Source organism: Carcharodon carcharias, chromosome 1, assembly GCF_017639515.1.
Source record: "Carcharodon carcharias isolate sCarCar2 chromosome 1, sCarCar2.pri, whole genome shotgun sequence".
Lineage (NCBI taxonomy): Eukaryota > Metazoa > Chordata > Chondrichthyes > Lamniformes > Lamnidae > Carcharodon > Carcharodon carcharias.
The window spans coordinates 200,947,109-201,184,441 of record NC_054467.1 but is presented as its reverse complement, the minus strand read 5'-3'; the positions used below and the strand labels follow the sequence as shown (position 1 = coordinate 201,184,441).

At 43.2% G+C, this 237,333-nt stretch overlaps 1 protein-coding gene and 1 pseudogene across 3 annotated transcripts; both read right to left on the bottom strand.

Annotated features, from left to right (window-relative positions):
- Positions 1 to 18,583: 18,583 nt before the first annotated feature.
- LOC121278676 lies at positions 18,584 to 42,748 on the bottom strand (annotated as a pseudogene).
- Positions 42,749 to 57,371: 14,623 nt separating this feature from the next.
- Positions 57,372 to 211,850, bottom strand: nol6 (nucleolar protein 6 (RNA-associated)). Of its 3 annotated transcripts, none has more exons than XM_041188986.1 (26): positions 211,700 to 211,850; positions 208,161 to 208,397; positions 199,251 to 199,367; positions 180,997 to 181,176; positions 175,520 to 175,688; positions 169,850 to 169,984; positions 163,583 to 163,746; positions 162,822 to 162,942; positions 160,144 to 160,202; positions 143,831 to 143,932; positions 142,611 to 142,726; positions 140,471 to 140,648; positions 136,694 to 136,816; positions 135,669 to 135,817; positions 133,212 to 133,287; positions 123,474 to 123,611; positions 117,531 to 117,648; positions 115,604 to 115,758; positions 112,494 to 112,657; positions 111,215 to 111,367; positions 110,009 to 110,106; positions 106,705 to 106,829; positions 105,035 to 105,124; positions 92,001 to 92,201; positions 86,985 to 87,086; positions 57,372 to 57,722 (listed from the first exon to the last, which is right to left on the bottom strand). In XM_041188986.1, exons 1-26 carry the CDS (start codon positions 211,745 to 211,747, stop codon positions 57,681 to 57,683), a joined length of 3,360 nt encoding a protein of 1,119 aa, XP_041044920.1. In that variant the 5' UTR covers positions 211,748 to 211,850; the 3' UTR covers positions 57,372 to 57,680. The 3 variants fall into 3 exon arrangements, with proteins under 3 accessions (XP_041044920.1, XP_041044913.1, XP_041044929.1); XM_041188979.1 differs by lacking the exon at positions 57,372 to 57,722 and adding an exon at positions 80,001 to 80,273 and having other exon boundaries at positions 211,700 to 211,845; XM_041188995.1 differs by lacking the exon at positions 57,372 to 57,722 and adding an exon at positions 83,012 to 83,125.
- Positions 211,851 to 237,333: the final 25,483 nt, after the last annotated feature.

Sequence of the window (237,333 nt, the reverse complement as noted above, 5' to 3'; positions counted from 1 at the left end):
CACCACCAATGAATAGTGGCAGCAGAGTGTACCATCTACGAGATGCACTGCAGAAACTTATCAAGGCTCCTTAGACAGCACTTTCCAAACCTACGACCACTACCATCTAGAAGGACAAGGGCAGCAGATAAATGGGAACACTACCACCTGAAAATTCCTTTCTAAGTCACTCACCAACCTGACTTGGAAATATATTGCCGTTCCTTCACTGACGCTGGGTCAAAATCCTGGAACTCCATCCCTAACAGCAGTGTGAGTGTAGTCCTCAGGGACTACAACAGTTCAAAAAAGCAGCTCACCACCACCTTCTCAAGGGCAATTAGGGACGGGCAATATATACTGGCATAGCCAGTGATGTCAACATCTTGTAAATGAATTTAAAAAAAGATCATCTTGTCCATGAGACCCATCTCCTGCTCTCAACTCTATTCCCATTAAACTACTGACCATTCAACTTCTCTTCCTGGCTACTGTGTTAGCTGATATTGTTAACTATTCTCTCCCTCCAGGTACTGTCCTTTGCTCTCTCAAATGTGCCATTGCCACCCATCTCCTAAAAAGAAACAAGCCTTGACTTCTCTATCCTCACAAACCACATCTCCAGACTCTCTTTCAACTCCTTTAACTTTAAATCCTTTAACGCATCATTCTGTCACAGATACTTTCCTATCTTTCCCAAACTCCATGTTTGAATCCCTCCAATAGGTTTCTATCCCTGCCACAGTACCAAAGTGACTCTTCTCAAAGTCACAAATGACATTATATGTGTTATAATCCCAGCTGATGTTACTACTGGACATGTCAGATCCCTGGATGGAACCTGGCTTGATAGATCCTAACTTTTATTTTTTGTTTAGAAATTTGGTGGGCGGCTACTAAGCAGAGTCACAGAATCTCCTGATGTACTTTTAACAAAAGAATAAAACATTTATTAAACAGGAAAAAGATGAACTAAATTGCACTACACTTTCATCCACAACTATACCTTTACAGATATATACAGAATCTTAAAAATAACACAAGTTACAAAAAATCAATTTTATATTCCAATGTTCACAGTAAGTATACAGCCCATCTAAACTAATAGGTGAACTGTAGTCAGACACATCACACTCCAAGATCAAGTGACAGATGTTGCCCAAAGCAGATGCTATGGATCTCTCATCAACTCTTCCAGACGCTTGTCCCAACGTGAGCCGACCAGTCTCATTGAACTCTGTCTTTCTTCTGAGGGATTCTCCCACCAAACCAGACTGCAGAAGGTGTTGTCAACAGTGCTAACAAGCAGCAATTACCCAGCAATTACCTGCTCACCAGCTTTCACTGGTGGAGAACCCAGATAGCCTTGAAAAATTACCTTGAGTATCTCTGGACCTAGAAGGCCAACTGCATATGAAAACATCTGGACATGAGTGGCAGCAGCCTGGGCTGGCTGACTGACAGGCAACTGCAAGGGCACTGCAGAGTGGCATGTGTAGAAGGATGAATGCTGTCTTCCTGAAAGAGGACAATAGGCTCATGCTCTAACGAGTCTCTGCCACTTACCTGATGCAGGAACTTAGCCATCCTAGTAATCTGTTGGAGGACAGCTTGCTGGACTGTAGCGACACCCTACAAACTCTTTTATACCATGATGGCAGCATTTTGAGTTTGCATGGCAGCAAGCTAACTTTGTATGGCTTCAATCTGAGCTTTCAATGCAGCTCTGACTTTTGGTGGCTGCTATTTGTGCTGCAATGGAAGCTGAGACAACGATGCCGCATCGTGGTTGAATGCACAAGTGTGTTAATGGAGTTGATCACCAGTTCCATACTGGAAAGGATGGGCTCTTAGCTCTGCTCAAAGCCCTGTGTCAAGTTGGTGCTGGACTCCTCTGTACCCCTGGCAATGACCGCAGACTTTCTGGTACCATTCTAATGCACCAAGCATTTAGTCTGTACACCCTCTAGCCCATCCCATCGCAATACTTATTTGAGTCCTCTGCAACAAAACTCATGTGTGAGCTCACCCTCTGATGAGCTGGTATCTACATATCCTTTCCCCCTGCCCTGGCTGCAACCCACATGTGTCAGTGTCTCATCTTATGCAGATACTATTTCTAATATATGTGCAGTGTCAGCATCTGAGATGGTGGCTGTGAATGTGAAATCAAGTATCAGTGTGTCTTCATCATCACTCTTCTTGATCATCCTCCATTGCCTCTTGGGAATCTGGAAGGGAAAAGGCAGAAGGATATGGTTGTGGTGAGGGCAGGGGGAAGGTCAGAAGCATATGCTTCCAACCTACTGAGGACTCAATAACTGTGAAACATGGGCTATCAAGTAAATGTTAGTCTAGAGTAGGGTCTGCTTGGAGAAGGACACATCATGTTAATGCTCTGTTGTTTGTGTAAATAAATAGTGTGTGCTTCATTTCATATTGGTCTCTGCGTCTGCCATATATTGTAATCAACTGCCAACAGGTTAAGGGTGCAACCGGTTAGCGAGCTAAGTGACCCATAGTCAAAACATTACAGCTGGTGCCAAGGCAAAACACCACCAGTTGATGACACCAAGGAAAGCCACGAAAATTCAACCGTGATGAAGTAGCTGTGCCTCAGCAAGGTGATTGTAAGTACATTACCATTGTAAACTCTCTCTGTAGCCGTCGAAGCCATTGCCCTCCAATATGCCACAACTTGGATACATTGAACCGTTTGATCAGACGACCAATGATTGGTCACATCTGGCCAACGACATATCGAGGTGGGAGAAGAGGCGGGCGATCCTCTTGTCAACATGTGGCAGTAAAACGTACAGCCTAATTCATAGTCTATCAGCATCCAATGTCCCAGATTCCAAGAGCTTTGATGAGTTGGTGAATATAGTGAAAGGTAATTTCCAACCAAAACCTTTGGTAACAACGCAACATTTTAAATTCAATTCAAGGTGTCGCGCCCCTGGAGAGGTAGTCACCACTTCACCATAGCATCCAACCACAATCCACCTCTAGGCTTGTTTTTGAAAGATAAGGCAATAATCCCAATCGCCTCGGCATGCATCCAAAGATGGGCACTGATGCTAGCTGCTTATGAATATACTTTTATCCATCGGCCTGGAAGCCAGATTGCTGACATGCTGAGCGAATTACCCCTGAAGGACAGCAAACTGAATGTACCCATCCCTCAAGAACTTGTCTTGCTATTAAATTTTCTGGATTCATCACCAGTGAATGCCAAACAGCTCAGAGAATGGACCAACCGCGATCCAGTTTTGTCTCATGTCAGGGAACAAGTCTTGCAGGGATAATCTAATGAGCCAAATTCGGGTGAAATGAAGCCCTATTTTAACAGGAGATACGAGCTCACCTGCCAGAGGAAGACAACCATTATTGATAAAATTCAATAACGCTCACCCCAGCATTTCCAGAATGAAAATGTTGGCATGCAGCTACTTATGATGGCCAGGGATGGACATTTAAATCAAAAACATGGTCAAGAGCTGCATGCAGTGCCAACAGATACAGAAGATGCCTCCATCTGCTCCACTGCACCCTTGGGAATGGCCAGGAAGGCCATGGCTCTGCTTCCACATTGACTACATGGGGCCTTTTTTGGGCACAATGTTCCTCTTACTTACCGACTCCCACTGCAAATGGATGAAGGTATATGAGGTGAGACCACCCACATCTGCTGCCACCATAGACAGATTGCGTCAGAGTTTCACGATACACGGTTTACCAGAGATGATAGTGTCTGATAATGGAACGGCATTCACTAGCGGGGAATTCCAAAGATTTACAATTCTCAATGGCATACCACATGTTAAGACCTTGCCATACCACCCTGCATTCAATGGGTTGGCCGAGAGAGCAGTCCAGACCTTCAAGGCTGGAATGAAAAAACTAGAGGGGGGGCTCTATAGCAACAAAGTTATCACACTTCCTGCTCAGCTACAGGACTATACCACATATGACCGCTGGTATTGCCCCCACAGAGTTATTAATGAAGAAACATCTCAGGACATGGTTACGCCTCATAAGGCCAAATTTAGGGAGGAGGATAACGGGAAGTCAGGAGACCCAGAAAAATGAACATGATCACCACAGTTGTGAATGGATATTCACTGTAGGAGAAAGAATTTTTGCAAAGAACTTTGGAGATGGGCCCAAATGGCTATCAGGTGAAGTCAGCACAGTGTCCCCTGTCCTATCATACATCGGTTGAAGGTCAGACAATCAGGAGACAATTAGATCACCTCAGGAAATGGGAAATGGATCCACAAGAAAAGGTGCACCAAGCATTCCCATTGGAGTCTACATCACAGGTAGAAGGAACTCCTCATGCTTTGGAAGTACCTACAGAACCCGTTCAACCTGAAACATTGAAGAGGCAAACCTACAGATTCCTACTGGGGAGCCTTGTGGACAGATAACTCCTGAGAGGGAGGCCTCAGATAAACCATCCAAAGTCGTAGAACTATGATAGTCAACGGGTTTGAAAAAGTCCCCTGAATGACTAAATTTTTAAATAGTTCATTCTTGTAAATAGTTAATATATTGTAAAATGTGCTTTCAAGTGAAGGGGGAGGGATGTGGTAATCTGAGGTGCAATACACCTTTATGAGACAGTGAGCAGATTGACCACATGACTGTAAGCCCAATGGATGTGTAGCACGTGTAGCACCATGTTAATGTTAGTCCAGATTAGATTCTGTTTGGAGAAGCACACACCATGTTAATGCCCTGTTTGTGTAAATAAATAGTATGTCCTTCATTTCATGTTGGTCTCTGTGTCTGCCGTATATTGTAATTGACTGGCCTGCTGACAGATAAGCGTGCAAAGCAAAGTTCGCAAGCAAATCAACCCATAGTTAAAACATAACAGGTCCCAACATCTGCAGCTTGTAAGTCAGAAGAGAGCGTGGATGAGGAGGTGGTGGTGTGTGGGGAGGATTAGGTATGAGAATATCATCATTTTAAATGGAGTCAGCCCCACTGCTGGCCGTGACCGCAGCATTGGGTGTTCAGATGATGACCAGCCCCATCTCATCCATGGTGTTGGGGACATGCAGGCTCTCCCCCTCTGGTTACCTCCAGCTGCCTCCACTTGACCTGCAAGAGAGAGGAATGTATGTCAGTAAAGATAAGGGAATGCACAAAGGTGATTAGATTAAGTTTATCTGCAGAATGGCATAATTTAATTTGCACACTTGGTTTGGAATGGTTATTTTGTGTTGACTTTTATTTTTACATGTGGCTGAGAGTTCACTGAGATGATGTTCAGTGACAGAGGGAAGGTGAATGGGGAATTGGAGTTGGAGTTATTGGCATCCTCACAGATAACCCATGCAGAAAGGAACTGTTTAGAATACCGCCTCTCTCCTCTTTCTCCTCTTTCTCCTTCTCCTCCTCTTCCACATTTCATCTTCCTCTTCTTCCTCCTCCTGCAGCCACCCTTTGGCTTGCCGTGGTGGCTGAAATACAGCTGGTGCTGTGTACTGCTACTAAAAGAAGGTATCATGACTTTTGCCAGGATAACATGCATTGACCTGCATGATGCACTATCTATGATCACACATCAGCTGAATGCAAAGGTAGTAGAATCCTTTTCAGTTCCAATATGTGGCAGAGTTGGCATGCAGTACTCACAAAGCTATATGTGTGCTGTTACTGGTACTCTGCACCAGGGGGAAGCCTGCAAAACTAGCAAGCCCTCATACTTGCTCCATCTACTTGTTTCTTGCAAGAGGGAATGAAATGAAGTCTTCGCTCTTCGAATAGAGCCTCAGTGACCTCCCTTCTGCAATAATCGGCCGGAAGCTGCAAGGTGTAACTGATATCTCTAGCTCAGGCCTGGAAGGAGGTATGCATATAGAATTTCAAGGACATGGTTGCCTTCACAATCGCTGGCAATGGGGTCCTTGCTCTGATCAGGCACATTTCAATAATGACATTGTTAGTGAAGCATTGACATAACAAACATTGCAGAAAATATTGGAAAAAACTCAGCAGGTCTGGCAGCATCTGTGGAGAGAGAAACAGAGTTAACATTTTGCGTCTGTATGTGTTTTCTTCAGATGCTGTCAGACCGGATGAACTTTTCCAGCATTTTGTGTTTTCATTTCAGATTTCCGGCATCCGCAGATTTTGCTTTTAACAAACATCGCATGGGGCTGAGGTTCAGGTACGAGGAATGCACTGTGGATATCTTGGGTGGGTATGGCCTCTTCAACAGATTGTCCTGCTCTGTGCGTCTCTGCTCATTCTCCCAGTCACGGTTGATTCCAAGAGGGAGAACTACCAGTGCATCCATGTATGGGAGCAAATGATTTGTGCAGAAGCCTTGAAATTAAAGCACTTGCCACACCACTCTGTGTAGACTAATGAAATATGAAACAACAATGGAAAGTTCAAACACATGAAGCTTTATTACAACAACCAGAAGAAATAAAGAAGAAATAAGCAGTTGATGATCCCTTAAGGCAATAAGACATAGGAGTGGAAAACATGTGATCACGTGTGTGAGCTTAAGAGAAGGCATCAGTTGGAGCCTGGAGTTCCAAAATGGCAGTACTGACATCAAGTCATTATTGCATGCCGATTAACTTCATGATCTACCTGCTGTGCATATTTCCACTGAACTTTAATTACAAATGCAAGTTAATGCCTTTACCAAGATGCCAACTGCCGCATTTCACATCAGAAATGCATGGGACACATGCCACTCCATCTTGGTTCCTGAACTTCTCTGGTGGTGTTCAAAAATAGGCTGAATTTCTGGCTCAGTCTCTTTCAACTTTCAAGTATTCGGATAAAGAAAGTGATAGAAACAGAAAAGACCTGGCTTAGAATTTATTGCAAATCCTCAGTCTATTAATAATTCAGTTTTGACAAATGGGTCGCACTCAAAATGTTAAATGCTTTGTTCTCGCTGCCAATACTGTCTGAGGCTTTCCAGCATTTCTGATTTTGTTATTTTGTGCCTAGCTGTGCTATACTGATCTAGGAATTCTTCATGGTGGCACTGGTTCCTAAAAAGGCAAGGGGTGCAATTCCAAACATTAAAATCTCTTACTTTGATGATCACACAATAAAATTGAAAATGATTACACAATTCAGGTTTTAATCAATTAATATTTGGCCCAGTTCGAAATGGGATTTAAAGTTTCTGTATCTCCTGCATTCCCAAAATTCAATTCTTTGCACCATCAAAGTTAGAGTCAAAGCCTAAGCCACTAAGTACATTTAGAATGCACCTTCATGCGAGGAAGTGAAGCTCCACAAATTAAAAATAGCCTCCACAATACTAGACCAACAGTAAATATTAATGTGTATCCTGGGAGCATAGGGATCAGGTGCATATAAAAACATTGAAACATAGGAAGATTTATGGTACAGAAGGAGACCACTTGGTTCACAAGTCCATGCTGGCAAAGCTCAAGTTATATTACTAGGAATAGGAAAACATCTTCAACAAAGCTCAAAGAGAACCCAAACACAAATTTGTGAGAATTATAAATATTGTCTGAAATGGTATGGAGTACTAGAGTTACTTTCTCCTTTGAATTACTTTTCCGTAGTCCCTACATGGCATCATATTGCAAGGCTCCACTTCTGGCTGAGAGCCTTCAGAGCAGCAAGTATGTTTCAAAAAAATTTGGGCCCACAAAGCTGTAGGCGTATTCCCACTGAAATGTTTGCCACCATTGAAATCTTTATTGGTGTTGGCTCAGTGGTTAACAGTCTTCCCCAGAGTCAGGTGATTATGAGTTGAAATCACTCATTTGAGCAGTACTGTGGGAGTGCTGCATTGTTCAGAGTTGCTGTCTTTCAGAAAACACATTAAGCAGAGGCCCTATCTGCCTGGTGTATTGGCCAATGTTATTTTCAATCAAAATTACATGGGGTCTACAGCACAGGAACAGGTCATTCAGTCTAAGCGATTTACGCTCCACACAAGCCTCCTCCCAACCTAATTCATCTAAATTTATCAGCACATCCTTCTTTCCCTTCTCCCTTCTCATCAAAACAGGTTAAATGTTTATTCACTTCATTGCTGAATGTGGGGCCTTGCTTTGTGCAAAATAGCTGCTTGCTTACCTACATTTAAAAATATTCCAATTTATTGACTGCAAGCTGCTTTAGAACATCTTGAAAATGTGATAAGTTGTTACGTAAAACAAATTTGCTCTGCCATTTGCGCCAGCAGCAAAACCTTGCATGAATACCCCATAATAGCTGTCAGAGTTAGGGCGACCATATGTCCCATTTTTAAAAGGATAGTCCCATATTTAAGCTTATTGCAAGTATCCTGACTTTTTCTTAAAAAGGAAGAAATTGTCCCGTATTTGCTGCCTCCTATTACGACCCCATGGAGACCAATAATGTGAAATAACCAAACTTCCCAAACAACCCCAATTCAAGAAACCGATGGACAATATTTCTCTTTTTAAAATTCTTACTGTAGCAATCAAACCAAAATCAACATAAAGTAAATGTAAATATACAGTCAAATTCTATTCTGTAGAAACTATTAATGACACTTTAATTAGGTGATAAAACAAAGTAAATTTCACAAGTTTCTTAGCTAGCCCTCTTAGCACATATGTAGCACCACATGCAGTCCCAATACCTCTTGCAACTCTATCTTCCTCCAGTGAAGTTCAACCACTCTTCATCACACAGGATTGGAGCCTAATGTAGCCTGCAACAACTGCTTTACTCCATCTGAATTCCACAGATACGATTATCACCAACAAAGCATGCTTCTGCAGAACCCCTTTCACTCAGGTCACAACAGTCCTGATGATCAAGCTTTCCCAGAGTCACCTTCATCTGACCACTCAATAACATCCTATTACACAGTGTGGTCAGCTCTGGTAAAGGAACACCCAGCTCCTCAACATGCTTAGATGGTTCACATAGCTTTTCAGAACCTCTATTCTGTTCTGGCCATTGGCTGAAACACACTGAACACCAAGAACCCCTCTGTCTGTTCTGAACACGAGCCGAAATCCAATTTCCCAACCTTGTTTATATTCTTCTTAATTAGCTTCCATTTTCCTAGCAACCTACCAGGGGCTGATTTCTCAAAAGTCTGATGTTACAGCCAGGAAATCCAATTAACAAACCCCTCCCTCAGAAAACTGGAGCCAGTTTCTATTTCAGCTGGACACAATCACAAAAAATACAGGCTTTGAAACCATTCCACCACACTTCTGATACCTATTGCATTTCATTATCACCCAATTTTACACCACAGTCCCTGTTGAATGTGTCTTCTCAGAAATGAAGGCAGTTTGATCACCTGAAAAATCATGTCTCAGAGTTTCTATCATGAAAGCTACTTTGTTTATGCAAGCGAATTTTAACCTGGACTGCATTCTATGACAAGCTGCTGAAAAACAAGCGGATCCTTCGAAAGATAGCTTCAAGCAAGAAATGTGTCCAGAAGGAACATTACATTGTGGAGGGCAGCAAAATGAGGACTTCTAAAGAGTAGTAACAACTTAATTGCATAATGCAGCATTTATTTTTAACAGTGTGGGGGGAGGTATCAGTGAATTTGATCTTAATTAGAATGTTTGTACAGCATAGTGCTGATTGATTGCCATTGAACTCACGTGAATATGAGTATTTTTACCAGGTGTCCGGTATTTACCATTGAGAAATATGGTCATCCTAGCCAGATGCATTCAGTTAAAAAGGCATTTAAGCTTTAAGATCTTTAAAATGAGATCAGCATTAATTTTTCCATCATTTCAAACTACAGTTGCACTTTCACACAATGAAGCCCAAAACAAACAGAACATATGTTGTGATTGCACCACCAGGCAGTCAGATGTCACAGGGAAAAATTTTGCTTTCCTTCCCTGTTCAGCCTTAAACAAATGTACAGAGGTCTGAATTTCCCTGGATACTTTAGGCTCCAGAGAATCCCTGAGATGGCCAAGATGGGATCTTGGGCTATAGCACCTTGTTAGTCTGCCTTTAGTAGAAAATGCTATCTTGCTGAAGGAGTTGAAGTGGGTGCTAGGAATGATGTCCTGGAGTACCATTAAGGCTCTGATGGCCAATTCAAGTGGGCCCTAATGCTCATTAAAGAGATTGCACGCCATTAACTATTTCTGGTGCAATTAACATTCTCTCCTAACAGTGGTCAGCTGAACAGGAGTAAAGAGGTCATTGGTAAGGATTGTGAATACTACATACAGCATGGTCAGCTTTCACTGTTTACTTGCTGCTTGACATGGGCCATGTGCTGGTAAATAGGATTAGGTAGGTAGGTCAGGTGTTTCTCACGTGTCAGTGCAGACTCGATGGGCTGAAGGGCCTCTTCTGCACTGTGATTCTGTGATTCTGTGTGATTCTGTATGATTAAGAAGTGTACCATCTGCTCTCATTCTTTTCAACCTTATCCCTATGGAGAGCATTAAAAAAACACTTCTAATTCCACCACCATCCAATTAACATAATCACTCTTTATCTAGAGTAAAAACCATCAATGAACACATACACAACCAACAGCACTTACAAGTCTTAAACTATTCACCCTGCTGCTTACGCATAGTGGCTATTCCTCTAGTGTTCTTGCCTATTCCTATGAGTGGCAGCAGCACATCAGGTGGATGGCTGCTGAGAATCTGAAGAGGGTGGTTTAGATATTCTCCAGTGACATTTTCTGAGGCCTTGAGCATCATCTCAAAATGGGCTTAAGCAATTTAGGCTGCCTAGCTGGCCTGCAATTGCATGAGTAATGGTGGAGATGGAGGGGAGGGAGCAGGACTGCTGCCATCCAGAGAGAGGCTGTTAGGTTAATGCTGCATGACCCCCACTATCTCAGAGTATTTGTTCAGCCATCTCACTGATCTGCTGGAGGACAGATCTCTGGGCATCAGAGCAACCTGGCAATCTCTTTTCAACTAAGGAGACCAGAGGCATCATGACAGCTGCCTGACCTTCCATTGCAGCCCTTTGTCCTGCCATGGAAGCTGCAGTGACTGCATTGGAAGTAGCACATCAGTCATCAGGTGGGTTCCAAGCCCTTCGTCAAACAGCAGACCCAGCTAGAGGCGAATGCCTCCAACTTTGGGCAGGATCATCCCAGATTTGCACTAAGTGCGGTAGCAGCAGGCTAAAGAACGTTTCTCCCACTGGCCAAAATGGCAGGTTTTCACATCGGATCGTCCCAATCCCGCCTCATTAACTATGCATTCCAAGGAAACATGCCATTTCGATGGTGGACCGGCTCTCATGTGCCCACACGCCATCACCTCACCACTTCCTCACTCCGGACGCCATATTTAAAGTGCAGCCACCTCTCAGTGCTTCCAGCCCACAACTGCTGCAAAGAAGATATGGCCCCAAAAGGCAAGAAGACTGCAGACCCCCGTTTATTGATACATCCCTTGAGCGCCTTTTGGATGCCATAGAGGCCCACAGTGATGTCGTCTACCCCTGCTCTGGGTAAAGACCAGCAAGCAAGGTCACCAATCCAACATGGGAAGGGGTAGCAGTGGTGGTCAGCGCCAATGCCCTGCAAAAGAGGACAGCCATCTATTGCCAGAAGAGGATGAATAGTCTCATCTGTTGCACCAGTGTAAGTCACTTTTCTCATCACTCTCAACTCCCACACTCACAATCTACTTCGGTTCGCAGGGAGCACTGCCAAGCGACCAACACCCTCAGCCAGTCAGTCCCTCAGCCCCATCCAGATCCTCATCTCCAGCCAAGAGGACTCCGCCTCCATTGAAGCTGGAAATAAGCAGATTGGAAGACCCACCACCCACACCCTCCACCAGCACAGACACACACACCTCGGTGGGACTAGATCTAGAGCAGGCTCAAGTTCACAATCTGGTGGCCACTGCATGGACACGTGTCCGCAGTAGGAGGAGGCAGGTTCAGCTGAGCTCCCCAGCACTTAAAGGACTGCTGGGGAAGAGGCATCTGTGAGGTCCAAGTCAGATGACCAGCCTCTGGGTTCAGCTTTACAACTCATTGTGGAGACTCAGTAGAAGGCAGGGGAACATCACACAGAGCTGGTGGGAGCCCTTAACAAAGTGGAAAGCAAGTCAGAGGAGTGTGCCCGCCTGCTCTCTGATGAAGTGGTGCCCACATGTGAGCATGGAGATATTCATGGAAAGGATGGTGGATGCCACAGAGACCTTGGTCCAGCAGAACACAAAGATGCGCTCAGACCTGCACTCAATCGTGGTAGACATGGGTGAGTTCCTGTAGTGGCAATGCGAGAGGGAAACTGGGCACCTTGACATCCCTCCAGGTGCTCCTTCCCCTCAAGGAGTCAGGCTGGGGTGTTCAGGCACCTGAAGGCAGGAGGAGCGGCAGCTTGACACTCCTGGGTCATTTTACTCAGGGATCTCAGAGGCTGTGCTCTCCCTTTGAGTCCACTTAGCCTGTGAGCCCCTCAACTTCATCCTCTGTCACTGCAGAGGGAGCAGCTGGCCCACAGAAGCACAGCCAAAGCAAGCCTGGTCCCCCAAGGCCTCGACTCTCCAGAGGACACACACCAAAATCATCAGAGGCAACAGGGCCAACCATTGCACAGGCTGTCTCCACCCTGCTGCAGATGTCAGGGCTGCAACTAGGAGTCTAAGGCATAGAAAAGTTAAAAAAATTCTGCTCACAGTTGGTTGCACAGGTGAACAAATTTTGTCACTTTGCTATCTGAAAATATATTCACTTTCACTGAATAATGTATAATGTTGTTTTCAGCTTCATTACAGGCTTCGTGATTCAGCCCCCTGCACCCCCCTTCCCCCTCCACTAGCAGTTCAGCTGCATGCAGCCGGTCCATGAATGATTCTGGAGGGAGAATTTTGTTTGGCAGGGCCTTTCGGAGCCTCATGCAAGCACTCTCCCACACATGTGGATCCTTCACATATCACACTCACCTCAATGTCCTGAGCATTTTCAATACTGCCTGCTAGAGTTTGCTTTCAGTTGTCTATCTGAGCTGACCTGCATCTCTGCCCACCCAATGATCACACTCCCAATCAGCACCTGTTCTCATCGTTCCGCTTTCGATTTGGACATCATGGTCTTCGTTTGCATTTTTGTGCACTCACGCCATCTTCCCCCTCCCCCAATCACCCATTTTCTTTGCCCCATCACTGTCATCCCTCTGGCATCGCCTTCTACCTCCCCACCGTCACCTACCAGCCACAATCCTTATCATTTGGGATGTCCAGGTGAATATGCATGATCCCTGCCCTGCTGAAAATCCCATCCCTATCCACATTAACCTCTCCAACCTCCATCTTCACACCCTCAGTGTCCATATTTGCCTGCAAGCCCCCAACAACCACCCTAGCCATCCCTTTTACTGATACCATCGAACACTCAACCTCCCATTCCACTGCCTCACTCTGCCCTCAGTCATTCTCACCATTCCCTCCTACTACACCCACCCTCAATTCGCTCCTCAAAAGGCAGTCATTGACTCCACAGGCCCCTCCCTTTCACATTCACCTGGACATCACCCCCCCAACCCCCCCACCCCGCCCCCCCCCACATCAGGACTCCTTCCCCCATGGAACTCATCTCTCCGCAGCCCCCAGCCTTGGAACTCCTTCCCGCCATTCATGCCTCCTCCCTCCAACCCCTCTGCAGGCTCCTTCCTCTCCCCCCAGACTCCTTCCTCCCCCTGGACTCCTTCCCCTGTCTGGACTCCCTCCTTCCCCTGGACTTTCTCCCCCCTCCGCTTTCCTTTACACCTTCCTCATCCCTTATACTTACCTCCCCAGTTGTCATATTCTCCCCTGTTAATCCCTCCTCCCTCCCCCCTCCCCATTTCACCCCCCCAACACCTTTGTTCCCTCCCCAGCCTCAACCCCCCCAATACCTTCGCTCCTCTCTCCCAACCCTAATCTCCCCAACACATCTTCCTCTCCCAGCTGAACATAAACCTTCCTCTCCCACTCACCCACCCCCCTCCCAAAAACAGCTAGACTTTCTTCTCCACCACCTCAACAATCATCCACTGCAGACCCAGGCCAAGGCACTGAGCAGATACCCAACGCTGACTTTCCACCTTCCGTGAACTGCTTCGTGGTGGAGCCCTGTCCATCAGAATCACCCAGCATGCGATGAATGTTCCTCCAGGGTCCCATTGCTCTCAGGATCCAGAATCTTCTGCTCCTCGGGTGTCCGTGATGTGAGCAAGGCCCTGACAGTAAGTCCCAACTTCTGCACATTACACTTATCAAGACGTGTTCTGCACCGGAGTGTTTTCTCACCAAAGAGCTCAGATGATCCAGCATGGGGGGATGATTCTGGACAGCCATGCTTATACTGAAGTTCCCGACATCTGACAGCAGGAAACACAGCCCACCATTGACAGGCAGAGCAGATGATTGTGAATTAGTTTCACAACATCGTGAAACCGATTTTTGGGCTTCTTGCCATATCGTCCGCTCACGCCATTGAACAAGCCTGATAACCAACGGGCACGGAAAATTCCACCCATTGTGTTAAATCTGTGACAGCCACAGATACCAGTAATGGTTTCATAAACAGCAAGCTTTATTTTATCTTTTTACATTGAACTTAATTTGTATAAGTAACTACCTACTGTGTAACTTGTAATTCTGCATTTGTGTGTGTGTGTTTGTATGTGTGGGTGTGCGTATCACGAAGGTCGGACACAGGTTTACCTTTGTAAATATTTTTACACCTTTACCTGGGCAGGTTTTAAACTCAATAAAGCCTGTAGGTTAGCTTCTTTGCAATCAGCACATAAATGGTTAAGCACAGACATTGAGTAAATACCTCCACCCTCTCTCTGAGTTCACAAAAAAATCCTGTTACGGTCAGACTTGGAGTGGTAGGGTAGAGGAGTAATTTTTACTCATGTGCCCATAACAGTGTACCCTGGAATATTTATTTCCCAACCTTCCTACCCAAACCCCTATGCCTTCTCATATCCCCTATGCCCTTTCCTTACCCCTTCCATTATCCACACAAACTCAGCCAAGCATTCATAATGAGACCATCTTGAAAAACAGATGTCTGTTCTGTTAGTGTATAGGTAGTTTAAGTGAGTTATATTGGTATTTGTGGGTGTTAGGATGGGATTTTGCTTCAATATTCAAGTTTGATTTGTATTTCTGTATCTTTGTGTTAATCAAAGGTCATGTTGAGTTTTAGTTTCACTTTAAAAGGTGCCTGCATTTCTAATGAGAGTTTACGACTGTAAGAGAAGTTAAGCAAACAAAGGAGTAGAAAAAAACTGGACTGTTGCCTAGCAACAGGGGTCCAGAGAGGCAGGTCCCTCTCACAGACACAAACAGAAGAAACTAGAAACAGTAGTTTTTGAGTTCAGTTTTGAAGACAGCTGCTAGGTGGAAGCAGCCTAGAAGGCTCAGATAGCCAGTTCCAAGCTTCAGCTGGTTGAAAGTAGCTGCCAGAGAGAGACTGGAGCAAAAGGGATAGATAGCAAGTCCCAAGCTAAAGAAGAAAGTCTCCAAATACAGGGGGGGTGGACAGGAGAAAGTCCTAAGAAGACTTCTAGTCAAAGGAAGGACAGGAACCTGGGAAAGGCCCTCTTCTGTGGAAGTGAAAGTAAGGAGCAGAGAGGAAGGCTCCAAACTTAAAGGAAGCAAATTTAAAACGAGAGGCCAGAAGGTCCAAAGAGACACTAAATGGTTGTAACTCTTTGCTATGGGCTTGGGAAGCAGTGATATACTGTTGCTTGCTGAGTCAGTGAGAGCATGCGCATGGAAGAAAGCTTGAATGCATGTGGGGACCCAGAGAGAGGAACATTGGAAGGAGAGTTCAAAACCCTGGAGGTGAACTGTTGCGGAAGACGTCTGAGAAAAAGTACCTGTTTGGGAGAAGGTTCCAAGGTGGAACCTTGGAAAGTGGAAATTGGAAACTCTCATGTGAAAGACGGAGTTCAGTGAGACTGGTTGGCTCATAGTGTAACAAGCATCTGGGGGAAGTTGAGGACAGATCCATTGCATCTGTCTGTGATGGCATCTGTCACTTGGTTTCAGAGTGTGGTGTGGCTGACCACAGGTTGCTAATTGGTTTACATGGACTGTACTTATTGTGAACATTAGAGTATAAGATAGCTTTTGTAACTTGTGTTATCCTTATAAATATGTATATATTTGTAAAGATATTGTTGCGGCTGAAGGAATATTGTAATATAATTCATCTATTCTGTTTAATCAATGTTTTATACCATTGTAAAAGTTCATTGGCTGACTCCAGTGACTCTGTTCAGTAGTCCCTTGCCACATTTCTAAACAAACAAATAAAAGTTAGGATCTATCAAGCTGGGTTCCACCCTGGGATCAGGCTTGACCAGTGATAACCTCTGCTGGGGATCATAAAGTTCAAACTGATTCTGCTGATGCAGTTGTCAGGTGGCTTCATTATGAATCCTTTGCTGAGCTTGAAGACTGACTGATGGACTCAGTCTTGTAGGTAATGTTGATAGAGCTTGAAGAGGATTGTTAGCTTTGATTGTTTGAAACTTTTATGAGGCTATAATATGTATTTTTTATTTATTTGAAGTGTTTTTTCAATGCCTGTTCATTTATTTTGTCAATTTCAGGAGCATCTCAAAGACTTGTCACTATTATTCTATGGCTCATTGGTTCTGTACATAGTGGATGCTCGAAGAATAGGTAAGGAAAGACATAGAGTGGAGGGGTTATGGAATATGGAGGGTATATGAGGGACATGGGGTATATGAGGGGGCATTGGCAAGACCTTTTAAACATACCTGTCAGAAGGATCCTTTCTCCTCAGCAGGCTTTCCCCAAGGTTCATGAATTGACTTACCTGGTGGGGTTCCCATATGCTTCTAAATCCCTCCCATCATGATGAAAATAGCACGTGAGATGAAATTCAACTTTCCCCTAGGCCTTTATAATGGTTACCCAAAAGTCACAGTATGTGCCTGCCAGTTCATAACCCAACACATTTTCCAGTGAGGGAAAGATGATTTGGGTCAGGAATGCAGCGGTAAGTTGGAAGTTCCGGTTCTGTGTGTCTCATTTTACCAATTCTTGACTCAATTCCATGCAGTTACGGGTGGGGAAAAACTAGCCCAAGGTGTTCAGGAAAGATAGGGCATGAAAGAGAGGAGGAGAGATAGTGGTAATGATTAAAGGGAATATTAGAGCTGGAGAGAGGAACTGTCCTAGAGGGACCAGAATCTGTTTGATTAGAGCTAAGAAACAGAGGAACCATTACACTCCTAGGTATATTTGATAGGCCACCAACCAGTAGGAAAGAAATAAAGGAAATTACAGAAAGCTGCCAAAACTATAGAGCAGTTATAATGGGAGACTTTAATTATCCTAATATAGGCTGAGATAGTAATAGCATAATGGGCAGAGAGGACAAAATGTGTTCAGGAGAATTTTCTATACTAGCATGTTTCCAGCCCTTGCTGTATCTGCTTCTGGGAATGAGGTGGTTAAAGTGAATCAAGTGTCAGAACATTTAGGGACCAGTGATCATTGTATCATAAGGTTTAGGTTAGCTATGGAAAAGGATAGGGAGCAATCCAGAATGAAAAAAAATTAATTACGCAAGGGCCAAATTCAATGATGTGAGAACAGGTAAATTGGAATCAAAGATTGTAATGGAACTTTGGACTGCCTTTAAGGAGGAGATAGTTCTAATACATTTGAAGTACTTTCCAATGAGGAAGGAAGAAGAAATAAGAGAAGTAAAGAAGGGTATGAGAAGAAACTAGCATAAAAAAGATTTTCCAGGCAGCCTCCAGTTTCCCAACACAATTGAGGCAGTTCAACCCTAGCACTTCAGGCAGGATTACAGCTCTTTCCTGCCTGCCTGGGTGTGGATGCAGCCAAAAGCCACCATGCAGACCCCTCCACTGCCAACCCCTTATCCCCCACCCTCACCTTCACCCTCCCACAGTGTTGGCCTGGTTTTTTCTGGATTTTATTACTATTTTTAAAAAGATTGATGAGAGCTCTTCCATGTTGAAGTACCCTCTGAGTGGCTTACTCTTTACTGTAGCTAGCTGTTCCTCTCAAGCTGAAAGGCCTCTGATTGGCCCTCCAGCTTTGAGAGCCCACATGCTGCCCTTAATTGGACAGGGGGCCTGTCTGCATGCCAAGTAAGGGATGCACCCCAGTTAAAATCCAAAAGAATGACTCCTGTTTCCCTTTCCAAAAGTGAAAATCCAGCCCTGAGTGCTGCATTATCTAATCACTACAACTTGATTTATATCTTGTCCTATTCTTTTCAATTTTGGTGATTTTCTCTATTACAAGTTACAAACTTAACATCAGTTTCTCAATAAAAAGAAACTCCAGTGTTTGCATGAAATGAAAGGTAATTGTGTGATATGGGGCAGTGCCTGTTGAATAGTGTTACTGGTTACTCAATTAAATTGATGAAATACAGACTCTGTCTGCCGTTAACCCTTTGAATTCTACACTTGTTTATTTAATTCATAACAAAATATACAAAACAGATTACAAATTCAGAAAATGTTGAAAATTATGAAATTATCTTATCCAGCACTAGAAATTCATGAAAAATTGATGTTGTAAATAAAATGACAGAGAATATTTTGAAAATGTGAAAACAAATGCGATTCTCAAATGGATCATCATGGTGTTTGACCAGCTAAATAAACTGGTGAATATTCTGAAGATTATTCAAACAAAATTCTACAGTGAATTATAATCCAGTCGCTGTCAAATCATCAGCACCTCCCCTTTGGTTTCTGGCTCATTAACTTTACATTTTCTTCTGCATTGGGTGAGCAGTTGGTTCTTGCCTCAGTTCGCAATCCAACAATGAACTGATACATCAGGACACCAAATATGGCACCAATGATTGGGCTGGCAACGGGGATCCAAAACCAATAGCTGCCAGCACTGAAAAAGCAGAGAAATATGGCCAATGTGGACTTACCGTGAATCAATAAAATGAAATGAGGAAATGTTATCAGAACACTCTTCAGCATATAAATAAATCATTTTACCAATTCCATTGTCAATGGCATTTTAAGAGTATCAACATTGTGGCTAATGACTCTTTGACAAGTGGCCCATCATCTGACACCCCAAAAGTGTCACTGTCATCTATAAAGAATGCAATGAAATACTCACCAGTCATCTGGATGATTACAGTTAATAAAAATATTCAAGAAGCTCAACACCATCCAGGACAAGGAAGTCCATTTGATTGGCATCCTGCCATGAGATGTTATATTCAACCCCCTCAGCACCAGCTCATTAAGGCTGCAGTAGGTATTAACTACAAAATACACTGCAGCAACTCACCCAGGTTACTTTTTTCAGCACCTCCTAATCCTGTCACCTCTACCACTGAGAAAAACAAGACCACTAATAACACAAGAACACCATCACCAAGTCTCTCTTCAATTTATCCTAACATGGGCATTCTTCCATTGTCTCTGGAACCCCATACCTAATACCATCATGGGATCTGCACTATCATAAGGATTGCAATAGGTCAAAATGATGGCGCACCACCAGAAATGGATAATAAATGCACCCAACGCCAGAGTCACTCACATCCCATAAATAACAAGTTCCCCTAAGTATCTTAATATAGTTGAGACCTGCTGAACCGCTGCCTTTGCTAGGTTGCTAGAGGGAATTCAGATTTATTCATGTTACATGCAGTGGCATGTTGCCCAGTGCTGACAGTGATAGTCTTTATGATTAAGTCAGGCTGAAGGGGAACACTTTCTATTGGTTATTCCTTGCAGACTGAATGTTATGCAACTCCTTCTGGAAAGGTTCCCAGGCAACCTCCAAGGTCAGTCAAAATGACTTGTGGCAAGGTTAGTGATTTTACCTTCTCCTTTAGGAGAAAATTGTTCAGCATATTAGAAAGTCTAGAAGGAGTTGACAACTACACTTCAAAGTTTAGAAACTGAATTTTCTGTCAAATGGGATCTATCCTATGACCAGAGTGTAGTAAATTGATTATCTCCAAAAGCAAGAATTTTCTGGTGACAATAAACTTTGACTGTCCCATGAAAATAACCTTCTAAATGAAGAGGACAATCCTCCTGAAAAGTGTCTTTCACCCGAGAGTCAAATACTGTGAAGTTCAATAGAGTCATAAAATATAAGGCTCAATCTGACTGCATGACTAGTGGCAGTGATGGACATTCTGACAAGATGAATGACATTTTGCTAATATCTCATTGGATTCTCTGCTCTGTTCAGTCAAAAATAGATATATAAGAACCCTTTAATTAGCTTTGTTATGCCTTAAGTGTCAGGAACAAATATATTTAGCAATTCCTCTGAGACGGTGTTGAGCATGGCATTCAATTCTCTTAAAGAATACAGGTATTGAAAGGCCCATTATTGTTTAGTAGTTAATATTAATCTTACTTTCTTGTCAAAATATAGTCATTCTAATTGAAAAGGAATTATAGCATGTCTACAAATAAGAAATGATAACAAAACATACCTGAAAACTTCAGATCCCCAACCAGCAATTGCAGTAAACAAGCGAGGTCCAATATCTCTGGCAGGATTTAATGAGTACTGGGAATTTGAACCCATTGACCAGCCAATTATCAGAACCACAAAGCCAATGGTAAAAGCTTCCAGTCCTGTTGGCACTGAGTTGTTCAATGGGTCCACAATGATAAGGATACAAAGTATAAGCGCTGCAGTCCCAATTGCCTGTATTTAGAAAAGGAGAAATCGACCAAATTTAAACAAGAAAGTTTTTCTGTACTTACTTTGCCTGTCAAATCTACAGTATCTTTTATTTCATTCAGTCCCCAGGAAAATGTTTGAATTGTGATTAATTCTCTTGAAGCAAATGTCAAATTTCTAAAACAAACCTGACAAAAACGTAAAATCTTCAAATTTTAGCCTAGAATCCTACCAAACCCAAATCTGATGAGATGACAACAGCCATATGGGCCAAGATTTAATGGCCCCTCTTGCCCGCTGGGATGTTACAGTCTCACCAAACTGAATGGAGGTTTAAATAGCTCGCTGCATCTGTCAGCTGGTGGGGGGGGTGGGTGGGGGGTGGCTGTGGCTGTGGGGAGGGACACACAATGTGGTGGGGCCGTAAAATCCCGACCATGGATTCAATACTAGAATTTTACACATTTCAGAAACAAGTTCAGAAACAAGCAGGTGATGTGCCTGCTGCTGCTGCTGCTAAGATAAATACATTTTACTGCAAAGAATTAAAAATTAACTATAGGAATAAAGATTTTACACACACTTGCACAAACACACACATAATATAACATCATTTCAGCTTTTACTAGCAAATTCCTCAGCATGTTGGCAGTCAAAAGAAGTGGGGAAATTACTTGGTGAGAGAATAAACTGGATATCAAAGGATAGCTGCCATTTCTTCTCCTATATGCCCTTTTTTGTGAGGGAAAAGGTGTGCAGAACAGGAACATGGGATGGAATCTTATGCTCTTAGGATATGAGTATGAGTCAGGGCCAATTCTTGAGTCCTGACACCACTCTGCCTGTCAGAGCACCCACCTGGCAGATGTCCCTGGTGGCACCAATTAAGAAGCCACGTCCAGGTCTGTCATCCAGTTAAGGGTAGTATGGGGCTTCATATTCAGAGGGCTGCAGCCTTGGTAGGACTGCAGCTCCACTGGCAGAATTGGGCACTACTGCTGCAGGATGGGGACTGTAAGGGCTCCTCTATCGTGAAACCCGCTAAAGAAGTATTTACATTACTTAAATAACTATGGCCACAGCTGCCAGGCCACCCCTGAGGAGGAGAACGCCCTCTAGAGGATGGCTGGTAGCCACATCTGCGGCCTGCCAAAAAGCTGCTGTGGTGGTGGGGGGAGGGTGAGTGTAGGAGGCTTTGCAGGCCCGTTCAGGCCAGTCACCAGCAAGCTGCCTCCAGACATCTACTGGGCTTGGTCCTCAATGGGGTAGCTGTCCACCACCAGGCAGGTCCCAGCAGCACACCCAATCAGCCCACAAATGGGCACTGAATTCTGTAGATTAGCTACCTGCCACTGCCAGGTGGGTAACCTTTGCCAGTGATTAACCCCCTCCAGGAAGATCACCCGGAGGCAAAATGCTCACTGATCCAACATCTATATCTCTGACATTCATCCAGTTCCCACCTTCAGGCCCACCCCATGGGACTGGGAAGATTTCACCCATGAAATTACTTTTTCAAAATTGAATGATGCATTATATCATCCGAATAAACAACTTCTGGTAAGGAAGAGGAAGAAAAATGCCAGAAAAGATTTGATTCTGCTGCCAGGCCTAAAGATGGCATGCATTCTAAGTGCTCACTGCTGCACACTGACTGCAGTGTAAAGATCATGGCTGGAATAACTGCTAGTACTGTCCGCTAAGATCACCCACAGGAATTTTTCTCGTGGTTCTCTGGTAACTGGCACAACTCAGTAACTTATTTGTGAGGAAGGTACAATCGCCTCAAGTATTACTGGGAAAGTGAAATGGCTCTGTTTGGATCTCAGACAGGGACACTTGGGTACCTGTGGGATGAAAGCCAGGCACAGCATAAAGCATCTCCAGTGCTGCCCAGAAAAGGGACAGAAAGGAAATTCTGCCTTTTGATTTTGGTAAAAACACATTCTACTGCAATATATCATCACATATTAGTAAAATTTACTGCAGATGGTAAAAGATTTAACAATTAGTGAGAGACCTGCAGTTCGGATGTATTCATGTTAGAAATGCAAATCGGACAATTGGAATGTGGCCTCAACTATTCAATAAAATAATCATATTAAAAGGGCTGGATTTACACTGAGTTGGGCCAATTCCAGAGGCCTTTAAAATTGTGGGCAGGTCTCGATTCCAGGATTCCAACCCCCGTTCCCAGCACCAGCAATTTTCCATCATGCGGGTAACAAGCCTGTACACTGTAATCCCAACCTGACCAGTTTTATTGCAGGGATAGGCATTTCAGACTCCTCCCCACTACAATTTTCGTGGAACCAGGCCAGCTTCTCTTACTACCCTATAAAAATGTCAATCAACCAGAACTATTATAGTAACAATAACAGAAACTTTACTTCATTTCACACCTCCTATGCTTGTCCATATAAACATACAGATATTGAGAAAACAGGTCAAAGAAAAACTTATTTTAACATCACAAAGATGTCAATCAATCAAAGCAAAAACTCCCCTTCCACATGTCTAAACAGACCCCTGCTAAGCAAATCTATTAGTGAATCTTGGAGTTCAGCCAAGTGTTCATAATGAGGCCACCTGGAGAAACATATGCCTTGCCATCTATTTCTGTTGATTCAATTTCTAGGAGACATGGAGAGCATGGAGGAGGCAGGGTCATGGAAGGGGCATGGAGAATGGATGGGAGATTAGGAGTGTGAGGGGTGAGGGCCTTTAATATATATGGGACGAAGTCCCAGACAACCAAAGCAGGCCTTCTAATCAGTCCACCTCGATGCTCGGCTGCATCTGGGTTCAGTGGGCTGATTTGATCCCACCCCTGCTTCACTGGACCACATATAATGCATACAGGGGCCATCTAGATGGAAATGGGTCTTATTGAGTTGGGAAATTTTCCGCCTCGAGCTTCCTGCTTTGTTAGCAAAAATCTGGCCCAAACTGTCCTGTGAGATGACAAGTTTACGGTTTTATTACTTTAAATGCATGATGTCTATTGAAGCTCTACTCACTTACCTGATCAAAAATGCCATTTACTACATTCAAATGTTCATGTGGATAAGTAGTAAATATTCCAGCAGTAGAGTTTGCTCCAATTACTGTTAGCTGTTTATTACCATAATGCCACAATTTATCTGTAATGATATAATTATTAATAGAATTTTGTTTTGAGATTTACTTTCTTGGTTTTTCCAAAAGCCACGCGTAACTTTTTCTGGACAAAGGAAAATTTTACCCCCCAGAATTTAATTTTGTTCACAAATGTAAAAATATAACAAAAACTTGACACTGAAAATAAATTAGAGTACAGAAAATATCACCAATATGCAACTTAACAGAGGATAAAGCAGAGTACCAAAGACCCCAAGGAAAATAATAAAAGGCTGAACTTTAACAACCTAAAAAGGTTGTTTGCAATAGATTCTTCCCAAGAAGATAATTTTGTTTTATTTTAGGCTTCAACGTTAGCTTTTACCAATTTGAACTCTTCAACAGAGCCTTGCATGCTAAAGATGCATAGGTCAGTGAGGCCACATTTTTTTAGCCATTTAATTTAATTGACCAGGTGCTTCTTTAAAGGGCCAGTACACACATGAAAGGAAGGCAGATTCAGGCTTAGAGTATTTTTTTTAAATAAGGGCCCCAACGTTCACTGGGAGGCAATGGCGGGTAGAGGGGTGGGGGGCACAGTCTTGCAGTCAGGAAAAGAGAAATGAGGGTCCCTCAGGTCATGCAGAATTGAAAGTCAGGACCTAAGTACCATCTATAAAATTTCTTTCCTGGCCACAGCCAGACAGATTGAGAGGCTGAGTCATTTTGAAGATCAGCAAATCCTTTTATGCCAGATTGTGTGATGCGAAGCCCACAGACAGCGCAGCCACCCAATCCTTCTTGTCCTCTATCATGGAGGTCTTAGACAGCAGTACATGGTAGCTTCTGGACAAATTGCTAACTCCTGATGAACTAAGGCCCTTGAGTCCTTCGAGAAGAGTAAAACTCCCAGAAGCAACGGCTTACCAGCTGAGTTGTATTCAGTTCTTTGGGACTGGATTGGCCCAGACCCACTAGAAGTGGATGAGAGTCTGCTCCTGGCTGGCAGTATGTCAGAATCCATGAGGAAAGGCATCACCATCCGCCTCTACCAGCAGAAGGGGGAAAAGGGAGGAAATTAGAAATTGGTGACCCATCTCACTGCTGAATGTGGACAATAAGATTCTATCCAAGGTCATCACCATATCGGGTCAGGTCTGCTCTGGAGTTGTAATCCACCCCGACCAGACCTGCGCTGTACCAGGCACGAAGACCTCTGACAGCCTTGTGCTGCTCAGAAATACGATTGCCTATGTATGAGACATGGGTGTGGATACCTGCCTCATCAGCCTGACCAGGAGAGGGCCTTTAACAGAGTATCGCACACCACATGGATGTGCTCTCCAAAATGGGGTTTGGGGAGGGAATCAACAGCTGGATCCAACTGCTCTACACTAACAACAGTAGTGCAGTTTCAATCAATGGGTGGGAATCAGAAAGCTTTCCAATTAAATCTGGAGTCAGGCAGTGCTGCACTCTCTTCCCTGTCCTGTTTATATATTGCATAGAACACTTTGCTGAGTCCATCAGGAAGGTCTGGGTATAAGAGGAGTGACGATCCCAGGCAGTGAAGGTATTCAGGTTAAAGACTCCCTGTACATGAATGATGTTGCTGTCTTCTGCTCGGAATGCTGTCAGTGCACAGACTGATCAACATCTATGAACTGGCCTCAGGAGCCAAGGTAAATCGTGGCGAGAGCGAGGCCATGTTCTTTGGGAACTGGGCTGACAGGTCCTTTGTCCCCTTCACTGTCAGGTCAGATGGCCTGAAGGTGCTGGAGATATGGTTCGGAGGGACCAGGGCTTGCGTTAGAAACTGGAAGGAGCGAGTGGCTATGGTGAAAAGAAAACTAGGCATGTGGGAGCGATGCCTACGGGTAAGAACTTGGTCATCAGGTGTGAGGCACTCTTGGTGTTGCTGTACATGGTGCAAGTCTGGCCCATTCCATACTCCTGCACTGTGGCGATCCCCAAGCTATCTTTCACTTTACCTAGAGGTCAAAAATGGATCGTGTTTGCAGGGACATGATATACAAACCTCTAGATAAAGGGAGGAAAAACATGCCCAATATCACCCTCATCCTGATAGCCACCTTTGTGTGTGGCTGCATCAAGCTGCGTAAACACCACGTGTCACTACATGCTGAGGTTCTACCTGTCCCCGGTGTTGCAAAGGATGGGTCTGGCCTGCTGTGGAATGCTCCAAGTATTTGGACCGTGCCGTACCACCTGTCCCTTGTGGAAAAATTTATGCAGAGAAATATCTTTGACCACAAGTCCATCAAGTAGTGGTCTGCATGTAATGTCCTAGAGGCCCTGAGGGAAAAGGAGATGGTGGATCCTGTCGGATCATTCCCAGAGCAGACTGTCAGAATGCCTCATCGCCAGAACTTTCCAACATGCACCAAGATGTAGCTTGGCTAGTGATGAGGGAGGCCTTCCCCATCAGATCCTTCCTACATGTCAGGAGTCTCAACCCCTCTGCACATTGCCCCGAGGTGGCTGTGGTGGGGAAGAGACCATTGTTCACCTCCTTGTGCAAAGAAGATCTAGAGCGAGATGCAGTGGTTTTAGTCGAGGTTCATCCTGAGCAATTCTGTGATGCAGGACTTTGTGCTCTACAGGCTGTTCCCAGGGATGCACACTGAGACAAACATCAACTGCAACTGGAGGACCATCAACTCAGTGAAAGATGCTCTTTGGTCTGCCCGCAAATGGTTGACCTTCCAGCGCAAAGAATTGTCCCCGACTGAGTGTCGCAGACTGGCATATTCCAAGGTCTAGGACTATGCGCTGAGAGACGCACTAAAGCTCGGGACAGCCACCGCAAAGGCGCAATGGGGAAAGGTCGCTTTCTAAGACTTTTCTGCCATAGTACACCAAGGGGCTGGGAATTGTATAGACCCCTTAGGCTGTATGAGTCACAAGAAATGTATGCAGGGAATACTAAATGTATCATAATTGTATGGAAGCACCTCAGAGTGCAACATAGCATAGCAAGTTTACAGCACAGAAAGAGGCCATTTGGCCCATTGTGTCTGTGCCAGCCGAGAAATGAGCCACCCAGCTCAATCCCATCTTCCAGCAGTTGGTCCATAGCCCTGCAGGTTACGGCACTTGAGGTGCATATCCAGACATCTTTTAAATGAGTTGAGGGTCTGCCTCTATTATCCTTTCAGGCAATGAGTTCCAGACCCCCACGACCCTCTGGGAGCAAAACTTTTACCTCATCTGCCCTCTAATCTTTCTATAATCATATTAAATCTATGCCTTTAGTCACTGACTTCTCTGCTAAAGTAATTAAGCACTTCCAAAGGACTCTATCCAGGCCACACATAATTATGTACATCTCAATTAAATCTCATTCAGCCTCCTTGTTCCAAGGAGAACAACCCCAGCCAATCCAATCTTTCCTCATGGCTGAAATTTTCCAGTCCTGGCAACCTCATTGTAAATCTCTGTATCCTCTCTAATGCGATTCCATCCTTTCTGTAATGAGATGACCAGAACTGAATGCTGTACTCAAGTGATCTACATCAAGTTGTCTGACTGTCTGTAATGACCATATAGAAATGTCTGTAATGTTTATTGATTGTATGGGAGCACCTCATGATCTCTGTGGAAAAGTTGAATATGATTGCACTTTTTGTGATGGCTATTGAAATGTTTTGTAATGTTCTTTCAGATATTTTATGAATAAAGTATATTTTTCCAAAAAAAAGATTGAGAGGCTGAGTGGCTGTCGGGTGAATAGGCCTGCAACACCAGGGTGAAGTTGGAAAGCGTGGAAGAGGGAGAGACTGTGGGATAGATTAGAATCCTAGCCCCTTTTTGAGAATCATGGATCAGCCATAACTCTCAAATGATCCCTCCCTATTTCAGGTTGAGAAAGATTGATCCTAAAGATGCTAGATGGGTCTGAAGGACTGTTCTATCTGCCCCCAAAGGAAAGAAGCTCCCTGAGAGTATTACCTCTTCCAGGTAGCCTATTTAACAAGCTTCAGCTAGATTATAATATTCCAGATATTATGAGGGCTGGAAATCTCTCGTCAGTAATGTACCTCCCCACCAAAGGGTGTACAAAGATAGGTTCATGAGTTAGCGATACAGAATCACAGAATGCAGAAGACTATGTGATGTAATATAAATTCTAAACTATATAAGTTTATTGAAGAATCAAACATGCAATTCACAGTTTGGTAAGACAGTAAATTGCAACATTAAAAGTTCTAGGAAAAGATAGAGAATGCAATTTTATTTCCAATAGAGAATCCAGTTTTTAAATTTGTTTGTCACAGTAAAATATTTAAGTAGGATATCCATCAATTATTAAAGTAACAATCTAAAATTCCACTGTGTGTTTTCAATATTTATAGTATTTCTCAAAGTTGCATAACTAATTTCTTACATATGGAGGTGGCATCTCAATTGTAATGAAGTTGGGCCATTTCATATCCCAAATTAGGTTGTAGCAATGTTAATTTCTCAGTAAGAAATATCCTCTTTGATTCTTGAGAAAGGATATATAACTATTAATTTCCAGGTAAGATCTGTGCTCATCAATTCTAAGAAAGCCAGGCTGTGGAGGAACATGATCATCAAATTTTTCATTACTCATCTTGCTGTGTCTCAAGGTTGTAGCACAGTTCTGGGCTAAAAATTCAGTTGATTGTGATTTTGGGGCAAGCAGCATAAAATCATCTCATATATTACACTATGGTAGCTTTGTTGACATCTTGCAAAAAAAACTATTTACCCTGTGACTGTGTGTGTGAATCCCTCTTATCAGAAGTCATCATTATGGATGTGAGAAGGGATAAATGTTAAAAAATGAACCCTTTTTAATTTTTTCAGCTTTCATTCATAGGAAAATAATTCTTTTAACTTTATAACTAACGTCCTTTAGGGAAGGAAATCTGCCATCCTTACCTGGTCTGGCATACATACGACACCAGACCCAGAGCAATGTGGTTCACTCTTGAAATGGCCTAGCAAGCCGCTCAGTTCTCAAGGGCAATTAGTGATGGGCAATAAATGCTGGTCTAACCAGTGATGCCCCCATCCTATGAACGAATTTAAAAAAACCTTTATTATGGCTGGATTCTTTTACACAGGTTCCTTCACAATTGAATGTCATGGGGACATAAATTGCGGAGAGTTGAAGAGAATGGATGGGCAGGGGAGCAGATCTCAGGGGTCCGAACAGAGTGGAAGCAGAGGGGAGAGGAGTTTGGGGAACCATGGAGGACATCAGGAGGCCATTGGATTGAGGGGCAGGTGGTGGGCCAATCACTAGGAGGTTAACAGGTTTGCTTGAAGGCCAGGAAGGAAAGCATGCCTGCTACTCCCAGCTTACAAGCAGTCCTGGAAAAACATACACCTGTTCAATGCAGCAGAACTCAGCTGCTTGATTTCCCCATGGTCAAGGAGACCTGTCAGAGCAAGGTTAAATTGGAACAGGAGAAACATCAGAAGCTTGCAGCCTTATTAAAATATTGAGAAACCTGCCTCCTGGGAGCAGGTGGATCACCCACCATTATTCCACCTCTGATTAAACAGCATTTGAGCCGGTTTGAGGAAAACTGGCTCCGGTTTGAATTTTTACTTTCCACTCAATTCAACCCAGCTGTTTTTGAGGGTTAAAATATCCCCAGGATCACAAGAAGATGATTGATGAGATAGCTGAAGAGAGAGGGAAGGTGCCTCTCCCCTCCCTCCACCCCCTCTTCCCCTCCCCACCCCACCCTCAACCAATTAACTGCAGTTAAAACGGAAGTAGGAAGTTATTCACTTCTTTCTCATCCCGATCTTCCCAATCTCAATTTTAAATTGCAGGTAGCAAGAACATCCATCCCCAATTTACTAGAATCATCTTTAAATATATAGATTGAGCTCAGGTGGCATCTTCCAGACCTGGTCTGCTAGTTTAACCTGAACACTAAGTGAATAAGAGATAAAAACAAAAAACTGCGGATGCTGGAAATCCAAAACAAAAACAGAATTACCTGGAAAAACTCAGCAGGTCTGGCAGCATCGGCGGAGAATAAAAGAGTTGACGTTTCGAGTCCTCATGACCCTTCCACAGAACTGAGTGAATATAAGGAGAGGGGTGAAATATAAGCTGCTGCCAGACCTGCTGAGTTTTTTCAGGTAATTCTGTTTTTGTTTTGTACTAAGTGAATAAGCATGGCTTCTCGCTAGATCTAATCTGGTAGCAACTGGAGCCAGGAGTAGAAGATAAGCAGCAAGGTAAGTTGTTTTAAAATTGATTACAGGTTTCTTTGTGAGGAAGGAGGAGCAGCAGAGCTTCCCACCCATCAATCTCCAAATTCATACCTTCTCCAAAACAGGTTGCACATTGAGGCCCCCTTCCCTGACAAAATAGTGAGCACTGTTACCTGCAAAAATGAATAAGAACCACAAGGAGGGATCTGCATTTTGAAAATGCCATGAGTAAAATCATCAAACCTGAGTCACAGCCTAGGGCTGTTCTTTAAGGGAGCAGAGGCTGGAGTTGGCACTTCAGCACTGCCGATTCTCAACCCCTATGCCTTTTAACCATAGGCTCCGTATTGGGAAGACAGGCTTGAAGATTTTGCCAGGATTTCTTAGCAGAAGTTGAAAAGCTAAACACTAATGAAATTAGATTAAATGAAAAGAAAACTATAAAAAGCCTTTTCAAAATTTGGAGCTCCAAGCCATGGGTAAAGTGATTTGAAGGGCTAGAGGCACCATGATAACTGAGAATAACACACATTGGTAGTAGGTGAATTGCTAGAGGTCATGATGCAGGATGACATTAAATAGACACTGAGAAAGGCATAGATTAATCAGGGAGCCAGCACATATTTGAAAAAGAACAGGTCAAAAAGTACCATTTCTTACAAACGGTCAAGCTCACCGTGGCCTGTAACTTTTATACAAAACTTCCTTCCTGTACGGCTGCAACAGGTGGCATTAGCAATATTTCTTAGTTTGCAGTCCATTGTTGTACTTGGGCAGTCACTCGGGCTATCTATGACCAGAGGAACATTTACATCTTTTTGCCCATGGACAGAACAAAGCAAGGCAAGAGAGCACTAGACTTTGTCTGCATTGAAGCTGACACAGTTGCACAGTGCCAAAGACACATTTCCTTGCATACTCATCATTGTCAGACCTAGTATCTTTCTGAACAGAAAAGGATTTCACTCACTCAGAGTCCATTTTGTTTGCAGCCATAGGGCATGCATCATATAGGTCGATGCCCGGCTTTCCATGATGCATTCAAATTGTGCCAGTCCAACAACAGTCAGATTACAGGCAAGGCAACAAGACTTTTCCCCTTCAGATTTGTCTCACAATTCCTGTCAGGAATCTGGCCATACATGCAGAGGTAGCGTACAATGGGAGCCAAGCTGGCATTCCAAAACAGCCAGTGTACTCAAACAGCTCTCCCTCTGCGGAGACAAGTTGGAAAGAACAATGCAATAGAACCCTGATCGCGTATTCACATCTGAGCCATTTGTTGCATAACTTTGTCATGATGAGGGATTTGGAAATCATCCACGGAATGATCTGGAAAAGGACCCAAAAATGTAAGAAATCCTAAGCAAGTATTTTATTTCTGCACTAGGGAGGCCCATTGAGGTTTTGTCAGGCACAGTTCCCTGCCAGCATCACCACTGTATGCCAGAAGGCTATTGTGCTATCCTGACAACACAACCCAAACGGCCAATGCACTGCCAGGTTAGCTATTTTGGGCCATACAGGTCCAGGCAATGAATTTGGACATTACTGTTCAAATAACAAGCATTAAGCTCCAAGATGGGCTCAGCACTGGTTCTCCTTAAAGGGCTTGGCATACAAATTGGAGGAAACGCAATTTTTAAGAACTTCTTCTATTGCAAACTGTCTGAAAACATGCTGGTGTGTTTTTTGAGAAGTTGTGCCAGAGAGCGTTGCTGTGGGAGGGCAGAGGGCTAGGTAACCTGTCCACAGAAAAGCTGCAACTGGTATGGGGGTTGCAGTGGCTGTGCCTCTGGATCTGCAGCATGACAGAGAAATGCAGCAGAGGCTATGGAGAGGGCAAGGTCTGTGCAATGCCCTCTGCCAAGTTGGAACTGGGCTCCTCCATGTTGCTTGACAGTGACAAGAGATTATCTAGGTGACAAGTCAATGCATCCAGCATGTCAGTGTATCTACCCATCAACACCCTCTTGTATGCTACCACACTGAGGCCCTAATCTGTGTCCTTGGCAACATAGCTCATCTGCAACATTGCCCTCCAATGAGGTGGCAAATGGAGCATCCTTCCCTCTGGTCAGGCTGCAATCAGCTCATGCCCAGATGACTCACCATAGACTGATCCCAAATCTATACTAGCCATATATGCAGTGCCATTATCTGAGCTGGTGGGTGAGAGTGTCAGATCAAGTTTCGGAGCATTTCCACTAGTGCCGAGTTGCTGCTCTCCCTCTTCTGTGGAGCACTTCTTGGGTGTCTGAAAGCAGGAACTCACAGAACACCAGTGTTAGGGAAGGCAGTGGAGATGGGAAGCAAGAGGTCCATGATCATACCATCAGCAGTTTGCTCAGCATGCCAGATAGCAGGATGAGGGTGTGCTGGAGCTGAGAAGAGGCATAACACAGGAACATACTGTCATCCTCAATGTTCTCAATGATGACAGATGCCACAGGCTCTGTCACAGCCGGCCCCAGGATGCTGAGAACCTCTGAATAAGGCTCAGGAGAAGCTCCAATTTCCTGCCTGCCCCCCTAACCTTGACTGCCTTGTCAATCAAAAACCTGCCTAACTCAGCCTTGATTATATTCAATGACCTAGCCTTCACTATTCTCTCTGAGTGACTGCCTGCCTTTAAGAAAGGCAAGCTAACTGCACCATGTGATCTCAGCACAATATTGATCAGCTTCCTGTTGTACGCAGAGGCAGCAAGCAGCACAGAACCTGTCTAACCTTACATTACAGACATAGTCATGAGGAGGAAGCACCAAATTTGCTTGCTACCTACCTCCAACAGAATCAGCATGAGCAGGTCAAGAATTGCAACCTCTGCTCCCATAAGATGGGCCAGGTGAATTTTTAGTCCCTGATGTCTATGGCTTTCAGCCCTACCCAAACGAAATAACCATCTCATTCTTCTCAGCTCTTTAAAAATCTGAATCATCTCAATTCTCAAAACATTAATTAAATAAATTCAATTGTGTGAATCTCTGTTCATAATTTAGAGATAAATTCCAGAATTAATAGGTAATAGGTAAATGAAGACAACAGTATCAGAAGCAATATTTGTAGCACCCTATAACATAGGAAGATGCTCTGGTGTATTTGGGTGTATTTATATAAATAATAGTTTTCTATTTGAATTGCAATACAGAGGTTTAAATTGTTATATGTTTTAAATACAATATTAAACAATCTTACATGATACATTATTGAAATTTAGTGGCTTCATTACTCACCATAATACAAACCAAACATTATTCCTGATCCAAGAAAGGCACCTAATGTTTGTGCCAAAAAGAAGAAGGGAAATTTTAACCAGGGTTCACAAGCAAGTAAGCAGAAAGCAAAGGTCACTGCAGGATTCAGGTGAGCTCCTATACAAAGGACAAAAGAGTTATGATTTTATATACAGTAAATGGTTGATTTTACATACAAGTAGGATATAGGAACATAAGTGTTATTCACAATGAGAGGATGTGGTGGAAGAATTAATCCAGGCTGGTCTTTTGGTTCAATCTTTTATTTTCAGGACAACTCCTCAGTACTACTGACTTTTAAGTAGCTTCCACACAAAATGTTCCAGCTGTATCTTTTTATTCTATTTAGATAGGATAATCAATGCCCATTACCTGTTTAACTAGCAATTATCTTTAACAAGGTGATTGCCATGCAGTGTGATTATTTATACATTGACAATAGGGACATAAGAGCAGGAGTAGGCTATTCAGCCCATTGAGCCTACTCCACTATTTAACTAGATCATGGCTGATCAGCTATCTCAGCATCACTTCCCCATGCTATCCCCATTTCCTTGATGCCTTTAATATCTAGAAATCTATCATTTTCTTGTATGTCTTGAATATACGTAATGACTGAGCTTCCACAGCCTTCTGGGTTAGAGAATTCCAAAAATTCACTACCCTCTGTGAAAAAATCCCTCCTTATCTCTGTCCTAAATGGCTTTCCCCTTATTCTGAGACTGTCCCCTGGCCCCAACCAGGGAAAACATCCTTTCTGCATCTATCCTGTTGAGCCCTTTAAGAATTTTGTTTCAATGAGACCACCTTTCATTCTTCTAAACCCTAGAGAAAACAGACCCAATCTTCTCAATCTCTCCTCATAGGATATTCCCACCATCCCAGGAATCAGTCTGGTGAACCTCCACTGCACTCCCTCTTTGGTAAGTATACCTTTTTTAGGTAAGGAGACCAACATTGTACACAATACTGTAGGTGCAGTCTAATCAATGTTTGATACAAATGAAGCAAGATTTATAATATAACATATACTTATAATATTCTTGGTATGCAGTGAAACTGAGCAATAGAAAATGTGAAGATATTGTTATTAGGTGTTTTGGTTCTTCACCTCTATCTAATCCATAGCAAAGTACTACCTAGTGTCCATTGACGAAAATTACACATGGTTTAGCCTGCAACAGAATTAAATGCATGGAAGCTGCACCATTTGTCAGATATGTAATATAGAAACACAGAAAATAGAAGCAGGAGTTGGTCATTCGACCCTTCAAGCCTGCTCCGCCATTCAATATGATCATGGTTGATCCTCTATCTCAATGTCATACTCCCACTCTCTCTCCATACCCCTTGATGCCTTTAGAGTCTAGAAATCTAACTATTTCCTTCTTAAATATATTCAGTGACATGACCTCCATGGTAGACAATTCCACAAGTTCACCACCCTTTGAGTGAAGGAGTTTCTCCTCAGCTCAGTCCCAAATGGCCTACCCCGTATCCTGAGATTGGGACCCCTTGTTCTAGACCACCCCCCCCCCCCCCACCCCAGCCAAAAGAAACATCATCCCTGCATCCAGTCTGTTCAGCCCTGTCAGAATTTTATACATTTCAATGAGATCCCCTCTCATTCTTCAAAACTCCCCTGAATACAGGCCTAGTCGGCCCAATCTCTCCTCATACAACAATCCTGCCATCCCAGGAATTAGCCCGGTGAACCTTTGCTGCACTCGCTCTGTGGCAAATATATCCTTTCTTAGGTAAAGAGACCAAAACTTGGTGTGGTCTCACCAAGGCCCTGTACAGCTGAAGTAAGGCATTCTTGGTCCTGTACTCAATGTACTTGCAATGAAGGCCAACATACCATTTGCCTTCTTAACTGCTTGCTGCACCTGCATGCCTGCTTTCAGTAATTGGTGTACAAAGACAACCAGGTCCCTTTGTAGTTTCTGGAATATGTACTAGGGTGTGTGGAATCTGAAATCAACCAAATGTGAACAAAGTTAAGAAATGGGTGCCATAAATCAAAATGACTTTTTTAAATTCCTTAAGCAAAAACATGTTTGGTTTCCTGCACCATGTGGAACACTATCATAGAAAGGAATTCGTTCACCTTGAATATTAGGAAAAGTGTTGATAAATGCCACGCAAGCCAAGCTGTCTGCTGCTGAACAAACAGTGTCTTCAAATTTACCACACCATTTGTAAACCCCAGCTAATCCAAAGCTCTGCTGCCTGTGTTAGGTTTTGTACCAAGTCCTTTTCACCCATTACCCCATGGCTAGCTGAACTATATTTGGCTTCAATGTCAAGTCCAGCAATGCCTGAAAATTAAACTTATGTTCAGATTCATCCATGATGTTTCCCTTTTCTATCTCTCCTCTCCAGCCCTACAACTCTCCAGGAAATCTGCGTTCTTCCAAATCTGATCTCTCGTGCATCTCTAATTACCTTTGCCCCTCAGTTGGCAGTTGTGCCTTTAATTATCTAGGTCTTAAGCTCTGGAATTCCCTCCCTAAACTGCTCCGTCTCTCTACCTCACTCAACTTTTAAAATGTTCCTCCCATCTCTCTTCCCAAGCTTTTGGTCAAATGTACTAGGAGGGAAGATTTACATTTAGACAGCACCTTTATGGCCTCAGGGCATCTGAAAGCATTTTACATCCATTGAATTACTTTTTGAAGTGTTGTCTCTGGACTGGATTTTACGCTATCGGCAGCAATGCGTAAAAACTGAAGACAGTTGGGGTGGGGGGGTTCGTAAAACCCATTAGGTGGCATCCAGTGGCCCGCCTGCCTTTAGGCCTATTGAGGTCCTTAAGTAGCCAATTAATGGGTTATTAAAGGTCTCATCCTTCCCCCACCATTTCACCTGCAGAGCGGGGAGGCTGCTGCTAAGCAGGTAGACTGGCAGCTTTAGCTGCATGTATTGGTTACAGGCAAAGGGATAGGGGAAACTCCTTTGTGGGTCCCCCGTGCCCATTGGAGGTAGCAACCACAGCCCCCCAAGATCACACTTCCGCCTTTACCCTCCCCACCTAGCCTCCCAAACCATCCCCCCCCACAACCACCCCCCTTGCCGGACTTATCTCCTCTTTGTTGGGCCTGGTTGCAGTCCCAGCAGTGGCCACCACTCCTACCTGGCATTGCTGGGACTACAGAAGTGTCAGCCACCTCGAATGACCAGCAGGTCTCTAAGGTGGAACTCCCTCCTGAGATTAGTGTGGAGGTGTCATCTTAAAGCATTTAAGCCTCCTTCCAGCATTAAATTATTGTGGGACAGCCATCAGTTTTATGGTGGGCTCACCACCGACTTTTTTAGCCAGGCAGTCTTGAGCCATGACATGCCGTAAAATCCAGCCTACAGTGTAGCCATTCTGGAATGGCTATGTTTTAAATTTTGGCAGATAATGGCTCGCTACCACCTTCTAAAGGGCAATTATGGATTAGCACCTACTTAACCCCTAAAAGAATTACATTGCATTTCCTTAGGTATGGTCCCAATGCTTTTCTTCTTTGGAATTATACACCAACTGCACCCTCTTATTTCACCCTCTTGTACTCAGTTCCTTGACATCTTTAAAATCCTACTTTTTAGCTCATATTGGCTCTCCTCATTCTTCAAACCAAAATGTATCACTTCACACATCTCTGCATTAAATTTCACCTGCCATGTGTTTCCCTTTTTGATCAGTCTGTCCTTCTGAAGTCTCTCACTGTCCTCCTCTTTGTTTCCTACATTTCCAAGTTGCATATAATTGAAAACTTTGAAATTCTGCCCTATGTACCCAAGTCCAGGTCATTAATATTAATCAAAAAAGAGCAGTGGTCCTAATAGTGACCTCTGGGGAACACCACTGAAAACCTCACTCCAGTTTGCACATCACGTGTTCACCACCACACTGCTTTCAGTCCCTTAGTCAATTTTGCATCCATGCTGCCACTGTCCCTTTAATCCTATGGACTTTAATTTTGCTAACAGGGCTATGTGGTACTTTGTCAACCATCTTTTGAAATTCCCTATACACAGCATCAACAACATTACCCTCATCAATGCTCTCCATTACTTCATTAAAGAACTCCATTGAATTAGTCAAACACAATTTTCCTTTAATAGACCTGTGCTGACTTTCATTTATTAGCCCAAACTTAATCAAAAGCCAATTAATTTTGTCCTGGGTTATTGTCTCTAAAAGATTCCCCACCAGCCACATTAGATTGACTGGCCTGCAGTTCCTAGGTTCCTTTCAGCCAACCTCCTGTCCTTCCTTCCCTGTAACATAAACCCTGTACAGCATCCCTGCCCGCCCCCCACCATCCCACCCTGCCATCACTCACCCTCGATGGGTGCCGGGGTGCATTATTGGCAGTAGCCACCACTTCCCTGGCACTGCTGTCAGCTTTTGATAGGCTAGCAATTCTTTGCAGGGGAGACTTCTATCCCTGAGGTCCTTGATTACAGGGAAAGGCCTGCCACTGCCTGTTTAAGTGCCTGATTCAGACCATTAGACATAGGAGCAGAAGTAGGCCATTCAGCCTGTCGAGTCTGCTCCGCCAATCAATGAGATCATGGCTGATCTGATAATCCTCAACCGCACTTTCTTGCCTTTTCCCCATAACCATTGGTTCCCTTACTGATTAAAAATCTGTCTATCTCAGCCTTGAATATACGTGATGACCCAGCCACTCCAGCCCTCTGTGGTAAAGAATTCCACAGATTCGATCTGAGAGAAGAAATTCTTCTTCATCTCTGTTTTAACTGGGTGTCCCCTTATTCTGAGACTATGTCCTCTGGTCCTAGATGCTCCCACAATAGGAAACAACCTCTCAGTATCTACCCTGTCAAGACCCCTAAGAATCTTATATGTTTCAATAAGGTCACCTCTTATTCTTCTAAACTCCAATGAGTATAGGCCCAACCTACTCAACCTCTCCTCTTAAGTAAATCCCTCCATACCCGGAACCAACCTAGTGAACCTTGTCTGGACTGCCTCCAATATTTTCCCTTAGATAAGCGGACCAAAGCTGTTCACAGTATTCTAGGTATGGCCTAACTAGTGCCTTGCATAGTTTTAGCAAGATTTCCCTATTTTTATACTCCATTCCCTTTGAAATAAAGGCCAACATTCCATTTGCCTTCCCTATTACCTGCTGAACTTGTATGCTAGATTTTTGGGATTCATGCACGAGGACCCCTAAATCCCTCTGTACTGCAGCTTTCTGCAGTCTTTCTCCAATTAAATAATATTCAGCTCCTCTATTTTTCCTGCCAAAGTGCATAATCTCACATTTTCCCACATTATATTCCATCTGCCAAGTATTTTCCATTCACTTAACCTGTCTATATCCCTCTGTCGACTTTGTGCCAACCTCACCACTTGCCTTTCCACTTATTTGTGTATCATCGGCAAACTTGGTGATAATACATTCATTTCCCTCATTCAAGTCATTACTATATACTGTAAATAATTGTGGCCCCAGCACTGAACCTTGTGGCACACCACTAGTTACAGGTTGCCATCCTGAAAATGCCCCCCTTATCCCAACTCTCTGTCTTCTATTAGTTAGCCAATCCTCTATCCATGCTAATGTACTACTCCCAACTACATGGGTTCATATCTTATTAAGTAACGTTATCAAATGCCTTTTGGAAATACAAATATATTACATCTATTGGTTCCCCTATAGCTATCCTGCTTGTTACCTCCTCAAAGAATTCTGATAAATTTGTCAGGCATGATTTCCTCTTCATGAAGCCATGCTGACTTCGCTTGATTATATTATGCATTTCTAAATGCTTTGTTATTACATCCTTTATAATAGCATCTAACATTTTCCCAATGACAGATGTTAAGTCAACTGGCTTTTTTTCTGTCTCCCTCCCTTTGTGAATAATTTATTTTTGAATAAACATTGGCAGTTTTCCAATCCTCTGAGACTTTTCCAGAATATACGGATTCTTGGAAGATTACTACCTGTGAATCACCATCTCTGTATCTCCTTTAATATCCTAGGATGCAACCCATCAGATCCAGGGGACTTATCGGCCTTTAGCCCCATTAGTTTCCCCAGTACTTTTCCAGTGGGGATATTTATTATGAGTTTCCTCCCCTGCTTTTGCCCCTTGATTATTTAGTAGTTTTGGAATGCTATTAGTGTCTTCTACCATGAAGACTGATGCAAAATATTTATTCAGCTCCTCTGCCATTTCCTAGTTCCCCATTATTATTTCTACAACTTCATTCTCTAAGGAGTCTATGTTCACTTTGGCCTCTCTCTTCCTTTTTATGTATTGAAAGAAGCTCTTACTGTCCATTTTTATATTACTATACATTACTCCCACCAGTATCTTCTTTCCCTTGTTATTTCTTACCTCCACCCATATGGATTCTATATTTTCTGATCCAAGATCATTTTTTGCTATCATACTTATTCCATCTCATAATAACAAAGCTACCCCACCACCATTTCCTTCCTTTCAAAAAGTCACATACCCCTGAATATTTAGTTCCCAGCTTTGATCTCCTTGTAACTATGTCTCCATAATGGCTATAAGATCATACCCATTAACCTCTATTTGTGCCGTTAATTCATTTATCTTGTTCCTAATACTACATGCATTTAAGTAAAGAGCCACTCATTTTGTCTTTTTACCATTTTGCCCCTTTGACCCTATTTGCTGTTGTTTTTAATGTTTGCACACTCTGACCTTCCTGTCACACTCTGGGTATTATTACCTAAATAGTTGCCCTACAATGCTGCCATATACTTTTGCTTGGTAAGCCTACGTATCCTCTCTCCAGAACCCTCCCCCCTCTATTTAGTTTAAAGCCCTCTCTACAGGCCTAGTTGTTCCTTTCGCCAGGACATTGGTCCCAGCAAGTTTTAAGTGGAGCCTGTCCCACCAGAACAGCTCCCTTCTACTCCAGTACTGGTGCCAGTGCCCCATGAACTGAAACCCATTCCTCCCACACCAATCTTTACCACTTGGTTGTACAAAGGAACCTGGGTGTCCTGGTACACAAAAATCACAAAAAGTTAGTATGCAGGTGCAGCAAGTAACAAGGAAGGCAAATGGGATGATGGCATTTATTGCAAAGGGGTGGAATATAAAAGTAGTCAAGTTTTACTGCACCTTGATGAGGCCACATCTGGAATTCTGTGTAAAATTTGGTCTTCTTATTTAAGAAAGGATTTATATGCTTTAGAAGCAGTTCTAAGAAGGTTCAGTCGACTCATTCACGGGATGAGGGCTTATGAGGGCTTATGAGGAAAAGTTAATCCTTTACTCTTTTTTTTATTCATTCGTTGGGGTGTGGGGATCGCTAGCTGGGCCAGCATTTATTGCCCAACGCTAGTTGTCCTTGAGAAGGTGGTGGTGAGCTGCCTTCTTGAACCGCTGCAGTCCATGTGGTGTAGGAACACCCACAGTGCTGTTAAGGAGGGAGTTCCAGGATTTTGACCCAGCGACAGTGAAGGAATGGCAATATATTTCCAAGTCAGTGTGGTGAGTGACTTAGAGGGGAACATCCAAGTAGTGGTGTTCCCATCTATCAGCTGCCCTTGTCCTTCTATGTGGTGGTGGTTGTGGGTTTGGAAGGTGCTATCTGAAGAGCCTTGGTAAATTCCCATTGGAGTTTAGAAGAATGAGAGGTGATCTTATTGAAATATATAAGATCTGTAGGGCACTTGACAGGGTAGATATGCAGGAGATGCTTCCTCCAGTGGGGGAGGCTAGAACGAGCGGACACATTTTAAAAATAGATCTCCCTTTTAAGATGAAGCCAAGGAGAATTTTTTTCTCTCAAAGGGTAGGTAGTTTGTGGAATTCTCTTCCCAGAAAACAAGGAGAGGCTGGGTCTTTGAATTCATTCAAGGCAGAGTAAGACAGATTTTTGACAGACAAGGGACTCACGGGTTATGGGGAGCAGGCAGGAAAGTGGAGTCAGCATAAGAAAAGCCATAAGGCACAGCACCAGTAACTCGGTGTGTTCTTAACTTCTTTTCAGAGAGGCATTTTCAACTGGGAAAGTAATTATCTTTTATGAAAGGTGTTCTACCCAGAGCTACGTGCGTAATGTTCTGAAAATCCCTTAATTCTTCATGAATATTTACATACCTGAGACTTTACTCGTTACCAATATACCCAGAGCTACTGCAAATCCACTGGCAAAAGTAACAGTCAAAAACTCTTTGTGCGTACCATAACTGAGAACAAATTGTGCTATCACTCCACAGCTAAGCATCTGCAAAGAAAAATTACAGTAATCAATAAAGAATATTTGCTCCCTTTGTAGATTAACCTGCATCCCTATTGTGTCTGAAGAGTGAAATAGACTGGGGTAGATTAAAATTCAAGGCATGTTTTAGATTTTTAAAGTAGAAAGTTGGCATGGGGTAGGGAGGACAGGGGTGGTGGGGTGGTGTTTGCTACTGTGGTAACCCGTTGTCACTACGGTGGTATTATTTTCCACTCTTGGATTTTGGTTTTGCTACTTGGCACAATATTGACAAATTGCACTCCAGATTTATGGGAGAGAACAAATGCCAGCTTTAGCTGAAACTTGTGCTAAAATGGCCAAGATTTGCTAGCTGCATCAATTATTCAACACAGCATTGTGCCTACGTGCTCCACCTCAGCAAGAAAGAAATAATGGCAGCTCCTGTCTAGCCCAGCTTGCCTGTGGGCATTTCCTGTCAGATGGTTTTGGGAGTCGCGCAGGTTTTGCTGCTTTTTGAATTTGTAGGTCACCTACCCCTTGCTCTAATTTCCTCCCCACTCTTAAATCAGAGCGTTAAATTGTAAACTATCTCAAATAAATTAATAAGTGCATTTAGAGAAAAAAATTTGTCAGCGTTCGCAAATTGAAGCGGAATTGTGTAAAAATAAAGATTAAAAATCTTTAATTACACATGACAAATTTTGCTCTACTTTACACTTTAGCAGTGGAGGAACAAACCACTAAGATAAAAGCAAAATACTGCAGATGCTGGAAATCTGAAATAGAAACAGTAAACACTGGATAATCTCAGCAGGTCTAACAGCATCTGCTGAGAGAGAAACAGAGTTAATGTTTCGAGTCCATATGATTCTTCTTCAGGAGGAATAAACCAGTTGTCAGCATAAAATAAATCACAAGCAGTAGGAGAATATTTATTATTTTAGAATGTTTAAGATGAATAAATAATAACTACTTAAAATTATACAATTCTACATATTCTTGGAGACTGCAAGCAGGCTCCATACTTAAGTTTACTTCTGCAGTTAAAATTCATTACATGTATCAACCTGTGAAAATACTTATTTTTATGACAAATAAACTTTGCCCTATAATTTTTGTAATTGCAGCAAAAGATTCATCAAGTATAAAAAAACGTGCTTGTCAGCAACAAAATGCTATTAAAGTTCAGTGGAAAAACTCACGGTATGAATTAAAGTTCCTAAACATTCAGCAAGGCATTGTTTCATCAGAAGACTTTGGACCTTCAGTATAGTCGTCATTTTTCTGAGGATTTCTTTCTATTTTTCCATTTTTAAACAATCTCTGTGAGAAGTCGTTGCTGACCCAGATTAAGCGTAATTGCTGGTTCTTTGAGCTCTAGATTTTCCTTTAAATATGCTCAGAATGCCATTGAAACTTTCATCAAACATTATTTAAAGCAAGAGGATGTAGCATGCATCTGACACAAAAATCAGCCAATGGTTTGAAAAAGTAAATATCTTGTTATTTTAAGCAGTATGTTGCTCATAATAAACCTATGCAATTGTATTTATTCAAACTCACTAGTTTCCCACCAGAAGTAATTAAGGCTTTACAGTATTATATTTTGGTCCATAGACCAAAATTATGACAGTGGAAACAAAGCACGGGCAGCTTTTTAACAAAGAACAATTCACTATTCAGTTTCACATCTAAGCATAAACTTAAGCACAATTGTCCATAATTATTTACTATGTAACTAAAACTCTTTAGAAGCTAAGTGATATAAAATATAAACTTGTGGATCCCTTGAATTTTGCTATCAATTTCGGTTTTAATTTCAGACCTAATCTGTTTGCATTCTGGGTCCTAAGGGCATATGGGCATAAAATGAGTGTGATGATAACCAATTTAGCAGTGCAGATACTCACTTCTAGTCTCCAGTGTTCAGGCGACTACAAAACTGACCAGAACCTTTGTCTACAGCAGCCACGAACACAACCAGCCATAAATGTGGCTACAAGGGCAAGTAAAAGGCTGTGTATTCTAAGTGAGTAACTCAGCCTGACTCCCCAAAGCCTGTCCATTGTTTACAAGGTACTGGAGTGTAATGGAATACTCGCCCCTTACCTGAATGATTGCAGCTCCAAAAACACTCAATAAGCTCAACACCATCCAGAAAAAAGCTGTCCTGCTTGATTGATACGCCGTCCACCACTATAAATATTCACTTGCTCCAACACCTGTTACAGTGTGTATCTACATGATGCAGGGCAGCAACTCATCAAGGGCCCTTTGAATAGCGCTTTCCAAACCCGTGACTTCTATCCTCAAGGAGGACAAGGGCAGTAGATGTATGAGAATACCACCACCTGAAAGTTCCCTTCAAGTCACACATTGTTCTGACTAGGAGCTATATCACTGTTCCTTCACTATTGCTGAAACTCCCCATTTAACAGCACTGTGGGTGTACCTACATCACGTGGACTGCAGCGGTTCAAGAAGGCATCTCACCACCACCTTCTCAAGGGCAATTAGGGATGGCAAATAAATGCTGGCCTTGCCAGCGATGCCCACATCCCATGAACAGATGGAAAATAAACTGTCTCCAGTGCCCTTTTCAGACCTGGACAGCTATAAAATTCTTTCACCTTCAGCGGTCCATTTCTGAAATGGGCAAATGAACATGGTTTTCTTCATTTGTTCATGGTATATGGGCATCACTGGCAAAGGCAGCTTTCATTGCCTATCCTTAATTGCCCTTGAGAACGTGGTGGTGATCCGCCTCCTTGAACTATTACCATCCATGTGATGAGGATTTACCAAAAAGCTTAGCTCTTTCCAGGTGCAGTCAGTGTTTCTGGATCCTGAGCTGCCTAATCAAATCCTAAAAGGGACACCACTGCAGGATGCTTAAAAAAGACACCAAAACTTCCAACATTTTCTTTTTTTCCGGAGTTGGAATGAGCAGGAGTGCTCTCCTGGAACATGAATCTCCTGGAACCATGTGGCAACTGCAGACCATTGACAGCTCCTCCTGATTGCTTCCCCTCACACTGGAACAAACCTGTGGGACCTCATCACTGACCAAAATTCAATAGTCCCAGACAAGCCGAGCTGCAGCCTGAATTATGAGGATAAGGCCTAAGGATGAGTTTAAATGTGCCTTGTTTGGTAAGGAATTAAATTTATGCCCCTCTGACTTTTCATTTTGTTCATTTTTCTCTTGGACAAGCCAATGACTGTCTTATTTATTCATGCTATTTTCTCCTGTCTGACTGCAATGGACTTTTACATCATTTAAAAATCCCGTGTTTTTTCCGCATCGAGCAGAGCATCAATTTGTTTTTGTTCCTCCGCATCCTACATTTTACTGATTCTATTAAAATGCTTGCTCAACTTTCTGCTTTGAACAAGTGCTTTCCTTGAAAGGCTGACCTGAAACAATCTGAGATTCTGCCAGTAAGAATACCAATTTGTGGAGACGAAGTCGCAGCTTCGCATTGAGCATATCCTCCATTGTGTTGTGTGGCATTACAACCGTGCTAAATGGGATAGATTTTGAACAGATCTAGCAAAACAAGACTGGGCATCCCTGAGGCGCTGTGGGCCATCAGCAGAAGCAGAATTGTACTCGAACACAATCTGTAACCTCATGGCCCGGCATATCCCCCACTCTACATTTATGATCAAGCCAGGTGATCAACCTTGGTTCAATGAAAAGTGTAGGAGGGCATGCCAGGAGCAGCACCAGGGATACCTAAAAGTGAGGTGAAAACCTGGTGAAGCTACTACACAGGTCTATTTGCATGCCAAACAGCATAAGCAACAAGTGATAGACAGAACTAAGCAATTCCACAACCAACAGATTAAATCTAAGCTCTGCAGTCCTGCCACAACCAGTCATGAATGGGAGTGGACAATTAAACAACTCACTGGAGGAGACATCACTGCAAATAGCCCCATCCTCAATGATGGGGGAGCCCAGCACATCAGTGCAAAAGATAAAGCTGAAGCATTCATAACAATAACAGCCAGAATACAGAGTGGATAATCGATCTGGACCTCCTCTGGAGGTCCCCAGCATCAGAGATACCAGTCTTCAGCCAACTTCATTCACTCAACGTGATAGCAAGAAACATCTGAAGGTATTGGATACTGAAAAGGCTATGGGCCTTGAAAACATTCCGGCAAAAGTACCAAAGAATTATGCTCCAGAACTTGCCGTGACCCTAGCCAAGCTGTTCCAGTATAACAACAACACTGGCATCTACCTGGCAATGTGGAAATTGCCCAAGTGTGTCCTGTACAGAAAAAGCAGGACAAATCCAACCCAGCCAATTACCCCTCCAGTCTACTCTCGATCATCAGTAAAGTGATGGAAGGGATCATCAATAATGCATTCAAGCAGCACTTGCTTAGCAATAACCTGCTCACTGATGCTCGGTTTAGGTTCCGCCAGGGCCACTCAGCTCCTGACCTCATTATAGCTTTGGTACAAACATGGACATAAGAGCTGAACTCCAAAGGTGAGGTGAGAGTGACTGCCTTTGACATCAAGGCAGCATGTGGCATCATGGAGCCCGAGCAAAATTTGGATCATTGGGAATCAGGGGGAAACTCTCCGCTTGTTGGAGTCATACCTAGCACAAAGGAAGACGGTTGTGGTTGTTAAAGGTCAATCATCTCAGCTCCAGGACCTCACTGCAGGAGTTCCTCAGGGCAGTGCCCTCAGCCCAACCATCTTCAGCTGTTTCATCAATGACCTTCCTTCCATTATAATAACACAAGAAACAGGAACTGGAGTAAACCATTTGGCCCCTCAAGTGTGCTCCGCCATTCAATAAGGTCATGGCTGATCTTCTTGTGTTTCTATTTCCACATTCCCATCTAACCCCGAAAACCTTAGATTCTTGTTAGGCAAGGGAATCAATCTACCTGCCTTTTAATCTATCTGCCTGGGATGAAACATTTAAGTTATGAAGAGAGGTTGGATAGAGGTGGGTTGTTTTCATTGGAGCAGGGAAGACTGAGGGGCGACCTGATCGAGGTGTACAAGATTATGAGGGGCATGGACAGGGTGGATAGGGAGGAGCTGTTCCCCTTAGTTGAAGAATCAGTCACAAGAGGACATAAGTTCGAGATGAGGGGCAGGAGGTTTAGGGGGGATGTGAGGAAAATCTTTTTTACCCAGAGGTTGGTGACAGTCTGGAACGAACTGCCGGGGAGGGTGGTGGAGGCGGGTTGCCTCACATCCTTTAAAAAGTACCTGGATGAGCACTTGGCACGTCATAACATTCAAGGCTATGGGCCAATTGCTGGTAAATGGAATTAAGCAGGTAGGTCAGGTGTTTCTCATGTGTCAGTGCAGACACAATGGGCCAAAGGGCCTCTTCTGCACTGTGATCCTGTGATACCTCTGCCTTAAAAATATTCAATGACCCTGCCTCCACCATCTTCTGAGGCAAAGAATTCTAAAGTCGCACAATCCTCCAGATGAGGCCCAGATCAATTATCCACTCCATACTTCTGGCTGTTATTGTTATGAATGCTTCAGCCTTATCTTTTGTACTGATGTGCTGGGCTCCCCCATCATTGAGGATGGGGCTATTTGTAGCAATATCTCCTCCAGTGAGTTGTTTAATTGTCCACTCCCAATCACGACTGGTTGTGGCAGGACTGCAGAGCTTAGATCTGATCTGTTCTCATCTCTGTCCTAAAAGGGCGACCCCTAATTTTAAAACAGTGGCCCCTAGTTCTGGACTCACTCACAAGAGGAAACCTTGTCAAGGCCGTTTACAATCTTGTATACATCAATCAAATCACCTCTCACTCTTCTAAACTGCAATGGAAACAAGTCTATTCTGTCCAACCTTTCCTCATTAGACAGCCCACTCATTGCAGGTATCAATCTAGTAAACCTCCTTTGAACTGCCTCCAGTGCATTTATATCCTTGCTTAAATAAGGAGACCAAAACTGCACACAGTATTCGAGGTGCAGTCTCACCAGCACCCTGTATAAATAAAGCATAACATCCTTACTTTTACGTTCAGGGAGGAGGTGGTGGCATAGTAGTATTACCACTGGACTAGTGTTCCAGAGACCCAGGGTAATGCTCTGGGAACTTGGGTTCAAATCCCACCAAAAATCCGGAATTAAAAGCCTGATGATGACCATGAAACCATTGCTGATTGTCATAAAAACCCATTTGGTTCACAAATACCCTTTAGGGAAGGAAATCTGCTGTCCTTACCTGGACTGGCCTACGTGTGACTCCAGACCCATAGCAATGTGGTTGACTCTTAAATGCCCTCTGAACAAGAGCAATTAGGGTTGGGCAATAAATGCTGGCTTAGCCAGCAATGCCCACATCCCATGAACAAATAAGAAAAAAATCCCTCTCATAATAAAAGATATCATTCCACTAGCCTTCTTAATTACTTGCTCTACCTGCATACTAACTTTTTGAGATTCATGTAATAGAACATCTAAATCACTCTGTACCTCAGAATTATGTAGCCATTTTCCATTTAAGTAATACTGTTTTTTTGTTCTTCCTGCCAAAGTGAACAACTTCACATTTTCCCACATGAAACTCCATTTGCCAGATCTTTGCCCACTCACTCAACCTATCCAAATCCATCTGCAACTTCCTCATGTCCTCTTCACAACATACTTTCCTACCTATCTTTGTGTCATCTGCAAATTTAGCTGCCATATTTTCAATCCCCTCATAAGGTCAAAAGTGGGGATGTTCGCTGATGATTACATAATGTTCAGCACCGTTCATGGCTCCTCAAATACTAAAGCAGTCCATGTCCAAATGCAGCAAGACCTGGACAATATCCAGGCTTGGGCTTACAAGTGGCAAGTAACATCCATGCCACACAAGTGCCAGGCAATGACCATCTCCAACAGGAGAGAATCTAACTATCGTCCCTTGGCATTCAATGGTATTACCATCACTGAATCCCCCACTATCAATATCCTGGGGGTTACCATTGACCAGAAACTGAACTCAACTAGACATATAAATACTGGCAGATCAGGGACTAGGAATCCTGTGGTGAGTAACTCACCTCCTGACTCCCCAAAATCTGTCCATCATCTACAAGGCACAAGTCAAGGGTGTGATGGAATACTCTCCACTTGCCTGGATGAGCGCAGCTACAACAACACTCAAGAAGTCTGACACCATCCAGGACAAGGTTTGATTGGCATTACATCCACAAACATTCACTCCCTCCACCACTGACTCACAGCAGCAGCAGTGTGTACTGTCTACAAGATGGACTGCAGGAACTCACCAAGGCTCCTTAGGCAGCACTTTCCAAACCCAAGACCACTACCATCTAGAAGGACAAGGGCAGCAGATAGATGGGGAGACCACCACCTGGAAGTTCCCAAGTCACTCACCATCCTGACTTTGAAATATATCATGGTTCCTTCATTGTCGCTGGGTCAAGATCCAGGAACTCCCTTCCTAACAGCACTGTGGGTGTAACTACATCACATGGACTGCAGTGGTTCAAGAAGGCAGCTCACCACCACCTTCCCAAGGACAACTAGTGATGGGCTATAAATGCTGGCCTATCTCGCAATGCCCACATCCTGTAAATGAATTTGAAAAAAAGCTAAATGAGCTCAAGAGTGATGGGTGAAAGGTATTTTGTTGCGAGTTGATACATGGGCAGCATAGTTTTGGATCACCTCATTTTTATGGAGGATAGGATATGGGAAGGCAGGCAGCTGTGTGATGAAATGATAAAGTTTAGTGGTAACAAAAGCAGGGTTAACAGTTTCGGCAGCAGCAGAACTGAGGCAGGGTAAAGTCAGGCAACATTATGGATGTAAATATAGGCAATTCTATTAGGCTTCAGTCTTCCCAATATTTAATTGGGGCAAATTTCTACTTGCCCAGAATTGGGTTTGGACTAGCAATCTGACAATTCAGAAGAGCAGCTGTTGGATTGACCTTTCAGGCTGCCAGGCTCTTAAACCAGTATTAGTATGTGATTGACAGAGAAGGGGTGGCCACAGTTGGTCCAGGTGGGTGCAACAGGGCAGGAATTTTTGCTTGAGGTAGGAATGCAGCAGAATGCCTTAACCCCAAATTTTGAATGCTCAGCCGCCATGATTCTGTCTGATTTCAGACAAGAAAGCCAAGGAAAATTCAGCTCAATATGTTAAATATGTCTAAAGAGTGAAGTCAGTGTAGATAACACTCTCAATTGTATGACAAGAAGCTCAAGCATTTAGAACATTCAGGAGGAGTGAACATACCATGACTGGGTTTGAATTTCTGATGTTGGCAAAAAATAAGCAATTATAAAATAAATAAATATTGTGAATTAATGCCACAAAGTTTGACATAAGCTGGAAAACTGATGTGGGGAGACAGGAAGTGAGGGATAATGATTTGTTTTAAAGATGCTTTCATGGTAGATGGTACAAACTAAATATATCATGCCCAAAATTCTGATATGTTCTTGATGCCAAAGTAGTTTCTGGCATACTGAATATAAATTTCAGGTTTTCTGTCAGATACACCAGTGTTACATCTGCAGTAAAGTATACCTTAATGGGGCAAATGATATAGATGCATTTAAGGGGAATATAGATACACATATGAGGGAGAAGGGAGCAGAGGCTTATACTGACAATGTTAGAGGCGGATGGATTGGAGGAGGTTCGGGTAAAGCATAAATGCCAGCATGAACCACCTGGGCCATAGGCCTGTGTCTGTGCTACATATTCTAGGTAATTCCATGTTATTCCACTTCTATCTATGTAAAATGTTTATACCAGGGTCAGCACTACGACCTGAAGGCGGGTGAAATTCTTGTTCCATCTCATACCATACTGCCAGAATTTCAGGCCCATGACAGTTAAAAGCCAAAGTCAATGGCCGGAATTTTCCGGCCCCATTGGCGTCAGGCATCATGGTGGACGGAGGAAGGGGGACAATATGGCAAGATGGCCAAAAATCAATTTTATGTCGTCGTGAAACCAGTTTGCAATCATCCGCTCCACTCGTCAATGGTGGCTGCGCTTCCCACCGCCGCCCATCAGGAACATCATTTTATTTCATTTGCATCTAATTATAAGCCCTGCTCAGCAGAACCATCCCTTCAACGTCAAATTTACCGCCCACGTTGGCATGAACTCGGAACGGTGTGCTTCATGACTGCCTTTAAAAGATGTGTACCTGGTGACCTGAACTTTGAGGAGAATTCGGGGGTGAATGTGCACAATCTTGCACAGCGTTCACAAGCATCACCCGTAGGACATCAAGGAAGAGGCACCACGCACTTGTGGGCGGAACAGGCAAGTCACTTTTATCCGTCTGGCTTTCAGTGCAGTGCCGGGGCAAGGGCTGCAGTGCGGGTCAGGTCGGGGGGTGGGGGGTGTGTGGGAGGGCAGGGGCAAGGCAGCACAGGCTGAAGGAAGTGCACAAGCACATGCCGGGGAGGTGTGGGGGGGGTGTAAGGCGGAAGGGGGTGACGGAAGCAGCCCCGCATTTGGAAAAGCTTGTCAAAAGTGAGCATTTTGCCCACATTTTTTTATTCATTTACAGGATGTGGCATCGCTGGCTAGGCCAGCATTTATAATCCATCCCTAATTGCCCTTGAGAAGGTGGTGGTGCGCTGCCTTTTTGAACCGCTGCAGTCCACGTGGTGTAGGTACACCCACAGAGCTGCTGGGGAGGGACATACAGGGTTTTGACCCGGCAACAGTGAAGGAACGGCAATATATTTCCAAATCAGGATGGAAAGTGACTTGAAAGGGAACTTCCAGTCCAAGTGGTGATGTATCTGCTGCCCTTGGCCTTCTAGATGGTAGTGGTCGTGGGTTTGGAAGGTGCTGCCTAAGGAGCCCTGGTGAGTTCCTGCCGTGCATCTTGTAGATGGTACACACTGCTGCTACTGTTTGTCGGTGATGGAGGGAGTGAATGTTTGTGGAAGGAGTGCCAATCAAGCAGGCTGCTTTGTTCTGGATGGTGTCAAGCTTCTTTAGTGTTGTGGGAACTGCATTCATCCAGGCAAGCAGAGAGTATTGCATCACACTCCTAACTTGTGCCTTGTAGATGGTGGACAGGCTTTGGGGATTCAGGAGATGAGTTATATGCCACAGGATTCCTAGCCTCTGACCTGCTCTTGTAACCACAGTATTTATATAGCTAGCCTAGTTCAGTTTCTGGTCAATGGTAACCCCAGGATGTTGACAGTGGAGAATTCAGCAGTGGTAATGCCATTGAATGTCAAGGGACAATGGTCAGATTCTCTCTTGTTGGAGATGGTCATTGCCTGACACTTGTGTGGTGCAAATGTTACTTGCCACTTGTCAGCCCAAGCCTGGATATGTTTCAAGTCTTGCTGCATTTGGACATGGATTGATTCAGTGACTGAGGCATTGTGAATGGTGCTGAACATTATGCAATCATCAGTGAACATCCCCACTTCTGACCTTATGATGGAAGGAAGGTCATTGATGAAGCAGCTGAAGATGGTTGGGCCTAGGACATTACCCTAAGGAACTCCTGCACTGATATCTGTTGCAGAGATGATTGACCTCTAACAACCACAACCATTTATTTTGTATTAGGTATGACTCCAACCAGCGAAGAGTTTTCACCTTGATTCCCATTGACTCCAGTTTTGCTAAGGCTCCTTGATGCCACACTCGGTCAAATGCTGCCTTGATATCCAGGGCAGTCACTCTCACCACACCACTCTCACCACTCAAGCAACGCAAAAGCATGAATGTGACACCAAATGCTCCAAAACTTTTCACCCTTCAGGCACTGACTACAAATTAATGTGTGTTTTAGGGGCAGCAGGGCAATAGGGTAACTGGACAAGTTAAGAAAGGTGGCCATTGCACAGTCACTGATGGGGGCACTCAGTGTCCCTTGCTGTGTCTTTATTAAGGTTTGAACTAGCATCCATTATTGTTCAAGATTTTAGCGCACTCTTGCAGTGAGGTTAGGAGAATACCTGCACCTGAGCCGAGAGCACAGCATGCAGTCCAATGGCCAATTGTTCTTCACTCTGAGGGTGGTGAACCTGTGGAATTCTCAACCACAGGAGGCTGTGGAGGCCAAGTCACTGAATGTATTTAAGAAGGAAATAGATAGATTTCCGGACTCTAAAGGCATCGAGGGGCATGGGGAGAGAGCAGGAGTATGGCATCGAGATAGAAGATCAGCCATATTGAATGGTGGAGCAGACTCGAAGGGCCGAATGACCTACTCCTGCTCCTAGATTCTATTATTCAATGTTTCAAAGTGGAGTGCAGTGGAGGTGGTGGGGTTTCAGACAGCCAAGGAGCACACTACATGCTGGTCATCCAAGTGGTGGCCAAGACACTCCTGCATGCGTGAAGGGGCCATAAGGCTTAAGCAAGTGAGGTTCTTAGTACACCCATGTGTTTCTCTCTTTGGTCCTACAGAAGGAGAACGTCAGCAGTATGCCTCACAGCTTACAGACCAAAGAAGATGAAGAGCCCAGCAGGGGCACTTGGCTCAGCAAAGGGAGGAGCACCTCCATCAAGATGAAGGGGCAGCAGGGCCTGCTGCACAAGCAACTGAAGCTCCACAGCGAGCTATCACTCATGGGCACCTCGCTAGTCCCAGGGTCTATAGATGGCGCTTGTCATTCCTGCAGATGACCAAGAACCAGTGGTGCCGATGACTGCGCATGTCTAGGGAACTGGTCAGTCACATATGCCACCTGCTGCAGGATATGGTACAACGGGGACATGGTGAGCATCCACTGCCAGTGGCCATGAACATGACCATGGCACTCAATTTTTATGCCAGTGGCTCTTTCCAGGGCTCCACATGTGACCTGTGCGGTATCTTGCAAGCCTCAACACACAAGTGTATCCAGGAGGGCATGGACATCATCTTGGCCAAGGCTCAGAACTTTATACATATCAACCAGGATCAGGAAAGCCAGGAAGCAAGAGTGCTGGGATTTGCAGCGATCTCAGGTTTCCACAGGTGCAGGATGCTATCGACTGCACTCATGTGGCACTTAGATCTCCATGGCAACAAGCAATCAACTATGTCAACTCGCTGAATGTTCAGCTGGTCTGCGAGCACCACAACACATCCTGAAGGTCTGTGCACAGTTCCTAGGTAGCGTCCATGACCCCTACATCCTTAGCAGGTCTCATATCCCTGACACCTTCCAGAGTCCAAAGAGGCTGTAGGGTTGGCTCCTCAAGGACAAGGACTACCCACAGAGGATGTGACTGATAACGCCCATGCAGCAGCCTCAGACTGCAGCAGAGCAATGGTGCAAAGAGGTTCATGTGGAGCCCTGGAAAGAGCCACTGGCATAAAAATTGAGTGCCATGGTCATGTTCATGGCCACTGGCAGTGGATGCTCACCATGTCCCCGTTGTACCATATCCTGCAGCAGGTGGCATATGTGACTGACCAGTTCCCTAGACATGCGCAGTCATCGGCACCACTGGTTCTTGGTCATCTGCAGGAATGACAACCTGGACTTTGGGGGAGTAAACAATGGGCATTTTGAAAATGAGGTTCCAGTGCCTTGTCAGGTCCGGTGAAGTACTGAAATACATTCCCCAGAGGATGTCGCACATCATCGTCACTTGCTGCGTACTACACAACCTAGCGCTGCTATGGGGCAAGGCCCTAGCTGAGGAGGAGATGGAAGAGCTGCAGATACCCTCCGATGAGGAGGACGTTGAAGGGGATGACAATGATGAGGTTTTCAAAGGCGAGAATGCCAGCCATGAGGCCATTGCACTGACCAGACAAGGCAGGCATGCTCAGGAGGCCCCCAGAGCCACAGGATTCCTTAAGGATGATGACGAGATGCAGTGAGGACACTCCATAGATCTTCACATTGCCTCTGTGAATGTCTGACTCCTATCTGGCTGAGGGCAGCTTGCTTCGGTCAGAAGGTTACACACTGCACAGGGAAGAGGCCCTGGACTGAGACACCGGCCTTTATCTTGTGCATAACCAAGGTTTCACATCTGTGACATGAACACTGCTCATCATAACAAGGAGCCATAGGCAAGGAGATATTCTTGGGAGTTTATTTACAGTAGTGAACATTAAGTACAGGTGATTAACACCCGTCCCCAGGCTGTGCAGCTATATCTTCTTAACATTACTAATCCTGCTGCTATGTCTTGGTGCTCCCCCGACATCCAGAACATGTAGGCAGGCTGCTGACTGCTACGCCCTGGCTGTGTTGACCTTGCCGGGCATCCTCTGGAGGGTCAAGACCTGGAGGGCTCCAACCTGCTTTCAGGGTCCTGCTTTGTGGCAGTGGCACCCTCCTCGACTAGTGGAGCTGGTGCTGCTGGGGTTAGAGGAAGAGGGGATTAGGATGGGCCAGACGTTCCCGGAGTCGCCTGGGTAGGTAGCTCCGGGGTTGCACCTGCTGATCCTCCTCTCTATGGGTGCCTCAGGGCCCCTGGCTGACTCCTAGAGAAGAAGGGGAAGCTGGACTGAGATCACGCTGGCCTGCACCCCTCTCGCATTGACACTGTTAGAGGCCAACTATGGCATCAGTGATGGAGTTTAGCCTGCGCAGCAGTGCAGGACCGATGTCCTGGACCTAGGTCTCAATGGCGGCTGCCATCCTACCAGTGCTGACCTCAATGCATTGGCATGCCAGCACCATCACCTCAAACTTAAGGAATGTGGACTCCTCCTTCGTGCCTTGCAAACTGAGGAGTGCGGCGGACATCCCTTCCTGATGTTCCCGAGCTTGCCTTTGCAGCTCCAGCAACTGAGGTATGATCGAGTCCAGAGGCTCATCATCTGACTCGGACTCAGCAGATTTCTAGCCTCCAGCAGTCCTCCAAATGCCGGACACCTGGGAAGCTCTTGCCACAGCCTGCTGTGGATCAGACAGTGCGATGTACTCACCAGATTGTGACCCCGAGACTAGGTGCCACCAAGGTGTGTGTCTCTGCATTGGTGGAAGGTGTGGGTAAGCACTGTGACGGGTCTTCAATTAGGGTGTCATCAGATTCTTCTTCCGAGGTGTCTTCGGGGCTTGAGTCAAGGACCTGGCTCATGGACCCTCCCTGCTGCTTCCAAATGTGCCTACGAAAACAAGGAGAGGTAATTATTGCATGGCAGGGGACTGTGGAACAGGGAAAGTCACTCACGGCATGGCTGTCTGATGGATGTTGCACTGCTGGATCCTCACTTGGTTGAGCACTGTCAGCACAGGGCCAGTCCAGATTGTCGCCAGCCTGGATGACACTATTTTCAAAGTCCGTGAGGATCTTTATGTCAGGCATTCCTCCACCAGTCTGCAATCTCTCCCTTTCGTTGCTTGTCCTGCATGAAAACAGATGGAGAGAAGGTAAGCAGAACACCTGCCAGGCCGAATGAGAAGGGTGCGTGCCATGTGTGGGTGGTAAGTGGTGCAATGGACAGGATGAGGATATGATCTCCAGGGCAGATGAGGGTATGTTTGGGACTGTGAATGATGAAGTCCTTTAAGCTGGCAGTGAGTGAGATCCTGTGGATGTGTGATGAGTTTGTGAGCATGTGAGTTGAGAATGTTGAGAAGAGTGACTTAGACTGGTGGAAGAGATCATCACTCATTCTCTTTCAGCACTGGGTGGCTGTCCTCTTTTGCAGGGTGTTGGCGCTGACCCCTGCTGCTACCGCCCCCCCATGCTGGATTTGTCAGTTTGCTTGCTGGTCTTGGCCTAGAGCAGCGGTAGAGGACTTCACGGCGGGCCTCCACTGCTTCCAGTAGGTGCCCGAGGGAAGCATCGCTAAATTTGAGGGCAGCATGTTTCCTACCTTTGGCAGCCATGACATTGCTGCAGCTTCTGATGCCTTAAAGAGTGCTAGCTCTGTGCAGGGCAACCTTTAAATATGGTGCCTGAAAGCCTGAGGTGACGGCGGGGTGGGCAAATCAGAGGTCCCCCCAACAGCAATCTGGCGTGTTTCCTGGGAATTCATTATTAATGAGGGGTGACGCAGCGTGGCTAGGACAATACGGAGCAAAAACCCGCCATTGAGACCGGCCGGTAAAATGTCCTTTTTCCCACCCGCACTTCATAAAAATCTGGGATGATTCCGCCTTATGTTAAAATAGAATGCATGACATAACGAAATGTATAAAGTTTATTGGCAATGCTTATCAGACCACGTTCATTGAACGCACATTATTGAAGAACAAGACAAGAAAAGACAATGTTACAAAAATGTTAAGTGACTTATTTCACTATGTTTTCATAATTGGAGGGGCGCATCCAAATTATAGATAAGACATGAAACAAAAATCATGTGTGGTTTGAATATTGATCAGTATAGCAACAGATGGAGGGCGGCCAATAATACTTAAGGAGACGGGGCTAGAAAGAGAATGAAAGCTGAATTTATTTTTACACATTTCATTAAATACAAGAGTAAGAGAAAAATATTTTAATATAGCAACTACTGTTTCAATTTTTAAACAAGGTCAGAAGTGTGATCTTGGGAGTTATGGGCCTATTAGCTTAACATTAATAGTAAAGAAACAGCAAAGTCTATTATAAAGGAAGCACTTTAAGTGCATTTAGCAAGTGGTAAAGGCAATAATTCCCAGCCAACAAAAGCTTTATGAGATGCAAGATATGCCTCACAAATTTGTTGGAATTCATTAAGGATCCAACAGGGTAAGTGCATGATAGTAATGTAGAGAATGTTATATATGTTGACTTTCAAAAGGCATTTAATAAGAGGGTTCGTAGAAACTTGTAAAAGCAAAATGGATAATGAATTAGTTAAACAATAGGAAGCACAGGTTAGTGGTAAGTAGCAGTTCTATTGCACAACCTTGACCAGCAGTCTATTCCAGGGATCAGCCCTAGAATGTTTGCTTTACAAAATGCTTCTAAATTATGTATGTTAAAATATTAGAATTGTTATTTCCAATAATAGCACTGTTTGTACAATGGCTATCACTAGGTTTTAGATGGAATAAAATAGCAGTGGAACAAAAGGAATAATGCTGGACATTGATCAGCCTCCATGGAAAGGATGTTAACATTTCAGGTGTCAGCCCTTCTTCAGAATTAGATACAAAAGGTTGACAGACATATCAATACTTGAAAATAAAAGGGTCTGTAGAGAAAACAGGCAACAGACCCTGACTTCTCTGCTATCTGGTTCCAGAGCTTTCTGTTTTCATTTCAGACTTCCAGCATCAAGGCAGAAGTTTGCTTTACTTGAATTGAAAGAGGATTCCTCACACCCAACTTTGAGGTTAGCTGAAATAATAGTCGCTAGTCCAGATATAAGCAGCATCCTAGTGGTGGGAACAGAAAATTGTGTATAAGTCAAATTTAAAAGAATTAAGGCAATTGAAAGGCAATGCCACAGTAGGATTGCAATTACATGATAAATCAAACATTGTTTGTCTCTCCACAGATGCTGTCAGACCTATTGAATATTTCCTGCATTTTCTGTCTTTATTGCTGGCTCTTGATCAGCCTGGTATGCCCACTTTCATGCACTACCACTGAAAATATGACATACTGATACTGGGCTGCTACTGAAAAAGCACTGAATATTAGTTAGTCAGGCATTCAGATCCTAATGGCCCCATCATATCTTTGGCAAGGCCCTTGACAAGGTCCCACATGGCAGACTGGTCAGAAAAGTAAAAGCTCATGGGAATCCAAGGGAAAGTTACAAGCTGGATCCAAAATTGGTTCAGTGACAGGAAGCAAAGGGTAATAGTCGACTGGTCTTTTTTGTGACTGGAAGGCTGTTTATATGGGGTTCTACAGGACTCTTGCTTTGTGTGGCATGCAACAATGATTTATAATTAAATATAGGGGACATGATTAAGACCTTTGCAGATGATCCAAAAATTGGCTGTGTGGTTGATGGTGTGGAAAAATATCAATGGATTGCAGAGGTGGGCAGAAAAGTGGCAAAGGGAATCCAATTCAGGGAAATATGAGTTAATGTATTTGGAGAGGGCAAACAAGGCAAAGGAAATACACAATAAATGACAGGGTACTTAGAAATATAGAAAAGCAAAGGGTCCTTGGAGCACATGTCCATAGATCCCTGAAGGTAGCAGGACAAGTAGGTAAGGTAGCTCAGAAGGCATATGGAATACTTTCAGTAGCTAAGGCATTGAATATAAGAGCAAGGAGGTTATGCTCGAACTGTATAAAATACCAGTTAGGCCACAACTAGAGAACTATATATTTTTGTGTTATCATAATGATATAATAATTAGGGTTTATTCACTGTACAAGACACAAGGTACCAATCACTCATAAGGAATTGGGTAAACACGCTATGGGTTCATTTGTTAAAATGAGGATCAGTTCTAAGCTCCGCAGTCCAGCCACATCCAATCATGAATGGTGGTGGACAATTAAACAACTCACTGGAGGAGGCGGCTCCACAAATATCCCCATCCTCAATGATGGGTGAGCCCAGCACATCAGTGCAAAATATAAGACTGAAGCACTTGCAACAATCTTCAGCCAGAAGTGCCGAATGGTTGACCCATCTCAGCCTCCTCTGGAGGTCCCCAGCATCACAGATGCCAGCTTTCAGCTAATTCAATTCACTCCACATGATATCAAGAAACAGCTGAAGGCACTGGATACTGCAAAGGCTATAGGCCCTGAAAATATTCCAGCAATGGTATTGAAGACTTGTGCTCCAGAACTTGCCAAGTCCCGAAACAAGCCATTCCTGTACAGCTACAACACTATCATCTGCCCGGCAATGTGGAAAATTGCACATATGTCCTGTACACAAAAAGCAGGATAAACCCAATCTGGCCAATTAAGACCCCATGAGTCTTCGCGAAATCATCAGTAGTGATGGAAGGTGTCAGCAACAGTGCTATCAAGCAGCACTTGCTTAGCGGTAACATGTTCACTGACGCCCAGTTTGGGTTCTGCCAAGTTCCTGACCTCATTTCAGGCTTAGCTCAAATATGGAAAAAAGAGCTGAACATCAGAGCTGAGATGAGAGTGACTGCCCTTGACATCAAGAATAGCATTCGACCGAGTGTGGCATCAAGAAGCCCTAGCAAAACTGGAGTCAATGGGAATCAGGGAGAAAATTCTCCACTGGTTGGAGTCATACCTGACACAAAGGAAGATGGTTGCAGTTGTTGGAGGTCACTCAATTCAGTTCCAGGACATCCCTGCAGGAGTTCCTCGGGGTGGTGTCCTCAGCCCAACCATCTTCAGCTGCTTCATCAATGACCTCCCTTTCATCATAAGGTCAGAAGTGGGAATATTCACTGATGATTGCACAATGTTCAGCACATTCATGACTCTTCAGATACTGAAGCAGTCCATGTCCAAATGAGCAAGACCTGGACAATATCCAGGCTCGGGCTGTCAAGTGGCAAGTAACATTCGCAGCACAAAGGTGCCAGCCAATGACCATTACCAACAAGAGAGAATCTAACCATTGTCCCTTGACATTCAATGGCATTACCATTGCTGAATCTCTCAGTATCAATATCCTGGGGGTTGCCATTGACCAGAAGCTGAACTGGACTAGCCATATAAATACTGTGGCTACGAGAGCTGGTCAGGGGCTAGGAATCCTGCGGCTAGTAACTCACCTCCTAACTCCCCAAAGTCTGTCCACCATCTACAAGGCACAAGTTAGGAATGTGATGGAATATTCTCCATTTGCCTGGATGAGTGCAACTCCAACAACACTCAAGGAGCTTGACACAATCCAGGACAAAACAGCCTGCTTGATTGGCACCCCATCCACAAACATTCACTCCCTCTACCACAGACGCACAGTGACAGCAGTTTGTACCATCTACAGGGTCCACTACAGAAACTCACCAAGGCTCCTTTGACTGCACCTTCCAAACCCACAGCCGCTACCATCTGGAAGGACAAGGGCAGCAGATACATGGGAACACCACTACCTGTAATTCCCCATCTAGGCCACTCACCGTCCTGACTTAGAAATATATCACTGTTCCTTCACTGTCACTGGGTCAAAATCCTGGAACTCCTTCCCTAACAGCACTGTGGGTGTAGCTACACCACATGGATTGCAGTGGTTCAAGAAGGCTGCTCACCACCACCGTCTCAAGGGCAATTAGGGATGGACAATAAATGCTGGACTAGCCAGGGATACCCACACCCCTCGAATGAATAAAAAAATGAGGCACATGAGAACAGTTATACATAGGTATAAAGTTTGAAGGCATCAAAGCTGTCTGTGTGCTCTGCTTAAAGTAAAAGTGAAACTAAGACCGGATCACTCGACACATTTCCCTTCTATTTATGCCATGCTGATATCCCGAAAAGGCATATTAAAACATCCCTTTTTCTTTTCAAAGATACTTTTCCCCCTTACAAAGGAATATAAGTATTTACAATACATGTTCATGTTTAGTTACCATTACAGTGCATGATTAATCTATGGGCAGAATCTTTAGGTTGACGGGTGGGAGCAATCGGCGGGCAGGGGAGGGCCCGGGAACAGATCGCTGCCAGCGATCGGGCCCCTACTATGATTTCACGCTGGCTGGCCAATTAACGGCCAACCAGCATAAAGTGCGTGCTGAAATGCTCAGCACCGCCGGGGTGGGTGTGGGAGGAGGGTGGGTGCTGATGTAAGCACGGGCATGGACGAGCGCTGAATGAAACCTCCCTGAAGGCAGAGAGCTGCCTCAGGGAGCTGAAGACTTCAAAACAATTAAACAAAGATTTTGAAATCACGAAAAAAACGTCCAAGCATCACAATCAGTTACCCGAACATATACATGTTAAGAATTCTGTCCATTGATTTTTATTTTTCTTTCATTTATAACAAGAACCTCATCCCGCTCTTGAATGAAGTTTCATCAAAAATGGAAATTCTGTCTGGCAGGTTCGCCCATCCGCCAACCATAAGGTTGGATGGACCACAATAAAGCAGAAACAATCGGAACTTTAACAACTTTAATTGTCTTCTTAATTAGCGGCGGTTGTGCTTCCGACACTTGCGTGCACCTGCCGACCAAACTATCGCGCCAGCGCGGGATGGCACCGGGATGCTCATCTGATGTCATCTCACGTAATTTTGCATCTGATGGGGTCGGGCAGACCAACCTAAAAATTCTGCCCTATGAGTCTCAAAAGTGTTAATGTAACCTGCTGGTACGCCCAGATCTTGCGATACTAACCTTGTTGGCAACTTATGTAATTGCCCACTGTGATCTACGGGATTATCATTCTTGGATGTTGTCCCTGGTTGTATTTGGGATCTTGGGAGGAAAGATCTTCTAACAGTCTCTCTCACAAGGGACAAAGTATATGACAAACTAATGGGAATAATGGCAGAGAAGTCACCAGGACCTGATGGCCTGCATCCAAGGGATAGTGGAGGCATTGGTTGAAATATTCCAAAACTCACTAGATTCCAGGAGGGTCCCAGCAGATAGGAAAACCATTAATGTGATGCCCCTGTTCAAGAAGGGAAGGAGACAAAATGCAGGCAACTATAGGCCAGTCAGTCTAACATCTGTCATTGGGAAAATGTTAGACTCCATTATTAAGGAAGAAATTGCAGGACATTTAGAAAAGCTTAACGCAATCAAACAGAGTCAACATGGTTTTGTGAAAGGTTTGACAAATTTACTAGAGTTCTTTGAAGATATAACAAGCAGAGTTGATAAAGAGGAACCGATAGATGTCGTGTATTTGGATCTCCAGAAGGCATTCGATAAGGTGCCACATAAAAGGTTATTGCACAAGATAAGTGTTCATGGTATTGGGATAGTGTATTAGCATGGATTGAAGGTTAGTCGACACAAAGAAGACAGAGGGTCGGGATTAATGGGTCTTTTTCAGGTTGGAAAGATGTAACTAGTGGAGTGCCACAAGGTTCAGTCCTTGGGCCTCAATTATTTACTATCTATATTAATGACTTGGAGGAGGGAGCAGAGCATAATGTATCCAAATTCGCTGATGATACAAAAATAGGTGGGAGGGCATGTTGTGATGAGGGCATAAGGAATCTGCAAGGGGTTATAGACAGGTTGAGTGAATGGGCAAAAACATGGCAGATGTAGTTTAATATAGGAAAGTGTGAGGTCATGCACTTTGGTAGGAAAAACCAAAAGGCAGACTATTATTTAAATGGAAAGAGGCTCCAAAAAAGTACAGCACAAAAGGATCTGGATGTTCTTGTGCATGAAATACAAATAGTTAACATGCAGGTGCAGCAAGCAATTAAGATGGCAAATGGAATTTTGGCCTGTTTTACTAGGCGTTTGGAGTTTAAAAATAGGGAAGTCTTGTTGCAACCATACAGGGTGTTGGTGAGGCCACACTTGGAGTACTGTGTACCGTTTTTCTCCCCGTATTTATGAGAGGATATACTGGCATTGGAGGCAGTTCAAAAGAGATTCACTCAGCTGGTTCCTGGGATGAAGGGTTTGACTTATCAAGAATGGCTAAACAGGTTAAGCCTTTATTCATTAGAGCATAGAAGAATGTGGGGTGATCTTATTGAAACATACAAGATTCTGGGGGGCTTTGACAGGGTAGATGTTGAGAAGATGTTTCCACTAGTGGGGGAATCTCAAATTAGGGGACATAGTTACAGAATAAGGGGACTCTCATTTAAGACTGAGATGTGAAGGAATTTCTTCTCTCAGAGGGCAGTGAATATCTAGAATTCTCAACCTCAGAGATTTGGGGAGGCTAGATCACTGAAAGTATTTGAAGGGAGGTAGGTATATTTTTGAAATATCAGGGAGTTGAGGGCTATGAGGAGCTGGCACGAAAGAGGAGTTGAGGCCTGGGGCAGGTCAGCCATGATCTTATTGAATGACTGGGTAGGCTTGAAGGGCTGAATGGCCTATTCCTTCTCCTATTTCTTATATTCACAGTTGCACTTGTGTGTTGTAACTTCATAGGACCCTGGTTCTGAACAAATCCTTGGCATCTTGGATGGTTGCCACGTACACATCCTGTAGGATCCTGGATACAAACTTGTTGCCCCAACTGTAAACTTGGCAATTCTGTACCTCTGTTTTTACCGTGCACATTGACAATCTTCTCTTATGGTTTTAAAAGTTGGTCTCTAGTTCCTGAGAGAGTAGAATGGGTAACAGTAAGTAAATTGGAACAGAATTACCAGGAAAAACTCAGCAGGTCTGGCAGCATCTGATGCTGCCAGACCTGCTGAGTTTTTCCAGGTAATTCTGTTTTTGTTTTTGTTTTGGATTTCCAGCATCCGCAGTTTTTTTGTTTTTATATTAGTAAGTAAATTGGTCCACACTTGTCTGCCAAAAATGAGCTAAGCTAGTGATGGAATAGTTGATCTTAAAGGCATCACTCTGACTTGTAACACTGCAATGTATAGATCTTGCATGATCTGTCGACATTTCAGAATTAGTGCTTTCATTGTGCAAATCATACGTTCAGCTAGGCTTTTGCCTAGGGTAATGAGGAGAAGAAATAGTGAGATCAATAATCCACTTCTCTCACACAACCTAAAATGGTTTACCAATAATTTTTTTTTGTGTTTATTCATGGATGTGGGCATCGCTGGCTGGGCCAGCATTATTACCAATCCCTAGTTGACCTTGAGAAGGTGGTGGTGAACTGCCTTCTTGAACCACTGCAGTCTATGTGGTGTAGATACACCCACAGAGCTGTTAGGGAGGAGTTCCAGGATTTTGACCCAGCAACAGTGAAGGAACGGCGATATATTCCTAAGTCAGGATGGGTGAGTGACTTGGAGGGGAACTTCCAGGTGGTGGTGTTCCCATCTTTCTGCTGTCCTTTCCCTTCTAGATGGTGGTGGTCATGGGTTTGGAAGATGCTGTGTAAGAAGCCTTGGTGAGTTCCTGCAGTACATCTTGTAGATGGTACACACTGCTGCCACTGTGTGTCAGCGGTGGAGGGAGTGAATGTTTGTGGATGGGGTCCAATCAAGCAGGCTGCTTTGTTCTGGATGGTGTCAAGCTCCTTGAGTATTGTTGGAGCTGCACTATCCAGGCAATTGGAGGGTATTCCATCACACTCCTGACTTGTGCCTCACAGATGGTGGACAGGCTTGGAGAGTCAGAAGGTGAGTAACACACTGAAGGATTCCTAGCCTTTGACCACTTTTGGCCACTGTATTTATATGGCTAGTCAGTTCAGTTTCTGGTGATCCCCAGGATGTTGATAATGGGGGATTCAGCAATGTTAATGCCTGGTTTGAGAAGTCAATTCTACTAGGAACCTACCAGCGAACTGAGATCTTACAATAATTGCAACATCTTCTACATCTGATCGCATTCAAGAAACCAGCTAACCCAAATCAACCACAGCTTTTAAAATCTATTCGATAATCGAAGGAAACTTAACGGTATATTTGTTCACCTTTTTTATTGGACTCTAACTCCTCTTATTTCTAATGCGTGTGTGCGTGCGCGTGTGTTTGGGCCCAAATGACTGCATGAGATCTGAAAGCTTTACATTGTGTTTTTGTTAATTTTCTCAGCTTTTCTAGTTAATAAATTTGCCCTTTCTTTGACTTGATAAAACCTTGATTGATTGGCTCCTTATTGCTCACAGGCTCAATAGTTAAATACATTCTGACTTGGAAAAGATATATCCTCGTGAAAAAGGAACTTAAACCTTTGTTGTGACCAACCAAGGAGATTGAATAGAGGCGAGCCAGTTCACCCCTTTTCACCTGGTCTTAACCAAATTGAGGGCTTGTGTCCAAGATTTTCCCTAAGAGGGGTAAAGTAAATGGTTTCTTCAAAAGCTACTTAAAAACTGCAAAACGCTTTCTTAAGTCTATAATTTTCTTGAGTAATACTAAAGTGCTAAAATATCCACATTCAATGTCAATGCTTTCATAGAACAGGATGAGAATAGTGGTGAGAAGTTAAAGGTACTGTCCTTGGAACAACTCATAGGAGTAGCTAGCCACTTAGAGGTGGAGTTCTACCCGAAGGCCAGAAAAACGGAAATCTTAAAATGGTTGGCAAAACATCTAGAGGTGGAAATTGAGGACACTGAAACAGATAAATTAGTGGCAGAGAAATTAAGATTGGAGCAGGGAAAATTGGAACTGGAATTTGGGGACAGGGAAAGAGAGAGAGAGAGGCAGGAAAGGGAAAAGGAGAGAGATAAAGAGGCAGCAATGAATGGAGGAGAGAGAATTCCAATAAAAGGAAAGAAAAAAGGAAAGGGAGTTTAAATTAAAACACTGCACTGCCACAGCCAATAGCCATTTCTCTCACATGCCTTACAGATTTGATGAAAAGCTGGTCATTTCCTTGGTGCATGCAGAAGACCCATAACTTGCCCACATCTTGGTAGGTTTGGGTGTTCTAGTGAGTGTGTCAATAGTTGGGGTTATACTTAGGACCTGTAAATTTTGTTGATCTATAAGCATCACTTCCTACTTACATCCATCCTTCAGTAGCTCTTTGATGTTATACGTTTTAGGCTTATCTAGCAGATTTTTCCATGGGAGTGGATGTGGTCACCAACTCTACAATTCAGCCTGTTAGCTCTGCATTTGAAAAATCACAGCATTAACCTTTTTCTCTGCATGCGCTGATGATGATTTTTATGATGGTTTTTTTGTTTGATTCTCCCTTGCTCACTATTGATCCCACCCACACCTTGGTCGTTCGCCTTTCCTGATTGAGCTAACCTGGTGCTGGTCCTCTCAATGTGCTCTCTCACTCCTGGAACCAACAGGCTATGCACTGCAATCTCATCACAAGGGATCTATGCACTTACCAGCTCTTTACTTGAGCACTAGCTCAGCACTGTGCCTCCAAAGCTTTTCTTCGCAGTCACCAGACTGCTTTTTCAACTCTTTCCAGCACTGCAAATTTGTTGCAGTCTGACCAAAATGTCAAGGGTCATCTCATAGCATATAGCATGATCTAAGGTTGTTCACCACATTGTACTAATCTTGCTGCTACCTGTCTTACCACTGTTGATCACCATGTGGTGTTATTATAATGATATGATACACAAGGTACTAATCACTCATAAGGGATTGGGTAAACACTTTGTGGGTTCATTTATTAAGATGAGGTACTTGAGAACAGTTAGACATAGCCCTGATGCTTTCAAGCTTTATACCTGTGTGTGCGCGCTCTGCTCAAAACAAAAGTGAAACTGAGACTGGACTACTTGACACATTTCCCATCTAAGGGATATCAGCATGACATCACTAAAGGCATATTGCAACACATAGATCTGGTCACCATATTACAGACAGGATATGGCCAACTAGACGTAATTTACAGGGATGTTGCCAGGGCCAGAAAATGTCATCGATGAGGAAAGATTAGATAGGCTGAGGTTATTTTCTATGGGAATGTGGAGGTTGAATGGGGTTTTAATTGAGCCGTATAAAATTATGAGGGGCCTAGATAGCATGCATAGGAAGGACATATTTCCTTTTCCCAGAGAAACCAATAACCAGGGGCATAGGTTTAAAGTAATTGGTAGAAAGATTGAAGGAAATGTTTTCACTCAGAGCATAATGGGGGTCTGGTACCCACTGTTTGAAAGAGTGGTAGAGGCAGAAACACTCATCACATTTTAAACAATACTTGGATATGCACTTGAAGTACTGAAACCTACAAGGCTATGATCCAGGAGCTGGAAAGTGGGGTGAGGCAAGATAGTTCCATTTTGGCCAGCAGACACACAGGCCAAAAGGATTCCTTCTGTGCTGTAAATTTCTAAGATTCAGTGTCTACTGTCCCACTTTCCTTTGGAAAAAGGAGCCTCTAATTGCATTAATGGTCTAAAAAAGCATATTATTGTCACCTTTACAAATGGACGTGTGCAGGAACCAAGAGGCAGACTCAGAGCACTGCTCCTGCAGCTTTTCTGTAGTTACTCTTTCAAACACCTCGCCAAGCAAGTCCTTGCCCTGCAGCCATTGAAAATCCACCCATGTATGGTTGATCAGCTGGTTGAGGTCTGCACGCAAGCCACTTAAAAAGTGATGTGGTGCTGTTGGTGAAGCCTGGTGCTGATGACTGCGAGTGCTGACTGAAGCAGGGTAGGCAAACAAACCTTGAAGTCCCGAGAGAAGTGCAGCTTGCCAGGTGCATGTCACTTATGTGCTGTTGTAAAACACGTCGGCGTGTTTTCCCACTGATGTGAGCGGATGAGTCCAGCAGGCAGCCCTAATATGCTGATGTATTACAATGAGGTCCCCAACGCCCGATGACGGGGAACGCGACCCGCCATTGGCGGGCTGACCGGACGATCGCAAACTGGTTTCACACCGTTGTGAAACTGATCGCGCCATATTGTCCACTTGTGTCACTGAACACGCCCGACGCCGGCGGGCAGGGAAAATCCTGTCCACGTTCTCTGTAGGGCTACCCTCAATCTATCAGCAGAATAAGATACAACTTTATTTCCAGAGTGTCTCCAATACTTCTCTGCCCAATTCGTCATAGAGGACATCTCTTATAATCCCTCTATCTTCTGTGCAGCAATGGCACTGATCACCACTGCCAACCAAACCGGAGTGGTAAAGTGGCCAGGGCAGAGGTAGAGCAGGACTCCATGGTGTCCAAAGGGTGCTCGGGGGCTGCAGTCTTCTTGCCTTTCAGGGCCATGTCTTCTTTCTTGCAATCCTGGGCTTGAAGCACTGAGCGTGGCTGCACTTTAAATATGGCACCTGGCGTGATGAAGTGGCAACGTGATGGCGTGGCGGGCAAATGGGAGCCCACATGCCATGAAAATGGCGTGTTTCCCAAATGCATAAATAATTTTGTGGGTCTTGGATGATACAGCATGAAAACCTGCCATTGCGGCCGGGGGGTAAAACGTCGTTTTACCGGCCCGCTAGCGCACTTATGCAAATCTGGGACGATTCCGCCTTGTATAATTAGAATCTCAAATAGCTTTCCATAACATACCTCACAATAGAACTTTACAAGATATAATCTTGTGGAATTAGTAATAAATTAGTACACTGGATTACAAATTGGTTGCATTCCTGTAAGCAGGACTTGGTATCTACGGTTGCAGATCTTACTGAAGCCTGATTACCAGAGGTGTCCCACAGTGATCAGAGTTAGGGTGGTTGATTTTCACAATCTACATTAATGAACTGGACATGGGGGTTGGGGGAACGGTCCACAAATTTGTAGATGATACAAAAATGTGTGTGTGGTCGGTGAAAATTAATTGCTCTAAGCAGCTCCTAACGTGATGCAGGACTGAACCCTTGTTTGGTAAATGGCATTTAACTTAGATAAAGATAGTGCCAAACATGGCCAGGATTAACACTAAAATGTACTTGTATCCTACTTACAACTCTTGTGGAATACTGTAAAATAGTTGGTGAGTTGACAGCCTGTTTTATTTTTATTTTCCATTGAAGTCAATGCAGCGATATTAAAAAAAAACTGCCTGTTCACGAAGTCAAAACCTGCTTCCTTAAGTTTGTTGAAAAGGTCAAAAATCCTTTGCTTCCCTTAAGGTTCATCCCCAGAGCCATGAAGCGATAGACAAAACAAAAAAAAAATTAGGATGCATTGCCAGGGCTATACAGTATAAAACAAAACACACCATTTGGTGTACAACATAATTTAGCAGCCATCTCTATTAACATTCTTTGCACAGGGTAAAGGATTTTGTAGTGACTTTCCTTGCCAGAGGGCTAATATCAGTGTGTGAATAATGCAAATAAGAACTGAGTCCCATCCCCATGCAACCATTAAAAAAACTAAATCACTGTACAAAGCATAAGGAAATTCAGTTCTTGTTAGCATTTTTCACACCGACATCAGCCCCGTGGTCAGAAATACCACTGGACATTTTCTTCTGCTGCTTGAGCAGGTGAGGTTATGAACATTCTAAGTAAGTTGAAAGCATTCTAATGTTAGTCTATGGGCCTTGGTTAGTCATTAAATAAATAGAAGGAAAGCATTGAGGGGGAGTGGAATTACAATGTTGGTAATGACTCCGGTGCATGGGTTTAGACTTCAACATAATGTTCTCGCCTACAGAAATAAACAGGCTAGGTTAACTAAGTTGACTTGCTTTAAGACATTACAGTTTACATATAATTTTAAAGTACATTGGTTCAACCTTAAAAATGAAACATTGCTATTTAGAAATTTAAGCTTGTGTATCTACAAACAGCTTAAACATAAATTCACTGTCTACACTCCAGACCACCTTTCGTCTTTCATAAAACAGTTCATCAAAGAAAGAGCAAACTTGCATATATGATGTTTTCGACATTCTGAAACAATTCACAGCCACTACATTACTTCTCAACTGCAGACAAGATGGGCGGAATTCTCCCCCCGTCGGGGGTGAAGTTGATGGGCGGGCGCGCTTGCGATCAGCGCCCCCCCGATCGGAGGCACAGCGCCATTTTACATGGGTGGACCAATTAAGGCCCACCCAGCGTGACATCCGTACAGAAGCGCCATGCGCTCCCTGTGTGGGTGGGGAATCCCAAAATCAAGAGTGCGCCCTTTCGCGCATGCACACGAAAGGGCGCACTCATCTCCCTAAGGCTAAGTGCTGCCTCAGGGAGATCAGCTTTAACGTAAAAAAGCTAAAAATAGAAAAATAAAATTTCCCTTGCATGTCCCGTCCTGAGTTGGGACATGTCCATAATTTGTACAAAATCTTTATTAAAATGTTTTAAAGCCTACATGGATCCTGCCCATGGATGAGGTTTCATGTTTTTTCTAGTTCCCGCCAGGTTGGACGGACATGTCCTTTAATTACTTAATTGACCCTGTTAATGGCCTCAATTGGCCATTGACAGGTCAGCGGGCGTGCAGCTGATTTCATTGCACTCCCGCCTTCCTGAAAATTTAAAACAGGCGCACTGATGTCAGGGGTTCCCCCCAACGTGTCACTTTATGCATCGGCTAGTGGGCCCCGCCCCTGCTCGCCAACTCGTAAATTCTGCCCTATTATTTTGTAGGTAAACACAGTAGCCATATTTCTGCATAATAAGGTCCTACAAATGGTTTTTTTAAATTGGGAGAGAAATGTTGGGCAGGACAACTCTCTGTTCTTGGAACATTGCTAAGAGATCTTTTATAACCACCTAACCAGGCAAATGGGGCCTTAGTTTATTATAACTGAAGGTACAATTTGGTAGAAATAGGGAGGCCACATATTCCTTGGAACATAAGTGTTTAAATGGGGATGAGGGATCAGGACATTCAGATAAACCAGCCACTAAAAGTAGCAACATAGCTTGATAAGGCCTTAAAAGAAAGCAAAAGAACAGAATTGAAGAACTGAAAAGTTAAGCTAAGCTAATATGATATATAGGCACTGGAGAAGGTGCAAAATTAGTTAACAGAATGATACCATAGCTGAGAGCAATGTTCCCTTTAAAGTTTAGTTGTGTGTGACCTGTTCTTTCCAATGTGCCGTCCTTTTAAATTTTTCTGCACGGGCAGCACGCACTATTTATCACAGAACAATCAAAGCCTGCATGCTACTTTCCATGTGACTGGGCATGCACATAGCTTATCAGGGACATTAACTGAGAACTTACATCTATCAAGATTGAACAGGCTGGGCTCTTTTCTTTGGAAAAGACAAGTCTGAGGGTTGGCCTGATCAATATCTGTGAGGTTATATAATAATTTGAAGGGGTAGACGTGGGGAAGATTTTTCCACTTGTGGACCAGAACTGAGGGCCATAAAAATAAGATAAAAACAAAAAACTGCGGATGCTGGAAATCCAAAACAAAAACAGAACTACCTGGAAAAACTCAGGAGGTCTGGCAGCATCGGCGGAGAAGAAAAGAGTCGACGTTTCGAGTCCTCATGACCCTTCAACAGAACTGAGTGAATATAAGGAGAGGGGTGAAATATAAGCTAGTTTAAAGTCGGGGGGGGATGGGGGGAGAGAAGTGGGGTGGGGGGGGGTGGGGTGGTGTGGTTGTAGGGACAAGCAAGCGGTGATAGGAGCAGATAATCGAAAGATGTCACAGACAAAAGAACAAAAGAACACAGAGGTGTTGATGGTAGTGATATTATCTAAATGAATGTGCTAATTAAGAATGGATGGTAGGGCACTCAAGGTACAGCTCTAGTGGGGGTGGGGTGAAAAGACTAGCAGGGCATAAAAGATTTAAAAATAATGGAAATAGGTGGGCCCCAGCTATGCCTGTCTCTTTATGGGGTATGTGGAACATTCCTTGTTCCAGTCCTACTCTGGCCCCCTTCCACAACTCTTTCGCCGGTACATCAATGATTACCTCGGCGCTGCTTCATGCTCTCGTCGGGACTTGGAAAAATTCATTAATTTTGCTTCCAATCTCCACCCCTCCATCATTTTCACATGGTCCTTCTCTGACACTTCCCTTCCCTTCCTTGACCTCTCTGTCTCAATTTCTGGTGATAGACTGTCCACCAATATCCATTACAAGCCTACCGACTCCCACAGCTACCTCGACTACAGCTCCCCACGCCCAGCTTCCTGTAAGGACTCCATCCCATTCTCTCAGTTCCTTTGCCTCCATCGCATCTGTTCTGATGATGCTACCTTCAAAAACAGTTCCTCTGATATGTCCTCCTTCTTTCACCCACGGTCGTTGACAGGGCCCTCAACCGTGTCCGGCCCATCTCCCGCGCATCCGCCCTCACGCCTTCTCCTCCCTCCTAGAAACATGATGGGGTCCCCCTCGTCCTCACTTATCACCCCACCAGCCTCCGCATTCAAAGGATCACCCTCCACCATTTCCACCAACTCCAGCATGATGCCACCACCAAACACATCTTCCCTTCACCACCCCCCCTCCCCGGCGGCATTTTGTAGGGATCGGTCCCTCTGGGAGACCCCGGTCCACTCCTCCATCACTCCCTACTCCTCAACCCCCACCTATGGCACCTCCCCATGCCCACGCAAAAAGATACAACACCTGCCCCTTCACTTCCTCTCTCCTCACCATCCAAAGGCCCAAACACTCCTTTCAAGTGAAGCAGCATTTCACTTGCATTTCCCCCAATTTAGTCTACTGCATTCGTTGCTCCCAATGCAGTCTCCTCTACATTGGAGAAACCAAACATAAACTGGGCGATTGCTTTGCAGAACACCTGCGGTCTGTCCGCAAGAATGACCCAAACCTCCCTGTCACTTGCCATTTTAACACTCCACCCTGCTCTCTTGCCCACATGTCTATCCTTGGCTTCCTGCATTGTTCCAGTGAAGCCCAACGCAAACTGGAGGAACAGCCCCTCATCTTCCGACTAGGCACTTTACAGCCTTCCGGACTGAATATTGAATTCAACAACTTTAGATCTTGAACTCCATCCTCCATCCCCACCCCCTTTCAGTTTCTTCCCCCTTGTTTTTTCCAATAATTTATATAGATTTTTCTTTTCCCACCTATTTCCATTATTTTTAAATCTTTTATGCCCTGCTAGCCTTTCCACCCAACCCCCACAAGAGCTATACCTTGAGTGCCCTACCATCCATTCTTAATTAGCACATTCATTTAGATATCACCACCTTCAACGCCTCTGTGTTTTGTTCTTTTGTCTGTGACATCTTTTGATTATCTGCTCCTATCACTGCTTGCTTGTCCCTACAACCACACCACCCCCCACCGCCCCCCCCACCACGCCCCCCACCCCCCACCAGCCCCCCACCACCACCCCCACCCCCCACCACCACCACCACCACCACCCCCCCCAACACCACCACCACCACACCCCCCCACCCCACCACCACCCCCCCCCAACACCACCCCCCCCCCACCCCACCACCACCCCCCCAACACCACACCCCCCCCACCCCACCCCACCACCACCCCCCCAACACCACCCCCCCAACAGCAGCCCCCCAACAGCAGCCCCCCCCACCCCACCACCACCCCCACAACAGCAGCCCCCCCCACCCCACCACCACCCCCCCACCACCACACCCCCCCACCCCACCACCACCCCCCCACCACCACACCCCCCCACCCCACCACCACCCCCCCACCACCACCGCCCCCCCCCCAACACCACACCCCCACCACCACCGCCCCCCCCAACACCACACCCCCCCCCACCCCCCCACCACCACCCCCCCCAACACCACACCCCCCCCACCCCACCACCACCACACCCCCCCCACCCCACCACCACCACACCCCCCCCACCACCCCCCCCAACCCCACCACCACCCCCCCAACACCACCCCCCCACCACCCCCCCACCACCACCCCCCCAACACCACACCCCCCCACCACCCCCCCCACCCCACCCCACCACCACCCCCCCAACCCCACCACCACCACCCCCCCAACCCCACCCCCCCCCCACCCCACCACCACCACCCCCCCAACCCCACCACCACCACCCCCCCAACCCCACCACCACCACCCCCCCCAACCCCACCCCCCCCCCACCCCCCCAACCCCACCCCCCCCCCACCCCACCACCACCACCCCCCCAACCCCACCACCACCACCCCCCCAACACCACCCCCCCCACCCCACCACCACCACCCCCCCAACACCACACCCCCACCACCACCACCACCACCACCACACCCCCACCACCACCACCACCACCACCCCCCCCCACCCCCCCCCCCAACACCACACCCCCCCCACCCCACCCCCCCCCCACCCCCCCCACCCCACCCCCACCCCCCCAACACCACACCCCCCCACCCCCCCCACCCCCCCAACACCACACCCCCCCACCCCCCCACCCCCCCAACACCACACCCCCCCCACCCCCCCCACCCCCCCAACACCACACCCCCCCACCCCCCCAACACCACACCCCCCCCACCCCCCCACCCCCACACCCCCCCACCCCCCCAACACCACACCCCCCCCACCCCCCCCCACCCCCCCCCAACACCACACCCCCCCACCCCACCACCACCACCCCCAAACACCACATCCACCCCACCCCACCACCACCACCACCCCCCCAACACCACACCCCCCCCACCCCACAACACCACACCCCCCCCACCCCACACTTTTCAAGGATTCGAGGCTCATGGCCCCTCAGAGCTGGCTGCTAGCCAAGAATGCACAATGACATTTGGCTAATAGCCCAGATGTTCATCAGTCAGCCAAAACAGGTATGCACAAGAGAAAACATTGATTGACAGCTTTTTATCTTAGATATATTTTGTCAATGACTCAATGTGTATTTACACAAGATAAGGAGGTGTTGAGTGTTTGTACCTTCTGCTACTGAACTCTAAAGAGTCTGGTTGATTGACACTTTTATAGAGTTGCAGTAACATCAGGTTAAGAAAGTTATAAATGGCTGTGTTTTTTAAGCTTTTCCACACATGCCATTGTTTGCCATCAAGATTGAGACTATCCAATCAGTTGCCTCTATCACTTTCCTTTCCTTTCCCTAACCCAAAAGGCAAAATCTCTTCTAAAGTTTCCCCAGGCCCTTACCCTGAACTTGCATTGCACTCCTGGCAGGAATCCCATATTCGACCCTCCATTAACTAGAAGTGATCCAAAACTCTTGCCCATGACCTAATTCACACCATCCCACTCATCCATCATCTCTGTGCATTTCAGGAACCTTTTATCAGGGTCATGATTGATTGTGTAGCACCCCTCCCTATGACTAAAAGTGGAAATCAGTATTTACTGACACTAATAGATGTGTCTACCAGGTTTCCTGAAGTGACACCTTTAAGAAATAATACTAAGAAGATTGTGGAGAAGTTAATTAATTTTTTTTGCAAGATGTGGTTTAGCTAAGAAAATACAATCAGATAAGGGGTCAAATTTCATGTCACAGCTGTTTTAAGGAAGTAATGAACAGTTTGGGGATAAAACAGTTTAAGTCAACAGCTCATCATCCAGAGTCACGAGGAGCTTTGGAAAGATGGCATCAAACTTTTAAATCTATTAAAAGAGCGTACTGTCAGGATTATGCACAGGATTGGGATACAGGAATTCCATTTTTGTTATTTGCTATTAGAGATGCTCCTAATGCATTGGCTAGTTTTAGCCTTTTGAACTATTTTATGGTCATGAGGTAAGGGGACCACTGAAATTGATTCATGCGAAATTGGTGGGTCAAAATTCAGAAACTACTCCTGGATTATGTATCAAATTTCAGGGAAATATTGAAGAGTGTGTGAGTTGGCTAGGAAACATTTAAAGATATCACAGCGAGTGATGAAAGTGAAAGCAGATAAGAAAGCTAAAACTCGCAGTTTTGTTTCTGGAGAGAAAATGCTAGTTTTGTTACCAGTATTAGGTGATTCATTAAATGCAAGATTTAGTGGCCCTTATAGTATTGAAAAGAAATTGAGTGAAGTAAATTACTTAATAAATACTCCAGATAAAAGAAAGAAGCAGTGGGTATGTCATGTAAGTATGCTTAAAAAGTACTTTGGCAGGAAGAGGAACAAAAAGGAGTATTAGTGATGGTGGACGATGAGAACGAGGTAGAAGTGCAGGACTCAAATTGATTTTCCTCTAATCAAATTGGATAACGAGGGGGTGCTTGAAAATTTAAATGGAATATTGAGTTACCTTCCAAGCAAATGTCAAAGTGATTTGGAAATGTTATTGCAGTCACACAAACCTATTTGTGGAAATAAGCTGGGAAGGACAAATTTTAGCTATATATGATGTATGTATAGAAATATAATCTTCAATAAGGCAACATCCTTATAGAATAAATCTGGCAAAGTTACCACAAGTACAAAAAGGAATTGATTTCATGCTTCAAAATGATATCATTGAGTCTAGTTGCAGTAATTGGAGTTTGCCTATTGTACTGGTACCGAAGCTGGAAGGAACACAAAGACTGTGTGTGGACTATCAAAAGGTGAATGCGGTGACAAAAACAGATTCATATCCCATACCACAATTGGAAGATTGCATTGAGAAAGTGGGACAATCGAAATTTACCACAAAGATTAACTTGCTAAAAGGATATTGGCAGGTGCCGTTATAGGAGAGAGCAAAGGAGATATCAGCTTTTGCAACACCAAGTGGGCTATATCAGTTTAAAGTCATGCTATTTGGTATGAAGAATGCACCTGCAACATTTCAAAGACTGACAAAGAAATCGTGGGTAATTGCAATTGTACGGTTTATATTGATGATCTAATCATTTTCAGTCAGATATGGGAGGAGCATTTACAGCATCTGGAAGAATTATTTACTCGACAAGAAACTAATTTGGTGATGAACTTGGCTAAAAGTGAATTTGCAAAAGTGCAAGTTACGTATCTAGACCATACCATTGGAAATGGTAAGATGGCTCTGAGAGATGTGAAAATCAAGGTTATCATGGATTTCCCAGTGCCTAGAACAAAACGAGAAGTTTTGAGATTTCTGGGCATGAATGGGATTTACCAGAAATTTGTACCAAATTTTAGCCAAGTGGTTGCTCCACTGACTGAGCTATTAAAAAAGAACAAGAAGTTTCAATGGACACTAGAGTGTCAGAAGACATTTAATAGTTTGAAAACTGTATTAACTACGACACCAATTTTGGCAGTACCCAACGACAAGCAATTCAAGTTGGCCATTGACGCAAACGATATAGGCATTGGGGCTGTACTGTTACAAGATGACACTGGAATTGAAAAACTGATAGGGTGCTTTTCACAGAAGCTGAATGTACAACAGAGAAGATATTCAACAATCGACAAAGAGACTTTGAGATTGGTGTTGGCATTGCAGTATATTGAAATTTATGTTGCAAATAATTCATCAGAAACAATTATTTATACAGACCATAATCCTTTGAAGTTTTTGGACAAATATTAAGGCTAAGTACAAGGCTTTTCAGATGGAGTCTATTATTACAACCATTTAATCTACATATTATACATATTGCTGGAAGAGGAAATCTGTTTGCGGATGCATTATGAAGAGTTTGAAGCTTAAAGGAAAATGGGACATTTAAAAAAAAAAACCTGGGCACTGAACTGAACTGGAGTGATTTCTGTTGATACCAAGGACTTGTGTGTGTGTGTGTGTATATATATATATATATATATATATATACACACACACACACACACACACATTATCATGTTTAAATCCACTTACCTTTACAGAGGCCAACATTCTCTAAGTTCTGCTCCAACTGGGCTTGCGCTCTTTTGTAATAGAACTGTCTTCCCCTATGGTCTTGAAGACATTTGTTCTACTTTCGTCATTTATAAAATATTTACTTAAGTACATCTCGAGTTCAGATTTATTTATTTCTGCAAATTTATTTTAACTAAGACTTCATCCATACTGCATCACATCCTGATTATAAAAAGGTAGCTTATCATAGCACGTATTTAAAAAAACATCTTTAACATAGAAAAATGTCCCAAGGCACTTCATAGAAGTGTAAAAAAAAACTGAGCCAAAGAAAGAAGGAACGGAGGAGTGGCGGGGCGATTTAATTGAGAGGTATAAAATTATAAGGGGCCGAGATAGAGTGGATAGTAAGACCTATTTCCCCTAGTAGAGAGGTCAATAACTGGAGGGCATAGATTTATAATAACTGGTAGAAGGGTTCAAGGGGAGTTGAAGAAATATCGTTTCAAATTTCAAATGACAACAATTTATTCCACAGGAGAAAAGCGTGCTGATTGGTTGGCAAGTTGACACTGATTGCTTTCTCCATGGCAATGCCTCAACCAAAGAACGAAAGGCTCCCCATACTTCTGGGTAATTCAAAAAAGGCGCAAGACATATTCCTTTTGTTTGCAGAGAACAGGTATCTGCGTATGAATGTATATCACTTCTAACAAGCATGAATGAGCTACTTTACAAACTTGACTGATTATTGGCTGTTAGTGTAGCTATTAGCACACTCAGGATTGGTCAGCAAGTGCTGCCCAATGATGGAATCTCATCTAACAGTAGACCCTTAGTTTTAGGTTTTGCACACACAGTCTGCACTCGGTCTATTATGAACAGCTGGATAAAAATGTTGTTTGATTCGATCAGCCAATCACTGGAACATACGGCCTACGTACTTGCCATTGCACTGGCACTGAAATTCATGCAAGATGTTGCTCAATTGTGTGGAAGGCAGAGCTTCTTTTTGGACTGATGACAGCATTCTGTTAGTGGAAAATATTACTCTCGTCACCACTGCATAGTAGCTACGTGAAACAGTTTACTAAATTAGTTGTTCCAATTTTTGAGATACTGAGCCTTGCAGTATAATTGAGGCAGACCAGGCACTTAACAGGTCCAAAAGTGGCAGCCCCTAGCCCATTTGTGAGTTTGCGTGATACACAACAACCAATGAACTAATCAGGATAGCTTTGATGCACTCTAGTTCCTGGTCAAGCTTGCAAGATGAGAAAATGGCTAGGGCCCTTTTTACAAGGAGGAGCTATACAAATTCCAACGTGTGTATTGACTGGTGAAGGTAGACCTGTGTAAATGATAGTAGAGGGGAAATCAGAGGGCGGTGGGGGTTCTGAAAGGGTGGTAGAGGCAGATACCCTCATCGCATTTAAAAATAGCTTGGTAATGCACTTGAAGTGCCGCAACTTAGAAGGCTACTGACAAACAGCTGAAAAGTTATGTGGCCACAGCAACTCAAGACTCCTGGGATGGGGGCAGGGGTGTGGGGTCAGTTGGCTGAACAGCAGTGTGGATCCAACTGATGCCAACAATTCTGGCTGGGGTGAATTCGGAACCTGCCTCCTTGCCTTGCCCCTGGTGGAGATGGTGGTGCTGTGGGTTGGACCAGCCTTCGGGCGGAGAAATCAAGAAGTTGTTATGGTAAAAGCCTTAAAACTTGAAATCTTGTTTTGTGATCCTTTCATTCACTGGGAGTTTGAATTTCTTTTTAAAAGTCATCGACCTTTACAGGACTGAAGGAATTTAAAATCTTTGAATGGGTTTCATGATCGAGAGTTTTTTCACTGTCAAGTGTGTACGAGTGAGAGCACTATTAGGTTGTTAGAAGTGTAATTTAATTTCATCTCCACATGGCTCCAGTGGTCTGTCCATAGTGGATACTGAGTGAGTGGCAATGGAGGTAGCGTGGGGAGTGAGTGGAAGCATGATGGGTGAGGACTAGAGGGCCTAACAGCTTTTATAACCACTGGGACAAAGTTTCAGAGAATCCAGGTGGGCATTCTAACAGCACGCCTCAACGTGGACCTGCCTCCATGGCTGCCTCTGATCTGCTTCCAGGGTCGGCGGCTCCAACTCGATCTCACCCCAGAGCGAAAATTGCACGCGACAGGACCCTTTACGTTGAGGTAGGTCTGCCGAGTTGGAAAACTGTCGCAATGCTCATCAAACATCCAGTAGAGGATGAGCAGAAATTTCCTCCAATTAAATATTGGAAAGACCAAAGACACTTGCTTCAGTCCCTGCCACAAATTCCATTCCGTAGTCATCTCTCTGGTCACTGTCTGAAGTTGAACTATATCGGTCACAATCTTGGTAACCAATTTTACTGAGATGAGATTGTGACCATGCTCTTCAGGTTTCTGTACATCCCCAGCATTTTATGAAAAAAACCTGCAATATTTTATAACAAGGCAATGTTTTGCCAGGTATTCTGTGGGAGACAAGGATAATTAGTCACAATATCACTGAAGAACTTAATCCATTTAACACAAGAACTGTTCTGGATCCAATAGATGAATATATAAAAACATTTATTATTTTCAATAAGGCAAGTTATAATTTTTCTACACTTTCATTATTTCAAGCAAGCAGACCCAAAGTTTAGACTGAGTGCCACTCTGGAATGGAATCATGTTCCTAGATCTTCCATTTCTCTGTCAATGCTTTGATTGACTTCACTAAACCAGCACCAAGAATTTCAAAGTCTTCCATTATAGCCTCCACATTCGGGATTAATTGAAGCCCATTTTCCTTTGTTTCCAACATTTTTGCATTTATGTGGGAAGTCTGTAATTGACAGAAAAATTTTTCATTTAAACTAGATTCTATAAAACATTATAACTTATAACATTATAAGTGCAAGATAAATGAAAGCCCCTGGTGAGAAGCTGGTAAACAGATCTAAATTAATTGCAATTCAGAGGATGGCTTGTGTTCATTTGATACGGTCAGAGTTGGAAGTGGGAAAGCATTAAATAATGTGTGGTCCCTTTCTGAGTCTTGGAGGAGACGAGATATCTACAGTTGCCTTCATAAGGGGTTTAAATTATTCATGCGGTTAACCTGAACAAAGGGAACATTTGAGAATAGGAAATAATTAGTTTTAATCTCTATCTGGGACATCCCGGGTGTGCCACGTTGCCATGTGGGTAGATTGCAGGGTGTTTTTTTCCTCTCAGGAGTAATCAGTTAGAGCCTGGGGGCAGCTTTGAGAAGCAGGGAAGGAGAATTTGCCAGGAGCTGTAGGCCAGCAGCAGAGGGTATCAGAAACCAAGGATGTTTTCTGATTTTGGAATCACGGAGCAAAGTAAGTACTGATGCCCATGCTTAAGCTGGCGTGTCCACCATTGTGAGGTGCTTAAGGATAGTTGGAGGGTTGCCTAGTTGGATGCTAGTGAAAGGACCCAAGAACTTTTATACCTCGCAGAATAGCAGGAATACTGAGGAGAATCAAAGTGAATTCCTGAAAACAGAGGCACATTTTGGTTTGATTTCAGGAGAAGTGAAGGAACCTCCAAGATCCTGCAAAGTATAGGGGAACTCTTGGGTGGAAATAGTAATGGAACTGAGATTTTTGTAAGTACAAGTGTTCATGAAATACATGAAAATGAATGTTAAGTTTGTAGTAATTGCTTTGTTTAACTCCTGTACAGTAAAGATTTTTGTTTAAAATGTGAAACCTTGTGCCATAATTCTTCTAATTAATAACTGGGAGCTCAAATTTCTTTTTATAAGTTAATAGTCTCCCTCAAGATCATATCAGTATGCAGGAGGGTGCAATGGCTTCTTTTCCTGCTCCTGCACAGTTACTTCTGGTGTCTCCCAAGGATCATTCCTTGGTCCCCTCCTATTCCTCATCTACATGCTACCCCTTGATGATATCTGAAGGCACAAATTTGATTTTCAAAAATGTGCTGACAGCACTTGGCTCAACCTCACCACCATCTCTCTCGACCCCTTCAATGTTAGTCATTTGGTAGAACAGCACTTGAGTATTGCTGAAAAAAGATATTTTGTCGAAGCTTTTCATCTTGCACTCATCGGGTCAATTGCAAGAATACCAATGCCAGAGGAAGCAACAACTTTATACTGTATGAGAAGAGAATGCTGATTGGTTGGCAAGTGGATTCTGATTGGTAGAGGTGTTGCCATCAAGAATGCACCACGGCCACACCTCTACCAATCAGAGTGCAATTGCCAACTGATCAGCACTCCCTTCTCATATAGCATAAAATTTTTGCTTCCACTGGCATTGGTATTCTTGCGATTGTTCTGATGAATGCAAGACGAAAAGCTTTGACAAAATGTCTTTTTCCTTCATTGTTGCTAAACTACCAGGCTGTTTATCCAACATCCAGAACTGGATTAAGAGATTTCCTCCAATTAAATACTAGAAAGGCTGAAGCCATAGTTTTTGGTCCCTGCTCCAAACCTTGTTCCCTTGCTACCCCTCTCCCTGACAACATTCTGACATTAAACCAGTCTGTTTGCAACCTTGGTATCACATTAGATCCCAAGATAAACTTCCAACCTCATATTCCTGTCATCACTAAGGCTGCCTATTTCCACCTCCCTAACACTGCTCAATTTTACCCGTCATAGCTGCTGAAACCCTCATTCATGCCTTTGTTACCTCTAGGTTCGACTATTCCAACACACTTATGTCTGGTCTCCCGCACTCTCCCCTTCAAAAAATTGAAGGCACCCAAAATTCTGCTGCCCAGGTCATCACAGCAAGTCCTGTTCACCTATCAACCTGCGCTTGTTAACCAGCATTGGCTCCTGTTTAAGCAACACCTTGATTTTAAAATTCTTATCCTTGTTTTCAAATCACTACATGGTCTCCCCCTCCCTATCTCTGTAATCTCCTCCAGCCCCACAACACTCCAAGCTATCTGCTAATTCTGGCCCCTTGTGCATTTCTAGTTTTAATTGCTCCACCATTGGTGGCCTCCAATTGCCTAGGTCCCTACAGCTCTCCACTGTGCTTTCCTCCTTTAAGATGCTCCTTAATACCTCTTTGGTCTCTTTTGGCCAGCTGACCTAATAACTCATGTAGCTCAATGTCATACTTTGCTTTACAATGCTCCTTGAAGCTTCTTGGGGTGTCTCATTATGTTAAAGGTGCTATATAAATACAAGTTGTTAAGGGGAAGTACATTCCATTTTATTTTTACGAAAAATGAAGCAAGATCTAAGCCATAATGTTTTATAAGCAACTTAAGTGAAATACAAATTAAGCAAATATTCTAGAAGGTCCAAGGAATCAAAAAAAAAAGTGAGGATTGGGATTCTGATGAAAGAAACTAAGAATAGCTAATAGCAATATTACAGAACAAATGGAGGCATAAACCATAGCAACCAACAAGGAGGAACCAGATGATTGAACAACTATGTAAACAGTAGAAAGAATATCAATGAGCAAGGGCATATATTGGGTAAAACCTTAACAGAACATCAGGATATCTTTACATCAGTTTTCACAAAGGAGGTTTGACAAAGTTGATTTTTGCCCGTGCCTAATCAATCAGTGTGTTCTGTATTCCTTGATTCAGTACGTAAGAGATTAAAAAGCAGGATCACATAGGATATGTTTCAAAGGCACATCAGTTCATTTCCTGATTAAATATGATTCCTATCTAAAAAGGAAAACATAACAATAGATAAGTAGCTTGTTGACGGTAGGGTTGGTAATGGGATCCTTAATCAATTGTAACAGAAATAATCTAGAAAAAGAAAATGTAATAAACAGCAGTCAACACAAATTCCTAAAGGGAAGGTCATGCTTCATCAACTTTAGTGAATTCATTGACATAGTAAGAGAAAGGGTAGATAAGAGTAATGCGGTAGATGTAACAAATTTGGATTTCCAAAAGGCTTTCAATAAGGTGCAGAATAATGGACTCATGACTACATTCAGAATGTGTGTAGTCAGGGGGCAAGCAGCAGAATCAAGACTGGCTTCAAAATCAGAAAACAAAGAGTAGAAGTTAAAAATAGTTACTCAGAATAGCAACTGACTGAAGTATTGTTCCACAAGGATAAGTGGACACTCCTGTTCACCACTTACACAAAATGATTTGGACTCAGAAATCAGAAGCATAATTTCAAAATTTGTGGATGACCCCAAATTGGGCGTTGCAGTTAATACAGAAGACAATAACAAGGTACAGGGAGCAATAATGAACTTGGCAAATGGATGTGTAATTGCGAAATGAACATCAATATTGGCAAGAGCGAGGGAGCACTTTTTGATTTGAAGATGATCAGATACTCCTTAGAAAATAACTGTCTAACTGGGATAACAGAATAGAAGGCAAATCACAAAGCCATAAAAAGACAAACAATGCATGGAATTCATTTCTAGAGGGAAAGAATTGAAGAGAAAAATAGTTATGTTAAATTTGTTGTTATGATCTCCATAGAGACTGATAACTTTTAAAAATAAATTTGAACTTCCAGTTAACAGCTGAAAGGACGAGAGGACAAGATTTGACGCCTTACGACTTTCACTGCAATAAAAGACTAAAGGCACTCTTGATTAAACACTGTCTTGGTCAGCAACTTTACTTTGAACCACAAGCAGAACTGTCTCCTTTTTCTTTTAACATAACCGAAAGTAAACTTCAATTTTACTTTACACTGTCCCTTAAGGAGACATTCAATTCTCTCAGAACCAGTCCAAGGTGAATCTTAGCTCAAAGAACAAAGAAAAAGTACAGCACAGGACCAAGCCCTTCAGCCCTCCAAACCTGCGCCAATCATATTGCCTGTCAAACTACAATATTTTGCACTTCCGAGGTCCGTATTCCTCTATTCCCATCCTATTCATGTATTTGTCAAGCTGCAACACCACTATCGTACCTGCTTCCACCACCTCCTCTGGCAGCGAATTCCAGACACTCACTACCCTCTGCGTAAAAAACTTGCCCCACACATCTCCTCCACAATTTTCTCCTCTCACCTTAAATCTATGTCCCCTAGTAATTGACTCTTCCACCCTGGGAAAAGACTTCTGACTATCTACTCTGCCACTCAATTTTGTAAACTTCTATCAAGTCACCCCTCAATCTCCGTCACTTTAGTGAGAGCAATCCGCGTTTCTCCAAACTCTCCTCATAGCTAATAACCTCCAGACCAGGCAGCATTCTGGTTAACCTCCTCTGTATCCTTCTGGTAATGTGGCGACCAGAATTGCACTCAATATTCCAAGTACGGCCTAACTAAGGTTCTATACAGCTGCAGCATGACTTCCCAGCTTTTATACTCAATGCCCCTACCGACGAAGGCAAGCATGCCATATGCCTTCCTTGACTACCTTATCCACCTGCATTGCCACTTTCAGTGACCTGTGGACCTGTACACCCAGATCCCTCTGCCCGTCGATGCACTTAAGCGTTCTGCCATTTACTGTGTAATTCCTAACTGTATTTGACCTTCCAAAATACCTCGCAATACCTCGCATTTGTCCAGATTAAACTCCATCTGCCATTTCTCCGCCCAAGTCTCCAACTGATCTATATCCCGTTGCATCCTTTGACAATCCTCTTTACTAGCTGCAACTCCTCCAACCTTAGTGTCATCTGCAAACTTATTAATTAGCCCAGTTACATTTCCTCCAAATCATTTACATACACTACAAACAGCAAAGGTCCCAGCACTGATCCCTGCTCGCGAGGTCATGCTTAGCCTAGGAACTTCTAATCTTAGAACTTAGGGTTCCCACCCCACCGTGGGTCTTCCTCTGCTGCAACCTAGACGAATCTGCCAGCCTTGTTTTAGCTCCCCATGAATTCAGTCTTTTCAATCCGAGTTCACGCTCCCAACACATGTCAGCGCAGTAAACCACAGCGACTTGCTGCTGATAGCTGCTCTCCCTCTCTTGGATCCTGGCAAACTAACTTTGTGAGTTTTCAGGGACATCTTAGTCCCTTCTCCTCTCATGGCAATATGAATCACGTGGGCCTTGTATCCAGGTAGAAATGATTAGCTATCCCCTTGAGACCCCAACTGTCTTATCGTGAAACAAATGGACAGCTTAAAGCACAACTCTTAACCTGACAGTCTCAACATTTATCTAGGACTTTGAACACTCAGGTCCGTCTACCATTAGCACACAGGCTGCTGCCATTGTCTCCAAGTGTAAATATCTTGCAACTTTGGGCCTCTTTAACTTCTAATAATCAAACCATCCAGGCTTGCTGTCAAACAGATTTCAGAACTGGTAACATGAGTCTTTTTATTTTATCTTAAATTAAAGACACAGTCCCAAAACCTCTCAATTGTAACATTGTAAAAACCCTTTGGTTAGACCCCACTTGGAGTTCCATAAACAGTTTTGGCCTCCATATATTAAAACATATACACTGGAGAAGTTGAAAAAAATTCTTGCTCCGTAGGCGATTAGGATGGATAGGACTACCATTCAGTAATGAAAGGAGCTTCTGGTGTTCTGGTACACAATGGACCAAATGGCCTCCTTCTGTGCCATAATTTTTTAAAATTCTTTCATGGGACGTGAGTGTCACTGGCAAGGCCAGCATTCTTTGCCCATCTCTAATTGCCCTTGAACTGAGTAGCTTGCTAGGTCAATTCAGAAAGCTGTTAAGAGTCAACCACATTGCTGTGGGTCTGAAGTCACATGTAGGCCTAACCAAGTAAGGATGGCAATTGCCTTCCCTTCAGGACATTAGTATACCAGATGGGATTTTACAACAATCGATGGTGGTTTCATGGTTTTATTAATTGAATTTAATATGGAATTTGAACCCATGTCCCCAGAGCATTAGCCTGGACCTCTGGATTTCTAGTCCAGTGATATTACACTACGCCACCATCTCCCCCACCTCTGGTTCTAATGAACTCTTCAGTGATTCTATTACAAAAATCTCATGCAGACAGCCAGTTAACAAAGTCATTGGGATGGGGTGTTTTTAGTGAACATGATCAGTGAGGGTGCAGTTGATAATTATCTGTTAGAGGGAGATTTAGCAAGGACACTCATTGCAGGGTGCAGTCTATAAGCACAATTAGTGCGAAGGGGTACCTGAGCAGTGAAACATCAGTAAGCATATGCAGTTGGGGGGGGGGGGGGCTTGGCAAAAAGACTAATGTTCAACAGGAACTAAGGAAGTGGGGGGATGATTTTATTCCCACATAATGAAGCTCCTTTTATCTTCAGCTTCAGAGAAAGCTTATCTGTATTATTCATTTTCTGAGAAACTCCCAATTCACATTACAGTTAGCCTACCAGATGGCCTTCCTGCCAATTAAAAGTAGAACTGCAATGGTATGTCCTGACCCAGCTACAGGTCATAATAAAGAAGTGTATGGGTTCATGAGAAATGACCATTGGTACTAAAAAAGCTTTACAAGATTTGGCACCATCTTGTTCTGAACTAAAATTTGATAAATATGGAATTTGAACTGTACCAATAGCAATGCAATTACATTCTTCAATTTTGTTCAACAATTCCAAAATTGTTCTGCCATTCATACCTTAAAAGGCTGAGGTGTAAAAGCCTGAGGCTTCCAAAGCACAGCAATCAAACTTCCGCCATGGGTATCATAGAAAAACAGTGCAAACTCTCCAAAAGCGCTCTGTAACAGAAGCAATCACTGCAATTAATCAAGAACTGTCTCAAAACAAATGTTCAAACAATCAATATTTGACTAGTAATGGCACTAGATTCCAAGTCCGAACTAAAGAGAATTACAGGACAAGTACTGTAACTGAGAAGGGCAAATTTATTTAGCAAACTGTTGACATTAAAATGCTCTAAGAACTAGACACTGTACCTAAACTGCTATCAGCGTTTAGGCCTGTTTAATATATTGGTACAAATACACAGAATAGGTAGGGGAGGAGAGAATGAATAATCACCACACTCAAATCGATATGCATCATATCAAAATATTACTTTAAATTTCTTCCATCTCAACCATAAATAAACTTGAACCAACTGGTACTTCACCCTTATGTTAAACAGCTTGAAATGCTCTCTCCAAACATAATGTGGTTTTGGAACAGACAGCATTCTTTTTCCTTTTTAATGTAAAAGTAAGCAAGATCTCCAATCCCATGATCGGATAGACATCAGATGACCATAAGAGCCTAAGACATAGGAGCAGGAGTAGGCCATTCGGCCCATCAGGTCTGCTCCATCAGTCAATGAGATGATGGCTCATCTGATAATCCTCCACTCCACTTCTTGACTTTTCCCCATAGCCCTCGATTCCCTTACTGATTAAAAATCTGTCTATCTCAGCTTTGAATATACTTAACAAACCAGCCTCTAAAGCCTTCTGCGATAAAGAATTCCACAGATTCATTACCCTTAGTGAAGAAATTCCTCCTCATCTCTGTCTTAAATAGGTGACCCCTTACTCTGAGATTATGTGCTCTGATCCTAGACTCTCCCACAAGGGGAAAACAGCCTCTCAGCACCTACCTTGTCAAGCCCCCCACTAAGAATTTTATATGTTTCAGTAAGGTCACCTCTCATTCTTCTAAACTCCAATGAGTACAGGCCCAAGCGACTCGACTTCTCCTCATAAGAAAATGCCTCCATACCCAGGATCAACCCAGTGAACCTTCTCTGGACTGCCTCCTATGCCAGTATATCCTTCCTTAGATAAGGGGACCAAAACCGCTCACAGTATTGTAGGTGTGGTCTAACTAGAGCATTGTATAGTTTTAGCAAGACTTCCCAATTTTTATACTCCATTCCCTTTGAAATAAAGGCTAACATTCCATTTGCCTTCCCTATTACCTGCCAAACTTGTATGCTAGCATTTTGCGATTTATGCACAAGGATCCCCAAAACCCTCTGTGCTGCAGCTTTCTGCAGTCTTTCTCCATTTAAATAATATTCAGCTCCTCTATTCTTCCCGTCAAAGTAAATAGCCTCACATTTTCCTACAAAGTTTTTGCCCACTCACTTAACTTGTCTTTATACCTCGGCAGACTGTGTCTTCCTCACCACTTGTCTTCCCAAGCAAACTTGGCGATAGTACATTCAATTCCGTCATCCAAGTCTAATGTATACTGTTTCAAAACTCATTGTGCTGCTTGTGGGTTAGTGCCCAGGAGTAACCCAGCCAGCTTTAGTTACTGTTGGCAGCAATGTAACAATGTAGCTTTTATTTTATTGATGAAGAATTTTTTTTCTCCTAGGATCTTGCTTTATGTTATGCTATAGAGATGTTTTAAACGCACAATCCCCAGCCTCAATAGCTTGAATCAATGGCTTGTCATATGACTCTAAAGCACAATAATATAGTGCTTACTACGTCTCCGAGTTCACACAGTGAAAAACTTTGAAACAAAGTGAATGTTATATTATACAAAAAATGACAGCCATTTTGTTCACAAGGTCCTGAAAAAATAAAGTAAATTACTGAAAGGTTAATGTTTTTGGCAGAACTGGTTGACATAAGTAGAATGAAAGGGCAAATTTGTCCTGATTACATCAACCACAGCAAAAGAACAACATACTTATAGAGCAAGATCTTAGGAGAAGAAAAGTTCTTCACCTATAAAAGTTAAGGTGAGAGTGACTGCCCTTGACATCAAGGTCGCATTTGACAGAGTGTGGCATTAAGGAGCTCTAGCAAAACTGGAGTCAATGGGAATCAGGGGAAAAACTCTCCACTGTTTGGATTCATACCTAGCACAAAGGAAGATAGTTGTGGCTGTTGGAGGTCAGTGATCTCAGTCCCAGGACATCACTGCAGGAATTTCCCAGGGTAGTGTCCTCACCCAACCATCTTCAGCTGCTTCATTAATGACCTTCCTTCCGCCATAAGGTCAGAAGTGGGGGTGTTCGCTGATGATTGCACAATGTTCAGCATCCTTCGCAGCTCCTCAGACACTGAAGTAGTCCATGTCCAAATGCAGCAAGACTTGGACAATATCCAGGCTTGGGCTGAAAAGTGGCAAGTAATATTCATGCCACACAAGTGCCAGGCAATGACCATTTCCAAGAAGAGAGAATCTAACCATCGTCTCATGACGTTCAATGGCATTAGCATCACTGAACACCCCCCCCCCCACCAACTATCAACATCCTGGGGGTTACCACTGACCCGAAACTGAACTGGACTAGCCATGTAAATACTGGGGCTACATGGGCATATCAGGGGCTAGGAATTGTGCAATGAGTAACTCACCTCCTGACTCCCCAAACCCTGTCCACCATTTACAAGGCACAAGTCAGGAGCGTGAAGGAAAACTTCCCACTTGCCTGGATGATTACAGCTCCCACAACACTAAAGAAGCTTGACACCATCCAGGACAAAGCAGTCTGCTTGATTAGCATCACATCCACAAACACTCATTCCCTCCACCACCAACGCACAGCAGCAGCAGTGTGCACTATCTACAAGATGCACTGCAGAAATTCACCAAGGCTCCTTCGACAGTACCTTCCAAACCCACCACCACAACCACCTAGAAGGGCAAGGGCAGCAGGTAGATGGGAACACCACCACCTGGAAGTTCCCATCCAAGTCACTCACCATCCTGACTTGGAAATATATCGCCGTTCTTTTACTGTCGCTGGGTCAAAATCCTGGAACTCTCTCCCTAACAGCATTGTGGGTGTACCTACACCACAGGGACTGCAGCGGTTCAAAAAGGCAGCTCCCCACCGCCATCTCAAGGGCAACTACGGATGGGCAATAAATGCTGGCCCAGTCAGAAAAGCCCACATCCCGTGAATGAATAGATTAAACAAAACAGAAACTGGTTACATTGCTGCCAGCAGTGACTAAAGCTGGCTGGGTTACTCCTGGGCAAAAAGCCTGCAAGCGGCTTATTGAGTGGAGCCTCTTGAACATGTCACTGCTCGCACATGGGGTATAATTAATAGAATGAGAAAGCAAACCACTCATATCAAAACAAGTTCTCCAAGTTAGTATGTGTATTTTAAGTTGCTATTTCTATAACATCGCTCAATATTCTTATTAGAGCTATATGTAAGACCCAAGCCCCTCACACATTTTGCATAACCTTGTTGGTCATGAAGCATTGTGAGATTGGAGTACCATGGTAGCTTTTACAATCAGTGCCTATTTTCGTGTGCTAGGCACTGACCTACTTTGGCACTTTTAATGTAGTTGTTAAACTAGATTCTAATTCCACATTTAGTTTAATTCACCCCTGTTGACAAATGCAATAAATCAATATACTTCCTGTTAATACTGAAGAACTTCCGACGTTGAAATGGGAATGGTGAACATGAAAAAAGTGTGGAAGACCAGTAGGGCAGCAAAAATGAAAAAGGTACAGAGTGGAAGAGAAATACCTACAAGAGGTCAGGGACAGGAAGAAAATGAGGTCACCGATTGCAGATACCAAGGAAGTTGCTGGGCAGACTCCCTAGCAGTGGAAATAAGCAGGAACAATGGTACTGGAAAACCAAAAATTGCTGCTGTAAATTACACAAATGTTGCCTAGCCTGCTGAGGATTTTCATAATTTTCTATTTATATTTCAGATTTCCAGCATCCACAATACTTTGCTTTTGTATAAAACGTCAATGTTATCTGCAGATATAAATCATAAATACACTATGGGTCATAACTTCCGATCTCCAGGGCGTTGTGCTCGGGAGGTACACCAAAGATGTGCTGAAGGACCCCACTCTGAAGGTCTCCATGTAAGGATTGCATGGGAATTGCCCAGGGAGCTCAAGCTTCCATTTGGCAATTACCCCGCACTGGGAAACAGCCAATGCTCCGATTTAAATCGCAGACTTCAGATGATTCCGACTGTCTTACAGGAATAATTACCCAGAAAAAGTTAGAATTAAAACCACTTCTAACCCATGGGTAACTATAGTACTGACACAACCCAGCCCACTGGAGTCCCCAGCTACCTTCCCAACAATCCTGAACACACCCCAGCTTCCCTAGCCCCACAGCTACCTAATCCCCCCTAGTGACTACCTGACCTCCCACTACTGACCATCTGGAACACCACCCAACCACCCTCCACCCCATGCCATTGACTACCCGACCATCCTACCCACTTACCTTACACAGTTATAATATCCCTGACTTCTGAAATAGCTGGACTTTTGCTTTAGGGCAGCTAGTGCTGTAAAAAAAAAAAAAAGGGCGTAGCTTCCTTTCTCCCAACTCTACTGAGCTCAACTGAGAGAGTCCTGAATAGCTAGCCTACACATTTCTCGCCAGGCCTGAGTCAGAAGGTCAGGTGAGGAAGGTGCAGCAGTTGCCACTCCAGGGAAACTCTGGCCCTATGTGTCAGATATTTATATATCATACATACATATATATGTAAAATAAAAGGTACAAATGATTACTTGATGGTTGTGGCTTAAATTGTATATTAGAAAATTTAAATTATGTTTTCTTAATCCAAAGAGAATTCTGGGAAGGAAACTTATTGAGGTGCTCAAGATCCTTAGGGTTAACGACAAGTTGAACCCCAAGAAACAGTTATCAAGGAGGATAATTACTATTCATTACACCATTAACACAAAATACTCACCCTCAGTTCATGAAGATAATACTGTACTGGATCATGGTCCACCACTGGCATTTTAAAAAATTTGACTGCCGCATCATCCCTTAACGTCCCTCTGCTGTACGTTACTTTCGGCCTGTCAACTGCTTCGCTATATCTTGGAATGTGTCTGGGATTCAGGTGAATGATTACATCATAAATGTCTAAAGGTGGTCGGAATACCATCTAATGTAGAAAAAAAAAGAGAAAATTGCTTGGTAAACTGTGTGACTTTTTATAGGGTGTTATTTCGGAATGGTAGGAAGTCTCCACCCAGACACATTTGAAAACCACTGATCTATGAAATTGTCAGAGTGTAATTCAACAACAAGCCTTAACTATTTTACAATCAACCATTCAAATCAGTAAACCTCTGTAAAACTGTTGCTTTTTTTGTACTGTTAGCCGATTTCAGTTCTGGCAGAAGAGTAGGGATAATTCACCCAATTCCGCTTCCTTGTGCTCATGAAAGAAAACTTATCTTGGTCTCTGGCTGCTGATCGACATCTTGCTGAAAAGTGTGCTAACATGCAGATAATATACAGATACTTTAGGGCAGGATCAGGCTCCAACCGAGGTCAAATAACTAGCTGACCAGGTCCACCCTTCCTTGTCTTGTACCATATTCCCTTTTAACATTTAATTCCTCCAGTTCTCCACCTCATCCCAGATCTTCCTTTTTGCTATTTCCTCCTCAGACCTTCTCCTGCCTCTGTACTTGATTAAAAACTATCACATCTTTGACTTTTTCCAGTTCTGCTGAAAGCTCATCAACCGAAACATTTAACACATCTCTCTTAACAGGTGTTGCCCGACCTAGTGAGTATTTCCAGCAGTTTTTGTTTTAATTTCAGGTTCAAACCACATGCAGTATACAGTATTTTGCTTATGTATTTATTAATAATCTGCTACCCTTAGAACACCATGGCCCAAATCTTCTGTGCAGTGGCAATCACACTCAGATTGGTACTGGCACCTAGATACTGGCCCTGAAATGCAGTCGCACCTTTCTCGCCCGACCTTCCAACTTAGGCCAGGTGAGAACAGTGCAGTGCAGCAGGATCCCAAGTCAGCAGGGGGGTGCGGGTAGGGGGTGGGAGGAAGGAGGAGAGAGCCAGCGGCGGGGTGGGGGGGAGATCTAAACAAAAAACCTGGAAAAACAATTATGCATGGAAGGGTGAGGAAGTGTTAAATGAGGAGAGAGAGAGAAGGCAGGGTACCACCATAGAGAAGGGCAATCTAGCCTCAATTTAAAAAAAAAAGCAAACATGACTGGACACAGTTGGATTATTCAAGTATACAAAGGGAGGGAATAGTTCCATTAACTTTTAAAAGTACAGGCTGTCTTCCAGTAAGGGTATGCACTCCTGGGTTTCCCGCTTTTTCCCCTCTCTTCACAGAGTCAGTGGCTCACTCAGTTACGAAATAAACTTTTATCCAGGTGCTCAGCAGTTGGTCAAGACAGCAAGTACAATCTAGTACTCCTGGAGACACCTGCCAGAGATTTGGAACTGAGCTTGCCTTGGCTCCAAAGTCCTTCCTCATTTTTTTCCAGGATGACATTCATTCCATTACCAATGCACTGTGGCAGCAGTGTGTACCATCTACAAGATGCACTGCAGGAATTCACCAAGGCTACTTCGACAGCACCTTCCAAACCCATAACCAATACCATCTAGAAGGACAAGGGCAGTAGATAAATGAGAGCACCACCACCTGGAAGTTGCCCTCCAAGACACTCACCATCCTGACTTGGAAATATATTGCCGTTCCTTCACTGCCACTGGGTCAAAATCCTGGAACTCCCTTCCTAACAGCACTAAGGGTATACCTACAGCACATGGACTGCAGCGGTTCAAGACGGCAGCTCATCGCCACCTTCTCAAGGGCAATTAAAGGTGGGCAACAAATGCTGACCCAGCCAGCGAAGCCCACATCCCGCGAATGAATATTTTTTTTAAAATTCCTCATTCAGAAGCAAATATTGATCGGCACCCCATCCACAAACATTCACTCCCTCCATTACCGATTAACAGTGGCAGCAATGTGTACACATCCCTTGAATGAATAAAAAAAAAAATAAGTTTAGATATTAACTTTTAAGTTTAGGAGCCAATAATGAGAAGATAATTACCACTTGATGCCACACTGAGTATTTTGTTCATTCTCTGGTGACATTACTTTCATGAATAAACGAGAAAAGGTCCATAAACAGAAATGTGAGGTGATCCATTTTGGCAGGAAGAATATGGTCAGACAGTATAAAATAAAGGGAGCGACACTGAAGGAGGTGGAGGAACAGAGGGACCTCGGTGTATATGTACATAGGTCATTGAAGGTGGCAGGACATATTGAGGGAGAGGGGTTAATAAAGCATATAGTATCTTAGGCTTTATTAATAGGGGCATAGAGTACAAGAGTAAGGAGGTCATGTTGAACTTGTATAAGACACTAGTTAGGCCTCACCTTGAAAACAGCTTCCAGTTCTAGGTGCCATACTTGAGGAAGGAAGTAAAGGCATTGAAGAGAATACAGAGGAGATCACAAGAATGATTCCAGGGATAAAGAGCTGTAGCTATGAGGAGAGGTTGAGACTCTTTTCCTTTGAGAAAAGGTGGCTGAGAGGAGCCTTGATAGAAGTATTCAAGATCCTGAGGGGTATGGACAGGGTAAATAATGAGAAACTGTTCCCACTCAAGAGAACATCAAGGGCTAGAGGGCACAGATTCAGAATAATTGGCAAAAGGAGTAAATGTGATGTGAGGAAAAAAATTTTCACCCAAAGGTTGGTTAGAGTCTGGAATGAACTTCCTGAAAAAATGGCGAAGGCAGATTTGATCGAGGTATTCCAAAATAAATTAAGAGCAAGGCAGGGGACTGGGACTAGGCAGAATGCCCTTTCAGAGAGCCAGTGCAAACTCAATGGGCGAGATGGCCTTCTTTTGCACTGTAACGATTCTGTGATTCTGTGAATGTCATGGACAGTGTTACGAAAACTATACTTGCCTCCTTGGACAGCGCAGGTTGGGAACCTCAATCCCCAACAGACCTCAAACTTTCCGAACATATGCAAACTGGGAGTGGCTGCAAATGCACAGTTCTGCGATTTGTAAGTCCTTCAGGCCCAGGACATGTCCAGCGCATCAGCGTATATTAAAAAAAAGCACAAGAACCTGGGTCAGGTGGCCAGGAGCAGAGCTCCACTGGGAAGCTCATGTCCTAGCCAGGGGACAGGGAGAGGCCCCAAAAAGGGAAGAAATGACAGGCAGAGATCTGAAAAAGAAGACCCAGGTAGGGAACAGAGGCAGGGGACAGGGGACAGAAACGGGTCCCAGTTAAGGAAAAAGGGAGGAGCACAGAAACAGGCTCCAAACTGGAAAAGGGGTGTGGGGAATAGACTAAGAGATGAAGGCAATAAAGGTTGGTGACTCTAAGCTGCGGGCCACTGGAGCAAAAGTATCCCTTTGGAGCAGCAGCGTTCTGCTCGGCGTGGTAAACCAGAACCCTCCGTGACACCCTGGTCCACTCCTCCATCATCCCCTACTCCTCAACTCCCACCTACGGCACCTCCCCATGCATACGCAAAATATTCAACACCTGCCCCTTCACTTCCTCTCTCCTCACCGTCCAAGGGCCCAAACACTCCTTTCAAGTGAAGCAGCATTTCACTTGCATTTCCCCCAACTTAGTCCACTGCATTCGTTGCTCCCATTGCGGTTTCCTCTACATTGGAGAGACCAAACGCAAACTGGGTGACTGCATTGCAGAACACCTTCGGTCTGTCCGCAAGAATGACCCAGACCTCCCTGTCGCTTACCATTTGAACTTCCTGAAAAAACGGCGAAGGCAGATTTGATCGAGGTATTCCAAAATAAATTAAGAGCAAGGCAGGGGACTGGGACGAGGCAGAATGCCCTTTCAGAGAGCCAGTACAAACTCAATGGGCGAGATGGCCTTCTTCTGCACTGTAACGATTCTGTGATTACCCTGCTCTCATGCCTACATGTCTGTCCTTGGCTTGATGTATTGTTCCAGTGAAGCTCAACACCAACTGGAGGAACAGCACCTCATCTTCCGACTAGGCACTTTACAGCCTTCCAGACTGAATATTGAATTCAACAACTTAAGATCTTGAACTCCCTCCTCCATCCCCACCCCCTTTCAGTTTCTTCCCCCTCCCTTTTGTTTTTCCAATAATTTATATAGATTTTTCTTTTCCCATCTATTTCCATTACTTTTAAATCTATACCTTTTATGCCCTTTTAGTCTTATTTCACCCCACCCCCACTAGAGCTATCTATACCTTGCGTGTCCTGCTATCCATTCTTAATTAACACATTCTTTTAGGTAATATCACCACCTTCAACACCTCTGTATTCTTTTGTCTGTGACATCTTTTGGCACACCCCACCCCCTGCCCCCCCACCACTTCTCCCCTCACCCCACCTTAAACCAGCGTATATTTCACCCCTCTCCTATTTTCACTTAGTTTTGTTGAAGGGTCATGAGGACTCGAAATGCAACTTTGTTCTTCTCCGCCGATGCTGCCAGACCTGCTGAGTTTTTCCAGGTATTTTGGATTTCCAGCATCTGCAGTGTTTTGTTTTTAGCAAATTGTTGGAGCCGTGGGCTGACAAATCCCCAGTTCTAATGGACTTCATTCTATGATCTTGAAAGATGTGGCTAGTGAGATAGTTGATGCATTGATTTTAATTTTCCAAAACTCCTTGGGTCAGGGAAGGTTCCACTAGATGTGTCAATGTTACTCCATTATTCAAAAAGGGAGCAAGACAGAAAGCAGGAAACGACAGGCCAGTTAGCTTAACATCTGTCATTGTGGAAATGTTAGAAGTTATTATTAAAGATGTTATAGCAGGGCACTTAGAAAAATTCAAGGCAATCAGGCAGAGTCAACATGGTTTTGTGAACCAATTTACTGGAGGATTCGCATGTGTTGTGGATAAAGGGAAACCGATGGATGTACTGTACTTAGGTTTCCAGAAGGCATTTGATAAGGTGTGGCATCAAAGGTTATTGCGAAAAATGAATGTGTATGGTGTAGGGGGAAAAGGATAGACAATCGTTAGCTAGCTAACAGGAAATAGAGAGTAACCTTAAATGGGTCTTTTTCTGATAGGCAGGATGTAACAAGTCGTGTGCCACAGGGATCAGTGCTGGGGCCTCAACTTTTTACAATTCATATAAATGACTTGGGTGAAGGGACTGAAGGTATGGTGCTAAATTTGCTGCTGACACAAAGCTAGGTAGGAAACTAAGATGCGAAGAGTATGTAAGGAGGCTACAAAGTGACATAGATAGATTAAGTAGAGCGAGCAAAGATCTAGTAAATGGAGTATAATGTGGGCAAATGTGAAATTGTAGGAAGAATAAAAAAGCATATTATCTAAATGGTGAGAGGTTGCAGAGCTCAGATTCAGGGGGATCCGGGTATCCTAGTGCATGAATCACAAAAGGCTAGTATGCAGGTACAGTAAGTAATTAGGCAAGCTAATAGAATGTTATCGTTTACAGTGAAGGGAATTGATTACAAAAGTAGGGAGATAACGCTTCAGTTATACAGGGCTGCGGTGAGATCACATCAGGAATACTGTGTACAGTATTGGTTTCTTATTTAAGGAAGGATTAAACAGTTCAGAGAAGATTTACTAGACTGATATGAGGAATGGACGGGTTATCTTATGAGGAAAGGTTGGACAAGTTAGGATTATATTCTTGGTTCTTCAGGGGAGTTTAGAAGAGTAAGAGGCGACTGGGTTGAAACCTTAAAATCCTGAGGGCTCTTGACAGAGTGGATGTGGAGAGGATGTTTCCTCTTGCGGGAGAATCTAGAACTAGAGGTCACGATTTAAAAAAATAAGGGGTCACCTATTTAAGACAGAGATGAGGAGAAATTTTTTCTCTCAGAGGATCGAGTGTCTTTGGAACGCTCTTCTTTAAAAGGCAGTGGAAGCAGAGTCTTTGAATATTTTTAAGGCCAAACTAGAAAAGATTCTTGAAAAACAAGGGGGTGAAAGGTTAACAGGATAGGGAAGTATGTGGAGTGAAGGTTACAATCAAATCAGCCATGGCCTTACTGAATGGCAAAGCAGGCTTGAGGGGCCTACTCCTGCTCCTAATTCGTATGTTCGTATGCAGATCTCAAGTTGTGCCTGTAATTTGGTGCTTGGGTGTATATTCAGGAATCCAGGGGAACGGAATCTCGGAAGGCAAGATTGAAACCCTGCAAGGTTGGCCGTTGTGGATTCTGTCTGAGTCTGGTAATTGAAGAGAGCTCAAAAGATCCCCTGAAGAACCAAGGCTGCAACCAAAGGTTGGTGTTTCAGCACTGCAGTCCATATGGTGTAGGTACACCCACAGTGCTGTTAAGAGGGGAGTTCCAGGATTTTGACCCAGTGACAGTGAAGGAACAGCGATATATTTCCAAGTCAGGATAGTGAGTGACTTGGAGAGGAACCTTCAGGTGGTGGTGTTCCCACTATTTGCCGCCCTTGTCCTTCTAGATGGGAGTGATCATGGGTTTGGAAGGTGCTGTCTAAGAAGCCTTGGTGAATTCCTGCAGTGCATCGTGTAGATGGTACATACTGCTGCTATTGTGTATTGATGGTGGAGGGAGTGAATGTGGGTGTGGTGGCAGTCAAGCAGACTGCTTTGTCCTGCACAGTGTCCAGCTTCTTCAATGTTGTGGGAGCTGCACTCATCCAGGCAAGTGGGAAGTATTCCATCACACTCCTGACATGTGCCTTGTAGATGGTGGACATGCTTTGGGGAGTCAGGGAGGTGAGTTACTCATCACACAATTCCTAGCCTGTGACGTGCTTTTGTAGCCACAGTAATTATATGGCTAATCCAGTTCAGTTTCTGGTCAATTGCAACCCCCAGGTTGTTGACAGTGGGGGATTCAATGATGGTAATGTCATTGGACATCAAGGGACAATAGTTGGATTCTCTCTTGTTGGAGACGGTCATTGCCTGACACTTATGTGATGCAAATGTTACTTGCCACTTGTCAGCCCAAGCCTGGATATTGTCCAGGTCTTGCTGCATTTGGGCATGGACTGCTTCAGTATCTGAGAAGTCACAAATGGTGCTGAGCATTGTGCAATCATCAGCGAACATCCCCACTTCTGACCTCATGATGGAAGGTCATTGATGAAGCTGCTGAAGATGGTTGGGCTTAGGACACTACCCTGAGGAACTCCTGCAGTGATGTCCTGGATCTGAGATGACTGACCTCCAAAAACCACAACCATCTTCCTTTGTGCTAGGTATGACTCCAAACAGTGGAGAGTTTTCCCCCGATTCCCATTGACTCCAGTTTTGAAATGTAAACAGTTAAGGTAGAGGTACATTTGCATTTTGTTGAAGCGAGCATTCAAGAGTGGGGGTGAAATCTTGTACCTAGCTAGGAGACGCCAAGCAATGTTTATATTACTAATAAAGTTGCACTATGAAAGGGTTCTTATTGTTAGGAGAGTTGGAGTTCAAAGGGCCTGGTGATACAATGAGAATTTGCATTCAAAGGGAAGACTAGGTATAACCGAAGAAGAGTATCTGTGTGCAGGGTAGAAGCCTGTGAGGTCTAAGCCTGTAAGCCTACAACTGTCTGCAAAGGAACAAAGTTGAAAGGAACCTCATTTCGAATTCATAAGGTGAAACTGCTTGGCCTGGTGTCCATTTAAGTCAATTGGTTATTGTTGCCTTGGTGGAGATTAATTTGGGAATTTGTTAAAAATTATGATAGTAGTAATTTGTTGTGTATGTGTTTAATTAGTTGTAAAATAATAACTGTTTCATTTAGTTTGATATAAAAACCTCTCGAGAACTGGCGATCTTATTCCTGTATATAGAGCTGCAACTCAAAACATACCAATTGAAAATACAGGTCATGACAGTGTTTATAAGTATCCCTCTGGGATTTTAAATAACTCAGCCTTTACAAACTAGTGTGTCATAATATGGAGGTAGGTTACAAATCAGCCATGATCTCACTAAATAGTGGAACAGACTCGAAAGGCTAAATGATCTACTCCTGTTCCTGTTCTGACATCAAGTGCACATTAATGGAAGAAATCTGCCGGAACTGATGGGAAAGAACATGCCAAAAGTAATATGTCTGAACTTGACAGCGTTACACCCAAGTCAAAGCATAGATTAGCCCCAACCATAGAATGATACTCGAGGGCACTGTCAAATTCAATTGAATAAACATGAGATAAATTGCATGTTGCAAGACAGCAGTATATTAAGTGCTTCAAAAACATTGCACGATTTTTGAGTGAGATCTGTTATGTTGTCACAATAATCTAGTCGTATTATCCTTTCTAAAATACACTGATTGCAGCTGTGGGCTGGTATTATTCAATTTTTGAAAGGACATCAGCATTGGTTTGTGGTGAGTGTAATGGCAGATAGCGACAGGTAGTAGATGTGTCAGAATGAAACACACTATTTGAACTGGAGTGGTAGCATAATTACATGATTTTAACTGAAGTGAGGCTGTAAATTACAGAGAAACAGCACAACCTTATGTTCCACCTACACCAAAGCCTATTTTAGAAGTTAAATCTAGGAGAAAATGAGTAAAGAATATATTTTAAACAGGCAATTTTGCAATATTTAGAAGTTGTTACGGCATAAGTTGGAATGTTCTTCTCGCTGACTAGGTAGGGAGGCAAGGAGGAACGTCAAGGCTCCCAATTAGCTTTTACATTAATTTAATTTCTAACAAAGATAAAACAGTAACATAGAATTGGCTTAAATAGTGTCCTTGAAAAGCGTATCTTTTCCTTCAACGGCGCTAATAACATTAGTGAACGATGAATTTCAGAATCAAGGCCTTTGTACTGTAATGACAGGCACAACTAAATGAGCAAGCCAGGAGGAGAAACATGGAACTTAAAGAATTAATAAAATTAAAACACATAAGCTTTTAAAACATATGCATTTCATCTAACAAAGTTAGAGAAAGAGCAGGATATTGCTGCAACATAAAAGACAAAAGACAATATGCTGCTATGAGAACATACAAAGGTTGCTAACAACAAAGCTACAGCTTAAAGAAAGCAACAATAGGAAGTGATGGAAAGGTTCGAAAATGCATGGATCCTCTCATCTCGGTTCAGCAAATGGTTTGAACAACTGAATGGTGATAAAACATCACATGGTCTTGTGACCAGCAAGAAGTAGACCATAAAGAAAATAGTACAAAGAAACACTGGTGCTTTTACTTAGATAGAAAAAGACCATTGTTGCCTTCGAGACCTGGAGGTGTGAACAGGCTGGGAAAGCTAACCAAATACGTCCTCATTAGTTTCGCACACTTGAGTTTTGGATGCTGGGTAAAGTTGATTATTCTGGGTGAATTATCAAACATAGTACTGTCTCTACCTGTCTGAATCCGTTCAAAGGGCAAAAGACTTCTCTAACACTCCACTTTACAGAGGGTTACATGGTATACAGCACAAGAATAAGCCCTTATGCTCTACTTGAACCTCCTCCAATCTTTTCTCATCTAAGTCTACCAATGTAACCATCATTCCCTTCTCCCTCAAATGCTTGTAAAGCTTCCCCTTAAATATCAATACAATTAGCTTCAATCACTCTCTGTGATAGCAAGTTCCCATTCTCACCATTCTTTGGGTAAAGTTTCTTCCAAATTCCCTATTGGATTTCTTGGTGACTATCTTATATTGATGGCATCTAGTTATGCCACACCCCACAAGAGGAAACATTCTCTCTACATCTAATCTATCAAAACCTTTCATAATTTTAAGGACCTCTATTAGGTTCACAAGAGCAAAGAGACTCGACCTGTAATTCCTTTCCTAATATGTGTACCCATGAATTTCTGGTTTTCCTTGTAAATCTTCGCTGCACCCTCACCAGTGTCTCTATATCATTTTCATAATAGTCTGACCAGAGCTCTTGCAGTACTCTCAGGTTCAGCATAACTTTCTTACTTTTTTTATTGCCTTGCTAACCTGTGGGTCAACATTTAGTGATTGGTGTGCTTGTACTCCAAGATCCTTTTGTTCTTAGATTTGCACCTTCTAAGAAACAAGTGACCTCCCCATTTTCCCTACCAAAATGTGCTACCTCACATTTATCTGTGTTGAGTTCTGCTCAAACGTATCAAGTGAAGACAGAATCAGGCTAACATACAAGGTCATTTACACTCAAATAACCTCCCCACACATGAAAGGACAATGACTTTAGGAAAGGAGGAAAACATCCAGTTAAGAATTACAATCAAATGGGCCATGCTTTTTCCGTACCTTGGCTATCTTTGTTTAGTTTTTTTTTTTCAAATCTTAGTTTTAAAGACAGAACAGTTTAGGCACAAATATTTCAGAGCTGTACCAAGCTGTACAACCAAGGATGTGATTACACTGGAGGGGATGCAGAGGAGATTCACCAGGACATTGCTTGGGATGAACATTTAAGTTATAAAGAGAGGTTGGATAGACTTGGGTTATTTTCGTTGGAGCAGGGAAGACTGAAGGGCGACCTGATCGAGGTATACAAGATTATGAGGGGCATGGACAGGGTGGATAGGGAGGAGCTGTTCCCCTTAGTTGAAGAGTCAGTCACAAGGGGACATAAGTTCGAGATGAGGGGCAGGAGGTTTAGGGGGATGTGAGGAAAATCTTTTTTACCCAGAGGGTGGTGACAGTCTGGAATGAACTGCCGGGGAGGGTGGTGGAGACAGGTTGCCTCACATCCTTTAAAAAGTACCTGGATGAGCACTTGGCACGTCATAACATTCAAGGCTATGGGCCAATTGCTGGTAAATGGGATTAGGTAGGTAGGTCAGGTGTTTCTCACGTGTCGGTGCAGACTTGATGGGCTGAAGGGCCTCTTCTGCACTGTGTGATTCTGTGATTCTGTTCCAGCACATTAAGACTCTGCTTACACAGTCAGGCCAATTACCCCGATATCAATAATAAGGAAAATGCTAGAATCTATTATTAGGAATGTGGTAACAGAACATTCAGAAAATCATAGTACCTGATTGGGCAGATTCAACAAGGTTTAATGAAAGACAAATTTCTCTTGACTAATCTATTAGGGAGTTTAAGGATGCAACTATTAGACCAGATAAGGTGGACCCAGTGGAAATGGTATATTTGGATTTCCAAGAAGCACTGGATAAGGAGTCAGACAAGAGGGTATTGCACAAAATTGTTACTCATATGTTTAGGGGTATTTATTAGCATGGATTGAGGATTAGCTAAAGGACAGAAAACAGACAGTAGGGGTAAACAGAACATGTTTGGATTGGCAGACTAACTAGTGTGGGTACTGCAAGGATCAGTGCTCAGTCCTCAGCTATTTACAGTCAATAGCAATAACTTAGATAAGGGGATGTTGTGATGCACCTTAAGTGGGTGTGGTTATGTTTTCTGTTTACATTACTAGAGGGGAAATGATGCAATGTAGCATATTTTAGCCACAGTTTGTTCTGAAGAAGCTACCAACTTAGATATCTGTACAAGTTGTCCAACTGTGCAATACTGCTACCAACTTCTCAAAACCTTAATAAATGAACCAACAATTTTTGTGTTAACCAATCCCTTATATATTTTTGGTGCCTTGATGTTTACCTACTAAGTAAGCACATAGAGAAGAAATAAACAATAGGGACTGAGTATAATGTATCCAAATATTCTGTTGAGACAAAGTTAGGTGTGAAAGTAAGCTGTGAGGAGGACACAAAGAGGCTGCTATAGGATTTAAACAGGATAACTGAGTGGGCAAGAATGTGGCAGATGGAACATAATGTGGAGGACCAAAGTTATCCACTTTGGTAGTTAAAATAGAACATTTTTTAAAATAGTGAGTGACTGAGAAATATTGGTATGCAGTGGAATCTGGGTGTCTTCCAATACAGATCGCAGAATGTTAACATGCAGGTGTAGCAAGCAGTTAGGAAGGCAAATGGTGTGCTAGCCTTCATTACAAAATAATTGGAGTGCAAGAATAAGGAAGTCTTACTATAATTATATCGCCCTTGATGAAAGCGTATGTGGACACCTGTGTCTCCTTAGAAGCCTGTGCCTCTTAAGGAAGGATATACTTGCCTTAAAGGGAATGCAACAAGTTCACGAGACCAATTCATGGGATGTGAGGATTATCCTTTGAAAAGAAATTGAGTAGACTAGACCTAAAGTTTAGAAAATCAGCCATAATCTTACTCAATAGGAGAGCAATCTCAAGGGGATGAATGAGTTATTCCTGTTCTGACATCTTATGTCCAAAGTAATTCCTCCGTTTTTCCAACAATGTCATCAGCTCTCAAGTGTTTAAACAAAATACTCCAGAAACTAGCAGAAGTGGGGTTGGGGAAGAAACTAAGAACATAAAATTCTTTCTTACAGTTCATTTTAAGCTTTCACGGCCTCCTTCCATCAACATGAGCTCTTGGACAAAAAGTTTATTTTTAAAAACATCTTCATCTTAACATCCCCCAGAACCAGACAATTAATATCTGATGAGGTTCCCACTAGAACTCCCAGGTACAAATTCACTTCATGAATTATTTTTACAGTTATGAAAGCAGTTATCAAAGTCATACTCCTGACAGGGTCTATGTTCCTAAAAGACAATTCATTAGTTACATGGAGCAATGTGAAAGCTGATGCCAAAAGGCATAAAACTCTGAAAAATACATTCAATAATTTGAGATATGATAGGTCTATCCTAAAAACTTTAACACATCCTTCTCTTTCAGATACTGACTCATCATTCAATAGCAAAATTTTCAGTATTTTTCACACTTTACAGCACTCTCAGCTTTTCCTCATTTTGATGAAATAATCCTGAGAAACTACAAAGCAGGATATGTAAGCAAGTTAGTGAAAGCAACAGACTTACTTTCATTGAATCTGAGATTATTGTATGCTTTGCAATTTAAGTAATTTAGGACATCTACATCTTATCAACACAGTTTGTAAGAGTCATATCAGGTCTATTTAATGTACGCAATTTCCAAACATTACCTTCAGATCGTGGTTATCCAATGGATCCATCAGTTGTCTTTCTAGTGTTCGCAATGATTGGCTTGCAAGCTCTGCCAATCGATGAAGAATCTGAAAAATTAATATTATCATTTTACTTTGATCATAACTAAAAGATCATGAGGAGATGCTAGGATTGGATAATGCCTTGGGCAATTCTCCAAATATGCTAACTAGAACATGTGGTCTCCTTATTTAAGGAGGGATATAATAGTTGCATTGGAGACAGTTCAAAGAAGGTTCACTAGCTTGATTCCTGGGATGAAGCAGTTACCTTATGAGGAAAGGTGCAGCCTATGCTCACTGGAGTTTAGAAGAATGAGCCATGATCTTAAAACAAAAAAGATCCTGAGTGGGCTTGAGAGGACAGATGCTGAGGGGATGATACTAGGAGACACCATTTCAGGATAAAGGATCTCCCATTTAAGATGGAGTTGAGCAGGAATTTCTTCTCTCAAAGAGTCATTTATCTTTGGAATTCACTACCCCAGGGAGCAATGGAGGCTGGATCATTGAACATATTCAAGGCTGAGTTAGATAGATTTTTTTTTTGATCTACAAGAGAAAATCAAAAGTTACAGGGGACAGGCAGGAATGTGGAGTTGATGCCATGATCTTAGTGAATGACAGAGCAGGTTTGAGGGGCGAATAGCCTACTCCTATTTCTGTTTCTCATGTTGAAGAAAATTAGGTTTTACAAAATCAGTGGTTTCATATTTTAAAATCAAAGGCCTGTAATCTCAATCAAGTTTGAATCTCAATCACAGTGAATTCAACTTTTAGCAAGGCTACAAAGTAGAGCAATATTCCTCTGTGTAATAATAACCTCTTCATTTCAAGACAGATGTCAAATTCATAAGAGCAGCATAGCCTACAAAGACTTCCCATCCTAATGCACATTTTGAATCATTTTTCTCAATTCATTCTCAGGATTTGGTTGTGGCAGTTTGATACAGCTGAGTGGTTGCCAAGCCATTTGGAAAAGCAGTTAAAGATTAACCAGAATGGTGTGGTATTGGATTCAAATACAGTTGAGGCCAGATGTGCACAGCTGGTTTCCTTCCTAAAAGGACGGTAAGCCAATGGTGTTTTTAAAAACAATCCCACAGCTTTATGGTCACTTTTACTGGCCCAAGCTTTTTAATTTCATGATTTTTTTTTTAGTTCAAACTAAAATTCTCAAACTGGCATGGTAGTGACATATCCACGTGGCTATCGTACTCAATTTCATGAAATTCCTCAGAATTCTGCATATTGCATTCTTCCCAAATGTTCTACATTTTTTCTCTCGCAATTTTTCCAATATTTTTATTTTCTCCCCTTCTCTCGCAATTTTTCCAATATTTTTATTTTCTCCCCCTATATTTTCTTGTAGGTTATGTGTGGGACACCTCTCTTCAAACACAAAAGGAAATGCCTCCTCTTAATTTCTTATCATTGTGATTGCTAGTATTGGCCTGAAGCAATGGGTGATGAATTACCAACCAACTGCCTTATCAGATGCATGTCCTCAACAATTTGCGATCATAAATGTAACCCATAAAGAATTATCAACGTATGTCCTAAAACTCATTAATCACTAAACATCTGCATGGGTACATCTGTGTTTTATGAAACCTTCCAAAACAAAAGAAGTAATAAACCACACTCACTGGAGCAGATGGTCGTCCTTTCGTCCATATTGAATTCTTTCTGTCATTGGGTGTAGCAATAAACATAACAGGATGCTGAGTCCTTGTAGCCACAAAGTCATTCTTAATCTCAGCATATTCAGTTTCTATAAATACAAGTAACAAAAACCTTTCAGGTGTTGTTCATGTCACACAATATATTGTAGATAAATCCTCCTCTCAAGCGCAGGTCCAATTTGTAAACCACAGTAAAAAAAAATGAATTACAAGTGGATTAACTGCTGGATCATGCTCCTTGCAATTTTCTTTCTAATCCAATAATGCAACACTATGAAATAGAACATGTCAGGCCATCATCTTTGTGCCTTGATCCACTGCTTCCATCTCAATGGAACATATATATTCTGCAGAATGAAGAAACATATCTACAGATTATATAAACTGCACTCAGAAGCTTTATTGGGAAACAGGAGATTATGGTAGGCATTGTGACCAAGGGTTATTTGAATTTAAAATGACTGGGTATAACAATGGGACTCAGTAAACTGGCCCTGGTCAATTTGCAATTGCCTTCATCTGCTGCCTTGGAACACTTGCTGCTTCATGCCCTTCGAAAGCTTCCAATCGTAGCCTGACCAGATGCATGATGTTGAGGGATCTGGGTTTCAGACAATTTTATTTTATTTTCTTAATGAATGCTATTAAGTAATTGCTCTAAAATTGCCTTTCAAGCCAAAAAAAAAGACAAAATGCCAATACCCAACAGGATGTATCCAAGTAATTGGAGGGAAAAGGGGGGGGAAGTACCAGCAAATGGAAATTACATTCTATTGCCTATTGAGAGTGGATGTAATGCTGGAGGACTTGGGTGTGACCAATGTAACACCATTTTCAAAAAGAGAGCCAAGGCTACCCTGGGTAATGATAGACCAAGTAGTTTAGCATGCCAAAAATATTGGAATCTTGAAGTAAAGATGAAATTCCTAAATATCTAGATGAAGAGAATATAATTAAGCCGAGAGAGATTTGGAGAATATCAAACATGACGAGTTCGTCGAGGATATGACAGATATGCAGTGGGCGTAATGACAAGGACTTTCAAAAAGCTCGTGACATATTTCAGAAGATTAAGTGAATGGTTTAGTGGGAGGATGGAAAACTAGATTAAAATCCAAAATGAAAACAGAAAATGCTGGAAATACTCAGCAGGTCAAGCAACATCAGTGGAGAGAGAAGCACTTAACGTTTTAGGTTCATGATTCGTCATCAGAAGATGCTACCACAGATGTTGCCTGACCTGCTGAGTATTTCCAGCATTTTCTGTTTTTATTTTGGGTTTCTAGCATCTGCAGTATTTTGCTTTTGGATTAGAACTTGGTTAGAAGGTAGGAAACAGACAGTGAGAGGCAAGGGCGATATTTCAGAATGGTTAAAAATAGCCATTGGTTCTGTTCCAATGTGGTTTCTTTTCACTGTGTACATCAATGAGTTGAATAGAGCGAAAGGGATTAATGTTAAAATTTTTAAACAATACTGAAATAGGAATACAGGAGGTGGAGGAGGCAAGGATAGATCCTTGAGGGACTCCAGAATCAAAAGTGCAGCAACGAGAAAAGGAGGTATTCCAGTAGATTCTGTGTCTACGATTGGATAGATAAGAATGGAACCAGGTGAGGACAGTGCCCCCAGCTGGACAAAGGAAGAGAGGCATTGAAGGAAGACGGTGTGGTTAACAGTGTCAATGGTTGCTAACTGGTGGCAAAGGATGCAAAGGAATAGTGCCCCAGTCAGTCACAGAGGCTGACATTTGTGACTTTGATCAGGCTTTTCAGTGCTGTTGCAAAGGTGTAAACCTAATTTGAAATATTCAAGCACAGAATTGTGCAAGTAATGGGCATGGATTTGCAAGGAGATAACAATGAGGACTTTGGAGAGGAAAGGGAGGTTGGAGTTGGGGCAGTAATTTGTAAGGACAGAGGGTTCAAGGATGAGTTTTTGGAGGAGGGGTGTGATGAAAGTAGGCTTGAAAGGGAGGTAGACAGTAGCAAAGGAGAGGGAATCGTTAACAATAAGTTAGAATGGGTGGTCAGAAGTTTAGGGCGAAGTAGGATTGAGAGAGCAGAAAGTCATCTTCTGAACAAGATGAGCTTGGAGAGGGCATGAAGAAAGATCATAAAGAAACTATGGAAAATTGCAAATTCAGGGTATAGCTGGTAAGGGATATGGCAGAAGCAGCTGAACTGGTATCTCAATCCTGGAGGCAAAAGGAGCCCATTAACTCCTCACACCTTGCTGGGGGTGAAAGTAGAAAGTAAGAGCAAGTGAGCTAAGACTAGTTCTGATTGCAACAAACTTATGTCACTCATTTAAAATGGGGAATAAGCTGTGTAAGCACGTTCAGAAAGAGCAGATATTACACGACTTCAGTGAAACACTTATTCGTGGTACAATAAGCAGAAAGAAAATGCATACCACAGAAAAGCTTGGGTGTGGAATTTTTAAATTTGGGCTTCAAATTGCATTGAATGAGCAAGTCATAACCGCAAACATCATGTAAAACAAACAGCCCAAGCTCTGCAGAGTAATCACTACCTCAAAGAGGAATTTATAACTTATCAAAACCTTCCTGAATCCAAATAAAGAAGAATACCTTTTTGGCTCCTGAAAGAAAGGTCAGCTGTAGCTCCAGATGTGCCCTGAAGGCAATGCCTTCTGGACTCTACAAAGAATTGCAGAACCTATTAACTAAACCAGTCGAGATAACCTGCTTTTGAGCGCATATAAACTGAAATTGACCCACATAAGGCTAGGACTGCCAAAGAAAATCGAACAAATATACACCACCTAATCCGTGGTGACAGATATTTCATCACTGCATTATGCAAAGGTACAGCGCAGTAACTAAACAATAGAATTACTAAAATTAATTTTTTTCAAAACTTGTGTTGTTAAATTTCCCAAATTATTGTCTAAACCAATGCTGACTTTCCCATCCACAATCTCAAATATACCTCCTTTACATCAGGAGGAAAGAATGTAGCTCAACATAAATAGGCTGGAGGTAAAGGAAATGGCTATAAATTCCAAGGGGATAGAAGCCTGTCTTTGCCAAATTAAGTGGTAAAATTAAGTAAAATTCCAATTGTAATTTCCTTAAATCAAGTCAGATCACAGTTCTTTGAAATTGTAAGTGAGATTTTTTGCAGGTTTTTGCTGCATATTTCAATCCAGACTGCTAATTGCTAGCCTACGTGATCTGAGCTGTTTCATCTGTAACAAAGGCTAGTGATAACTAAAAAAAAGCAAAGTGTTCAAGCGACCTCACCTTTTATGTCACCATTCAGATTCACAATTAGTGGGTTATTCTTCCAATCAAACGTAGATAGCAAATTCAGAAAGCGAAAGAAGCCTGTTTGCGGAGAACTATAAACCAGCAGAAGATGCAGAAGGAAAATGAAAAAAATTCAAAATTACTTAAGTGTACAAAGATTGGCCACGTTATTACCATCAGGTTGTTAAGGACATAAGAAATAGGAGTGGGTTTAGGCCATCTGGCCCCTGGGGCCTGCTCACCCTTCAATAAAATCATGGCTGATTCTTGACCTCAATTTCACTTTCCTGCCTCAGCACAATATCTCTCCATTCTCCTGGTATTCAATATTTTCAATGACTGAATATGTACAGACCTTTGAAATTCTCTACCCATAGATTCACAACCCTCTAAGTGAAGAAACTAAGTCCTAAATGGTTGGCCCTCTTATCTTGAGGCCATGACCCCAAGTTTTCTACTCTCCAGCAAGGGGAAACAGTCTTTCAGCATCTGCCCCGTCAAGCCCTCCATGCATTTTATACATTCTAATGAGATCACCTCTAATTCTTTTAAAATCTGCAGAATATAGGCCCGGTCCATTCAATCCCTCTCATCCCGGGAATCAATTTAGTAAGCCTTCGCTGCACCCTCTTTAATGTAATAATGTCCTTGAGTAAGGAAGCCAAAACTGTGCATGGTTTAGCTGTTAACTGTAACAAGTGTCAAAATATTAATATAATGAAACCTTTTAAAAAGGCACTCTTTCTTTGTATAATCCCTTTAGGATTATAAATGTGAAAGTAAGACTCATGGACAATCTAACCACCACTCAACAAAACATCAGGGAGACCACTAATTGGCATCAGTAATAGGCCTGGCAGGTTTAAGCATATGAATTATTTCACAGAAGTAAAACTGCCATTAAATTTTACCAATATTATTATATAACCAATAACCAGAATATTGTCAAATCTCAACTATATTTTAAAAATTACCCTCAAAAGCTCAAATATTATATTGGCATCGCCTCATGATAAAATTGTGTTTGGTGGATCAAAAGCACAGAACAGGCTGCCAAACGAGATATAATCAAACATACAAGGACAAGTGAACTCACTTACAGCGCTCAGTGTGTTAAAGGTGGCTGCACAGGAGTTTTAAAATATAAAAGTACAAGAATCCCTCTCCCATCTCCTCAATAAAATATAAATAGATCCTTACGCAGGGGGTGAATAAGGTGCAGGCTGTGTAAAGAGGTAGGCTGCAAGCAGATCAATACTCTCTTCACCAATATGATTACTGAGTAACTGAGCGCTGACCCAGCGCTTAGCAAGTCGACATGTTCCACTGTAGGCAGAATGCTGCTGCTGAAGCCTAGAAGATAATAAATTTAATTCTGAATTAAAAAGATGAACAGTAAAGATGTTTAAATACAAGCCACCAGATAAAACTGACAGTCTCTCAAACTAACGTCTATGGGAACACACCAGCCTCCAAATTTAAAGGGTCATCCTCCACCATTTCATCTCCTCCAGCATGAAGCCACCAAATATATCCTCCCCTCCCAGCATTCCGAAGGGACTGCAACACCCTGTACACTCCTCATCACCCCCAACACATCATTCCCTTCCCATGCAATCGCAGGGGGTGTAACACCTGCACTTTTACCTTCTCTCTCCTCAATGTCCAAGGCCCCGATCACTCCTTCCAAGTGAAGCAGCGATTTACTTGTACTTGTTTCAATTTAGTATATAGTACGCTGCTCACACTGTGGTCTCCTCTATATTGGGGAGACCAAATGCAGAGCAGGTGGCTGCTTTGAGGAACACCACCATTCAGTTCTCAAGCATGACCCCCAACCTTCTGGTTGCTTGCCATTTTAATTCACTACCATTTTTGTCCTCGTCCTGCTGCACTGTTCCAGTGAAGCTCAACATAAGCTTGAAGAATAGCACCTCATCTTCCAATTAGGCACTTTACAGCCAACCAGACTGAAAATTGAGGTCAAGAACTTCAGACTTTGAACTCTGTCTTCCATTCTGGTTCTTTTTCTTTTTCACAAGTGCCAGTGTGCATCTTGTTTTCATGTTTTTACTTTCAGACAGAGCTGTTCATTTTTCTGCCATTAACACTTACTCTGGACCAATACGCTGTTTCTTTGCTACAACCATTACCACTCCCTTTGCCTTTTGTTCCATGACATCTTTGTTAATTAATCCCTCCCACCCTTTACCCTATCCAGGCCTTACTTTTTGTTCTTCACCCCCACTCTCCCCTTTCAACAGCATAAAACCCATCACAGTTCTACCTCCCTTCAGTTCTAAAGCAGAGTCTATTCAATTCAAAGTGTTGACTTTGTTCCTCTCTCCACAGATGCTGCCAGACCTACTGGGTATTTCCAGCATTTTATGTTTTTATTTACTTTAAAATCTCAAATTGTCTGAAATGTAAATTTATTTTGGATAAATAGGGCAATGTTGTTACAGGGCATGTCACTTACCCATGCAACGTGCTTGTTAGATAAGGTAAATGGATGGTTTCCAATTCTAGCTGCAAGGACTCTTCAGTGTCCCGGTACTTTAGCGTGCCATCTGGTGTCTGGATTTCCTTCAGAATCAGAGGTTCTCTATGATATCCTACTTGAACTCGAAAAACATAACCATCCTAAGTAGAAACAAAAACAACTTTAAATAATCTGTGACAGTGACTTTGATCCATTCTTAGTTGCTCTTTCAACTCTAGAAAAAAAGCTGCTTGTGGATATTTGACATATTGCTGGAAAAGAGACATGTTGTCAAAGGTTTTCATCTTGCCCTTATCAGGGCAGGTACACAAGAATACCAATTTTAAAGGGAACAACAATTTATACTGAATAAGAAGTGCTGATTGGTTGGCAAGTGGACTCTGGTAGAGGCATTGCCATGGGGAATGCACAGGAAACAGCTGACTGCCAAGCTTTTAGTTAAATTCAAACCAGGCAGGTTGACTTGGATTGGTCCAGGTATTGCCCCAGGGAACGAACCAGGGATGGCTGTCCCCCAAACCTTTTAGTTGTAAAAGGTGCATTGCACGGACATGCTCCTTCTGTCCGCAAAGTACAGGGCTTTGCATGTGAATATGGAGATTTTAGCACATGTAAGTGAGCCGTACTCTTAAATTGGCTTTCAGCATAATTCTTAGCATAATCAGGATTGTTTAGCAAGTGCTGTCTAATCGTGGAATCACATCTAATGTTGGGCATTATGTTTGAGTTTTGCAAACATGGGCTGGTATGACTGACAGATCGTATCAAACAGCACATTCCTTTGGCTGTTTGCAACAGGCAAAGTACTGACTGCACCCAGCCAGCCTGTGCTCACAAAACTCAAAACAGTGCCCAACATTTGATGTGATTCTGCGATTAGACAGCACTTGCTAAACAATCCTGATTGTGCTAAGAATTACACTTACAACCAATTTAAGATTGTCAGGCTCACATTGTGGCTAGATGCTACATATATTCACACACAGGGCCCTGTCCTTTGCAGACAGAAGGAGCGTGTCCACGCACTGCACTTTTTTCAACCAAACAAAATCTTGGGGGAAAGCCATTCCCTGGTTCATTCCCCAGGGCAATATCTTGACCAGAGTTGGCCTGCATGGTTTGAAATTAAACAAAAGTTTGGCAGTTAACTGTTCCCTGGTGCATTCCCCACAGCAACACCTCTACCAATCAGAGTCCACTTGCCAACCAATCAACACTTGTCTTCTCACGTAGTATAAATTGTTGTTCCCTTTACAATGGGTATTCTTGCATTTTTGCCATGATGAATGCAAGACGAAAAGCTTTGACAGCATGTCTCTTTTTTGAGCAATACTAAAGTTCTGTACTACTAAAAAACTATATTTGACATATATTGCAGGCACAGCTTAATTTATCTTCATGGATTCCCTCACTCATGAAGATATGTAAACAAGAAATCTGGCTTCTGATGGGAGCAGTAGTGGTAACAAGAGGCAACAACGACAAAGTTGCATATATACAACATTTTAACACGGAAAAACATTCCAAGGCAGAGGACTAAAAAGTGGTGCCCAAACCAAGTGGTAAAATTAGGAGGAGAGGTGGCCAAAGACAAAGATAGGGTGCCATTTAAAGGGAGGAAGATAAAAAGCATGGCAGAGGAGTTCAGCGAGGGAGTTCCAGAGCACAGACCATAGATGGTTGATCGTTCTGGTTATTTAATGGTGAATTGGAGAAAGAGCAGATGCTGGAGGGAGCTTTTGAGCAAATCAACAATAGTGGAGTGTCTTAGAGGGCTGAAGGAGAGGAGAGGAATGTAGCAGCTGGACAGTGTCCTCATGTTCTTGCTTTGGGCAGCAAAGAATGTTCCTTCAGGGATTTGTTTGTACCTGTTCACATACATGTCATTTACAAGGTCAGCATTTGTTGCCCATCCCTAATTGGTCTCAAGAAGGTGATGGTGAACTACTTTCTTGAACTGCTGCAGTAGTGTGATGTAGGTGCATCCACACTACTGTTAGGAGGTGGATGTTGCTGGCCTTGAATTGAGTGGCTTGCTCAGCCATTTCAGAGGGCAGATAAAAGTCAACCACATTGCTGTGGAATCACATGTAGGCCCAACTGGCTAAGGAAGGCAGATTTCCTTCCCGAGAAGACATTAGCAAACCAGATAGTTTCATGGGCACTATGACTGAGACTAGCCTTCAATTCCGGATTTTATTAGTTGAATTTAAATTCCACCAGCTGCCATGGTGGGATTTGAACCTGTGTCCCCAGTGACATTACCACTGTGCCACCACCTCCCTAATAAAGGGTGTTCGAGAATTTTGACCCAGCGACGAAGTGATATATTTCCAAATCAGGGTGGTGTGTGACTTGGAGAGTGACTTACAACTGGTGCTGTTCCCATGCGTCTGCAGCCCTTGTTCTACTAAGTGTCGTAAAAGGTGTTGACAAAGGAGCCTTGAAAAGTTGCTGCAGTGCATATTTCAGAGTATAAGGCTAATAAGTAGGCAAGTAAATATGATAATAATACTGAAATTAAGTTCTACCAATCTGGAGTTACTTCAATCTTAAATGCTCAAGGTAATTTTTTCCATGTTCCGGTGCTTGTCAACAGATCCCTGCATGTAATGCACAAAACTCTCACGTGGAGTAATTGTTTGCCAAGGATGTCAAGGAGGTAAGATTTCTAAACAGTTTGCAATTAGTTTCTTCTGAAAAGATTGAGGTAATCTCACCTTAATCTCCATCACCAGTGTATCGTTTAGGCTAAAATATGACAATACTCAGCCTGGAGAAACAGCAGCTTCGACTATTCACTAAAGCAATCATCAGAAAGATTGAACCATGCTCCCACATCCCTCCACTGTTAGCTTAAATGAACTGACAAAAGAAACCCGGCCAAAACCTTACCTTTTACTTTCAGCAGTGAACCAGTAATTTTTTGATTTTGGCTGGAGAGCTATATTTTTAAATGAGCCTTGTAATTTTATTTTCTAACTTTTAGCAATGTTCTTAGCCAATGATGAGATTAATTAAAAATAGATTAATACACTTGTCGGTAACAATACATGTTTATGTCTGGCAATGACATTTTGACATACCTTATACACATCCACGTGAGTGGTTGAAGGCTGGGAAGTGAGTTGATGCTGTTGGTGCAGGAGGTCAGCCAATCGTATGTGAAATGCTGCTTTGACACGTTGAATAGCATCTTTGTTTTGGGGCCATTTCCCACTTCCTTCCATGTGACAGATTACTAAGTGACAAAGAATGTTGTATGTTACACAAAATTCTGAGGGATAGCTCAACACTGAAGCAGCATCTGGGAACAAATATCTTGGGGCAGTTGTCAATAGCAGCACAGCATACAAGAAGCCAAAGACACAATCACACAGTAGTCTGATGCACACAAAACATGGGGAGCTTAATTCTCATGGAAATGTACTGCATCACATTTTTCATCACTTGAGTTATTACATAAAACTTATTATTTGTGCTTGTCTCAACACTTCCCAATTAGTTGGTATTCATTAGCTTAAAAAAGGAAGCTATTTAAAATCTATGCTAATTTGAGAACCTGTTCTATAATCCCTCCATAAATATTTAAACTTTTTGGGAATTCTGATTGTGTCGCAACAAAGAGATCTGGGGTGTAATACACGTTAAAAATTGAGTTATATATAGCTCTCAGGGATTAAATACACAGAATAGTGGGCTGAGATATTTTGGTTAGAATTCAGACAAGGTGTCTGAACCAATGTTCATTAGCCAAAGGAAAACTGCTTAACGTTCCAGTGGAAGTTCTCACTTACTGCTGCTCTGGCAACCCTATTCAACTCAAGTCTGCAGAGCTCATTGCTAAATTAAGCTAGTGGATTCTGCTCTTGGGTGTGGGAAAAGTGAGTCAGTTTGACTGAAAGTTGTCACTGAAAACAAGCTGACGAGAGAAAAAAAATAAGAGGGCAACAGAGTGAAGAAGCTCTACCCTGGACTGAAGGCCATTATGCAAATTCTTATAACCAGTGTTTGGAGAGGAAGAAAGATAATTATAAGAACACAAGAGAGACAGTCCATCAATGTGGAATAGCGTGGAAAGTTTATGTTTTTTGTGCACAGGAAGCAAAATAAAGCCATGTGGAATCAGTGAATTTTGATTACAAGTGATATTCTGGATGTTCTCATGGTGTGAAATAAGGCAGCTGGTTATTAGTTTCTGGCCTAGGTTCACCAAGTGTTCATTTGGTAGACCTGTGGAGACAATGAGGAAGTGCACATATGGAAGAAACAAGTATACAATTCAGCACACAAGATGGGGTTTCCACCTCAGGTTATATAAGCAGATAACAAATGTAAGGTGATCACACCATTTGTAGGGGTGGCTGACACCAATGAACCTGAGAAAGTATTTACAGCAGGCTTGAATTTGTAACACGTCACCCAATAGAGAAGCAACATATACCCATGTTGTCCTTTCCTGTTTATAACAAGTCTTTTGCTTGATTTCCAAAGGCAGCTTAAAAATGATGTCTCTACCTTCCTGTCGAACAGCTTCCTTTTGTGCTGTAATTTTCTATGTTTTGGTAGCTATATTGCTGATTCTGCAGGTATATTGTTGAATGAGCTTAAGTACTACTGCAGCAGCAGGTGAGCAACTCTGAGACAGTACTAGTTGTGGTAACTTCAGCTCTCCCACTGGATGGAAATATTCCATTTAACTGCCCTGTTGTGATCTTACGAAAAATGGAGTTTTAATTACAGCTGGGATTAAGGTTTAACACACAGCATCTCTATTCTAGGACAGAATGTTCAGTTGTTAATACTTGCTCATAATGTACAAGTGTAAAATAAATTACTCTCCCTCTCTTTGGAGGTCTGATAACTGCTACAAACAAAACTAGCTTATTGAACTGCACAGAAACAGAAAGCAATTGTCAGAAATGAAACAAGTTGGATATCAAATACATAGATCAACAAGACAGCCAAAGACCACTTAGATTAAAGAAAGGCCAGTTTTATTAAGCTCTTTACCTTTCAATGCTGGGACATATACAGAGCATGGTTTGTCACTTGAAGGAAGCAGGCATTTGGTGTTCTTAACCTTCACATAAAAAGAGAAATCTGGTTTCACTGGCACTGGTGGAAAAACCTATAAAGAAAGAGGCCAAATTTAAAAAGGAACTATTGACAACGAATATCAAAATTCTATGGATTAAAAATTAACGCACATAGGTAGAAGATGATGTGCTTGATCTTAGCCATACCAACAATGGGTTTTACAAGTGAGTGTAGCATGTTGACTTTGCCTTATAGTATTTTGATGGTGGGAGTCCATCTGTTTAGAAGGTATTTTTGCCCTTCTCCTTCCCTCCCATGGGCTCCCACATAAATGCACTAACGACCACAGGGCAATACATAGAAGTTATAAAGACAAATTTAATATCAGCACATTGCCTGCATTAGTAATGCAGCAATGGCAACTTGCATATATATATAGTGCCTTTAACATAGTAAAACATCCGAAAACAAAATTGATGGCAAGTCACATGAGGAGGTATTAGAGCAGATGACTAAAAGCTTGTTCACAAGAGATAGATTTTAAGGAACATCTTAAACAAAGGAGAGAGCTAAAAAGAGGTCATGAGGTACAGGGAGGAGATTTCACAGCTTAGAGCCTGAAGCACGACACCAATGGCGGAACAATTAAGATCAGGGACACACAAGGGGCTAGAATTGGAGGAGTGGAGAGTTCAGATGTTTGCAGGGGTGAAGGAGGTTACACGGTTAGGGAGGAGTGAGGCTACCGAGAAATTTAAAAATAAGGATAAGAATTTTAAAAATGAGGCTCTGCCAAACTGGGAGGCAACATAGGTCAGCAAGGGAGGGGTAGAGGGCGAATGGGATTTTGTGCAAGCCAGGATAATCTCAAGATTATGGAGGTGGAAAATGGGAAGCCAACCAGCAGAATATGGCAATAGTCAAGTTGAGAAGTAACAAAGGCATGGATGAGGGTTTCAGCAGCAGTTGAAGGCAGGAGTGAAGTTGGGCAATGTAATGGAAGAATAAGTAGGCGACCTCGTTGATAGCACAGATATGTGGTCAGAAACTCATCTTAGGGTCAAACATACAAGGGCGTCAAGGGTTATGAGACACAGGCAGGAAAGTGAAGTTGCGGCCACGATCAGATCAACCATGCTCTTACTGAATGGCGGAGCAGACTCAAATGGTCAAATGGCTTACTCTTGCTCCTATATTTTTGATGTCCTCAATCCGTTCAAGGTTGCAAATAGTCTGATTCTGCTTCAAACAGTTGACAGGGGGAGGGATGAAGTTGATCTCTAGGGAACAGAGTTGGTGAAAGGGAACAAAGACAATGGATTTGGTCCTACTAATATTTATTTCAAGGAAATGTCTGTTCATCCGGTACTGGATGCCAAAGAAGCAATGTGACAAATTAGAGATTGTGGCACTTATAAAATAATTCATTAAAGAATAGGCACACAGACAGAAATAAAAAGACATAAAGACAAGGGATAAAGAGAAAAAGAAAAAATTTATAACAATAAGATTCTAACACACACTCTGAAATTATGCCTGTTGATGGCTAATTCTGAAATCCATTTCCAAACATGTCCAAAGTGGTCAGCTGTCAACCACCTTGGAGGTCAGCGCATTGTTTGTTTTTGATAATTATTGCCTACAGTCCCAGTAGTAACTCTACCACTTGCATCCTGAAATCATCCAATTGTCCTTTCACACAGTGCAGTATTTTATGCTCTGTCAGCTTCTGGGTTCACCAGAATATGGTCATCGGGTATTGATCTGCGATAAGTAAAATATTTTAGCTAAGTTACTGGAACGCGATTACTACAAGTTCAAAATATAGGAAACGTGGTGCCATGTATCAAAGCACAATTTCAGTAACATTAGCTGCAGCAAATATTTTATTATTGGGATTTTTAAAAATTCTTTCACGGGATACAGGCATCGCTGGCAAGGCCAATATTTGTTGCCCTTCTCTAATTATCCTTGAAATGAGTGGCTTACTAAGCCAAATAGGAGTCAACCACATTACTGTGAATCTGGAGTCAAATGTAGGCCAGGCCAGGTAAGGTTGGCAGTTTTCCTTCTCTAAAGGACATTAGTGAACCAAATAGGTTTTCACAACAATTGACCATCATTACATAGATTAGTTATTACTTGAAATTAAATTCCACCAGCTACCATGGTGGGATTTGAACCCATGTCCACCCATCATTAGCTTGAGCCTCAGGATTAACAGTCATGAACAGACACTAACAGCAGACATTATCACTATGTCACCATTTTCCCCCTGTTCATCTTTGTCTATCGCTGCTTCCCTGGTCTCCCTATGGCACACATCATTTCCAATTAAATACCTAGATGGGTTACTTGCTGCCAGACAGCTGCCAATTTTACTATGAGCAGCCATAGAAGCTTGGTTCAGCTGACACTCTCTTCAATTTGGCCTTTCTTGCTGTGCCAAAGTGTTTGTTGCAACTGAGCTCCAAGTCTCAGCTTGTGAGGTTCAGTTACAAACAACAAACTTGCCACTTCTTGAATAATATTGACTAAAATAACATCCTTTAGGACAATGCAGAGGTACACCACACTGAGTCATCAAGGATTGGGATTATTTGCCTCAAACCACCACCAACATCCCCCACCCCACCCCCACCTTGCTGCTGAATAGCTGAAAACAAAATTCCAACATGTGGCAGAAATCAAATGGGGAGGCCCCAATCAGCCATATTTACATTACTCCAAACATCTTTGTGAAGATTTGAATACAAATCAGCAGCTGATCCTCAACCAGAGGAAAGGGAGCAAGGTTATTGGGAAAAGGGTTGAAAAAATGTAGACACAAGGAGCTGGTAATAAATATTTGGCATCTACAGTTAACATTTTATGTTTGTAAAAAAGTTTGTTCAGGTGAGATAATGTGGCTTTAAAGTCTGTCATTATACATAGAAACAGAACATTTGCACTTATATGGTGCCTGTGTATAGCACCTTATCACATGAAAAGATTTATTTTGAAAGTGCGATCACTATTGTGAAGCAGAATGTATGAAAATTTTGAATCACTCTTTGATCACCAAAAAAAAAACTAAACTTGGCCTCACTTTATTTCAGGTCATGGGGTGGCAATCCTTTGAATAAAATGCTGCATAAGGAACTTAATTCAACAGGTAGAACCTTAGCTACATAAAGGCTCAATGAAAACAAATGTTTTGCGTTTAAGTCATTTACTTAGCGGTAAAAAACACAGGAATATAAAAACTTTCTGGGAAAATTCCACAAAGGATAGATTCAAGAGAAGGCATGCACTTCCTAAACTCTCAGAATGCCTCCTACTGGGGAAGAATGTTCAGTTGTAGCTAACGGAGTAATTCGCAATGCTTTTTAAGTTGTGTGCCCAAAACCACTATCCTGAACTGATATTGATCAGCAACGAAGCTCTGTGAAAAATTCATCTTTATTGCAGTCAAAAGTAGTAATCTGAATTTTTATAAAACCTGGCCCAACATTTCTTAATACACATACATATGCAAAATAAAACTTCATTTTCTAGAAACAAATCCAGTTGAGAAATCCTCAGGTCTGTCTGTGCTCTCCTAAAAGAACAAACTTTCTCCGAAATACAAATTCAGAGGAACGGCAGCTCTGAGATTGCATCCAATTAATTACTTACACGCCAAAGAAAAGTGCTACCAGAGTGATCATGGGGTCTTTCTACAAGACTCATTCCTGTTATCTTTGGATAGATGCATATAGCTTCTTGTTGTGTTTCTTGCAGACAAAGGATGTCACAGGTGTTTCTTGTGCAAGCGTTTCTTGGTCGCCAAAAGGCCCTCAACGTTGGCCGAGGTGACAGTCAATTTTGGTCCTAGATAAGGACCCAGGTTCTGACATTAATGCTTGCCTCCATATTGGTCTAGTTTTGGCCTTTTCCCTCTCCAGTACCAGTCTGAGAAATCTGGCTATCAGGAAGTTGAATGTAGTATTGTGGAAGGATTCATAGGCTCAGTAAAGTCTGACAAGGGCCACAACATTCAGGTCCTAGACTGTAACCCCCACACTGCTAGCTGATTGGTCAGCACATCTACAGTCAAAGACACACAAGTTGTCTAATGACCGAGAGGAACCCTTCCCATGAGGAGCCAGCAATGCTTGGTTTACTTAGCCGTACCTCAATCACCTCAAGACTGATGTCAGATACTGCATAGCCCCTTCGCAGAAGTGGGAAAGCGAAGGAATTGTTGATAACTACTTGGCACCTTCAGATGAATTCTGTTGACTGATTGCTGCAAAGCAGCAATCTAAATGAGAACGTCCCCTAGAATGCCCTCTACTACCAGAGCCATGCAGCCCTGGGGGTCTGCTCTTGAGCCAGAGCCTGTGTGAAAGGGAATGTGTAGCAATACGACAAGAAGAGGAGGCTCATGAAGAATTACCAGTGAATGAAGCAAGAGACAATGGGTGCTTGTAAACCGTTCAGCTGTGTAAAACTCCTATCTTTGGCAAATGTTCACACATACGCACCTTTCAGTAAAACCGACTGTTAAGTGCAGAACCCCATCTGACTTTTCCCTGCTCCACTAAGAGTCTAGACCTAGGGGGTCACAGTCTCAGAATAAGGGGTTAGCCATTTAGAACTGAGGTGAGGGGAAATTTCTTCATTCAAAACAGTTATGAAGCTTTGGAATTCTCTAGCCCAGAAAGCCAAGGATGCTCATTCACAGAGTATATTCAAGGCAGTGATCAATTGATTTTTGGACACCAAGGGATATGGGGATCGTGTGGGAAAATGCAATTGAGTAGAAGGTCTGCCATGATCATACTGAAAGCAGAGCAGGCTTGCAGGTCTGACTGCTCTAGCTCCTATTTCTTAAGTTCTTATGAAGAAGCAACAATGGCAATGACGCCACCTCTCTATTTCCATAGCTGAGATCATGTAACTCAGAACAGAGCAGAGATCAAACTGAGGACCTTCTTGATCTACACAGCTCACTACTATAACCAAAACTGTACTCCCTTAATATAAAGCAAAAGACAAAGTGGTAATTTTTGAATTCATGTTCATATTTTGCTTTCTCTGTCCATCATCTTTAGGTTTCAAAAGGAATGAAGCTTCTGGAGAGACTTCAGTTACAAAGATAGATTGACAAAGCTGGGGTTCTTCTCCTTAGAGAAGAGAAGACTGAGAGGAGATTTGATAGAGGTTTTTCAAAGTATGAGCGTTCTGGACAGAGTAAATAGGGAGAAACTGTCCCCACTGGCAGAGTGGTCGAGAGCCAGTGAACACTGATTTAAGGTGACTGACAAAGGAAGCAACTGCAACATAAGGAAAAACTTTTTTGTGCAGCATGTGGTTAGAAAGCACTGCCCGAGAATGTGGAGGAAGCAGAATTAATGAAGGCTTTCAAAAGGGAATTGCTTAAGCACCTGGAGAGAAAAACAATTGCCAGATGACAGAGAAAAGGCAAGGAAAGGATAGGCCAAACAACCACTTTTTGTGCTGTAGCAATTCTATGATTGTTTTATCTGTCATCTGAAGAACTATGCAACCATCTTACTCATTCTGTCATAATGGAAGACAGATCTATTGTATCCTTTCTATTTCAAAATAGAGAGAGGGAGAGATCAAATCAATGAAGAACATAATATATCTGATCAAAATTTTAGGTTTCAACCTCGTTTTCCATTTTCAATATGCAGCAGGAAGCACATGGGAATTGTGCCAAAATGAAACATCATTTGACCAAGAACTCTTTGTTCCTTCATACATAATCACTGCAAGGAACAGTTTAAAAGTATGAACATTGCAGCAACTTGCCCACCAGCAGAATGCAATCTTAACCCCTTAAATCACCGCAAAGAAGTCAATGCGGTCTGAACATTTTGAATAATATAATTAAGTATTCAAAGCGCAAAAAAAAAATCAGCTTACTTCTGTGAATCGGAACACAGGGTGAATCCCTTGCACTGATGTGACATTCAGGGGAAGTCCACTGAGGTTCCAAAGTTTCCGACTCAGGTCATCATATGACTGCACAACACTGATGGTCTTCTCCTCGGACCCTGCATGCTGAGACAAAGATATAATGTTGGTCATCTTGCTGAGGGTATCATGGGTTGAACGGAAATTATGACTTTTTTTTAAAAATATGGTGGCTGATTCTTACTCATTACTGACAACCTTCAGAAAATAAGGAGGGGGGAAAAATTAAGAGTATGAGAGAAAGCTAGCTAGTAACATAAAGGCGGATAGCAAGGATTTTTATAGACATTTAAATAAGGAAAGTTAACAAATTGAGCGTTGGTTCTACAGAAAGCGCGTCTGGGGAATTGATAATGAAAGTAGGGAGATGGCGGATGAACTAAGCAGGTATTTTGCTTTGGATTCACGATAGAGGACACAAGTAACATCCTGGAAATAGCTGTAAATCAGGAAATGGAAGGGAGGCAGGAAACTCGGGAAAATTACAACCACCAGGGAAGTGGTATTGAACAAATGGTTGGGGCTGCGGGCTGACAAATCCCTAGGTCCAGGTGGATTTCACCCTAAGGTCTTGAAAGAAATGGCTAGTGAAATAGTTGATGTGATTCGGGGAAGGTTCCATTAGATTGGAAAATAGCAAATATAACTCCTTTATTCAAAAAGGGAGGAAGACAGAAAGCTGGAAACTATAGGCCACTTAGCCTAACATCTGTCACAGGGAAAATGTTAGAAGCTATTATTAAAGATGTTATAGCACAGTTCATAGAAGCAGTCATATGTGCTGTGGATAAAGGGGAACCGGTGGATGTACTGTATTTAGAGTTCCAGAAGACATCTGATAAAGTGCCACATCAAAGGCTATTGCAGAAAATAAAAGCTCATGATGTAGGGGGTAACATATTGGCATGGAGAGAAGGTTGGTTAGCTAACAGAAAGCAGAGAGTAACCATAAATGGGAATTTTTCTCGTCCGCAGGATGTGACAAGTGGTTTGCCACATGGATCAGTGCTGGGGCCTCAACTTCATACAATTTAGATAAATGACTTGGATGAAGGAACCAAAGGAATAGTTGCTAAATTTGCTGATGACACAAAGATAAGTAGCAAAGTAAATTGTGAAGAGGATGCAAGGAGGCTACAAAGTGACAAAGATAGGTTAAGTGAGTGGGCAAAGATCTGACAAATGGAGTATAATGTGGGAAAATGTGAAATTGTTCATTTTGGCAGGAAGAATAAAAAAGCAGCTTATTATCTAAATTGTGAGAGATTGAAGAGATCTGAGATTCGGTGGGATCTGGGCGTCCTAGTGCATGTACCACAAAGGTTAGTATGCAGGTACAGCAGGTAATTAGGAAAGCTAATAAAATGTTATCATTTATTGTGAGGGGAATTGAATACAACAGTAGGGAGGTTATGCTTCAGTTGTACAAGACATTAGTGAGACCACATCTGGAGTACTGTATACAGTACTGGTTTCCTTATTTAAAGAAAGATGTAAACGCATTAGAAGCAGCTCAGAGAAGGTTTGCTCCACTAACACCAGGAATGGCGTGTTTTCTTATGAGGGAAGGTTGGACAGTTAGGCTTGTATCCAATGGAGTTTAGAAGAGAAATAGGTGATTTAACTGAAATCTTTACGATCCTGAGGGGTCTTGATAGGGTGGATGTGGAGAGGATGTTCCCACTTGTGGGGTAATCTAGAATTAGGGGTCACTGTTTAAAAATAAGGGGTCACTCATTTAAGACAGATGAGGAGAAATTTTTCCTCTCAGGGGGTTGAGAGTCTTTGGAACCCTTTACCTCAAAAGGCGGTGGAAGCAAAGTCTTTGAAATTTTTAAGGCAGAGCTAGATAGATCCTTGATTAATAAGGGGGTGAAAGGTTATCCATGATAGGCAGAAATGTGGGGTTGAGGTTACATTCAGATCAGCCATGATCTTATTGAATGGCAGAGCAGACTCAAGGAGCTGAGTGGCTTACTCCTGCTGCTAATTTGTATGTTCATAAAATCATCAGGTTTAATTACATAAGTAATACCTGGTTTCCTCAACACAAACAAAAAGATTGTAAGAGCTTTTACATGTATATAGGGCGGTGGGGAAGTGGTGGCATAGTGGTATTGTCACTGGACTAGTATTCTAGAGACTCTGGGTAATGTTCTGGGGATCAAGCAGATGGTGAAATTTGAATTCAATAAAAATCTGGAATTAAAATCCTTATGATGACCACAAAACCATTGTCGATTGTTGTAAAAACCCATCTGGTTCACTAATATCCTTTTGGGAAGAAAATATGCCGCCCTTACCTGGTCTGACTTACATGTGACTCCAGATCCACAGCAGTGTGGTTCACTCAAAAATGTCCACTGAATAAGGGCAATTCGGGATGGGCAATAAATGCTGGCCTCACCAGCGATGCCCACATTCCATGGATGAATAAAAAAAACAATAAATAAAAAGGAAGAGAGTAACTAAAGTAAACATTTGTCCTGTAGAAGCAGAGGCAGGATAAATTAGCATGGGGAATGAGGAAATGGCAGCAAATTGAACAAATATTTTGTGCTGGCTACACAGTAGAAGACACAAGTTATAGACCAGAAATAGAATTAACCTAGGGCTAAAAACAGCATGGAAGTTAAGGTAATTAATGTCAGCAGACAGAAAGTACTAGAGAAGCTTAAGGGACTAAAATCCAACAAATCCCCAGGACCTGATGGCCTAGATCTAGGGTACTGAGAGATAGCTGCAGAGATAGTGGACGGTCTAGCTGTGATTTTCCAAAATTCTCTAGATTCTGGAACAGGCCTAGCAGATTGGAAGAAGGCAAATATAACATTGCCTTTCAAGAAAAGAGGGAGAAAGAAAACAGAGAACTACAGGCCAGTTTGCCTGACATCAGTCATTGGGAAAGTACTGGAATCTATTATTAAGAAAGACTTAATACACTGAAGAACCATGGTACGATCAGATAAAGTTAACATGTTTTTATGAAAGGGAAATCAAATTTGACAAATTCATTGGAGTTTTTTGAGGATGTAACTGGTTGGGTAGATAAAGGGAAAACAATGGATGTAATATACTTGGATTTCCAAAAGGCATTTAATAAGGTGCCACACAAACATTTAATAGGCAAGATAAGGGCTCATGGAATGGAGAGAGGGGTGATATATTGATATATTCACATGGACAGAGCATTGGTTAACAGATAGGAAGCAGAGTAGAAAGGTAGATTTTGATCTCTCAAGAAATCAAGGAATACGGGAAGCAGGTGGTAAAGTGGATTTGAAACTGTCGATCAGCCACAATTGCACTTAATGGCAGAGCAGGCCTGACAGGCTGTAAGGTCTACTCCTACTCCTATTTCTCATGTTCATAAATTCAATACCAAGCTGCAGGTCAACTATACCATGTAATAATGAAACTCTCTTAAAACAGGCACTGGGACTGGCACATAACCTTAGTAAGAGAGCCATAAACAGTTCGAGTAGGCTTAGGTTATAATCTAGGATCTAAACCTGACAGTCTGCACTGGACACAATGAGATCCCATTTTCATTTTTCCACTAAGTCCGACCAGGGGTGTGCACAGGGTCTCCTTTATGCTGAGAGGTTTGTGTGTTGAATAGTATTTAATTGTGTGTCATACAGATACATAAAGAGTACTTTGTTAAGTCTGTCTTCTTTTATCCTCTACAAACTCTTTTGTTTCACAATTTTTTTTTTAGAGCTTATATAGACAGATCTGTTCATACGTTAAGGTTTTTTGGCACAGTTGTTCTTACACAGGAAAAAGTGCAACTTTAAAGGGTTAAAATCCCAATGCACACATAAACCACGAACAGCCACAGTTCCATTAAAATCACTGAAGATGTGATTGAAATAATTTTTCTCAGCAGCCATCACTGGGGCTCAGGGTTGCTTAAGCAGTCAATTTCAATGCCATTGCCAAGAACAGTGATTCCTATCAGCTCAGCACTGCCACCTGGAGGGATTTTCACTTACTGCAACTGTAATTTGAATTTCTCTCCAGTGCACGATCCAACAACAAATACTTATATAGACCTATAACATAAAAAAATGTCCCAAGGCACTTCACAGGAGCATCATAAAAAATATGGCACAAAGTTCAGATGACAAAAGGTTTGGTCAAAGAGAAGGGTTTTAAGAAGTGTCTTAAAGAAGGAAAGTGAGGTACAGAGGGAAAAAAAGCTTAGGGAGGAACCTTCAGAGTTTGGAGACTTGGCAACTGAAGGCATGGCCACCAATGGTGGAGCAATTAGAATTGGGAATTCACAAGAGGCCAGAATTAGAGAAGCACAGGTGTTTCGAAGGGTTGTGGGGCTGGAAGAGATAACAGAGATAGGGAGGGGCAAGGCCATGGAGGGATTTGAAAATAAGGATGAGAATTTTAAAATCGAGACATTACCTAAAAGGGAGCCAGTGAAGGTCAGCGAGCACAGGGGTGATGGGAGGTCAGGACTTTTTGCAAGTTAAGACACAGGCAGCAGAGTTTTAGATAACCTCAAGTTTCCAGTGGTTGGAATGTGGGAGACCAGCTAGGAGTGTACTGGAATAGACGAGCCCAGAGAAAGCAAAGGCATGGATGAGGCTGTCAGCAGCAACGAGCTGAAACTGGTGAAGTCAAGTGATGCCACAGGGGTGGAAATAAGCGGTCTTAGTGATAGCACGAATAGGAGGTTAAGAGCTCATCTCAGGATCAAATGTGCCAGGATGTGATGGGGTAAATGGCCTATTCCTGTTCCTGTGTTCCTTTGCGGCATCAAGGTCACATGACAGAAAATAAGCAGATACAAAACTTCTGGGCTTTACAGTCCACCTCTGATCACAGATGAATTATCTAATGTAATCTGCACACAGCTGTTACTTCCATATTATGGAAAGGATGAAGGATGTTGAGGTACTGCAGTGGGTACAATAAAGATCAATTAAAACTACACAAGGATCGAGATATTATCCCCATCAGTAAAGATTGAAAAGTTTTGGGCTCTTATCTAGGAGGAGGAAGGCTGAGAGGTGGCCTGGTAGAAATCTTTATGGTCATGAACGGGACTGATAGGTAGATGCAGAGACGTTTCCACTTGAGCTTTTCTCTTCCCGAAAACCTAGTGTACCAGCAGAACTCATGCAAGAAAACACTGCACAGCCATCATAATTCAAATAAATAATTCTCCCAGGCTGGAACTGCAGAAATAGCCAAATCAGTATACTTGGTTGGAAACTGTGTTTCAATCTAATCAATGTTAGTACACTCTAGTTACAGCCGTGCGCAGCACACTCTTAATTTAACACTGATTTTTGAGGAGGGGAAATATAGCAGTAGGAATAGTTGAGGTTTGTTGTCCATCTCTCTTTTTTCCTTCCTCTTGCTGTAATTGCAACAGCATCCTTATTTGTATTTTTCCCTGTATTACATTTGCTTCCATGAGTTTCCTAACTTGGTTTCATTTTGAGCTAGCCAGAAGAGACAACAGAATAGTTTGTTTTCCTGTTTTCTCAGATAGAAGAGATAAGACTAGGATACCAACACAGTGGATAATCGGAGCAGTTAATGACCTCGTTATACACCATGACCAGAGGATGATTGTGGGCAGAAGAATTTTAATCAGACATAAGAGAGGACAATACGCACAAAAATAATCAGGAACAAAGAAAAAGGATAAACTCGATACTATCAAATGGGAATGAGTTGCAGGAATCTGCTGGGAAATGAGGTGGGCCAAGTGTCTGTGGGGAATATTTGGGTAAGGGTGAGCATCATATCATAAGGTTCAGATTAGTAATGATATTATGGCAGGTGGCTGGTAAATGTCCAGCTGCCCAAATCCCAGGGCTAAACTTGAAGCAGCTGCCACAACTATTTGTAATTTGTACTTATTTCGAGATGCGGGCTTTGAATTCAGTAAAAAGGCCACCAAGTCTTATAGGTTTCTTACAAAACTAAATTAAACCTTTATTAATAGAAGAAATAATTTTAAGCACATACATAGATCTACAAATTACTACTATTATAACGTCTAAATCACCTAATTAATCTAAACCCCAGTAACACCTCCGTTAAGGCAACAGTGAGACACATAGATTTTAAAAGACCCAGGCAAAGTAACACCTGAACAGTCGAATTCAAAGTGAGTTTTTCTCCACTTCAATTCCTTGTAGACAGCAGCTTGAGGCTTAGATGTTGGAGGCTTTTCACACTTGTGGTATGCCTGTCCTTACACACAATCTTCGCTCCTTTATACATATCTTGCCCTTTGAATGTAAATTCCCATTGTTTCACTATGACTTTGGACTTGACCTTTCTCATAATAAAATCTATCATAGTACCAATTTTACTAGTAATCTTTGGGAAAAATAAACACAGTTTTGTCACTTCTGGCTAAGTGCAACATTTCACTCCCTCTTTTGAATTCAAGCTAGTCTGGTTTATTTAAAATGTAAATGTTCCCTTTACACCTTACATTCTAAAATTCCCCCATGTTTACCTACCAACATTTCAAAGCTAGCTTATCGTCAGATACATCAAAGCCTTCAGACCAGCTGTCTTTAATTCAATTAAATCCCACACACACAGGCCACAGACACAGGCCTCGCTATTACTCTACAGTAAATTCCAATAACATTATGAAAATTATGAGATCTTCCTGACAAATGGAGAAGAGCAAGGAGCAATCTAATAAAAACTTCTAAACTTGAAGAGGGCTAATTTGGTGAGAAGGGATCTAGCCAAGATGGAACCAAAGACTGACAGGAAAAGTTGTAACAGCACAATGGATGATCTTTAAGGAAGAGGTGCTTCAAGTACTGGATAGGTACATTCCAACAGGGACAAAGGATAAGGAAGTCAAAAGCAGGGCCTCCATAGATGACATGGAAGATAAAAATTATGATGAAACAAAAAAGGAGGGTGTGAAATGCAGGTCACGTGAATTCTTCAAGTGAGAACCAGGTCAGATACAATAGATAGAGAGGGCAAGTGAAGAGGAAAGTAAGACTGGCAAAAAAAAAACGTACAAAAACAGAATGGCAGTCAACATAAAAGGGAACCCAAAAATCTTTTTGATGAAATATCACAGAAATGTGATGAGGAGAATACAGCGAATGTTGCCTATATGGGTTTTAAGAAAGTGTTTGACAAGGTGCTATTTAAAAGGCTAGTTAACAAAATTGAGGCTTATGGAATAGGAGGGTCACTGTGCAATTGGATGAAAAAAATGGCTTAAGGACAGAATGCAGCAAGTTGTGGTAGATGGCTGTCCTTTGGACTGAAGGGTGGTAGACAGCGGTGTTCTCCAAGAGTCAGTGCAAGGACTACTACTTTTTTTTTGCTCTATATGAATGACAGGGACCATGGAATCAGAGTAAAATTTCAATATTTGCTGATCATATCAAACTTGGAGGAGTGGCAAATGTTGAGGATGATACAAATTACCCGCAACAGACAAGTTAGCAGAATAGGCAGACAAGTGACAGATGGAATTTAACAGAGAAGTGTAAGCTGATACATGTTGGCAGAAGGGATGGGGAGAAGAAATATAGACTTAATGTCTCAATTCTAAAGAGTGTGCAGCAACAGGGGGACCTGGGGATACATGTGCATCAATCTTTGTAGCTGGCAGGGCATATTAATTGGTTAGCAAACATATAGGATCTTGGGCTTCATAAATAGAGGCATCAAGTACAAATGCAGGGAAGTTATGCTGAATCTTTATGAAACTCTGGTTAGGTCCCAGCTAGAGTACTGCATCCAGTTCTAGTCAACACACTTCAGGAAAGATGTGAAGGTCCTTGAGAGGTTGTAGAGGCAACTTACCCAGAATGGTTCCAGGGATGAGAGGTTTTAGTTACAAGACTAGGTTGGAGAAGCTGGGGTTGTTCGCCTGGAGCAAAGGAGATTGAGGGGAGATTTGATCAAGGTGTTCAAGATTATGACAGGCTCAGATAAAGTAGACAAAGAAAAGCTCTTCCCATTAGCTGATGGTACAAGGGCTATGGGACAGAGATTTAAGATTTAGGGCAAGAGATGCAGGGAGAATGTGAGAAAGAACCTTTTTTTTTTAAACACAGTGAGTGGCAATGACAGAGAACTCGCTGCCCACGAGGGTGATGGAAATGAAAACGGTCAATGATTTCAAAAGGAAACTGGATGGGCATTTGAAGGAAATAAAAACTTGGCAGGGTTACAAAGATTGAGTAGGGGAGTGGGACTGAACGAACTGCTCCACAGGGTGCTGGTACAGACTCAAAGCTGCAAGGGGCTTTCTTCTGTGCTTTAATGACTCCAGGAGTGAGGATTGAACTAGGAATTCACAGCCTGGCCAGGATTAAAGACTGCCGAAAGGAGATGTGAAAAAACCAGGTTAAAAACTGGATGCAAGAGTCATCTTGTTTTTATTCTTTTTCTTCTCTTTGTGCTTTATGACGAATACAAAACCTACAATTAAATTTACTAAAGGTACTCAAAGTCCAGTGCACAAAATAAACATATTCCTGGGTAAAACTCTTTCAAGAAAAGTGTGCAATTGTAATTTAAGATCAGGCTAACAACCTGATTGAAGAAAATTTCATAGATTATTAACAGAATAAAGCAATTGTGCAGCAATGTTGAGCCTAACCCATATGTCTGTATTGCGGGTGGGGGTAGAAGTGTTTTCACAAATGGTGAGTGCTAATAGCTCATAGCAACTGACTCAGTTACTCAATCCAACAATTTAAGGAAAGTTAATTAGCTTAGAGTGATGCATGGTCATTTAGCTTCTTTTCCCTTCATTCATCCTTAGGATGTGCAAGGCCAGCATTTATTGCCCAATCCTGTTATCCAGTAAAAGTGGTGGTGGGCATCTTTATTGAACTGCACAGATAGCATTTTGATAGAACAGGATAGCTTGCAAGATCATTTCACTTGCAATTTAATGTCAATCATCCTAGCTTGACACTAGAGCAATGATGGCCAGATCTGCTGAGAACAGCAGGTTTACTTTCCTAAAGGAGATTAGTGAAACTGTTGGGTTTTTATGATTTCAAGGTCACTTTTCTGTTACCAGCTACTGCCAGATTCTTTATTAGTCACTGTCAGAGTCCCCAATCATTGTCTACCATCCAATCTTTATTTCACTAATGCAAACACCTCATCTCCTTCCCAATAGACAGTCAGTCAGTTAAGTAGTCCTGATATACACCTTAACACTCAATATGTAAACAGTATTTAGGTCATCACATTGGGCAGATGCTAGCAAATCAGATTTTTTTTGTTAGCTTGGGGTCACTGGGAAATGCTGCTTTTCTCAAACACACTATTTAACTGAGGATATTTCCACTGAAATAAGCCTGTTGAGTAGTGTGCATTTTTGCGAGTTCTGCCATGTGGGCTACTGCCAAGTTATCGCATTCTGAAATTTGTACTACGCCTGGATTTGGCGTAGAATTACTTCAGAAACTTTGAACCTGGCCTTCAACAGAATCAGTAAAAGATGTAGTCCTGGTCCTGAAAATAGAGAATGGGTCAGAGGGAAGAAAGTTTAAATACCTTCTACTGTGTAACTGGATGTGGTGGCATTATGGATATCTTATTGGACTATTAATTCAGAGAATGAAAATAAGACAAAATGATTACACTACACCCCATCTCCCCACCACGGTTCCTTCACTAGGTACTTTTAAATGAACTCCTTACCCCTTTTTCTACCTCGATGACAGAGTCCAGTAAGCCTCCAACATAGCACAACGATGATTTTGGTAGATCCACATGTCTAGTTGGGATGAAAAAAAGGAAGAGTAGAGGGGAAAGAAAATATCAGTCAGCACTTACGAATTAATCAATTGTACCCTTGGTTCATAGACAGCCCAAATACCAAATATTTCAGAATGACTGTGTAAAGGTTTGCTGGCTCCTTTTTCTCTGCCACAAATAATGATAAATTTCACCATAAATTCAAACTATATGAGACAATCCTCCTGACTAACTATTATTCTGTGGGGGCTCTGCCTTTCGTTTGGAGAAAGGGAGAAAGGTCAAGTGTGACCTTTTGATCTGTGGTCTGGGCTTACACGTAAAGAATGATGACTTGAACAAGAGTGCCAGATGATAGTTCCACACCACCACAGGTCAATGTGCCAGGAGAGGAAGGGACAAACATTCCACAGCTTCTGACTTCATCGTTCATTCCACAGCTTCTGACTTCATCGTTCATTCCACAGCTTCTGACTTCATCGTTCATTCCACAGCTTCTGACTTCATCGTTCATTCCACAGCTTCTGACTTCATCGTTCATTCCACAGCTTCTGACTTCATCGTTCATTCCACAGCTTCTGACTTCATCGTTCATTCCACAGCTTCTGACTTCATCGTTCATTCCACAGCTTCTGACTTCATCGTTCATTCCACAGCTTCTGACTTCATCGTTCATTCCACAGCTTCTGACTTCATCGTTCATTCCACAGCTTCTGACTTCATCGTTCATTCCACAGCTTCTGACTTCATCGTTCATTCCACAGCTTCTGACTTCATCGTTCATTCCACAGCTTCTGACTTCATCGTTCATTCCACAGCTTCTGACTTCATCGTTCATTCCACAGCTTCTGACTTCATCGTTCATTCCACAGCTTCTGACTTCATCGTTCATTCCACAGCTTCTGACTTCATCGTTCATTCCACAGCTTCTGACTTCATCGTTCATTCCACAGCTTCTGACTTCATCGTTCATTCCACAGCTTCTGACTTCATCGTTCATTCCACAGCTTCTGACTTCATCGTTCATTCCACAGCTTCTGACTTCATCGTTCATTCCACAGCTTCTGACTTCATCGTTCATTCCACAGCTTCTGACTTTATCGTTCATTCCACAGCTTCTGACTTTATCGTTCATTCCACAGCTTCTGACTTCATCGTTCATTCCACAGCTTCTGACTTCATCGTTCATTCCACAGCTTCTGACTTCATCGTTCATTCCACAGGAATGGATGGGATTATTTTTGCAGCTATCACAGGGCCAGAATCCTATTAATCCAATACTTAACCAACATGAGTCACCTTTCCCCTAGCCTGGCTGAAGAAAATCAGTGTTCTTGGGCCGACTTACAATCCCATCGCTTAACAGGTACTGATTTAGCACCTTTTTTAAAAATGTATCGGTTGGCCTTGATTCAACTATTTTCTCTGAGTTTGTTTCAAACATCTGCAACTCTGAGGGGATAAGATTTTTCAATTTCTTACCTTGCATTAGTTGTGAATTTTGTACTTTAGCCCTTCATTCCCAGTCCAATTTAACTAGATAGTTTACTTGGCCTCACCTATAACTTTCTATTCTGAACTCGTGTTTCATGTGTTCCTTTAGACTTCCAGCAAAAATAAACCAGTCATTTGAGCCTTTATTAATAACTTAGCCCCCTTAGACCTGGAATCATTCTGGTAAACCTTCTCCAAACCCTTCCCAATGCATTAATACACTCTGGAAGACCCAAAGCCATACTCCAAAATTGGTCGTATCACTGAGCAGCACAATGTTAATATGGCTTGGTGAGAGACAGAGCGAGAGAGAGAAAGAGAGAGAGATATGAGAAGCATGAAGTGGGAGACTTGGAAAAGAGTGCAGTCTGCTGGAAATTGAGGCTCACAGAAAAGAAAGATTAAAACATCTAAGGCAACAGAGATGCAAAGATGAAAACAAAAGTATGAGAGCAGCATAGACCGACAAAAAGAATAGAAGACAAAGGCATAAATAGAGGGATAAAGCAAGATTAGAATGGGAAATGCGCAAAGAGTTGCAGGAAAAGAGAATTTTTTATTTTTGCAGGGGATGAACAAGGAATTCTAAATTCCTTTTCACCTCCCCAATTCAAAGACAAAATGAGAATCAATTTGCTTCAGTAGCATTAGTTCTGCATTCAGCAGCCTGATTAAAGTAATAACGTACAGGTGATGAATCAACATATTGCATTAAAACACCTCCCCTTCACATCAGCAATCTGGGTTCAAAATCAATTCAAACTGTGAGATGAAAGATTCTATGTATCATGAGTTTAATCAATCTTAACCTAGTTTATTTTAGTCCTTTAAAAATTTGAGGAAACGGTTATGGATAAGACATAGCTTGTCAGGAGTTCATTTTAACTTGAGTTAACAATGACTTACAGTTGAAGAAGATGTTTAATAATTTGTCCAGGGATAAGACGACAGTCACACATGTTGTCACCCTGCCAAAGGACAGCCTCGCAAATAGACCCATCCTGAAAACGTCTCAGCTCAGAATTCTCACCCCAGAAGTCCCTGAATTCTGCTGCCTGCAATATTAAAAATAGAATATTTATTCATCTCCTTCAGTACAAGCCAGAACTGAAAAGACTTAAGGCAGAAATACTAAACCAGCAAAGTTACCATGAGGCTCAGATACTAAAAATATAACCATATTTGGTGGCCAGGTAAATCTCTGGCTTTTCTATAAATAGTGCCAGGGAACACCTCACATGCACAGGAAGTCAGGACTTCAGTTCAATTTTAACCCTGCCACCACTGTTAACTATTAACAGTAACATGTTTCTTACCACTGAACTTAAGCCACAGTTTTAGGCTAAGGGGTGGTAGATTTAAATCAGAGATGAGGAATTACTTTTCTCAAAGGGTCGTGAATCTGTGGAATTCACTACCTCAGAGTGCAGTGGATGCCGGGACGCTGAATACATTTAAGGAGGAGATAGACAGATTTTTAATTAGTGACGGGTTGAAAGGTTATGGGGAGAGGGCAGGAAATTGGAGTTGAGGCCGAAATGAGATCAGCCATGATTGTAATGAATGGGGGGGGCAGGCTCAAGGGGCTGAATTGCCTACTCCTGCTCCTAGTTCTTATGTTCTTATGCCCAGTGTTTTAGTTAACACCAGTGTAAGTGAATGCTAATGCTGCAAGATACCATGTGGCTCAGTATTGCTTCACCTGTATGTTCCTCTGCAATGGAAGGGCACTGAGCTCCGGAGAAGCTCTATAAAATATTAATATTCAGAAAACTAGCTACAAACAAATGTTGCAGCTACATTGACTCGTCTCTAATAAGATGTCTAAAATTCTCTGAAAATACAAATAACAATGTATTTGGAGAAAGGAGGAGGAATAGCAATATTACAACAGATTCAACTACTCTAAACTCTTAAAAAGAAGTCTTTACCTCAGGACTATCAGCCAGAGGTCCTTTTTCCAAAACATTTGCAGAAAACGCAGGGTTCAATAAAACACCAAATGACAAACATCTGCTGTCCTTGTGTTTTGGAGGATCTGCATTTATTGGCCACTGTATGAAAGGGGCACAAAAGGTCTGTTACTTCAATGCAAAAGCAAATGTAATTTTATTGTTCTGTATAAATGTTGTAAATCTCCACCTTTATAGGTCAGTAATAATGCTTTACTTTCATTGATTAGTAGTGCTCCTTCCCAACATGTTTTGCTATACCAAACTGAAGCCATTTAGAAAGACAATCATCAAAACAAAGATGATACAAGATCCCACAACCCATGTAAAATGAATGGCATACCATTACTATAGCAGTGAACAAAATTGGTACAGATTCTTTCAATATCCAAGGAAAGTGCCTTCAAACTCATTTAAATTCAGTACACATTACATTTACCAAAATAACTGGCAGAGGTATTTTAGGGCTTCAATGGCAATAATTTCCAAAAGCATAATGAATGGACATTTCTACTGCATCAGCAGTCTTCTAGTGCCTCACCGGTGATGATCATTCTTCCCACGTAAGCTTTGATTATGAGGATACGCTTGCCAATCAATCACCAACATCTACACTCCATTTCATAACCAGGAGTTTATCGTTTGTCCAGGGATATCTTGATCGTTGCTCCCTGCACCCCCTCCCTCATTAAAAAGAACATTAAGGACAAATGCAGTGTTTCCACCACCTCCGCTCCCCCAACTGAGATCAACAAACTCAGCTGAGCGGGAATCGAGCCTGGACATTCCTGGCCTGAAGCATCACCAAACCAACACAGCAGAGCTTGATCTGTCCATCAGCCTGTCTCTGAACATACATTGTGCAGAAATCTCTAAAGGGCAACATGGAACAGCAATACTGAATGTCTCATCCTGCAAAGCCTACATGCAGCCAATGCCAAACCCCAGATGTTGCCAAGGAAAATTTTGCAGAGTTGCCTTGACTGAAGTTGCCTGATTGAACAGGCTTGTCCAATATTTCTCTTATTGATCTGTTTAACAGTCGTTGTTCTATAGCTGAGTGGTTTGCTGGGCCACTTCAGTGGACATTAAGAGTCAATTAAATACTGTGGAAATGGAATCAGCATAGACCAGTCTAGGTAGAAATAACAGGTTCCTTTCCCTGAAGGATATTAATGAAATGACAATCTGGCAGCTTTCATGGTAGTTTTTCAGGTGCTAGTCACAAGATAGAAGATATCAATTTCATAACATGCTACAATGGGATTTGAACTCATGATCTCTCATCACTGATCAGGTTAGTGTCTTCACTCTGATAGAGTACCCCAAAAAAAAAGTGCTTCTTTTTTTTTTCTTTACTTCATTCATGGGATGTGGGCTTCACTGGCTGAGCTAGCATTTATAGCCCATCCCTAGTTGCCCTTGAGAAGGTGGTGGTGAGCTACCTTCTTGAACCGCTACAGTCCATGTGGTGTGGGTACACCCTCAGTACTCTTAGGGAGTTGCAGGATTTTGACCAAGCAACGGTGAAGGAATGGCGATATATTTCCAAATCAGGATGGTGAGAGACTTGGAGGGGAGCCTCCAGGTGGTGGTGTTCCCATCTATCCGCTGCCCTTGTCCTTCTAGGCGGTAGTGGTCATGGGTTTGGAAGGTGCTGTCGAAGAAGCCTTGGTGAATTTCTGCAGTGCTTCCTGCAGATGGTACACACTGCTGCTACTGTGTGTCGGTGGTGGAGGGATTGAATGTTTGTGGATGTGGTGATAATCAAGCGGGCTGCTTTGTCCTGCACGGTGTCAAGCTTCTTGAGTGTTCTGGGAGCTGCACTCATCCAGGCAAGTGGGGAGTATACCATCACACTCCTGACTTGTGTCTTGTGGATGGTGGACAAGCTTTGGGGAGTCAGGAGGTGAGTTATTCGTCGTCGATTCCTAGCCTCTGACCTGCTCGTAGCCACAGTATTTATATGGCTAGTCTAGTTCAGTTTCTGGTCAATGGTAAGCCCCAGGATGTTGATAGTGGGGGATTCAGTGATGTTAATGCCATTGAGCATCAAGGGATAATGGTTGGATTCTCAGTTGTTGGAGATGGTCATTGCCTGACACTTGTGTGGCGCAAATGTTACTTGCCACTTGTCCACCCAAGCCTAGATATTGTCCAGGTCTTGCTGCATTTGGACATGAACTGCTTTGGTATCGGAGGAATCACAAATGGTGCTGAACGTTGTGCAATCATCACTGAATATCCCCACTTCTGACCTTATGATGGAAGGAAGGTCATTGATGAAGCAGCTGAAGATGGTTGGGCCGAGGACACTATCCTTAGGAACCTCTGCAGTGATGTTCCTGGAGCTGAGATCTCTGACCTCCAACAATCACAACTATCTTCCTTTGTGCTCAGTATGACTCCAACTAGTGGAGAGTTTTCCCCGATTCCCATTGACTCCAGTTTTGCCAGGCCTCCTTCATGCCATACTCGGTCAAATGCAGCCTTGACATCAAGGGCCGTCACTCTCAACTCACCTCAGGAGTTCAGCTCTTTTGTCATTGTTTGAACATAAGCTGCAATGAGGTCAGGAGCCGAGTGGCTCCAAACTCGGTGTCAGTGAGCATGTGACACTTGATAGCACTGTTGATGACCCCTTCCGTTACTTTAATGATGATCGAGAGTGGACTGATAGAGCAGTAATTGGCCAGGTTGGATTTGTCCTGCTTTTTGTAGATAGGACATAGCTAGGCAATTTTTCACATTGCCAGGTAGATGCCAGTGTTGTAGCTGTACTGGAACAGCTTGGCTAGGGGCGTGGCAAGTTCTGAAGCACAAGTCTTCAGTGCTATTGCTGGAACATTGTCAGGGCCCATAGACTTTGCAATATCCAGTGCCTTCAGCCATTTCTGGCTATCACGTGGAGCAAATTGAATTGGTTGAAGACAGACATCTGTGATGCTAGGGACCTCTGGAGGAAGCAGAGATGGATCATCCTCTCAGCACTTCTGACTGAAGATTGTAGCACATGCTTCAGCCTTATCTTTTGCACTGGTGTGCTGGGCTCCCCCATCATTGAGGATGGGGATATTTGTGGAGCATCCTCCTCCAGTGAGTTGTTTAGTTGTCCACCACCATTCACCACCACCAGGACTGCAGAAAATAGATCTGATTCATTGATTGTGGGATCGTTTAGCTCCGATCACTTGTTGCTTATGCCGTTTGGCACACAAGTAGTCCTGTGTTATAGCTTCACCAGGTTGACATTTCTGGATATGCCTGGTGCTGCTTCTGGCATGCCCTCCTGTACTCTTCATTGAACCAGGATTGATCCCCTAGCTTGATGATAATGGTAGAGTGGGGGATATGCTGGGCCATGAGGTAACGGATTGTGTTTGAGTACAATTCTGCTGCTGTTGATGGCCTACAGCGCCTCATAGATGCCCAGTCTTGAGTTGCTAGACCTGTTCGAAATCTATCCCATTTAGCACGGCAGTAGTGCCATTAAATAAGCTACAAATGAACAACAACAGAGGGTAGGAGGAAGTAAATCCAATAAAAGAAATGGCTGCTTAAACTACTAGATTTTGTTTTCCTTGAAAATAACAAAAAAGAACCAAATCAACAGTATTCTAGAAGCTATCTAATAAAAATGCAACTAATAGCAGCCCATGAGCAAGAAGTCATTTTTCACTATTGTGGCAAATATAATTTAGAACATATACAATTATTGCTCCATAACTCAAATGATCTTAAGATCACTGGACTTACTTCAGATGTTTGAAGAAGAGAGTGAGTAAGAAGGTGAATCCGCTGTCCCAGTCCACGGGTTAGTAGTGACAGAAGGTGAGGTAAGATTGTCACAATATAATTACCTCCATGATCAATCAAGTCATTGAGAAGTTTCATCTTTTTACAGCCTTCCTGCAGCTTGACAAGGTTCTTCAGACTATCAAGAAATATTTTAAAATGTGAAATTGCTCCTACACAAAATATTCTCACAATATGGACCAAATACCATTTAAAGAAAAAAAACGTTCTTAGACCATAAGAAATAGGAGCAGAAATTAGGCCATTCGGCCCATCGAGTCTGCTCCGCCATTCAATCATGGCTGATATGTTTCTCAACCCCATTCTCCCGCCTTCTCCCCGTAACCTTTGATCCCCTTACCAATCAAGAACTTATCTATCTCCGTCTTAAAAATACACTCAATGACCTGGCCTCCACAGCCTTCTGTGGCAATGAATTTCATAGATTCACCACTCTCTAGCTAAAGAAGTTTCTCCTCATCTCTATTCTAAAAGGTCTTCCCTTTACTCTGAGGCTGTGCCCTCAGGTCCTAGTCTCTCCTGCTAATGCAAACATCTTCCCCACGTCCACCCTATTCAGGCTTTTCAGTATTCTGTAAGTTTTAATCAGATCCCCCCTCGTTCTTCTAAACTCCATCGAGTATAGACCCAGAGTCCTCAAATGTTCCTCATATGTTAAGCCTTTCATTCCTGGGATCGTTCTCGTGAACCTCCTCTGGACCCTCTCCAGGGCCAGAACATCCTTCCTGAGATACGGGGCCCAAAATTGCTCACAATATTCTAAATGTGGTCTGACCAGAGCTTTATAAAGCCTCAGCAGCACATCCCTGCTTTTATATTCTAGTTCTCTCAAAATAAATGCCAACATTGCATTTGCCTTCCTAACTACCAACTCAACCTGCAAGTTAACCTTAAGAGAATCCTGGACTAGGACTCCCAAGCCCCTTTGCACTCCAGATTTCTGAATTCTCTCCCCATTTAGAAAATAGTCCATGCCTCTATTCTTCCTACCAAAGTGCATGACCTCACACTTCCCCACGTTGTATTCCCTCTGCCATTTCTTTGCCCATTCTCCTAACCCGTCCAAATCCTTCTACAACCTCCCCATGTCCTCAATACTACCTGTCCCTCCACCTATCTTTGTATCATCTGCAAACTTAGCCAGGATGCCCTCAGTTCCTTCATCTAGATCATTAATGTATAAAGTGAAAAGTTGTGGTCCCAACACTGACCCTTGCGGAACTCCACTAGTCACCGGCCGCCATCCTGAGAAGGACCCCCTTATCCCCACTCTCTGCCTCCTGCCAGACAGCCAATCTTCTATCCATGCTAGTACCTTGCTTCTAACACAATGGGCTCTTATCTTATTGAGCACCTCCTGTGCAGCATCTTGCCAAAGTCCTTCTGGAAGTCCAAGCAGATAACATCCATTGGCTCTCCTTTGTCTAACCTGCTCATTATCTCCTCAAAGAATTCTAACAGATTTGTCAGGCATGACCTCTCCTTGATGAAACCATGCTGACTTTGCCCTATTTTACCATGCACTTCCAAGTATTCTGAAATCTCATCCTTAATAATGGACTCTAAAATCTTACCAACGACCGAGGTCAGGCTAATCGGCCTGTAATTTCCCGTCTTTTGCCTCACTCCCTTCTTAAACAGGGGGGTTACATTAGCGATTTTCCAGTCCTCTGGGACCCTCCCTAACTCCAGTGATTCCTGAAAGATCACCACTAATACCTCCACTATCTCTTCAGCTATCTCCTTCAGAACTCTGGGGTGTAATCCATCTGGTCCAGGTGATTTATCCACCTTTCAGTTTTCCTAGCACCTTCTCCTTGGTAATGGCCACCATACTCACTTCTGCCCCCCGACTCTCTTGAACTTTGGAGATGTTACTCGTGTCTTCCACCGTGAAAACTGACGCAAAGTACCTATTCAGTTCCTCCGCCATTTCTTTGTTCCCCACTACTACTTCTCCAGCGTCACTTTCCAGTGGCCCAAAGTCCACTTTTGCCTCTCTCTTACCCTTGAAATATCTAAAAAAAACTGGCAATCTTCTTTTATATTACTGGCTAGTTCACCCTCATAATTAACTTACTGGAAGACATGGTCAAATGTTTGAAGAAGAGGCTTTCGGGTCATCAAAAGTACTTCAAATCCATCCACGGTCTTGTTGTCAAGAATTTCCATTGACTTCTGTGCTTCATATTGGATCTAGGAGGTTATCAGACAAAAGGAAACCTCAACTGATGGGTCCTGATATATTACAAATTCATGTACACAGGAACAGAAATGCGAATTGTGAATCTATTGCTAGTCAGCAAACAATTACTAATTTCTTTAGTTCTTCCACATCTGTTTCTGGGTGCGAGTTTACTTGTTACACAGTTAAGAGTCACTGAATTTGAGCAATATTATCTTTTGTTTGTCCCCTGCTTCAGATACTCCCACAGACAGCGAGTGTCAAATAGAATTGCAATATTTTTCCAGAGATTTGTGCCTGTTTCAGCTAAACAAAATAAGTGACAGCTATTTGCTGACTCACTCCTCAGGGCAATGCCTTGACCAATCAGGGTTGAGTAGCCTGGTTTAAATTTCAAATATTACTTGGCAGTTCACTGTCAGTCATCATCAGTGGTGCATTCTCCATGCCAACGCCTCTACCAGAGTGCACTTGCCAACCATACAGTATAAATTGTTGTTTTCCCCTTATATTGGTATTCTTGAGAATCATCCTGAGCACAAGACAAAAAGCTAGGACTGGTCTCTTTTTACAGCAGTACGTGAATAGTGGCATGTGCCTAAATTTTCCAGCAACACTACGTGAGAGTTATTGGTCCATGCCGAGTTAGCTTATCTCACCAGAGTGGCAGCAGAAGCATGTAGCAGCTACTTGACTCCTATACCTATGCATTTTTCAATAATTCTCACTGAGCACAAGGGAGGGCGCTGACAAGGACATGGTTAGACACAGCTGAAGTCCATCTTCCACCCTACATATAGTCAATCATGGTACCAATGTTCACTGATTACTCTCCTTCTCTAAGTCTCTATCCCAAAGGTGAGTAGAGACCAACCACACCTTAGATAGAATCAGCACCTTCAAGAGTTGGGAACAGCAAATTTGGAGGAGGGAAAGAGAAAAAAGCCAAGTGTGTTAAACTATTAACAAATACCAAATCTAGCATTCACACCCTCTCCCCATCTTGCCAATAGTATCGTTGCCTTCATAAAAGTTTTCACAGCAGAAACATTTTCCTTTAAATCAGGTCCATCGTATAATGAAAAGGAATTGCCAGCTGTCCCAAGCTACTTTACCTGTTTGTATTTGCTTATAGTCATCTCAGCACAGAGGTTTACAAATCCTGAGGGATCGACAAATACTACTTCAAAGGCCTCGTGAAAGTCTTGAAGTGATGGCTGTGGGAGAAAAAGGTTAACCAATTATTTCAATAAATTACATTTCAATTAAAGCTTTTCAATTTAGACCTCTGCCCCATTGGCCTCAACCTTAGACATCATGGGCAGAATTTTCTGCCTGTCAGGCGGGCGGGGAGCCGATCCCCGCTGGAGAAATGGGCCGCACTGCCATTTTAAGCGGGCCGGCCAATTAAGGCCCGCCCAGCATGACGTCCGGCGGGAAGCACTATGCACTTCCTATGCAGATGGAGGGATTCCGCAAAAGCGAGAGTGCGCTCTTTTGCGCATGCACACGAAAGAGCGCACAGCTCCCTGAGGCAAAGTGCAGCCTCAGGGAGATCGCTTCCACTTTGAAAACGATTAAAAATAGAAAAAAAATTCCCTAACATATCCCCCTCATGTGACAATGTCACGAGATGGGACATGTTCATAATTTACACTATAACTTTATTAAACATTTTAAAAACCCTGCATGAAATCTCATCTCGCCGGTGGATGAGGTTTCATGTTTTTTCTATTTGCCGCTGAAGCTCCTGGCCTGCCCACCCACCTTAAGGTTGGACAGGCAGGTCCTTTACTTGTTTAATTGATCCTGTCAAAGACCTCAATTGGCCATTGACAGGTCGGCGGGACCGCAGCTGCTTTTGCTGTGCCCCCGCCTTCCCGAAAATTTAAATGGGGCGGGATGACGTCGGCAGTCCAACCGACATCATCCCGTGTCATTTTACACGTCGGCGAGCGGGCCCGGCCCCATGCTCGCCTATGGCAAAATTCTGCCCCATATTTCCACAAAAAAAAACAATAGTTCTGTTAGATAAACAAATAATATATCACTTCATAAGACATGCAAAAACGAGCTATTTAATACTGATGGTAACATATCTGTAATGCCATGTTGATGAACTGTGGCAGAGTGCAATCTATTCATCGACTCCAGTTCTGAATAAAGAACAATGACCCAAGTTTCAGATGTGTAATTAATAATTGGTTTATTGCAGGGTCTATTTCATGACTATTTGAACATAGTTGAGTTTAACACAAATTATTTCATTCTCAAAATTAACTAATGGTAAAGAGCTAAACATCTTTGCTGCTGTTTGTTTCATCAGTAAATACAAAATGTTTAAAGTTTCTTATAGATGGTAACGATTGTGCCTTAACATTTGAGTTTGTAAATTTGACTAACACTTTAAAGTATTATTTTAAACATGTGTAAAATTCTTACATTTAATCTGGCAAAAATTTGTTTAGTAACAGGCATTAAGAGGAAACAAAATGAAGCAAGCAATTTGAGCATATACAAGTACATACATGCCATAAGAACAAGTGGGAGAGAAACTCAGGCCCTCATAGATCAGATTCAATCCTCATTCTGTGATAGGCTATTATCTCAGTCATAGTAGCAGCAGTATTGCAACAAATGACTGCATTAGCCAAGACGGGAAAAATATCTGGGGGCAAGCTCTTGATCAGGCTCATCTACAGTGTCACAAAAACAGCAAACTGGGGTAGAAACACAAAGCGTCCCTTCACACACTTACTCCACAGCCTGCCTCCGTGTGACTGATAAAGCTTGATGTTTTACTCGAGCTTCTGTTTTGCCAATGCTTCGGGTAATTTGCAGTATAAAGAACTGTGCTGGACTATCAGTCTGCATTATGGAATCAGTTTTTGGAGTCAGGTTCTAACTTATCAAGTCCATCAGGAAAGACTAAACAAGCTGGGACTCTTTATTCTCAACAAGAGAAGGCTGAGAGATGACCCAATAGCAGTCTTCAAGGTTATGAAAGGGATTTATAGGGTGGATGTCAAGAGGAGGTTTCCACTTGTTGGGGGGAGGCCAAAATTAGAGGTCTTAAATACAAGACAATGACCAATAAATCAATAAAGAATTTAGGAGAAGGTTCTTTACCCAGAAAGTAGTTAGAATGTGATACTCAATGACACACTGAATGTTTGTGGCAAATTGGATACAATCATTTAAGAGGAAGCTAGATAAGGGCAAAAATAGGAAGAATAGAAAGTCATGTGACAGCCTTAGATGAAATAGGGTGGGAGGAGGTTCGTACAGAGCATAAACACCAACGTAGGCCAGTTGGGGTGAGTGGCCTGTTTGTGCTGTAATTCTCTCAGTAAAAACTGCCCCTGTAAAGATTCCATTTGATTTTCGCAAAGGAAACACAGGTTGAGTGTCCTCAGTGAAGGTCTTTGTCATTGAATAGAGTGACTGAGCTGTTGAATGCCTCACAAAAGCAAATACTCTCTACTGAAATTTATTTTTAATAGTGAGACACTAGAAGCTGCAGAGGATCAAAGGGGTTGGGCAGCCAAGTGTATAGGTCACAAAGATGATGCACAAGTACAAAGAGGCCAGTGTCATTTATCTCAAGGATCTAAAATTAAAGAGTGATGAAGTTATGCTTCAGTTGTACAGAGCTTTAGTCAGACCACAATAGCAGTAGTACATTCAGTTTTGGCACCAAACCTCAGGAAGAACATACTGGCCTTGGATTGGGTAGAATACAGATTTACCAGAAATGAAATTGGGGCTCCAAACGTTAAATTATGAGCACAGGTTACATAAACTTGGATTGTAGTCCCTTGAGTTTAGATCTTATCAAAGCATTTTAAAAATGAACAAATTCAATATGTTAGATACAGAAAAGCTACTCCCTCTAATGGGAAAATCTCAAACATAAGGGCATATTCTTTAAATGACAGCTAGACCATTTAGAAGTGAAATCACAAAGCACTTTTTCTACAAAGGAGTGGGTGAGTGGAAATCGGTATCTAATTCCCCAAAAGGATGTGGTTGCTGGATGAATTAAAATTTTGATGACTTAAATCCATAGCTTTTTCTCAGGTGAGGGTACGAAGGGATGTGGAACAACAACAGGTAAATTGAGTTGAGGTAGAGATCAAACATGATCTAATCGAATGGTGGAACAAGCTCACTGGCTTGACTGAATTTTTTTGAGGCGGTGACAAGGAGCATCGAGGAGGGTAGCACATTTGATGCAGTCTTTTGATAAGGTCCCACAGAGCAGACTGGTTGAAAAAGTAAGATTCCCTGGAATCCAAAAAGCAAGTGGCGAGTAGGATCCAAAATTGACTGAGTGGCAGAAAACAAAGGGTAATGGTTAACGAGTGTTTTTGTGACTGGAGGACTGTTTAAGAAGGGGTTTTGCAGGGCAATGTTTCCTCTAAGCTGCACAGCCATAAGGCAATGCAACAACCCAAAAGATCCCACACAGGCCATGCACAAGTCAGCCCCTTTAAGTTATCATGCGAGCGTGGTTGCATAAAAAAGTTGAAAAAGGGCTGCATGCTTAAATTTCCCACCAACCTCCAAAAAACATTAGAGGGTATGTTGGTCCTGGCACTCTTGCTTTACATGGAGCATAGCAATGAGTTAAGACTTAAATGTAGAGGGCATGATTAAGAAGTTTGCAGAGGATGCAAAAATTGTCCACATGGTTGGTCGTGAGGAGGATAGCTGTAGAATGCAGGGAGGTATTAATGGAGTGGTCAGGTGGGCAGAAAAGAGGCAAATGGAGTTCAATCCAGAGAAGCAGGAGGACAAACAAGGCAAGGAAATACACAATAAATGGTGGGACACTCAGAATTGTAGAGAAATCCAGAGATCCTTGAAAATAGCAGGAGCGGCTTATAAGGTGGTTAAGGAGGCATTTGGAATATTCTCCTCTGCCTTCCTTAGACACAGGGGAGGTGCCAGAGGACTGGAGAATTGCAAATGTTACACCCTTGTTCTAAAAGGGGTGCAAGGAAAAAGCCGGCAACTACAGATCAGTCAGTTTGACTTCAGTGGTAGGAAAACTTCTGGAAACTATAGTACAGGATAAAAAAATCAATAGTCACTTAGGCAAGTACAGGATAATTAAGGAAAGCCAGCATGGATTCATTAGGGGGAAATCGTGTTTAACTAACTTCGAGTTTTTTGAGGAGGTAACAGAGAAGGTTGGTAAGGGAAACGCCGCTGATGTAGTGTTTATGGATTTTCTAAAGGCATTTGATACAGTGCCACACAACAGACTTGTGAGCAAAATTCTAAGTCATGGAATAAAAGGGAAAGCAGGCACTTGGATAAGAAATTGGCAGAGTGATAGGAAACAGAGAGTAGTGATAAATGGTTAAAATCAAAATACTGCAGATGCTGGAAATCTGAAATAAAAACAGAATGCTGGAAGAGCTCTGCGGGTCTGCCAACATCTGTGGATGGAGAGGCGGAATTGGCGTTTCAAGTCAGTATGACTCTGAAGAAAAGTTGTGCGGGCTCAGGATGTTAATTCTCTTTCTCTCTCCACGGGTGCTGTCGGACCTGCTGAGTTTTTTCAGCATTTTCTGTGATAAATGGTTGTTTTTCAGATTGGAGGAAGGTTTGTAGAGGAGTTCCCCAGGGGACCCTTGCTATTCCTGATATATATTAATGAACTAGGCTATGGCATGCAGGGCATGATTTCAACATTTGCAGATGATTCGAAGATTAGAAATGTTGTCAACTGTGCTGGGGATAGTGTTGAACTTCAAAAGGACATAGAAATGTTGGTGGATTGGGCAGACAAGTGGCAGATGAAGTTCAGTGCAGAGAAATGTGAGGTGATTCATTTTGGCAGAAAAAACATGGTGAGATGGTATGAAATAAAAGGAGAGTCTCTAAGGGAGGTGCAGGAACAGAGCGACCTCAGTGTGTACGTACATAGGTGATTGAAGATGTCAGGGCATGTTGAGAGAGCAGTAAATAAAGCATATAGTATCTTAGGCTTTATTAATAGGGGCACTGAGTACAAGAGTAAGGAGGTCATGTTGAACTTGTATGAGGAACTAGTTCAACCTCATGTGGAGTACTACATCCAGTTCTGGGCACCATACTTGAGAAGGATGTAAAGGCTTTGGAGAGAGTATAGAGGAGATTCACAAGAATGATTCCAGCGATAAAGAACTGTAGCTATGAGGATAGATTGGAGGTTGGGAATTTTTTCCTTTGAGAAAAGGCGGCTGAGAGGAGACTTGATAGAGGTATTCAAGATCCTGAGGGGTATGAACAGGGTAAATAGTGGGAAACATCAAGAGCTAGAGGGCACAGATTCAAAATAATTGGCAAGAATAGTAAATGTGATGCGAGACAAACTTTTTCATCCAGAGGGTGGATGGAGTCTGGAACAAACTACCTGAAAGAGTGGTAAGGCAGGTTCGATCGAGGTATTCAAAAGGGAATTGGATTGCTACCTGAAAAGCGAGAATGTGCAAGGTTGCAGGAATATGGCAAGGATGTGGGACCAGGTGGAATGCTCTTTCCGAAAGCCAGCAGACACAATGGGCCGAATGGCCTCCTTAAGCACTGTAAAGGTACTGTGATTAGTCAAGGCATGGAGTATAAGAGCAGAGGGGATTATGCTAGAATTGTATAAAGCACTAGTACTAGCTAAAGTACTCTGTACAACTCTGGTCAGATTATAGGAAGGGTGTGATTGCACAAGAAAGGGTACGGAGGAAATTTACAAGAATATTGCCAGGGCTGGTGAGTTTTAGCTAAGCAGAAAGATTTGATCAGCTGTGGATGTTTACTTTGGAACAGATGAGGCTGATGAGGAGATTTAATTGAGGTATATACAATTATGAAGGGCCTAGATACAGTGGATAAGAAGGATCTATGCCCATTAGAAGAGAGCTCAATAACCAATGGCATAGATTTAAAGCAATTAGCAGAAGGATTGAAAGAGTTGAGTTTTTAAAATTTCATTCAGAAGGCAGTGGGGGGTCTAGAATTCACTGCCTGAAAACGATGGAAGATGCAGAAACTCTCACTATGTTTAAAAAATACTTGGCTGCACATTGAGGTGCAAAACCTACAGGGCTACAGACCAAGAGCTGGAAAGTGGGATTAGGATGGATAACTATTCTGGCTGGCACAGACAAAATGGACCAAATGGCCTCCTTCAGTACCATAAATTTTCTGTTTTTATCCTTACTTATGATCCTATATTGAACTCAGTGGTGGGAAGTGAATATGGATTAGTTGATATTAAGTTGCTAACTTATTAGCACTGAATCAGCCCAGGGCAAAAGGACTTAATGAGTCATAAACAGGACACCACCACTCATATTTGTATGGGTCCCTTGGTTAAAAATGTAGCTGGATGGTAAGAGGGAGATTATAAAAGTGGAGCTGACCATCTGGAGATTCATGCTTCAAGAACTGATTTTTGTTTGCAATGCTCGACACAAAAAGGGATGAGCTCTTCTGACACAAAAGCAGAGTTTCTCACTGCCTTTGGAAGAAGTCACAGTCTTTATTTGTCACTGCATTAATCAGAAATAGATACATGAGTGTTGCAGTCTGGCACATTCCAAGGTCCAGGGCTACATGCTGAGGAACACACTAAAACTTGAGGCAATTGCCGCAAAGGTCAAAGGGGAAAGGCTACAGTTTAAGGCCCTCCCACCATTGAACGCTGAGGCTAGAAACCTTGCAAAGCCCCTCAAACTGAATGCACCAGAGAAAGTTTAGCATAAAATATAAATGTATTGCAAATATAACCTGTAATTCTAAGTGTGGTGAAGTACCTCAGAGCGTCATGTACTGTACAGAAATTACTTGAACTGTACTGCACTATGTAAACATGAACTGTTATATAACGTGCTTGTGCACAACTTTATTCATAAAGTATCTTTTTGAGCAAAACAAAAAAAAATTCTGAAAAAAAGATGCATTTCTTCTATTATTCTTCTACTCGGAAGATACGAGAGATATTCTCACCAGTCCAAGATACCTTCAAGGGCAGAATATCAGTGGTTAGAAGCTAAATTGTGGCTACACAAGACTTACAGGCAAAGCTAAGAGTGCCAGTTAATTGCAAGTAGGCTGAGATAGATAGCTGAGGGGAAACCCATCACTCCTGTACAAGGTGGATTCAGTCGGAACTAAAGATCCAAATGAAACAAATAACATGAAGGGGCTCATCGACTCAACACTCCAGAAACTAATGCCAGAGATGGAAGGAGATCAACCCAGCTATACCACTTGTTAGAATTATGTTGTTTAAGCTCTGAACATTATTAATTACACGTGTATACTTCAGATATTTGGTAGCTTTGAATTAGCCAATCTTTTAATCTGTCAGTTATTTAAGCAATTACTGTCAAAGTAATCTCACCAATTTATAACCTCTGACTCTTGTTACTGCTTTGGGTAGTACTCCTCTTCTTAGTAATGATTTAAAGGGACATTGAATGAAAGGAATTCTCCTTTGATTAGTTAAACGATTCCTCAAGTTTGAGTGTATTGTCCAATTGCAAGTTTATTACTCAGACATAAAGCGAAGTAATTATTACAGTTACACAATAAACTCTTACATCCAGGTTTCCTACTGACCTGAGGTGATCAGGCTTGGTTTCTGTAGGCTGGACTTCTGACTGCCCCAACAGCTTAATCCAAAAGGTCCATTATTTGTTATTATGTTTTCCCCTTAATGTGAGTCCTCCCACATAATTCACAGAATTTATATTGGTGGCGTTCCTTCTCATCAAACTTCCAGACACACATAATAGCCATCTTGCTAGCTTGTTAGTTAATTAGTTTAGCACGATGTCTACTGTCTGACAATACAAAGGGACAGGGCTTGGCCTAAATAGCCAAGTGGTTATGGTACTGGGTTTGTAACCCCAAAATCAAGAGTTCAAATCTCACAATGGCAAACTATGAAACAATGTAACTTCATCTGAAACAGATGGAAACGTGTTTGTACTCAAAAGAGTTACAAAGGGACAGGGCTTGGCCTAAATAGCCAAGTGGTTATGGTACTGGGCTTGTAACCCCAAGATCAAGAGTTCAAATCTCACAATGGCAAACTATGAAACAATGTAACTTCATCTGAATAGGAACTGATGGAAACGTGTTTGTACTCGAAAGAGTTACAAAGGGACAGGAGATGATGTCATAAAACCTTGAATTATGTTTTGTACTGTCTCTAGTTTAAAGTAAAATAGAGTTAGCAGATCACATGAATCTCTTGCTATGAGCTCTGCCTGACAACAAGCCTCCATGGCTTGGTTACCATGGGGACCGGGGGTTGGGGCGGAGGGGCAGGTCAGATGTCATTGAAATGCACTCGCCAGGTTTAATACCTGAAAACAAAGTCAAAAGAAAATGGTCCTGTTGTTGTAGACTTTGTCTTGGAGATTTTGAACAGCAACAGAGAGAAACAGAGACAATAGTAGCTGCTGCAGTCTGCAGAAGGAAAAAGCTGTTTTCTCTGTTAGCTACCAGATGGAATGCTGTGAAAAGCTTGTTCACTGGTCGAAGAGAAGGAACCCGCAACAACTTAAGGACACTGAAAGATTCACCCTGTCAGCAGAATAGGCCTTACTGCTAAAATTCGGTTCGGGAATTCTCAGGAGATTGGAGGGAAAGGACACTCGATGGTCATGGGACATTATGACTCAACACAACAGGAAGAAGTGAACACATTGGAAGCTGGAAGTGACTGGATACTGATTCCGATAAAGGCTAATCCTGTGGAATGTGTGAACAGTACATTTCCGGCTTAGGGTCATCAGTTGTGTTAAAACATTAGTTAAGGGTTATATATCCTGTAGAGTATTAGTTGCCTACTAAATGATGTCTAATCGTTGTTGCTTTCAGTTTGTTTGTTACAGTAAAAGTCTTAGTGCGAAATCTTGTTATGCAATTCCTTTAAGTTGATCACTGGGAATTCAAGTCTCTTATTTAAAATTATCAGTCTCTATGTGGATCATAACAGTGTCTTCTTCTTAGGCAGACCCTTGGATGACTTGCTTACACTCTGGTTTGATGGGTTCTGGGATGGCTGATAAGTCATCTACAGACTCGGCTACATATGTGGCAGATTGTTTTTTTTTTTTATTCATTCACAGGATGTGGGCTTTGCTGGCTGGGCCAGCATTTATTGCCCTCGAGAAGGTGGTGGTGAGCTGTCTTCTTGAACTGCTGCAGTCCATGTGGTGGAGGTACACCCCAGTGCTATTAGGAAAGGAGTTCCAGGATTTTGACCCAGCGAGAGTGAAGAAATGGTGATATATTTCCCAAATCTTACAGGGAGAGTTGTTTGGAGGTTTGTGCAATCTCCCCAATAGCTCAACTTTGACTCTGCATATTTCCGATGAAGTCTCTCGATTTGTTCAGTGCCTTCATGAATGAACCTTCTCCATTTTGGTCAGTCACAAGCCAGAGACTCCCAGTAGTCAGCGGGGATATTTGACCTCTTCAGAGATGCTTTGAGGTCATCCATAAAGTGTTTCCACTGTCCTTCTGCAACCAAGTTCCAAGTACAGCAGTTGCTTCGGGAATCTGGTGTCAAGCATATGAATGAGAAGTCCTGCCCAGTAGAGCAGTCTTTGAGTGCTTCATGCCTCACTGCTGGGCATGTTGGCTTAGGAGAGGACCCTGCTGTTGGAATGCCTTTCTTGCCACCAAATTTGAAGGATCTTCTGAAAGCAGCACTAATGGTGCTTATCCAGTGCTTTGAGGTGCCTACAGTAGGTTGCCCAAGTTTCTGATGCATATTGGAGAGCAGGATCACTGCTCCCTGGTAAACCCAAGACTAAAGTCATGGTTTGAGATCCTTTTCTCAAACACCACTTTCCTTAGTCGGCTGAAGTCTCAGCTGGCACATTGGAGGCAATGATGAATTTCACCGTCTATCTCTGCCTTCACTGAGAGGACACTCCCAAGATATGGAAACTGATTCACATTTTCCAGGATCTCATCGTTGAGCTGAATCGACCAAGGACAGCGTGTTGCTGTGGGAGCTGTTGGGAAGTGGACCTTTGTTTTCCAGATGTTTTGTGAAAGGTCCATTTTCTCATATGCTTCCGAAGAGGAGTCAACAATGACGTGGGGCTCTGAGTGAGCGCACACACAGCCATCACCTGCATACTGAAGCTCTATGACTTGAGGTTGGATTGATTTTGGTTTTGCATCAAAGGCGACTCAGGTTGAACAGTTCCCCATCTGCTCTGTAGATTATCTCAAGGCCTATGGGTAATTTGGTGGGGTTAAGGTGCAGTATTGAAGTGAGGAAAATGGAGAAGAGAGTTGGTGTAATGACACAGCCTTTTTTCTTAAATTTGGGATGTGGGCATCGCTGACTAGACCAGCATTTATTGCCATCCCTAATCACCCTCGAGAAGGTGATGGTGACCTGCCTTCTTGAACTGCTGCAGTCGATGTAGTGTAGGTGTACCCACAGTGCTGTGAGGGAGGGAGTTCCAGGATTTTGACCCAGAGACATTGAGGGAACAGCGATATATTTCCAAGTCAGGATGGTGTGTGGCTTGGAGGGGAACTTGCAGGCAGTGGTGTTCCCATGCATCTGCTGCCCTTGTCCTTTGAGATGGTGGAGGTTGCAGGATTGGAAGGTGCTGCCTAAACCACCTTGAGGAGTTGCTGCAGTGCATCTTGTAGATGGTGCACACTGCTGCCACTGTACATTGCTGGTGGAGAGAGTGAATGTTGAAGGTGGTAGATTGGGTGCCAATCAAGCGGGCTGCTTTGCCCTGGATGGTATCGAGCTTCTTGAGTGTTGTTGGAGCTGCACTCATCCAGGCAATGGAGAGTATGCCATCACACTCTTGGTTTGTGCCTTGTAGATGGTGGACAGATGGAAGTGAGTTACACGCTGCAGAATTGCTAGCCTCTGACCTGCTTTTGTAGCTACAGTATTTATATGGTTGGTCCAGTTCAGTTTCTAGTCAATGGTAACCTCCCAGGATGTTGATATTGGAGGATTTAACAATCGTAATGCCATTGAATGTCAAGGGCAGATGATTAGATTCTCTCTTATTGGAGATGGTCATTGCCTGGCACTTGTGTAGTGCAAATGTTACTTGCCATTTATCAGCCCAAACCCAAATATTGTCCAGGTCTTGCTGCATCTGATGCAGACTGATTCAATATCTGAGTTGTCACGATTGGTGCTGACCATTGTGCAATAATCTGTGAACATCCTCAATTCTGACTTTATAATGAAGGGAAGGTCATTGATGAAGCAGCTGAAGATGGTTGGGCCGAGGATACTATCCTGAGGAACTCCTGCAGTTATGTCCTGGGGCTGAAGTGATTGACATCCAACAAACATGACATCTTCCTTTGTGCTAGGTATGACTCCAACCAGTAGAGAATTTTCCCCACATTCCCATTGGCTCCAATTTTGCTAGGGCTCCTTGATGTCACATTCAGTCAAAGGCAGCCTTAATGTCAGCTCACCTCTAGAGTTTAGTTCTTTTGTCCATGTTTGAACTAAGGCTGTAACGAGGTCAGGAGCAGAGAGGCCCTAGCTGAACCCAATTGAGCGTCAGTGGCAGGTAATTGCTATGTACGTCCTATAGCACTGCTGATGACCCCTTCCATCACTTTGCTGATGATCAAGAACAGACTGTTGAGTTGGTAATTGGCTGGGTTGGATTTGTCCTGCTTCTTGTGTACAGGACATACCTGAGCATTTTTTCACACAGTCGGGTAGATGCCAGTATTGTAGCTGTGCTGGAACAGTTTGGCCAGGGGCACAGTAAGTTCTGGAGCACAAGTCTTCAGTTCTATTGCCAGAATGTAGTCAGGGCCCAAAGCCTTTGCTACATCCAGTTCCTTCAGCCATTTCTTGATATCATGTGGAGTGAATCCAATTGGCTAAAGAACGGCATCTGCGATGCCAGGGATCTCAAGAGAAGGCAGAGATGGCTCAATCACCTGACACTTCTGGCTGAAGATGGTTGCAAATGCTTCAGCCTTGTCTTTTGCAGTGATGTGCTGGTCTGCTCCATCATTGAGGATGGGGACATTTGTGGAGCCTCCTCTGCCTGCTATTTATTTAACTATCCATCACCATTCGTTACTGAATGTTGCAGAACTGTAGAGTTTAGATCTGATCCATTGGTTATGGGATCACTTCAACCCTTTGAGCCTGCTCCACCATTCAATGAAATCATGGCTAATCTTCTACTTCAACACCATTTACCTGCACTATCCCTGTATCCCTTGATATTTTTAATATGTAGAAATCTATCGATCAGAGTTTTGAACATAGTCAACAACTGAATTTCCACAGCCTTCTGGAGCAGAGAATTCCAAAGATTCACCATCCTCTAAGTGAAGAAATTTTTCCTCATCTCTGTCCTAAATGGCCTGCCCCTTATTGAGACTGTGCCTCTGGTTCAAAAGCCCCCTGCATCTACCCTGTCAAGCCCTGTACGAATTTTTTAATTCTTTTAATGAGATCACCTCTCATTCATCTAAACTCCAGAGAATAAAGGCCCAGTCTATTTAACTTTTCCTCATAGCAACATTTAGAATTATCCTGATTAACATGCAATTGGTGCAATAGATATTGGGGCTGACAGATTTGAATACCTGAAGGCAAGGGTTACCTTCAGTGTTCGCACTACAGCATGGGACATAAATGTTTATCTGTCACAGAGAATGAATGGACTTTTTTATCTTAGTACTGTCTACCCTTTAATGGTAGCTTAGCTCTGTCTATTGCATGCTGATCCCCATCTTCACTGAGAAAAGGTCTGTGGTGGTTCCAGTGTTGAGGTTCACAGCTTGCATGTCATCGTGGAGTAGGTGGAGGATGGCAACGAATCTCTAAGGGCAGTCAAATTTGTGGATACTCCATAAGCCTTCACGACTGACAGGATCAAAGGCTTTCATGGGGTTGAAAAAGGCCACATACTGTTAGTGCTGTTCCTTGCACTTTTCTTGGATCTGCCGTGCAGTGAAGATCATATTTGTGGTGCCCCTCGATGGACAAAAACCATACTGTGACTCTGGAAGGAGCTCTTTAGCCCCTGGAGATAACGTGATAACTGGCTAGCTGTAAGGAATTTCCATTATTCAAACTAACCTCTGATGTTAACATAAACCCTTATCCAAGATGTGATTAACCTTGATGGGACATAACCTTTAGCTGCTTGGTTTTTAAATAACTTTCTTGAGCAACTGTCCATTTATGATTTTCTATTCCACTGCGAGACACGCTGACTTCGCTCCTGCCTCAGTCGCTGTGTTGTTGAAACCCTTATCCACTCCTTAAATTACCTCCAGACTCAACTATTCCAACGCACACCCGAATGGACTCCAAATATTCTACCCTCCTTAAACTTGAGGTAATTCAAAACTCTGCTGCCCATGTCTCGACTCACAGCAAGCGCCATTCCCCTATTACCCCAATGCTCACTGACCAACATCAGCTTCCGGTCAAGCAACGTCTTTATTTTTAAGTACTTGTCCTCAATTTCAAATCCCTCCATGGCCTCACCTTTCCTGATCTCTAATCTCCTCAAGCCCCACAGCATTCAGAGATATCGTGCTCCTCTACTTCTGGCCTCTTGAGCAGACCGGATTTTAATATCTCCACCATTGGTGGCCATGCTTTAAGTAGCATAGGCTTCAAAATCTGGAACACCCTCCCTATACCTCTCTCCCTCATTTTCATCCTCTAAGATGCTCCTTAAAACCTACCTCCCTGACGAAGTATTTGATCATCTGACCTACTATCTCTTTATCTAGCTCGATGTCATCCTTTGTTTTACAATGCTCTTGTGAAGTGCCTGGGAGTCTGTCGTTGCACCACATGTGCAATATAAATATAACAAAACCACCTGACAATTTCCTTTTGTCCCTTTTCACCCTTTCACTTGCTCAAATCCTAATACATTTCTCACAGCCCTGATGAAAGTCATCAACCTAGAATGTTAACTGTTTTTCTCTCCACAGATGCTGCTTGATCTGCTAAATATTTCCTGTGTTTTCTGTTTTTATTGCAAAAGTGAATTCACTTACTCAGTAGATTGAGGGTAGCCTAATCAAGGGTTAGCAAATACACTTATATTCGAGTTAGTAAGTCTAAGCCGTCGCTCATCCCTAGGTCTAAGTTGGGAGGTAAAACTCCACTGGTTTTTATCATAAGGAATAAAAGGAGGGAATTCAGGTTAGTCTAGCTCCTCAGTAGATAGTTATCAAGATACAGAAATTCAGCTTTCTTATAATGTTTCACGAGTGGAAAGCAGTTTCCAGTGGTGTTCCATAGGGCTCAGTATAAGGGCCCTTGCTGTTTATTGTATATATTAGTGATTTAGACTTAAATGCGGGAGGCATGATTGGGAAATTTGTAGGAGTCACAAAGCTTTGCCGTGTTACTGAGTGAAGAGGATAGCTGTCGACTTCAGAATGATATCAATGGTTTGGTTGAGTGGGCGAAGAAGTGGCAAATGGAATTCAATCCAGAAAAGTGAGAGGTAATACATTTGGGGAGGATAAACAAAGTAAGGGAATACTCAATAAATGGGAAGTTATTGAGAGGGGTTCAGGAAGTGAGACACCTTGGAGTGCATGTCCACATGTCCTTGAAGGGACAGGTGGACAAGGTGGTCAAGAAAGGATATGGAATGCTTTCCTTTATTGGGCGAGGAATTGAATGCAAAAGCAGGGATGTAATGATGGAAATATATAAAATGCTGGTTAGACCACGGCTGGAATTTTGTGCACAGTTCTGGTCACCACATTACAGGAAGGACATAATTGCTCTGAAGTGTGTGCAGAGAAGATTTACAAGAATGTTGGCAGGGTTTGAAAATTGCAGCTATGAGGAGAGATTGGATAGGCTAGGGTTGTGTTGCTGAGAACTGAGGAGGCTAAGGGGTAGCCTACTTGAGGTGTACAAAATTATGAGGAGCCTAGATAGAGTGGACAGGAAAAGTTAGTTTCCCCTGAGAAGTCAATTACCAGGGAGCATAGGTTTAAGGTGATTGGTAGAAGGATTAGAGACGACATGAGGAAAAACCTTTTTAGCCAGAGGGTGGTGGGCGTCTGGAATTCACTGCCTTAAGTTGGTGGTTGAGGCTGAAATGCTCAACTCATTTAAAAGGTACCTGGATCTGCATCTGAAGTACTGTAACCTGCAAGGCTACGGACTAGGTGCTGAAAAGCGGAATTAAAATAAGCAACTAGTTTCTTTTTTCCCTTTTTGGCCAGGGCAGACCGGATGGGCTGAATAGCCTCTATCTGCACTGTAACTTTTCTACGTGTCTGTATTGGGTTTGGGAGAACAGCAGTGCTTGAAGTGCATGCTTTAATTATTTGAGAGAACCATAAAAAAGTTAGTGTTTTTTCTTTGAGAACTCAGGAGGTAGAGTCCCACAGTTTTGAGGTCCGCAAAAGAATGAGCTGGGATCCAGTATTTTACCTCGTGGCGTTAAAGCCAAGCACAGAAGGGGTTCCAAATCTGGGATATTCCTAACCTGATGCAAAAGTAAATTACTGCAGATGCTGGATTTCTGAAATAAAAACAGAAAAGGCTGGGAACACTTAACAGGTCTGGCAGCATCTGCAGAGAGAGAAATAGAGTTAACACGCAGGTTGATGATCTTTCACTTATGACAGAAGATCATTTGCCTGAAACATTAACTCCGTTTCTTGCTGCACAAGTGCTGAGAATTTCTAGCATTTTCTGTTTTTAATCTTCCTAGCCTGCATAGCTCAGCTACTCTTACACAAACGTGCTCAGTTTTCAGGGATATTTTAGCTTAAAATTTAACATTCAAGAGTATTTGCCAATCATCAGCCAAGCCTCATTACACCAAAAATCTTAAGACTTACTAGGTAGATTGTACACCATTATTGACAGAAATAGAAACATCTGCTGTACTTGACACTGCCAATTCACAGTGGACAAGTTGCTCATAATGTTGTTGAAATTGTTTTTAAAATACCAGCAGAAATTGCCAGGATAGGCATGGCACACAATTCAAAGCAAACTATACATAGCACAATAATAAAAGCAAAATGCTGCAGGAGCTGAAATATGAAATAAAAACAAAGCGTTGGGAATACTCAGTAGGTCTGGCAACATCTGTGGAGAAACAGAGTTAACTTTTGAGTCGAATATGACTTTCCTTCAGAACCCATTTACATTACACATCATACAAGTTATCAGGTTCCCAAGGTTGAAACAAAGCCTCAAGTGCCACATAATTTTGTGACTCAAAGCACAAAGACTGAATAATGTGGCTTAACTACAATGACAAATGCTTTAAAGATCCCTTGTCTAATTTAAAGGATTAATCAGGCTGCACAGAGCATTTTGCACTGGTTTCATTATTGCACATCTACCATTTTAGAAACAATGTAAAGATACAGTGAATGGAGATCGTCTTACCACCGAGTCGTCAGTGTCTTGGCAAAGACTGATGCCATTTTGAGTGAGATCCGTTACAGCTAAACGGAATTAAAAGTAAGAGAAACTAAAAATCACATATGAAACTGCATATAATAATCTTCATACTATGTGGGGGCAGAAATTGCAACTTTTGTTTGACCAGGAAAACTGAAATCCATTCCCTCTAAAGTCTGACACTGATTGCAGAGAGGCAGAATATTCTTCGAAATAATCGTCTGTGCAGAGATTTTGCTTTTCAACTTTCTCCCCTCTTCTCCTCAAAAAGCTAACCCATGCCAGAGTACAGTTTCTATCATGAACCCTCCAATACTTCATACCCAAATAGTCACTCTTCAAGGGAGAGCTGAAAGAGCGAAGAGGTGGCAGGCTGAAATGAAAACAGAAAATTCTGGAAATACTCAGCAGGTAAGGCAGCATCTGTGGGAGGGCCTCAACTGTTCGGTGTTCCCAATATTTTCTGTTTTTATTTCACCACGCCTACCTCACTCCGCCACCACCCCTCTCAGCAAGGATCTATCCTTTTGCCTCTCTTCTTCCTCATCTACATGCTTGGCAATATCATAACATTTGAGGGGTCCAAGAGGGCCTTCTCTAGACTACCAAGAATCAATGGGTAGAAATTCTGATTTTTGAGGTTCCCTTACAAAAGCTTTCCATATTTATGCAACATTCCTGCATTTATTTTTTAACTAAGGTACATAACAAGATGTCACCAATTATGAAAAAGAAGTAGAATTGAACAAGGCAATGAGGAGTTTCACAGTGGGAAAGAATGAATTAGAGTGAAGACAGTTATGATTTGTTCCATATTAATTTAAGGGGCAGAGTATAAAAGCAAGGAAGGCACATTAAACTTGTAAAAAAAACACTGGTTTGGCCCCAACTGGTATATTACATCCAGATCTGGGCACTACACTTTAGAAAACATATGAAGGCATTGGAGAGAGTGCAGAAAAGATTCGTGAGAATGGATCCAGGGATGAGGAACTTCAGTTACATGGACAGATTGGGGAAATTAGGACTGTTTTACTTAAGAGGAAAGAAGGCTAAGAGGAGATTTGATAGAGATATACAAAATCATGAGGGATCGGGACAGAGTAGATAGGGAGAAACTGTTCCCACTGGTGGTGCCAGCAGTTAACTGTCAGTCACCATCAATGAGTACATTCTCCATGGCAACACCTCTACCAGGATCCACTTGCCAACCAATCAGCACTCTCATCTCAAATATTATAAACTATTGTTTTGCCCTGTTATTGGTATTCTTGCAAGTGTCCTGATGAGTGCAAGACGAAAAGCTTCGACTTTTTTTTCAGCAATACTCAAGTTCTGTACTACCAAATGACCGTTTTTATGTTTTTTTTTGCTAATTTACATTCAAGTTCTATTGTCCGTTTATTAGTTGGTTGGTCCTCCTTTGCTGTATTCTAAAATCCTCAGGTTTACCAATTTTCATAGGCCTTTTCTTTTAACCTTATACAATCCTTAACTTCCTTTGTTAGCCACGACTAACTGACTTTTCTTTTGGATTTAATACAGTAATTCTTTCCATTGGATCCAGGTACTTGTGTTTGTCTTGACAATAGCTAATTTTTTTCTGGCCTTTAGACGTGCAATTCACTCCAGATTTTACATTTCAGAAAACCCTATCTGAAATTTTGTGCACTTCCCTATGAGAGAAAACAATCTACCGTTTTCCTGAACTCAGTAAAACCCTGTGCTTGCGTCCAAGTGCGTTATGTACTGACTTCAGTGTAACGCAAGGGCAGGTGGAGATGGTCCTGGTACAAGAATGACAAAATGTTAGTATGGAGGTACAGTAAGTAATTAGGAAGGCAAATGGGATGTTGCTGTTTATTGCAAGGGGAATGGAATATAAAAGTAGGGATGTTTTCCTACAGTTATACAGGGTGTTAGGTGGGAGCACTTCTGGAGTATTGCAAACATTTGTGGTCTCCTTATTTGAAAAATAAGTGCATTAGAAGCAGTTCAGGGAAGGTTCATTTGACTGATACCTGGGATGGTGATGGTGATGGTGGCGAGGGGGAGGTGGTGGTGATGATTATTTTATGAGGAAATGTTGGATAGGCTGGGCCTGTATCCATTGGAGTTTACAAGAATCAGAGGTGACCTGGTTACAATACATAAGATCCTGAGGGGATTTGACAAGATGGATGCTGAGAGGATGTTTCCCCTAGTGGGAGAGACCAGAATAGGGGAGAGAGTTTAAAAATAAGGGGTCTCCCATTTAAGACAGAGATGAGAAGAATTTTTTTCTCTCAGAAGGTATGAGAAGAATTTTTTTTCTCTCAGAAGGTCATGAGGTTTTGGAACTCTCTTCTCTGAAGAGCGGTGGAGTATTGTTAAAGCCAAGGTGCTAGCTTCTTGGCTAACAAGTGAGTCAAAGGACATCAGGGACAAGCAGAATGTGGAGTTGAGGCCACAGTCAGACGAGCCATGATCTTACTGAATGGCAGAGCAGACTCAAGGGGCCAGTGACCTACTCCTGCTCCTAACTCATATGTTCTAAAGAACTGCTCAGATCATTCTCGCTGAGAGATCAGAACATGTTAGGAATGAGCGTACCGGTCAAAGTCGAAGTTTTAGTCATATTTGCAATGTGGGAACTTAACCTGAGAAATTAAAGCTTCACTTACCCAAGAACTGAAGGACATTACGCAGCACCTGGTACCCACTCATCATTTTGTTCAGTTTACGCTTAGAAAGCAAATATGCCACCAACATTGAAGCAAGAAATCCACTGAAACAGCCATAACCCTAAAGGGGCAGAAAAATTGCTTTTACACTTTTGAACTAATTGTTAAAACGCATTTTTTTTTCTAAATAGGCATTTCAATGGATACAGAGCTATCATCCAGTGATGATGAAAAAAATGCTCAGTGGGGTTCAGTCTCTTTGGTAGAAAACTGAACTCCTCAAAAGACTGCAAATTTTAAAAATAGTCTTAATAAAACACAAGCAACACAAGTTGACCAGCATATTTCCCAGTCTTTTATTCTTTTACAGGATGACGTATGACCCAACGGCAGTGAAGGAATGAGGATATAACTCCAAGATGGTGTGAGACTTGGAAGGGAACTTATAAGTGATGGTCTTCTCATGCATCTTGTGCCCTTAAGTGGTAATAGTCGTGGGTTTAGAAGGTGCTGTCGAAGGAAGTTCCTTCATTGTGAAAGGTTAAAATCAATGCTGCTATTTAGCAGCAACGTTATATTGAAATCTCAGAATTTAGTTGTGATTTTATTAAACCATCAGTTCTCCACTGGCATATGATAAATTACAAGTACCAATACTTTACATTACAATTCCAAACCTATTTTAACAGTACTAAAATTCACCATGGACAGTCAAAATTTAACATCTAAAGTTTACGCAAGATCAAGGTGCAGCATCATACCCTGCTCAATTCCCTCTGGTGGAGCCACACTTTAAGAATTCCAATTCCATCTTTCATTCCTGGGAAATCAGTGGCAGCATTGAAGAGGAAATGAAGATGTTTTTCCATCACCAGATCAATTAGTATGGTGTTATTATAGTGAGGCGTTGGAGGCTCGTCCTTTTCTGAAAATGTAAATAATCTCTATAAGCTTATATCCGCAAAAGGCAAGTGCATTTTTTGGCTCATTTTGTAAATACAGTGCCTAACTTGAAACATAATCCAGGCTAGAGAAGTGGAAAATTAGTCTGCGTTTCCAGTCCTGACTGGTATCCTGTGACTGCTGTGCCAATGAGTGTTCCTCGCCTGACAATCAGGCTCTGCTGCTACACCTGCCATTACTAAATAATTTTCTCATACTTGCTGCTCAAGCTCACACGAGAGGGGTACCAGGGAGTAGGCAATAACAGTGGAATCAATTCTTGGCACTTATTGACAATGTAACATAAGAATATTCTGTACTTCTGCTTTCTTTCAGAATGGACATTGTCAGGAGAGAAAGAAACGAGGGAACAGGGACTAAAATATAAGCCGTGTTACAGACAGGAGAGGGAGGCAAACTGAACTTCTTTATCAGCCCATTGTCTGTCCATAAGTAGAAGTGTTTTCAACCCTCAGTTTTGTGTGGTCCATTTTTTTTTAAGTAACTCACAGTAAACTCTCTCTAAGATTAACTCAGAAGGTTACTTTATTCCACATTCAAACCCAGGAGGATATTCACAACCTCATACATACATATGCATCAAGTTGGGGGGTGGGGCGATAGAGAAAGGGAAGTTTCACAACTACGGATAACAAGAGTAAAAGAACCACAGAAATTAATATTAGTTCATTGACTTTCTAGGCTCTGGAAATCACAAGTCCAGAGGGAGTTTCCTTTGTGGGGTTCAGTTCAGATGGGGTCCCTGGTTGGTGGCAACAGTGCAAAAGTCTTTTAAAGCAAATAACGATGCAACAAGATGAGGTTTCTGTACAATGGACTGCTTGGCAGGCAATCGAAGAATGCTTTTAAAATAAAACAAGCTCCAAGGAATGGAGAGATGGTGGCCAGCTGCTTGGTCAGCCAGGAGCCCTGCTGTTGTTCTTCTCAGGTTGTTGGTAATCAGCAGACTCCTTGTTTCTCAGTTCTCAACTAAGTATAGAGGTTTCAAAATGGTCACTCAAAATGTGACCTCCTTCCTCCACAATAATTTCAAAAGGGATGTTATTTGGTCTCTGGCTTTTGTGTTATGGCTTACAATGTCCCAGTCCTTAGCCCATGAAAGAGTCACCATCTATGTTGAAGATCTTATTTCCGGGAGGTATTATCTGGACAGACCCTATGACTCCTCTAGAGGGGCAAGCTTATAAAGATGCAAATGTCGTCCATTTTCCCCTCAATGCTCCCCTTTTGAAATGGACCTGGACAGTCCCAGCTGTGAGTTGGGTCTGTTAACACCTCTACAGGAAAAATGAGTTTTAATCTCTGCGAGTCCCCTTGTTTTGTGATTATAATGTCCTTACAATAGGGTGCGAGATTTCACAAGGATGAGAGGGGAGCTCTTTTGTTCTTGTAACTCCTGTTGGAAGCTTCCAGGACACATGGTGAGTCCTGTGAGTCATGAGACCTGTAGCAGCCATCTTTTAATTCAGCAAAAGTCCATTTTACAAACATAGATACGAACATATGAAAAAGGTGCAGAAGTAGGCCATTCAGCCCTTCGAGCCTGCTCCATCACTCAATAAGACCATAGCTGATCTGTTTGTGTTTTTAATTCCACATTCCCGTATATCTCTGATAACCTCTGATTTCATTGCCTAACAACAATCTATCTACTTCTGCCTTAAAAATATTCAATGACCCCACCTCCACCGCTTTCAGAGGCAGTGTTCCAAACTTATACAATACTTAGAGAAAAATCTCTCATCTCTGTCCTAAAAGGGCAAACCCTAATTTTAAAATAGTGTCCCCTAGTTCTGGGCTCACCCACAAAAGGAAACATCCTTTTTAGGTGGACATCTTGTCAATATCATTCAGGATCTTATATACTTCAACCAAGTCACCCCTCACTCTTCTAAACTACAGTGGAAACAAGCCCAGTCTGTCTAACCTTTCCTCATAAGGCAACCCACTCATTCCAGATATCAATCTAGTAAAGCTCTTCTGAACCGTCTCCAACGCATTTACATCCTTCCTTAAATAAGGAGAACAAAACTGCACACAATATTCAAGATGTGGTTTCACCAATACCCTGCATAACAGAAGCATAACATCCTTACTTTTATGCTCAATTCCTCTCGTAATAAAGGACAGCATTCCGTTAGCCTTTTTAATTATTTGCTCAACCTGCATAGTAATTTTTTTATGACTCATGCACAAGAACACCTATATCCCTCTGCACCTCAGAATTCTGCAGCCTTTCTTCATTTTAATACTCTTTTATTTTTCCTGTTAAAGTGAACAACTTCACATTTTCCGATATTATACTCCATCTGCCAGATTTGTGCCCACTCACTCAGCCTATCTATATCTGTCTGCAAACTCCTTATATCCTCTTCACAAAATGCAATGTCTGAGGCTCCTGCACTACTGTCTGCTTGGTCCTTTTTATGCCTCACTCACGGTCACATCCTCCTGTCCCTCACTGCTGACCAAAACAGATAACCCTCTTCTAAGAGGCGTGGCTGTCTTCTGGAACAAAGTGTCAGGTACTCCTCCCTTTCCCTTATGTTGCGCAGTGCCTGCAGTTCGGCTTCCAGATCAATAATCCTGAGCCAAATTCCGCTAGCTGCTTACATTTCTGGAGGCGTGTTTATCATGGAATCGCCTTGATACCCAAAAGCTCCCACATTCCAAAGCTGTAACATAATACCTGTCCTGCCATTATTACTTATGTTATTTAGTTATTTTAATTTAATTACTCAATTAACTTAGAATAATTCCTATGTACACTACGCCTCTTTCCCCCCTGCACCAAATTCTCATGTGAACCTAATTCACGACTCACTCAGTCTCTGCCTTGCTCCAATGTAGTCGCAGGTCTCCTCGCGCGCCCCTTACTGATTACTGATATTAAAATAGCAAAAAATAAATGAAGTTTGATGTATACAGTTTTGATTTCTTTCCAGTCTTACTGATATGTCATAAAGATAAAAATATAAAACATTGAGTAACAGCTGAAAACTTTACTTACTAAATCGGTTCTTCAACAAACATTTTTTCACACTTCTCTCCCTGCAATTTTTCTCCTCTCCTAAAGCTCATATTGTGGTCAGTTCTATGGGATCATGGCACCTTTCATATATCTTGGCTTGCTGGTCAGTCTTCACTTCTGAGCCTTAACTGCAAACATTAGTAGACTTTTTAAGCTTTGTGGGCATCACTGCCAAGCCTGATCCTGTCTTCACCCAACATGTCCACACGTATGCGTACACATCCTAGCCAGTCAGCAATCAGAGCAGAAACTGGCTAATTTTGACCCAGTGACAGTGAAGGAATGGTGGTATAGTCCGAAGTCAAGATGGTGTATGGCTTGGAGAACTTCCAGGTGGTGATGTTCCCACGCATCTGCTGCCCTTATCATTCTAATTAATAGGGGTCACAGGTTTGGAAGGTGTTGCCGAAGGAGCCTTGGTCAGTTGCTGCAGTGCATCTTATAGATGATACACACTGCTGCCACAGTGGGCCGGTGGTGGAGGGAATGGATGTTGGAGGTGGTGGATGGGGTGCCAATCAAGTGAGATGCTTTGTCCTGGATGGTGTCAAGCTTCCTGAATTAAAGCCACTGGAGAACATTCCATCACATTCCTGACTTCGCCTTGTAGATGGTGGTCAGGCTTTGGGGAGTCAGGTGGTGAGTTACTCACCACAGGATTCCCAGCATCTGACCTGCTCCTGTAGCCACAGTATTTATGTGGCTAGTTCACTTCAGTTTTTGGCCAGAGGGAGATGTTTGGTTTCTGTGTTGCACGAGCTACCATTGCCTGGCACATGGGAGGCTTGAATGTTACTTGCTTATCAGCCCACGCCTGAATGTTGTCCAGGCCTTGCTGCTGATGGAGGATGGCACTGGAAGCTTTTAGTTTCATCTGAGCACTCTCCATGGCAATGCTCCTCATAAGAGACTGCTGCAATGGCATGCCTTCGCCTATATTTCACCCCTGCTTCCCATTTTCATCAAATAAATGCCATATGAAAAGTAAAATCGGAAGCTTCTGGTATCTCCCATAGCGCATTAGTCTCCTGTGAACTGATGAGTTATGTATACTTTGGGGACCCAGTTACCTCTGGGAAATGTCTCTTAATCACCTCAAATACCTTAATTGGCTTCCCAATGCTGCCAAGCAGGCTGCCATCAACACAATGGAGCCACTTTTTGGAAAGGAGGCCAGAGCATTAAGAATCCACTGACATTTATATTTGCAATTTTCCCCGTGCTGTTAAGTATTTAGATATTCACTTGTGTTCCCATAGCCTCCAGGGCTAAGGGTCAAGCGCTGGGAAATGGGATTAGTGTAGTCAGATCTTTGTCGACCGGCGTGGACAGGATGGGCCGAATGGCCTCCTTTTGTGATGTAAACGTGTATGAGGGATGCAGACCAAGAGCAGCCGTCACCCAACATAAACTGGAAGAAAGAACTCCCTTTCTTGTCGATCATGAAATTGGTAGGCCTGTGAGTCGAGGGTAAAGTGAAACATCTCAGGTGAGCAGCATTTCTGAAAGGCCAAGCAGAGGTGACCCCCCTTTCCCAAACCCAAGCATAAAATATGGACACTAGCAGAATTGTTTTACCTTCTCCCTTAAATTTTGGATGCTGGTTGACATGTCCCCAGTTGCTACACAATAAGCATGGTTTCTGCAAGCCCCCTCCCAAGAGGCTGCCACACTCACAAAGCACAACATCGAGAACAAAACACAGCCAACTCTTCCCCACCACAAATGGGAGTCAAATCAGCTACCAAGCTCTTCTTCATCATTAACAATCTCATCTGCCCAATTACACAGCATTCTTGTCTGCACATCCTATTATCTCAATTTCCCATTCAGGGACCCTAAACTCACCTACACTCGCTGACAACCTCAGCATGACTCAAAAAAACTTCATAATCAATTATGTTTGAAATTATATTACTGTCAGTTTATAGGCAAGCATAATAATGAGTTCGATATAGAAAAGCCTCAACAACAGTAACTGAGATAGATGATTAGTTAATTTGTACTGATGGTGCTGGTTGACGTCATTCCAATATCTCTATTCATATTGGCCAAGAAACTGGGAGAAATCACTGCTTTTGATCTGCAAAGCACAGTTATATGAACAGACAGACAGGGCTCCAACTTAACATCTAATCTCAAAGATGGCACCTCTCACATGAGGCACCACTTCAGTACAGCCCTGAAGTGCAGCTTGAAAAGACTAGCCTGGATTGCTCAGGAATCCTTCAATAATTTATCATTTACATGATTACTTGGAATGACCATATTTAAACAATCTAACATTTGAAATGTTTCATGGAGAGAGTCCTGCCGGAGATTCAAACCGGCAACAGCTGCCACATCTTAGGGTTGACTTATATTTTTCATCTATCAGCATTCTTGATCTTATGATTTCTTCCATTGTCAAATCAGCCTTTAAGAAACTTGGTTTCTCCCTTTGATGCAAAAGTACATTTATGAAACCCACATCTGCCCAAGGTTTCAATAGTGTTTTCATATCTGGGAAGCTCATCAAACATCTTGCACACAGGATAACAGAAAACAGAAGCACAAAGATTTACAGGGTGGTGGTTTTCGGTCCTTAATGGTTTCATGGTGCGCAATCTCCCTCTCATGCTTAGAGCTTTTCTTATTTCTATTTCATCTAATAGTTCTATGGTCGTGTACATTATAAACACCAAATGCACAGCTTTATAGGTTTCTTCCTTCCCCCCATTACATCCTCGCTGTGTTCCATCATGAATCAACATACTAGCTCCTCCCCCATCCCAGGAATCAAATCCACGCAGGTCAATACCTACAAACTTTCAAAACTCAAGCTTAACAACACTTGATCATCTTCAAAATTTATCTATTTCCTTCTCCTACTCATTACCTATGGTGATGCTCTGCACTGACCTACTCAGTCAATCATTCAGTCAATCACATCAGCTTTACAAAATAAGTAACATCTGGGAGCTAAAAGGTTAACTTCAGCATTACATAAAATACTACAGTAAAAAACAAATAAGACACTTGTCACAGCACAAACCTCCCTGGGCAGATTCTTGCTCCAGAAACCAGGATACACGAACGTTGTTTTTGCTTGGATGAAAACGACTCAACTTGAAGAAAGAAGCAGGAGCACAAGGATGAAGTCTTACAGTTACCAGTTTCTCATCTTTACCTAAAATGAGAGGATAAGCACTGTCAAAATACACATCACTGTAACTCAACTCTTGCGTTTTAGCCTTTACAAAGGGGCAGGGAATGAAGAGGAGGGCCTGAAGTTTTGGCAATTTCCAAACATTGGCCAAAACCAGCACAAACAATAGCATATTTTTAAATATAAATTACGTTCAGCACAAATAGAGAATCCACAACCATTCACACTAGTTTGAAAAAAATACATTGTGCTAGAATCTGGTCTGACCAAGCCCCAACATCGAATTAATCACCATTAGGACTTTCCACTAATTGTGCTCGCTTCCAAGCCTTCAAGGAGGCCCCAAAACTATTTAAAAAAAAACACAAGGACACCAGTAGGCTCATTTTAAAAGCCTTTGAATACAATCTTTCTTAATATACTAAGAAACTGACACCAATAACTAGCAAATGGTTGTATATTGATTTTAAAGTCACTTTCAGTTATTTAAAATTGGGTTACTCAGGTGCTGAACACAAAATTACCACAATTATGGAATATTTTTAAAGCAATATTTTTTAATATTACATTCTTAAGTATTTACCAATTGTGCTAGTGCACAACAGACTTGGTGTTTGGTGATATGCAAACTTGAGGAGAAAAACTCTTCTCTAAACTAATGTAATTTTGGGCACAATCGGTGCCCAGATCACCAACTGCATCCAAAATAGAACTACTTTCCAGGAATTTTCAATTACATTCCAGCTTGTTTAGTTATTGGCAATACAAGGGTCAGAGAGAGATTTAGTTTTCAAAATCTCCTATCCTGCAAGGCAACAGTGTGATATAATGTTCAGAAAACAACCAATTAACTAAATCATGAGCAGTTTATGCTATTTATTGCAAAGGGAATGGAATATAATAGCAGGGAAATTTTACTGCTGCTGTTGGTGAGACCACAGTACAGTGTACAGTTTTGGTTTCCTTACTTGAATAAAGATATAATTGCGCTAGATGCAGTTCAGGGAAGGTTCACTCAACTCATTCCTGGGGTGAGGGACTTATCTTGTGAAGAGAGATTAAACAGGTTAGGCCTATAACCATTGGAGTTTAGAAGAACGAGAGATGATCTTATTGAAACATCTAAGAACCTGAGGGGACTTGATAGGGTAGATAGCAGGAGGATGTTTCCACTTGTGGAGGAGACTAGGACTAGAGGACACAGTTTAAGAATAAGAGGCCTCCCTTTTAAGGCCAAAATGAGAATTTGTTTCTCTCAGAGGGTTATTAGTATGTGGAAATCTCTTCTCCAAAAAGCAGTGAAGGCTGGGTCATTAAATTTATTCAGGGCAGAGTTAGACAGATTTTTGACGGACAAGGGAGTGAAGGGTTATGGGGGCAGAGCAGGAAGTGGAGTTGGGACCACAATCAGATCAGCCATGTTCTTACTGAATGGTGGAGTAGGCTCAAAGGGCTGAATAGCCTGGTCCTGCTCCTAAGTTCCCATTGTCAGTCCACAAGTTGCAAGAGATTCTTCTTCTCCTTCCAGAAAGCTTGACAGTTAAAATGATCCAAAATCTTATTTTATGTAAAGAATAAGTTTTAGAAAGGGCAACTATACCAAACTTGCATTTAACTGTCACCATTCATGATCTCAACATACCCAAAATGTTTCCCAATACAGGACTTTTGGGATGTAGTCACGGTTGGAATTGGGGACCCATAGCAAATAATTTGCTGACAGCAAGGTCAGACAAGTGGTCAAACAATCTATTACTAATAGATTACTAAACAATCTAATGAGAGATAAATTCTGGCCAAGGCACTGGAAGAACAGCACTGCTCTTTTCGAACAGTGTCAAGGGACACACTGACTATATTAAAAGGGGTTATATAAATGCAAGATTTTTTTGTTGTTGTTGCTTGTAGCTAATGAACTGGCTTTGAAGTGTAGTCACTATTTTGTAGGTAAATGTGCACTTAATTTGCGCAAACCAAGGTATCACAAAGGACATGGAGATAAACAACTGGTTAATTTGTTTTTCATGAGAAGAAATAGAAGCAAAATACTCCAGATACTGGAAATTCGAAATAAAAACAGAAAATGCTGGAAAAACTCAGCAGGTGAGACAGTGTCTATGAGAGAGAAACAGGGTTAACTTTTCCAGTCTATATGACCCTTCTTCAGAGCTAAAGAGAAGTATAAATATGATTAAATTTATTCTATTTAACAGGTGAAGCTGGATAGAAGGCCAGCAATAGGTGGGGGCTAAGGGGAGGTTGACAAAGATGTCATGGACAAAAAGACAAAGGGAGTATTGATGGTAGTGGTAGGGGCTTAAGAAGATGCTGATAATGGCATAAAGGTAAGAAAGCAGAATGTGTTAATAGCAGAACACTCTGTGAAAGAACAACATAGAACAAATGACAGGTGGCCCTTTTGGGGGTGGGGCAGGGGGAGGGGGGAATAAAGAGGGGATAAAACAATGAATAAATGAAAATAAAAATTAAAAAAATAATAAAAATACATTTTTAAAAAGGGGTGAAGATAGGAGGAGAGACTTCATGATCTGATTTTGTTGAACTCAACGTAAAGTCCAGAAGGCTGTTAAGTGCCTAATCGGAAGATGAGGTGCTGTTCCACCAGTTTGCATTGGGACTTCACTGGAACAATGCAGCAGGCCAAGGGCGGACATGTGGGCATGAGAGCAGGGTGGTGTGTTGAAATGGCAAGCAAGAGGAAGGTCTGGGACATGCTCATGGACAGGCCTGAAGGTGTTCCGCAAAGTCTGCGTTTGGTCTCTCTAATGTAGAGGAGACTGCATTGGGAGCAGCGAATGCAGTAGACCAAATTGAAGGAGGTGCACCTAAAAAGAGTGTTTGGGCCCTTGGACAGTGAGGAGGGAGGAGGTAAAGGGGCAAGTGTTGCACCTTCTGCGATTGCATGGGAAGATGCCATGGGAAAGGAAGAGGTGTTGGGGGTGATGGAGGAGCAGACCAGGGCATCCCAGAGGGAATGGTCCCTACGGAATGTTGACGATGGTTGAGGTGGGCGGGGGGGGGAAGAGCAGGAATGGGAAGATGTGTTTAGTGGTGGCATTATGCTGGAGTTGGCAGAAATGGCAGAGGATGATCCTTTGAATGCAGAGGCTGATGGGATGAAAAGTGAGGACAAGGGAAGCCCTATCATGGGGAAGGTGTGAAGGCAGAAGTACGGGAGATGGGCTGGACATGGTCGAGGGCCCTGTCAACCAAAGTAGGTGGGGAACCTCGGTTAAGGAAGAAGGAAGACATGTCAGAAGCGCCGTTTTGAAAAGTGGCATCATCAGAACAGATGCAACGGAGGTGAAGGAACTGAGAGAATGGGATGATGTCCTTACAGGAAGCAGGGTGTGAGGAGCTGTAGTCGAAGTAGCTGTGGGAGTCGGTAGGCTTGTAATGAATATTGTTGGACAGTCTAACACCGGAAATGGAGACAGAGAGGTCAAGGAAAGGAAGGGAAGAGTCGGAGATGGACCATGTGAAGGTGATTAGAGGGGTGGAAATTGGAAGCAAAGTTAATAAATTTTTCCAGGTCCAGACAAGAGCATGAAACGGCACCAAAGCAGTCATCGATGTACCAGAGACAGAGTTGTGGGAAGGGGCCTGAGTAGGATTGGAACAAGGAATGTTTCACATACCCCATAAAGAGACAGGCATAACTGGGGCCCATGCGGGTACCCATAGACACACCTTTTATTTGGAGGAAGTTAGAGGAATTTAAGGAGAAATTATTCAGTGAGAGAACAAGTTCAGCCACACGGAGGAGAGTGGTAATGGATGGGGATTGTTCGGGCCTCTGTTCAAGGAAGAAGCGGAGAGCCCTTTGATCATCCAGGTCATGGGAAAAATATGTCACAGCTCTGATGCCACCAGAAGCTTTAATTGCTGCCACTAAGGAAGAAGAGTCATACGGACTCAAAACATTAATTCAGTTTCTCTTTCCACAGATGCTGCCAGACCTGCTAAGTTTTTCCAGCATTTTCTGTTTTTGTTTGTTATTATTTATTGCTGCCACAAACTTGCTTTTAGTACTTCCTTTGTCTTGGCTCAGTTCTAGCACTTTCCTCAGAGTCAGGAAATTGTGGGTTCAATAGCAAACTACTGGGAATGCTGGACATCCAGATAGAAACAGATAATTCTGGTAATAATCAGCAGATCAGGCAGCTATCGTAGAGAGAGATAGAGTTTGAGTTTCAGGTCGATGACCTTTTGCCAGAAAGTTTTAACAAAAAGGTCATCAGCCCGAGACATGTTGTTTCTCTCTCCACAGATGCTGTCTTGCTTGAGTATCTCCAACATTTTCTGTTTTTATTTCAATTGTGGGTTGAAGCCTTACTCCAGAGATTTGAGCACAACCTGGGCTGACACTTTAGTAGTGATGGAGTATTTTACTGTGTGAGATGCTATCTTTCAAATGAGATCTGAAACCTAATCTGCCCCTCAAGTGCCCCAGTGCATCACCACTGTTGCTTTGATGAAGGATTCACACCTGAAATGTTGACTTGTCTGTTTTTAACACACATGCTGGCTGATCTATTATACAGTTCCAGTATTTTCTGTTTCTGATTCCAATTTTCAGTTTTTTTATATTTTATTCATTATTCAGGAACTCAGTCAAAAGTGCTTACAAGTAGATGCCTTGTAAGGGCAGGACTCTGATGCTCACCACAATCAAATGTGGTTGACACTGCTTTAAGCTCACACATGAAAAATGGGTACTTAAAACAGAATGGACAAGGCAAAAAAAACTTGCATTATCTGGCATTTTACACGGCTTGGGGATGTTCTGTCAGCACTTCCTGGTCCATGAACTACTTTTGAAAAATATAGTCACTGTTGTTTTAGAAGCAAATAGTAGTGATATACTGAAGCATAACTGGAACCAGTGAAATTGTACCCCAGTCAGTGCCTTCAGGGGAAAAAAAAAATGGAGAAAAATGGAGAAGGCTGACTAAACATAAATGTGGATTAATATAACTAACCACAGCTCTTAATCCAACAAGAGTTTCTACCCAGTAATGACAATTAACTCTGGATACTGCGGGCACTGTGAAGTGCCTCTTGAAAATTTGGATTGCTCCCCCCCGCCACCTGCCCAACAGCTACAGTTAAATTCTCAAAATATGTTACAATAATCAAGTCACAACTGTAAACTCAATTTATCACTAAAGAAACTACGCTTCCAGATTTGTTCCCATATATTCTGCTGATATGTTTTGAAGCAATAAATGCACTCAATCCCAGCCTGAATACTTTGGTGATTAGTCTCACAAAGGCAAGCGGGCCATTCATGTGTTAATTTTCTAAGGAAAGGTCACATCAAATTTTACAAGTCCACCCTGAAAAAGAGACAAATTCAAAACGAGACCGAGCTGAGGTTTGCTGGATATAACAGATGGTAACCCATTCATTTTTAATAAGACGTGGTTAGCCCCCATTTTTAATTTACTAACTGGCCATTAGTGCATTTACAGCATTCTGTTTTAGTGTAATTTAACGACTGCTCCATGGCAACATTTTTTGAAAATAACAAACCTTGTGGAGAAAGATACAAGATTGGTTTCAAGTGGTTGCTACTGAAGTAACCAAACTTCACACATCCAAAGAGCTTGTTCTTCGACAAATGATAGGCAATATGAGCCAGGTAGAGAGCACGCTTCCTGAGGTATCGCTGGTTAAGGTTGTCCTTCACTTGGAGGATTTCCTGAAATTAGAAAGCTCAGGATCAACTTGGGAAATATTCCATCCCTCAGATTTCAATTACATCAGTCTATTTTTCTTTACTCCTTTTCCTATTTTGTCTTTCTGAAATTCGTTCCACCACATCAAAGGTAACTGTCGTGGCTGAAATAGCAGAATTTCAATAGCAACCCATAAAGAAACTCAATGTCACTTGTTATATCGTCAGGCCAAGAGATGTATTTATTTGGTGTCAGATGCAAGTTACTCTTTAGCAGCTTACAATTTCATTCCCACTGATAACTGTCCAGGACAAAAAGTTTCTCAGCAGTGTTGAAACGTGATAGACAGTTGAGGCCAAGTCTGGAACTTCAGTCCTCCAATTTGAGTACCAATGTCTTGTCACTGCATAAGATGCCTAGCCCCATTGTGAAATGTAATTAAGAAATCTGTTATTTTGCAACTTGTAAACATATGCTTATCTTATTTTACTGTATTCACCCAGTTCTGTAAAACAAACCATTTTCAATATCACTTTGGCAATAGCAGAAAGTGCCCCAAAATGACAAGGTTAGTTTCAATTCCCTCAGCTGGGTCATTCTATTCAAGTACACAATCGCTTGCTGCTGCTTCCTTTTTTTCAGCTAATTCCTCATGGAGCTCCAAATTTCATCTACAATACCCACTCCCTTGCCAGAGGTGGGACTTATAGCCTGGGGCAATTACTCCAGGAAGGATAGAGCTTGCAATGACTTATGGCATTTCTTTCCAAAACACAATTTTAAGATTCTAACAACCTAACGATCTTGACATGCAGGAACTCAAAGAGGTTTACAGAGGTAATAGCTGGGGTAAGAAAAACTCAAGGCAATCGGGAAGAGTCAGCAAGGTTTCGTGAGAGGGAAATCATGTTCAACCAATTTATTAGAGTTCTTTGAAGGAATAACATGTACTGTGGACAAAGGGGAGCCTTTAACATACTGTACTGGAATTTCCGAAGGTATTTGATGAGGTGCCACACCAAAGGTTATTGCAGAAAATAAAAGCTCATGGTGTAGAGGGGTAACATATTAGCGTGGATAGAAGATTAACTAGCTGGCATAAAACACAGAGCACGCATAATTTGCAAGATGTGACGAGCGGCAGCCTGCAGGAGTGTGTGCTGGGGACACAAATTTTTACAATTTTACATCAATGACTTAGATGAGCGGAGCAAAGACATGGTAGCTAAATTTGCAGACCACACAAAGATAAGTAGGAAAGTATGTTGTGAAGAAGGCATAAGGAGCTTGCAGACGGATTTGGATAGGTTGAGTGAGTGGGCAAAAATTTGGCAGATGGAGTATAACGTGGGAAAATGTGAGCTTGTTCATTTTGGCAAGAAGAATAAAAAAGCAGAGTATTACTAAAATGGAGAATGACTGCAGAACTCCAAGATGCAAAGGAATCTAGGTGTTCTTGTACATAAGTCATAAAAAGTTAGTATGCAGGTACAGCACGTAATCAAGAAGGCTAATGGAATGCTACCCTTTATTATGAGAGAAGTTAAACATAAAAGTAAAGATTGTTTCGAGTCCATGTGACTCTTCAAGCTCTGAAGAGTCATACGAACTCGAAACATTAACTCTGTCTTTCTCTCCACAGATGCTGTTAGACCTTCTGAGCTTTTCCAGCATTTTCTGTTTTTGTTTCAGATTTCCAGCATCTGTAGTATTTTGCTTTTATAAAAGTAAGGATGTTATGCCTCAATTATATAGGGCATTAGAGACCACATCTCAAATACTTTGTGCAGTTTTGGTCTCCTTATTTAAAGAAGGATGTGGAAAGGTTGTACAGACTGAGCTTGTTTCCACTGGAGTTTAGGAGAGAGTGAGGGGTGACGTGATTGAAGTATATAAGATCCTAAATGGTCTTGACAAGGTGGACATTAAGGTTATCAAAGGTAGATGGGAGTGGGAATTTGAAACACAAACAGATCCTCATGATCTTATTGAATGGCAGAGCAGGCTCAAGGGACCAAATGGCTTACTTCTGCTCCTATTTCATGCGTTCGTATGTATGTAAATCACCTCAAGATCCATTGAGTGAAAAGGGTGATGTACCTGGAAGTATGCAGATTAAGTGTTGACACAAAAGTCTGAATCTTACAATGAGCTGGGAAGGGGACAGTGAAACAAAAAGCAAGAGGTTTTTGGAATAAGAGCTATGATGTGCAGAGCCAAGTATCCATCAAGACCAGTCATAGAACAGCTCGTTGGAAATTGTCTTGACTGAAAACAAACTCTCTTTAGATTATGCAGAACATATGGGACTGCCATCTTTTCTAGAAGTAGTTTGGAATAAGCAAATTGACTTGATATGAAATCAGAATGAGTCCACATCGATATCAACATCTGTAAAAATAACTGAACATCATGCATCGATTCCAAATGTCTACAAGCAAGAACAATGCAGCATCATATACGACATGTCAACTCCCTCCCAGCTGTCATTACCTAGAACTTTGTTCCTTCCTCTTACTCTGAAGTTCAGTGTATTTGTCATAACTTGGCTATATAAGAATCATAACATCATGCAATATGATATGAATTATTTTGAAGTTGTGAGTTGCATGAGATCTCTGCAGAGATAAATTTAAGGGCCTGTAGCCTCAGCATAACAGGGACTCAAGGTTTTCTTGTAAACAAGAACTATGTTCCTAAAAGAGAGAACATCTCAAGGAAACATTTTAAAACTAATCACACTTAAGGATCCCCAAGCCTTAACTCGTGACAATCTAAACCCAGTTCTCTGGGCTAAGAAAAGCTGAGTGACCCTCAACAAGAATAGCATGCACTCTATGGGCAGAATTTAATGCCCTGGCTCCCCACCCACCCATCAAAAACACCAACCCCCACAGGCAAGTTCAGAGGCCGGGAGGTAGGAGGTGGGGGGGGGGGGGGGTGTTGCAAATGGCAGAGGTCATGTGATCAGGCAGGAGAGAGCAGGACGGATACCTTGTTGACTCCCACTAATTAAGTCCAGGGTGGGAAAGCTTGTGAGTGGCCTTGCCGCCCAGGAGCTACTTGATGCTCTTAAGCAGGAAATTAAAGCCCATTTAAGGGCCTCAACCCCCACTGCTGGTATTCAACCAACAATGTGCGTCGCCATGTGGATTTTCTTGCGGCCTAGTTTTGGGGGCAGAGTGGGGGAGTGTACCCCTTGTTCAAAGGCATTCAGTGCCTGGTCAAGGGACCCAGCACCAAGAATGGGAGTGCCAGTGAGAGCAATCCCCTGCCCTCTACTCTAACCAGCCCCCAACCCCCCACCCACCCATTCACCAGTGAGCCCAGCCCCACAACCCCTATCCTGCCATCACTTGCCTTTTGCCAGGGCTCCCATGATGAACTCTGGTGCTGGCCCAAGTACATTACCAGCAGCAACCACCACTCCCGGTAACACTGCTGGTAAGGGAGAGTTACCAACCTCCGACTGGCCAGCAGCTCTCAGGAGGTGGGGGGCTCTTCCCTAAAGGCGGAAGTGCAACAATTAAAGGTCCCCCATGGAGCCAAGAGCCCCAGCAGCAAGATTCCTGCTGTCAATTAACTCCTTCATGGTTTCCGGAGATTGGTCTGGGATGCCGCCAGTTATTGGTAGCAGACGTCTGGTCCCCCACCTCCCGAAGTAACTTCGGCCTCATCAAGACAAACAGAAACACTAACCTAGAATTTCTTAACAAATTCAGTTTGGAGATGTTGAAAATGGTGATGGGTAGCAGATACTGTACTGAAACATATAAGCTTGAGGGGATTTGACAGGGTGGATGCTGAGCATATGTTTCCAGTTATGGGCAAGACCAAGACATTATCTAGGAGACGAGGGGATACAGTTTAAAAATAACAGGTCTCCCATTTAGTACAGAGATGTGGAGAAATGTTTTCTCTCAGAGGAACATTAGCCTCTGGAATTCACAGAGGGCCGTTTGGTAGGACAGAACTTGATTGCTGCTGAAAAAAAAAGACATGTTTGAGCTTCTCGTCTTGCACTCAGTCATAGAGTTTCACAGCACGGAAACAGGCCCTTTGCCCCATCGTGTCCACGCCAGTCATCAAGCCCCTATCTACTATAATCTCATTTTCCACCACCTAGCCCATAGCCTTGTATGCTATGGTGTTTCAAGTGTTCATCTAAATACTTCTTAAATGCTGTCATCAGGACACTCGCAAGAATACCAATATAAGGAGGGAAACAACAATTTATACTGTATGTGAAGTGAGTGCTGATTGGCTTGCAAGTGGCGTTGCCATGGAGAATGCACCACTCATTGTGACTGACAGTTAACTGCCGAGCATTGTTTGAAATTCAAACCAGGCAGCTTGACCCTGATTGGTCAAGGCATTGCCCTGCGGAATGAGTCAGCGAATGGCTGTCTCTTATTTTGTTTAGCTGAAACAGGTGCAACGTGTGTACATGTTCTTTCTGTCTGCAAAGGACAGGGCCCTATATATTAATATATGTAGCTTCCAGTGCGTGTAAATGTGCCACACTGAGCCCAACTAACAATCTTAAATTGGTTGTCATGGTAATTCTTAGCATGTTGCGGATTATTTAGCAAATGTTGTCCAATCGTGGACTCACATCTAACGTTGGACACTGTTTCAAGTTTTGCAAGCACAGGCTGGTTTGGTATGGTCCATACCCTGCCTGTTGCAAACAGTGGCTGGGACATGCTGTTTGAAACATAAGGCCTACATACCTAGCATAACACTGGCACCGAAATTTATATACCACATTACTCATTTGTGTGATAGGCAGAATGTCTTTTTAGCTTAATGGCAGCATCCTGTTAGTGGCGAATACCACTCCTGTTGCTACTGCGTACTAGCAGTGTGAAGCAGCAATACTCAGAGCAGTGGAAACTGGGTCACTGAATATATGCAAGGCTGAGTGAGACAGATTCTGGATTGACAAGGGAATAAAGTGTTATGGGGGGTAGAAAGGAAAGTGGAGCAGAGACCACATTTAGATCAGCCATGATGCCGTCAAAATGGCAACAGGCCCAAGGGGCCAAATGGCCTTTTTTAACCTTTCACAGGATGTCGGTGTCACTGAATAGACCAGAATTTATTGCCCATGCCTAATTGCCCTTGAGAAGGTGTTAGTGAGCTGCCTTTTGACTGCTGTAGTCCCATGTGCTACTCCTGCTCCTAATTCATATGTTCTTACATATGTATATATGGATGATCAAATGAAATGCAAAGTTAATTTTTAAAAAATTGAATTATGAAGTGAGCAAATCTGAACCCACCCCCCTACCTCAACCCCCGAACAAAAATAGCAATGACAAAACTTACTGCTGGCATTGTAACAGCAACATCCACATTGATCTCTGGCTTAATGGAAGTACCAAGTAAATAACTTCCAATAACTTTTACAGAGGCAGGAGGTAGAAAGTGGAACTTCCCTTTGATATTGTATGGCATTTGAAGAAATGGAACTTTCACACCTTTTGGAAGCCAAGATTGGTCGGTAACCTGTTGGAATAGAGAAGAGTGTTACCAAAATAAACCCATTGCATAACAAAATATCATTTATTTACTATTTATTAACAATGGTTATTGGTTATATTATTCCATAGGTATTGCACTTACAGATGATGTTTTGAAAGTCACATTATGTACAGCTCAACCAAGATTACTTGACTGCCTTAGAGAGTACTGAACTCTCCAGGTCAATCAACAGATAATTGTGTAAATATTAAAACATTTACAACTAAAATAGTGCTTTTAGATAACTCATAGATTGTACTCTCATGGCAAGTGTAAGTATAACCAAATGACAAATATTTAAAATTACTAGTTGCTGACCAGTCATTGGACAGCAATGAAAGCCTTGATCACATTTCCCTCTCAACAAATTTAAAGGAGAAATATGAACGAGATGAGAAATCTGTAAGCAGTCAATCTCCAAAACTGACCCTTCAAGAAAGTAATAGAAAAAGAAACCACCAGCCAACTCCCAAGAGGCAACAACCATCCACAATATCACCAAAACACAGCTCCCCAATCAGAAGGGAAAACACAATGTCAATCGCAGTGAAACAAACTACAAAACCAGAACGCTGAAAAGACCAAAGTCTGGAAGCATTCACTCTCCCCCAGAGGCTGGTAAATCAAGCGAGACCCTTTCTTCTACTGAAAACAAAGTCAGGTCTAACACATTTCTTCCACACTTCCTCACTTGCCTCCCACCCCCAGGGAAAAAAAAATCAGCCTTGCTTCCCCTCCTGATTGAGAGTTTGAGCCCTGCAACTCCCTGCCTTTATTTCACCCATGCATTCTACACAGTATCCTCTGCCTCTCCCCATCCCCCACCCATGTTTATCATCTTACTTTTCCTCCACTATCATCTCTCTCCTTTCCCACATGGGTTCAGCTACCTTCCATCCTACAATACTGCACTTGGTCTTGAATCACAATATGCAATCCCATAGGAGATCAACTAGTAAGAACCTAAAAGTGGACAGCAAAGTCTGGTCTAATTCGGGTCAAAATACTGTGGATACACGAGGAACAGCAGCTAGATTGCTCTCCGTGGAAAAAGGGATAAAGTTTGAGGAAAATGAGGTCACTGATCCATGCTTCCCCCCAGTTAGTTCCCTCTTGTAGAGTCAATAATTGGCAGCTGAATAAGTTCAAGGTGCTTAAGAGATAGGGGAACAATTGAAGGAAGGGAAGAATAAAACGACAATGCATTCAGAAAGATACTTTGGCAGCAAAAAAAACCACATTCCAATGTAATAGAAAATACATACGCAAAAAAACAAAAAACAAATGCACATTAGTGATGCAGAATAGTAGGGCAGAGTTTTGTCCACTATAAGCAATTTGTCCATTTAATCCATGTTTTGCTTGTCAAATTTATCTGGTGATTATTTCCTGATAAAGTTCCACAGGCATCAAAACAGAACTACTTCTTAGCCAGACCACAAACAAATAGCACTCAACTACATTTTTCCAGAGCATGCGTTATTTGACTTCAAGACCTATGCAAAAGAACTAGGCCCAAATTTTGCTAACAACAGCAAGGCTATCAGTGTTCACCGTTATTACAGGGTAAATCTGACAGCAACTTCTGGCCATCCACACAAGTGTCATTAAACATGGAAAGCAATAAGTTGTTGTCAGAGATATCCTGCAGCTATCCTCACCGATAGACTTACCATAGAAATCATTATAGTGGCATGAACTTGAGTACTTACACACTGGTGCTGCAAAAAGGATAACTGAAAAAATAAAGCTAGTTCATTCAGGAATGAGTGGTTTTTTTTTAAACACTGATAATTACTACTGAACAGCCGATCTGGGCCTGCAAAAGTAATTCTACAACTATGTAGTCTCATTCCCTAAGATCAACACTGCCAATCTATTGTTTACATATTTTTTTACTTTTACTCTTTCATGTGAGATGTTAAACCAAGGCAACATCTGCCTGCTCAGGTGGATATTAAAGGTCTCATGGCACAATTTCAAAGGGCAGCAGGGGAGTTATCCCTGGTGTCTTCATCAATATTTATACCTCAACCAACATCACAAAGAGAGATTTACTGGGCATTATCACACAGCTGCTGGGGAAGCTTCCAGTCTGCAAACTGACTGCCACGTTTCCTACGTTACAATAGTGATTACACATAGAAAAAAGTACTTCAATGGCTGTAAAACGTTTCGAGATGTCCAATGGTCATGAGAAGCATTATATACATTTTTCTTTCTACCTGCATTTCTCTTATCTCTCTCCCTTAATCCCATCTGCTTTCCCAATTTTTTCATTCTCTGCATGATTTAAATCTAATCTACATTTACTACTTTATGCTTCCTGGGCTGGGCTCTGTGGGCTGGATCTTACTCACCCCCGCTGGGCATGTTTTCGGTGATCAGACAAGTAAAATAGGGTGGGTACCCATCTCACCAGCTTCCCACCCCACCCCCAAACTCATCCCCCTATTAACACAGTAGGTGGGAAGGCACCAAAATCAATAGCCCACCCGCCATGTTTAAAAAAAAATTAAGCATCAACTGAGTTTGTTAACAAACTAATCGGCCCCGATAATATGCCGCCGCCGCCACCCCCCCCCTCCCTCCCTCCCTCCCCCCCCTCCCCCTCCCTCCCCACCGCTATCCCTCCCCCCCTCCCCTCTCCCTCCCTCCCCACCCCTATCCCTCCCCCCCTCCTCCCCTCCCTCCCCCCCTCCCACCCCGCCCCTCCCCCCTCCCCCCTCCTCCTCCCCCCTCCCCCCTCCCCCCCTCCCCACCCCCCCCTCCCCACCCCCCATCCCCCCCTCCCTCCCCCTCCCCACCCCCATTCCCCCCTCCCCACCCCCTATCCCCCTCTCCTCCCCTCCCCTCCTCCCCTACTCTCCTCCCCTCTCCTCCTCCCCTACTCTCCTCCCCTCTCCTCCTCCCCCCTCTCCTCTCCCCTCTCCTCCTCCCCCCTCTCCTCTCCCCTCTCCTCCTCCCTCCTCTCCTCCTCCCCCCTCTCCTCCTCCCTCCTCTCCTCCTCCCCCCTCTCCTCCTCCCCCCTCTCCTCCTCCCCCCTCTCCTCCTCCCCCCTCTCCTCCTCCCCCCTCTCCTCCTCCCCCGTCTCCTCCTCCCGTCTCCTCCTCCCGTCTCCTCCTCCCGTCTCCTCCTCCCGTCTCCTCCTCCCTCTCCTCCTCCCGTCTCCTCCTCCCTCTCCTCCTCCCGTCTCCTCCTCCCTCTCCTCCTCCCGTCTCCTCCTCCCTCTCCTCCTCCCGTCTCCTCCTCCCGTCTCCTCCTCCCGTCTCCTCCTCCCGTCTCCTCCTCCCTCTCCTCTCCCGTCTCCTCCTCCGTCTCCTCCTCCCGTCTCCTCCTCCCTCTCCTCCTCCCGTCTCCTCCTCCCTCTCCTCTCCCGTCTCCTCCTCCCTCTCCTCTCCCGTCTCCTCCTCCCTCTCCTCTCCCGTCTCCTCCTCCCTCTCCTCTCCCGTCTCCTCCTCCCTCTCCTCTCCCGTCTCCTCCTCCCTCTCCTCTCCCGTCTCCTCCTCCCTCTCCTCTCCCGTCTCCTCCTCCCTCTCCTCTCCCGTCTCCTCCTCCCTCTCCTCTCCCGTCTCCTCCTCCCTCTCCTCTCCCGTCTCCTCCTCCCTCTCCTCTCCCGTCTCCTCCTCCCTCTCCTCTCCCGTCTCCTCCTCCCTCTCCTCTCCCGTCTCCTCCTCCCTCTCCTCTCCCGTCTCCTCCTCCCTCTCCTCTCCCGTCTCCTCCTCCCTCTCCTCTCCCGTCTCCTCCTCCCTCTCCTCTCCCGTCTCCTCCTCCCTCTCCTCTCCCGTCTCCTCCTCCCTCTCCTCTCCCGTCTCCTCCTCCCTCTCCTCTCCCGTCTCCTCCTCCCTCTCCTCTCCCGTCTCCTCCTCCCTCTCCTCTCCCGTCTCCTCCTCCCTCTCCTCTCCCGTCTCCTCCTCCCTCTCCTCTCCCGTCTCCTCCTCCCTCTCCTCCCCCCTCTCCTCCTCCCTCTCCTCTCCGCTCTCCTCGTCCCTCTCCTCTCCCCTCTCCTCCTCCCTCTCCTCCCCCCTCTCCTCCTCCCTCTCCTCCCCCCTCTCCTCCTCCCGTCTCCTCCTCCCTCTCCTCCTCCCGTCTCCTCCTCCCTCTCCTCCTCCCGTCTCCTCCTCCCTCTCCTCTCCCGTCTCCTCCTCCCTCTCCTCTCCCGTCTCCTCCTCCCTCTCCTCTCCCCTCTCCTCTTCCCTCTCCTCTCCCCTCTCCTCCTCCCTCTCCTCTCCCGTCTCCTCCTCCCTCTCCTCTCCCGTCTCCTCCTCCCTCTCCTCTCCCGTCTCCTCCTCCCTCTCCTCTCCCGTCTCCTCCTCCCTCTCCTCTCCCGTCTCCTCCTCCCTCTCCTCTCCCGTCTCCTCCTCCCTCTCCTCTCCCGTCTCCTCCTCCCTCTCCTCTCCCGTCTCCTCCTCCCTCTCCTCTCCCGTCTCCTCCTCCCTCTCCTCTCCCGTCTCCTCCTCCCTCTCCTCTCCCGTCTCCTCCTCCCTCTCCTCTCCCGTCTCCTCCTCCCTCTCCTCTCCCGTCTCCTCCTCCCTCTCCTCTCCCGTCTCCTCCTCCCTCTCCTCTCCCGTCTCCTCCTCCCTCTCCTCTCCCGTCTCCTCCTCCCTCTCCTCTCCCGTCTCCTCCTCCCTCTCCTCTCCCGTCTCCTCCTCCCTCTCCTCTCCCGTCTCCTCCTCCCTCTCCTCTCCCGTCTCCTCCTCCCTCTCCTCTCCCGTCTCCTCCTCCCTCTCCTCTCCCGTCTCCTCCTCCCTCTCCTCTCCCGTCTCCTCCTCCCTCTCCTCTCCCGTCTCCTCCTCCCTCTCCTCTCCCGTCTCCTCCTCCCTCTCCTCTCCCGTCTCCTCCTCCCTCTCCTCTCCCGTCTCCTCCTCCCTCTCCTCTCCCGTCTCCTCCTCCCTCTCCTCTCCCGTCTCCTCCTCCCTCTCCTCTCCCGTCTCCTCCTCCCTCTCCTCTCCCGTCTCCTCCTCCCTCTCCTCTCCCGTCTCCTCCTCCCTCTCCTCTCCCGTCTCCTCCTCCCTCTCCTCTCCCGTCTCCTCCTCCCTCTCCTCTCCCGTCTCCTCCTCCCTCTCCTCTCCCGTCTCCTCCTCCCTCTCCTCTCCCGTCTCCTCCTCCCTCTCCTCTCCCGTCTCCTCCTCCCTCTCCTCTCCCGTCTCCTCCTCCCTCTCCTCTCCCGTCTCCTCCTCCCTCTCCTCTCCCGTCTCCTCCTCCCTCTCCTCTCCCGTCTCCTCCTCCCTCTCCTCTCCCGTCTCCTCCTCCCTCTCCTCTCCCGTCTCCTCCTCCCTCTCCTCTCCCGTCTCCTCCTCCCTCTCCTCTCCCGTCTCCTCCTCCCTCTCCTCTCCCGTCTCCTCCTCCCTCTCCTCTCCCGTCTCCTCCTCCCTCTCCTCTCCCGTCTCCTCCTCCCTCTCCTCTCCCGTCTCCTCCTCCCTCTCCTCTCCCGTCTCCTCCTCCCTCTCCTCTCCCGTCTCCTCCTCCCTCTCCTCTCCCGTCTCCTCCTCCCTCTCCTCTCCCGTCTCCTCCTCCCTCTCCTCTCCCGTCTCCTCCTCCCTCTCCTCTCCCGTCTCCTCCTCCCTCTCCTCTCCCGTCTCCTCCTCCCTCTCCTCTCCCGTCTCCTCCTCCCTCTCCTCTCCCGTCTCCTCCTCCCTCTCCTCTCCCGTCTCCTCCTCCCTCTCCTCTCCCGTCTCCTCCTCCCTCTCCTCTCCCGTCTCCTCCTCCCTCTCCTCTCCCGTCTCCTCCTCCCTCTCCTCTCCCGTCTCCTCCTCCCTCTCCTCTCCCGTCTCCTCCTCCCTCTCCTCTCCCGTCTCCTCCTCCCTCTCCTCTCCCGTCTCCTCCTCCCTCTCCTCTCCCGTCTCCTCCTCCCTCTCCTCTCCCGTCTCCTCCTCCCTCTCCTCTCCCGTCTCCTCCTCCCTCTCCTCTCCCGTCTCCTCCTCCCTCTCCTCTCCCGTCTCCTCCTCCCTCTCCTCTCCCGTCTCCTCCTCCCTCTCCTCTCCCGTCTCCTCCTCCCTCTCCTCTCCCGTCTCCTCCTCCCTCTCCTCTCCCGTCTCCTCCTCCCTCTCCTCTCCCGTCTCCTCCTCCCTCTCCTCTCCCGTCTCCTCCTCCCTCTCCTCTCCCGTCTCCTCCTCCCTCTCCTCTCCCTTCTCCTCCTCCCTCTCCTCTCCCATCTCCTCCTCCCTCTCCTCTCCCATCTCCTCCTCCCTCTCCTCTCCCATCTCCTCCTCCCTCTCCTCTCCCATCTCCTCCTCCCTCTCCTCTCCCAGTCTCCTCCTCCCTCTCCTCTCCCATCTCCTCCTCCCTCTCCTCTCCCTTCTCCTCCTCCCTCTCCTCTCCCATCTCCTCCTCCCTCTCCTCTCCCATCTCCTCCTCCCTCTCCTCTCCCATCTCCTCCTCCCTCTCCTCTCCCATCTCCTCCTCCCTCTCCTCTCCCTTCTCCTCCTCCCTCTCCTCTCCCGTCTCCTCCTCCCTCTCCTCTCCCGTCTCCTCCTCCCTCTCCTCTCCCAGTCTCCTCCTCCCTCTCCTCTCCCATCTCCTCCTCCCTCTCCTCTCCCATCTCCTCCTCCCTCTCCTCTCCCATCTCCTCCTCCCTCTCCTCTCCCATCTCCTCCTCCCTCTCCTCTCCCATCTCCTCCTCCCTCTCCTCTCCCATCTCCTCCTCCCTCTCCTCTCCCATCTCCTCCTCCCTCTCCTCTCCCATCTCCTCCTCCCTCTCCTCTCCCATCTCCTCCTCCCTCTCCTCTCCCATCTCCTCCTCCCTCTCCTCTCCCATCTCCTCCTCCCTCTCCTCTCCCATCTCCTCCTCCCTCTCCTCTCCCATCTCCTCCTCCCTCTCCTCTCCCATCTCCTCCTCCCTCTCCTCTCCCATCTCCTCCTCCCTCTCCTCTCCCATCTCCTCCTCCCTCTCCTCTCCCATCTCCTCCTCCCTCTCCTCTCCCATCTCCTCCTCCCTCTCCTCTCCCATCTCCTCCTCCCTCTCCTCTCCCATCTCCTCCTCCCTCTCCTCTCCCATCTCCTCCTCCCTCTCCTCTCCCATCTCCTCCTCCCTCTCCTCTCCCATCTCCTCCTCCCTCTCCTCTCCCATCTCCTCCTCCCTCTCCTCTCCCATCTCCTCCTCCCTCTCCTCTCCCATCTCCTCCTCCCTCTCCTCTCCCATCTCCTCCTCCCTCTCCTCTCCCATCTCCTCCTCCCTCTCCTCTCCCATCTCCTCCTCCCTCTCCTCTCCCATCTCCTCCTCCCTCTCCTCTCCCATCTCCTCCTCCCTCTCCTCTCCCATCTCCTCCTCCCTCTCCTCTCCCATCTCCTCCTCCCTCTCCTCTCCCATCTCCTCCTCCCTCTCCTCTCCCATCTCCTCCTCCCTCTCCTCTCCCATCTCCTCCTCCCTCTCCTCTCCCATCTCCTCCTCCCTCTCCTCTCCCATCTCCTCCTCCCTCTCCTCTCCCATCTCCTCCTCCCTCTCCTCTCCCATCTCCTCCTCCCTCTCCTCTCCCATCTCCTCCTCCCTCTCCTCTCCCATCTCCTCCTCCCTCTCCTCTCCCATCTCCTCCTCCCTCTCCTCTCCCATCTCCTCCTCCCTCTCCTCTCCCATCTCCTCCTCCCTCTCCTCTCCCATCTCCTCCTCCCTCTCCTCTCCCATCTCCTCCTCCCTCTCCTCTCCCATCTCCTCCTCCCTCTCCTCTCCCATCTCCTCCTCCCTCTCCTCTCCCATCTCCTCCTCCCTCTCCTCTCCCATCTCCTCCTCCCTCTCCTCTCCCATCTCCTCCTCCCTCTCCTCTCCCATCTCCTCCTCCTCTCCTCTCCCATCTCCTCCTCCCTCTCCTCTCCCATCTCCTCCTCCCTCTCCTCTCCCATCTCCTCCTCCCTCTCCTCTCCCATCTCCTCCTCCCTCTCCTCTCCCATCTCCTCCTCCCTCTCCTCTCCCATCTCCTCCTCCCTCTCCTCTCCCATCTCCTCCTCCCTCTCCTCTCCCATCTCCTCCTCCCTCTCCTCTCCCATCTCCTCCTCCCTCTCCTCTCCCATCTCCTCCTCCCTCTCCTCTCCCGTCTCCTCCTCCCTCTCCTCTCCCGTCTCCTCCTCCCTCTCCTCTCCCATCTCCTCCTCCCTCTCCTCTCCCATCTCCTCCTCCCTCTCCTCTCCCATCTCCTCCTCCCTCTCCTCTCCCATCTCCTCCTCCCTCTCCTCTCCCATCTCCTCCTCCCTCTCCTCTCCCATCTCCTCCTCCCTCTCCTCTCCCATCTCCTCCTCCCTCTCCTCTCCCATCTCCTCCTCCCTCTCCTCTCCCCTCTCCTCCTCCCTCTCCTCTCCCCTCTCCTCTCCCATCTCCTCCTCCCTCTCCTCTCCCATCTCCTCCTCCCTCTCCTCTCCCATCTCCTCCTCCCTCTCCTCTCCCATCTCCTCCTCCCTCTCCTCTCCCATCTCCTCCTCCCTCTCCTCTCCCATCTCCTCCTCCCTCTCCTCTCACATCTCCTCCTCCCTCTCCTCTCACATCTCCTCCTCCCTCTCCTCTCCCATCCTCCTCCCTCTCCTCTCCCATCCTCCTCCCTCTCCTCTCACATCCTCCTCCCTCTCCTCTCACATCCTCCTCCCTCTCCTCTCACATCCTCCTCCCTCTCCTCTCACATCCTCCTCCCTCTCCTCTCACATCCTCCTCCCTCTCCTCTCACATCCTCCTCCCTCTCCTCTCACATCCTCCTCCCTCTCCTCTCACATCCTCCTCCCTCTCCTCTCACATCCTCCTCCCTCTCCTCTCACATCCTCCTCCCTCTCCTCTCACATCCTCCTCCCTCTCCTCTCACATCCTCCTCCCTCTCCTCTCACATCCTCCTCCCTCTCCTCTCACATCCTCCTCCCTCTCCTCTCACATCCTCCTCCCTCTCCTCTCACATCCTCCTCCCTCTCCTCTCACATCCTCCTCCCTCTCCTCTCACATCCTCCTCCCTCTCCTCTCACATCCTCCTCCCTCTCCTCTCACATCCTCCTCCCTCTCCTCTCACATCCTCCTCCCTCTCCTCTCACATCCTCCTCCCTCTCCTCTCACATCCTCCTCCCTCTCCTCTCACATCCTCCTCCCTCTCCTCTCACATCCTCCTCCCTCTCCTCTCACATCCTCCTCCCTCTCCTCTCACATCCTCCTCCCTCTCCTCTCACATCCTCCTCCCTCTCCTCTCACATCCTCCTCCCTCTCCTCTCACATCCTCCTCCCTCTCCTCTCACATCCTCCTCCCTCTCCTCTCACATCCTCCTCCCTCTCCTCTCACATCCTCCTCCCTCTCCTCTCCCCCCACCCTCCCCCCTCCTCTCCTCCATGGTTGGATTGGGCAGGCCATTTTTTTAAAGTTTTTAAAAGGGTGGTAAGGAGGGAGGTGTACTATCTTTAGGAGGTGCCCTTTGCGCATTGGGGGCAGCCCCCACCCCCAAAGATAGTACACCCCCTTCCTTCCTACCTGCTTGCTCTCCAGAACCTACCCCTTGCACCGCCCCCTCCCTAAGCTGGCCAAACCCTGCCCACCCAATACCCCCAGACTTACCTCACTCCAGGATCCATTGGGCCTTCTTCTTGGGACCGCTTGCAGTCCTGACAGCACCCACTACTGAGCTCTGGGCACCACCAGGACTGCTGGAGCAATCCAGTTGGCTGGCAGGTCCCAAAGGTGGAGCCTCCTCCCCAGTGAGGAGCAGAAATCCCATTGTTAGCCAATTTGGCCTGCCAAAAGTGCATTATGGCTGCAGGGTGGGCTTGCATGGAGTCAGCCAGCTTCCAGTCAACTTTCCCTCCAGGGATTGGGAGCCATCTGCCCCACCCCCAACCCCAATAAAATGCAGCCCTGTGAATCTCAATAAGAGTTCTCCAATCTGATTGATTGAAGAGCCTTCCTGTTTCTTGCCCTATCTCCAGATGCCACAGTTCCATTGTAGAGGGAATTGCGATGGAACAGATGCCCGATGAGAGCAAGTCTCCGCTCTAAAGTCAATCAAATGTTTGGCAGCAATTAGCGAGGTTGAGGCAAATACTATTCCTTGAACACTGATCCCAAAATCAGAGCCAAAATCAAAATTATTCCAGTGGAAACTGTCTGTCTCGACTGTGATCAGTGGTCACCTCCATTTAATCAGATTTCAAACAGCCCAACTCATCTACCATCAGGTCAGCTCCATTTGGGGCAGATTCAATTGAGCAGCGACAATTGTTCAAATCAGAGAACTAAAACAGGTGCTCTTGTATTTAAGATGTTCTGTTCTCAGCCAGTTAAACACAGCAATGCTTGGAATTTAAGATTACCATCTGTTTTTTAAGCAATATTTTAAAATATTTCACGTTGAACCGTGTTATTAGAAGGTCACATATAGCATATATCCAGCAATCCAAACAGATGGTTGCTTAGCAGGGCCCCAGGAATCCAGTGATAATTCAAAACTTAACTCCGTCGCTAGATGATTTCTACACAAGCAGCCAGGTTCTTCTATTTTGTTTTTGTGTACTTTGGTTAAATTCAAAATCCATCCCCACCTTACCCATCTAAAAGACTTGACTGACAAAATGACAGCCTATCCTCTCTATTTTCTCTCCAAAGCTTAAAGCTTTACTGCCAGTGTGCCACTTACTTGATACCTTTCCCTAGAAATCCCTGGAAATGAACAGCTCCAGAAGAACAGATTGTGAAATATAACCTCCTCAAAATAAACGTTCTCGTAATTTACACCCATCCCGCAAATGGTGTGCCAGAAAGGGGAGGGAATTAACACTGCCTATACTTTTACATACAGTATAATAAATCCAACACACAATGCAGTCAGAGCACCTTGAAAACCCATTCCTAATCTCAGCAGCAGACAGATAGTAGAACAGTCATGCCTTGTTTTCTAAGTAGGGGGCAGAAGGTGGGGCTGGTTAAGAAACGTACAGAAGGAAAACAAATTGGAGAAAGAAATTTCTCGTCAACATCTTTCACTAATAATTTTAAATAGATGCCCCACTCCCAACAATATATGCACATACAAATTAGGAGTAGCAACCACTCGGCCACTCGAGCCTGCTCCACTATTCAATAAGATCACAGTGGATCTGATTGTAACCTCAACTCCACATTCCCAACTACCCCCAATAACCTATCACACCCTTGCTTATCAAGGATCTACTTACCTCTGCCTTAAAAATATTCAAGACTCTGCTTCCACCACCTTTTGAGGAAGAGTTCCAAAGATCATGAACCTCAGAAAAAAATTCTCCTCATCTGTCTTATTTTTAAACAGTGACCCCCTAGTTCTAAATTCTCCCACAAGAGGTAACATCCTTTCCACATCCACCCTGCCAAGACTTTTCAAGATCTTACATGATTCAATCAAGTTGCCTTTTCCTCTTCTAAACTCCAGCAGATACAAGCCTAGCCTGTCTAACCTTTCCTCAAAAGACAACCTGCCCATTACAGGTATTAGCCTCGTAAACCTTCTCTGAACTGCTTCCAATGCATGCACAGCCTTCCTTAAGTAAGGTGACCAAAACTGTACACAATATTCAAGATGCAATCTCACCAATGTCCTGCATAACTGAGCATAACATCCTTACTGTTATGTCCAATTCCTCTCATAATAATAATTCCTTCCGCCTTCTTGGTTACATGCTGTACCCGCATACTAACTTATTGTGACTCATGTACAAGAACACCTAGATCTCTCTGCACTTTGGAGTTCTGCAGTCATTCTCCATTTAAGTAATACTCTGCCTTGTTATCCTTCCTGACAAAGTAAACAACTTCACATTTTCCTACATGATACTCCATTTGCCAGATTTTTGCCCATTCACTCAACATATCTATATCCATCTGCAAAATCCTTATGTCTCCTCCACAACATACTTTCCTACCTATCTTGTGTTGTTTGTAAATTTTGTTCCCATCATCTAAGTCATTGATGTAAATTGCAAAAAGTTGAGGCCCCAACACAGACCCCTGCAGGACTCCATTCGTCATATCCTGCTAATCAGACAAAGACCCATTTATACATGCTCTGTTTTCTGCCAGCCAGCCAATCTTCTATCCAGGCTAATACATTACTCACTATACAATGAGCTTTTGTTTTCCATAATAACCTTTGATGTGGTACCTTATCAAATGCTTTCTGGAAATCCAAGTACAGTGTGTCTATCCACAGCACATTACGCCTTCAAAGAACTTTACCAAGTGGCTAAACATGATTTCTCTTTCATAAAACCATGCTGACTCTTCCCGATTATCTTAAGTTTTTCTAAGCACCCAGCTGTAACCTCTTCAACGATCAATTGTAACACGTTCCCCACAACAGACGTCAAGCTAACTGGCCTATAAATTCCTGTGTCTGCCTCCCTCCCTTCTTGAACAGAGTTGTTATATTTGCTACTTTCCAGTCTGAAGGAAGCTTTCCAGAATCTAGGGAATTTTGGAAAATTAACATCAATGCATCTACAACCTCATTAGCCACCTCTAAGACCCTGGATTGAAGTCTATCTGAACCCAAAGACTTGTCAGCCCGTAGCTCCATCAATTCGCTCAGTACTGCTTCCCTGGTGATTGTAATTTCACCTCCTAATTTAGTTATTACTGGAATGACTTTTGTACCTTCTATAGTAAAGACAGAAGCAAAATATTTGTTCATTTCATTCGCCATTTCCTCATTATCTCCTATTAACTCCCCATTCTTATTCTCTAGACTCACTTTACCTACTCTTTTCCTGTTTAAATACCCATAGAAACTCTTGCTATCCATTTTTGCATTTCTGGATAGCTTCCTCTCATACTCTAATTTCTTTCTCCTGATTAATCTTTTAGTCATTCTCTGCTGGTCTTTGTATTCTGACCAATCATCTGACCTGCCACTCATCTTTGCGCAATTATATGCTTGCTCCTTATGTCTGATGCTTTCCTTAACTTCTTTAGTTAAGAAGTGGTCACTGCTACCTAGGGGTGCCTTCACTCGTCCTGTCACATTGCACAATACCAATTCTAATATAACCTGCTCTTTGGCTGGTTCCAGAACATATTGCTCTAAGAAACTATCACGAAAACATTCTATGAACTCCTCATCCAGGCCATTACTGACAATCTGATTTGTTCTGTTTATGTGTAGATTAAAGTCAGCCATGATTATTGCCGCCCCTTTATCACAAACGCCTGATAGGTTTTTTTATACTTTGTCGTACATTATGGTTACTGTTAGGGGGACTGTAGACTACTTCCACTAGTGACTTCTTTCCCCTACTATTCTTCATCCCCCATCCAAACCAATTCTACATCCTGAGCCAAGGTCATCTTTAAATACTGCACTAATGCCATCCTTGCTGAACAGTCCTATCCCTCCATCTTCACCTAGCTTCCTATTCTTCTTGAATGTCATATGTCCCTCAATATTCAGAGCCCAATCCTCATCATCCTGCAGCCAGGTCTCCATAATGGCTATCAGATCATTTTTATTCACTTCAATGTGCGCTATCAATCCAATTACTTTGATATGAATGCTACGTACATTCAGATACAGAGCCTTTAGTTTAGTCTTTTTGTTATCTTTGAAATATCAAGTCTTAATTCTTTGCACATTTAGGTTTTCTCTCTGTCCCTGCCATTCTCCGACCATCATTTCTCATATTACTATTTTCCTCTCTTACCTTGTCTCTACTCTTTGATATACCACATATTTCTGCATTTGATCACTTGCGCTCCCCCCCACTATCTAGTATCTCTACTTCCCTAGTTACATATTTCACAAGAACACTGGTCCCAGCCCAGTCCAGGTGCAGGCTGTCCCAACGGTATAGCCCCCACTTTCCCCAGTAATGTTGCCTGTACCCCACAAACTGGAACCCACTTCTCCCACACCAGTCTTTGAGCCATGTATTCATCTCTCTAATTTTATGTACCCTGTGCCAATTTGCAGCAGCTCATGTAATAATCCAGAGATTATAACATTTGACATTCTGCTTTTCAATTTAGTGCTGAGCTCCTCATAGTCTCCAAGCAGAACCTCTTTCCTAGTTTTACCTATGTCACTGGTAACTGACCCTCCCACTCTAAGTTCCTCTCTAGCTCTGAACAGATGGCACTGGCAGACAACGCAGCCATCTTGACTCTTGCTCTCTACTGCAGAGAAGTCTCAATCCCCCTGACTATACTGTCCTCTACCAGCACTACGTTCCTTTTTACTCCCCCAACTTGAATGGCTTCCTGTACCACAGTGCCATGGTCAATTTGCTCGTCCACCCCGCAGCCCCCACTCTCATCCAAACAAGCTGAAAGAACCTCACACTGACTGAATAATGGCAGAGGCTCACACTCCAGCCCTCTGGGTCCCCTTACCTGCCTCACTTACAGTCACACCCTCCTGTCCCTGAACAATGACCAAATCTGAACACCCCATCATAAGTGGTATGACTGCCTCCTGGTACAAAGCATCCAGGTAACTTTCCCCCTCCTTGATGTGTCGCAGAGTCTGCAGCTCAGCCTCCGGCTCAATGACTCTGAGCAAAAGTTCCTGAAGCCGCAAATATTTACTGCAGACGTGTTTGTCCTGGATCACAATGTTACCCAGGAGCTCTCACATGCTGCAGCCTTGACACATCACCTGTCCTGCCATCCTTAATGTGTTTTAACTAATTATTTAATTATTCACTTATTTATGTTGCTTTTTTATATATTTTATTAGCTTTACCAATTTGTGTACTATTTTAAACCTTAAAGAATAGAATAGAATTTACCAACTTACCAGATACTCACCAGATAGCACCTTTCCCTGTGGTAGGATAAAAACCAATTCCTACGTGGTGAGAAAGATAGAAAAAGGAAATGAACACCTCCTTCCCCCCACCACTTCACCAAACTCCAACTCTGCACTCAGTTTCCTCAGCTGCACTCATTTGCCAGAGCTGCACTAAAAACCCTGAATGTATAATAATCTGAACTTGGCTAAAGTAACCAGATTCAACCAGTTAGATAATTAACTACTCAGCCCCCACAGCTGAGTGAGTTTACCCTTTCTAAACTGCAAAAAACTTAGTTTGCTTACACAGTCTGTTTATGGACTTCACCAAATAACAAATGACTGGGATTATCCTCTGGCAGGTTTAGAGCAAAATCCGATTTCTTAGAAATCAATTTTTCAATGTAAACATCTTTAATTTCACTAAATTAACTTTATCAGTACTGTAATTGACATGTAGAAATTTGCATGCTGATTTAATTTTCCATTGTCTGAAACTGAATTAAAGCCATTCAATAGAAACTTTATCAATCCTTGAAGTTTCTTTTCCCCAACAACCTTAAATTATTCATCAGAGCAGCCATTTACAGCACTACTTAGGAGAAATATTACACAGTCCATAACCCTCCTTGTTCAAAATGTCTTTTGCTTTGCTTCAGTAGATCTGTCTTCCAAAGATTCAGCCCTTGCATTTTCTCCTGAGTAAACTTACAATTACAATGATGTACAAATACAACAAGAACAATAACTTGTGCGCATGTTGAGGAAAAACGTTTTCATCCAGAGAGTTGTGGGGGTCTGGAACTCACTGCCTGAAAAAAATAGTAGAGGCAGAAAGCCTCAATTCATTTAAAAGGTGTCTGGATATGCACCTGAAGTGTCATAACCTGCCCAGCTTTGGTCCAAATGCTGGAAAGTGGAATTAGGCTGGGTGGATTGTTTTTCGCTGGCACAGACACAATAGGCCAAGTGGCCTCTTTCTGAGCTGTAAACTTAATATGATTCTATGGTTATATAATAAGCCATGTAAAGTGATAAGGGCAAATGGCCAAAGCTTGGTCAAAGGGGTGGGTTTTAAGGGACATCTTAAAGGAAGAAGGTGAGGTAGAGAGGCGAAGGGGTTCAGGGGGAAATCCAGAGTTTAGGGTCTAGGCAGCTGAATGCATGGCCACCAATTATGAAGTGATTAAAATTGGCGATGTTCAGGGGGCCGGAATTAGATTAGCGCCGTTATCTTAGAGGCTTATGGAGCTGGAGGCAATTACAGCGATAGGGAGGCAGGGGGCCATGGACAGATTTGAAAACAAAGATGAGAATTTTAAAATCCAAGTGTTGTTTATCTAGGGGCCAGTGTAGATCAGTGAGCATAGAGATGGTGGTTGAATGGAGTCTGCTGCTAATTAGGACATGGGCAACAGAATTTTGGATGACCTCAAGTTTAAAGGAGGATAGAATATGGGATGCCAGCCAGAAGCATGTTGGAATTATCAAATCTCTAGGCAGCAAACACATGGATGAAAATTTCAGGATCAGATGTGGAGCCAGGCAGCGTTCTGGAGCAAGAAACAGGTATTCTTATCAATGTCACAAATGTAGTCAGAAGCTCATCTCAGGGTGAAATATGATACCAGGTTCGCGAATAGTCTGGTTCACCTTCAGACCATGGCCAGAGAGAGGGATGGAGTTGGTGACTAGGAAACAGTTTGTGTTAGGAACCAAAGACAATGGTTTCAGTCTTACAAATATTTAATTGGGGGAAATTTCTGCTCATCTAGTACTGAATGTCAGACAAGTAGGCTGATAAATTAGCAACAGTGGAAGAGTCAAGAAAAGTGGTGGTGAGGTAGAGCTGGGTATCATCAACATACAGATGAAAGCGCTGTGTTTTTGGATGATGCTACTGAGGGGCAGCACATAGATGCAAAATAGGAGGGGGACCAAGGATAGATCCTCGTGGGACAGAGGTAACAGTGCGGGAGAAGAAAGAGAAGCCTTTGCAGGTGATACTCTAGCTATGAATTGACAGATAAGAATGAAACCAGGCAAGTGCACTGACAGCCAGCTGAATGACAATGGAGAGGCAAGAGGAGGATGGCTTGGGCAACTGTGTCAAAGGTTGCCTACTGGTCAAGAGAACAAGGAGGAATTGTTGCTATTGTGAAAGTCATGAAGGGTTTCAATTGTGTAAGATTAAGACAGATGTAAATAAGGCAGACAAAGAAAAACTGGTCCCCATTAGTTGATAGTACAAGGGCTAAGGGACACAGATTTAAGGTTTTGGGCAAGAGATGGAGGGAGGATGTAAGGAAGAACTTTATTTTACATTGTGAGTTGTAATCACTTGGAACTTGCTATCTACAAGGGTGGTGGAAGCAGAGAAGATGGTACTTGAGGGAAACGTGCTTGCAGGGCTATGGGGACATAACAGGAGAATGGGACCGACTGGATTGCCCTGCAGAGAGCCGGCACAGACTTAGTAAACTGAATGGCCTTCTTCTGGTTGGAATTACTCAATAGCCAGAATTTTCCAGCCCCGACACCGACAGGCACAGTCGCAGACTGGACGGGAAAATTTGGAGAGACAGTGTCAGGGCCCGACAATCCTGCCTTATGACTCTCATATAGCAGATGACGGTAAAGAAATGTCACTGCTGGAGATTACCTAAAATGAAACAAAACTAGGGTAGTCTCAGTGAACTGCACTGGAGGAGGAGAAGGAGAAGAGGAGGATAGCATGGTCACTCATCAAATGCAAGCAGGGGCAGATAATGTATCACAATTAGAATAACACAGCATATCACTTCTGACTTGGATCTAAACTGTTTCAGCCTTGTAGCAGGGCAAAATCTGATTGAAGAGATTCAATCGTGGAGTTAAAAATAAAAATCACTTGAATTTCTTTCAAAGGCATTTTAGAAATGGCAGTGTCTCTCCAAATTCGGTTGGGGAAATATACTTCTTTTACCCAGCAACCTCTACCAGAAGCAGAGAATCCATTTTTTATTCATTGAACTGCAAATGCACTCGCTTTCATTCATTTCACAGTTCAAATGCTCGCATGTCCATGTTTGACCAATAGCCTCTCAGACAATGCACTGCCCATAATCAAAAATATACTGAGGCACAAGTCAGGCGAGTACAGATCAGAGGAAGAACTCAGTGAGAAATCATAAATGTGATTTTAAAAAGTTATGTCGCATATTTTGTTTGAAATCAGTTTTCTTGGAGCTGTATAAAGTACTAGGTTATCAAATATGCTTACAGTGCAAACTACATTCAATTGAAGTACTCTCCTATAAATATAATTTAATTACTTTCCATATTATAATAAAATAATAATTGAATTTGCTTACATCGACTTGCTTTGTTTCTGGTATGTTGCTGAGGAAATTCTTCACTTCATGGAGGAAGGTGTCAATAGCTTTGCGCTTTTTCTCTTTCAATTTCACTTCTTTTAGGAGTTCCTCAATCTGTAAAATACATTAAAAGTCATCTAGAGGGACATGGACAATAGATTCCCAAGTTCTTTTTTAACCACTTCAACGATAACACATCTTACTACTGAACTGCTTAATTCATGCCTATGAAATCCCAAATCTTGCAACGGTTTCAATGGCTGACTGATAAACCTGTTGTCAATTGTGATAATGAGCCATACTGACATAAGAATACCCAGGTTCAATCTCTGAGAGGACCACGAGAGAGAGAGAGAATTGGAACAGAAAATGTCCCAAAACCTTCAAAGTACTGGTGTCAATACAGTGCTCAGCCATAGAGTACACACTATCAGCTAATAATAATATTCAGGTGACAAGAGTTAAGCATGCAGTGGGAGGCACTGTAAAAGCCAAGGCACAATGGGTACAACCTGTTTTCGTCTCACCCCCACCACACCAGCTGAGAGACCAGCCAGTCCAAGAATTTCTTTGAATGAACAGATCCGTACCACATCATGAATTGTACTTATATTAATCTGCAAGGACCAGGAAAGCTCAAATTTGCTCTTCGGTCTGTGCTGAGTTAGCTGGCATCATCACAGGAAGACAACAAGTGGAATGTTGCAAGCATCTTTTGGGAACACAAGTTACTTCTTAGCTCTCCTGGCTCTCTCCACAAATGACTCACTATCACCTTGACAAAACCCCTCAGATATGAATGGGGAGATTAAAATTAAGTTCAAATTGTCACCTCAATCTGAAACAAACTTAATTCATCAGCAAGTCACTAAACTAACATGAACTTTTACCTCCATGGTTTAATATAAAGGCAAAAAAGTGAAATTTATTTGTCACTGCATAGAAAGGAAACCTCCCAGTTATTATTTCCATTCCATATGACATCAGGTAGGTCCACTGTAAAAAATGCTCAAGCATCAACAAGAATGTATTTATTAAATTAAAATAGAAATGAATTAACAGTTTCATCAGATGAGTGCCCTCCCCAAAGCTTGTAGAAAATTAATTAAGAATGTTTACATCTGGCAATTGCACGGATCATTTCAGCAACAGAAGGATGACTTTTTAAATAGGATTTAAATTAAATTTTTAATTAAAGTAACTGTGAGGATGTTCGACTCTGAAAATTGTCAGACCGTGTGCCAGGCATTCTGAAGATTTCAAAACAGCACATTTTTTTTCAACAATTTTTTTTAAGCATTAAATTTGTGGATTTTTTACTTGAGGAATTTTGTGTTTTTCAAGCATTAATGCTTCTCACTTACTTCTGAGCTTACTCAAAATGAATTAACATTGCTTAATAGGAATCAGCTTCCTCACAAGATGTAGCTTAGAAGTTTTAATCTAGTTTCTGGCCTCCAAAACAACAAACTTTCACTCATGGTACAATTCTCTTAATAAAAGGATACCATGCATATGGCTCATTAACTTCCTTCAAATAAAATCTCTGTAGATAACAGTAGTTTCATTGACTTCAGAGCATTTTTGCTTGATTGACCAACACATTATTACGAAGCACAATATCTTTTGCCGGTCTTCACAGTCGAAGGCACAAGTTACATGCCAGAAATAGATGGTAACCCAAGGACTAATAAGAGCGAGGAAATTAAGGTAACTGATATCAGCAGAAGAGAAGGACTGGAGAAATTCAAGGCATTAAAATCCAACAAAGCCCCGAGACCTGAAAGTATACATCCTAGAATTCTAAAAGAGATAGCCAACACATCCACGAGTTATGTAGCTATGATTTACCAAAATTCCCTAGATTCAGGAATGGTCCCAGCAGATCGGAATTTAGCCGTTGTAACACCACTATTCAAGAAAGGAGGGAAAGAGAACACAAGAGCTACAGGCCAGGTGGCCTGACATCAGTCATTGGCAAAATGCTGGAGTCTTTCATTAAGGAACCTTAATAATGCACTTAAAAAGCAGAGTATGATTAGAACAAGTCAACATGGTTTTACTAAAGGGAAATCCTGTTTTGACAAATTTATTTGCATTTTGAGCATGTAACAAATAGGGTAGATAAAGGAGAATCAGTAAATGTACCATACTTGGATTTCCAAAAGACATCTGATAAGGTGCCACACAAAAGTTTAATACAGAAGATTAGAGGTCATGGACTTAGGGTGAAATATTGGCATGGGTAGAGGATTAGTTAATGGGCTGGAAGCAAACAGTAGGGATAAATTGGGCATTTTCAAATAGGCAGGATGTGACTAATGGAGTGCCACAAGGATCAGTGCTGGAGCCTCAGCTATTTACAATCTATATTAATGTCTTAGACGAAGAGAGAGAGAGAGAGAGTAATGTATCTAAGTTTACTGATGATACAAAGCTAGGGGGGAATGCAAGCTGTGAGGAGGTTGTCATCCTCAGTGGTCCCTCTGAATTGAGGGTGACATCTGTCAGGCTTGCTGAGACTTCAGATGACTGAGCAGCCCAATTCTCGACCTACAGGTTCTTCTGCAGCAGGGGCACGTTATTGCATGGGGGAGTGGAAATCACAGTCACAAATTGGCTTCCTTCTCCATCCTTTGCTGCCATCATTCCACCTTGCTGTCGAGTCACTGGGCCTCAAAGTGGCTTGCACCTTGAAAGACTAGGCGGTGCCATGCTGTGCAATCAACAGCATTCTCCTCCCAGTCGGTGATGTTAATGACTCCTTACTTTAGAGCGATCTTGATCGAATCCTTATACCTTTTCCTTTGGCCACTGGCCAACGGAGAGCTACGAGAAGAGAATCTGCTGAGGGAGGCGGTTTTCGGGCTTCCAGACCCAACGGCCTGTCCATCGGATTTGGTTTCACAGGAGCAGGTCTGCAATGCTGGTAGACGCAGCTTCATAGAGGATGCTCACGTTAGTCCAGTGGTCCTCCCATTTGACCCCCAGCATTCGATGCAAGCACCGCTGATGAAAGCTCTCAAGGACCTTAATGTGGCGTCAGTAGACAGTCCATGTTTTGTTACAGTAGAGGAGGGTGGTCAATACAACGGCCTTATAATCCAGAACGTTTGTTGACTTCCAAAGATCCCTGTTGACGCAGCTTGAAGGCGACAGCGCTGGCACAGTTGATCAGCGTTGGACTTCTTCATCGATGGTAGTCCCTTGGGAGGGGTGGCTGCCGAGATAAGGGGAATGCTGCACGTTTTACAGAGCCACCCCATCTACGTGGATGGAGCAGGGGGTGCTCAACTGGCCCGGGGAAGGTTGGTAAAAGACCTTTCTCTTGGCGATGTTCTAGGACAGGCCTAGCCAAGCCAAACCTCTTATAAGAGCTGTTGAGAGGTCAAGCTTCCTTTGACTGCCTTGTACAGAGCGAGCGATCACACAGCAGTAATCCACAAACTAGTTGTCCATGGTGGTGAGTTTTGTTTTTGCCCGGAAGCAACCAAGGTTGACGAGCTTCCAGTTCAGACAATACTGAATGCTGTCACCAGGGGTAGGTCATCTCAGATAAGGCAGACAATGACAGTCAGGTACATGGTGAACAAGGTGGGAGGGGACCACACAATCTTGTTTGACCCCAGTCCGGATGCGAAAGGTGTCCGTTTCAGATCCTCCACTCAGGGACAATGGTGGTCATGCAGGAGTCATTTGATGGTGGCAAACTTCAAGGGGCAAGTAAAGTGTTGAAGATGATCTATAGAGCTTCATGATTTAAAGAATCAAAAGTCTTGGTCAGGTGAGGAACAATTCTTGATTTTGCTCCTGACATTTTTCCTGGATCTGTCTAGCCAAAAAGACCATGTCTGCAGTGTCCCGGGAGGGTCGGAAACCACACTGGGTTTCCAGGAGGATCTCCTCAGTGACCGGGCGAAGGCAGCTCAGGAGAATACGGCCAGAATCTTACCCACGATGGACATGAGGGAAATCCCCTGCAGTTTTCTAAGTTTGCTGATGATACAAAGCTGGTTGGGAATGCAAGCTGTGGGGACAAAGAAAGACTGGAAAAAAACAGGTTAATCAAATAGGCAGCAAGTTGGCAGATGGAGTATCATGTGGGGAAGTGTGAGGTTATTCACTTCAGTCATAAAAAGTGAAGCAGAATATTTTTTTAAAAGATGCAAAACTAGTAAATGTTGATGTGCAGAGGGACTTGAATGCACTCATACAAGGAACAGAAGAAGTTAGCATGCAGGTACATGAGGAAAGCAAATGGCAAGTTGGCCTTTATTGCAAGGGGATTCAAATACAGGAATAAAGATGTCTTGCTGCAATCGTACAGGGCTTTGGCGACACCACACTAGGAATAGTGTGTGCAATTTTTGTCTCTATATTTACAGAAGCATATGCTTGCATTGAAGGCAGTGCAGTGAAGGTTCACCTGATTGTCCCGAGGATGGACGGTTGTCGTATGATGAGGTGCTGAGTAAATTGGTTCTCTATTCTCTGTAGTTTAGAAGAGCCAGAGGTGATCTTATTGAAACATTTAAGATTGTGAAGGGGCTTAACAAGGTAGATACTGAACTTTGTTTTCCCTGGCTGGGGAATCCAGAACAAGGGGGCACAGTTTCAGGATAAGGGGCCGATCATTTAGGATTGAGACAAGAAGAAATTTCTTCACTCAAAGGGTTGTGAATCTTTGGAAATCTCTACCCCAGAGTGTTGTGGATGTGCCATCATTTAATATATTTAAGGCTGGGGTAGACATATCTTTTTGTTTCTCAGATAATCAAGGGATATAGGGAGTGGGTGGGAATGTGGAGCTGAAGCCCAAGATCAACCATGATCATATTAAATGGCAGAGCAGGTTCAATGTTTCCTCCTGCTCATATTTCTTATGTTCTTCTGTTCAGAATACAGTGGGAAATGTCACAATTGCAGAAAGTCAACAATACTCTTGCCCAATTGAAAGTTTTTCATGAAATGTATTGAGGTAACGCATATTAACAGATAATATGCCCTTGATTGCCGTCACAATTAAACTCGGTCCAGCCCTAAAATTACGGAAGTACTCCTGCAGCACAGATCACTGGATAATGAATGTGAACTTAGTATGAAGGATCATCAAAGATCCATACTCTTCCATAGTTACTGCAAGTTCACCATATTGCACCATTCACCCAACTAATCATTTGCAATTCTACAAGACGCGAGTCAGGAGTATGACAAAATACTCCCCACTTACCTAGATGAGTGCAGCCCCAACAACAGTCAAGAAGCTTGACACCGTCCAAGACAAAGCAGCCCATTTGATCAGCACCACATCCACAAACATTCACTCCCTCCACCACTGACACACAGTAGCAGCAGTGTAGACTTTCTACAAGATGAACCACATGAACTCACCAAGGCTCCTTTGAGAGCACCTTCCAAACCCTCGACCATTACCACCTAGAAGGACAAGGGCAGCAGATAAATGGGAACAACACCACCCAGATGTTCACCTCCAAGCCACTCACCATCCTGACTTGGAACTATATCACTGTTCCTTCACTGCTGCTGGGTCAAAATCCTGGAGCTCCCTTCCTATAGGTGTACCAACAACACTTGGACTGCAGTGGTTCAAGAAAGCAGCTCATCACTACCTTCTCAAGGGCAACTGGGGACGGGCAATAAATGTTGGCCTAGTCAGTGGTGCCCATAACCCATGAATAAAAACTCCAAACCTTCTCCAATTTGAGCAAGAGCATTTACCCTGTTTCCTCACCATCCATCAACATTTCACCATGGTGCTTCATTTCCTTTTGTACCATATGCCTTCAACAGTCCCCTTATGGATAAACATACTGGATACTTTCTAAAAATCCATATATATATGGCATCTTATTTATAATTTTTTCAAAGCCTCTTAAATCTTTCAAACATAATTTGCCTTTAACAAGCAAGTGCTGGCTGTCTTTGATTTAGATCAAGGATTTCTAAATGTTCACTACCTTGATCTCGAATTATAAATGCAAATAAAATCATGAGAACTATAAAAGATGTAGTGGGAAGGTGAAAACAGATTAGCAGGGCTAAAAGGGAAAATATAAAATGTTAGTAGACTGATGTTAGGCTAAATGATACTTAATTACCTGGCTCATACTTCTCATACCTTCTTAAACAAGGATGTTACATTACCTAATGTCCATTCCCACTACACAATTTGAATATTCATGAAAGATTTAAATGTGGACAGAACCTTGGTGTCCTTCCCCAACTGCCAAATGTGCATGCTATTAGACCAGAGTGATATATTCACCTTGAGTTCTGTTAACTTATTTCAGAACCAATCATTTTCTACAGTCGGGTTTTACACTTGTTCCATATCCTCTGCTAGTTTACCCAATTCTTACTTCCACCATAATGTGTAAAAAAAAAATGACCAGTACGTAATAACTATCATACCTTCATCCACCACAATAAGACTATGTGGTTCTATCGTCTCTATTCAACTCTGCGGTTATAAAAGTCCTTAATAATTCATTTTGCATTGTCTACTACCCTTTTATATTTTCCCTTTGAGCCCTGCTAATTTGCTTTCACCTTCCCCCCCACATCTTTTATAATTCTCATAATTTTATTTATTGTTAGTCCATCAAGTTTGTGAGGAAGATGTAAAGTGGCTACAGGAGGATTTGGACAGACTTAGTGAGTGGGCAAAAACATGGCAGATGGAATATAATGTAGAAAAATGTAAGGTTATCAACTCTGGTAGAAGGAACAGATGTGCAGAGTATTCCCTAAATGGAAAGAGATTAGAAAGTGTAAATGTACTAAGAGACTTGGATGTCCTTGTCCATAAGTCATTGAAAGCTAATGTACAGGTGTAGCAAGCTACTAGGAAAGCTAATGGAATGTTAATCTTTATCACAAGAGGATTTGAATACAGGAGTAGTGAAGTCTTGCTTCAGTTGCATAGAAGCTTGGTTAGGTCGCACCTGGATTACCATGTGCAGTTTTGGTCCCCTTACTCAGAAAGGATATTATTACCATAGAGGGAGTGCAACGAAAGTTCACCAGACTTATTCTGGGGATGGCGGGGATGTCTTACAAAGAGAGATTGAGCAAACTGGGCTTGCATTCTCTACAGTTTTGAAAAATGAGAGGTGATCTCATTGAAACCTACAAAATACTTAAAGAAATAGACTGAGTAGATGCAGGTAAGATGTTTCCCCTGGCTGGGGAGTCTAGAACCAGGAGATGCAATTTTAAAATAAGGGGGAAGCCACCTAAGACTGAGATGAAGAGAAATTTCTTTACTCAGAGGGCTGTGAATCTCTGGAATTCTCTACCCCAAAGGAAGCTCAGTCATTGAGTATGTTTACAGTAGAGATTGACAGATTTCTGATTAACCATAACGTAAAGGGTTATGTGAATAGTATAGGTAAAAGGCATTGAGGTGTTCAGCCAGCCATGATCGTATTGCATGGTGGAGCAGGCTCAATGGCTGAATGGCCTTTGCCTGTTCCTATATTCGAAGTTTCAGTTATGTTTCCGTTACTCCACTTATCCACATCAACAGTTACTTCAGCACTTTCAAGAACTGCAACAACAACTTGCATTTATTTAGCATCTTTAATATAGGGAAATATCCCGAGGTGGTAAGAACCACATAAGGTGATAATAGGACTGATGACCAAAAGCATGGTTTTAAGTAGCACCTCCATGACCTCACCCCTCATTATCGTAATCTTGTCTAGCCCCATAACCCTCAGATATCTGTGCTCCTCTACTTCTGGCCTCTTGAGCAGCCCAATTCTAAATGCTCCACCATTGGTGGCCAAACCTTCAGTTAGACATAGGCCCTAAGCTCTGGAATGCCCTCCCTACATGTCCCCAACTCTCTACTTCAGTGTCCTTCTTTAAGAAACTCCTTAAAAACTAACTCTTTGACCAAACTTTTGGTTACATCTCCTGATGTTGCTCAGCATTATATTTTATTTTCAAATGCTCCTGTGAACCAACTTGTGATGTTTTATTACAATATATATATATAAATATAATGTTACCTTAAAAGGAGGGAGAGGTTGAGAGGATTAGAAAGGAAATTACAAACTAAGGGGCCAGGCAGCTGAAGGCGTGGCCACCAAGGTGGAGCAACAAAATAAGAGCTGTGCAAGAGGACAGAGTTGGACCACAGAGACATTAAGGGTTGTAAGGCTGGAGGTCACAGTGATATGGAGAGGGGAAGCCAAGAAGGGATTTGAAAACAAGAATGAGAATCTTAATATTGAAGTGCTTCCAGACCAGGAACTAATGTAGGTCTGTGAGCACAAGAGTGATGAGAGAGTGCGAGTTAGGGTACAGGCAGTAGAGTTCTGGATGAGCTCAAGATTCTGGATAGATGGTGCAAGGTGTAAGGCCAGCCTGGAGAACATTGGAATATTCAACTCTAGAGCACCACTCAAAAAGATATTTATTTCTAATTATTACTATATCATTGGGCTAGCTAATCTAAACCAAAAAAGGGACAAAGTTCTTCAACATACAATGCATTCCAACTGCCATGTATAATAGGTGACTACAATCCGTGTTTCTGCAAAAAAAATTCCAAGCTCAGTATCTGCTGTGCGGTGCTAAATGATTTCAGCAACAGTTTGCCAAGGACTAAGATTTCAGATCACTGTCTAATAACTCCAAATGACGAGTGTGCATGTGTGGACACTGGCTAAAGAACTGGCTGCCAAAATTCACTGTCTTCACCCATGAAGAAGAACAAGTGAGGTGCCAGAAGGGAGAAAAATCATATTTTTAAAAATAGATACAATTGTTCAATCAATGTGATAGTGGTGGAGGTAGGGGCAAGAAAAAGTAGTTTAGTTTTTTTCCATAACAGAAACATTCCAATATCAAAAGCTTATATCATTTGTGGTGCAGTACCTGCATTCTAAGCAGAGTGGAATGAAAAAGATTCTCCGTTTCTTTCAGCTGATTGAGTTCTTCATTAGTTGGTGGCTTATACAGCTCTCTTTTACTTAGTTTAACAGCTCCTATTACTCCAGCATCTGTTGTTTGCTTTTTTTTCATGACATTCCTTCTTTTTCCAGGTTTTTCAATCTCTTCATCTTTCTCCCCGTCATCACTATTGTTTCCAGCATCTTGGATTTTTTCTAAATCCTTAAATAAAAGCACAGAAGATTAAAAATACAATGTAACAAGGTACACACTGTTAAATTAACAAACTACACTGGGAGAGCCAACCTCTATCTCAAGAGACTCACACAGCTCTCTATTGCTGTAACATGACTCTTGACTTATCTAGCCATGTGCTTAATCATGGAGGATTGCAGAAAGGAGAGAACTGAGGGCAACACTGCCACTATATGCACATGCTTTCAGGAATTGACCGGGCTCTAAAGTAGAAAGGAAGGAGAGATGGAGGATTCACTGTGGGTTTACCTTAAGATCATCGTGGCATTAAAGATCATGTCGGAGTCTAATGGTCCTAGCAGCAGCCACACACAACCAATTGACATCAACTAAAAGAACAGACTTGTATTTATATAGCACCTTTCGCAAACTTCAGGACATCACAAAGCACTTTTATAGCCAATGAGGCACATTTTTATCCTGTAATCATTGTTCCAACGTCAGAAGTGCTGCAATCAAGTTGCACACAATAAGCTCCCACAAACAGCATTGTGATAATGCTCAGATAATCTGTTTTTGAGAGATATATTGAGAATAAAAATTGGCCAGAACAGTGGGGATAACTCCACCACTCTTCTTCAAAATGTCATGGGATCTTTTATCTTTGTGGGAAAGCGGAGTTGAGGTTTAACTTTTTGTCCGAAAGTCAACACCTCTGACAGTCCAGCACTTATTTTTGTGCTCAAGTTTCTGGAGTGGTACTTGAACCTGCTAACTTAGGACAAGAGTGCTACCAACAAAGTACTATGGCTGACACCTTGGTAAGAAATGACAAGTAACAGAGCAAACACCAGAATTGAGCTTCTTCTCAAAGTTAAAATGGGAACCCTCCACTGTGCTGGTTCGTGTTCCCTTGCACTGACATCAATGAACAAATTAATCACATTTTTCAAACTTCACCTGAACAACACAGTGAATTGAAACTGAGATGTGACAAGAGGAACAAAGAGAGAGAGTTAAAGTAGGAAGGTGAAATGTAACTGCAAGGAAAAAACAAAGTGAGCACAGCAAATAGGGATGAGTGAATCTAAAAAGTGGAATTATAAAGCAAGAAAGATGTAGCGGTAGAGAGGGAAAGATGGAATAGTGAATGAGAGGCAATTGGAGAAGGGGAGTTGAAACAGAGCAAAGGGAACAGGGAAAAGAAGAGGGCAAACAAGAGTTAAATCTAGCTTTCAAGTAAATAGTTGGAAACAAAGCACGGCAAAAGAAACAATTTGCATTGATATAATGTTTTTCATTACCTCAAATGGCAATTACAGCATGTTCCTTATTGATTGATGTTCCACATTGTTGGTTACCAATATAGTTGTCCATTTTATTTTCCCCAAGTTCTATTCTCAAAATCAGGTTCTCTCTAATCAATTCATTTGGTTTATGTCATACTTACATCCTTCACTATCATCACCTTAAAGTGTATTATTTTATGGACATTATTTCCTAGATGTTCCCCTATTTGTACTTCTCTTGTTCAGTCCCATTACTAGATCTGATAGTACATCTTCCTTTGTTGGGCATTTTTACATATTTTGAGTGAGAAAGGAGTCTGATGACATTGTAGGATAGACATTCCCTTATACCCTGGACCTACGTCTTCTGTCCAATTAAAGCAGGGCTGTTGAACCCACTTCCCCCCTCGCCTCCAGTGATTATTATTCTATATTTTTCACTCAATTCCCTAATTCATCACTATATTTCTTCCTCCACTATTCAGTGGTCTGTAGACCACTGTGTGATTCTTGCTATTTTTTTTTTAAATCTCTATCCACATGGAATCTATTTTGGTCTTGTTGATAGGTGAGTCCCTTTTCTCAACTGCCATTACGTTATCCCAAATAAGTACAGCTACTCCATCTCGCCATTCCCAGTCCCGATTTTCCTGTAGTCATGTCTTAATAATCCTTATTATATCTGGCTCCTCCCTACTCATGATTGCCTCCAGCTTCCCTGTTTTATTAAGGATACTATGTACATTGCTACACACACATTTTGACTCATTTTTAATAGGATTTCCACTCATTCACCTTATGTTTAACCGCCTTTTTAAGATTCCCATTATACACTCTATTTATTCCCTTGCCATCAATGTCCTAACTTTATTCGTTCCAAATTAAAAAGTACTTTAAAAAGTAACCAAACTAATCGATTAGCGAGAACCTGATTTTGAGAATAATACTTGGGGAAAATAAAATGGGCAACTATATTGGCAACCAACAATGTGTTTTGTTTATGTTTAGGCTGCTGGCATTTCTTGTAGATTCCTTCCCCATCCCCCACCCTTTACCAGTTTAAAAAACAGTACTTCTGTTCTAAGAACACTCTTCCTTAAATATGGAGACCCACATTGCATAGTATTCCAGGTGTGGCATCACCAAAGCCCCGTACGAGTGTAGCAAGGCTTCTATTCTTGTGCTCCAATCCCCTTGAAACAAAAGCCAGCATGCCAATTACCTTCCTAATTGCTTACTATACCAGCATGCTAATTTGTGTTCCTTGTACAAGTACACCCAAGTCTCTCTGAATATCAACATTTAGGTGTTTCACTTCTCTTAAAATTTATTCTGCTTTTATATTTTTACAACCAAAGTGAATAGCCTCATACTTCCGCACATCATACTTCATCTGCCATCTTATTGCCTACTCAATTAACCTGTCGGTATCTCCAAACTCTTTTATTCTCCTCATGGCTTGTATTCCTACCTAGTTTTGTATCATCAGCAAACTTAGATACATGACTATCTGTCTCTTTGTACAAGACATTAAATAACTGAGACCCAGCACTGCTTATTGCAGCACTCCATCAGTCAACCAACTTGAAAATGCCCCATTTATCCCTTACTCTTTGTTTCCTGTCCTTTAAACAATCCTCTATCCATGCTAATATATGATCGCAAGTACATGAGTCATTGTCTTCTATATTAACTTTCTGTGTGGCACATTATCAAATGCCTTTTGGAAATCTAAGTTTAGTACATCTCACCATCCTTAAATTCCCATATTCTACAATCCAGACACAACCTGTTCTGGCATATCTCCGACTAACCTAAATTTATTTACTTAATTAATTAAAATATTTTTAACCATAATTGATGAGAACGATGAGAGAGACTTGCTGTTAAAGTTTACTTGGGCACGATTCAATCACATGGACTACGGTTTGATACTTGAGCAATGAGGACTATAATTGTACCGGGAGTAAAACATTTGAAACTAGCACACGGAATACATTGCACAAAAGTAGTTCAGAACAATAAAACCAGTGCACATACCTGCTGTTCAGCAGCATGTAGATCAGTTTCAGGACTCTTTCTCTTCATCTTTCCCTTGTGCTTTAACAACCGGTATTCCCGGAAGCAGTTCCTCAGCCTCTTCACACGTGCTGCCCTGAGTTCCGCTCAGCCTGATTGGAACCCCTGCCTCCACTCCACCTGATTGGTCCAACGCCTCTTCCACGCGCCGCAGTTTCCGTATTCCCTATGATTCCATTCGCTGTCAATCACCGTGCGTCAGATTCCATTCGCTGTCAATCACAGGATGTCGAACGTTTTCCGGGAATTTCCTCGGAGCTTCAACAGTAACAAAATACTCAGCTGGTCAACAAAACATGTGCATTTGTTGATTATTTCCTGCATTTTCTGTTTGTATTTCAGCGCTTGATTGCTAGCGACGAAATTCTTTTGAGAGAGCTTTTACTTTGAGTTTATTGGGTTTAGAACATGTCCTGCATTTATTTGAATTGCTCCTGCATAGTTTAACGCGTTGTTTGTATATAATACAGTCCAGGTTATGCTTTAACAATGTTTGCCATACTGCAAAGGAGGTGAATGTGATCAACAAGAATGATACAGTTTGTAAACCCGTCTGAACATTTGAGGCGATTTGACTTTGTTTTAATTGCAAGGAGTGTCACTTTCCTGATCAGTAATACTATACAAGCTTAGCAAATATTACTGCACCTTTTCCTGGAAATATCTTTCTCTCGTTGTATTATGTATTGTGGAGTTGAGTAAATTTGAAGAGAAATCACCTTTTACAAAAACATTGTACCAATTATTATTCTTTCAGCAGCCATGTTGCTGCTTTATTCCTCGGCAAGATCTAAACAAATAAAAACAGCATTACATCCAGGCATCGGCTCCCTCTGCTGGATACGTTTAAATGTATAATTAAAGAAGCAAGTGAACCGTGTTCAGGCGGAAATTGGATACCACGGGGAGCACAACCAAAAGCTGTCCCACAAGTCAACTGAAGTAGCTTGTTGCTCAGCTAGATCCCAGAAGGGCGATTTATGTGTCCCCCTACTACCCCATTTGAATTTAAAAATCGAGCGGTAGTGGTCTTCTGTGAACTCAGGATCACAGAATTGCAGAAGGAGCCATTCAGCTATCATATCTGCACCAGCTCTCTGAGTAAACAATTCACTCAGTGTCATTCTTCCCTAACCCTGCACATTCTTTCTTTTCAGATAACAGTCTAATTTCCTTTTAAATGCCTCAATTGAACATGCCTCCACCACATTCCGGCAGTGTAGTTCAGACCTCAACCACTCACTATGAGGAAAAAAAATTCTAATATTGCTTTTGCTTCTTATGCCAATTGATTCAAATATGTGTCCTCTCATTCTTGATGCTTTCACAAGTGGGTACAGTTTCTCCCTATCTACTCTGTCCAGACCACTCAAGATTTTGAATGCCTCTATCACATCTGCTCTCAGCCTTCTTTTCTCCAAGGAAAAGAGTCCCAACTTCTCCAATCTACCCTCATAACTGAAGTTCCTCATCCCTGGAACCATTCCTTTGAATCTTTTTCTGTACTCTATTCAATGCCTTCACATCCTTCCTACAGTGCAGCACCCAGAACAGCATGCAATACTCCAGCTGAGGTTGAACTATGTTTAGTAGTTCAAAATAATCGCCTTGTTCTTGTACTCTATGTCCCTATTAGTAAATAGGGACTGTTACCATAAGACCATAAGACATAGGAGCAGAAGTTAGGCCATTTGGCCCATCGAGTCTGCTCAGCCATTCAATCATGGCTGATAAGTTTCTCAACCCTATTCTCCTGCCTTCTCCCCGTAACCTTTGATCCCCTTACCAATCAAGAACCTATCTATCTCGGTCTTCAATACATTCAATGACCTGGCCTCCACAGCCTTCTGTGGCAATAAATTCTATAGATTCACCACTCTCTGGCTAAAGAAGTTTCTCCTCATCTCTGTTCTAAAAGGTCTTCCCTTTATTCTGAGGCTGTGCCCTCGGGTCCTAGTCTCTCCTAATGGAAACATCTTCCCCACGTCCACTATCAGGCCTTTCAGTATTCTGTAAGTTTCAATCAGATCCCCCCTCATCCTTCTAAACCCCAACGAGTATAGACCCAGAGTCCTCAAAAGTTCCTCATATGTTAATCCTTTCATTCCTGGGATCGTTCTCGTGAACCTCCGCTGGACCCTCTCCAGGGCAGCACATCCTTCCTGAGATACGGGGCCCAAAATTGCTCACAATATTCTAAATGTGGTCTGACCAGAGCCTTATAAAGCCTCAGCAGCACATCCCTGCTTTTATATTCCAGTCCTCTTGAAATAAATGCCAACATTGCTTTTGCCTTCCTAACTACCGACTCAACCTGCAAGTTAACCTTAAGAGAATCCTGGACTAGGACCCCCAAGTCCCTTTGCACTCCAGATTTCTGAATTCTCTCCCCAATTAGAAAATAGTCTATGTCTCTATTCTTCCTACCAAAGTGCATGACCTCACACTTCCCCACGTGGTATTCCATCTGCCACTTCTTTGCCCATTCTCGTAACCAGTCCAAATACTGCCTCCCCGCCTCCTCAATACTACCTGTCCCTCCACCTATCTTTGTATCATCTGCATAAGTTTGCAGAATGCCCTTAGTTCCTTCATCTAGATCAGTAATGTATAAAGTGAAAAGTTACAACTGGGATGAAAGGAGTGCACGAATTATCGAGCCCCCCTACTCCACAGTCTGTACCATTAATTTAAGTGTTTAATTTTCTCACTAAAATGGCCAATTGTGTACCTATATCTCTAGTACCCAGGAGAAAAGAGACTCTGACCAGGCTTCTTTCAAAAACTTAAGAGTGATTAATTTATTTTAAAACACAACTTATTTTAACAAGTTGCAAGTACTGTTTAACACCCCGCTTCCTGTAAGGACTCCATCCCATTCTCTCAGTTCCTTCGCCTCCATTGCATCTGTTCTGATGACGCTGCCTTCAAAAACAGTTCCTCTGACATGTCCTCCTTCTTCCTTAACCGAGGTTTTCCATCCACAGTCGTTGACAGGGCCCTCAACTGTGTCTGGCCCATCTCCTGCGCATCTGCCCTCACGCATTCTCTTCGCTCCCAGAAACATGATAGGGTCCCCCTTGTCCTCACTTATCACCCCACCAGCCTCCGCATTCAAAGGTCATTTCTGCCAACTCCAGCATGATGCCACCACCAAACACATCTTCCCTTCATCCCCCCTGGCGGCATTCTGTAGGGATCGTTCCCTCCGGGACACCCTCGTCCACTCCTCCATCACCCCCTACTCCTTAACCCCTACTTATGGCACCTCCCCATGCCCACACAGAAGATGCAACACCTGCCCCTTCACTTCCTCTCTCCTCACCGCCCAAGGTCCCAAACACTCCTTTCAAGTGAAGCAGCATTTCACTTGCATTTCCCCCAACTTAGTCTACTGCATTCGTTGCTCCCAATGCGGTCTCCTCTACATTGGAGAGACCAAACGTAAACTGGGCGACCGCTTTGCAGAACACCTGCAGTCTGTCCGTAAGAATGACCCAAACCTCCCTGTCGCTTGCCATTTCAACACTCCACCCTGCTCTCTTGCCCACATGTCTGTCCTTGGCTTGCTGCATTGTTCCAGTGAAGCCCAACGCAAACTGGAGGAACAACACCTCATCTTCCGACTAGGCACTTTACAGCCTTCCGGACTGAATACTGCATTCAACAACTTTAGGTCTTGACCTCCCTCCTCCATCCCCACCCCCTTTCTGTTTCTTCCCCTTTCCTTTTGTTTTTTTTCCAATAAATTATATAGATTTTTCTTTTTCCCACCCATTTCCATTATTTTTAAATATTTTTAAATCTTTTATGCTCCCCCCACCCCCACTAGAGCTATACCTTGAGTGCCCTACCATCCATTCTTAATTAGCACATTCGTTTAGATAATATCACCAACTTCGACACCTATGTGTTCTTTTGTTCTGCTGTCTGTGACATCTTTTGATGATCTGCTTCTATCACTGCTTTTGCCTACAACCACACCACCCCCCTCCACTTCTCTCCCCCCACCCAAACCAACCCCCTCCCCCCCCCACCCCAACCACCTTAAACCAGCTTATATTTCACCCCTTCCTGGGATTTACCTAGTTCTGTCGAAGGGTCATGAGGACTCGAAACGTCAACTCTTTTCTTCTCCGCCGATGCTGCCAGACCTGCTGAGTTTTTCCAGGTAATTCTGTTTTTGTTTTTCATCTGTCACCTGTCCGCCCATTCCACCAACTTGTCTATGCTCTTTTGAATTTGTACACTATACTCCTCACAGTTCACTATGCTACCAAGTTTTATATCATCCGCAAATTTTGAAATTGTGCCCTGTACACCAAGGTCTATGTCATTAATATATATCAGGAAAAGCAAGGATCCCAACACTGATCCCTGAGGAACTCCATTACAAACCTTCATCCAGCCTGAAAAACATCCATTACCCATTGCTATTTTTCTTGTCACTCAACCAATTTTGTATCCATGTTGCTACTGTCCCTTTTATTCCATGAGCTATAACTTTGCTCACAAGTCTGTTGTGTGGCATTCTATCAAATGTCCTTTTGGAAGGAAGTCCATGTATGCCACATCAACAGCATTGCCCTCATCAACTCTTTCTGTTACCTTTTCAAAAAATCCAGCAAGTCACTTGAATACAATTTTCCCCTTAAGAAATCCATGTTGGCTTTCTTTAATTAATCCACATTTGTCCATGTTATTACTGTCCAGTAAATTAAATAACTGCAATTGTTAGTTTTCTCTTTGCTGTTGTTGCTGCATGCTGTTCCCAGGCAGTTTGCACCCATAGTAATAAGGTGTAAATCATATACACTGTGTAAAAGATGGAGTAAACTTGGGTGCAAATGTATTATGAACATAATTACACCATACTCAAATTTCAAATTTCCTTGGTCTTTATTGTATAATATTATTTCAATATGATTTAGGAACTATGTTGTCATGCAAAGGTATACATCCAGAATGCCATATCACTCTTGCTACACTACAGTGTATCATTCCACAGGACATTGTGAGCTCTGGAAAAATACACCTGATTAAAGGTTCCTGTATCTTCTAAAAGTCTGATAATTTCAAACTTCTGGGAGCCACAAAACATAACATGGTGGCAGCAGGTGTCTGTGAGTAAAACCGAAACATTTTAAATGTAGTTAATGCTGGGTCAGATTGCGAAAAATCCACCCAAATTCATCTGAGAGAGAGAAAGAAAAGCCAAGTGAGTTGTGCAAAACTGAAATGGCCACTACCACAGTAATGAATGCACAACTAAAGCCCAGGATGAATTTGGAGTCAGTGGCATAGTGATATTGTTACTAGACTGGTATTCTAGAGATCCAGAGTAATGCTTTGGGGACCTGGTTCAAATCCCACCATGGCAGATGGTGAAATCTTAATTCAATAAAAATCTGGAATTAAAATACTAATGATGGCCATGAAACCATTGCCAATTGTTATAAAAACCCATCTGGTTCACTAACGTCCTTTAGGGAGGGAAATCTGCTGTCCTTACCTGGTCTGGCCTACATGTGGCTCCAGACCCACAGCAATGTGGTTGATTCTTAAATGCCCTCTGAACAAGGGAAATTAGGAATGGGCAATAAATGCTGGCCTAGCCAGTGACGGCCACATCTCAAGAACAAATTTTTAAAATGTCTTGAGAACAAAACCAAATTCCAGACGCTGGACAAACATCCTTTGTTATAGTCAATGTGGAGAAGGATGGTCACATGACCTAAGACTCTGGGCTTTTGAGCAGTTTAATATTGCCTTTCCACACAGTGCAGCCAGCTCTGTTCATGTTGGACCACCAGCCCATCTAACCTGACTCTATTGGAAGATTTCATATCATTGCCGACGGAACTGATGCAATCTCTGTAGTGTAGCAAGAGTGATATGGCATTCTGGATGTATACCTTTGCACGACAACATAGTTCCTAAATCATATTGAAATAATATTATACAATAAAGGTCAAGGAAATTTGAAATTTGGGTATGGTGTAATTATGTTCATAATACATTTGCACCCAAGTTTACTCCATCTTTTACACTGGGTCTTGTGACATCAACGTCACCTGAAAAAGTGAATCTTACAACTCCAGTCTCCGGCCAGCTGACCATCGAATGCCTACGTGAAAGAGTTCCTCATTGTACCCTGACTTTAAAAAAAAATAATTCAAAGCACCTTCTGTTTACGGACAAGTGATAAGAGGAAGACAGTGCTATTTGGACTAACCCTCTCCTGTATGTAACAAAAGAAATAGATGCAAGGCTGGTCATTTAGCTTCTTTGGGGCTCTGCTCACTCCGACGTATGAAAACCTCTAATTAGAAAAGACAACATTGCAGGCTGTTGGCATTGCCAGAGCATATGAAGTCACGGGCGGACAGATGAAGACGCTGACTATCCAAACAGCTAGACTTTGGTTCATACAAGGGCAAGGCAGCAGGGTTGATGCAGTGAAACAGCAACAAAAATAATGGAGGCCAAACAGAGAGAAAGCTCTGCAAAAGCTGTGGACCATATAAGTCCACTGAAAGAAGTGTCCCACACAGAGATCAAACTGCAGCGTTTGTGGAAAGCCCAATCACCTGGAAAAAAAAGTTCAGGAAAGAAAATGGGAAAGGAGTTATCAGATGCAATAGGGCAAACAAGAAAGAAAATCAAAAAAAAATATCCATACCCGGGAAGAGGGCAATGAATTTGAGGACACTTTAGACATAGGAACTATACACCTACATGAAATGTCAGCATGCAACAGTTCCCATAGAAAAGAAATCCACACAGTCATTCTGATAAGGAAGAAGGTGATAACTAAAACCACAACCACAAATCTAAAACTTAAGCTTGATACCGGAGCACAGAGTAACATCTTACTGTTCATACTATACTAGGAGATCTTTTCTGGAAATTTGAAGGAAAATAGTTACCCAAAGAAAGATGGCCTAAAACCAAGTAACTTTGTGCTGATAGCATATGGTGGAACTGAAATTTGATAGCTAGGAATGACCCAAATCAGAGGGACATATAAAGGAAAAGATATTAACTGCATGTTCTACATCACGGAAACAGATGACCCTGCTATCCTAGGGTTGAAAAGTTGCAAAGAGCGCTGGCTTATCTCAGTAAACCATGAGATGAAGGAGGCATCACTGAGTGGTGAAAGTAGTACACCTATTGAAAAGCACCTTCTGATCAGAAGCAAGGAAGTTCTGATCCAAATGTATCCAAAGTGTTTCGATGAGATGATTGGACATTTTGAAAATTTTGCGTATCACCACCACTATTCAGTCCCCATGAAAAGTACCAATAGAACTAAAAGAAAAGCTTGAAAGAGAACTCCAAGACATGGAAGAAAAGAAAGCTATTGCCAGGGTCATGGAGTCTACAAATTGGCTAAAATTCATCGTTATGAGGGATAACATGCAAAGCCAAATTAATGGGTTTCAGTCAGATATTGAAATTCTCAAGGCCAATATTGAAAGACACAAAGAGCTTGTGGCAGTAAAGGAAAGGGAGCTAATCCGGAAAGTTCAGGCAGCTAAAGATGATGGTTTCCAGAAGGATGAAAAGTTAGAACTGGAAAGTAAAGACGCTGACCTGAAAAGACTGAAAACTGAACAGGACATTACATGGCAAGCTGAAAAGGAGCATATGGAAGAGTAACTGTACGCTGTACCATTAGTAAAAAAGACATCCAAAAGGGAGATCCTGACCTCGGGTCAAAACTTCAACAGCACATGTTTCAAATAGAAGAAACTGAAAAAGAAAAAACAATAGTGCTGAGTTCAGACAGCAAATTCGTGAATTGCAGACACAGCATAACAGTATATCACCGTCAGAGAATGATTTACTGGAGACCAATACAAACTACAAGAAACACTGGAGCATTTAAAAGAGGAACTGTGAATTGCAAGAAGCCAAGAAGAGCAGGCACACCAGGAAGCTGAAAAATTGGCAGAAGACAGGTGCATAGAGTAGTTAGAAAAGATACATAAGTAAGGCAGAGCTTGAGGAAAAGTACTGCCAGGCTAAAGACCGATGCAGCATGCTTAAGAAGAGGCACACATTTTACCACCTATGTGATGCTGTGAATAATGTTTTTTGAGAAATGACAAGAAGTTATAAAGGAGTGTTTTGAGCTCAGAATTGTATCGATTGCATCAACATAACTTTTCCAATCATTAACTTTTTATTTATATTATGCCTGAACCAAAGAAGATTAAGTTGATCTAAAGAGACATTATATTATGTTTTTAAAGAAAGAGGGATGTTATATTATTCCAATATGAAATTACATCTTAGACTGACATGCGTAGGTATACATGTATATCCAAAATGCATTACAGTCAATGTATCAAAGCCACCATGATCATCCACAGCAAAAGGTGAGATCTGGAAAAATACACTCGAAAAGCTCTTGTATCTGTGTCTAATAGTGTGATTATATCAAATTTCAGCAAACCACAAGACATAACGATGTTTCATATCAATAAATTGATCCTTGCATATGTACATAACCTGGCTCAGCATAATGCAAAAGCAAATACTGTGGCTGCTGGAAATCTGAAGTAAAATCATCACAAGCATGAAATGTTAACTCTGTTTCTCTCTCCACAGATACTGCTGAGTGTTTTCAGCATAATGTCTTTGCTGCCCAGACTAAAGAGCTGTACAATATATGAACTTCCTGGATTTACACTGTCTTAAAATGGGTGTAAAATTAAGTCCAGAATTTTAGGTGTAGAAGGAAACAAAGTCAGGTGTTTCATTGCAATTTTTTAAGCAATTTCTTTTAAACTCACCCTTTCTGAAACATAAAAAAAATTCTCATTGAGCCTGGGAGATGGAGGAAATTTAGTAAAATTATACCAGAATGAGGGACTTTAGTTATGTGAAGAAACAAAGATGGAAATGTTTTCCATACAGCAGATTTAATGCAAGTGTCAGATCGTGTAAATGAAGAAAAAGTCAACCTTTGAAGCTTTGAAAAATCCTTCCAAAAACAGGGGTTGACTTATATGCTTAAGTATAAAATGTGAACCACCAGTGGTTGCCATTTTGAAATCTGAGTATGATTTAAACTCCTACACACCTTCTTCTCAAAGCAGCTCATATTGTCAGCTTGTTGCCTGCATCGACTTATATGGTGAGTGTACACCATATCGTGGCATATATGTTGACCCAGCATATAAGACGACCCCATTCTTTCAGCACCAAAATGCACGTTTAAGCCAATGCTTGGTGTATAAGTCGACCCTCCATTTTTAAGTGATAAATGCATACTTAGGTCAATGTTCGCATTAAAAGTGAGCCTCAATTTTTTTAGCCTGGAAATACATATTTAGAATTATACTCACCATATAAGTCGATGCAGGCAGCAAGTGGGCAATATGAGCTGCTTTGCGAAGAAGGTGTGTAGGAGTTTAAATCATACTCACAAATTTCAAAATGGCAACCACCGGTGGTTCACATTTTATACTTAATCACACAAGTCAATACCTGTTTTTGGAAGGATTTTTCAAAGCTTCAAAGGTTGACTTAAACATTGCGATCTACAGTATTCCCACTGGCAGGAAGGTTGGTAAATAGAGGGCACAAAATTAAAATAATTGGCAATAAAACCAGAGGAAAGATGAGGAAAAAATACACAGCTGTTTTTTACAATCTGGAATGTACTGCCTGAGAGGGTGGTGGAAATAGATTGAATAAATTTGCAGGGGAGTGACACTATTCGGATTGAGCTTTCAAAGAGCTGGCACGGACATGATAAGCTAAATGACCACCTTCTGAGTTCTATGATTCTTTTAATTGCATCTTAGACTGACTTTCGTTCCTGTCAATAGCTGTCAAAGAAACCCGCCATTGCTGTGTCTCTTTTCACAACTAAGTTTACCAGTGGTCATCACCATGACAGAGATCGGTCAGATTTGGCCAAAAAAAGTAAAATCCAAATTTTTCCTTAAAGTAATAGAACTGCATGATGACTGCATCTGGAGCATTGCCCTCTGTTCCATGACAGATTTTAATTTGTCATTTTTCTGTTCTTTGACTTTGGGCATCTACATTTTCCTCCTGTTCAGAATCCCATTACCTTCTGAATTATAATTTTGCCTATGGTAAAACTCCACTCTCATCCAGTCCATTCCACCTGGTTGGCTGATTTCATTAGCAAGTATGACTAGAAACACACCCGTTGGTTCAAAAAATGTATCATATTAGCCTTGTAACTGTGACATTTTTGAAATTCAATTTATTTAACTTTAGAAATGTATTCATCAAACATTGCCCACTTGGCTTCATTTTTATCCTAAAGAGACTTAACATCAAATCTGTCAATTTTCCAGATGACACCAAGGGGAGGATCTGTGTCGTAATTATGGTTTTATTTAATGTGTAATGTACCTTTAAGAATAATGTTTGTTAAGGAAGATCACATGATCTATAGTAACCAATAGGAGTGTAGCGCAGGCTACTTCAGTACTTAGCAGTACTTAGTAGGGATACAGTTTGAGTTGAAAGCATATGTGTAGTTGCTGCTGAATGCCTTGTAAATAAACATAAAGTACCCACCAAAGGAGTGCCTGCAGATCAAAATGGTCTCAGATGTGACTATCAATAGTACCAACTCAACCACCACTGACAACAATCTGTCAATTTCTATTCCCAAACGTTTTGATTTCATACTTTATCTTTACACCATTCCATTTCCTGCCTCTTTTTGTAAGTCTTTACAGAGACTGTCTTGGTATTCCCTTCACGTTAAAGACCTGTCCAAGCTATTGCTTCAGTTTGTGACATTTACTGCCAACTTTCAACAAAGCAGTGGCCTCAGTAGACCCTTTTTCAGATAACCTTGAGCAAAATAAATAAAAGCTGGGATGAAAGAGCACAAATATATCTACCAAAATGTCCTAGACCATTTCAAAGTCAAATGTTGGCTCACTGTAGCTTACTGGCTGATACAGTCAACATTTAGGAGGTAAAACACTGATAGTTTATTGATTTGCTTCACAAATGAACAAACAAGCTAAAAAAAAATTTCCTGATGTTCACTGATGTTATGAGAGGTAGAAAAATGTTCAAACACAGGGTTGATTAAAATTCAAATTTGAGGTTTAATTTTGCCACTGGTTGCAGCAGACTCCAAGTAAATAAACAAGCAATTAATGATAAAAACAAAAAAACTGTGGATGCTGGAAATCCAAAACAAAACAGAATTACCTGGAAAAACTCAGCAGGTCTGGCAGCATCGGCGGAGAAGAGTCGACGTTTCGAGTCCTCATGACCCTTCGACAGTTCTGTCGAAGGGTCATGAGGACTCGAAACGTTGACTCCGGGACATTTTATAGTATCTTATGTAACTCTAAAAGGTCTTCTGTCATCGCTCAATTTTTAACAAAAAGGAGTGCGGGTTTTTCTAACCTTTCCCTATAATTCAGTCTTAAACAGGGCTCAGTCTCATAAACATTCATTGAACTACTTTTGGGATTTGAATGTTTTATTTTTACCTCAGTGACCAGGGCTAGGCACAGAACTCAAGCTAAGGCTCAGGAGAGCACAATGCAGCATCAGCACAACTGCTTCAGTAATCTATTCCACTGACTAGACAATTTAGCTAAGCATTTTGTGTGCTTTGCTCTTGGTGATCGTGATCAACAATAACTATGCATAGCATAGGTTCACCCCCTTCCCTATTTTTACTTAGCTCTGTTGAAGGGTCATGAGGACTCGAAACGTCAACTGTACTCTTTTCCGCCGAGTTTTTCCAGGTATTTCTGTTTTTGTTTTGGATTTCCAGCATCTGCAGTTTTTTGTTTTTATCTCTGTGTTTATTTGACTGCCACTTCTCTTCAAGAAATGCCTACCTTGAAGAAGTTTTGTTGCTACTCTCCGTCAGGATTTTCGAATCTCTCTTTTGCCTTGTTCACCTTCATTGCTTTCCATTTCTCTCCTGGTGTTTGACAAGGTGTTTACTAAAATCCACTTTCACAGCCATATTTCCTTTCTCAGTGACTGTCTCCGTCTCCGACTTACCCCACGTGGATTTCAACTGAAATTCCATCCCTCATGTTTCGAACCCACCCAGGATTACAGGTATCTCCGGGACATAAAACATTTCTCAGACTGCTGTTCCCGTCGCATTCTGAGATCTACCCTCAGTGCCATGCACCGCCATATGAATAAATGTATTCCACCCATCGTTTATTTCACCCTACCCCCACTAAAGCTACCTTGCTTGTCCTGCTCTCCACTCTTAATTAGCACATTCTTTTAGATAATATCACCACCTTCAACACCTCTCTGTTCTTTTGTCTGTGACATCTTTTGGTTATCTCCTCCAATCACTGCTTGCTTGTCCCAACAACCACCCCCCCCCACCAGCCCTTCCCCCCGCCCCCTTTAAACCAGCTTATATTTCACCCCCTTCCCTACTTCTGTTGAAGGGTCATGAGGACTCGAAACGTCAACTTTGCTCTTCTCCACCGATGCTGCCTGACCTGCTGAGTTTTTCCAGGTATTTCTGGTTTTGTATAGTATAAGTTGAGTCTTTTCCAGATCCTTTTCAGTCCCTCCCAGATTAAGGTCAACACCATTCATTCAGTAAGTATACCCCCCAACTGTGTTGGGCTATTTTTCACTTGAGGCTATTTTCACTTTGGTGGCTGTGATTATACCGTTATCTCTCACAATTCATTGTCACAGCGTAATGTGATTTTAGGATACTTAATAAGCACTTGCCTACTGAAAATTTTGTCACACTTCCTAAAACAGACCTTGCGCGCCCAGTGGCAGGTTTCATGGCAGGTGGGAGCTGAAAATTTGGAGAGAAGCCAAAAATTGGATTCCTAGCAGTGGGAAAGCAGATTAGAATTTTCCCCTCACCACTTTCACGGCGAGCTGATGGTGGGTCAGTTTCTCACTGATCCATGTCGGGAGCGCAATTTGCATGCATTATATTTTATGAATGTCCATTAAAAACGCCACTCACCATAATTACGTTCCCCCTCCCAATCTTGTGCCATGTCCAGGGGAAGTTAGACCGGTCTAAATTGCGGCTGGAAATGAATGGCATGCTGCTGTTGGCCCTCACTTCGCTTGTGACTTTGAGTTGAGTGCATCATTCAAACCCTACCTGCAGCAGCGCTGGTCCCGTTTCTCACCAATGCCAGTGAGGCGCTACACTGTTGGGAGTGTAGGGTTGGTCTGCTCACTGGCTTCCCCTGTACTCTGGGATGGTGTCTTCTGTGGGTCTCAGGCAGGGGTCCAATATGAGACAGAGAGCAGCATTGCAGCTGGGGGGGTGGGCAGGTAATGACGGGAGGGGAAGGAAGACGGAGACACAGGCACAATGGGCAATAGTGAGGTTGGAGGGTGGCAGGGGCTAAGAGGAAGGAGACATGGGGAACAAGGGACAGTGGTGAGTCGGAGTTGGGGAAAGGAAGATGGCGACACAGGGGACAGTGGGCAATGGTGGCATTGGAGAGGGGCAAGAAAATGACAGGCAGCGGGGAGACCAAGGGTGGGGAAGCTGGACCCCAACATGGAAGACTAGAACACAGGCACAGAAGGGATGGAAGGGAATCAAACTGTATGAATGGAACGGATGCATGCAGACTCCAGAATATGAGGAGGGGGAACTGCGTCAGTGTGGCACAAGGGGGATGGGTTGCAGAGGGACTCATTGAGGTGGGGGAGGGGAAAGGCTTGCACATGGGGGAGGGGTTGCACAGAGACGCATGGGGGCAGGAGAGATACTGTGTTGTCATCAGTTAAGAAGGAACTGGAGAGCTCATTGAAGGACAGTCACAGTCCCTGGTCTGGGGCCAAGAGGTTGGGTGAGAGATGAAAGGAGTTCTGAGTCTTTGTGCACCTGATAGTCAGGTTGAGAGATTAAAGGCAATCCTGGGGCTTTGCAGGCATGCTACAGCGATATGCATGGCATGCGCGTCGTAGTCCCGCTCCAGGGAGGGGCAAGGACTGTGTGCTCAACTGCGATAAAGCACAGCTTGGTGTGCAGGGCCTGGTCATGATCTTACAGTCGGTGGCCATGGGCTTGTCTGGCTTGGCACTGGGCTGCAGTTAGGATGGTTATAGTTAGGGGAGGAATCTGCAGCCTGTAAATGAGGAATAAGGAATAAAGAGAGGCGGTATTTGAAGCTCTCCTGAGGGGGAGATGGGTATCTCCTCTGTACGTGACCATGCATACAGCCTCAAGATGGGGAGGGGAGAAGTCCATATTGGGCATGGGGACATCAACAGTAAAGAGTTCAGATGGGGGTGTTGGATTAAAATGGGATCCAGGATTACCTGGGGCTGGTTGGAGAATAATGGAAGGGAGCTCTACCTGCAAACCATGGGGTTCCAGGAAGAATGGTGGAATCCAAACACGGACAGGGGGAGGGTCGAAGCTGGTCACAATATAAAAATGCATCACCACCATCTTGAAACCCCAAAGTTATTGCACAATTTGAAATTGAAACTGAAAAAGAATCTGCTTGGGAAGGGTTTGAGTCAGTGTTGGAGAAGTGCTGGGCTGCACTCAGGGGCCCTTTCGAGGATCATCCACAAACTGCTTGCAGTCTCAACATTGAAACAGTCAGAGCTGAGAGAAAAGACAAAGACTTTCTTGAGAAGCTACAATTGGAGTCATTGTCTTTTGGTGCACTTTAACAAGAGATAGCAGGAGTCATTGGCTTCACAATACGATCACTCCATTTGAGCTTTAACAGAAAGGAACATGAGAATCAAAACGCTGGTAACCATTGTTGAGGCGCAGCTGCTGCATTTCTGCCAGATCTTCAATGAAAGCCTCTAATGTGCTTTCTACAATTGGCATGGATAATGGGCCAAAGGTTGTCCAGTCATTGCTGAAGTGCAAGTTGAGCTTAATCAGTATACCAGATCAGGGCTTGCAGGAGTGCCTTTGGTAAGGTGGCACATTTCATGAATGTGTCCAACCCTCTCCCAACCTCTGTGGGATTGAGATGTGAAGTATCAGGTTTGGCATCGTGGTCACCAAGATATGTGAGTGTGCGCCTCAGCAAAAAGCTAGTAGCACAGACACAGCTGTAGGGCATGACAATGGCTTTCTGTTTGCGAGTGGGTGGTCTACAATATTTGCCTAGTATTTAATAATCCTTTGCATCTCTCAGTCCACAGGAAGAAGGAGGATTGAATAATGGAGCCTGCGCTCAATGCTGCCTTCTTGATGGCAGTGATCTGATTGAAGAGGAGAAGGGCCCAGCGCCACCTAGCGCAGCTTTGAAGGGAGGTCCAGCCTCAGGTCCATGGTCCAGTGGAGCCACAGCAACACCCAGAGGATGAGCAGGTTAGACCCATCCTACAGAGGCAACTCACATGACCAAGGGTCTACCGAACAAGACTTTCCTATCTGGACGTGACTGACAGACAATGCCACGCATGCCTGTGCTTGTCAAGGGATGTGGTGAATCATATCCGCCACATTCTGTGGGAGAATCTAATTCCCCATGGACTGGGAGGACACCCCCTGCCAGTACCCCTGAAGGTCACAGCCGTGCTTAATTTTTTTGTCAGCAGGTTGTTCCAGGGATCCACAGGGGACTTATGCAGCAGCCCATAGTCCTCAACACCTAAACAAAAACAGAATTACCTGGAAAAACACGGCAGGTCTGGCAGCATCGGTGGAGAAGAAAAGAGTTGACGTTTCGAGTCCTCATGACCCTTCAACAGAACTAGGTGAATCCAAGGAAGGGGTGAAATATAAGCGGATATATATATTTTGGATTTCCAGCATCCGCAGTTTTTTGTTTTTGTCCTCAACACCTAAATGTTTCAAGGAGGTGACAGATGCCCTCTACAGTAAGGCTCATCATTATGTGAACTTCACACTGGATGAAGCTAGCCAGGCTCCTAGATTTCTTGGGTTTGTAGATATCTCATGCTTCCCTTGAGTACATGTGGCATTCAGAGCTCCATGGCAGCAGCCTCTGATGTTCATTAACAGGAAAGGGCTCCACTCCCTGGACATTCAGCTGCTGTGCGATCATCAGAAGCACATCATGTACGTTTGTGCCAGATACCTTGGGAGTTCCCATCCTGAGTTATTCGAGGTGCCTCACATATTCTCAGTGATTACAGAGCTGGCTGCTTGGGGTTAAGGGGTACACATCCAAATGATAGCTCATGACACCCATGCATCATCCTCTGAGTTACTCTGAGGAGAGATACAATGCAGTGCATAAGGCAACATGATCCATCATAGAGCAGACCATTGGCATCCTGAAGACGCACTACCGATGTTTGGACCGCTCAGGTGGGGCTCTGCAGTACTCTCCACAGAGGGTGTCTCTCATAATCGTGGTCTGTTGCACCCTTCACAACCTGGTGCTTCAAAGGGGGGAATCCGTTGCCAGAGGGAGACGGTGAAGAGCAGGAAGGTCAGGAACCTGATAACCAAATAAAAGGTGTGGCTATGGGTACCCACATGGGTCCCAGTTATGCCTGTCTCTTTATGGGGTATGCGGACCATTCCTTGTTCCAGTCCTACTCAGGCCCCCTCCCATAAGCATTTTCTCAGTACATAGATGACTGTTTCACTGCCGCTTCATGCTCTCACCTGGACCTGGAAAAATTTATCAATTTTGCTTCCAATTTCCACCCCTCTATCACCTTCACATGCTCCATCTCCGACACTTACCTTGCCTTCCTTGACTTTTCTGTCTCCATTTCTGGTGATACATGGTCCACCAAAATTCATTACTCCCACAGCTACCTTGACTACAGCTCCTCACATCCTGCTTCCTGCAAGGCCTCCATCTCATTCTCGCAGTTCCTTCACCTCCATCGCACCTGTTCAATGATGCCACTTTCCAAATGGTGCTTCTAAAATATCTTCCTTCTTCTTTAACGGAGGTTACCCCAACTGTGGTTGCCAGGGCCCTCAGCTGTGTCCCATCCATCTCCCGCACTTCTGCTCTCACACCATTCCTTCCCTCCCAGAACTATGATAAGGTCCCCCTTGTCCTCACTTTTCACCCCACCAACCTCCGCATTCAAAGGATCATTCTCCGCCGTTTCCGCCAACTCCAGCATGATGCCACTGCCAAACCCAACTTCCCTTCACTCCACAACCCTGGCGGCATTCCGCAGGGATCATTCCCTCTGGGACATCCTGGTCCACTCCTCCATCACCCCCTACGCCTCAACCCCCTCCTACAGCATCTTCCCATGCAACTGCAGAAGGTGCAACACCTGCCCCTTTACCTCCTCCCTCCTCACCGTCCAAGGGCCCAAACACTCCTTTCAGGTGAAGCAATTTGGTCTACTGCATCCGCTGCTCCCAAAGTGGTCTCCAAATGCAGACTGGGTGACCGCTTTACGGAACACCTCTGGTCTTTCCGCAAGCATGATCCAGACCTTCTGGTCGCTTGCCATTTCAACACACCACCCTGCTCTCATGCCCACTTGTCCATCCTTGGCCTGCTGCAATGTTCCGGTGAAGCCCAACTGGAAGAACAGCACCTCATCTTCCAATTATGCACTTTACAGCCTTCTGGATTTAATACTGAGTTCAACAACTTCAGACTATGAACTCTCTCCTCCATCTTCACCCCTTTTTTATCCCCTTTTTTCTATATTCAATTTTATTTTTTATCCACTTATTTTTATTTTTATTTTTATTTGTATTAATTTATGTGGTTTTATCCACCCCTTTTATCCCATTTTCTATCCTTTTTTCCCACCATTGCCCCCTCTCTCTACCCCATCCCCTACAGGGCCACCTGTTACTTGTTCCATGTTGTTCTTTCACACAATGCTTGTTCTGCTATTATCACATTCTGCTTTTTACATTTATGCTACTATCAGCACCTTTTTTAGCCCTTACCTCTACCATTAACACTCCCTTTGTCCTTTAGTTCATGACATATTTGTCAATCCCTCCTTTGTCCCCACCTATCACTGGCCTTCTATCCAGCTCCACCTGCCCCACCTGCCCCACTCCACTTTAATAGTATAAATTTCATCACATTTCCACTTCTCTTCAGCTCTAAAAAAGGGCTATACAGACTCAAAACACTAACTCTGTTTCTCTGTCCACAGATGCTACTAGACCTGCTGAGTTTTTCCTGCAGTTTCAGTTTTTGTTTCAGGAACCTGAAATGGGAGATGAGAGATGCCATCCAAGAAGCACAGCATGGAAGACCTGTCCGTAACACGTTGATAACCACACAATTCCAGGAGAATGAAGGAACAGGCAACAGGATGCGGCCACATTCCTCCTGTCCCTTAGTGCCATGCCAGTGCACTGAAAAGCCTTTACAACTAGTGACATCAAGAGCAAGTTCAGTATTCAGACCTGCACCTTAAAGCCTCATGATTCATTAGGCCCTAATCTTTGGAAAGGTCAGTGACGAACCCTGTATCCGTGCGCTCTGGGAAGTGAAAGTCGACACAACAGCACAAACGCTGCACCTAAGGACTTGATGCAGTCGATGCCGCTTTAATGAGGAACTTCAGCGGACACTGAGATGCACGTGTGGTTAGAGAGACCATCATGGCTGCAAATCTTATACTTTGGCACTACCAATGAAGACAGCCATCTCATTTTGAGAGACAATTACAGCTACCTCTCCAAGCCTAATGAGTGCTAACTCCATGTTGTCTTATAAGGAATTTGGTTACTAATGCATTTCGTAAACATTTCCAGTAAAGAGTTCGACACATCTCCCTGATATAACACAAGGGTCGAGTAACTACCATGAGACCAATGCACCTCACAAGAGTGTGAGGCTCACAAAGGGAGGCAATCTTGGAGTTGGAGTATAATTGCAATAAGAGGGCACATAGATGCATATGCACGATGCTTTTAAATGATGAGACCATTCTCATGAGGAGCAAATGTATTTACAAAGGTGCATGATATAAACAGTGATAGAACACCCATGACCCTGAAGTGTTGTCAAAGCTTAATTTTCTAAGCCTACTGCTATGTGTAGGTGCATCTCTGACATCTGCAGCAGAGGTGGAGTCTGCTGACTGCTATGCCCTGTTGTCTTTGATGTCTTTGGCAGGCATCCTCTAGAAGGCTGAGGCATTCACATGTTGGAGCCATGACACCAGAGAGAATGCAGAAGGACTCCTCCAGCCTTCGCTCTAATCTGTTGACTGCCTCTCGCAACTCTCCCTGATTTTCCACCGCCTGTCGTTGTACTTCCAGCATGTTAGAGGCAGCCACTTGCAAAGGCTCATCATCTGACTCGGACTCAGCAGGTGTCTGACCTCCAGCAGTCCTTGGAGCCCAGAGTCATGGGCTGTCACTGCTTATGACTACTGTGGAGATGTGTCTGTGAGGTGTTCCCCAGAATGTGACCCTGAGCCTACACTATAACTATGACCCACCGGGGTGAGTGTATCTGTGCTGGTGGAGGGTGCAGGTGAATGCAGTGATGGGTCTTCTTCAAATGGCTCCTCAGCATCCTCCTCTGGGGTGGCCTGAGGGCTGAGGCTTACATTGGCCCTGGTGGTCTGTCTGGACCTACTGTGCCTGTAAGAGAGAGAAGATGGATTTAGTTCATGAACAGTCTGAATACAACATTGCATGTCACTAACTGAGGATGTTAGGATGTGATCAACTCATGGAAGACTCATCCATACTTGTTTGCTGGGAGAGGCCGATTTTGCCTTCCCCACAGGAGCAATCGCTGTCCTTGTCTGCTAATTCTGCAGCCTTGTCCTTGAATTTGGACAGCTCCAGGACGTCGGACCCCACCCCCACCCCGGCCGCCTGCAGTCTGCCTCCCAGGCAGTTGAGGTGAAACTGGTGGGCCTCCTGGAGCCATCCCTCGGGTAGAGGACATCCCAGTGCTGGCGGATTCCATGGATGAGGGCCTCAAGGGAGTTATTACTAAATCTTGGTGCGGCTTTCTTCTTGGAAGCAACCATATCGAGATATCTCCTCCACACAGCTGGGCAGGAGAGAATGTGTGTTCCAGTTGCATTTAAATATGGCACCCAGACTTTTGACCCCCATTAGGTAACGGTGGGGTGGGGTGGGGTGTGCCCGCCCTGCCATGTGATTTGGGGAGCCACCCACCTATGCATTTTTAATGAGCTTCCAAACATGAAATTGGGTACGAATTTCCCACCACCCAGCAGGAAACGCATCGCGAAACCTGCCCGCTCCCACATTTATTCTCAAAAATGGAAAATGCCACACTTGTCATATCCTTTACAAGTCAGACAATCTATCACCTGTGCCCATTGCACCTGATTTTTCTCCAGACCACTCCTCTACTTGCTACCTGCTACTTGGTAAAGTGCCTGGTGACAGTTTTATCCACTTATCAACTCAAGCTGAACTCAGGTACCAAATGAACAATATTTATATATAGAAATGAAAGAAATAAGACACATAAAGGTTTGATATGATCACAGCAGGCCAATCTTTTAAAACTACACTCTGCCCTATACAGTAGTAAAGAGTGCAGAATCTCATTTCCAGAAGTCTACAACAAACTTGCTATAGAGGGAGTGCAGTGAAGGTTTACCCGACTGATTCCTGGGATGGCAGGACTGACAGATGAGGAGAGATTGAGTCGATTAGGATTATGTTCGCTGGAGTTCAGAAGAATGAGGGGGGAATCTCATAGAAACCTATAAAATTCTAACAGGATTAGACAGGGTAGATGCAGGAAGGATGTTCCCGATGGTGGGGGAGTCCAGAACCAGGGATCACAGTCTGAGGATATGGGGTAGACCATTTAGGACTGAAATGAAGAGAAATTTCTTCACTCAGAGAGTGGTGAGCCTGTGGAATTCGCTCCCACAGAAAGTAGTTGAGGCCAAAACATTGTATGTTTTCAAGAAGGAGTTAGATATAGCTCTTGGGGCGAAAGGGATCAAAGGGTATGGGGAGAAAGCGGGAGCAGGCTATTGAGTTGGATGATCAGCCATGATCATAATGAATGGCGGAGCAGGCTCGAAGGGCCAAATGGCCCATTCCTGTTCCTCATTTTTATGTTTCTATGTAAACTTTAGTCCTTGCTTTTGGTTCTATTTTGCTCAAAACCAAATTTTTGTAGTTTAAATTTTCCCTCTCCTATGCAAGAAGCTCACTTGTTCTATTCACCTTTGAAATTTTAGTCTGTACAGTAAATACCATGTAGGCAAGAAATAATTAATTGTGATGTGCCAGACTTTATCACAAATTAGTTCACCTAATAGTTTATTTTCTAAATTAATTGATTTACAATAATAACCTGTACTAATAAAACATCCCAAGTGTTATCAAAATAAATTGGCACTGATCCACAGAAAGAGATATTAGAACAGATGAAGATACACTCAGCCAAAAGGTAGGTTTTGAGGAGCATTTTAAAGGAAGAAAAGGAAGTATAAAGTCTGAAGAGAGGGTGCTTCAAGAGAAGTGCAGATATCTCGGAGGGTTGTAGGGCTGGAGGAGATTACAGAGGGCTAGGGAGAAGTAAGAGCATGGAGGGATTTAAAAACAGGCATGAGAATTTTAAAATCAAAGTGTTTCTTAACTGGAGACCACTATAAGTCAGTGAGCACGGGGGTGCTGGGTGAACAGTACATGGTGCAAGCTGGGACAATGCAGCAGTTTTGGATGACCTCAGGTTTTCAGGAGGATAGACATATCAGAATAGTGAAGACCAGAGGTACCAAAAGTTTCAAAAGAGGCAGGAACAAAGTCAGGAAATGTAACCACAGTGAAAATTGGCAATCTTGGTGATGGCGTAGATTTGTGGTTATAGGTTATCTTGGGGTCAAGTAGGATATCAAGGTTCCAAATAGTCTGGTTCAGCCTCAAGGTTGTTGCCAGGATAAGGGATGGAGTCAATAACTGGAAAGCAGAGTTTGTGGTGGGCCTGAAGACAATGACTTTGGTCTCAATATTTAGCTGGAGAAAATTTCTGTTCATCCAATGCTGGATATTAGACAAGTAGCATGGCAATTTAAAGACTGTGGAGGGGTTAAGAAGTGATGTAGAGCTGCGTGTCATCTGTGTATATATGAAAATTGATGCTGTGTTTTTGGATGATGTCACATTAAGTGTAAATAGGAAGGGGCCAAGAATAGATCCTTGAGAGACACCAGAGGTAACATTGCAGGAATTGTTCACACTCTCACCACTATACCACTCCCCAAGCAAACCTCTGGAAACCAGACATATTGAGCTCTGTAGCCATCTTATCCTTGGCTTTATATTTATACATAGTGCAATATTTTATTTATAGTCACACCCACAAAGCAAATTCTGCCTCTGCCTACAGACAGGAATAGTAACATGAAATCTGTTGAAGTAATGTTTAAGTTAGTTCCTAATAATTCATTCCATTATTTGAGTAATTATTGGTGCACAATGAAAATACAGATTACTTGCTGATTTATTTACCTTCCTCCTCTTTTCCTCCCTCCGTCTTTTCTCCTTCCTTTATCTCTACTGCTCCATTCCTCCTTCTCTCCCCCTTGTCTCTCATCCTCCCTCTTGCCCCTCTCCATTGCTCCCTTCCTTCTGTCATGCCCAGTAAAGACATGTCATATTATGAACATACAATCAATACTTTTAAAAACTAAACACAAACAAGTTGTTAAGATGGCTGCCACAAATCATGTGACTTTGGTATTTGGACTACAGACAGTAAGTATCAAGTGTCCGGCAAACACCTAATCAAATTTGGATATAGGTGAGTGTACTTCACAGCTATTTGTGGAGTTCACACATCTCACTGTTTAAGGATAGGCCAATACCTGAAGACCTTGGAGTTTCCAAGCAGCCTGTCTCCATATTTCATGCTGGACGAAAGGGAAAATTGCAACTCAATGGCTGCAATCAAGTTTCCATTATGTTACAATGGCCTCCCCCATCCAAACTAGACTGGTGTGCCTCAAAAGTGTTAACTCAGCTGTCATGTGATTGAAGTGGGTTTCAGGGACTTCACCCTTATTACCCCAGGACCCAGCAGATCCATTAGAACCATCAGCTGTCAGCCAGTCTGAAAACCAGACTCTGAAACTAGCTGCAAGTCATCAAGCAGCCAAATTAGTTAACCTGTTCCTGTTTCAAAGTTCACCTGAGAACCAACTTGCAAGATATTCGATGACAAGAAGCCTCACAACCTGCTATGAACCCATCACTTTGTAAAACCATCACTTCAACTTTAAATCATTGAACTCATTCAAGAAACCACAGGCCTGCCACATGGGAGACCGGAAATCATAAATCAGAGACTGAATTAATGTAATCTGTAAAAGTTCACTATCTTTATCTGCATCCAATCTTTGTCTGTGTGTGCATGTGTGTGCATGTGCATGTGCTTGCATGAGATCTGCTGAGAGAAGTACAGTAGAAGGCTGATGTGGAGCATAAACACAGTCATAAAACCAAATGGTCTGTTTCTGTGCTGTAAGGTTTGTGTAATTCTATATATTGTCACGGGCATACAATACTTGTACACATTTTTCTGATGTTTACAGATTTTCTCACAGAATCACAGAATCACACAGTGCAGAAATTCCCCAAATTGTTGTGTGCACAAAACTCCTGAAGACCATGTTGTAATATAAAAAAAATTCTGAATCAGAAAAAAAAACACAGATAAATGACTGAGGAGATTATGGTGGCATCAACAGGCCATAAATGACATCATCTAATACAGAGTTCACTACTGTAAAACCAAAAACACAGATAATATACTGCAATTGTGTCATCCATTATATTAGACTCTGCTGGCTCTCCAGAGGGTTCTGAGCATTTATCCTGTGAGTAGCTGAGTTGGACCAGGGAATCAAGTCAAAATTGTGGATTTTGGCTGGAATCAGGAGTGGATTCAGGAATGAATAAAATAAATCATATACAGCCCTAGTAAAAATTGATGGTGTCAGTAACAGGCTTCAGGTAAATGGCTGTATTCCAGACGAGAGGGAGGAACACAGGAAAAACATGCAGGGCTAATGGAAAAAGACAGGGGAGTTGCACTGGGTGAATTCCTTTTGCAGAGAGCCAGCACAGACACGAAGAGCTGAATGGCCTCCTTCTGCGCTGTAACCATTCTATGATTCTATGATGTGTACATGTGTGGCCACGAGGCAATCTTGATGAGACCATGTAGCATAAAAAAATGGGTCGTACACAGCAAAGGGAAATTAGAAGAAATATTGCTGGGAAGCTTTCTTAAAATGATGTGTAATATACCTTTAAGACAAATGTTGTAATGTAAGACCTCATGATCATGGTACCCAATAGCAGAGTAGCATGGGCTACCTCTGTAGTCAGTAATCTTGAGTTAGAGTCTGAAGAGTAAAGACAGAGTTTTAAGTTATAAGCACACAAGTGTAGCTGCTGAGTTCCTTTTGTAAATAAACAGAATGTGTTTCTTCTAAGAACAGTCTACTGATCTTCTCTGTCTTGGTACCAACTCGGTCATCCCAAAACAAACATGTAACCCGGGTCCTTTAGCCCCAACAAACCAGGGCACCAGATCCAACAAAAGTACTAATGATTTCCTTCATAGTTTTCCAAATTCTTTGGATGCATTTCACTCTAAATGAACAATAAGGTAACTGGAAGGTCAATCAAGAGGCAACTTAACTTGATTAATCCAAAGGCCTTGTCATTTTCGAGACTGGAAGAACCATGTTATAAAAAGGGTCTGTCAATTCATATGACTAATTATAAATTAATTGTTTTAAAGTATTGTGCTGATTTATTATCTTGCTCTATCATTTGACTTCTATGCACTGTATTTTGTTCCCCAAATATCAACTCCATCCCTCTTCCTGGTAACAGAGTGAGATTAAGCCAGTGTGTTCACAAACTAGTGTCACATTTGATCCCAAGATGAGCTTCCAACCTTATATTTGCGCAAAGATCAGCTACTTGCACCATTGTCCGACTTCACCCTTGTCTCAGCTCATCTTCTGCTGAAATCCTCATTTATGCCTTTGGTTCCTCTAAACTTGAATATTCCAATACACTCCCGGCTGGTTTCCCATATTCTAATTTCCGTAAACTTTTACCTCGCACCAAGTCCCAGTCCTCTATCATCCCATGCTCAGTGATCTACATTGACTCCTAATCAAGAAACACATTGATTTTAAAATCCTCTTTCCCTTGTTTTCAAATCCCTTCATGGCCTTTTCCCTCCCTATTTCTGTAATCTCCTCCAACCCTACAACCTCTTCACTGCTCTAATTCTGGCCTTTTGTGAACCCCCAAATTTAATTGCTCCACCTTTGGTGGCCGTGCCTTCAGTTGACTAGGCCCCAAGCTCTGGAATTCCCACCCTACATTTCTCCATCTTTCTACCTCACTTTCTTCCTCTAAGACACTCTTCAAAGTCTACCTCTTTGACCAAGCTTTTGGTCATCCAACCTAATAACTCCTTATGTGGCTCGATGTCATAGTTTGTTTTTTAATCTTCCTATGAAGCATCTTGGGATGTTTTATTGTTTTGAAGGTGCTATATAAATAAATTGTTGTTGATTTTGCTATTAGGTTACCTGGAAAAACAATTGGATAGTATTAGCCTGTGCATGTAAAATCTGGGAAGGCTACCACAGACAAAGCATACACAGGTTTTTACTGTGGA

Coding starts and splice junctions, on each gene's coding strand:
- nol6 (XM_041188979.1), bottom strand. CDS start 211,747: ATGAAGAGAAAGAGTCCTGAAACTGATCTACATGCTGCTGAACAGCAG. Junction 169,985..175,519: donor CTTGTATCTTTCTCCACAAG/GTTTGTTATTTT, acceptor CTCTCATTTTAG/GTAAAGATGAGAAACTGGTA. Junction 106,830..110,008: donor TCTGAATGGTGACATAAAAG/GTGAGGTCGCTT, acceptor TTGTATTTATAG/AAACTGAATATGCTGAGATT.